Consider the following 268,808-nt stretch of genomic DNA (forward strand, 5'->3'; position numbering starts at 1 on the left):
GTAAACATATTTGCTATCTGCCTCATTAACAATGTGTGTCATTCCTCCAGTACGGATAAAAGCTGTTTTCCAAGTTCTGAGCTACAGCATCCTTTAGAAGAAATTACCAAGAAATGAAAATGGAAGCACTTCTCAAAATTTAAGACGCATAAACAATGGAATGCCAAGCATTAATATGTCCTGCATGTTACTTCAGTGATTTCTTCTGGGAATGTATGTTTCAGTACTTCAGGGATGAAGTTTTTTCCCCAACATTAGTGAAACAGGTGTGACTTAGTCATGTTTACCAATTAACTTTTCAAAGTATTTTGTATGAGACAACATACAAAAGTTAAACTTAATTTTTAAAAAGTATCTTATCACCCTTTATTTTCAGGTGCTTCACAACGATATGACAAAATAAAGTATCACAATCAGTTTTATGTAAATAAAAAATTAGTATCAACAAGTTCCAAATCTCTATATATCGAATACAATCAATCATAAATAAAAAACATGCATTAAATTATAACTATTTCTATATTATAAAATATCATGTGACCCAGTTCTTTAAGACATTGGATTTTTCACAAATATATAACTTACATCATATAAAAATTACAGTATACATTCTTACTTTTATTATGTTACTGTATTATTGCATTATGAAAGAAGCTTTAAATGACTATTAATGATACATTTGAGAGGCATTTCAAAGTGTTTCACTATAAATTAATAAAACCATGTCTTGCAATGCAATTTTTCCTGTGTACTTATGTTAATTTTTCATTGTTTAACAGGTTTGCGTACTGGGTCTGAAATCTTCAAGAGATCAAGTCAGGCACATATATTTACAATGAGGACTCGCAAGCATGGCATAACATAGATTTGAATTTGCTTTTTTAATGCCATTGCATAGCACCTTTACTATAAATTATTAATACAGAGATGTGGCTACAGCTCCTTGTAGTTATCTAGAACAAGCCATCTGTAGAGTATTATATAAAATGTGGAGGTTCAGATGTCTGAACTGAAGAGGGCAGGCACCTTTTTAGATTTGACAGAGAAACACCTCACAAAATGGCAGCTGAGTAATAAAGATTCACAGTCACCTTTCCAGTATTTGTACGAGAGCAGATTAGTAATCTGATTTGGGCTGCCTTCATTTCAGCAAATACATTCCAAACTTCTCTATAATAACCTGCATCTTTTTTGATACCTGTAGAAATTTCTCTCACCATGTGTCTCACACGGGTGGACAAGACAATGACTGATTCTAATAGAAATTTGTGTTAGCAAAGAACTATTATAATATATCATATTCCAGGTTTTACTAAAAAATTCCCTCCCACTACTAATAAATCTATGCTCCAGGACAAAGAAATACTGAGAGATTGATTATGGTCTTTCTGAAAGCAAAGAACATACCAGGACGGGATATAAAACTTTTCATAATTTTTTTGTCCTATTTTCTTTGGCTGCAGATAGGGAAACAGTCATCTTTAGCTGTATCTGTTTCAGTGCCAAAACCCAAGCCTCTGATTTTAGTCCCAGCTTTTCAACTGTGTGGGGATACTAAACAAAAACTGTCAATAGAAAACAAACTAAAAAACCCTACCCTGTCTTGTAGAGAAGAAGGAGAAAGAGAAATCTCAACCGACGAAAAAACTAAACTAAGAAGTGACAGCAGTAGGCAAACCCTGTACTAGAATAAACCTGCGCTGGCTCACTCCTCTCATCCACCAAGAAGAAATAACACAGCACAGGGATACCATTTTATGAACTCTAGCATCCTGTTCATTCATCAAAGTGGGTAGGAGCAATGATTTTAAATTATGTCCCAGAAAACGTATCTAAGACTTCTGAATGACAATTTAACTCTGAGGTATAGTTCTATTACAATTTTGCCCCAATGAGTAATTTGAGACCGAAATACAGCCTAAGGAAAGCTTTCTGTATCATGTCCATTTACAGCATGAACTTCTTGTAAAATCAGGGGTTGTAATACGAACTGCTTGCATGAAACATCTAATTCTTGACTGCCTAACCACCAAGGAGTCCAACGTACCTTTTGCAGACCAGACACTTTCATTTCTATCATGAGATTTGAGTAGTAATGCCCTTAAAGTTTGGAAAGGACCAGACTAGCTTTTGGCACTGCAGGTAGAGGACATCAAGGCCTACTCTTGCCTGGAAAGCGCAGACATGCTTGTTCTTTAACGAGTTTTACTTTTTTTCCCCAATTCTCTTCCCCATCCCACTGGGTGGGGGGTAAGTGAGCAGCTGCATGGTGCTTAGTTGCCGGCTGAGGTTAAACCACGACACTATCCAAGGCAGCTTCTCTCCCTGCTCCCAGAAGACTAATTCCTGTGCATAGTTTTCCACCATGTACTAAAAAATGTCACCACAGTAAAACCCTACAAAATCCTTGCAAACCTGCATCATCTTACCTTTCTTGCTGACTTGTTGTGGTAGCTTATCACTCAAAGGACATAAGTCAGAATTTAAATAGAATCTAGGAAGTAGAGCAGATGGTTTTTCCTTTATATTTTTTATCCAGAATCTGATCAAAGGGAGATAGATAATACAATTTCTGCCACCCAGTCTTGCACTTGAAAACGATTATTCCTTCACCATTTTCACCTCCTGCCTTATGTCTTCATCTGTTTCCCTGGAAATGGTATATGAAGCCCAGCCATCTAATTCTTCTACTCCTCTCTCTGTAATGGAACCCTAAATGTGTTTTGTCCAGGAGCTCTGTGAAGATTGTTTTAATATCCTCTGATTGCTGCCTGAATTCTGACAGCTTCCTGGGCCTTAAGAGATGATTAAAGAAACAAAACACATTAAATTCCAAGTCAGCTGTCCCAAGCAAGTTTAACTAATAGAATTCTTCTTCTTCAAACTTCACATTTACTGACTTCACCTTCCATTGGACTCTGTATAACAAAGTCCAACAGTTTGCCTGAAATTTGGATTCCAAAATATCAATACTTATCTGTTTCAGAACTATCATAAAAGCTTTACTTATTCCTTTGCTCATTCATCATTTGTGCCTTGTGCACATTCCATAGTGCAGTATCTCCTCACAACTTCTGCTAGCCCCACAGTGACACTAGAAATACTGTTTGCCTGTATTTCACTAGTCATTTGCCTTTGCATCAGCAGCCTTAGAAGAAGGAATCAGGTTATGAATCTCTTCTTATGGACAACAGGAGCAAATATCCCTTCACATCCCCGTGCTGAGAATACATTAATATGAAGCAGCATTTCTTTTCAGGTTTAAGTCTGAAAGTACAAACTACCTGTTTGTATAATTTGTTCTTGCTTCCCCCCCTCAACTTTACAACAAAGCACATATTTTCATTAATTGAAAGGTAACAGAATTCAACAGATCGAAGGACAAACTACCAGCACAGTGTCCTTTTGCAGTCTGTGTATTAGGGAAGTGCCACAGCAGATGCAGATGAGATTACCTCTAGGCAGTGGGCTGATTATCACCATGTACTGATAATGAGTTGCACTTCGAAGACCACCAGATCTATTCCAACCCTTACAAGAGTGTTTTGAAGAGAAATGGAGGATGAACATAAGTATAGCGATACAAACAATGATAAAAGCAGCGTTTGAAAGTTTCATCCTAGGAAACTTAATCAATTTCTGATTTCATTCTTATGAAAAAAGACAGAATTTCACAGAAATCCTACCAAGATCAATGGGTACTGCATACAAACTTCTGGGAAGAAAAAGTTGGCTGCCTATTACTTCTGCCTATTACTTGTCAACACTTTAAACCTCAAAACTACAGAAGGTTTCCATCTTCCTAAACATTGCTAATGCATTCTACATAAATTCAAACAGTATCAGTTTCATGGATTAAGCAATTTGCATACAGTTCTTCAAAGTATTAGAAGTAGGTGAAAACTAATGCATAGTCTATAAAGGATGTTTTAGAGGTCAGTTGTGTGTTTTTTCCCAACTTAAGTAATATTTAAAGACACAAGAAGTATGCAGGACAAGTTGTTTCCATTCACCTTTGTGAAACAGGCAAACAACAAATGACTTTGTGATGAAAAAAAAAGTGACTTGTTTATAGAAGCATTAAAGATAACGCTATTCGTATCATGTTAAGAACCAACTTTTTAAAGGTACTCAGACCAATAAGAAGTTGCACTTCAGTCCAGAGTTGAAAGAAAAAAGACAAAGAAGCCTCTGCCAACCCCACCCATCACATTGTTCTTTTAGATCAATGAACATCTGAGCTGAAGTATAGAGATATGTCTACATTTTCAAATATCCTTTGTAAAGTGACGTTTATTAACAAGCTTGGCACAGAGAAACCTCATTGTGAGAAGACACTGACAAACCTCATTTTCTCAGTGTCTCACTAATGACACTGACAATAAGTGAATTCTCACTACTTCCAAGTAGTGACAAACGAAATATTCACTGAACAGAATCATCTAAGTCAGTAATACAAACTGGGATATAAGAAAATAGCTGATTAAATTATAATTCATGGAGTATATATTGTAAGGATTATTCCTTCCCTTCTCCACCCCCCCCCCCCCCCATCTGTAATACTTTGCAAAGATTTGTAAGCAGATTTGTCTTAGCTTCTAGTACTGTACATATCCACATCTTCTGGGCTGGACTGACCATGGTCCATAAGTTTTGGATCAGGCTTAAATTTTGGTTTCTTTGCTGTTCCTGTGGGAAATATTAAAGCAGTTTAATTAAAAAAAATACACATTTGAGCTGTAGAAAAAAAAAGCTTATTGACACATTTTGAGAATTACCGTATTACCAAACACTTACAAAAGATCAAAATACATATGTTCTAGTCCAAACTGTGTAAGTGATACAGGACGATGAAGGCATGTTGTAATTATTAGCTTACAGCAGTGGATGGAGAGCAGGTCTTCCTCCTACTCTCTATAATAATACTTCCTGAACACAGCAGGGTGAGAGAAGAAATAGTGATGCTTTGCCCTACACATGGAAAGGAAGGGAAAGTTTGGGACATGGAAAAAAAATCTCCAGTCCTTCTTCCCCCACTGCTCCCAGGAGCACAGCTGTCTCCCAAAACCAACTGCATCAGTATCTTCCCTGAAGCTGCTGCCAGATGGTAGGAATTCCAAATTAAGACAAACACTCTTACATAGTTTCACTTCATGACTTCCAAAAACAATGAACTAAGTTTACTAAAACGTTGAGCCCTCACACTCATCCTGAATGACAATGCACAAAGGCTGACATATTTAATGATACTGTAATTCCAGAGGATCGAAGAGAATATAAAGGCAGGTTTTTTAGGACTGTGCCTCTGATTACTAGTCTGCTTCTTTTCCAGCTACATCAGTTGGTTTAACAAAGGGTGCTATGTTCTCCTGAAAGCTTTGCCCCTTTTGGACTAGTGAAAATAAACATCTCTGAAAACACAGATTAATTTAGGGCATGGATATTTTTGGCTGTGTTAGGGACATGAACTAATTCCAACCATGAAAGCAAAGACAGAAGATATATAAAACCATTAAAGACAGTCTGGCCTGAAGCGAATGTAAAAACAGATCAAAGCATTCCACAAACTAAATCAGAAAAAATACAGGTGCAAAGCAAAGGAAGGTGTGAATGTGTATTATAGTGAAAATAAAGGAAAAAAAAAAATTAAAAACCCATCCAAGTATGTTCTGCTTGCTTTCCAGAAAAAAAAAATATTCTGGTAAAGAACACAATAAAAAGAAGTAAGCAAGTTTAAGTGACGAGTAAAATCTGAAAACTGCCCCTACAAAGGTAACAATATTTTAAAACAAATTTAGTTCTCCTTTAACAGGTAATTCTACTATTTCTCTTAGCAATTGGCCTATCAAAATATTTGTATGTTAAATATGCTGCTACATGATCTAGTCAACTAGCTCAACCACTTAAGAAGCACAAAGAATACCACTGCAAAAAAACTAGCAAAATAAAATCCAATGCTTCATTTGTCAATTACACATTCCTCTTTTAACAATATCTGAAGATACAGAACATGTACAGAGAAATGAACAGTAATTCAAATTAGCTCTTTTCACAAAAATCCAGCAGTAATCCTTTAAATTACACTTACAGTATTCCAACAACAGAAGGGTAATTTAAAGTAGGCATTTAACAGAAGTACTTGATGGTATCATCTCATTGCTAACACTATGGGATATGGTCCACACCATATGGAATGAAAGAAAACATTATTGAGAGAGAACAACAAATACATAAGAATTCTGATACTGTGACAGGTTCCACAGTGAGAAAATTATCACCACCCTGAGGCTCTGAAGTATATATTAACTGACAGTGTGTACAATATATTCTCAAGAATACTCTATGACAGTCTGCTCCATTTTAAAGCAAGGGTAACTCCAAAATTAAGTCAAGTAATTGGATTTGCAAGTTGCCCTGAGATTACACTTGAAATGTTTAATTCACCTGATGAAGGCACTGGATCTGTTTTACTCCAAGACTCTACTGGAGAAGATTCTGTTCTGTTAAATGATCTTGACTCAATAGCAGACTCAGGTTTTGTACTAGAAATTTCTTTCTTTTTCTTATCTTCTTGCGTAACTGATTTTGAGTCTTGCTGCAGCTGTGAACCAAACATTAATAAAAAAATGCACATGGGTATATGCTTAATACATTATTGCAAAATAAACCTTTCAAGTCTGAAAGCTTATCTTTTATGAAATTATTTTCAGATATGACATCATATAATGATATTCAACTAGTAGTGTTAAAGTCAGCTGCACTCAAGGGACACAGCTGGAAAAAATAAAATGCATGAAAGAACCCCACAGTTCAGAGACAATAACTTCAAATTCACATGTAAGGAAATTTATTTTGTCACAAGTATATACTTAAGTGATACTGTGCTTTTACCTGAGACCCTCAAAGTACTTCACAAGGAAGTCACTGTTCATTTTCAGACTGAAATAGTATTTCATTTTTACAGAACACTTACTACCCTTAGTTAACACAAGATGGAAAGATAAATCGTGGTAACACCCTAGTAATGAAAAATAATATATTGGTTTCGTAACAGGCTTCACTCAGAGAAAAAAATAAAGTTAATAGAAACCATCTTTACCACATCAGTTCTTGTTTCACTATCAGTTTAATGACATTTATCTGAACCTCATTTTCAAAACTCAGAATTCCATTTGTGCTCCTCGGTGGAAATAAAAGATGAGGACTGCATACAAATGAACACCATAAATTCAAAGCAAATACTTCTAAATGTTAATATAACTGGGAAACTTTAATTTTCTTTTGAAAAGAGAAAAAAAAAAAACAATCACTGTGCAAAGCTGAAATTTTACTCAGGGAAGTACTACTTTTGTCAAGGGTTTATAATTTCCACTGGAGAAAAACCCCTTCAGGTTGCAGAAAAACCAGGCTTAACTCTGAGATGTACTAGCCCAAATTCCATATGTAATTTACAGGCTGCTAATATTCCTCTACTTAGGGCTGGCAAGGCCTCAGCTGGTTTACTATGTTCTATTTTGACCACTTAAAAAACCCAAACAACCCAAGCCACACAGAAAAAACCCTAAAAACAGAGAAAGGAGAGAGAGAAACTACAGAAAGCTCAGAGGAGAACAAGAATTACGTAGGAGTTGGAAAGCCTGCTCTATAAGAAAAGATTATACTAGGGAGAAGATAATGTCAAAAACCATGATAAATTTTCCATACGTAATAGGTCAATATGAAGAGGTTACTGACCATGTATTCACTATGGCTGCAATGAGGACAGGACAAGGAGAAAAAAAAAAAAAAAAAATCAGACATGGACAATCTATATCACAGGGTAATTAAAACAGACTACCTGGAAGGGTTGTGGAATTTCTTTCACTGATCTGTGTAAGAATAAGCTAGTCATACCCACTGTCATTCTGTGTGTCTTTATCTTAAATACAGTGGTCTGCTTAGGACCCAAGCTTGAATCAGAATGGATTATTTTTGTCAAGATCAAAAATGAGCTGTAAGAGAAAGTCAGTCTTCTCTTGTGCATCTTGCATGTATTGTGGGACTACATAGGGGATCTTGCGATCTATTGGTCTGAAAGGCATAACAAATAAGATATAAATTAAACACTGAAGTTACAAAAATATCAGAGGGGGGTTTTGTGCCTCACTTAACGCAATTAGTAATCTTAAACAGTATCAGCAGAATAGTACTTAGCTTTCTAATTTCCTTTTTTCTCCCTTTGAATTTATGAGTTACAGTCATTACTTCAGAAAGCCTACCTTGGTGCCATCTTCCTTTTTTGCCCATAGTGATCGCACAGCTTCATAGATTTGATGGCTTGCAGAAAATAACTTTTTCCCTGTTACCTATTTTTTTTAGAAAAAACATAATTTAACAACAGCTTTAAAAATACTAAGATACACAGACTATTCAAATGAAATGCATCTTATCTGCATGAGAACATGCTTGACCCCATGCTAAGACATTTTAATCATCTACTTTTCAAGATCTAGTGCATGTTTCTCTTACATCAAACAAATCGTAAATAATGTTTAAATTGGTATTAGAAATCCACAGGTAGCATTCACATGCTACATCCACCTACTCAAAATGAAATCAAAACCTGATCAGCAAACAGTGTTTTGGCAGTGTTAACACAACAGACTGGAGCAGCAGCTTTAAAGGATCCAAACTTGTCTCACTATGTTGGAAATGATCAAAGACAGTAACACAAAAGGAAAAAGCCCCAAAAGACGACCTGGCCCATATTAGTGAGCAGTGCTTTGCTTTACAAATGGCCAAATCCTTCAGTCTATTTTTGAAAAGTAATTTTATAATACTGCAGTAACTATGGAGTACCTTTACAAATGCTCTGTAGAAACAGAACACTTCAGAGTTGCAACTACAAAAAACTGTGCAAAAGGTGATACAGAATGTAAGTAGATAGGAAACAAGGATTTAGCTTCCTGAGATAGGTCATAACGTACAGTGTAGCATTCCTATTAATTTCTCCATCTTCCAACCCTGACATTTAAGTCTTATGACAATAAGCCAAGAAATTCCACTGCCTCTTGAGAAACAGTAATCCTCACTGATTTGCATATAAGAAAAAAACCAACATATCAGTTTAGCAATATAAGATTGCCCAAAGATTTTAACCGCATTATAGGTCTTTGTGATATCTTCCTAAGTACTCTGGAAGTATAAAAATACCAAACAAAACCACCTCACTAAAATTAATAACAATAGCAACTGATTCATCATGATGGAAAGTTAGAGCTTAAATAGTAATTTTTTCAATCAGATTTCAGGATAATGTCCCACAAATCTTTCTGTCAAAACTGAAACCTGATCATTTAACTTAAAGATTGGTAAGTCCTAGAACGAAACACAACTAACTAAACTAATTTTCCTATCTCATCAGATTAACACAGAAGGGCAGTTTTGAAACTATAAATACAAAGTTCGTCAGGGAACTACAAAGAATTCTTATGAAGCAGTATGTGCTTTTCTAAACAGGGAAACACTGGAAAACTATAGAGAAGGAAGAGATATTGTCATAGTTTAACCCCAGCCAGCAACTAAGCACCACGCAGTCGCTCACCCACTTCCCCCCCACCCAGTGGGATGGGGGAGAGAATTGAGAAAAAAAGTGAAACTCATGGGTTGAGATAAGAACAGTTTAACAGAACAGAAAAGAAGAAACTAATAATGATAATAATAACAATAATAAAATGACAGTAGTAGTAATAAAAAGATTGGAACGTACAAAACAAGTGATGCACAGTGCAATTGCTCACCACCCGCTGACCGATGCCCTGAGCGGCAATTCCCCCCACCCCTACTCCCCCCAGTTTATATACTGGGCATGACGTCACATGGCATGGAATAGCCCTTTGGCCAGTTTGGGTCAGCTGTCCTGGCTGTGTCCCCTCCCAACTTCTTGTGCCCCTCCAGCCTTCCTGCTGGCTGGGCATGAGAAGCTGAAAAATCCTTGACTTAGTCTAAACACTCCTCAGCAACAACTGAAAACATCAGTGTGTTATCAACATTCCTCTCATACCGAACTCAAAACATAACACTACACCAGCTACTAGGAAGACAATTAACTCTATCCCAGCTGAAACCAGAACAGATACATAGACTATATATCCTGCTTTTCAATTCACTTTTTGTGTAGAAAAGTACTGTGTGTAAACAGTTCTTGCATGAAAAATATTAACTATAGCTCTCCTTTTCTACATAAACAACTAAGACAAATTCTAATCAGGTAGACAACTGCAAGATCACAGTAACTGGAAAACAAGGAATTCTAACAAGAGATGCAGTTGTACAGTATCTCAAACTGCACATCTATCAAGTTCAGCAAAGCTTTATTTTTTATTTACTTTTATTTCAGCAATGATCTTCATTTACTTGAGAAATGAGGATTAAAATTTGAGAGGCTATACAACTGCATTTTTAAATTCAGTCAGTTTATTCATTTTTTTATAGTTATGCAATTAACACCTGTGATGGATTATATGTTTTAATGAAGATGCATGTGAATTCTGACTCCCAGTCCCATGACGCTTAATTCAAGTGAAATGGGAATGCTATGACTAAATTAATTGTTAATTCAATATTAATAGACAAGTAAACTTACCTTAGCGATTACCACTGACTGAGCTGGGTAACAAACAGAAATTCCTAAAGTAGTAAGTCCCAACGGATAAGCAATTTTCTTAAATCTAGAATCTGTATAAAGCCAAATATTTCAAATAATTAGACACTAATGAAATGTAAAGCTAAGCAGTTGTATCAATTAAAAGCAATTGTTTAACACCTAACCATTGTTTACATCAAACTTATCCCCATAATGGCTGGAGGAAAAAATACACGGTGTGATTACACTTTAGTGCAGTCACGTTTGCAGGAGACACTGATATTCTGAATATTGGTTTCTTGAATGAGAAATAATCCCAAATTAGATTTTCCAGTACTGTGAAAAATGAGAAGAACGTCTGTGTCACTTAGGAGCTGCTGTGGTTCTTGACTAGCTCCATGCATGCTCTCTTGAGGACAGAGTCGGCAGAATTTGGAGCCACCAGGAGCCAGGAAACTGGGGCCTCTGTTCAAACGCGAGAATGGCTGGGCCAGGCTTAGGTTCCTGTTTGTTGACAAGGAGCCCTGATGACAGATTCTCAAGCCTGAGTCTTTTTTTTTTTTTTTTTTTAAAATCTGCCCACCAAAAGTAACAGGGATATAAGAATGTTTTTATTATAAATCTGCCAATATTTTGATTGACCCATTTGCTTTGTGAAACGTTCAGATAGACACACACTCAGGTGTTATAGATAAACATTTTCTGTACAATATTTTCTAGCAGGTGAAGTATTATCCCTCTAATATTTATCTGGAAAGGAGAGGCAGCTGTATCTATTAAATTACCGTTTTGGCTTCAAAGCTGCCGAAAACATGCCTTTCAATGTGTATTCTTTTGTACCTGTTAGCCAAATGCCAACGTTCTTTAACTTCTTTCCTCTAAATTCCCTTAGTTTTTGCTATATTCAGTAACCTTGCCTGTCAATTTGTCTCCAGTTTCCTCCCATACACACACTGTTTTTGAAAACCAATAATGAACAAACTCAAAACAAGTGTCCTCCTTTGAACTTCTGTTGATTCCACCATTAAAAATGACTATATAATCCTGCTCTGTCTATTAGGTCTTAGCCAGCTTCTAAAAGAAATATTTAATAATGTCCCTTCAATTTATCAGGAAGGATTTATTTTTTTTTAATATTGGTTGCATAGATTTTTGCCTATGTTTCAGAAAAATCTTTTGACCACTAAAATTACTACATGCTACATATTCAACACATCAGTAATGAAAATAAGGAAAAAAACCCTACCTTTTCTTGCCAGCACTACGCCAGCCAAGCCTGATATTGTAATTACACCAACTTTGGGAAGAAATTCTGGTGGTGGATTCTTCAGGTAAACATAAGCATCTTAGAATTAAAAAAAAAAAGAGGAAGAAAAAAAAGAAGCATAGCAATTCAGTATTAATCCTTTTATTTTATTTCCCACTTGAGAAATAAAGATGAAAGTAATATTACGAATATCCAAAACTCAAAACAGTCCAAGACTGGATTGTTTTGTTAATGAATGAAGATGCCTTATTTTCCAGGTGCACACTCTGCAGCCTGTGTTAGATAGAACGAGAATCACGGTCCTCAAAACACAGCAGCAAAACTAACAATTTTTCTCCTTAGGTACTTTTTTATGTTTTGTAAAATATTAGTCCTTAATAAAGGAAAAGGAAAGCATAGTTTTAATTTTTGATTTTACTGTGAGTTAATATAGATTAAATGAGACAATGCATATTTTGGTATCTCCCAATATACTATTTTTAAGGAAAATAACTTCTAGATATAGTTTCTGATACTGAGCTTGAAAGCAAATCCTGCTCGTAACTTGTGCTAGAATTAAGAAGCCATTTTTATAACTAAGACAGGTTGTGGAATTTCCATCCCTGGAGATGTTCAAGACCTGACTGGACAGAGACCTAAGCAACCTGCCTTGGACCTGCTTTAAGCAGGTGACTGGACTAGACGATCTGTAGATCTATAGAGATTCCAACTTCAATGATTTTGTGATACTATGATTTTAAGAACAAAGCTAAAATCAAAGGAATGAGAAATACTATTTAATTGGCCATTTCTCTCATTTGAGAATGCAAATGAAACTCCACAGTGAATTAACAGCGGTCCCAGGTTTTTTTCCCCCCCCACACTTGCAGAAAGTATCCCAGTGTACTCCCCTTCCACCCTTTCCCCCTCTAACTAGAATTTGCTGTTTCAACCACCTTTCTAAGTTGCAAGGAGAAACAACAGAAAATGCTCAATTCAGAAACACATGACTCGCCTACCTTTTCCAAATTGAATTGAATCCATTATTCCATTTTTAACAAAGACAAAAGCATCCTACAAAAACAAAACAAAACAAAAAAACCTCAGCAAAATAAATGTCATATCTTTGCAAAAGTAGATGTTTTCAGTACAAAACCACTCGGTTGATACATATGGCTCAGCACAGTCAGACAAGGAAGTATTATGTAACTTTAAAAACACACAAACCAGATCAGTGAACTTCTACAGAGGCTGTGCTAAGATCCATCCCCTTTTTGACTACTATATTTATAGTTTCAAAATTTCCATCCATATTTAATTTTAAAAAAATCTCTTTAATATAGTAAGATCACTTTCAGAATTGACATCTCAGGAACAAAACTGCAGGGTAGCAAAACATCTGGATGCCAACTGTGTAACAGAAGAAAATTCAACTATAAAATACTATCTCCTCTTCCCTAGAGAGACTTACCCAGTAAAACTGACTTTGTCTTTTAATTTGTAAAAATGGTGCTCAGTTTTGCTAAAGATAAGCAATACTGATTTGGCTTAAGATGTGTGCTCAACTAGTTTGCTTTACTCCCCTCAAATTGGTCAATTTATTTAATCACAAGTTTTTCTTTATCCAGAAAAAAATCTACTAGCCTATTATTGGTATCATTGTCCTCAGATAGCTAAGCAAACTGAGTAAATACACATTCTTTAGGAGATTAATGAAAAAGAATGTCATCTTGAGTTATTTCACTGAAATCATTTGTTTGCAGTAACACAGAATTTGTACCACCAGAGGTCACTGCTAGTCAATCTCCAAAACACTCACTTGATTAAGGGCATGGAAAAGTTTGATACAGATTTATAACTCAATTATTTCAGTTATGCAGTCACTGACAAAATTTTCACAGACCAATGGAATCAAAATTTACAGAAAATACAGGAAGATATTTTGATTTCCTTGCCTTTTTCAAATAATAGGGTCTATTTTGTTTGTAAGAGAAAAGTACAAGCATAAAATGCCTTATACTAACAACAATGACAGTAAAAAGTTGTCCTTTACCAGCAGTTAAAGAGGACGGTGACAGGCATCGCGTTTTCTTCTATGCTTAGAGTATTCAGTAACAGAGTTGCAAGGTATTTTTGATGACTAGTTAGTAACAGCCTGCTTTAACAGTTATATTGGATGCATTCAGTTTGTCTTTCCCAAAGTACCTACATCAGGTCTTTTAACCCGCCCTTTGGAAGCAGCCTGCTCTCTCTGTGAACTGTACCTGGAATTTCAGACTCCTAAATGCTATCAAGTTCTGCTAGCAAGAATTTACCTACGTAACTCTTGCTGTAGAAGTTAACCAAGAGATACTTCTGAACCTGACATTGTGGGTTGGCCGAGATCCAGTTCAGCATTGACCGAAATGGACCTCTTTGATCTCACTGCCTTTGATATGGAAAACAGGGAGAATGCACAGGTTCCCCGTTACAAGCACAGCAGAGAAAAATGAGAAAAAGGTTCATTTTTGCATCTTAAATTATAGGTGTATGCTAATAGAAGGAACTGCAAAAAAACAACTCCAGGGTGAAGCATGCTGGTTTTAAAATGTTTTTGTCTAGTGCTGTCAGGAATTGCAGGAAACTTTGGATGCAGGTATTTCTTACCTTGCACCATCCAATATAGCGGCCGGTTGCCTGTCTTACTGAAGAAAATTGCTTCTGCAAGTGACCAGGCTGTTCTTCAATGTATTTCGATTTCAGAGGTGGTGGACAGTAAATTGGAAGCTGGAAAGAAAAGCATAACTGTACTGTGGGGAGATAGTTTTGTATACTGATTAGTATTTACACTGAATAGTGTTTTTCAAGACTGCAAATCCTTAGTGTTCCCATTACAGCAAATAAAACCTCTGTACTGAATTATGCTCTTTTATATTAAGAAACTTACTTTACACAAGTGTGACTACAGGTTAATTCTTTAGAAATGAAAACTGAAAGTATCGTATAGGTTCTAAGAAGTAGAATCACGGAGTATGATAAAAATATCTTGTATTCTGAAAAAGCATGAGCAAGAATAGTTGGAAGATGCACAAATGTATTACTAGAAATTGTACAATAGAAAAAGACTATTATTATCAGTAAGTACTATACTCTTTACCTTTTCTGGCTTTGGTCTGGAAATAATGTAATTATGAAAATGAGATAAAACTTTACTAACTATTGTAACACTTCATGTTTTATTTGTGCTATAGTGGTCAGTTATTTAGGAGGTAATTCTTATTATCACATATTACTTAGCTATGTATTTTATCTACTGGGTAATATAATTCAATGGAAAGAGATGGTATTCTGCAGATACTTCTAGTATTATTTTAAAGTCTGACAAACAGTAAGATTCTTACCTGATTTGGCTTCACCAGCTGACCTTTTGATTCCTTTTCTGTTGCTGCATATACAGTAATATATGCAAATGGCAGACCAGAAGAAACAGCTGCCAGCTTTGCCACCTGGGCCAGACAGATGAAAAAAGGGAGTCTTAATGCAGAAATAAAAAATTCACTCCAGTAAAATCTGGATTTTACTCTTGTGTTATGCTTGATCAAATATGGAATTAAACATGTCACTTCTAAAAACTTTTTAAAATAGTATACTTTTCAGAAACCTCTTCTGTCTTAGACAAAGATTTTCTCAAATTACAATGGTAAAGAAAAAGCTAGAGATCACCACCAACAACTGTTATGACTAAAATATCAGAAAGAATTTTGTGTCCAAAGCCATGTTGATGCTTCCATCATCCCTTAAGGTAAATTTAAGTTCTAATCTAGTCAACATACAGGTAGTCCAAGTCAATGAATGACTCTCTTGTTTCAGCAAAAAGCACCTCTATTTTATTTACATTTATTACTAACATGACATCAGAAAAACATCATCTCCCGTCCAATTCATAGAATGGTTCAACTACTGTCTGTTTGGAATAACTGCATGTCAACAATAAATGAAAATACATAGCAATAACTGGAATTAAGAATCACCTGCTTAACCTTTCGAATCACATATGTTACAAAGTAAATTACAGGAATACAGGTTTAGTCATGATAGCTTGATGTCTACTTAGAACATTAGTTTGGAAAGAAAACATCGTATATGACACAAAGTTTAAACTCAAATACGTGAACTTCTGTAAATTACTGCTTTAAGATTCCAGTCAGAAGTGGCATTAAGCATGCTGGCATGCCATATATTAAAATAACTTGCCACAACACGTTAAAGCATCTGCAACTTTGGTAGATTATGGTTTCTTCTATATCAATAAAGACTTTTCTGTTATGTTCTTCACCTGAAACATTTTTTAAACTTATTTTTAAAGTATGAAAAATGTTCCCAGGATCTGCATAGAGATGATGGTGGTAGAGTGCCAGAAAAATAGAAAAGCAGGGAAAAAACAACTTGATTTTGGGAAATACCTTAAATCCCTAGTATAAAACTCCACTATATCCTCATTGTTACCTCAGCTTTCAGTTGGAAATACCCTGTCAAAAGAGCAGGATTTGCTCCATAGCGTTTAGTTATAATAGTGAAAACAAAATAAACACGAAGAAAGGCAAAAGCACCACCCTGAATTAGCTCAGGTTCATCAGACATCAATCACGTGCAGATTAAACTACTCAAGACAGCAAAACACCATCACTTCTAAACCATGCTATCATCATAGCAAAACTTTCAGATCATACAATCACAACGAAACACAAAGCCGTAGGAGAACAAAGGAGGACACTGCTATGATAAGAGAGAGGACTGTTATGAAAGAAGGGGCAAGCAGACAATGCCAGAGCTGAAAGCTGTAGGATAAAGCTGAGACAAGGGGAGTCAAAAGAATCTCAGTAGACATAATAAGGGGGGATGAAGGATGATGTTTAGCGCTTACATTGTTGAAATTAGCTGAGGCAAAGACAGTCTTTGATAAGAAGAGCTGGTCCCAAGGACCAGCCAATGAGGTAGAGACAGCTCCTGATAAGAAGCAGGAGCAGGCCCCAAGAGCCAGCTAAGACCGGTCTTGCGGCTTGGGTGAATACCAAGAAATCACTGAGCCTGCGCAAGAAAAAAGGTTACTAGCGGTGACGAAGAGGAGTCATCTATCTTCATCTCTGCGACCACCAGACGACCACCATAAAGAGGCACTGCGCAAGCGCAGTTGAGAGGAGACTATGGAAATGACCTCTCGGAGCTAATTTTAATATGGCGCGGGGATAGGTCATGCATATGTATAGGCGTATTGTGAATATGTAACACTTGACTGTATAAACTTGAGACAAACTGCCGAGTGCGGTGCGCACGACTTTGGTGGGACTACCCCCCGTGCGGCCCAGAGCTGAATAAACATACCTACTTTACAGTCTCACTGATTGTGGAGTCTGTTTTCCGCACGTCAAAGCTAAAAATGATTCTTCACTTGCATTTTTTCGCATGGGGGGCTAAGGGGAGGAAGGGTTACTTAAGGTTTCTCTACAGTAACGGTCTATTAATATATAGTATTCCTGCTCTTAACATACAGCCAATGTGCCCCTTCCCTCTCCTTGGAGCATAAAACCTTCCTGTCAGCATAACTACGGCACCGTCCTAAAAGTCTGCTAGTGGCTACTATTTATTTCATGCTTTCCTTTAACATAGAAACGGTAGGAAAATGCGTAGGACTGAGCTCATTTTGCTTCGAGAAACAGAACCCCACCTCTTTTTCTCTTCAGGCCAGGTTGACATTACGACATTTTTGTAACACAGCTATGTCAGCTGGAAGCATCAAAAAACCCCGCGACTCCAGCACAGCTAGGCTGGCAACCCTCAGCTGGCAAAGCCATCACTGTAAACATAACCATGCTGACCAGCATGTACTATTCTCTTAATTTACAACAGTGACACCCCAAACTACTTTACCTTTGCAGATGAAGTATAAGAGGCCCGGGGGGCACTGATACAGAACTGCTAGACATGGCCACTAGATGAAAGCTGGGGATACGACTCTGAGGAACTTGCTGCATCGCGAGTCCCAGCCAGGGGAGATGAGGACAGCACAAAAGCAGAGGCTGATCGAGCTCCTTTTCCCACAGAGGCTGACAGGCAGGGCAGTGACTCAAAGGCAAGAACTTGGGATAGCTGTCGCCCATTTCCTCACCTGGGGAAGGAGGGAGGGTTTACACGCACACAGGCGCAGGAGCAGACACCTTGCAAGTTAAGCCAACACCACGTCCGGATTTGGAGCGGGGCAGAGGGGGAGATACCAAAAATTGTGTTACTAAAGAACCGTGTTTTTCCCATGTTGACCTAGCTATGCTGGCAAGCGCGGACACGGTCAGAAGGAAGATGGAAGGTCGTACCACTTCCAGAAACCTAGAGAGAAAAGTCCTACAGATGTGAAAATACAGCCACGCGGATATCATGTGCGTTGACCAGCATTGTGAAAAAATTCAGTTAGTCACATGTTGACAAAAGGTTTAACATATAATGTTATTTAACGTTAAACATCAATGATCTAACACACTTAGTACAACTTAGGTTACAACTGCTATACTGAGGACTACTTGCCATTTGGCCTTTCAGTGCCTAACGCGACCATCTCAGCAGAAAAAGTCACCAGGAGGCTCTATTGACTCAGCTGTGCCCAGCACAGGAGAGCAGCTCTTCCAGCACTGAGCAGCCCCAGGACACAGAAAATAGGTGAGAGAGGATGGCACTAATCAAAATACGAACCAATTAACACAGTTACTGTCTTTCTGATAGCGTTGCTTAGAGCAAAATGCCACAGTCTGAGCTACAGGAGATTATCTACAAAGGGACATGGGTCCTCAGAAAAAGTCTGTATTTTTTAAGAATTATTAAAGAAAACTGTTTAAAACGTATTGTAATTCATATGGCTTATTTCAGCACAAGATGCTACCAAGACAACATACCAATTCTCAGTAGATACCAGAAGGAAAATAAAATTTAAAAGTGAGAAGTGAGAAAGCATGAAAACGTTATGTTGTTCACTTAACAAATTTGATTAATTCGTTTTAAAGAGTCACAATGGAGCATATTGTGCTAAATGTAAAAGAGAAAGCTATGCCAGGAACGATGAAAGTGGTCCAATTCCTGACTGACAGTAATTGCTTTACTTTTGGATGCCTGAAGACAAATGCATAAATATTTAAAAATCCAAGTGAACAGCTGTACTATCTAACATTTATACTGGCACAATTATTCCAAGAAGGTTTCACTCTCTTCCACTAAAATCACAAAGAACTGGGGTGAAGGAAAAGCAACGTCACCTTGACTACATAAAAAGAGGCTTCACTACATTGAGTTGCCTATCTTCTTCCTTTATCTAATGACTAGGTATATTAAAAATACTTCAATTAGCTAAGTTGTTTCTTATTATTAAAATTATTTTATTAAAATTACTTCAAAGGATATTACATATTAAACAAGGAAAATAATCCACTGTTTAGTTAAAGAAATTAAAAGATATTTTACCTATGAAGTCTTCTAAAAGAAGTTATTGAGAACTAAGAAATGGCAGGATCATGTAGTTATATCAAAGACTAGGAAAGAAGTACAGAGAAAAACATCTGCAACAAGCTTGAGCTGTAAAAAATGCCAGAATTGCATGGTCAACCAGTAGAATGACTCCAGAACATCAGTCAGTAACTGATTCAAAACCAAAAATGTTCTCTTTAATGATTTCAGGAAATATATTACTTTTTTTTTTTTTTAATTGAAATAGTTCAACATCTGCTCTGCATTTTACTACTAGTTCTGCTTTTATCTGAATTAATGCTCTGACCTAAGCCCTATGAAACTAACAAAAGAAAATCACTCAATCCCTCATGGCAACAGATGTAAATACCAGGAGCCATAAAGCTGTGAGCCCAGATGACATCTTCTGGAGACAAATTCAATATGAACATAGATCTAAACATCACCAGAATTACAGATATTAGAAATTATCAGCTGCAATGCTCTGGACGGGGAGGGGAGGTCAAGGGTAAGAGAAGATTTCCACTAATACCAGTGCCATGCTACTGACACTGGCATCATGCTGCAACATGTACCACCCATACGCTGGTTTTTCTCACAGGCATAAAAAGCACACTGGTTATTTCAAAGCACTAAATAGTGCGGACTAACAGACACGGCATTATTTTTGATGAGAAGACTGAACAGCAATTATTTGCTGAAGAAAGGTATTATATGCTCTCTAGCAGAAAATTGTTACAGCTACGCCTTTTATTAGTAGAGTTAAACTAATCAAAATATAAACCTGTCAAATGTACCCAGATAATTTTGGCTTTAAGTCTTTGCATTTCAAACAATCTACTTCAAAGCGTTAGAATCTTATCAAAGATCAAAAATACAGATTCTATAAAAAAAAAAATTAAAAAGCTACATCACTAAAAAGAATTCACTATCTTCAACTCAAAAGATGAAGAATACAAACTAAAGCATAATAAAACCATATATTTAATTTATGCTAATCTCCAAGACATTGTTTCTAACTGAAACTCTGTAAATTCTGTATACTTGCTTCAAGAATTGGAGCACAAATAAGGAAACTTGCCTTGAAGGTAGGAACAAGCCTCAAAACAAAAACAGGTAATCAAAGGAGTAGGCTATATGCAAAAACCTGATGCGTGTATGTGTGTGTGTGTATATATATATATATATATATATATATGCCTTGCCTTCTCTACCACAAAATCAGAATCTACTAGCCAGATTAAAATAAGATTAAAATTTTAGCAGCTACTGCATGTCATATTTTCAGTGGAGAGCTGTTCCTCAAGGAATAAGAGGCACGGGTTTATGGTTTCCTGCTACGACTTAGATGTCTTGAGGTAGTACAGAAAACTGTCTCAGATTCTTTTATTTTTCCCAGAAGTTACATGAGATGTGACAATTGTCAGAAGTTTCTAGGCCAAATCCAGTACTTTAATTTGGATATGTATTTCTTTATAAATCTCTAGTGATGACTACAAAAAGATGGCACACGAGTGGAACAGAGCATCCTTCCACTTCACCTCAACTTACTGACACCCCACAGATTTGTTTTTCATCTTTGTCTGCCAGACGGTAACCCACAGAGAGTGAAAACTTAAGAAGAATAAAACTCGCACAAACTTCTGTCACTTCACTAAAGGTACTGAATTACTCGAATTTATGTACTAAACTATATACTACTTCACGATCACCTAGGCATACAGTGAAGCCAAATAAGGTTTCTTTTTTCAGGTATTTGTCTCATAACTAAGGTAAAATGCTCCATTTTCATTCCTTTGGCTGTCCTCATTTGCATCATCCTTTTCTTTGCAGATATGTACATATTTTAAATGAAGATTCATGTGAGAGCAACCTATTCATCGATTTGACTACGAAAACTGGAAAACCTGTCTAAGTATTTGAGAGAAAGCCGAGCTCTTTACAGGCACACTTTTCTTCCCTGTTTAAAGACACTGTAGTATCTCTACAATAAAGATATTTTTGATACTTGTGACCCCGTTGGTCTCTAACAGCGTGATTTTAACATCCTTGTTTTAGTGATGCACAACACCACCACGCTTCACAACGCTACTAGCGAACTAGAATCTTGCTATCTCATCTCCCGAGTAAGGAGCAGAAGGCGTTTCAGAAGCTGTAAGCAGACGGAGAACAACCAGAAGAGAAACACTTCTTTTATTCCCTGCCGTACGATTTAACCACTCTCTTGGACCACCTCTTTCTACCTCAAGTTCTGCAACAGAGAAAGCAGTTCTGAGACCTCTTACTTTCCTACTCCTCCTTCATCCGAGCCCTCGGTTACAGGCTGAAGGGATGCCCCCGCTCCGAGGAACTACGACCATCTAGACAATCCCCCCCACGCTGGAGTAGAGCAGTCGTGGAGCCAACACCGAGTTCCGCACCGGGGAAGGGCCGTGCAGGGCGACCACCAGCGCGGGCTGGGGTAGCAACACCCCAAACAGCTCCTCAGCCCGGTGGGCCTACCCGCTTCCCGCCCTGCGGACCCCGCGCACTCCCACCGCTCCTCCCGACCTCTGCGGCCCCCCGACCGGCCAGTTCCCTGTGTGACCCGCCGGCAGAAGGGGCTCCTTCCCTCTCCTCAGCCGGCGGGGCGCCCGGCGAGGCGCGGAGCTGCCGGCCCGGCACTCCGGCTCTGACAGGACGCGAGCCTGCCGGGCGGGCCGCGCTTTTCTGCGAGCTCCCGTGAGGCTGGGGGAGCCGCGAGAGACCCCACGGGGAGTCCCCCGGCTTCCCCCCCCCCCCCCCCCCCCCCGCCGAGACCGTGGGTGGCTCTGAGCGGGAGGGGGAAGCCCAAAGCCGAGGGAGCCGCCGCGGCACCGCCCTCCCTCACGCAAGGCGGCACTCACCTTCGCCGCCATGTTAGCGACCGCCCCGCGCGGACGGCGAGAGCGAAGGGACGAGCGCTCGGCGCGGGGGGCGGGCCCGGCAGGGCGGAGGCGCCGGGAGAGGCGGCGGCCGCCGCGGCCGGGTCCAGCGGCAGGGACAGCCCGGGTCAGCACGGCCTCCGGCAGACCCGGCAGCTCGCCGATCGCTGCAGCGGAGTCCTCGGTCCTGCGGCCAGCTCACGTCTGGTTCTCCGTTTATTTGTCTTCCTTTTAGCTCCCAGGAAACGTCGTCCCGTCGTCGTCGTCGTCCACCCCCCCCCCCCCCCCCCGACAGCTACTCCAGAATACGAGAGTACTCGTTCTGTTTTCAGTCAGAAAAGAGCAAATCCCAAGTGTCGCCGTTTTAAAAGGTGGAACGGAGGGAAAATCCCCCGCGAGCTGCCTTCGCTTCGGCCGGGGGAGCGGCCCGGTGGGTTCGGGGGAGATCCACGGCCGGCTGCCGGCTCTGCGTCCGCCCGCGGCACGGCCGGCCCTCGCCGCGCTTCGTGATTACAGGGATTAGAGAACGCACGCAAAATTTAAGTGCAGGTAACTCGTTTATTGAAGTCCAAATTTACAACTGAAGTTTACGACTTCCCCCCCCCCCCCCCAAAACAAAAGCTTTGTTTGAATTTAGGAAGAATAAATGTTCTTTGTAATAATGTACAGACTATATCTCTTAAATAAGTTAATATCTTTGAAAAAAGAGCAATATGTTCCTTTTTTAATGTTGCAGTGCAACTTACAACTTACACGTCTGTGCAATGTACCATGAGGTATATGCCCAGTGAGCAACACACAGTGAAGTTTTCCATTCATAAATTTTCGTTGTAGACACACAAAAAGTTAACAAGTTAATCTGTGATAGAAAAAACGCAGCCGGTTACAGTAATTCACACAGAACTCATCTGAAAAGAGGGGAAAAAAGAAACCTAACGTTCATTGCCTATATAAACTATTGGATCATCTCTCAACATAGACAAGTATAAAATTAAAAATACTGTTGTGAAACTGAAGAAATACTGTATTATCCAGGGGTTGAAACCTAGTTTTACCTGTATTAGTCTAGAGCAGTTAATTTTCTCTCTCTGTAGCATCAATGAGCTGAGGGACTTTACTACGGTATCAGTAGAGCATCTGCTCATAAAAGCGCTTAAGTGAGATGGTGACTGTAGAAAAGTTGCAGAATGCTCCTAAAGTGTGACACAACTCAAGACATTTTCCCTGGCATAGACAGGTGGTTTACCGTTACCTCTCAGTTCATCTCACAGCTGATTAGAAAAACAAGGCTGAAACATGGAAGATATACTAGTATATTTGAAGCTTTGACACTTCAAACTTTTCGAGATGGCTCTAAAATACTTATTTCTCATAATGACAGAAAACATATATTTATTTTAGAAAGAATCATCCACAACATAACTTTGTGATAAATAACAGTTCTGCCTCTAATACATATATACATACTGCTTGTAAACAAAAAATGCCCACAGGTCATGGAGTCTCCATGATTTTTATACAAGGCGCTATAGATTTTTTTTGTTATTGAAAACAGTCCTAGTGAAAGTTTGGTTTATAACCTCCTATTGCTACAGAAACAGTAAGAATGTTTATATTTACAAAGAAACAAAGACCATGGAGACCCCATAGCATTATTTGCTAAAGATTTTAAGTTAGTGGGGTTGTCAAAATACACATTGTCAGCATGTTCAGATTTAATCAACAGTACAGGTTGAACACCAGCAGTACGATACTCTAGTGCTTTGGTATTTCAACCCCTGAATATACAAAGACATTACTACAGCCTACTTCACAGTTTAATGCAAGTAAAGTGCAAGCCATAGTACAAGGGTGTCATACATTTTCATACATATAAGCATTATCTAAAAAAGGCTCTCTATACAAGTTTTATTAGCTACTTCAGTAAACTAGACAGAAGTCACCTATGGCCCAGCAATTAATGGTCTTACAAGGATATTTTTCTTTGTAATACAGTATGTGTCAAATGTAAAAAGTTTCTTAATACTAGTGCATTTCTCTTATATCCTAACCTGTTTTCTTTTCAGATTTTTAAGCTGAAATCCTTGTTTCTCAGTAAAACAGAAGTCTTAACTGGTAACAGGGTCTTACTGGTATTTTGCCCAGTGAACAAGATTTGTTAAGACATACTTGTTCCGTGGTTGCTAGTGAAAAAAAATGCAATGGAGTTAATATGTATAATGTGGCATCCTTATTTAATCTGCAGCATTCAGACAGATGCATTTACAGTTAGTAAAAAGATCTGTATTGATACCCTCACCAATGCCCGAGAATGAACAATATTGTAGAAATGTGAGGACAGAAGCTAGAGGTCTAGCTGGTCAAACAACAGTTTGTTGATGGATTTTATAATTTTTACAACATTGCTTTCTTTCAAATACTGCTCATACAGTGGCATTAATGCATACAGCAAAGTCCCTAATTGTCACTTTTAACACTTGTATGTGTCTGATAAAAATAAACTGTCTGGCCTGCATTAAGAATGAATATGGTTCTTTTCCTGAAGGTAAAGACAGGCAGTATCTGTCTGAATTTTTTTTAACACTTTTATTAAGAGTAGGTCCCAGTAGTATATCAGCTATCTCAAAAAACTGCTAAAAGCTTAAAGGATATTACTTGTAATCCTCCTTCTGAATGTGGAAGTATGGTATAACCTGTAAAACGCAAAAACTAAGCTTTAAAAAAATGCTGCTTTGTCTATTAGTTGTATCAAGAATAGAGAGTCACCTGCCTACACATTAGTGAATGGAACGGATCAGAAGTACATTATGCTTATAAGTAATGGGAGCAAAGAAAATAATTTTAAAAATCAACCAAGAAAATACGATTTACTAGTTTCTGTTTAAATAACAATGTATTTTCTATTCATCAACTGTTATGGCTCAGGTTTGATTTTCAGATGCATGCCCAGTTAATGCCCACTGAGAGCCTCAGCCACACAGTGTGAATTCATCTGGGCAAAGAGGAGATGGGGAACCTATCCCCACAGTAGCTTGCCTGAAAAAGCTACTCTGAACCTTAGCTTTAATGAGGGAAACATTCTAGAAGAAAAAAACCTTTTTATTACTTAATATAAATGAATTAGCTAATATTGCTTCTTCAATCTTTCCTGTTATTACCCATTTTTTGTACTAGTGGTAAATAAACATCATTTGGCAATAGGGAAGATGATGTATTGTCTCTAACGAGATTTTAAGCTCAGTGGTCTAAGGCATGTGGTATGTGGAAAATCTACAAACCTACACTCCCAAGCAAAAAGGCATTGCTATAAGCTGTGCCCTTCTGTCTTCCCTAGAAACGCACAATTTCCCTATGTGAAAACTAAGGAGAAACTAAAAATCCTTTATAAGACCAAGTTACCACTTACTTCTCTAACATTACGCTGCAGCAACTTGGGTGTACTATAAATAGTATTTTCAGGGCTGAGGCCCAGTAATACAAACAGACCTGTGCTCTCTGTCTTAAGGGATCTCTCCAGGACTGGGTCAGAGACAGTAGTCAGGATCTCTGTAGAGATACAAGATTTGCTTACGCAAAGAGATTTAGTGTTTAAACTGTAAATATAATTGCATGGTAGGCATCCTTTGTATTACAGTTTTGGGGGTAGCTGAGAAGCATTGCAGGTGGGGCTTAAGTTTTGTTGATCAGTTGTGCTGCATCTTGCCCTAGCCAAGGATTGTTTTAAACAACCCGCCTTTGAAGCACTTTGGCCCCAACTGCACGAAGAGTTTGTCCAAACCGTTGGTGAAACATCATGAAATAGCTCTGCCTGGCAGAGCTGTCCCACCTCAAGGGGCCAACAGCCAAGGTTTACCAGGATGTAAACAATCCCCAGATATATCACCTTGGTCATAAGTACCACTAGTTTTTTGCAGAAGAGAATGCCTTTATTACTTTGGAAGACAAGACAAAATGATGAAAGAATATGGCAAATAAGCTATGTGATAGTCTTAGGTCTGATTTGTATTACTTGAGACAAAAATAGGAGTTATGAGAATTTTATTAGTTCTCCTCAGATTTGTGTCAAGTTAAACAATTTCTACCAGGTTCTTCATTTTTCTTCCAGAAGTCCTATTAACATTCAAAGTGAAATCTTCTAAAGGTCAGCAGTAGAATTCTACAATTTTCGATGAGGCTTAGCACTTCCCAATGCCTCTGTAAAGCAACCCCTTCAAAGGTACCTTTACTATCCTTCACAAAACCTTGGATCAGAGACTGAGTATTTTGGCTATAACTGCTGAAGACAGTAAGAATGAAGTTAAGTGGCCATGTACATCTAGCAATTCTCTGCAACACTCATTTCTTTCTCCTTGGAAAAAGCAAGTGGTGCACTACATTTCTAGCTTAAAAGACAGCAGTCTAGATCCGAATAGTAACCGACTTATATTTAGAATTCCCTGCTTGGAAAAGATGGAAAATCTCATCCTCCAAAATCTTTTAGTTGATTAGTCTTTCCTTATAGAGCTAAAGCAGTTCGAGAAGTGCTCATGATGTGTTTGAGAAAGTAGAGCTGTATCAGAAGCTGATGAAACAGCAGGGTGGTTTTGCCAATGAAGTGAAGCAACCTCCCATGGTATGGAGGGTAGAGACGCCCTATACAATCCAACGTGGGCTGATTACTGTGAGGGCAAATGTAATCCTACCTGTGCTGTCACAGAGTGTGGGCTCAATATTTCTGTGTTATTTGTATTATAGAATGTGGATATACAGACTGATGAGAACCTCCTCCTCCTTTGGTTCTTGTTCATATCAATTAGAGTAAGCTCAGGAAAGTTTTGACTTAAATTAATGAAACCTAGAAAACAGGTCTCAGTTTTCTCAAGAAGTGCTGCTGAGATAGCTACTAAGATAGCTTTCAAAGATCTGAGATTTCAGTGAATACATAATAGTGTTAAAAAAGGAGGGGAATCAGCAGCTTAGGGAGAGCATTATATCAGTTATAATAAAAAACAGCCAATAACAAAAAGACTAAGCTTGTAGAGTCAAAGAATAAATTCTGCTGGCTGAGGGACATTCTACCTGCAGGAATTCTGAGGGAAGACACTAGCTTTAATAAGATCCAGATAAATAAAACACATCCAAACAATCTCTTCATGTTAGTTGCGTGTGTTAAGAACTAAGTTTTGTCTAAGCAGTCAGGCAGGAAATCTAGGAAGTTAATAAATGTGTTGTACCAGTGCTGTTTATTTCCCTTGATGAACTCAACAACAAAGAAATTTTTTTTTCTCATTTAAAAATATGGGATCAAAACTACGGTAATAATTTCAGCTGCATTGTACAGTGTGTTTAAGTACCTTTCGGTCCAGGAGAATCTGACATATTTTAATACGTAAGCAGGATTTGGTGCAGGGATTTTTAAATACAGTATCTGTATTGCACTTTGTATTCCACTTATTTCAAAGATTGTGAAATTCCAAATAATTGTGCTATGGTGATTTTGTACATTACTTTCTATAGTATAGCTAGATTAGTTCCTAGATCCAGACAGAAGACACTGGTGGTGGGGAGGGAAGAGCTGTAGTATGGCGTTGGGTACGCATGCAAGTATGACAAAATACCCGTGAAATGACTTTCAAATGCCAGCTGACATTTGTGAAAGAATAAAGTCTTTGTATTGCTTAATTTAACAGTTAGATTTTGCTAGCTCTAAGGCATAAGCAATGCTACACAAATCTTTCAAACTTTTCTCCCAGTTAATCTTAACCCCATTATAGGAAATTTCTCCAGTGCCTCTCCGTTCACCTTACGAATCTCTTGAATAATTTATCTTGACTACTCAGTGCAAATCATATTTGATGAGAACTGCTCTCCATGAGCAGACTACAGACTCATGACTCCCAGAATTTCAGAAAAGATGAACTCATGACACTGAAAGATTTTAAAGATAAGCTGACCAAAATACGATGTCTCAACTTTTTATCTCATCTACTCATATATCAGAAATGTAGTTTTTTAACTTTCAGAAACTAAAATTGAGATTGTCTATTTTCCTTACTATTTGTGTTATTTTTGAGAAATGTATCTTCCTAATGATGTTTGTCATTTTCAGCTATCTATATCTATACGTAGCATTTTAGAAGAGAAATAGCTTGTTTCATTGTTTACTAGAGACTTCATTGAATATAATCAGTGGACACTTGTAATTTCTGTCTTGAGTTACAATACAGTGGCATTTGAAATCCTTTTGGAAAGCTATTTTAAAATCACATAGATCTTTTTATTATGAAAGCACAAACCATCTTTGGGTTTGAAACAAAAGGCATGTTTAAATTTCTTCATGAATCCATTTAACTAATTCGGTGACCATCTCTCACTGCTTGCACATACAGTATGAACTCGTTTCTGAATGGAGTCTATAATTTACCCCATTGCTTGCTTCACTGCATAATAATTCTCCCACATTATATGAAGGCTACTATTAAAAAATAGTGAAATATATAACTTTGAGAGATCTGATATGGAAAGCTAGACAAATTCTCTCTATTTATGCTTCTGCTATTCAGTTGTCAAGTAACTACAGTGTTCACATAGTAAATACATTTCAATTTAGTTCTATGTTTTGCATGAATACTGCAACTCCGATATTGGTGAAACCTGTGGTGGCAAATTGTTGTTTTCTATTTCCTGTATCTTTTTTATTACCTCAGGTGCTTAGACAGGGTGAAGTGCATGTTTAATATTCAAGCAAAACATATACAATGTGATCCTGCTCCTCTGAAGTCACTGGAGTTTTGCCATTTACTTCAATGGAAATACGATTAAGCTCCAATGTGTGCGGTTAAGGAGCCATTGTCTTCAGTGATTCTTAAGCATAGAGTTGATTACTTTGTTGAAGCAGGCCAAATATGCCTTCATGTTGTAAGTTCTATCCAAATGTTGTTATGCAATTGTTGCAATGATGCTGTGGCTCAATTGCCTGTGTGATGCAAAGAACTCAAAACAGTTGTCAGTAATACTTCTCTACTAATAACTTCTTATATTGTTACAGACAATTATTTGTTTAATCACTGCTTCTACTGTGGTTCAAATAAATGCCAGTGCAAATGAGAGCAAAAACCAAATCTGAATTGTATTTCTTCAGCTGCTATATTGGGTTTACATGGCAAGGGGGTAGCAGGGGGGCTGCAGGGGTGGCCTCTCTGAGAAAAGACGAGGGGCTGCTCCCGTGTTGGACATGGCCGGTTCCAGCTGCCTCCAAAACAGACCTGCTGCTGGCCAAAGCTGAGCCCATCAGGGAGGCTGGTGGTGCCTCTGTGATAACTTATTTAAGAACGGGTAAAAACGCTGCAGAGCAGCTGTGACAGAGAGGAGTGAGAAAAAGGTAAGAGAAACAACTTTGTGTACATCCAAGTCAGTACAGAAGGAAGGGGAGGAGGTGTTCCAGGTGCTGGAGCAGATACTCCCCTGCAGCCTGTGCAGAAGACCATGGTGAAGCAGGTTGTCCTCCTGCAGCCCATGGGGGACCACACCAGAGCAGATACCCATACTGCAGCCCATGGAAAACCCCACACCTCGACAGGTGGTGATTTCTGAAGGAAACTGCAGCACATGGAGAGCCCACACAGGAGCAGGCTCCTGGCAGAACCTGCAGCCCATGGAGAGGAGCCCACACAGGAGAAGGTTTTCTAGCAGAAACTGTGGCCCATGGGGGACACACGCTGAAGCAGTCTGTTCCTGAAGGACTGTACCCCATGGAAGGGACCCATGCTGGAGCAGTTCTTGAAGAACTGCAGCCCGTGAGAGGGACCTCACACTGGAGCAGGGGGACAGTGTGAGGAAGGAGCACCAGAGACAAAGTGTTATGATCTGACTGCAACCCCCATTCCCCATCTCCCTGTGCCACTGAGGGGGGAAGGAGGTAGAAAAGCTGGGAACGAAGGAATGAAATTGAGCCTGGGAAGAAGGGGGGAGGTAGGGGGAAAGTGGTTTTAATTTTGTCTTTGTTTCTCACTCTACAGCTGTATTTTTAATTGGCAATAAATTAAATTAATTTTCCCCAAGTCAACTCTGTTTTGCCCATGACTGTCATTGGTACGTGGTCTCCCCTGTCTTTATCTCAGCCCACAAGCTTTTCCATCCTATTTTCTCCCCCTGTCCTGTGAGGAGGGGCAGTAAGTGCATCTTGATGGGCATCTGGTGGCCAGCCAAGGTCAAGCCCACCACAGCTGCTTTCTGGAGACTGAACTAAATAAACGGGATACCTTCACCCAGTTCTGGCTTTGTGAATAATCACATTTCTTCCTCGATACTAGGACCTCATTGGGATAACATTTTTTCGTATATTATATTCACCTGTATCAATTCTACAGCTCTTGATGTGTGAGAAACAACTAGGTTTAGCTTGTGAAAAAATCATCAGTGAATATCTGTGTTTAAGTGAAATGACATCAGCTGTTTTCACATCCTCTTTGTTCTGCTTTCTAGAAATATTCTAGCAAGCATAAAGAAAATTGTGAACGGGTGTTTGAAATTTATGTTCAGTAGTATTCAGAGCAATCTCCTCCCCCCCCCCCCCAAGAATACAAGTATTTTCTCCAAAATCTGATTCTTAGAAATCATTCTCATCCAGGCAAGGATGTGAAATACACTATGAGACTTGTGTGTCTTCCCAAACCAATCAATACAGATTGGTTTTCAAATGATGTATTGAATAACTTCACCCACTTGCTAACGTACTACTAACAGTTAAAAATTATTGCCAGACATTACATAATTTTGAATAATTTACTCAGCTCTAGATGTCAGTCTATTACGGAATTTAATTGATTAGTTCAGGATTTTTTTCAACTTAATTCTCATCCTTGAAGCATCAGAGCTTTTTTGAATTTCGTGACTCACAGTCATGTGTCACTTAAATTCACAGTGAAGAAACTACGAAAACCTGCAGTATGTACCATATTGAGTGCAGATGTTTTTCTTTCACCATGAAATAATTCAAATTATATTAAAATCGGTTTAAGTTGCAGCATTAGTGAACAACCAACATTGTTCTACTCATATCTGAACCTCTGTGCCACACCTGCTTGCTTATATTCATTCATTTTAAAGGCAGGCACAGTATGTTACAAACACAGTATCTAAATGGCATGTACAGTATGCCCATAGGGCCAGATTGGGATCTATTTGCTAGATGTACAGTGTACATTTTAAGGCACACTATAGGGATTGAGTTTACATTTTGATAACTCTGTCCTTTTATTTGCAAAGATGGTCACTACCTGGAAATGTCGCAAAAATAAACGTTCATCTCTAAGAGTGGCCAATGTGTTTATGTTTTCATTTCATATTTTTCTTAAGAAAAAATGTGTGAAGACGTGAACTTTAGGGCATTTTAAAAGTAAATGTCAACTACCGTGTTACATTTTATATACATAGATATGTCTTTATATATATCTAAATATATAAAATGATTGTAGGAGCTCATACTACAAGCTTAGTTTTAGTACAGTACTTTAAATATACTGGTATTTATTTTCAGTTACACTTCTGCACTGCTTCTTTCTAATGCAGAGCTTGATACGGACATTGGTTGATAATAGCAAACAAAAAAAAATCATAAAGAATATTATTGTCTTATCATGCAATGTAGTAGGCATCCTGTGGCACTATTCTCTTACCCAACTTATTTACAGTACTGCTGAGTACATTATCAATAAATATTACAGTGTTTGTTTTATTCGATTTTTCATGGCACCCAGCAATTATTCAGGATATGAGTCCTGTCACACATGAGTTTCAATGAATGAGTGTGTATGTGTCAGCATTGGTGCTGAGGTTGCAAGTTCAGAGGCTCCATTTTGAGATTTCACAGCAGCACTGTACTCACAAATGTCCAGGAAAAACTCATAGTTCTTTAGTTTCCAATCTTTAAACTTCTTTGATGTTAAGTTGGGATCATCCAGAAGGCTGTTGATAACTGTGAGGTCCCCTTCCTTCGCCTATCAAATTCCAGAAAGACACAGTACATGTCAAAATGAAATTTATGCCACATTTTGTATTTTGGCACTTTATTTCTTCTTTCATTTTAATGCGAAGTGCTAGGCAAACTGCTATGGACACTTGAATCTTTTACCTATATTCAGGAACTATTACAGCTTAAACTGTTCCACAACTCAGTCCTTGGCACTTTCTACAACATGCCTATAAAGAGTGCCAAATAATTTTTTTTTTTTTTCCTTAATCTGGAACATGTTTGCTTTCAAGTATTTTTAGTTTCTTTGGAACTTAATTCTAAAGCTACAGAGAAAGCCTCATCCTTGGAAAACATTAAAAGATTATACTTTTACTAGTTTATATTGCTTATACACAAGATTAACGATAAAGCCTTACTTTTAAAGTGCTCTTGAGAACTCTGATGTGGTGAAGCTTTTCATTGATAACTGGATCATTACATCGCTTTACAAAAGACTTGCGGAACTCCTGCTTGGTGGAAGGACGCTGCTCTCCAAAAGCTGACAAACTAGCTTGTTCCAGAGATTTGTATAGCTCTTGCAGACCATCTGTATTTTCTCCAATTTCTTTTATGTTTTCTGAAAGAAAATAGATGAAGAAACCTAACAACAAATCTAATCGTTCAGATGAAGTCTCTAAAACCAGCAAGCAATACTGCAAATTCATGTATAAAGTAACCCTACAACACCGTTTTCCAATTTTTGTTTTGATAAAACAAGAACATTTTGATCAGCCCCAAAGCTACATTCTTAGCACTACATCCAAGCATTTCAAGTAAACTCCTGTGTAGTAACTGATGGAATTTGCCAACATATAACAGTCCAACCACAAAAAACTTGGCGAGAATAATGGCAATATTGCTCTGGCTTTCCATGGCAGTAAAGAGGATCAGAACATCTCCAAAAACTTACCTTCTGCACAGAAACTATTATGCCTTCTAATAGGAACTTTCTCTTCTAGCTTGTCATCTGTTCCTTCTATGGACTTTACACGTCCCTTACTCCTGACATCTCTGTTTCGGGGAAGGCTTTGACTACGTTGCTTCTGTGGCCTGCTATGAGAGCTATGTCCCCTTTGACATTCCACCAAAGGGAAAGGCCCATCCTGCTCATAATTATGACGTCTTTGTACTGGTAGCGTTGCTTGTCTTCGTTTGTCCGGTGACATTCCAGGCCGGCCACTCATGTACTCTGCATCAGGAGGAACAGTCTGAAGAAAATGGAGCCCTGAACTGGTTAATGGAGTCTCTATCAGATCCTGCCATGAGCGTCTTTCTCGGTAGGGAGGTCTGCACCCTGATGAGTGTGTGCTTCCTGCTACATCTTGTCGAGAATCCTCGGCAGAAGAATGAGAATATGTTGATTCACTTGAAAAGTGTCGACCGTGTTTGGCTTCAGGGAATGGACTTGAAGAATTCACCTGAAAAGATACAAAAGCATCTGACTATAAGACGTTTTGAACAGACCCAAGAAAATTATTATAGCGTAGAACATTATATGATATATACTAATAAAATGGACTGATGTGTGTGTTTTGATATGTCGTAATATGAACCTCTGTAAACAGAACATAATTAGCAGTGAGAACTTTTATGCAAGTGCTATGTTTTAACCACTCCCTATTCTTGTTTTGCACATTCTCTGCCCATGAGCAACTCCTGCTGGAAAGAACAGTATAATACTGGTACAGGTTTCCTGAAGACCTGTCCAGTTTACACTCAGTCCAGCAGTGTGCTGTGAAGACATGAAAGTCCCCCAAACCATAATTGGATTTCCTTTCTTTTTTTTAGGGTATAAGTATCCAGCCAAACAGAAAAAAAAACAAACCAAAAACCAAAACTTCAGCACCCAGGAAGATTTTTGAATTTGGGGGGACTGCTGAACTTCTCAAATTATTTTAAATAATTCTGCTGGGTCTGTGTATAATTTTAATTCAAAAACAAAGAGAAAGGCAAAAAAGTGGAAAAACAGAAAGGGAGGGGCTTAACCTGTATCCCAGTTGATAAAACAGCATCACATGGGTGAAAATCAGTCTGAACTTCACCCATGTGATGCTGTTGTCTCAGTCACTCTTTCTTTGGTTCTGGCTGTGTGAGGATCGTGTCATTCACGCTGAAGAAAAATCTGAAAGAAAAATAGAAAACAGTCCTATCTGCGCTTAGAAACATAGAATAATTATCACAGCCTATGTTCCGTATTATATAAATGTTATTTGCTACAAGAGCCTCTTCATATACAAAATGGGGTTTTTTTCCTCAGTTATCAAGACCTGTCTGTACACAATACATTAGGAGTACTTTTATCAGCTACTTAACATCTTATGACACTAACAGAAAATACTGTCACTACTATGGTATTGTACACAATGCTTCATATTATAAAAAAACCCTTGCCTCTAAAGATATGTTCTTAAAAAAAGTGTTTGTACTAAAACATGATTACTGCATGAATGTGATCTGATCTTAACCTCTAGCATCCAACATCCAATATTCATACTTGAAAAACAGTCTCAGCTAACACAAACTATGCCATCCACCACATTCTTTTCATATTCTGGAGCAAAGTCAACATTTGAATATTCTGTTCATATTATTAGGTGTAGTCTCCCAACTCCTACAAAAAAATGTCATATTTACAGTTTGGTGACATTTACCTCTCTCTTTGTAATTGACTTGTTATGGAAACATTCAGGTCTTAGCTCATGAAGAACAGCAGTAATGTCACTCTTACAGTGAGATCCACCTTTGTTCTGCCTTTATGGTAATTAAATATCCCAAAACAAGGAAAAAGCAAATCAAGGCACACAGATATTTTTTGGTGACCTACTGTCAAATGCAATATTTATAACTCACTGAGGGTGTTCGATGATAGGTGTCACACAGTGTTGAAGAGCCTTCCTGCTTCAGGGTTAAAGAGCCATCGATATCATCCTGGTCACTTTCACTCCAGTAATCTGCTAACAAAGCATTCTGGGTTTCACTCGTGCTTTTCCACAAGAAAGCAGGTCCCACATTTTAAAAATGTCATTAGCATGCAAAGGTAAACATTTCACAGTCACCTAGGTGGCTTGGCAGTCACTAAGGAACAGACTTGTGAAAATGTCTGGCACCTAAGATACACAGATATGTAGAAGAACCTTCAGATGTTTTGGGATAGCGTTACAGAAAGCAGGTTAGGCACCTAACTCCCAGTGTACATAAAAAAGAGCTTCTGGTCACAGACTTTCAAAGAGAAACTTTATTCTAAATGCCAAAGTAGAGCTGAGCCTCAACACTTAATTTAATTACGTTAGCATAACAGGTTCCACCATGGGTGATGGTGAAAAAGGCAAGGCTGGCACCTGAGCTCAGGAGATGCAAAAACGGTTCTAAAGCACATATAGACCTGTGTTTGTGATGTCTTCACTTGGGTATGCTCATCACGCTAGAGCAACGGCTGTGGTCTGGGAGATCATACCTCACCCTGAACCTTGCATTCTCTTTATCACATGTTCCAAGTATTTCTTAAAATTACTACTCAGGATTTTATTTTCCTTGGTGATGGCACCAATAAATACAGGTCTTCAAGGATACGGATTCTTATGAAAATTGATATTTTAAAAGATATGGCACATATGTTAATGAAGAAGTCAGTTATGACATCTCCAACTTTGTTCAAATAATGAACAGATATGTACTTTCTGCTCTCTTCTCCTAATTATAATGTCTGAAGCATTACCTTCATCTGGATGAATATCCTTGTCATCAGGTGTGTAACCAATTGCTGCGAGACCCAAACGATTCATCCATCTAATAGAACAATAAAAAATGAGGAAGAGGGATACTTAAAAGGAACATCTAGTGTAAATCTGAGGGCATACGTATTCTTAACATTTGGAAAAGTCAGTGACAATGCTTAGTCCAAAACCTGAACACTGTTCAGGTTATTAAAATAATGTGTTCAGTGATTAATAATTTTAAGTGAAGGATGTTCCAGTTCATGGGCAATGCAGATGTACTTCTGGACTTCTCTTCACATCTGCTGGAGGATGTTTGCCTAGTGGAGTATCAGACTCATTGCATTTTATTCTGCTGCCTAGAAAACTGAAGAATCCTGACATCAATCTTCCTTATATCATCAAGAAAATGTGAAGCATACATACTAATATGCTAATTTTAGCAATGACTACGCAAAAATTTTAGAATAGTCTGTGTAGAACAGAGAATGTCCAGCTCTGTCTCCACGTTAAGCAGAATCAAATCCTCTCTAAGCCTCATCTGCAAACTATTTGTGTGGAATGGTTTCCAGAGACATTGTATAAAGGAGCATATTGCATTTATTCTGACTGCTACTTTTATTAGTTTCAAGAACTTGCCTGAAATGCCAAAATACTGTAAAATAAAATAGAATTATGATAATAATTGTATGAAAACCTGTATTAGGAAGTAAGTTGTATTAAATTTGTATACTCAAAAAGCTAAAACAGACTATGACAGTATTCCACTGCTTATTTGCTAGTCTAGATTCATGATACTGGTGATATAAATGTTTAGGCTTGTTGAGCTGTGATATCAACATTATTTTCCTTTGATTTTTTTAATATAGAATCTCAGGTTTCTAAAACAAGACTCAGTAAATTGAAAGTACTTCAATATTTGCATTTCACACTGGATGTTCTGGTTTCTTTCTTTGTCCCAAAATTAATTAGTTTGATCAAAAATAAGATTCTTTGTTTCATTAGCAAAATTTTATAGTTTGTTTGGGGAAAATACCTTTAGAGTTTTCTTTACATAAGATTACTGGATGTTTATACAATATATAATTGAAAGACAGGAAAAAAGGAAATTAATGTGTAGAGAGCAAAGTCACTTCTTAATGTTCAGCAAATGGAAAATCAAGAGTCAGCTTACTTTCATCAACAAGGAAATATAACCAAAGAAAAAAGCCCTATTAATAGACATCTGTAATGATTGGGATGCATTCTTAAGTATTCCCTTAGTGACTAAATTATTTACTCTATCATTAATTTCCTAGTACATTGCACCTAAGTGTTTTCTAGAAGCAGCTCTTTTTTCTTTTTTAATGTTGCAACATAAAATTTGTTAACAATTATGTTCTTGGTTAATGAATCATATCATGACAAAAACATCTTTCAAAGAATTCAAAAAAGACATTAGTAAACAATACATACTACATCATAAGGACAAGTTTTTTGCAGATTAAAACAAGAAAACTATTCAGTGTAATTCTTTCTCACTTGTACTAGAACAGACAAAAAGCTTCTAAAGACATATGTGAAGGTATTATTGGTCTAATAGCATAGTATATGGAAGATGGCATACACAACAAGGAGGCAGAAAATGAAGGAAGAATGAACTCTCCACTAAAAATAGCACATAGTTCGGCACGTATTGATCTCCTTGTCTAAGAAATGGTCTGCAGTTGCTCAGAGCAATGATCTTAATCTGTAATACTGGATATAACACTGACTCATTTTATGGCCTTCAGGAAATTGTTCTACATATCTTATGACTTTCATAAGTATCCAAAGGGGACAACAACATTTACTTCTTACAGGGAATTGTTATAGGGTTTAATTTACTTGCAAAACTATGAAAATATGTACAATAATATTGCTTTGCCCTTCAATATTAAAACAGAAGTGAGCAAATTGGAAATAAAAATGGAAATGATGATTAGTTTTCACAAATATCAACTGCAGGGTTAAGACTGCTTACAGAGCCATTGTTTGTATCAGCATGTCAATAACTTGTCTTTATCGTGAAGGAAGTAAATTTCAAATGGATTAACAGGTTTACGGAAGAGCATGTCTACCATGCTCGCCAGCATAATTTCATTCAACAAACAGCATGCTGATCACTTGACATTTGCTTCTCTTGAAAGGTATATTCTTTGTTGCAGTACTTGAAATGACATCATACCCTTGCTCATTATTAAGCATTTGTATTCACTATTTTTTCAACAGTTGTTCCCGAGTTTCTAAACTCATTAGCATTGGAGCAAAATAGTTTTAGTCATACTTTACCATATGCCTTTGGCAATTAAGCAGAATGCCTCAACAACTTCAACTAAGGTTCTGCTTAAGCACCAATGATAAATTAGGACTCATTACCATTTTTAAAGTTAAAACAGACTCAGCCACTTTGGGGGTCAGCACACAGAAATTTATATTGTCTTATATTTCTTGCCAAATTTATCTTGTTGCTCATTGTTAATTGGAGGGTTTCAAATCTTGGAAGCATATATAGATAACAGCCAAAGTGTTAATATTAACCTTCAGGAGAACATGGATATTCTTAGCATACAGAGAGTATCAGTTTTACTCATATGGCCTCAATGTCCAAATCTGGAATTAGCAGAAGGTAATCTTCCTTCTCTAAGACTCCTCAGATTTTTCTCTTCTAAAGGGCAAGAAGATCCCCAGCTATAGTTATAAGTACTTTCTTACCTCATTTACCACAATTTAGTTAGCTCTTTGTCAAGACAACAAAAAGGGTTATCTGATGACATTCAGTGGCTTATAATGATAAAATCTCTTCTGATAGAAGGAAAAGAATCTCAATTTTAGGTTTTGTGTTATTAAAAAAAAGCATGGGTGAATGTTTTTGAGGTTAATCAGGAGTTATAGAAGTGCTGAGATTACAGATCCTTTTCTTACAGTTAACTTTTTTTTTTTCCCCTAGGAAATGCAAATTCAGTTCAAAAGGAACACAGTGTAAACTTGATGAATTTACTTGATTTACTTCATTTTTAAGAAAACAGGCAGACAAGGTTATAAAAAGTTCTCTGTGGAAAGCTTGGAAACTCAGCCGCTTGTTTCTGAACTCTGCATTGAATGCCTTGTAGGCAAATGACAGGTTTCAGGAAGGCAACGGGAGTATGTGTCAGAATTGGACTCTCTAAGGGATAGATGACTGGATGTTTAATTGAAGGTCATGCAATGCAAGACTATATTCTACACCTGACAAGCAGCTCTAGTGAAAAAAACCCAGGAGATCATTTGTCTAATTTAGCTGTACCCCTAATAGCTCTTTGAATTTCATGTGATCACAAAAAGACGTGAGAGATTCTGGCAGGTACATGTATAGCAATCTTATGTGTACATCTCTATGTATCTTGGCCCCCTGAGGCAGAAAGTTGGGCTTCTCTTCCCCTCAAAGCCCTTCCTTTTTTCTTTGATAATTTCAACAACTCTTTTCTTTTGATAATTAAACAACTTAAACAGCATGTTTCACTAAGTTTGAGTCTAGGTCACTCAACAAACCACAGGGATTGCATTCTAGGTAGAAATTAGTTGTGATGACGTGGAGACGTACTAAATATCCCAAGGATACTTTGCTACAATTTACCTTCAATATTGTACAACATTTCCATAAGATACAATCTATCTTACTGAAGTCCATTGTAACAACTTAAAAGGCACCAAGAAGTGTATTAATTATTTTTTATCACCTATGCCTTAGTGAACCAAATGCAGGGAAAGGTAAGCCTCAAATAAAGTCATCTAAATACGTAAGTAAGTTTTGTACTTTGTCTCAATGGTTTAAATTCTAAATAAACCAGACACGGCTTTAATTCTGTTGATTACAAACAGGCACTGTTGTCATTGCTTTGGGATAAAATAGAGCTGCATTGTAGGAAGTTAAGTTAAATTTACTGAGATAATTCTGGTTAGTACCAGGGGATTACAGCCCAGGGCCTCTTCTGAGAGTCTGATTCTACCCCCAGGCCTGGAAAGTGATGATTACAAAGGCACTGAGGGCAGTGATGAACTAAGTAGCTGTGACAATAATCAAAACTTGATACTGAAGAATGAGAGTCATGCTTGAAATGCCCCGGTTGTCAGGAGCACATTCTCTTACTGATCATTTAATAAAAACACTGGAAAATGTTAAAAAGTGGACCAAACAACCGGGGAAACAATTTTGTATAGCTTCACTGTCCTAACACACTATATTAAAAACAAGAATATGCCATTAGTCATTGTACAAATGCAGTAAGTTTCTGTTTACTGACTGTTAATAATTTACTCCTGCTGAGTGTGGTGATGAGCCAGTCCAAGGTCGGTGTGAGGTTCTGGGACTGAAGGCAACAATAGTTTTCATAGTGGCATCACACTTCACCACTTGGCTATTCCTTTCTACAGCCCAGAACAAAACAGCAAAGTTAAAAAAACCCCCTAAAACTACTTGGACAACCTCAGTTATAATAAATTTGAGGGAACTATTACACATTTAGTGGTAGGAGAACGAAAACCAAAGGCAAGAGGGTAACCATTTTTATTTAAAAAGAGGTGCAAGGCTGTTATTTTTAGGGTTATAGTTAAAACCATTCCATAAATCCATGGAGAACAGGTCAGAAAGTAGCAAGTTTCTGTGGTTCAGATAAGTTTTATTTACTATTATCCTCAATGCCAGATACACTTTTTGCATATACAAGATGGGTGGTATGTAGAAGAAACTATTTTGTTCAAGTGAAAAAGTAAATAAAGGATATATCCTGAAAAGGTATAAAAATTCAAGAAAGAGTCTATCCACTGTCACTATTTCTTTCTGTTAAATGTTCCATTAAGAATGAAACCAATGAAATACCAAAGCATTAAGAAATAGAATAAATAAATAGTTAAATATTTCCTACCTTTCTTGCATATTTTCATCAATTAATACTTGCATGTGTATGTCATCTCAGGTTTGTATTATAAATGTTTCAGTGCAGGAATATACCTTTCTTTGCTTTTGAGATTGCATCTACACTTGAGATTATTTTGTTAAAAGGAAAAACCAGAACTAAAGTGGAAGTTAAATTTGACTTAAGTTATCTTTAAGTCTATTAAACTATGGATTCCCTTGAACCATTTATTTCATACATAGAATTTATTCAGTGCAATTTATATTTAATTTCTGATTTAAAAAATTGTATTATATTTTTTTACATCTGTGGGATAATCAGATTCCAGAACTCATTGTAAAATTCTGTGCAATACAGAATTATATTTTAAAATTTATTTTGTACTTGTTATGCTGGCTTCTTCCTGACCAGTCTTTCTTACTGGACACCTAAAAAATCAATACGTTTCCCATTTTGGTTCCTAAGGTACATTATTTTCACTATTTTCTAAGGTTATACAGGTAATATATTCATTTAACAGAATAAAGGTTCCTGTAAAAGGTATGGTTAAAATGATGCCTTGGTTTTCCTCTGCACAACAGAAGTTCAAAAACATAAGTGATATCTCACAGAGAAATATAACACTGAGCAGAATCTTCTCAATGATCTCATCTCTCCAAATATATCAACTCTCAGCAGCCTGTATTTCTACTATTTTATTTGCCACAGTTGCTGGAATTTGTTAAGTAAAATCATTCATGGGATAAACTGTAAGTACTCTCTGATTTGATAATTTGACATGACTCTGTTGATCTTGTTTCATGCACTGTCTTCCTAGATTTGTCAGGCTGGAAAAATATGAAAAAGCCCCAGACAGCTTCAGAGTTGACAAGTGAACCATGGCAATTTATGCCCTCTTTGCATGAGCATATACTTCATGCACTTAGTGGGACTTTGTTGTTGTTGTTGTTGCCAGAAGTCTGGTTTGGTGTTTGGGGTTTGTTTTTGGTTTTGTTTGGTTTGGTTTTTTTCCCTAGTGGATGATAGACAACAAAGTTCACTACTTCTGTAGCAAATAAGTTACCTTTCTGGTAACAAATGAAATAGCATCTTACTGTATAAATATAGTCATGTATCACAGAGAATATGCACACAGTAACTTTATGATAGACTATAATTTCAGATAAAACCAATAATAAACCCTAAGGAAATCTACCAAAACAGTCACAAAAACTCACTCAACTGGAACTTCTCTTGCCAATTTTCAAACACATTTACAAACACATTTGTGGCAGCGCTAACACTGCTTAGGCAAATCAAAAAAGAGTAGTCATTGTTATGTCACGCTTGGAGTTTCAAACTGGTACTTAAAGGAATCCATTAAGATGACAATGAGGTACTTTCCTCATTAGTCAAATGCGGCTACTGAATTTCACCCTACTGTAACCTTGTCCTATTGGATTTACCATGTTACTCTGGATAATTCACCAAACTTTCTGGGCATCCACTTAAAGGCAAGTACTAGCTGCTGCATACACCTGCTGCTTCCCGCAGTGACTGTGACATTATATATGCTTCAGCACGTGCAACCATGTAATATTTTCCAGATAGTCTTTCTTAAAAAAGTACAGGTAAGGGATGAAAAGCTGCAAAAATTAATCCAAGCCAGGATTTCTTAACATTTAATGCATGCTGTAAATTTTACCCAGTTGTTCAAGCTTTTACCCTAGCTTTCACCCAATGCTTGGCCCAAAAAGAAAGCTTTGGAGAAATTAAACATGCTTTATGAGCAAGAGAATGGAGTTTAGTATGGCCTGAAAAAGTATGGGTGGGTTTGGGGGGGTTTTAGAGGGGAATTTTTTTTTTTAAGAGATGGGATAATTTATTGTGAAATTATGTAATTCTACTTCCACATACTCCTAAAGAAATCAGATCAAATAGGCCAAACAATACTATTAAATGCCTGACTTATTTAATTATGTGTATTACTTATTTCTATTACTAAAAACTTCAGATTTTGCAGTGCTAACTTAGTATCTCCAGTATAACATCACAATATGTGACTGTAATGCACGTTCATTCATCACAGAGTGGTACAGCACTGTAATCACAAAATCTGCTATATTAAATGCAGTTGAACTGTTTGACTCCCAGAAGAACTATACTAATTCACGATGGTATTATTTAAAGCAGAATTTGATTAAGTTAATTTTGTAATTTAAACTAGTACAGAAAGCCAATGCAAATCCTACCTCCTGCGCATTAGGGATAAATTCACACCTGAATGCTAATTTGGATTGCGTATTGGATAATTGCAATTGTGTATTGTAAAACTCCTTTGAACTCCTTTAGTGTAATTCTATAAGCCAGTGGCTCTCAAACTGTATTAAGGGGGAAATGGTAGTTCACAAGTCTATGGCAAATAGTCCATCAATTGTAGAAAGGACGAGTTAGGTGGCTAGCCAAAAAAAAGGAGATTTTGAAGACTTACAGCTCTGCACTAGTACTTCCTGGTGTAGTATTTTCCCCGGACAGAGCACTGCAGCTCTACTATTGCACTGTTCACTCCCATATACATCATGGTTTCATCCAGTCTCTGGGGCCTGTGGCTAATTCTGATGAGAAAATTGTTTTACTTGGTCTGCAACTTATGAGCTTTTATGTGAGACCAATAAATTAGAGGACTGAAGCGGCCTCGGGCATGGACTATTTTTCCTGGATTTGAAACAAGTTTATAGGAACATAAGGGAAGAAGGGGAAAACCTGCTGTTTATGTTTACTTACAACACCATTGGGAATCTCCATTTCAGGGATTTCTATTTGAAAAGTACCTTTCATGTTCTGCACTAACTTACTTGGCTCTATTTGTTAAAGAACTGTTAAATTAGGATAGACAGAACTGACATAATTACTCTCCTGCTCACTTCTCCAGGAATTCTTAAGAGGGGCAATGTCTAACAGGGGCATATGCCTGAAATTTTTAGTTGCCAAGATCTTTTGTTAGGCGCTAGCTTATTTGCAAGTGAAGATTGAAAGTAAATTGAAACTGTAAAGGATGCATTAATACTGGCCCACCATCTGATTTGGCCAAGATCTGTCAAGCAGACTAACATGCCCAAAATTTAGGGAACACAGCTGAATGAACTTTAGTAATAAACAGGATGATTTAGGGAAAGCCTTGAGTAACTCGCTTGGTTATATTCCATACATAAAAATAGAGAGGATACGCACCCTGAAATTTGCTTATAATCAATAGAGATTTAATTCAGAATACTTCGATTTTCAAACAGTTTCTTTTTAAGAGAAATATTGTGTTAGAACCTTTCAGGTCTTTACTTGGAAAATATTGGGAGTGACCCTTACAAAAATCAATCATCATTCTGTTTCAGTGGGTAGCAGATATTTGTTATATTTTTTGAATGAATGCAAAAGATTTAAGGGAGTTATTAAAATGGCAAAGTTAACCCAGTTATTCAAATCAAATGTGATCAAATTATTCAGCCTAAAATAGGAACTTTTTAAAATTTAGTAGTTGGAGTCCATGAGGAGATTGTAAATGCACTGCACTGCATACTTCAATCACATGAAAGTTTTAAATAAAGTAGATATTGTAAAACAACTGAATATTAAATTCAATGCTAATTTCCTTACAAGTATTAAAGCTATAAACAGGTTATGCATGGTATGGTAATAGATAAAGCACTTCTGGGAAATAAAGCCTTTAACAAGCTTGGAGTATCCCGTGACCATGGCAAGCAAAAGATGAGCTCATCAATTTCATTATTAATTCATTTCTAAGAACACAACTATGCTCATGTAAGACCTGATAAAACAGCATGAGCATTAATTTTGCAAACCAAAGGCTGTCTGCACCATGCAACACAGCAGGCAAAATTCAGCTGCAACAGAGTAACTCTATCTGCTACACACAAATCAATTACTACCCATTGGTCTACAATTCTTTCAACAGCAATGCAGTATTAAATGCAGATAAATATTGTGGAGTGGAAAAAAATATTAAACAGTGAATCTGAAGTAAGAAACTGTAAAAACAGCTGTTAAAACAAAAGCTGGTGGTAAATGCAGTTGAAGAAATGGTATACATTCCCCACATAGTGAATAAGGAAATGCTATGTTCCTCTCCATATTAGAACTCCTTTACTTTTCAGCATGAAAGATCTACCCTTCTGTCAGCATAGAAAATCCAGTTAAATTTTGCGGTGACAGCAGGAGTGTGAGATACCATGCAGAGTATTTGCCCTATTTCCTCAGATTACATGGTTAGCAATTTGCTGGGAAGACAGAGATTTGTGAAATTAGTATTTTAAGTGCATTTTTCATCTATGAGTCTTGCTTATGCATTTCAAATTTCAGACAGGATATCTGGGAGAAGGAATTCCAGGAAGCATGTAAAATGCTGCAGGGGATGCCCAGGGATTTTACAGAGGTAGCATAGTAATCCATCATTTGGGTTGGGGAGTGAATTACAGCATTTCTGAAGGAAAAATAATGTAAAAAATACTTCACCCTTTGTCTTCTCTCATGGGAAGCAGAGGCAAAAAGTCATGAAAAAGGCTCTTGTAATTCCAAACCACCATGGCAGTACAATATGAAAATACATCCTGGCACCTTTCCAACTGTTCCTCTCCATGAAGGGTGTAAACTGTCATAAAGACAGCTTCCTTGGCTCCCCCGTGTAGAAAAATCAATGAATATTATAAGAGCAGTTTATTGAATGTGTGTCAAGACTTCCCAAGTCAGAACATTTTACGGTATAATAGAAAGATATGAACAATGGCACTTCAACAAATCATGGCTATCAAAATAGCTGAAGTCAAGGGACAGACCATGCATAGTTAAAAATAGCAGAAGATGCTCACTTTGGTGAACAAATCTCAGCCACATTCCACAGCTGAACAATGGAACATTATTAACATTGGAAAAAATATTTTTTAGCAAATTTATATCTTAAAAATGACAGCTAGCTACAGCGAGGTACTCCTGAGAACTGAACCTCATCCTCATCATCAGTAGATGATGAACTAGCCTGAACTGTTTTAATACAGCCAGTCTTATACATCAATACAGTATGACTTGAAGGGTCATGTAAGCCACAGAATATAAATGTTCAATTTAAAAATAATTTTTAGACGTTAGTATTCCAAAGAAAAAGTCCAGCTGTATCCTGAGGTAGTCATGTCTTTCTAAGTCTGTGAACAGAAAGAGCTAACTAAATCTCAAATTTTCAGCAGTCTACACCAGGAAAGATTTAAGGCTTCAAAGTATGGTGACATTGTCGCATGTGTCCTTGCTTTTTACCTCAGCTGGGAATAAACAAATTACTGAAGTAACAGGAGGAGGTGGAACACTTGACTCTGCCTTTGAGGATCAAAGGTACCATCCCACCTTTATCTAACCTCTGCCTCCTGAATCACTGAATCACAAAATAGAAGCACAGAGTAATTTAGGTTAGAAGAGATCTCAGGAGGTCATCTGCTCCACACCCCACCCACAGCAGGGCCACTTTAATGTGGGATCAGGTTGTTCAGGGCCTTGTCCAGTCAAGTTCTGAATGCCCTCCCAGCACATCCAAGGACATTTAAAAACACACAGCAATGCCAACAATTGAACTTTGCTAGCCTCTGTTCCTTGTTGGGACAGTGGGGCGATGAATAAAATTAGTTACTACAGGGGTTTTTTTTTGTTGTTGGGGTTTTTTTCTTGGGGGTGGACAGGGGAGAGCAGGGTTTTGTGGCGTGTTTGGGGTGGGGTTTTTTTGTTGGTTTTTTGTTTGTTTGTTTTCCCTCAAATTCTGGCATGAAAAGAAATGCATCTCATTAGTTCAATCCCAATCCTGTTAAAAAAATTGCTTCAAATTGCTTTTCTCTCGTTTTAGGTCATGTCACATTACTGTGGATTGTCACTACAGCTAACTTTAAAATATCTTCTCCCATCATGTGGCTATACTCTTAAGTATGAGCTTTGGTGTGGCTGCATTGTTTTTATATACCAGAAACATTCATCCCACATTAATATTTCTAGCCTTGATTAACAAAAAATTTGAAGCGTGATAAACTTTATGCCCATTAACAAACAAAAATTCTAATGAACGTAGATGAGACCAACACAACTAACTTTCCTGTCACACCTTTGCAGAATTGTGACAGAAAATTTCAGCAAAGCGAGCCATATAATGTACTGTATGTACTAAAATTAATGGAGGACTAAGTGGACTAAGTACTGATAACACTATCAATCAGCATTACATCATGCTCCTAGAGTATATTTCTATGTGAGATGAAATATTATTTTCAATTACTGCAGTACCACTATAAAGAATATAACATGATAAAGAGGAAACATAACTTACCTATTCATTTCTTCAAGGCAGTCTGTTGCAAAGTAGAAGCTCTTTATTTTGGGGTGGCATGCTTTGAAGGCACTATAAAATAAACACAAAGAATAAAAAATACCTTTTCTTTCAAACAGTTTGTCTACAAATACACAAGACTGACCTGCTCTATGATTCTTTAGCATGTTACAGGTTTCACAGGCATTTGAATCTTCCTGTGGAATGGATGGAATCCATACAGATCTCATCAAATCTACATTTGTGAGCCAAACCGATACTTTGTAAAAATTTCAAAAGCCCTTGAATGACTTAGAAATATCATTCTTTTCAATAACTACTGATGTTGTACTTCTAAAAAATTCTTGGGTGAATTGGAAAATCTTGTTGAGTATATTTAAGTACATCGTAGTTTTATTTCCAAAGATAAACTAAAGGAATAAGAGTTTGATCCCTCCACCTCTTCTCATATATTTAGATGACTGTGTTTTGTGTCCTACTCAAAGAAATATAGAGGGCTGCCAACTTATGTAACTGTCTCATATCTTTATGGTAACTTTGATTCTGAAGATATACATGAAATTATCCAAATTTTGTTTGATGTTAATAAATGAGGAAGAGGAGGAATATAAAGATGAATAACCAGCCAGTAATTGCATTCAACTGGAGATGACATTTAAAATACAGCACACTCAAATTCTCTTAGTCATAAGACTGTAAGAGCTCTAGAATAAACTTAAATAAAGGAATGTTTCCTAAATTTGATACAATATATTTTTAATCCCTAGTTATAATCTTCATTCAATTTGAGTTTACTAGAAGCAATATGGAAAGTTCTAGGGAATATAAATGGCACATTTGCTTTGTATGGAAATAGATAATAATAAAGAAGTTCCTCAGATAGTCTTAACTCTTTAAATAGTCACTTCTAATTCCAGCAATTGCTTTGTCAAGTTACTCTAAAACCAACCATATCCCAAGTACTTTTCATCTTAATCTACTAATCTTTGCTGTGTTTTTCCTGCAATCAACACAAGTCATCAATAGTTAGTTAATGCTTCTTCATCTTCCACCTAGCAAGTAACAGAGTTGCCAATATTTAAATTTAAACCTTATGTTTATTGTTACATTATAATACGTGGTCAATTCTATGTATCTCACTATTATTTTTTATTGCACAGTCTGTTCTCACAGATAGTTTTGATTCAAGAAGTCCTAGCTGATTGGGGTTCCCCCCACCACCCCGTGGTGATTTGAAATTTATGCAAAGGTTAATTTATAGAGTGAAGTTCTCTGAAAAGTGCAAGTTAAATTAGAAATCACTGGAATAGTTCCAAAAGCGTATCACAACAATTTTAATTTTAAAAGTCTGTACTGTTTTACTTGTGTAACTAGTACAATATTAGTAGTATAGTATACTATATTCTTTGCTATGCTGACCTGAGATACTGGATAGCAGCATGACAAACGGTAGCTGTAAGACTGCCACTGCTCTGTGCATTGCTAATATTCCTTCCCCTTCCTCAAATGTCAATTCCCTCACCAGCCACTTGGCCAGTGTAATTCAATTCTGGCTGATTTCAGGAGACAAGGTCTGATTCTCACTTTAGGCTGGCTATATACAGACATCACTACATTGCATTGTAGTCTATTCAGACTACATGCATGAGATAATAGTCAAGCTCAACATCTGACAGCATGGGTGATTATAGTTCACATAAAAATGCTTTTTATTAATGCTTTTATATAGTATAATCCCTAAGCTCTCCCTCAGTTGAGCAGTTATTTGAAAACTGCTAAAAACAATAATCAAATTTTTAACAAAATTTTTGTGTGAATATAATTAAAAGGAGTATTGCTCTCAAGGAAACCACAAACTCAGAGCATTAAAGACTATTATTTTGATTAGTTGGCAAATGTTAAAAAGACGCCACATTATCATTTGTAACATTTATGCTAAAATACTGACATTTATATGGTAATTACTAGATATAAGAATTAAATTAGGAATCATTACATATGGCATTATGAAGAACCTGTGATGCACCGTTTCCGCTATTAATAGCTTAAATGCAAATGAGTGTCTTGTTAATTACTGTAATTTATTGCAGTTTTCAGAGTCAAAAATGAAAGCTGAGGAAGCTTCATTTGGGCACACTGATTTTCTTATATATATATTATTAATACGAATGCATACAGTAACGGGCTTTCCTCATTCTACAGAAGAATGAGATAACAGCAGAGTTGTATTTATGTGCAGTTTCTTTTTTCACAAGATTAGAAGTATATTAAGGGTAAGTTTACCTTTGCACAGAGGGTCATCATAAACCATCTTAATTCCATAACAGAAGACTTGAGAAATATTTAAGTATTGTTTTGGCATCTGGACATTGTTAATGTCAACTGCAGATCCTCATCTCCCTAGCTACTTGTATTTTGCAAAAGAATATAGTGAGTACATGGGAAATCCCGAATAGGGAGGAAACTTTGCTGATGTCCACTAGATGGCATAGGCTTGTTAATTATATCTACTGAACGGCAAGATTTTAATGCAAGAGATTTTGATCATTATATAAATATAGTTTTAAGTATACTCTGATCAAGTTTATTATTTCTTTTATCCGAATAGTATAATATGATTTTGGTGTCAAATATTCTTATCATTCTTAGTCTCCTTAATGCAGAACTTTTTACTCCCCTTGCCAGCTGAGTACCAGCAACTCCAACTGCTCTAGCAAAACAGATAGCTGTCTGGAAGAAATGTGAAATAGTCCTGTATATGTCTTCATACACACACATATATTCAAGTGTTATATTATACATTGTTAATTACACAGTAATTAACAAATACTATACCTCCTTACAGAAGTTCCTTATAGAAAATTTTTAATACTCAGAACAAAGACATTACTAAACAGAGAGTACTGCGCTGTTATAGTCTTTAAGCATGATACACTAGTTTCATGGATGTATTTTTTGCTGCGATGTCAGCACACTGTTTTCAGTTGGTCTGAACTCTGTGCAACAACTCCACTTTCTAGTGTTCCATTTGCCTAACCATTTTCCAGTTCTGAGATTTAAGTATTGGCTTGAATTGGAGAGGATTATGTGGTGGATCTAAAGATTCTAATCCTCGATTAATCCTGTTAGAGTATCACATGATGGAGTTTCTGCTTATAAATAGGATTATTTTCCTAGACAGGAAATTTACATACATAAAAGCATTAAAAGCCAATAGTGGGGTTTCAGAGTCAACCTTTTAAAAGTTAGAATATGTCAGAGTCAGCACGATAAACAGAACTTAAATTTGGCTCCACTATGCTCTTGTACTGTGATACAATCTATGATTATGTATTTGAATATTATGTTCTCACAGGAACCCCACCTCAATTCAGGTCCAGAGAGTGGACTTGCTAGAGAAGTGAAACAGGATTATGCAACATGTAAGGCTACTTTCTGTAGGACTCCTGTCTCAGTTGTTAGGGAATTTGTGAATGTGTCATAAAACGCAGAAAGAGCAAGAATTTTCTCAAGGGTATGCCAGTTAAATGCTGCAGGTCTTCCTGCTTATGCAAAGAGGTTCTCATGCGCTAAGTCACGCCAAACAGGCTTAATAACTGCTTACTACACGAATGTTCCTTAATATCTTTTTGCCTGATATTCTGATAATTTACTGAAATGGTGAGCACTTACAGCTGCAATAATATATTGTACTGTTACATATTTACATACTCTGAAGAAAACATGTATTTATTGTTATGAAATGGAGATCTCAATTCTGCAGAAACTTTTGATTTAAATGTTTTGCAGTTCTGTTTGTAGGCTGCAAAATGTGACAACAAATCCATCTTCATCTCCCAGAAGTGTCACAAAGATTAATATTAGGTAAGCATTTAGATACACTAGCATTAGGAACTGCAGAAAAGTCTCCAGGGAAATAATTCTCGATGTATAGAGAAATATGCGTAATGCAGAAGAACAATACGTATATTTTTACCTTTGCCTTGTTTTGGAGGGCCCCAAACTGGATGCAAGTAATCTAGATGTGGTGTAATGAGTACCAAGTATAAGGGAATAATCACTTCCTTCACCTATTGGCTGCACTCCAGTTAACACAGCCCAGGAGGCTGTTAGCCTTCTTTCCTGTGGGGCCTGCTGGTGGCTCAAGTCTGGGTTGCTGTCTACCAAGACTGTCAAGTTCATTTCAGAAGAAGTAATAAAAATTACTGAAAGTGTAGCAACCTTTAAGATATAACTTCATGTCTACCTATACTATATCAATGACATTTATAAAGAATTGTGACTGCACAGTTTCAATACAAAGTGCCAACAGTATGGCATATGCTGTCATAAATTTAAGACCTAAATTTGCATTAATTACGCAATGAAAATTTTCACTCGGTGGAGATTTTTGAAAGTTCAGGCAAAGCACTAGTTAACAATGATTAACTATATACGTAGTTCCATTAATCTTTAGTCTTGTGGATCAACTTCATCATGGGACATTATAATTATCAGTATCTTTGAAAATAACACGATATTCATGTCATGCCACATCACACAAAAACTTAAATAACTAAGATTTCTAATACAGTATGATCATTTTTAATCATGAAGATGCAGGTGTTGCCTAAAAGCAGTGGAAAGTTTTTCAGTGTCAACACAAGAAACCTCCTCTCGCAGGGACAAGGTCATTCTACATCCAAATATAGCCTGGAGAGCTAAACCACTCTGAGATAATGCCATGATTTGTATAATAATCAGGGTACTTTCATTAAATGCATTAGTGAGGCAAATCATCAAACCAGAATAATGCATTCAATTACTATATACTCTTGTGAAAGCTTTCTTAAGGCTATTTCATTCAATGTATACTATGGACATCAGTAACAGTCATTCTATAAAACAGCATTCTCCATCTGACAACAGTGGAAAAGACAAATCTATTCATTATTCTAGTAAGACTTCAAATTCTTTTGTTCAATAAGGTTTGAACATTTCACATTGATGGCTCTGAAAATAACAGAAATTTGAGGCAAAATCCAAGCCGAGTCCCAAAACGTTCTTAGTTTTGCTTTTGAGAGAGCTGAAAGAAAACTAACAGTGTGATTTTAGCTGGATTTCTTTTGCACTAAAATACTAAGCATATTTTTCAGGCAATTTTAATTTAAAACCAAATTAACCTGCCAAAAATTAAAAAAATAAAAGGAAAGGACTAGGTTTCTTTCCCCTGTCCTTATCAACTGTCAAGGTAACTGCTTTACTGGCTTTTGCATTAATGTTAAAATAGACTCAATCATACAGAAGAGTAAGAACACAGCCAGATTTATATTTTCAGATTTCAAGCTTGCAATGAATTTTAGGTTACATTACAGCACCCACTAAACCCCCACTATTAAATGAAAAAGATATCCTAAAGTGGAAAGAAGCGAGAAATGATCCTGTAAAATCTGTCTTTAACTAGCTCTCTGAAAAGGAGGCAAGAAAATCCTAACTGAAGTTTCCCTCTAGCCTAGCAGAGAGAATAATGAAGCGTGAGTTAGAATGTTTCCAGAATATGCTGGGTCAAAATGGGTTACCATCACCTTAATTTTATTTGTAAAAGGAATGCAGAAGAATCAAACCACAGGAAGTTGTCCCTGGGCTCACCAGAACCATTAGCTTTTCAGTGGAATCAGGCAATGGCAATCATGCTCAGTCCCGTCCCAGTAAGACAACATGGAAGAGGATAGGTAAGGGCTTTAGAAGTGCACTTATAGAGGCTGTGGATTCGAGCTGGCTGTAACACAAGCAGGGCCCTCCATTCACATATGCTGGATATACCGAAATGTAAGTGAGCGTAATGCTGGACTTACTTACTTTCTCTGCAGTTTTCAGAGAAGCAGGTAAAATAGTGGCAAATGTAAGGTGTAGTTTTTATGATGGAGGAAATATATAAATGATAGTGCATGAAGGAAGAAACCAAAGGGAAATTCAGCTCAGCGAACAAAGGGAATACTATTAACATCTTCATTAGACTTTTACCTCTGGACCTACCTCTTTTTGAAAGGATTCAAAGCCTGAAGGTACTCAGTTTTCAGTAGTGTGCAAAGTTTTAGTTAATCGGACTTTTTCCTGTGCATATACCCTACAGAAATTGTTCTCTAAGAAGCGTTCTGAGGAAACGTGTTCTCATGCTCAGAGCAAAGCTCTGGAAGCTATTTCTAGCTGTGCACAATGACCTTCTGTTTGATCTTGGTTAATTCACTGAAATTTGTTAAGTGTTTTATATTCTAACAAAAGGGTATTATTTTTCCTGTATTTTTGTTCAATATCATTATTAATATCTACTCATTCCTCAGAGGAATTTATAGTGCTCTGTTCATGTTTAATTTCTATAGTGATACCCTCAGCTGAAAGGAGTAATAGAAGTATAAATGCACTGTCTTCTAATTCTCAGACAGACAGTAATAATACCTCCAGACAAGAACAAGCAATTGAAGAGGTTTGATTTTCTGATGAGTAGTCTCTATTGTAATTCACATCTTCTGTATTTTTATTGTACACATGTTCACGGTTGTAGGACTTGTATTCCTCAGACCAAAACTGCATTTAGTCACAGGAAAAGCATGACAAAAATTCAGGATGCTTAGTTATAACTAGGAAAGCTTTAGTAAGAGAGTATCTTTAATGCTATTCTATGTAGCAGCAAGTTTTAAAAATCTAGATGCAGCATACAGGAGACACATGCAAATAATTCAGGAGATACTGGCAAAGTGCTAGTCTCAAAGCATTAGAATTGTTCTGTTAAACCTGCTGTTTGACAGCTATGGATTTCAATCCCAACACTCCTTGCAAACAATTTCCAGTGAGTGTCTGTTATTAAATATGCCTTAAGGGTGGCAAAGCTTAGCATATGCTTTTTACTGGGAGCATAATGCAGTAGTAGCAATATGCACATAAGCAATAATGGAATGTTCATTTTGCATACGGAACCTAAATATTTTAGCAGTTGAGAATAACACAATATTGGGTAAGGAAGCTTCCTCCATAAAGGAGAAAATGGAGATTATATTCACCATCCCTTATTGATAGTATTTCCCATGGTAATTGTTTCTTGCACACTTGATTCTTATCAAGATGACCAAGCTGAACCTAAGAAAGTTTTATCTCTTGGCTAACATATTCATGATTTTTTGCTTTACTTATTTAACTGAAGTTGTAACTGGGCTATCTGGAAAGCTGACCAAAGGGTTATCCAATTCTTTGTAAGACAGTTTATGGAATTTACATTAAGTTCTATCTTTTATAATAAAGAGAAACACTAAAGCTAAAGGGGATCTATTATGTATTATTTACAGATTTTGAGGTTTTCTGTGTAACTTCCTTCTCTGGACTTTGCAAATTTTCAGTACTATATATAATATACTTCCAAGAGTGATCCCTTAATTTATAAACATAACTGACACATTACTTACTGTTTTCTTCTGCATTCAGTTGCTCTGTCTATTCTGAACTCAGGTAAACTAATGAATCCTTCTGCTTTTTCATCCTATCAAAAGAGAAGAGAAAGTGATGGTGAAGAACAACACAGAGTTAAAGAAGAGAGAAGTGAGCAGTAGCCATTTGGGTCTTAAACTAAGAACAACCATCCAATCAATTGAAATGCTGAACCTATGTTCCCCATAATGTTTTTACTTAAAAAAATGTATTTACTTCATCATACAATGTCATTAACTTTTATGAAGTAACTAAACTGACAGTTTCTTAAAGGAGCCTCAGTCATCCTAATTGCCCTTTGCTGAAGATTACAGAAAACCTTTCAGCACCAAATACAGCACCTAAAATAGCATTCAAGACCAACAACTACAGAGAAGAATTGTCAGTTTCTTCAGCATATAGTCTACATTTTAAAACTGTTTTGTGGATGCCTCCTTTTAAAGTCACAATTGTGCAGACCATCTGCCCTGCTCATAATAATTGAGGAGGTTCCTACAGCGAGCTCACCAGTGATTAAATGGAAAAGTAATAACTGGAAAGTATATCTTGTCACTTTTTGCTTCTTTTGAAGTAATTTACCAGGAAAAGCAAGGAGACATATTAACACCAGTCAGATTTTTGAAAAGTATTAGCAAGTGTACTGTGAATTATGGCTTGGCTGTAAACAACAGACTGAAAGTCAGTGGGACACATAATGAGTACCACCTTGCATGTAACAATGTCAGACAAACAAAACGTACAACACAAAACCTGAAGGCCTTTATCATCCACAGCCTGAAACCATACTGTTTTGAGCTGACAAGAAAATAATAAAACTGAGGATAATTATGCTAGTGAAACTGTCCCCTTGAAGAAAATGGAAAATATGTTCTAAAATATCAGCAATCAAAGCAGGCTGTACACAGACAGTTTAGATCAGGCACTGAGGCTCAATGCATACAAGTGGAAGAATAGCAGTCTAACGATTTTTGGCTTCTCCCCTCCATTATGTTTTCCTACATATATGCAGATTGCACAAGCGTAGGCCCAGTAGTTTTCAATAACATTTCGCCAAGAACAGCGTTTTACACATGAGAAACTGCAAACTCCAGACTAATTCAGCAAAAAGCAAAAGGAACATCTATATAAGAATAACTTTCAGATAAAGACATATACAAATTCAGATTTTCACATCTGCTTCACATAATGCTTAACTAACACGAATGGTTACACTGTATACATCCCCACATACAACTGAAACTAAGGAGAGCTGCATGTGAACACTGTGTTAGTCCAAATAAATAGTATCTGTGGAAAAGTATTAACTACTGACGTATGCATTTCTTTAAGAGTGCCATGAACATCTGCTATTTTATTAAGCTTGGACGTGGACTTTGGAGACTTTAAAAAATAATTTCAATTGAAATATTTCCAACTAGAGCAACCCAGACCTGGCAATTAAAGTGGCAGTTCACTAACATATCCTACCATGTAGTAAAAAATAGACTTTATTCAGAAGAATTATAAAGCTTAAGGTTTAATTTTGGCTTTCTCCAAACATAGAGTATACTTACATTCTGGTTTGTGTACCAGTATAAGGATGAATCCTTCAGAATAAACCAGTACTTTTTCCATTTCTGTGTGAAATAACCTTTGGCATCCTTCTTCTTCCATAGCCAGCCTTCACAATCTCCATGCCCCAAGTCTTTGCAGGAAATTCGTCTTCTGCTCCCACTTGTTAGAGAGCTCCCTAACATGGGAATGCGACAATAATGTGAGACATCTCACTGAATGAAAGAATGAAAGAACTATTCTTCTCAATATAAACACACTACTAATTTTTAACGATGATTCGATTTGAAATCCTTCAAGCCAAATCCTCTCCAGTTTCAGGGAGAGGAGATTGAATGAACAGTTTCCAAATTCAACAATGCTCTGAAATTCTGGTTTCAGCATGAATACAAAATAAAAAGGGCTGTTTTAGGTAGTGGTTTATTTAATCTGTAGAGGGTTCATTGCTCTTAGGGCTGCATTTTTATCTAAGATGGGCATCATCATTCCAAAGGAAAACCGTATTCATTTAGCCCTCAATCTGAAACTCAGAGTATGACATAATCTGTCTACAGATGTAAACACTACCTATTCCGTATACCTTCTGTTACTACTTTTAGCAATAGAAGGCCTGTCAAACTCTGGGAATTTTTTAACTCAATTTTTATAGTCAATATTTATAGTCAATAAAAAAGAAAGATCATCCACTTCCATAAAAATGCACATGCTTACATTTCTTCTATCCTGAATTTAACTGCACTACCATATTTTAATGTTACTGCATCCTGTTTAAAGGCACAGCACCAGGGAAAGGTTTTGTTGTTGTTGTTTTTTCAATACATCTTAATCAAAAGGCTTAAAATTTTAGTATGCCTTGTAAATATCAATAAGAACAATTTTTTTCTTAATTATGGTATAATTTTTCCTGAAAAAGACTCTGTAGCAAATTTCCTTAAAATATTAGACAATTTTCTGTGAAAAAAACAAGTTTATATTGCTACAAGAATTATATTTGTCCTATGTGAAACAGTGAAGAAATTTAGGTAACATCAAAACACTATCCTTTGCTCTGCAACATTCCACAACCAAGTTCTTAACATTTTGCTCTTTTTAGAATAAGATACTGTGCTGTGTCCCGGTCAGGTTTATAAGTATTCAAAACGTATAGTACTATAAAAGGAAAATTTTCATAGAAAGGAGACTAAACCAAGAAACAGACTAAAAAGAGCTCGCTGGCCATATACTTTCAGAAGAATTTATTCTGCTGTAACTATTTTTCATAAGTTCATTGTTTTAACTGTCTCAAATAGGCCATGAATAGATAAAGAAAGAGAGCAGAAGGAAATGGCAAAATATACAGGTATTACCTTTCTTCTACTTAAGTCAGAGGAAATTTTACCACTGAGTCTAGCCACATTATACCTTATAACACATTTATGTGATATTTTAATTTGGTATTTTACTTTGGTGTTTACTAACAAATTTAGAAATATTTGAATTAAGTTGAACTTTGGCATTTGATCCAGATTACTTATTATCAGAGAAGAAGTCTCATTTTGTAGTTTCAAAACGTTAACTCAAGTAAGTTACCTTTTGACCATTTTCTGCTTTTTACCCTGAGGGAGGCGTAATGGAATGACTGTAAGAAAAAAAAAAAATTATGAAAAACCAATGCAGGTAATAGTAGTAACACGAAACAGCTGGCATTCACTACCATCTCCATGGTTCTCTTAGGATCAGTTATCATAGGATCTCATATTTGTCATTTTTCTCTTCCTACTGTTATGAACATCATAAAGAAAACAACACAGTCCTAAATCTGCAAATTAAAATCCCTTTTTTCTTTTCAGTTATTAATTACAATAGCAATCAAATCATTAAGGATTCTTTGCATGAATGGTTATGCAACAGTTTGAAAACGAAGGCTATAAACTCATATGAATGACCTAACAAAATGAATGATACTTGAAGTTTGTTGTAAGTATACATGAGATGAGAGTTATACAAATATTCATTCAGAAATATCCATCACAAATATTATACAGTTAATGCATAAAGTCACGTGTTCAATTACATGTTGAAGTCACATTCTTTAATTGTTTCCAACCATAGGAAACAATTAAGTTTGTTAGGTTGGTAGGTTGACAGAATAACTCTGCGGAGAAAAAAAATAAATTCTTTCTTTTGTGGCCACATTATAAAATCATTACAGATTCTTAAGAAAAACCTAAAAGCATTCATTATTTAGACCTTTTAAAAACAGGGATACTACTCAAAAGATGGTAAGGATTTGCCTCAAACATGTAAATGGTAAGTGAAAAATTACAGGTCAATATGATGAAGTAGCTGCCTGATTGGTAACTGATGCTGCCATTACCAGTAGAAAAACCAGCAGACATTCACAGCATGATAAACCAGCAGATCCAGGCACAGGGTAGCATAGAAAGGGCCATCTTTTCAATTTTTTTGATTTTTTCCTTTGTGACAGATAACAATCAGCTCAGTAGAGGGCCTAGAAGAAGGGCGCCTCAGTCACTGACAGGGATATCTCCATGCTACCTTAACTGGTGGTATGACTACAGATAATTACCTTTTCCCAGAGATCATCTGACTGCTTACCCTACCTTAGGGCAGCTCCCCAGCATGCGGTCAAAAAGCAAACACATGCCTCAAAAGTCCTTATCAACAACTGTGGTACAACATTAAATAAGTGTTTAAATGTCACAATATTAAAATTTAAGATAACTGAGGATTATAATTAAAATAAAAAATTATTTAAATTAATATTTAAGATAATGAAGGATTACAGCTTAAGCACTATAGAAAAGCAACAGCTGAAAACAGGACTCCAACTATGTGAGAAGCAAAGTTTTATTTTAAATAAAAGTGGAGGAGGGGAGAGGAGTTTTGCACATGCACAGACCTATTTGTAACCCTTCTGCAATTTAGCCAGTGTACAGCGTTGAACAGCATGAACATTTTCTAGTGACCTGCAGAAATCAGCAATTCTTGACTCCTGAGAGCACTGACTCGAACACCAGCTTTCTGTGTTCTGTTTATCTCAGACTGCTCTCCCAGTCAGTTGCAATATATGAATGCTTCACCAAAATATTGTAATTCTGACAGGTGACAAGCTCTGTAAGTGTATGTGCATTGTATCACCGTAAGACAGTACATATTTTCCATTTAACTTGATAGCTGCAAATTTATCTCTTTGTTTTGAGCACTAGAGAAGACAAAGATTAATGCTTGCTACTGTGCTATAGGAAATGTAGCAAAAAAGTCAGAAAATGAAAAACCAAAAGTAAGTCTGTGAGAAAGTATTAAAGATGCACAGCAACATTGGGTTTTTTTAATCTATGTACTGCAAGCCACAGCAGCAGTATTGGTCAGTCGTCTCGTGCCAACTGTGGTGACTGTGATTGAAACAATCTGTTCAATGTTCCTCTTTCCGCATAAAAATGCATTAGGACAGAGCAGGTATCTGTTTCTGAAAAAGACATCACCAAATTTGTCCACAATTTAGGCTAAAAAAAAATAGAGTGATGGAATAAAACCCTATAACTAAATTACAGTTTTCACATGTGGTGAAATTTAAAGAACTGCAGGAAAAAGGGAACAACTGGAGGATATACACATTAGGATACTCATCAGAAACAGGTATGCCTCATTTAATATAAAAGTTTTAAAAATAATGAAAATACAAGCACAACAAATCAAGGAGAGCTGAAAATATTAGCTCTTCTAAAAACTTAAGTTAATTAGTCTTACTGTGTTTTGTTTATGCACACATACAATGTATTCAAAGTAAGAAAACTAGAGAAAGTGAAAGGTTTGCAATACCTTGGGAATCAGTACTTAATTAGCACTGCTAACTTACAAAATTCAAGCTTCATATTCTGAGAGATAAAGAAACTACTATATAATTAACTTTGTGCTAAACACTGTAAGAAAACAGTCAGAACTCGCAACTTCAAAATGACTCAGAGTTGCTATGGGAAACAGACAGATGATGTGAGAACATACCGTGGTTGTCAGCATTTAAAGTCTCATCTCAAAACCACAACACAAAGTAGAATGTTAGACAAAATGCACGCCCTCCCACCCCTACCCAAAAAGAAGCACACGATGGGAGAAAAAAAAAAAAAAAAAAAAAAAAAAGAATTGAATCCGTGCTACATGAAGCTAAATTAATGAGACCTCAACATAATCACAGTGTAGTAGTAGGAGTGCTCTCATAGAATCACCAAATGAAGTTATGCTATGTTTAAAAAATGCCCTGGAGACTAGAGATTCAGTTACCTGTCAGGAGGAAGGGAACCAAGCCTGTTAATGCAAAACTGGTTGCATGTACCTCTACTATTTTGAACCTTAGGAGTTTTTAAGGAAAAACATTAACAAATTCCAAACACAGCCATCAGTGCCTTCACTAGCAAAGTACCCAAATCATAGGGCACATAGTGCTGATTTCCTCAGATTATGTGTATTAGATTATTTGCAGTACCAGGATCCCAGGGAACAGCCACAGGTCGAAGTGTTTTCCAGTGGCGGCAGCAGGCAAGGTAGGGATTGGCAGATAGGGGCCGCGGATCAGTATACACAACTGCAGGTTTTCACAAACTGCAGAAAATTTAGTCATACATCTTCCACTGTTGTCACTGGTCTTTAGCCTCACTTTGTAAATATTTCGGAGGCAGAATGACACCTGGCAGCTTTCAAAAGTTATTTAGCACCTACTTAGTGTAAAAAGTGCTAAGTCTGAATGAAGAAACAGGCATTCTATAAATGAAGGTTCTGTTGTTTGTCCTTTGCATGAAATATTTCCAAAATAGTAAATAATATAACAATGTCTAGATCTTTTCCATCTAAGACCTTCAAAATTGGTACTACAAAAATCTTTGAAAATCTTAATCCCATACCTCCCTATCATAGGATTCATACATTTAAATATTTTAAGAGTCTTAAAAATTTTCTTTACCTTCAGGGCAACCTTCCCTCCAGAGGTCCATTCCAACCTAGACATTTTCTATGATTCTTCTCCTAGAACTAGTACATACTTTAGAATACATACTAAGGTTCCTACTAAATGTAACCAAAAGTACAGCATACACATTGACCTGCTGTGGTTGGAGCAGCCAGTTTTCTGAAAATGGAAATTATTCCCAGCTTTTTATTTTCAGATGTTTCATAATATAGACAAATTTCAAGGTTTGTGATATCTTAAGTATCTTTTAAAAATATGACAATTAATTGAACTGTTGGGAATTTTTTGGTTTTTTAAAGTCCATTTATAAATCATTACCTTCCTCATGGATGTGCTTCCTTGATGGTCAATGGCAGAACTTGCATATCTAGGACAGAGAGGAAGATAGATATCAAAAAACTGCAGAAAAAAAAAAAAGCTGAATAAGTAGTGCATATACACTCACAATCTATGCATTTCCAAATGTATGCTTATGGAAGTAATCAAGTATCAAAGTTATTTAAAATACAGCACTGAAAACAGGAGGCCCTTTGGAAATTTAACCATTGTTTTCAATGAACAGTGCTAATGTTATTAAGAAACACAAACCCATTCTTAATATTCTGACTTAAGAACACATAAATCATCTGAGAATATCTGGTTCTGATTCAATCACTGGCCTAAAAATACTCAACGCTGATCAGCGAATATTCAAAAGCAACCAACACAATTCCTCCCTCCTAGCGACCACAGTCTTAGAACATATAAATCATTGGTTCTTTGTTGCAGGGCTAACTCTTATTTCTGCATTACTTTCAGCATCAACATTTAACGCAGGTATATTGGGTTCCTAGTGTCCAGAGTAAAATGGGAAAGAAGTAGTATTTTTAAACAGAAAAAAGGTAGAAATACAAATAAATAATTTAGCAATTTTGTTTTAAGAGTAATTTGCATTTTAAAATGTAACAGCTTACAGATATGTATTTGAACTGATATTCTGACCTTTAGGAAAGATTCATACGTGTTCCATATTTTGCAAAGTTGGTTCTTTCCCACGTCATTACAGAATCAAATCATGGATAACCCAAATTGCTTAGTCTGTGTCTTCCTTTGAATTACTTTTTAGGTATCTTAACTTTAGCAATATGTAAGCACATGTATAAAGACCCAGACATTAATAAGTTTGTAACTATCAGGCCAAATTTGACATGACTGTCAGATATGTTTGCCAGTTACAGAGAAAGTCTAATATCTTCTTTTGTTCTGTTCTTTCCCCACCACCTCCTCTTTCATATTCTGGAAGCACTTAAAACCAGGAAAATTATGACGACCACAGCTATTTAGCATTTAACTAGAAACGTCAGATCATCAGAAAAACTAATATTTTTGCGGTACTGATATCCTAACAGTAACTTCTTGGCGATCCTGATGTAAAGAATGGAAACTCTTAGCAACAAAATGAACACCAAGTAAACTTTCCCAAAGTAACTGTGAAGTATGCTCCAACTGTGGCTAATGTTTAGTCATTATGCTTTTTAACATCAATATCCCTGCACTAGAGGAACTGGTATACTGGTTAGTTCTCAGAAAGGCTATTGCAGAGAGCTGCTTTAAGTTCTAAATCCCTGGAGAAGGTCCAGGCAAAGTTTCACTTTTCTGAAGACGTGTGATTAGTGTCCTGACACAATTACTGCAAAACTTTTTAGGTTAGAAAGGAAAAAGCCTGAGACGGTCCCTGTTCAGTAAGCCTGTTCATGAATTTTTCGCTTATTAAGGGGACATTTTCTGCATACCTTTCTCATATAAATACTATGCATAAAATAATTTGTCTCTACATAGTTAGTAGCAGTTGTATTCCTAAATCCTTTTGAAACACAAAAATAGTGGAGGCTGTTAGGTGGGTACAGACATAGTAGTGGTCCTCCAAAATTTTTAATAGTGTACAGTTCTGATTCCTTAGCATCAAAGAGAACAGAGGGAAACTGAAAAGAAACTCATCTAACCCTCTCTCAAGGCAACTGAGGGCAATGCTGTGGAGGTTTATGAACTCAAGAGTGTTCTGAAGAGAGGAAAGAGAGAATAAATATTCAATGTCTTCTTCAATAAAGGGGCTATATAAGTTATATAAAATTAGCAGTCAGCTGCTTTTGGTTTGAACCTTCATTCATTAAAACACAATTAAAATTTTTGGTATTCACAGTATCCTGCAGCAAAGAGTTCCATAACATTTTGCTAGAGGATGCCATGGATACCAAAAATTTACACACACTTTAAAATGCAAAAATAATATCTATGGTGTATCTGAGCTTTCTCCTGGAGTTCTCTAAAGGCTAGAGAACAAAGCAGGGAAGCATCACCAGAGGCCTTTCCTTATACAATTACAAACAGTATTAGCCCTTGATGGAAACAGGACACTGAATCAGGTTCAACTTTGTCTGATCTAGCACAGAAATTCTTAGACACTCAATTTCCCCTCAGGTTTCCAAAAGTAAGAAAAAGGAGAAGTGGGAAAACCTTAAAAATGTGAATATTCTTGCATATGTCATATAAATAGAAAAGGAGTGCAAGAATGGGAAAGGAATTCAGGGGAAAAATTAAAGAGGAATAAAAGGATAGCGGACATTTTTAACATATTCCCAAATTCTGTTGGTCATAATAATATGTCTTAAGTCAGCAAGACAGGAAGTGGCATTTTCTCATTTGATGACTTCCACTGCTATGAGAAATCAAATTTACGAGGAGAAACAACTACTGCATTGTCAGTTAAAAGCATCTATCAGTCCTGAGTCAAAGGAAATTTCCAGACTGCAGTGAAAAGATGGGATGCATAACATTAAAATTAAAATCATAAAAGTTAATAGGCAAGACTTAGAAGTTCTGAGCTGTCTATAGATCACAAGGATTGAAAGAAACAACTGAAAAACAAAAAAAGTTCAGCTTAAAGCATTTGGTAAAGGAATGGACAGACGCCCAAACCGCTGCAAGGCAGATTTTGTCATTAATGCTCCATTTCTGTCTGCCCATGAGAACGCCATAAATGCACTTCAATCCTGCTGGGCATTTCCCCCTGATTTCTGGTCTGTTTCTTTAATCAAGGCTTTGACCCATCTGGAAAGTGTCAGTTTCAATGCTTCCATTCTTCCTCTCAGCCAATATACAATATGAATAATACATCTGTGTTATTATTTAAAAAGTCCTTAGTCAAGTTTTGTTTGCTTCCATGCAAACACAATAATGCGTCTCCTTACACTAATCAGACTCTTACCAGCAAAAGTGTTGTAAAGTTATATAAGCAGTCTGCAATCAAGCTTTTGAAAGCTCTTCAAAAGTTGGCATCTTATGAAAAGTCAGGAATAGGTGTTCTAATGTACAATTAGCTTAATTTTTTTATTTGGGAACAGTTTTCAACAGTCTGCAGGAGTTTTATTGTTTGTTTGGTTGGTGGGTTTGTTTTTTAAAGATTTTATGCCTATCAAATACTCCTCCCTGAATCTAATTATTCCTCAGATATTCAGATCTACAGATGACAGAAGAAGAAATACTGATCTTTTCTTCTCTTCAGACAAGTAAATTATCTGTGTGAAAGTGACAGAACCAATTAATTTAGACACAGAGGAACCTTAGCATGTTGTCTCTTCTGGTTGAAATAATCTGTATCATATTTGGTTGAGTTATTCCTCATCTTTCTTTTTAGGAAAACAGTTGTTACAGAAGTGAAAGGGAAAGGAATGAGGGGAGGGGGGCGGGGTGGGAGAGGCACGTGCAGTGATACGGTTATAGTGGCCTGGACCAGTATTTCTCAAATCAATTAAAACAGTTGATCACCTACTAAACGCTTGTTTTCTTGTTCATGTATAATACTGTTTTTGAAACAAACTGCAGAACCCAGAAAAAGGAGGACCAATCACTTAGGAGTAACTTATACCAATTTAAAAAAACAATTACAAATCAAACAATTACTTCAGGACGTTTGCAGAAACATTCATTGCATATTATGACATAAACAAAGGCAAAATACTAAGCAAATAACTGCAATACTTTAAATGAAATTTAATTTTGTAATAAAGCTCATTCTAAAATACTTATTCTATCATACAATTTTACTCAAATGGATTTTTTAGTTATTCCTATTTGACAGAAATGTAAAGGACTTTAGCAATGTCTATTGTGAGTTCTGATATGCTCTGCTTAGCTATGTACATCATATATTGGAATTTCTATGGATAAAAAGGTTGCCTCCCTCCTTATCCATTCTTCAGAACTTTGACTAAATTATATGTTGTAAGCAAACGGAGGCAAATATAAAAAGAGAAGAAGAATTAGAGAAATACAGGTACTAAGAAGCAAGCACAGATCAAGGTTAAATACAATGTAACTCTAGTCTCAGTACTAGATGCATATTGACTCAGTATTCAGTCAGAATGATGATGCTGAACATAGAGCTAAAGTAGAAAGGTTAACAAGAATGAGCTAAAAAAAGATGGAAATGACTTTGACCTAGGTGGAAGCAGAACAATGAGATTTTAAAGGACTCGAGTAAGTGTGGTAACTTCCAACTCACATCTTAAAGGACATGCAAATGAAGTGCAAGTCTAGTGATAAGATTTGTAATCAGGATTTAAAATGAGGAACAGTGTTGTATGATTAGAAAATAGCAATAAAGAAGCTCTAGAAAACAAATTAGAATGGAAAAACCTAGAATTATGGAGGGCAGCAGAAGTACTATATTCCAGTTTAATGTATTTGATAAAAGCTGTAAGAATCAGAATGTAAAGATATACCTGCTAAAAGATTTCTAACGAATGCTGAGAATTGTCACCTACCAAATACTGAATATGTGAAATCAACAACGTAGCTGCACGCATCTCTGCAGTTTTGCTATCAGAGCGGTTATTTCCATTTAAGAGCATCACCAGAACTCTGAGTATCCTGCACTTTCTGTTCATACAAAAATTCCTTTTATAGTGAACAGAAGTGACTTGCTATTTCCTCACAAAGCAAATATCACTAAGCAAGTGCAACTGTGAGTACCACCCCCATGCTGATACTTATTCCTTTTTTCCTTTTGTGGTACATGTTTTCATTTTCTGCCATAGAAAGATAACAACACATCTTTAATTGTCCCATAAACTCTAGTAAGGAATGGCGTTTTAGCTTGTAAAATTTATAGAATATCTACTGAAAATGAGGACTGATTTGAAGCAGCTGCATACAAATTAAGCGTCCTTTGATCACACAAGCAATGCTCAGAAAGAAGGCAAAATAAAAGAGCTCTTACACATTATCAGTGCTCTTAATTATAACATTCCAATTCTCTATTACCTTCAGGGTCATTAAATCCGTCACTAAATGAAAGTTATAACTGTATCAGAACAAACTGATGTATCTTATTAGATTGCTATCATTTTGGCTTCTCCACAGGTGACAGGATACAAACAGTAAATCCCAATGAATGAATCAAGTCTAGAAACAAGAATAACTACTTTGTGTGTTACTTACCTTTCACCTCATCTTTGGTACCTGTAATAGTTATAACCTATATCGTTGACTTTTTTTAAGCTCCTACTCTGGCAGTAATGGATAGGATTAAAAACTAGAAGTAATATAAAATGATTCTAGTTACAACAAACTGCTAATATATATTTACCATTGATTAAACAATTTTAGACACTAATCATTTCTTTGCTTTGTATTTTTTTATTTGACCAGAGCAATCCAAGCTTATCATCTGACTATTCAAATTTGCAATAATTTTTTAATCTATGAGAGTTTCCAGTAGGTAAAAAAAGAAGACTATTTGCCAGAATTTACTCCTGGAACAGAGATAACTGGGTATAAATTACTGGGTAGTGTATTTCATGTTCTGTCATGGTACAAAATGCTCTGAGCATTCTGATTGGGGACCTATGTGGAATGACTAAGTTGATGCACAGTCCATAAACAGGCTATTTTGAGAGCTTTTCTTCCTAGTCCTTTGCAGGATGGCCCATTTCATAAGGTTACATAAATGTAGGAGCTCAAGTACACAGCACAGATGATCAAGAGAGAATTTCAAAGCTGTTGGTTAAACATTATGGACAACAGTGAAGCCTGCATTTGAAAATATACTTAGTCCCTGCTGCCGCCTGGATACTTAGAAGCATATGGCGATTCCAAACACAGAGAGCATGAGTAACAACTCTACTGATCCACAGCAGCTACGAACAACTAGAAAATGGCACCTATCATCCTGCTCTTTTTTACTTAGCAAATACTTGGAAGATGTAACTTTCTAGATGCAACGGGCATTCAAAGCTCTCTTCAACCTTCATGTCTCACAATCTGAATTACTTCAAGTGCACTCTGGTTGCAGCTCAGGGTCAAGGCCACCATAATTAACTTGAGAAAAAAAAAAATCAGCATATTAGAAAATACATTGGTGCAGGAAAGCATTGTAGGTACAATGGGAAATTTCCTTATGGCTGGAACATAATGAAAACATATGTAGCAATTTGGATTTATCTATATGGTCACAGGAACGCATTTTTAACCACCTTGCCTGGATTCATGATTTATATTTAGGTTATTAGAACCTCCATAGCTTATATAACGTATTCCTGTCACAACTAGTAAATTCTCACTGCAAATTAATTATTGAGTATTTTGTAGTGAGATTTGAAATCCCTTCTCAGTTCCATGCTGGTTCAGCTACTGGCTCAGAACTATGCTACAGGCTATTACTTGATACTTCAAGTAACAGCCAGCTAGCTCAGATGCATCTGTACTGTTCTGCAGTCACTGTAATACAGGTGTATCTGTACATGCAAGGTTGACAAAGCAATGTCAAGACTAAAAGTTATTTTCAAAATATGTATCTCTTCTTACCTCTCCAGCATTAACCACAACTAAAAAAAATAATTTCCAAAGCATGCCACTGTGGACATGATTAAAACAATTCTTAAGCATTAATATTTACAAAGACAAAACATGTCATGAAAAAGAACCTGAGCAGCATTTTCACATGGTAACTAAGTGCAAATACTCATAAAACCTGTTTATTCAGCTAGCAGTTGTGCAATGCATGGATGATACAATTCTTTTCTGCCTTCTCTTTCCCTTGCAGACCTGTGTGGTCAGCTAAGCAGAGTAAGATCTTCAAACCCACAGTCTCTGTAATAATGTCATGGTTACATTATGCACGCATGTCTAGAATCCACAGATGTCAAGGTTTCCTATTACTAGAAAAAAAATTATCCTAAGGTAAAATGAAGATCAAAGAACACAGTGAATCCTGCTAACATATAGTCAGATGTTTGTTTGCAAAAAAGCTGCAGCAGCGACTATGTTAGATACTCATTACCCCTTTTTCATCTCTGAAACAACAACAAACAGGGTAAAGTGCTTCCGGTAAAAAGGAAGACAAATTGGCTGCTTCTTCAGCAAGCATTTAATTTAGCTTGCCTTCCCAAAACCTCAGACCACTCACACATTCAGTGATTCCACCTCCAATTGCAGAGTGTAATTTTCTAAATCATGACACCTGCTCAGACATGGAGTCACAACTTGCCTGTAGCTGCCCTACTTTTCTAGCCACAAGACTGCTTTAAAAGTAGAGCTCAGGTTTTTCTGTATTATCTGTCAGATAGGGGCAGAGTTTAATGTGTGTATGGACAGTATCTTATAATGAGGGGTATGGGTGCTCTGCATGGATGGTGAAAAGTCCAGCCCTGTGCATCGTGCTGGGCCAAATATGTGATGTAGATGTGCCAAAAGAGTTTGGAAGAAACCAGAGTTGTAATGCAGACATACCTAGCTTTTATTCTGCTCAAGGCTAAAAAAAACCTGCTAGACTTGCTTTACATTCTACTCATTTGATGAGTTTAAAAAGCTAGATATTCATAGTAACATTCTGTAGTCTTGTATTTCTCACATAGCTGCTAGTGTTTTCGGTATATATTCCCTGCAGTACATTCTACTACAGGCAAGAAACATCCTTCTTCTGGTTTGGGGCTTTTTTAATTTTTTTAAACAAAGGATGCAATCATACCACAGAAACTCGATAGGCAACTGGGTTAAATATCTGAAATATTTTTATTTTGGTTTAAGCTGTTTAAACCACTTAAAAGAAGGTTATTAGGAGCAAGAAGTTATAACTCTGACTCTTTTAAAATATTTTTCAACATATTGAAAAGATATAATATGGTCATGTTTTAGACCTGAAATTTAAAATGTGCAGGAGAAGAATTAGGAAAGGGAGAGTCATTCTATAAAAGAATATAAAATAGCCTTTTGCTAGAATATAAAAGAACTGCCTTTAATAGAATATAAAAGAATAGCCTTTTGCTATGAAAGTTTGCCAAAATTTCATCAAGTCATATGTCCCTGGAAAATATCTCTTGGCAGATGTCCAGTAGAGACTTGTGTCCTGTCCACCAAGGATGTTCCATCTGGATTGTAATGTCCCTGCCAAACTGAGCATGTGCAATCCACTCAGAATAATTAGGCATGCTTTGCTCTATGAAGAACAAAATTCCTTTGCAACTCTTCCTTGTGGCTGCAAGAAACCGTGAGCGCGGAGAAGGAAGACAAAAAAGGGGTGAGAAGTACAACTTTTTTTTGGCAGGGGCGTGCGATTTCTTTCTGCTGCAGAAAGTCAGGTAGGAAGGACCTGAGGGAGGGAGCAACCATACTGGAATGAAGAAGGGTGAGAAAAGGGAGTGACAAAAAGTAAGGTGAAAGAAGCGTGAGGGAAAAACAGGACAATAGCACCTGGCATGAAAGAGTTGGGACACTATGTGAAAGCAGTAAAGACGTAAGATTTACAGAAAACAGTAAGTTCTTAAAACTTCAGTACAAGTGGTAAGGGCAAAAGGTGAAATCCAATTGTTACTTAAAATGAGACTGAGAATGACACACTTTTTCCCCCTGTGTAACCCCTGCCTTATACAAGATGGATACTGCTTTGACTCTGAATGGGAAGGAAATACTAAGCAGGACTATACTTAATTTATTGTAAAAATAAGAATCTACATTTAGCTGAGGTAATGGATAATGAGGTAACAGACTACTACAATGGTGGCAATGGAGAAACAAGACTGTCTTTTATAAGGTGAAGTAGAAATTTACCCTAGAAAAAGTCTTTTGAACTCCATCTTTACCTCACTTTCATCGGTGATAACAGTGCTACTCAATTTAGTTGAATGCCATTTTAAACATGCACAGCACCCTACAGCTGAGGAAACATCAGTAAATTCTTACCATTACAACTGCCTTTGAAATGAACTACAACATTTAATACACCTATAAAAAGGTAAAAATGCTGACAATCCTGAGAAATCAGGCACGAGGTGACTTGTGTTTGGTGATCAACAACTAATAGGTTGTACCTCAGACTTCTAGCTGTAATGTAGTGGTATTTATACCATTGAAGAAAATCATCAATTGTAAATCCTTTAGATTGGTGAAAGCACTCTAAATATAATTAATTATTTTATATTCAGTGCATGGTTTAGCTTCTTAAATAGGTCTAGGCCATATACAGGATGAAAAAAATGTACAAAATAATAATTATCTGTATGAACAGATACCAGTTAAGTTTAATTATGATGTACTATGATACCCGAGCATCTGTTATTTCAAACTTATTCTTTTAATATGACTTATTGGATGCAACTAGAATATGAACATACTTCATCAGATAAACTGCAAAGGAAAGAAAGACAAAATCACTATTTTATTCATTAGAATTAGTTGATTACATTCAAATGTAAGGGACAAACTGAAGTCCCCATTCTTAGTATTTATCAAATACAAGCCACAAATATAAACAGTAATTTTTTGTACAGACTGAATTATCATGTAGATGTTCATTGAAAAATTCTGCCCGTTACTTCAAAAAATCATGCTAGACATGCATTATGCTTTTCATCCTCAGAGTGATTCTGAAATACTAAATTTCAAAAGTAAAAAAAAGAAAGAAAAAAAAAAAGGAAAAAAAGAAAAAAGAAAGGAAAAAAAAAGAAAAAAGAAAGGAAAAAAAAAGAAAAAAGAAAGGAAAAAAAAGGATGGGGGAAAACATCTACCACTTTGTAGTAGTATAATTCCCCGCCCCTCCAGTAATCTTTAATAAACATACATCTGAAGTATTTTTTCAACCTTTGCAATCTATATTTATATTAGATGTTACCAAATGAAAGTTAGGACATTTACTAAATTATATTAATGCTAATATCACTAAACCCTGAAAATTTATTCCTCAAATATTGCAACTAAATTTCTAAAAGTAAAAAGTGAATATAATCCATAGATAGATTATGTATATATTTAAATACAGTATAACAGAAGTAATTACCTTTCAGTATCTCCACTGACTGTGTCCCCTGCTCTCTGTAGAAGAAAAACAAATAGTATTAAGCACAACTAAAGACTATACTTCCTTGGTGCACTCAACATAGTGGTATCTGCAGCAAAAGAAGTCACAGAAGTAAACCACAGTAGTCATTCTGTAACTAAGGAAAAGGAAATGGAAAATTTATTTCAGTTTCTAACTAAATGTTATTTCGCAACAAAGATCATGTTTAAAGCAACTTGCATCTGCACTTATAAAATAGTTTCAGCTGCTGTATAATTGTGATCAAAGCTCTTTAAAACAAGAAGGGAGCTAAAAATTTGTTAGAATGTCAATGTTTACAAAAATGTTAGTATTTGAAAGGGAGTTTAAGCGTAAAGGACAAATATTACAATATAGAATACAGAATTTCAGAAGAATGAACTGTCACCAAAACTTTCTTTAATACCATTCTTACACAGCTTTACCTAACTTGATTTACAACACTGGTTATTCCTCTGAGGTTTGGAAATGAATATGTCTTTTAGTAGCAAGTGATTCAGGATTAAAAATAAAATCTTCAGACTGTTTTTTTTTTTACTTTAAACCAAGCTTTATGATGGAGAAGTTTTCCCACAGTTAAACAGTTTCTCAAAGTTACAAAAGCATATGTTTTAAAATTAATGTGTATTTGTCTATAAATGCAGAAATCTGCACTTGAAAAATCTTTGAGTATATGTTTTCTGAATAACCAAATAGGAAACAGATTATTTTTTGTAAGTATAATGTTTGTGTTTTAATATCACTACTTTAGGCACACAGTAAGATATTTAATCGCACGTGACTTCAGAGAACAGCTACAAAACTGAAATGCCTGTTGCGCACGTAAGACAGGAAGTCTGCTGGGTCTGTTTAACCACATGGGCTATATCATAGGTATATTCTAACAGCATGCATTTCTAAGAAAACTTTAAAATGTTCAGGGGACAGGCACGCATTTTGCCACCTCCTTCCTTCACGTATCCCCCGGTGTATCCATATACAGGATCATTTATCATCTTTCACCATGCTATTTCTACTACAGGTAATAGATGATTTGCCACTTGAAGCAGGCAAAAAACCCTTAAGTGACCAAGTTACCCTGGTAATAACTAATAAGTTTGGAGGGGATTGATGATACCAGAGTAATGTTAAAATATCTCAGGAGTCTTGTTTGTCACCTGCTTGCATGTAATAAGACTAGTTACCTAACCTAAGATCGGGAAGACATTTTCCCTGCAGCGGGACCATGAAGATCTACACAACTACTTTTTCTTCTTTTCTCTTAAGCATTCCCGCTATCCAAAGCATTCCTTGTATCCAAAGGAGAATCAGCCTGCCGCAGGAACATGGTGAACATACAGTAAGATTATTAATGGCAAAGACTTATTTCCAAACTATCAAGCATATGAAGGTACTGACAGCCTATATAAAGTCAAAAGTGGATCACTACATCAGTACATGAATTTTCATAATGGTCACTGTAATGATCATAGGGCTGAAAATTAAAGGATGGTAAGCACTATTCCTGATTTTGCAGCTGGTACATTCTACGATGTGTTAGTGTTTTGAATAAAACATTGCCACAGTTAACCCACAGTCAAGCCAGAGACTATGTCACGGCAAAACTGTCTACAATACAACATAAATGACACACATTTAAAAGTTTTCACTTAAATAGGCTTTACTGTCTCTTAGCTTCCACAATAAATAGGATGCTAGAAATTTTAAGAGTAACTCCATTTTCTCTTGTTGCTACATTAAATGCTAACCTTTTACTTGTTCTGGTAATTGATTCAGCTAAAATATTCCAGCAAATGTGAGCATCAGAGATGGTTACCATTCAAATAAGAGAACTTACCCGATGAAAAGTAATGAAATGGTGCCCTTACACTTAAAAGCAGGGAGTTCTCCTACATACCTTGTTGAAACCAGGCACAAGGTAGGAGCTCCCTATCGAGTAATTGAGTACACAAAACTATAACAGGCTTTCTTGAGTGCTATAAACAACTTAATTCTCCTTAGAGTACACTGCAATCTAGCTTAAAAAACCCACAAAAATGAAAATATACCATCTAGAAATATTAATATTTTCTTGAAGCTGACTGTAAGAGATAACAGCATACATCTAAAGCAAAATATCTGTTTGAAGAGCTTCAGTAAAATGCTGCATAAGAAATGTCAGATTTCTGCTACTGCTAATGCACTATTAAATACAAATGAACCAATCTGATCATTCCTGAAAATACTGTGGACAGCCTAGTAAAATATTGCGTAGCCAACCGAGCAAAAGAACTTTGACAGCAGCACTACCCATGCTACTGTTATAAAAATAGAATTTATTCATACTAGAAGGCTCAAAGAATTTATTCTCATATCCCTCTGCCTTCTAGTGTTACTAATTTTAGAAACTAAAAGTGGGAATAATACTTTAGTCAGTTTAAGTATTTCCCATTCTATTTCTTAATTAGTAGAGGCCTTTCTTTTCCAAAACTGCTCCCAAAGTAAAAGCAAAGGATTTCCAAATCAGGGTTTATTCACTTTTTCTCCAAAATGGGACTCATCCCACACTCCCTTCCCTGACAAAGCTACAATAATCCTCCTTGTTCACACTGTGCCAGCCATCTTCTTTTCATCACCTGTATTACAGATTTTCACTACCACTACACAACTAGCCCAGTTACTTATTTCCTTCCAAAAAACCGCACAAAGAACCCCTATATCATGGGTGATCACCCTGGATCATGGTTCCAAGATTCCTTTTGATCAGATATATTCCATTAGTACAGCTGTAAATAATTGCTAGGATGTTGTGAACTTGCATATATTAGACTGAAAAAGACACACTAGAGTGAAATGTGCTTCTGTTAATAAACCATGTTTTTCCAGAGGTCTTTGAACACCACTAATTTTTTGCATTAACGAGCACCAATTTTCAGATATTTAATAATATAATCTAATTAACTGAAACATGGTCTGTAGTAGGGAAATTTTACAATGGTTCTGTAATAGTGGGAAAAAGAAAAAATACGAGTTAACCTTTTAACTACTCACAGATTATGTAAATTGTAACTGATTATTAGTTCACTGCAATTTAGAAAAGAGCAAAGAAGAATATCTGTATAAATACAGAGAGGGAGGCAAGAGTTGATATGAGTACTTGAAAGGTAGAAAACATATTTAAGACCTTTTAATCAATACTTAATTTATTAGAAAAAAATCTCTGTTCCCGACCAACTCATTAATAACACGCATATTATTACCAATATTTAAGTATGGACACTAGGAATTACTATAAACATACACATATGCATGACCTTCTATTTGACTGAATTTTTATCCTCAAAGAAGATATCATTGGAGTTCAATCTGGTTGCTAGCTTGAAATGCCAAACTTATAGAAGGATTTCTGATAGCATGTATGGAAAAAACCATACACTGGCATTTCTATAAATGTGTATGTATAGCTATAATTAATTTCCTTGTGTAATTGTAATTACATGCACAAATACAATACTGACAATGATTTATAGGTGGTAGACTCCTATCTGCAATTTCAGCAACCTTACATATAATTTTTCTGAGCAGTTGCTTCTTAACAGTTCCTGATATTTGGAAAACAAATTGCCTTATCCTAGTTCTCAAACTAAAACTTTACTTCATCTTAGTAAAAGGCCACTTTCATAACTAGTAGACGTGTGGGAGGCTCAGGAGGCACAAGTCTTGTCATGCTGTCACAGACTATAAAGCACAAATTCTGTGAAATTCAGGTCACTGGCACCTATCAGCCTTCTTTAGTCAGCTTCACATTTATGTAGCTCTAGGGATTTCAGTGGATCTACCTCTGACTTGCACAAGTAGAAATGAAAGGACTATAAGGCCCATACGGTCTAACAAGCACATCTGTTGATCCTCTCCCAAAGCAAATCCTGTAGAAACTTCTATTTACCTGAGATTTCTATAAATAACTGATTAAAAAAAAATTGTTTCCTTGAACCAGGATTTCATCATGAAAAGAAATATTTTCTCCTAAGAAGTAAAGAAATCACATAAATCCCAGAAAACAAAAGAAACCTGAACTGCAGAGATAGTGTGAAAACATTCAGAAGTCATTGTTTACCTGTTTACTAGTGGAAGAGACTAGAATAGATGGTAATGAGATTAGAATAGTTTGATAATGAGTGTTACTGATCCCAATGGTCAAATGCAATATATTCATTCCACCTAGATATGTCATTTATTCAGATGCAAAAAAGATTCTTTTATCTTTATCATAAATACTGTTCTTCTATACTCAGATATTTAATTCCCTACAAAAATGATTTCTTCTTCTGCTTCCTTAACTCACATATTCATTATCCTAAGCATTTATTTACATTATGTTTGTTCAAAAGTGAACCAGTAGCCTTGTTGCCAGGGACTTTACTTATCTCTCTAGCTCAGTGAGCTGATGCTTAACCCATTGAATACACTTGCAAAGTTATTATGCTCAGCTAAAAATGAAAGTAGCCTTTGAGGTTTTTCTTTCACTCACTCTTGTTGAGGGGAGAGATAATAGAGACAGGAAATAATCTCAGGCAATCTACACCCATGTACAGTTCAGAGGTACTCAATTTTTGCGGTGAAAAAACTCAAGATAACAGGTGAGAAAATTAACTAAAGACAGAAGAAAAATATCCACTCAGAATTTTAAATTATGTGGTACATTATGAACATTATGTCAGCATATAGCGGGCAACAGAGAAAGCAGCAAAATTTTAACAGAATGGAAGTTCCGTTTTTTGAAAAATGCTACATCCAAAAGAGAAACTACCCCAGATTATACATGAAGTTAAAAAAAGTATTCTAAAAGAATATCTAAAGGAAGACTGCCCTGTGGCTAACAAAATTTATCTTATGTAGTAAAGCAAAAAATAGTCCAAAAGGACAAATCACAACAGTGGATAAACTGTATTTTATGTTGACCAAAGCTTACCTTTGTCCTCATCAATCCACTCGTTTAATTTAAGGGAAATTAAAGAAATTTAAGGGGGGTTTAATCTGAACATCAAAGGTGTAAAAAATAAACAGACAAAAATATCCACAGACCCCCAAAAAACTCAACAAAAAAAGTTATTTTCTTCAAAAACTAAGAATAAATACTGCATTCCAAAGGAATGGGTGGTGTGGTTTTTGGTCAAAGAAAACCAGCATATTAACTTTTAGCTATATTTATGTTCTCTGAAACTCTTATGCTTTTCTGGAACAGACACCAGATATGATTTTGGCACAATAAACTAACTAGAACTACTGAGCTTTCTGGAATGAGCAATCATTCCATATTGTACACCAACAATCTTAATTTTATACAAGATGTATAGCAACTAAAGTGGACACTCACTTGAAGCATCCACCAAATTTAGAGAACAGAATTTTATTTCATCACAGAAAAATTACAAGGTAGAATTTAATGCCATTTAATAAAACCCTGAAGTTTTACGGATTTCACATGAAAAACATAATGCAGTTCTTTCCGGAGGAAAAAAGCGTTCAGAGCCCTAATACAGTTGGAAATCCAATCACATGAAATTAAGCTGTTAGAGATGGAATGTATTTCTAAGTGCAACTTTCCACTGTCACAAAGCACGAACATTTCTTGCCGAGAAGTTAAGAACAGCCGACATGCAGCCCAATATTCAGCAGTGATTTTGCTGCACAGGATTCCATGGGAAAGGTAAGGCAAGTGGAAGAAGGGGAGTCGCTGAAGTTGAAAGGATGTAGTGTAGCTCAAGAAGTTACACAGGTCAGGGAAAAAGACAGTCAATTCCTTCCCCTCCCTTTTTCTCACTTTCCCCATTCCCCTAGGTACAGGCTACCCGTGACCCTGCCCTATACAGGACTGAACTTTTCTGTCCTCCAAAACCCCGGCCTCATTCTCTTACTGGGGAAGGGAGGAAGCTTGCTGAGAAGGTGAAGAGGGAAAGGACAGGACCAAGGCCTGAGCCAGTGAGTAGAGAGAAAGACTCAGAGGAGGGTCTTCAGAGTACTACAGCTGGCTTCCTGCATACTGATTCTTTTGTCAGCAACAGTAGGAGATAATATTTGTATTATAAGGAAGATGAGTTTGCATATTTGCATTTGGTGCATTCTTCTGGATGAGAAATATTGCAATTATGGTAGCAATAATATCAGTTGTAGCTAATATTTATTAACAAATGCTGAATCATATCAATCCAAATGGCTGTTAAATTTATCTTTAGACTGCATGTACAAAATCAGAAATAAAATACTTTGATAGCCTGGAGAAATAATAAAAACAAGCCATAAATTCATTTGCTAGAATAATACAATGCAGTAAATCTTAGCTCTATTGTGACTTTCTGGAGTCAGCGGACTCCAGAATGCTTTACAAATTGCAATTTACACATGAAGATACAGTAGGTTAATGAATGCTTCATTTGCTAACTTTCATTGGTAGTTTCTAGTGGTTCGTTTGAAGACTGCAGAATGACATAATTAAAATATGTTCTAATACAGCAAAATTACTTATGAAAACATTGTGTATGTTTGAATAAAAACAGCCTCATATTTGCTTTGCTGTACAGCTTCCTAATATAACTATCAATTTAAAGAGTTCAAAACAAACAAGGTAGCCTAAACATTTGGAACCAAGCAATAACACATAGCCTGTCTCATGGCTGAATTGCTGAAGCAGGTATCACAGGCCAGTACAAATACATCAGTCCTAACCACTGCAGCATGTTCAACGCAAAATTCCAGGTCCTCTCCTGAAATACTGTGTGACTGGAGCCCAGGACAGGTCTACAACAAATAATGGAGAAGCTCATACCTCAGCTGAGCTTCACAATTGCTCTATAGAGACGGATGGACATATTATGCTTGGATCGAGATGTAGTATATTATTTCAGGAGTAAGCGCAACCATTTTTCTAAGTTGCTTCCGGATGTGAAAAGGTATATCTGAAACAAACATTGGTTTGTGCTGTGCAGATACATGAGCTAAATTTGGTCTAACTTAGAGAATCTATACACAGTTTTCACTTTGCATTATACACAGAGTATAAAGGGTACCAAAAGTTCAGATTCAATGGTAATTTCACTTCCTTAGTGCAGTGGAACTCAGAGGCAAAACTTTTCAGCATATGACAGACCTTACTTATTCCATAAAGTCGCTCAGCACTAAAACCCAACAGAAATCCAACTGCCTTCTTGCTTTTCCTTACTGCAAATAGGTGGTTTTTATAGACATCAAGAACAACCATAGTTCTAGACTAAGACTGTTTGAGGCCTTTTTTCCTGGATTCACGTTGATTATGAAGTTCTTGATTACTGAATGAATGTGGAAATCTAAAGACTGGTGACAATATTAGTAAAAAGGAATATTTCTTAACATTTTACTTCCCTTTATTTTCCCTTGTACTGTAAAATGCCTTTTTCCTTTTGAACTGTTTATAGATTAATGAAGAGTCTACCGTTCAAGTCTGAACAGACTGTGAAGAAATATATTACTGGACATTGCTGCTGAAGGATCCATCTTACAGTACTAGCTAGATACTTGTCAGCTCAAACCTTCATGTGCATGCACTGTTATGATACAGTACAAATGCAAAATAATCTTATCTTACAATCAATACAACTGGACAGAATCAGTTTGAAGCTACAGAAGCTAGAAAGGTTTATATTAGCTTCTCTGAGCAGCTAGATTCCACATAGTCATCCTCTTAGTGATTTTCCAACATACCAGCAAGGTAGGGAAAGAAGGTTTTCCATATTACAGATACTTAAATAAAAAGCAAAGGTAGAATTTATTCAGCAGTTCAGAAATGAAATAAAACTCTGAAGAAAGTAATTCTCATCCTTGACAGTTAAGACAGTTTTGTTTCTTCCTGCAAAACCAGGAAGGAAGAAATAAAATAGGAGCACTTTTCCTACAAAATTGGCAATAAAAGACTCCTCCTTCACTCATATGGAGCTGAATACATATGATTCTCCCAGTCTGTCTTAATTATTATACTTATCATAGTAGCACTCAGACTGCCTATCATGCAAAAAAAGTGTCTGGAACATCTGGCACATCCCAGCATGCATGCTTTACAGAAAAACCAGATCTGCATTGTGTTTGCATAGATTTTAGTTCTCAGCATGTACCATTAAACTTTATGTCATTTGTCAAGCTGCCTTCTGCAGCTCCAAGAACAGTTAAATAGCATTTACATCATTCTGTGCTAAAAGACATGCATTACCAACTTCCTGTGATCAGCAGGAAGAAAATAAAAAACAAGTTAAGCAAGTTATGTGAAACAATGACTAACCCTAAACTACTACAATGCTTCAAATTATCTTTAAAGTAAAAAGTGACTACTGCTGTAACATTCCCAATGACTACCCTAAAGCAGCCATTATTTCTGTTTTACTATGTGGGGAATATTGAAATGAAAGAATCCATCTTAAAATTCATTAAAAACTAAGTCTCTTCTACACACTGAATTCTAATTCACAAAAAATTTAGAAGATTCAATAGTTTATAATCTAATTTCTTAAGATATGATATTACAGAATAAAATATCCAATTACTTTGTAGATAATAGGCCCAGAACATTTATCGCCAAGTAAAACCAGATGAGAGATCATTATCTTACTTGAGAATTTAATGTAGTAACCAGCAAATTAAATTTCTGAGCTTCAGAAACTAGTGCAAATCTGAGGCAGTAAAACCACGAAGTTGAACACCATGTGGATTTTCAGACTAGGTCTGGAATAAGAACTCCGATATTCCTTTTAGGCAGATGCTGGTTCCCATAGTGCAAAACATAACTGAGCAGCAAAAAATGTACAGTTCACTAGAGTTTTTTAAAATCCTGAACATCAGTTTAAAGATGGAAAGTGTTCTCTATTCAAGACTTTTTGTGTTTTGTTTTATGGGGACAAATGCAAAATGAAAAATTTCTCATGTACATCTGGACTACTGTGCAGGAGTCCTACTTAAGTTAATTTTCTTCAGAATGAGCTCTGGTAATACAAAATAAAAACATATTCAGACTTTATTCTAGTAAACCCAGAGTCTATTCCAACAGTGTATTTCAGCAGTTCTATAATGGATATACTTTTGTGATATTTACATATGCCTCACTATTTAGGCTGAATCTGGTAAACAGTGTCACTTCAGAAGCAAAGCATTAGTAAACATAGGAAGTAATGTTCTAAGAAATACTCTATTGATTAACAATAACAGCCTTGTTAATTGTAATTGACTCTTCCTCAGATTCTGTGACATGCATCACAGAATTGCATATCAATTAAATTAGGGTTACAAATATATCCTGAAAGGGGTAGTGTTTCTTGACAGTAATATTTTACTGCAACATAGCTTTATGTATCACTTTATACCCTCGGCATACTGCCAATATTGCATTACCTAAATATCCATTTTATATAGTAACTCTGCATCCTCACAGCAACTTATGAAATCAGTCTAATTGTTTAATTTTAGGTTCCAAATCAACATTCCTTCCAAAGCATTAATCTAGTGGTGAATCCATGCAATTACCAATTTTGTAAAACTTCTTACGTCTGTGTCTGGTAATTTAAACTACTGTTAAATAAGTGCCTTTTTTTTTTTTTTGGTATGTATTTATGCAAGCGCTTAGAAAATAAAGCAATAGCTAACTGACACTGTGTATCTCAATTTCTCCTTCCATCATGCCATACTTGTTTGCTTACAAGACACTATCACCTTCACTTTACCGAAGACGATTAAGATCCTATTTAACATTATCATCTCCATTTTCCAAAGCATTTATCTGGGTTGAAATTTTGATCTATATCCAAAAGTTGCTCTGGTCATGTGTTAAGTGTAGAGGAATTAATGGAAATCTGATTATAGCAGTTCTGCAGTATTGACTTCCATAAAAAAAACACACCCCCCCCAACCCCCCCCCCAAACTAAAGCAGTTTTGTCATCTGAAAGTACTGCCTCCAGACAGCTGAGAAAAAACAAAACACAGACTAGAAGAGCAAGGAGGAGGGAAGCAGACATCACACTTTTTTTTTTTTTTAATACAAAAGTAGCAAAAGCTGTTTTATGGCGATTTGGTTAGGTAAAGTTCAGAATTATCTTCTTTTGATTAACCTTAGTCTTGTTGTAGAATGAATTCTCAAAATAATAAAATCTCATTATCCAAATAAATAAATATATTAAAATGCTTATGAAAATCCTGGTAACACCTTTAGATATTAAGGAAATGAGATGATCTACTTGAAACCTAAATTTCTATTTAGGAACACAACTATCTGTTATTTTTCTTTTCCTTTTTGATATCTAAAAGCCATTAAATGTTCTTTGATATTTAACATTTTCATTCTGGGTAGCTATCTTTCAGGGTAGATATGCCAAACAATTTTTTGCTTCGCTTTTCAGAATTCTTTCAGTATTCAAAGTGGAAAGACGTTAATACGAATGATTCTGTACTGGCAAGAACCCACAAAACCTGTGTAAGCAACTCTTGTATATTTGTCGACTCAGTTTCTCTTGTATATTTATAAGGCAGTTGACTAAATGCCCAAGATATTCCGACTCCTATGACTATCTCCTGAAGGACTGCAAAGGTCTGTCTCCAATGTTGGTCAGAAAATTTATGGTGATAAAAGAATTTATACCACTCTGTCAGTCCATGAATAATCATTTTACATGTGTGCTCCTCTGTAATTACTGCACATTATAATAGAGTTTATGAAACAGGTACTGCACTGACTTTTTGGGTAAACCAACCACTACATGTAATGTTATCTCCTCCCATGATATCACCCTTTTTCCAGTTTCCTGCATTTCCTTCAGAGCCTTTACAGTTGACATATTATGTCATTAGGTTCTTTTTTCATATTTATTGTGTTATCATACAATATCATATTACTAATTTATCATGTCTGTTTCAAATAGCTGCATTTCTTCTAATACACAATGAAAGCCACAGAATGAAGAACTGCTCCTAGTCACTGTGACTTACAAACAGAAAGCAGCTGACAAAAATAATTTAAAACTGTGTATTATAATATTGCAGACATTTAAGATAAAATAATACTTCTATAATGTGTAACTGGTTGTTAACTGGTTGTTTTTCTGTATAGAGTGATTTGCAAACTGCTATACAGAACACAAAGCTCATACGACTGTATGGAAATCATGCACAATAATACGTCTTCAGTTCTGAAATCACAGTGAATATGTGGCACATTACTCTTCAAGAGAAATGCCACTTTTATTTTTGAAAAAGTATCCACTTCAGGACTACCGAGTTCTGACTACTTTGGTGAGAGCTGTACGTTGCCCAACATCTGCCTCCTTATACTTTCCCCTGAAGGGTATGACTTTTGTCATACCTTTTGCTAGGGTAGAAGGGCAATAGATCTGATTCAATCTGGTGATTTCTTAACAAACTCCAAGCATTAAATTCTGGTTTAACTGAAATAAACAGCAACTTTTATCTCGACTTTGCCAGGAAATTTATTTTGCCTTGGAACTTTAAACAGAAGTTGCCTTGATGATCAAAAATAAATCATGTGACAACAGGCCTGACTCTGGGAATTTAACAAATGACTACCATTATTTAAAGGGTGCAACTAGCATCTTACCCCATATGACCCATTTCCCTTTCTTCAAAAGTCAGGTGAGTCAACAGACAATAATCACTCTTCCAAAAAAAATTTACTAAACCCAGTTGATTCATCTACCAAGTTATGAAATATTGTTCAGTTTTTTTCAGACTTGCATAATAATTTCCTCATTCTTCCTAGTAAACTAGCTACTGCTTTTTGCTCTGGATTTGAAATCTTTTTCTTTGACTTTGTGATCCTGATGATCTCTCTAAGACTTTATGGACAGAATAAACATATCCTGATAGACAATCACATGACTTGATTTATAATCTACTTGACTTTCTCTGAAGTTGGGGAAAAAGGCCTTCCACTTTTTCCAAAAATACTAACTTCAAGTGGCATAGGAAAGGGAAACTTAAATTTTCTGAAGACAGAAGAAAAGTATCTGATCTTCTGACTATCAAATGCTGACAGCTTGCGGCAACAGAGATGAATCAATGGCTATATTTCACCCCGGAGGTGAACCTTCTCAGACTTGATGCAAATACAGTCATCTCCCAAGATTTTGCTCAGAGAAAGAAACACCAGGTAGAAGCCTCAAATGCAAAAAAAGTCCAAAGAAACTTGCTACAAGTCCTGCTTTTTCACTTAGGTCTTTCTAAGAGGAAATTCAACATGATTAGAAAATAAATACACCTTTGAAAGCTTCCATACCAAATGTGGGGAGGAAATAGGCTTTTTCTTCAGTAAAAAACTGCCTTGAAGATACTGAGGTTTGAGCACAAAATACTCTGAAGCTACTATTATGTCATGAGAATGGAACAGTCCGCTCCCAAATGGTAGGACCATGAGTAAAATCTAAGAATGCCTCTATAAAAGGCAATATTACACATGCAAAGCATGAACAGTGAGGACTGATCTCTAAAAGGGTGTTGATTATTTCAGGACATCTGAATCAGTACAGTGAAATTCTGCACAAGCCGACAGTCATAAGAACCTAGTGCTTTTTTGTGGTGGCTATAAGAACTGGCTGGTCATTCATCCAATGAATTATATCATCTCCATAGTTTTTAGTAAAAAATATTTCCTCTATTATCAGTACCAAAAATTCACATTACTAGACTGTGGCCATGATACTGCAATTTAAATAAACAGTAACTCCATTAGGCTTGTCTATTTTTACAAGACATAACAATTGGAGTGGAAATATAAAAGCATGTAAACTAATGTATAACTAATTCTTATCAGAGGCTGAGTATAGGATCCTCATGAACCTTTGAAAAAATAATATGGTCAAATTAAACTAAACTCAGTGAGACTGAGTAATTAGGAGCACTCTTTTACTTAAAGCATCTGATATAAAATGATCCTCACCTTGCATTTTTCCATTCTGTCTAGACTGTTCTTATGTGAAAGTTATCGTGATACTGACATTAAGCAACTTTCTTGGACTATAAAATACAACATTAAAATGTAAAGTAGAAGAATATGCTTTTATACCTGTATCAATCCTAAAAGGAAAACATTTTAGTGTTTTCCATGTACTTTATGTAGTAAGGTTTTTTGTTCTGTACTTACGTGATAAAGTGGAACTGTATTGTTTTCTGCTAGCGAGAAATTCAAGACATCTTGCTGTCCAGGTTCAAGCCTAACATTAATAGTAGATGTTAATACGGATGGACTAATAGGGTAGTTTGGACTGCTTGTGGTTTTGCCCTTTTTTCTTGACCTATGACCTGTGTCCCTTTTGTTGTCTTTTTGTGTCAAAGGCTCTTCTTGGATAACCAGTATCTTGTCATCACTCAGATACCGCAGGAGTGAATTCTCAGAGTCAGTTGTTGGAGGAAAAAAAAAGAAAAAAACATTAGTAATAGAACAGAACCATTTTGGCTGCATCTGTATTGTCAGCTTGGTTAATTCCCCACTTCATCTGAGACTCTTTCCTCTGCAAACCAACCTATTTGTACTAAGGTTCCAATCAAGAGCAAACTAAGTAGTTGGCACAAAACCTAGGCACAGAAAAGATGGTGGTGCATATCCAGGTCCTTGCATGACAGACGGTAAGAAGCTAGTCCACATCATATGGCTTGTGTAACAAAGAAAATATAAATACAGCCAACAGGTTTCAGTGAAAAGTCAAAGATCATCACTTGGTACTATTAGACTGGAAAGAGTCATGTGAATGTCAAGTGAATTGTGAAGACTTGCACTGGACTCGGTACTACCTTTACTGACAGCCTTTGCCATTTGAGGTGAAAGTCAGCATACACATAAAATACTTGTAAATTGTATCAAGCAGGGAGCATCTCTGGGACCATTCCAGAGACAAGGATTGTAATTTCAAGGAACCTGACAAACTGGAATAATGGTCTTAAGATGTGCAATATACTTGGGCACAATTTCAAAATGGGAACTGGCCAGGCAACAAGTCTGAGGAAAGGAATCTGTCTATAACAGTGAAACACAAACTAAACATAAATCAACAGATTTGGAATAAATTAGAAAAGGCTTGTGCCTTAAATGAAATGAAAAGATTACTAAAAAAAAGTAGTTTGAAATCCTGTATTAATTTTCAAGAACATCATTCAATTTTGTCACATTGTAAATAGTCAAGTTGAACTCTCAGCTACCCACACTGTGCCTAGAAGATTCTGAAAAAATAGTATTTAAGAACCTTTAACAATTGGCATAACAATAAACATATTTGCACATTTGAAGAATATTCTTTTGAATGATGTAATTGCTTTTTAGCAGAGGAAAAAAAGGAAGAAAGGAACTTTGCTATCACCATGCTTCTTCCAAAGTTCATAACTCCCACTGGAATCAATAGAAATTTATATGATTAGGACTGCTAGTCTGAACACTGACAATACAGTTGCTGATTCTCATTTCAAATATTCATTCATACTAATCAAAATGTGTCTCAAAGGACATTACCTTACATCTATAACATCACTTGTTGCTTTCTAGAACTGTGAAGATTAAGAACTGATTGCTATTAACATATATCTGAAACTTATAAGTATTTTTTCCCTTGATGTTTATCTTTCTTTATACTAGAATTAGATAGAGTAAATCCCTCCTACTCATACACAACTTTTTAAATTTTCAGAATAGAAACACAGAAACCCAGATACTAAACAGGCTCTTTTATATTCTCTGTGGCACTCAAGAAAATAGATTTCGTTCCTGTGATGATATTTTCAAGCTTCTTAAGTAACAAACTAAAAAAAAGTCTTGGAGAAGAGCAGAGAAAAAAAAAATACTCACCTCTGCTTCCCCTCTTGTACATGTTTTGTTCTTTTGACTCCCCTATCCAACTGTACTCAGTAGGCATAGAAACAGGCCTTAAATCTCCTGGAAAAAATTCAAGATAAACCAATATAATTTTTGAAGACTAAAAATAGAAGGCTGTAGAGTAAACGATGCTTATAAATGACAGGCATGACGTGACCCTTCAGAGCAATCCTTTTTATCAGTGCCTGTACGTTATTAAAGCTGTAGCATTCAGGATCAATTAAACATCGTATATGCGGGATTCTCCTCTTCATTATACCAATCTGAAGGAAAGTACCACTGACTTTGGTGAAATGACTTGTATATGTAAAGCTGATTACAAATTTATTTTTAAACTCTCTTCTGTAAAAACTTGCTCACTCATTAAATAGGTGTTTTGGAATAAAGAGAGAAGCAGTTTTTAAACGGACTAATATGCGTTAGTAAAAACTAGAAAGACTATTAATACACATACAACATTACATATCTATCAGTTAAACCGTAAAACCTATTTGACCTGGAAAATCACATGGTGAGTAATGAGGGGATCTCATTTCAAGGAACGTTAATTTCAAATGCCTTAAAAAGAAAACACGGAGTGCAGTTTGGTAACAACAACAAAGAAGATTGAGACATTAGGGGTTTAATTAATACGATTTTATGGTACTATGGCTGCAAGATATTAATGTGCATTAGTCATTCCCTACTAGAGTATCAGTAGAACATTGATAGCAGGCAATTAAATGAAGAATACTACAAAACTGACTACAAAGCATTAGCACTTTGGCCTTGTCAGTGTGCATTATCATCACAAAACACAGAAACACACCCTCTAGATTACGGGTTCAGCTCTGTCTGACCCATGAAGCCAAAGACTCCTTTTTCCATGTGCCAGCTGACTAAAATTTAGTGTGTTTCTTTAGCACTCCAGCAATTTTTTTTGGAAGTAGTTTGCTACTGTTCTGTTTCTAGGATAATTATAGAATTTAAATGTGAACAAGAGTTTCTTTTTCATTATCAATATCCCCAGGTTGATTAGAGTGATAAAGTATTTTCTGTGGATTATTTGTGTGCTAATATAGTTTTCTATTCACCATTCTTCCAAAATACAGCTTTTTAGCTACTAAAATGTTAGGAAGCTTTAAGAACAAACAGGTATATAAGACAAGTATGCTTCTGGATAACATGATTTTCTGAAAATTGAAGGGATAACATACCTAGAGTACTGAGATTTTCCCATATTATACATTTGCTCATACCATAAAAGTTAGTGTATAACTAATTGTATAGAAAATATATGTAGTTTCCCTGTCTGCCTAACAGTTGAAACTACCTTTAACTACAAATACATTATTCAATGCCTAATCTTAAATTTGGCCTTGGAAGAATAATATTAATTAAGGACCCCCCCCCCAATAAATCAAACAAAGGGAAGAATTGGTAATATGTAAAAGAATGCAAAACAAGTAAAGATTATAAATTAAAAAACAAAAATATGAAAATAAGAATGCACATAACAAATGAAGATCAACATAATAAAGCTTAGTAGTATTTCTGGAAAGAGAAGAAAGGTCTGAAGCTCTGAAGAGATTTGTAACAAACGCCAGATACCACAGCACAATCGACATCAAAAGTAGAAATTTAGGACAGGAAACACACATGCCGAACAAAGCAACTAGTGATTTTGCATACTGCTTATTTTACTTCCAAGTTCTTTCCCAAACAAATGTAACCTATAAACAGTTTTAACATTGCAACTTGGATATTTTTCTGAGGAGTAGAAAATTATTGTGTACAAGTATACGAGTATAAATTGAAAGACCCCCCCCCCCTTATTTATTATGTTTTTGCCTCTTCAACACAAATAGAAGAGATTTGATATGCCTTGCCGCAAGAACTCTAAACAACATAGCATGTTAAAGTTGGACTAATAGCAGAGTATAACTCTTGGTAAAAAATAAAAAATAAAAAGAAATGCACTGCAGCAATGTTAAATACAAGCTTAATTTTCACAAATGGTTTGAGAAAATGGACTTATTTGCCTTCTTGGATTTTGGATATATTATCAATACTGAGGGTGTCATCTGCCTGAGAACTCTTCTACCTACCAGCTGCAACAGTGACTGGTTTCTAATATTTGCTTTAATTCTGGTAAGTCCATAGCAGGAATTTCTGAACTGTGGTTTGTGTGAGTCCTGACAATAATGAAAGCATCTATTTAACCATGAAAGACTTCAGAAGTTCTATTTTCCTTACTTTGCCCATGGCTATCTGGTTCCAGCATCAGATGTGTGTTTATTGGATCTACCATAAATCCTGCCTTTCCACTGAAAGACATATTGTCACTTTGATGATTCAAATGTACATCTTTAAGTCAAAAAGTACAAGCCATTCTACTACAGTAGAACAAAATTTGGATTTGGAAGTCTGTTAATTGACATATTAATTTAATCTGTAGTTTAAAAAATTTTGAAACAAAGGCATATTCCTGAGACTTTAAAATCAAATACCTTCTGGATTTTCAAAGTTACAGAAAATCAGAACTGTCCATCATAAACACAAGAAAAATCTTGTGTATTTCTGGGATCAGGCACAGAGCCCAACATTTTAAGTCATCATGCAGCATGAATTTATGAAAGCAAGCCAAATACATCCATCTGGCTCTAATTTTAATCACAGTTAAGATTTATCTTTCATTCTAATTTTATTATAAAATAATGTCACCTATCAGGGAGAGAGAGACTGATATTACTAGTCTTAAGATGGAATCCTACTCTTCCATGTTACAGCTCTTTCAAGCATCAAGTATATGACCATACAAGTTACCAAAAATATCCTATATGTAACAAAGATCTATTAAAATTTCCCTATGCTGAAAAGGTAGTGTGTATACATACGTGATCCTGTCCATTTTACAATTGATATTTTGCCATTTTTTACCATAAAGCCAGCTATAGTTAGCAAAATACAAAACCAGGACAAAAGTTCTGCTTAACTGATAAACATAAGATTGTTTTCAAACTATCAGAATGACAAAAACAGAACAACACTTGGAAAGTCAGATGTCCTTTGTTGGGAAAGTCTAGCTGCAGTGAATTATCACTCTCTAGCTGCAGTGAACTATCACTGCAGTTTCAAGTAATTTGAAGTATCCTTGCAGCTGTCATATTTTCCTACTTGAATTCTACTCTCTCAGCTCTCCAAACAGCAGGTGAAATTACTTTAACTGTCACTCATTAGCTGACCTCAGCCAAAAGGTAACATAGTTGAAACCTTAACCCAGATAACAGGTAAACTGTGCCATAAATACCTCGCATATAATAAGAAAACCACAGCAAACATTTATTGACAGAGGAAAATACTTGTACATCTTAACTATCAAAATCTGTTTTGGCATCTGGGGCCATCAGTTGCCCTCTCTTCTAACATTTATGGTGATAAGAACACCTCAGTCTGAGAACAGCGAAGAGAAAGCTGCATCATCTTGAAGTACTAACAACTGAAGGAAGCATGGGAAACTACATTTAATAACATACAGGGTATCAAATCCTGAACCAGACTAACCAGTTCTATGGCAGACCAACAGAATCAGTGCCTGAAGTGCTTAAAGTTTTTTCTTTTTTTTTTTCCCCAGCTGTATTCCATTTCAGCTGTTATTGGATCTTCCACTATAACTGCCCTTAGCATTATCTCCATTGAACTGCAGCATGTTTTTATTACCTGTGTTCTTCACAGACACCTTTTTCTTTACTACTCTGAGCTTGTGAGAGGTTTTCCCTTTCGTAGATATCAAAGACAAAAAAATTTAGGAACATTTTAAAAAAAATGAGAGAAAGGAAAAAAACCTTAGTCTGAGTAGATGAATGAAGTACTTATTGATGGCATCACATAAATATATATATATCTCAAAAGATAGCAGCTACCCATACAGAATGCTATGATCAGAAGGAATAGTCATTGCTTTCTCTGAGGCTCAGAAATAATGCCATTTTCAAAATCAGATACAATTAAAGTTTTTAAAAGAAATCTGTTATCTTAAGACTGTAAACTTTACAAAAATAACTTACTGCCTTGAAAATAAAACCACTGAAAATATATGGCGAATACTCTGCTGTATTTCAGTAGTATTCTTCTAAAATTCACCAAACACCAAGGAAATAAGTTTTAACAGATAAGCAAAAAAAAATTTCATCAATTCATTTTCAGCAATACCTTTTATATAGATACATATACTCATATACAAGCACATGTTTGTATAACTGTATGCTCATATGGATTTACATACACGCAAAATTTCTATATAAAACCGGAGTTTATTGTTTTAATAGCTTCTTATATATTCAAACAATCCCCATCCTAAGATTTTGAAATATGTTTCCAGTATTAACAACTGCATTGTAGGATACTACTCATGTAATTATATCCATTTAATACAGTGCTGAATTTTGGAGGCCTTACATCTAATTTCATACAACCAGTAAGCCTTTTGAGGCCCTCCAATTGAAGTTTAACAGCCCAGAAGATTGCAACTAGAATAATCTCCAAGAGCTTGTGAATGAAATTGAGTAAATCAAGATGCTAGCTATCCAAATAATATGAACTTAAGTATCATTCAAAATTTTAAGTATGCAGTGCAGAATAAATCTATAACTAATTTACACACTCCTGATCATGAATGTTAGCTTGTAATTATACTAATTCTTCCTTCACATAAACTTTTGTCTAGTATTCAGAGCCAACAGGTCATGGTCTAACAAAGAATGAAGATATCTGGGGCATGTTGCAGTGTTAATAGCACAATTTGTAAATTTGGTCAATTTTTAAATGTTAAGAAATCAAGCCTACCGTGAGTGGGTGTTTTTTCTCTTCTCCGCACTCCTGTAGCTCTGCTTCTCTCATACTCAGAGCCCACAGGGTGGCCTTCACCTTCAATTAACGTGTAGTATTTCCCACTTTCATGCTCCAGAAAATAGCTTGGAGACTCAGAGCCTTTCATTCCAGACTTTCCAAATTTGCTGATGTCGTCACAAGACATTATTCCAATTTCATCCCTAAAAACAGTAAACCAGAAGATTATGGAGAAATTAACCACTGTATGATAAAGCTAAAGCATACAACTGTCCCTCCCAAACACTACAAAGAAAAAGTCCTGTAACTGAAATGCTGTAGATGAGAACTTTCATGAAAGTGATTCAATCCAACAAATGTAGATTAACGAAATAATCATTGGTTCCATTTTAACTGTAAGATAAACATAGTTATTCAGGAGTTTTCTAGTACCTGAAAGGGAGCATAAGGAATTGGTATAACATGAGAAGGCAAGGGTTTCCCTTGCAGAAATGCATGCTTTAGAATATGATACAAGTGGTCGCTTAAAAGTAAATAAAACTAAATGATTAAAGACTTCTTTAAATGCTTTCTTGGTTTAGGACTAAACCCAGGTTTTGCTCAACTTGTATCCAGCTAAGTAAAAGTTAATTCTCTCAAAATAATGATATGCTGTTTAATGTATTTCTAGCTCTTAATTTTACTAACCATTTAGTTTGATTGTGGGGCTTTTTGTTTGTTTGTTTTTTATTAACCTAGTGAAATTAAAGTGTAAAATTTTATTTTCCAAAACCAGGACATAAATACCTGGGGCCATAAAGTCCTGACATAGGAGACAGAATGAAAACATCCTGAAGTGCAGAGTTCTCCATTTTTGAGGATATGCCCATTGTACTTGTTGGCGTTGTAGAACTGCTTGTTGGACTGGTTGGAATTACAGGCTGTAAAAAAAAAAAAAAAAAAGGCACAAAGAATAAATTAATATTTTCTGTGCTACAAGTAACAATGAAGTCAATGTGCATAATTTTAGGAATCTTGACCTCTTTTTTTGGATTAGCCATTTTTTCGCATTACTGAAGTTTCTTCCAAAAAGGTGTCTACAGAAACACTGTTTTACCAAAGAGTTCAAGACTAGTTATGAAAGAAACTAGAAAGAAAAAGACCAGTGGAATTAATTTAAAAGCCATCTCATGGGAAAATCTGAGACTCAGAATCAAAACATAATTTTTAACCAATGCAGAAAATCAATTGTATGGGGAGGAAGGACATACACTATTAAATGCCATTAGTACAAAGATTAATTACAGAACTCGGGAATACTTGCACTGAATGAAAGTGTTCATAACCATAATGTTGATTTCAGTAGAACATCTATTGTTAACAAGGACAGAATATCTAGATTTTTTTAAGAAAACAGAATTCATAGTCATCTATTGTTTCTTATTTTTCTACTGAATCCATAGTGGTGATGATTCTACCATGGTGGTACAAATATAGGTTCTATGGTGACTAGCAATGAAATATAAATTAACCTAAGCAATAAATGTGAGCATCATAAATATTAAAAGTATTAATAAATTATGGGGGTCTTTGGGTATTTTTGCTTTTTTAAATTTTTAAATGAAGTTAAACACAACTTTTTTACTCAAATGCCACAGGGAAGCTCAAGTCAATGGCTATGAGGACTACCACCAAATATTCTGTGCAGGATACAAAGATAATATATACACAAAGAATATTTTTCAAGGTACAGTCTGTGTTTATATTCAAGAAAAAGAAAATTATTTAGTATTATTGTTTAGATGTTTTATATGAAAAATTCCCATTCAAATACAAAATTGTGCTTAAATAGATACAACTAGTTTTCTACAGGTGGAAGAAAAACACAGTGACCTAAACAATGGAAGAAAGCTACAAAGACCAATTATAATCTTCTTCTAAATACAAGACTTTCTATCTTTTAAAGATAAACACTGAAATTATTTCTATGTGATTCAAAAAGTAACAGCAATCCTAAATACCAAAAAAGGATGTTTTTTCAGGAGAATATCAGTCTCATAGGGGTCCAAATTATACTACTCTTCTATGCTATTGTTAAGCCTCTTACACTCTGATCAAATGTTTTAGGTTTCTTTCACCTTATCAACATAAATAGATAAGAAGTGACTGCCAAAGACAAGAATCATTCACCACTTTCTCATATCTTTGGAAATTAGGGCCTACCACCTTACACACAGTATCAACTACATTTAGAATACTACCATTATTTCTGCAGTTTTGGTGTGCCGGTATTAGTAAAGAAACTAAATACTAATCCCCCAATTTACCTGCAGCTAGATACAATTTCCCATGGGTCAAAACATAGATTATCACCATCACAGAAAGACAAGCAGAAACTCCGTTTCAGAATCAGAAAAGAAATTACCTATACCAAGTCTCTTGTGAAAAATTTCTTCTTAATGCTTGTGTATATTCAGCAGTTGTCAAGGTTACACGTTAGTCAATGAAGTTGACAATAGAAAAAAGGAGTGGGGAGAGATAATATGATGGTTCAATTTTTCCCCAAAGAGGGTGATAGCCATGATATTCCTGATAAGATTTTAAAAAATCTAACCTTATAGCAATGCTATCTTTTTTGCTTCAATTTAATTCAATTCTTGTCATACTCATCGCAGAAAGCGAGAACTTTCCTTTTCACTTTTTTAAACTTTTTATTTATTTTTTACATTCTAATACTATCTCTTTCCCTATATTTTGGCTAGAAAACAGGAGAAAAACCTCATGATTCTTCTGTTATAGGGCTTGTTTTCTAAAACATTAATGAATTGTAGTGTGCTCTGTACTTTCTCCAACTGATTAGACTATGTGTACCGAGTGTATACTAGGTGTACTCAGTACCCAGATGAGATTGTACTAATACTGAATAAAACACAACAATTATTTTACTTATCTGGTGTTTTATATTCCTATTTATGTTTCTCAGTCAGGTATTTGAGTTCCTTCCAACATGATATTCAGCATTTTCTTTACTGTAATTTCCACATTATTTGGAATTATTGCCATATTATTCCATTGTTACAGTCTTTAAATCTGCAGTTGATTATTTCCAATTAGAATACTTTACACTTGCCTCTCTTTCATTTCATTACATTTTTAGAGCTTTCTTCTAGTTTTCCAAAGTCATTATTAATTACCAGCCAAGATTCCATTGCATTTGCAGGCCCTCCTGGTTTAGCATTGTATGCAAATTTAGTAAGCAGATCCTTCAGGTTGTCAGGAAAACATTGAACAAAACCACATGTATCATCAGCTATCTCTTGAATATTAAATGATACATCCTTTGTCTGATAGTGAACCATTAACAGCTATTTGTTAGGCAAGGTTATCCAGTAATTTTCCACCCACTCAATCTCAGTTTCACATAGTCCTTAATTCTCTATGCCATACACATGAGAATGTCATGAGAGAAGGTATTAATATCAGAGTAAGATATACAGCTTCTCTCCTATCTACCAGGCCAGTTAACTGGTCACATAAGAGCATTAAATCTGTTTAATGATTTCTTCATAATAAATTAATGTTGGTTTTACTCATCTGTTATCTTCCAAGTGCTTGCAAACTGTTTGTGCATATTAAGAGACTGGCTAATAATTCCCTGGCTCTTGCATTTCCCCTTTCTGAAGACAAGCATTATCTGTAACCTTACTGTAATTGACCCACCTCTCACAATTTTTCAATAAACATGTTTGAAAAACAATGGTCCAAGAGTGCTTCCCCCTGCCCAGGAAATACCAGATCTTCTTCTTGCCTTTTCCAATGGCACACTATAAGGGCTCATCCACTGAGTTTACAGAAACATGTGCTCTTGAAGTTTGCTTTTAAGTTTTTAAGAAAATACACTGCTTCATGATTGCTCTCAGATAAGTTGTCTCCTGCCTTCTCCCTCTCAGCTCTACTTATGTTCTCTACCTTCTCTATGAAAAAAACCTGTCTTCAGTGCTTTCCAAGAATTTGCCAGCCATTATGCCTTTGGAACAATGTCTGTTTATCTCTTTCTCAAAGGATGCACCCAATCCAAATAAACCATATTGGGTGATTCTGCTAGTTGCTCACAAGAAGCCTTCTTCATTTATCTGTCCTGGGAGTCTTTAATGAAGAGAAGAGAGCACCTGCTTTCTCCTCCTCTATTGTCACTTAGATCATTCCAGCAAATATAATTCTTCTATGATCTGGAGCTCAGCGTGAAGGTAGCAAAGATGTATACCTTCACTTTGAGCTCCAGATATGTCTGTGATATCAGACATGGAATTTCAGTGATTTTAGGTATCTGCAAAATAGCACAGGGGTCTTTTAATATTATTGAAACATTAGTTGAATAAGAGTATTTAATATAATATTTTAGTATTATACCAAATCCAGAAAGGTAATTTTAATAAATAGTGAATATCATCCCAACCAGGATCAATTAGACATAGTCGATTCTTTAAATCTTAGCTCTTAATTCCAATAAAATTACTTAAAGTGATTATGCTGACTGTGTGTGTACAAATGAATGTTTGATGAGGTGTGTGCACATACAGGCACAGGTGAAAAAAATCCCAAGGAAAACATTTGTTTATAGAGGACTTCTGAAAAGTGATACTTTAGGTATCTGCTGTATGTTATTCAAAGTTTTTAATGAGAATAGCTAATTATCAGTAAAATGATTAAGCAATGCTGAAATACCAGAATAAAAATGTAAGACAAATGGTAAATTCAACACTCATCAGAAATAAACAGTTGTTTGCCAAACACAAAAATTTAAACTGTTTCAGAAACAAAATACATTACTGTGATTCTGAGTGTGTTTTACAAATATTGGGGGTAATCAAATATTGTATCTATTTTAGAAGTGCTGTTCAAAACAACAAACATGACGCCAGTGCAACCTGCAAAAACCAGCAGGACAAGATGCAGGAAGCTGGTAAAGCCCGGTGGTACAGCAACAAGAGGCTTGAACATGGACATCCCTTACCTTTTGAGGGGGTATGAAGATTAAGGATGGGGTACTGAGTCTCTGCTTTCTCCCTTGAAGGAATAAACTCAATCCCCAGAATTCCCCTGATGGGTGAATTCACAGAAAACACACAGGCGTCACTCTTCTACATGGATTGCCTGCGGTAAGGGAAAATGGGGCTTTGTAACTGCGTATCACCCTATAAATTCCTACAGTGTGTAATTTTTGTCAGAATAGAATCATTCATGCCAGTGATATAGATGACTAATTGCTTATTGGACAAGCTGCTATTCAGAAAAATTAAATGTTCAACAATACAAATACTACTCACGATAAGAAGCAGAACTCTCAAAATTGTTGAGTATTTCTCACGTACTGGTAAATTGGTATAGCTGTGCTGTAAAACAGCAGGTACATTCACAGTGTCTTCAGGTCTTGTGGGTTTTTACTTTTTTGAAACTTGAAATATATACCTTTTTTGATGTGTAAATAATAATTTTTGTCCTCAGAGCAAAAGAATACAATGAAATATATATGAATATGACAGAAGTCAATAAAAGCATAAGTGGCATTAAGATGAGAAGGAAATCACTGTTCACCATCTCCTCTGATACAGGACATTTAAGAGAACAGAACACAACTTTCCTGCTGCATTTTCTTTGTCTGAAATGTTACAAGTCCTTTCTTGCCCAAGATATTTCTCATGGAGATAGTAAAGTAAATGGGCAGCACATAATTTCAGAGTTCATCTGAGCAATTCTACCAGAGTACAGTACCTGAACTATGAACTGCAAACTAACTTGAGTGGTATACAAGAAGTGGTATACACCAACTTGTTCTTTTCCTTTTTTCACCCTACAAGCATCTGTTCTAATAATGCTATAGAATTTCTCTTCTATACAAAGCAACACCTCTGCAAATTCATACGGTTTTCAAAAACTGAAATCAGCTACTTAACTGGAATTATTCTGAAGATACTTATAAAGTTGCAGAGTATTACATGTATTTTCTAATACGTAAGAATCATTATAAAATTGTCACTGTTGATGTAAGCTTTACTACTCATATCACCTGACAGATTCTATATCTCGGGCTAAATAATAAAAAGTTTAATGTTCTGGATCAAGTAGTTGTAACAGGAAGGATTATTCCAATGAGAAAATTTCTGCAAATAAAAAGAAAAAAAATACAATAAATGTTGTATTTTATTTGAATGAAGTTACTGGTGTGCTCACTTTCATAAAAACCAGAGCACTATTTACCATTGCAGATGAAAGAACCATTTTATATTGAGTGGGAAGATAAGCACAGAGTTTAAAAATTAAAATAGTCTTCTAATATCACATAACACCAACTAGAGACAAAATGAGAAAATGGTATGACTGACATGTTGTCTCACTGAAAGATAATTGTAGCATAGAACTTCAGCATATGTTAACAATCTGCTGTTGTTAATTAAGCATCAAGGGAAACTATATACAGCAAAGGAATACTAGAATGAGACCAATAAATAAATTTTATAAGGATTCACAGATTCTGTATCATTAATAATTCATAAATTAACTATGTGGTATAATTTGAAACACAATTATTGTGGAAAAATTATTAATAACCACCTATAAATGCCTTAAGCAATGATAGAAAACATGACAACTTTTATTTAAAAAATTCCTCCTGCTCACCAACCTGAGTTAACAAATATTGTTTCTGGCCTCTGAATTTCAAGTTCTTAAATCCTATTTCCTTTGTTCCTTCCCTAATTATGTACTGTTTTTGTTTTGTTTTTTACCAACACTGAATCAGAATGGAAGAGTTGCTCTGCATGTGTTATTTTTCATGGTGCATTACATATATCTTTATACCTAACGCACCATGACAAACACATGCAGAGCAATATATATGGATCCATATATGGAACACACTGTGAAATATAACACATCCATATACATTATCCTTTTTTGTGACAGTCTGACATTTGCTGAACTGTTTTCAGTTTTGATCTACTTTAACTGAGATCTTTTTCTACAGATCGTTGCTTAACTGATGATTCCATATCCTACATTCATGCAGCTGGTTACTTTTGTCTAAGTATAAAACCTTCTGTCTATGCTGAATGTATTCTCCTTAATTCTCCAAGTCTGTCAATAGCCTATGACAGCCTCTGTTCTGTAAGAGCCAATTTAATCCATTAGCGGTAGAAAACTCCAGAAAAACAAATAAATAAAACCAGAAGCCTTCCTACCAATTCAACGAATTAAACTGATCTAGAGAGTCTAAAAATGCCAAAGTCAAACAAAGGCGAGGACATTCTGCAGCCAAGAACAGGGAGAGGGAAGTGAGATCACTGCTTTCCAGCAGCATCAAGCTGTTATGTCAGCTGTCCAGGAAAACAGAAGCTTGAGTATCATCTTGAAATTTAATCATGCTAGTTCCAAATCATTAATGACAATAATAAATAATACTAGATCCAGGTGAAAAGTTTAGGAAACAGACAAAACCAAAAACTGCGTCCTGAAATGTATCCACATCCTAATACTTGAGCTTGCCTCTGTGGCATGAGGAATAAAGACGACCTAAAGACGACCTGAAGTTGGTTTTCAACATCTTATTACAAAATCTACTGTTAAGAAGTAACACTGGCAATGCTCTTTTTGTTTCCCTAAGTGATTTATATTTTTATTTAAATCCCTCACTGCACTATTCTCCAATACAGAAGAAACATGTCCTAGTGAGGATGACAAAACACCCTTTGATCCTCAGGGGCTCTTGCGTTCTGGGTCATCAGGAGAGTACACGTCACAAAAATAGAAACTGTTGATAATTCCACAAAAATAGCTTGGTGCACTTTCAGTTAGCTGGCTACCAGTACATAATGTTTTCACACTGACAAAACTTATGATTCTTTAATGTACTAATATAAAGAGACGATCTCTACGGAAGCCCTGTTGCAAATGCAATTTCCATTTTGCTGCCCCTGGAGGTTTCATATGAAGTTCGCAAGTAGATACATAATCATCTTGCTAGAGCAAAGAATGTTATTCCTGCACCCTTATGACAGAAAAATCTGAAGAGTTCCGAAATCTCCTCTGGGTGTCACAATGCCCCTTTCCTCTCCCCCAGAGGCAGTCACAGAGAAAGGAAAGATGGCACTAAACCCAAGTGGCAGCACTCCTGAGCTGCAAGGATTACACAAACTCCTTAAGTGAAGCAGCTGTGTAGGATTTAGGCACTTTGAGGAATGAAAGATTCAGGAAGTGCCAAGCAGGAAGGAAATTTGCCTGGACAGGCTTGAAGGGTTTGCTTTGTTTTGTTAATTTAAAAATTATTCAGAAACACATTCATGTATCATGTGATCCAAATAAAACAATTCTGTGAAGCTTCCACATTACAGAAGTGCATAAACTTATTACAGGATGTTATACAGTATTAAACATGCATAGTTACTAACTTACTCAAAAAATTTTACTTTAATAATGACATTTTGAGTTCAGTCTTTTTATGGTGAGTCAGTTTCTCCTACATATGTTGATGCTGTAGGGAGAACCAGCTGTGATGTTCACAAGTGATTTTTTTCATATCAACAGGTTTTCAAGGAATAAGTATGCAGAAAATATAAGAGGTTCTATTAACATTGCTACCAAAACCTCAAACTTGATGAGAGATGTGGAGCAGAAGCAGACTTTTTCTGAAACCTAAAATTCTGACATGCTTGATTACGAACAAGTAGTTTTGACAGACTGTGAAATAATGGAAACAGGGAAGCAATGTTGCCTCCGCCAGTCAAAGCAGCTACTGAACCTTAGACTGACTTGTTCTTAAGTAACCCAAACTGTAAATGTTCTTTCCTTCTATGAATTCCTGTGGCTCCCAACTTCATGAAAAAATGGAGGAAAACAATCTTATTGACACATACTGTATAGCCACATTTACTTATGTCAGCACCCTATTTCAAAGGAATTTAGGACTTTTTAGAGGCTCCCATTCCTTTCACTGGAAGGAAAGATTCTAGTGTTTTCTCTTGAATAGAGTAAAGGATTTACCATGACACCAGCATTGCAACAGCCTTCTTACCTGAAGTGCAAGAGGCTTCCACCTCACATTCTTCAGAAGGGCAGGAGCAGAAACCAGGGTATTCTGAGGACGTTTTTTCAAGGTTAAAATCACTCCATTTGGGTCTTCCCGCAATGCATTTACTAGGTTCTTTAACTGCCAGCCAACCTAGGGAAAAATTCCACAATTGAATTTTGAAAGCTTTCCATTTAACTTTAGATGTGAAGGAAGTCTTCTGTTAACTGAAAAGGTCTATTACAGCCTACTCTTTGCAAACATAAGCAGTTTTTATAAACTGTGTCTGATTACTTCTGTTGGACTAAAATGATGCTGCTGAAGCTGGAATTTCTTTTTTTAAGCTATGTTTCTTAACTTAATAAGGCATAAGTGAACACTGTCTCCCTTTTAATAATTTGTGAGATCACTGTACATTTTAAATCAAATGATGACGACTAGAAGTCATGAAATAATTTCAGTCTGGATCCTGAGTTGAAATATTCACTGCTGAGGAGGAAGACAGACTATGCTATAGCAACATATGTAACAGCTTTAAGATCCTAACTGAAGATAAATGCTCATTTACTTGATTTATCTATACAGCCCCTGGATAGAGCTGAGTAATTCAAGTTACTGTAAGTTGTAAACATAGCCATACAAAAGAACATCACTAGTACTGAAAGGTTTTTATATGTGCTGCTCACAAAAAGCTACTTAGAGACATTTCCTAATCTTCTTCATTATTTAAATATGAATTTACCATGAACTGTTTATATATGAAACAGAAAATGTATTTTCATGGGATTTTTTTTAAATGAATGTTTACACTATCCTATTATCCTGAATGGTTGAAGAGGTTTAAAAACTGAATAATAATATAAATGACAGTAAAGATGTTTATGATAAAAGTAGTTTCTTACACATTTAAGTGCTGCTGAATTTCTATCCATAGTTCCACAGACACATGAGAAAAAACCAACAACAAAAAGGGTATTAAAACAGTCAGATATGTAAATTCAGAACTGAAAGTGAAATTCAGAAAAATTCACATATTTCTAAACCTCAGCCAAACCTTTCAAGTTACACCACTGAAATCAGTGGAATTCTACTAGCTTAAATAAGAGAATAAATTTGGCTTCATTCAGCAGTCCTTTTGCCCTTCTTATATGCAACTAATGTATTAGCTTGTTCACTATGAATAAAATCGGAAATTCCTACCACTTAGCACTTCACAGTGAATTATCATTAAAGTTGGTTTGCCCTGTTTCCTGAGTAACATTATTACTGAAGAAGTTTCTTTAATAGTACAGTCTTAAAAAAAAGTATCCTATATAACACCCAAACTAGTACTGATAGACAGAAATACATTGCAATGCTTATAGGATTTGCTAACATTCACTTGTAAAGCTTGTATCTTTCGTCAATGTACTTGTGACCTGATCTAGGTACCAGACTTAGACCACAAATTTTGACATTTGTCTCTCTTCCACTAGCGTCAGAAAAACAGTACGACTAAAGCAGACTCTTAGTTACTTACACCTAACCTTAGCCCTGGGTCCCAAGGGCTTAACTATTGCCTTCATTTAGTCTCATCTTGTTATTTTCAGGAAGTATACCAAGGATCTTGCTGAAGTAGCTCAAAGCCTACCTAGAAAGGAATTACTGGAAAGAGCAACCACTTGCAAGTGACTATTAGGTTACTGGTTCACATTTCGCTCTGGGAAACAGCAAGGCCTACCTAAGTATTTATAGGGAGGACTTTGGAGGATTTTCCTAGCCTTACTTATTTGCATCTTCTCCTACTCACACATAATTTCTAGATTTGCCACTCAAGGAAAGTGAATAGGTGCAGAATAGACTCTCCACTTACCCTTTTAAATATTGCATCCTTTTAAAAACCTTACTTAAATGAGTCAGGTATTAATTTGAACATTGATGGTTACTTTCTACCCACAGTGCTGCTAAACAAAGCAATATGGATCTGATCCTGCACAGAATATTTTTTGCAAAAGTCAGTTTCTTTCACGGAAAAGCTGAGCCCCCAGCACCTCTAAAGGTGCCTGTATTAAACTCTTCTCTCCATTGTCTGTTCCAAACATGGCAGATTTTTACAGTAGTAATAAATGACCATAGTAAAGACCTGTCATAAATGTTATAACTACCACAAGTCTTAAGGCCTAGTGTCAAGCAGGTCTGTACTGAACAGGAATTAGAATGCTGTGTTCATACAGCAGTTCTCCAGACACAATCTTACTGAGGCCAAATTGCAGCAGCCTTAAAGAGAACATTTAAGAATGAAAAGCTTAGGGAATACAAGACCAGTAACTCTACATATATATGCAAGCATTAAGTGCCTTTATATTTGCTATGCTTTTTGACTATGTTTGACCTGCCAGAGTTCACTATAACATTTTAATCATAATTGCCCTTCTGACCAAAGTGTGTGTTCCCATTGCTATTAAAAAACAAGAAAAAAAAAGAAAAAGATTTAGGTGCTCAGAATCAGAGCAGTCTACATATATCACCATATTATATCAGGTATAGTTTATAACTACCTTCCTCTTAGAGGAAGATAATATCTGATTACACATGAAAGTGGAGGGAAAATAATAAAGGAAACCTTGAAGAGATTTCAGTTAAAATTCTGTTATAAGGGCTGAAGAGAAGTTACGATAGAAACTGTAAGGTTCTGGTCTGTCTCCACAGTGGGCCAAAGCCAGGATCCTGAGTGTGAACATTCTGCTTGGAAACAACTACAATGTGTTGTAACTCTAAAAAGGATTTTAAAAATCCTTTTTAGCTAAAAAGCTTTTAGCTTAAAAAGCTAAAAGAATAGCTTTTTAAAGTTCTATTCTATTTTTAATGTTGCTGTTCTATTGAAAACTTTCTAAAAATGCACTGGCCACGGGAAATCAGAAAATGGTAGTAATTATAAACAGGCCAAAGCCAAACAAATGCAAATATGTCAACTTGTGTTCCAAACGAACTCTTCTAGTTTTGTGCTTTATTTATAAAATGACAGAGACTATATATATATATTTTACTGAATTATAAAATTAAAAATTAACTATTTTCCATTTTTATAGATTAACGTAATTTTCAGAATGCTAAAATCTTTAGAGTTCTATGAGCTCCTTTTAGAAAAGAATGATAAATAATTAAGTTAATGATAAATTATTCCAATGAGAACCTTAACGACAAAACCATTAAATACCAAGATCTATTAGAGAACAGTCTGCAGTCATTATTAGTAGGTGATGATAAAATGCTCTCAGGAATTCGGACATGTTATTATAAATTGTATTACTAAAAATATCTTTGAAAAAAATAGAAGTCATTACAGTAGATTAAAAATCTTAGTTGAAAACCAGTCCTTGAGACAGATTTTGACATTTATTCTTAAAGAATCAGTCTTTAATAGCAATTACTAGCTTCTAGCTATGGTAAGATGTATTCAGCAAAAGGGTATTTTGCTCCTTTAAAATTTTTAGCATATACATTCAGTTAATCAGATTCTACAATCTGGGTTAAGATATTTCACTCAGTAATGAAAGTTCACATTAAGATTAGACTAATAAAGGAAAAAAAAAAAAAAGACTACTGTAATACTCTTATTTTCCCAAATAAAAGAAATTGGAACAATTAGGATACATTCAAATCAACAAATTCAGAAGCACATTATTATGTCATCTTTGCACAGCATAGTAAAGTTCTAGTCATGGTGCACTGTCCTCTGCTAAACATATTTGCGTATTGAAATACAGTGCACTATTTTTTATCTCTTTATAAACTGGTCTTACAAAACCTAGAATGTGGAAAGCCACATGCCTGCTGTAGTCTTACTTTAGAACTCAAAGAACATACAAAATACAGTCAGGTGCCAGCAATGAGAATTGCTATGTCAGCGATACACACAGAGTTTGTAAAAAGATTAGAATCACAGAAACTTTTATATTTACTGGCTTAAAATTATTGACTTAATTTTAGCGAAAAAAATTACTATTTTTTTTTAATTTAGATGCTAAATATGGAAGAAACCTAGAAGAATGTACAACTCACTGAAAATGGTAACAGGCAGGCAGAAGTTTAAGATTTTGGTGGTTTACGCTTAGGATTGCTCTAATCAATAATTTTTATTGCTTTGTACATCTTCAGTATGGAAAGAAGGGCTCCAGGGAAAAAAATGTGTACTACTGCCTATGTTAAAGATTTGTTAGCTTTCTCAGAGAGAGTAAAGCCAGATAATTACTGGAAACTGCAAAATATGTTAACTTCAAAAATAATAGTTTCAAAAATATTAATCCCTACAATACTAAATTGCTTTACCATAAAAGTATAATAATTTAAATATCCACAATGCTGTAGTAATTTTGTATACCTAAACCTGATAATTTTGTAGCTGGGATTGCATAACTAGTATGTTCAGAAAAACATAAATCACTTTCATTAACCGACAGTAAACTAGTTTGTTTCCTAGTTCTCCAGTATCTTCTTTAAAGTCTCCCTATATTGACTTTGTTCCTTCTCATTTACAAGTTCTAGATATGTATTAATGGGATTCAGGATACATACTACCAGCAATAGGAATTTCAGCATTTTTATAAATCCAAACTCTGTTTATGCTGGACAAGCACCTTTTTTGCTTTTTTAAAATAAAGGCTACCTGGCCAGCGATGACTCACCGATGATCTGTATAAAAACCCAAACTAATACAAAAAATTCTTAATGTTACAGACACGCACACACTCAAAAAAGACTGACAAAAACTCAAACCGGTGCATTTGTGGATGACTGCACAGGCATTAAGTGCATGATATATTCGTCTATCAAAAAGAACTGAAAAAAACCAGCTGGACTGTTGAACATGATGGTGCTTATCAAAGGAGTCCAGTAGTCAAAACCACCACAACAGTTATTCACTTCCACCCCAATTTCTTTGAAACACATTATACATATTTATTATGGTACAAATTTAGAAGACACAGCTCAGATAGTGGAACTAGGAATGCATAGTGGATAGAATACCTATATTCCTTTCTCTGCTGCTCCTGAAAATTCTGGGGATGATAAAGCAGAAGTGTGGTTCCTCAGTTCCTTCACTGCCTTATCAAACCCTAAACATCTATCAGGACTCTGAAGAATGAAAAAGTTCTGAGAAGTACAAAAATATAGAGTGTACCTCACAGAAGGAAGGTAGGTTACACCTTAATTTGTTTGTGAGAATTGTGCATATTCTACCCGCTGTATTGTATGCAAGCTTTAATATTACCTAGGATGGAGAGAGACGGAGCATTAACTAAACAGGAATTTAAGAACTACCTTGTTAGGCATTTGATCTGGAAATCAATGTACAGGATATTTTCTAAATATTTAGAACATACTGTATTGCACACCACCTGAAAACAAGTAATTTTGCTTTGACTGCAGTAACCCTGACATGAACCAGGACAGATGTTTCCCCTCAAGGCTCTTCAAATACATAAGCAAAGCCATCTGGATACTTACTTGAACCTCAAGAGTATGACCTCTCTTCATATTTGCATTAAAAAAAAAAAAAAAAAAGCTCATGTAAACTCAACTTTTTGTTAAGGAAACAGACTATCATCCTTTCGTATTTTAAGTCTATAATTCACTTTGACTCATTAGGGAATTAATCAAGGGAATTGGTTTGATTAACATGCAAATCAGAAATTATTATTAGACAAAAATGTGCTGGAAGATCATAAGACTACTTTCTGTCACTGAATGGGAAGCTCACCATTAACACCTGTAGCTGATTCACTCTTCTTATTAATATCCTAACTGTTACTAACAATAACTGATGATGGAAAAACAAATGTTCTCCCGTTATCTTACATAGTTATTTTCATTAACTAACAGAGAAATACAGCAAGATTCCAAGCAGATGCAAGATCTGCTACTGGAAGACATGCATTACTAAGCATTTTTGAAACACTGAACCCTGAGAATAAGTAACGTGGCAATTTGTTTGGGAACAGAATGACATCTTTTGGGGGAAGAAGTTGTAATTTTCATGGCATCTTTTGCCTTTGCTGTTCCTACTTGTATTTTACAACACACAGTGTGCTGAAACACAGATGGTGTGATCTGGCACTACATTTACAGATTTACCTCCATCTAAAATGAGCTCTCATTAAGACTCAAATTTACAATTCCACGAATATACACCTAGGATATTAATTTAATAAATATCTTAACAGCAATAAATTAGTGCTGAAATTATTTCCTTGTGCCAGTGCTCTTAACACACTTAAAGTATGTAATTTGACAATGAACAGTATGAAAGGGTATTAGGCTGCTGAACATGTATTTAGAATCGCAGAATCATAGAATAGTTTGGGTTGGAAGGGACCTTTAAAGGTCATCTAGTCCAGCCCCCCTGCAATGAGCAGGGACATCTTCAACTAGAGCAGGTTGCTCAGAGCCCCGTCCAACCTGACCTTGAACACTGCCAGGGATGGGGCATCTACCACCTCTCTGGGCAACCTGTGCCAGTGTCTCACCACCCTCATCGCAAAAAAATTCTGCCTTATATCTAGTCTAAATCTACACTCTTCTAGTTTAAAATCATTACGCCTTGTCCTATCGCAACAGGCCCTACTAAAAAGTCTGTCCTCATCTTTCTTATAAGCTCCCTTTAAGTACTGAAAGCATAGCATCCATCATTCCAAAGAATAACCTTATCAAGTATGAAAATGCAGCCACATTACTTAAAAACAACAGCTATTTGGAGATAACATAACAAACACGATACACAACAAAGCAAAGGTGTTAGAACTGAAAGAGCCCTTCTAGGCCTACATCCATTTGTTTAATCTTCTACATAGCTGCAGGCAACTATAATGTAATCATTTTCATCAGTTCTTCAAACACCATCCTAGACAGACCTCTTAAATTCTACCACAGATTTACTTACAGATGTTTGTATGGATGCTTGCTCTTGCACAACATTGTTTTTACCTTAAAGAGTTCTTTCTCTTTGGTCTTTATAGCCTCTGTCTGTTAAGAAAGAGGAATTCTGTCTCAGACCTAGCTGGCTGGGTTAACCAAATTGAAATCCTTAAAAAAATTCTCTTCATATGAGACAGATGATATGTTTTCTTTTTTACCCATTACATTTTTTTTAATGTTCATATGTAACTTCATGCCTTTGATGACTGTAAATGACCCGAACATCACATAGTATTTCAGACAAGATATTACCAATGTCAAGACAATGGCATTAAAACTCTATTTCTCCTGGAAACTTGTTCCTGATTAATTCCAAGTTCATCTTTGCCATTTTCCATCACATCACTTCTATGGCGCTCAGTTGATTTGGGATTAATTACTACATTCTGACTCTGGAGTCTTGCCAGTTGCTCCTGAGTAACATCTCGCTTTCAACAGGAATTACTAAAAGCATTATTATTGCTCTCTGTCCTGTTAAATGACCTTGAAATTCTAATAAAAAAAAAATAAAAAATTGTCAGTTTTCCCTAGTTTATCAAACACTTTTCCATAGAGAAGTAGATAAACTATTTTACAGATGGTCAGGCAGCTAGATCAATACTTGTTTGGATCTGCAATATTTCTGTTGTCTGAAAAATTATCAAAGGTAGAGCATTAACACAGTTTAATTTTCATAAAATTATGCTGCATTTCACCTAATATGCCATTTTCCTTCATGTCTTTAGTTATCGTTTCCTCTAGATCATCTACAAAATCTTGCAAAGTACTCACTAGTAAGTTTTGCCTTCTTACATTTCCCCAGCATACAATGTTATCGTAAAGCAGACAATTCATTAAAAATCATTGCTTAGGGACTTGCAATTGAAACTTTCAGTCTCTTCAGTAAACTCAGGTGAAGACGATTTGGCATTAAATTACCTAACTTTGCATCCTGAATATATACACCTATATATTTATTATGACTGGTTTTCTTTGTTCTATGTTTGATACTATCCTTGTTATGGAAAACTGAAAGAAACAAGCGTTTCTTGGCTAGTGACTATCTTGGCTTTAATTTTACCCTATTTTCACTGCATAACAGTCCCAATTCTTTGACTAAAGAATCATGTCCCATATATAAAACAACTTTAAAAAAATTACAATATGAAATTTACTATTTCAACTAAACAGCAGAAAATATACTATCCACAGAACCTAAGGTATAATTATTAATTTTGCAAACAAATAAGTGTACAGTGGCAAATTCAGCACTTCTGTACAGTTTTATAGGAGAGGAAGTAAAAATCTACAAGGCACTGGCAGAACTAGTGCCTGTTGCAACTGTAGGGAAAAATAAAGAGTTAGTGTGGCAGTAATTTAGAACGTATAACTTATTTTTAAAGTTTCTTATGCTGTTTTATTAAAATCTAATAAGCAAGAAGGACAAGCAGAAAAGCAAATAAGGAAATTGAATAATGATTAAATGATCTTAACAGCCAGTGGTGAATCGCCTGATTTAATTAATTTCTTGCTTAAAGTACTATTATTTTTTCTTTGATCTTTATAATTGTATTACAGAGTGTTCCTTGGTTAGACCAGATTCCACATAATAAGTCTTTTATTTCTAACTCTTTCAATTGTTGCATTATATAACTTGTAAGCTGCTTTCCTGTCTTTTTTTTTTTAAACTCTCAACTACACTGAAAAGTTATTTGAAAAGTAAAGTAAAACAAGTGGTCTTGTTTTGTTAATATTTTTAATATATTTGTTAATATAACTGGTTTGGGGGCGGGGGGGGAGAAGAGCTACCTCCTAGCTATCTGATATTTCTTAATACAGATAATGCTTTATATTAAATGTGTATACTAATTGTAGGTAATAAGAATAATTTTGAAAACATACAGCCAAAATATTCTAGTCACATCAATCCCAAAATGCTTAACTCCATACATCCACCAATTCAATGAGACCGACGTTGTCAGCATGCTTAATCCTCTGCTATAGCTATACAAGTCCAGAGAACTGCCTCCAGGATTAGAAATGCTATTATGGGTGTTGACTCCACTCAAATGCATTGATGGTACAAGTATTTCTAATGCTACATCTTCTTAAACCTGTTTAAAAGCTTACTCCTCTCACAATTTCAAAACGGATAATGATTCTTCTCTTAAAATGGACTTCCTGATGGAGAGTCAAACTTAAATTGAAATTATAGGTTTTGTTTTTAAAGGAAAAAATCAAATAGAAGTGTCCTCTTAGTTTCATTTTTGCCTTTGTATGAATGAAAAATGAACACAAACCTTTTTAAAAGAGTGAACAGCTAGTTGGTAATGGCTACATTAATGTAGTCTCATTTACACTATTTTAGCACAGGAGTACTGCCCTACACATGAATGAATGCTTTCACTGCACAGCTCTGTAACTCAATGTTAGATACGCAAAGTATTACAGTTGGGAATTTAAAGAGGTTGTTGAGGAGGGTCATGCATTAGGATGACAAACTGGAAGTGCTCAAATTATCTCGCTTACCAAAAAAAAAAAAAAAAGTTCAGAGGCAATTTGATTGCATCCTGAAAATACCTAAATGAGAAACCTGCTCTCCAATCTAATAGATAAAAATATATCAAGATCAAAGGACTGGAAGCTTGTGCCAGACAAATGTAGGCTACAAATAAAATGATTTTTTTTTTTCCCCCCAGCAATGAGAATAATTAACTACCGGAAGAATTTATTACAGGTTGTGGGAACATCAATGAAAGTTTTAAAACTCACATGATCTTATTAAATGAGTGAATATGAATCTATCTAGAAAATACATTGGCCTAGTTCAGTCAAAATCAGATTAAGTGATGCCAGTTGTCAGTTATATGTTTGGAATCTATTAAAAGAGATCCATACTTTCTCTAATCAGGAAAGTATTTTCACTAGTGGCAATACAAAAAGACTCTATCTAATCATCTTCAGAACAGATTCTTTCAAAACACGTTGTGTTGAATGGGATTCATATTTGATAGACTACCAAAATGCTACAGAAACTTCAGTCTTAAGAAAATGTCTCTGTTACGACTACAAAGATAAAATTTGTTGGATGCAGAATCTCTGAAGCATACAAATATCTGAAGAAGTACATTTCTGCATCTTTACATTGTATAACTTAACCTGTGTATACATTTTATGAAAGCATGGAGCCTCCCTTACCAATGAACAGGTAAAAGCAGGAATAAGAAATAACACTAACATCTGTATTTTTATCACCTAGGCTTTTAATGCTTTAAGTAGAGTCTCTATGGAAAACTAACAGGACACTGGAGACCATGGATTTCACCGGATACATATATTGTAAATAATATTTTAACTATCTACCTTGAAAATTCTGTAACAACCCAGGAAGTATTTAGGATACGAAATGTAATAATTTGCCTCTTCACAGGGCAATGATAAATGCTTCGTATGAAATAAATTGAACAGAATGATACATTAGAGAAATAAAGAGACATTCCACTTCTTTCAGCTCCAAAACAAGGTAAAGGGAAAATGCAAGCCATCATAACTGGTTATAAATCAATGCAAACTTTTGCTGCAATTTTATTTGAGAGGGAATGAAGATGTGACATTTAACCTAAAAAAGGGGAAAAAATATTGAGTAAAATTGGAGAGAGAGAAGGCGCACAAGAGAGGGGGAAGGCGAGAGAGAGAGAGAGGGAAGGAAGCAAGCATTTAATCTCCAATCCAGAAATCAAACTAATGGTAGAAATGGCACTACCAACTACCAGGCAACAAAAACAGCTGGAGAACATTGTGAGAGAAGTGAGAAGCACAAAACAGCTGAACAAGCACATTTTGGCTAGGTATAATTTCAAACTGCTTTGTATTTTTCTTTTTTACAATTTTACTTCTACTAGCGCTTGCTTTTGCTAAACTGGAGTCAAAGGCTGGTATGAGGAAATGTTGGGTTCTAGTGAGGACTCTGTGCAGGCACAAATCCATGCTCCTCTACTTAGTGAGCAAGACAGTTTACCGCTCTGGAAAACCTGTAAGACCACCACAGATGCGCAAGCTTTCTTTTGTAAGGTTATTCAACTGCCCTCCCCAATCATTGATTTCAAATGGGTTACACCTCATTTTATGAGCTGGTCTTGCTAGTATTAAAATATTGATTACATGGAAATTTAACGAGCTGTTGCCTTTGAATTATTCTAATCCACTAATAGAAATCATGGTAATTATAAGCATGATATTGATCATCACAACTTGTGATAACTTGGGTGAAGAAGGAACACAGCTAAGTGTAGTTTGCAGCAAGACGTACCAGAAGTGACTTAAAGGGCGCACTTGAAGATCAAAGGGATACTTAAAACATTAAAACTTCCAGTCCATGAGGGGAAGAGGGTTGGACATACACCTCTGAAACATGCAAACACTCAATATTACTGTCTGACTTTCCAAAGTCACAGTGAAGACAGAATGACACCTTCCCAGCCATTTCAAAGGAAGAATAAATTCCCGAAAGAAACAGCTTGCCATTTATCTCTTTTCTTAGCTTGTTATAAACATCAGAATGAATAATTAATAGTGGGGGTTTTTTTAGAAAAAGGTATTTTATGCCACTTGACTCAGCTGTTGGTACTGTGCCCTTAGCTGGAAAGGGATTACAAGTATCAAACACCTTGGGCCTGTTGTAATAACACACATAGAAAGAGTTGCTATCCAGAAAACCAATTCCTGAGTAGCTGAATGAGGGGATTTCACCTCGGCGAGTAAAGATTAAATCAGGTCTGTCACTTGAAAAGTATGTTTGATGGAGAAAGCCAGTCTAATGCATATTTCAACTTGTAACTATGACAACTCATAGAACCTCTCCAATATAGGTAAGAGCTGCATGTTGCATTAACATTTAAAGTGTAAATGAATAAGTTATACTTCTTTTCAAGAGAAAATATTTTCTCTCTAATCATAAGATTTTTGTAATCAGACTTTCATATTTCCACCTCACACAAATGACAGACAGAAAGATTTCTTAATTTTGCTGCTGCTATGTTAGGAGATGGGGTTCAGCAAGACAAAGTTAAAGGGCTAAATTATAAGCACTTTAAATAGTTATCATCTTCACTGTCACAATGCTTCTCATGCCTAATAAGTAGGAAATACAAGTGTTCCTTTCACCTGTAGTTCCAGCAACACTGCTTCCATTCTTCTGCAACATACAATTCCATTTTTTTTAAAAGGGACAGTCCCTATGACTTAAGGTAGTACTGGGACAAAATGTGACTGCATTTTTTTCAGTAATCATCAACACTGGAACTAACATTAGTTATAAGGCAGCAACGTGTGTCATCACAAAATAGGAAGAAAAATATAACCATTCAACTTTGGATGAGGCTCTGACAGGCTTTTAGATAAGCACTCTGATAGGCTTTTAGAGCACAATTACAAATAATTTAATCAAATAAACAAATAAATAAATCTTCAGTGAAGTCACGTGTGTTTTAAGTCAGGATACAATTCTATGAATGCCGCAGAAACATATTATTCCTGCATTTCTACATAAAACGAAATGTAGTTTTCTATAGATACAGTACACAATACAGCAGACAGCTGTGAAAGAAATGCAATGGTAGGCATGTTTAAACATGCGCAAATCATGTACTGCAATACCTTGGGCTCAGCGTATACTTCTGCATATACATGCTTACGTGATTTTATACCAATTAATAGTTTCACTAAGTTTATAAAACTGCTCATCTGCCTAAAAATAAATCTGCATGCAAGAATGCACAAAAGCAAAATCTGACAGATTTCTATCAACACTTTAATCATCTTTACTTTTTTTTTTTCTCCCACAACAGATTCAGAATATATGGCTGTTACAGCACTTCTGCATTTTTAATCTGAATCTTATATTAAACAGAATGCAAAATTCTGTTTAAGAGGAAAAAGTTAAACTAGCTGGCATATCCATAATGAGAAGTCTAAGAACTTCAGTGAAAAAATCTGGGATCTCCTTATATAAAGAGTATGATGTTGAACAGCAGCTGTACAAAACGTAAATTTGGCTTAATCCTTCTGGGCTGGTTACTAACTCAACTTGTGCCTTTTCCTATTAAGCATAAGCAGTGGTTATGATATTTTGAAAGACATAAATAATAATCTAGTTTGGCAAAGTTACCGTCTACGACGAATTATTACCTTTTTAGCAGTGGAAATAGGCAAAGACTGCAGAACAGAATTTCCAAAATACTTACCACAGTTTGATGGTTGACCTGGATCACCTCATCACCAGCATGGATTTTCTTACATTGGTCAGCAGGAGACTAAGGACAAGAGACAATAATTAACTTTACATGGCGGGGGGGGGGGGCAGGAATTAAACCAATGAATGTTGAAGGAGGCAAGAAAGCTGTGCCCAAAGAAGTATTATTGCTATCAAATAACAATAATTGGTCATATTTATGAAAACTGTATTTATAAGGAACTATGTTTTTGCTGGTAACAGATGGCAATTTGATGAAGTAATCTAGAATCCCACTTCCATTGGTGGTGAATAGCCCTTTTGACTGGTCAAATTATTCTAGCTTCTTCACCTCTCTGTGGGGAGTATGAGCAGTCACAGTCTTGCTGGGAATACACTGAGTGAATTTATATCACATTGAAGTAAATCTGTTAAGTCAACAAATACTGAGCTTACTGCATGGTCAGGGACAGGACTGGACCAACCATGCGTGTAACAGAAAAGCAGGTCTCCCAGTCCTTTATATAGCAGTTTTACCGCTTAAGTGCACTGAAGATACTCTGCAAATACACTAGTTCCAGCACTTCCAACACAGTACTAGATTAACCATTTGAACACAGAAGGTGGTAATTACAAATGAATAATGTCGGTGACAGACTAGCTCCTCAGGAAATATATATATATATATATATACACACACACACACACACCCCCCCCCCCTATACACACACAGTATTCCATATATACCATTCGCATAATTTGGGGATCACTGAGCTGAAAAACTCCCTTATCCTAAATAGAGCTTCTTCTGATAACATTAAAATGGATTAAAACCCATTGAAAAGCTACTTGAAAATGGTCAACTGCTATTTAGCAAACCATTTTTAAATGCTTCAGTGAAACCAGATCTTAAATCTGTAAGGCATGCAGAGCAGCAGTCATACTCAAGAGTAGAAAACTGAGAATTCAACGGAACTTACTTGCATTGTGCACTAGCTTACAAGAGTGTTCTACTGACACAGAGTACACCAACTTGAAATTCAGGAGAAAATAACCAGAAAAGAATTAAAGAGCTGAGACATCACCTTGAGAAATAAATCACAGTGGAAGTTAGCTATTAAGGAAGTAGACCAGCCAGGAGACTTGGACAAGGTTGAATGTTTACTCTACTTGTTAGTCAGAGAGAGGAGTGGACAGATTGTCCCATCTCCAACATCACAGAAACATTTAAAGCAAAATACTCTTTGAGTAACAGTTCAAGTTCCCTGTCCAAGTAAGCAGACTCCTAAGAAAGGCAGAAAAAGAGCCACTTGCAGCTACAGAGAGTGGTCAAACTCTAAAACTGTTGAAGAAGATCCTCACAGAAAAGGAGTTACATTATCAAAACTTAGTTCAGTTCCTGGATGTTTTTTGGAGTCAGCCTATAACATAAATTGCCCATGGCACAAGAGCCAGATGTCAAATGCAAAGGAAGAAAAGATTTACCCGAACTAAAAGTGACTTGTAGAAGTTTATATTCATGACCTCACTGCATACCAGTCAAGACTTCCAGGAAACACACAGGAGCTCTTCAGCTGGACAGTCTTCACCAACCAAAAATCCCACCCATCATTTCCATCCCTTTCGTGGATAGAGATTAAAAAAATAAGATAAACAAATAAAAGGAACAAAACCCCAAATCGCCACTGGGAAGAAAATGACTGCATTTACTTCTGAATAAAACGCCGATGACACTCATGTATGAGGAGGTCAACTCACTCTCCAATAGTCAGCACCTGCTGACTAATCAATAGATTCTGCAGTTTGCACAGGTGCTGAAGAGTAGTAGGAGACGTAATTAATTATTCAATCAGTAGGGAAAAAAAAAGCCAATAGGGCAAATAGCCAATATTTGACATAGTGATTCCGAGTGTGTTGTAGGTGCTATTCCAAGCACAGCTTTTACCTTCAGCCTACCGCTTGCTTAACATTCCTAACCTTGCTCTGCCTGACCTCCCCAACACAAGCTACCTTCCAGTTCCTCACCTGCTTGATTTCTGCTTGTTTTTTCATAACGGCTTCTGTCTCTCCTGTAGTGGGGAGTCTAGCCCTTGAGCTAAACTACTTGGTCATCACAGCCAGATCTCAACTCCTGTCATCTGAGTCCTTCTGCACTAAAATAAACAGGATTTTACCTATGTACTTTATAGGATGGTGTGCAGAACTACCTGGATCCAGTGTCAGTTTCTCCTTTTAGTGGAAACTTGCAGAATTTTGCCAGACTGGTCTTTCACACAGGACTAAACATATAACAAAGATATTTCTAGAATTCAGTGTGAATACAAACTTGATCACTTTAAACAGTGAATAAAAGGTAAGCAGGAAACGCAGGTAAACAGTACCATTCGTAACATTTAACTTCAGCTGATGTTAGTTGGAAAAGCAAAGGCCTGGTCATTTCTCTTGTTAGCTACTTTCCTGGCTTTGATGAGACTGAGCTAATTATTATCTTTTAAAATTAAACACTGGCTCTGAGGTCAATTATCCCTTCAAAAGGAATGAAAAATCAATTTGCTGAAATGCCAGAAATTAAAGGTCTTTGAAGCTGGTTTATCTGCACATGTGATTACACTTTTAGCAAAAACAAAAAAGCAACTTCATATGGTCGTGTCTTATCAAAAAGTTCTGACATCTAAAGTTTAGTCAAAATAAAAATAAAAATTTTAGTGGCTGGCAATTTAGTAACTCCTCATGTGAATTTCAATTATAAATATATAAATATTTTCCCTACAAACTGCATTATATTTCTAAAATGAATTACAGTAAAAAAGTGGATTAATTATAGCATGAGTAATTCAATCTATGAACAAAATCTGTTGCAACATAATCAAGATGGATCATTCATAAGTTTCAGGACCCAAGATATACATACATTTATTTTAAGACTTCTAAATGCTGCCAATGGCATTAATACAAATAAGCAAAAAAAATTTAAGTTTAATTTGCATTAGACTTGTCTTCACAAACTGTGACACACAATCATCAGGCTTTCCATGGGTTTGTGCTGTCTAAAAACTGAGTGACAAAAACTGCATGATGCAATACGACTCAATATATATAGATCAAGTACAACAAAATATCACATATGAAGCTTATCCGTATGGGCCAGCATGCCATTGATGTATGCCAGCAAATATTTACATCATTGGCTAGCTGCACAGTGCTAATTTTATGTTCCTTGGGTGTCAGCATTACATAATTTCAATATTAGCTTTATAAAATTTAAACTTGTAATTTATCCAGCTATATGCTGTTAAACAGATCCAAGACTGAATGAAAACAGTGTGGCTAAAACACTGTATGAAAAACAGAACGGATGGGTCTTATTATGAGGCCTGTCATAGTAATTAGATTGCAGCAGTTGAAGTCAATTTATTTTTTTCAATTCTACAATTATGAATTGCAAGTTAAGTAACAAGAAGGATATTTAGAAGCTACTTCATTATTCTTGTCACACAAAACTCTTTAGTTTTTCTATGATCAGTCATACTGATTTATGTGCTGCAGCAATTCTGTGTGCTTTTGGTTCAGTTTTGCCTAACGCTTCTGGGACTACAATGAAAATTATAATTAATAGATTTTTCTTGGTGTCTTCTGTATTTTTACTACAGATGATGGAAAATATGAAAATACAACGGTGCTTAACTTCTCCTAATACAATTCTTTCAGGAATGGTTATTTTCATAAAAGAACTTTTTATACATCCCACACAATAGTTATTTGGATTGTTAACTAACTTGTTTTTTTAACATTGTCAAATTATCCGTCCCCTCCTGTCCATGTAGCAAAATCTGTTTGCTCCTTTTCACAATTTTTCCCTTCTTAGTGATAGTTCTGTCAGTAAGCTTTGAAAACTTTCTGGTTTATCAAATATTATTCTATAACCTGTCTGATGTGAAATATAATATTTTAAGTTATCTTTCTCCATTACCCATGTTTTTTACATCCACCCATACTGCTGATATTGTAACTATTTAAAAATTTATTATTTTACAATCTATTTTACTGAATTGCTCAGACATACAGAAGCTACTAATTTTCTATGAGTCAATCCTAGGACAGGCATCATCTTCAAAAGCCCGATTTTTCTAACATAATTTTTAATTTAATTTGGTAATTAGGGGAAAAAAATCACAAAAAAATTACTGTCCATTCTAAGAAGAAAACAAAGAACTCTTAGCAAAAAAGTAGTCGTCACTGTATAACAATATTTACCCATTGCATAAAGTAAGCTGACTGTACATGTTAAGGGATGTTCAGATGTCAACTATGCTTATCAGTAAATTTTGTGAATACTCTGGTCAATATAAATGCCTGAGGCAGATTTTTTTTCCCTGTTATATTATTTCTACTGTTCTGTTGACAGAAAAATACTTCTTTTTTTATAAGAATCTAAACTGTCCTATGTTCTGAGAGATTTATCTAAAGTAGAGAGCAAAAATTAAATACAACCAATATTAATTTAGAGTAACGATGATGCTCTTATGTGAGAAAAATTTACTTAATATAAAGGAAAACACTTTTGTGCCAGAGAGAAAATATATACATGAACACTGTTAGAAAGATGTATTAGAAGAACCACTGAGGACAGAAGTTCAAGATTTTCATTTCATTATATTGTCAGTTATTAGTCACTTCATCACAGATATTTTTCTATGTCTATTTTCAAGGGTTCCAATTTTTTACAAAGATAATATAGGTACAGAAAAGATAAAGTACTAATAAAAAGTGGCTTAATTTAAAGCAAGTTTTCATATTACAAAATGCACTGTAGATATACAGAAAATACTTGTATGCATGATAAAAGTCATTTAGAATAAAGAAGCTTACATTTTCAGTTGTTCCTGTGATTACATGTAGTCCATCATATGTTGATTTGATATACATTCCCTGAAAAAAGAGCAAGAAAGGTAATTAATATTTGTAGGAAACAAATACATGATGTTTGCACAGAAATTAAAATGGTATGTTTATTCCAGTTTAAGGACCATAACATTTGAACAGACTGGAAGGAACCATGGTCAATTAACATTTGCAAATCTAAGTTAAACAAATATGTATCAAGACCCACTATAAACAGCATAGTTTTCTCACTTAATGCTTTTTTATTATTATTCCAAACAGAGGTTTTGGACCAAATTCAACACTGAACATCATCATAAAAGCTCATTCCTATTCAGTATTTGAAATATTTAACGTGACCTCTTTCTATTACTAGTGACATTAAAAAAGTATCAAAACTGAAACCATGAACAGGAATAGTCTCTAAATTTAAATGCCCCATCTGCAGAGAGTTACTGATTCAATAAAAATGAAACCATAGCCTAGCTCAGAAAATACATGAGACAGTGGTCATATTGCCAATTTGTAGAGAAAAATGATCTTGGTGAACAGGAGCTTTGTAACTAGTCCAGCAAGAATTCTGCTTCAAGGAGGCAATGGACATGATACAGAGAGACAACCTAAGTAGGTATCTATCTAACTGTACACACACACACACACACACAGCCTTAAATGTCAGTGAGACTCAATTGCTTGTATTCTTGCCTCTCAGGAGTAAGGTCATAGCTTCACATCTCTCCATATAGTATGGTTATCCATCAAATTTTGAAATCTAATTAATCTAATTGGTACATTGTACTGCTGATTCATTATCCTTTCAATAATTCTGCATCACCTTGTGCTGTCAGAATGGAAGCTTAGAGCCCCCAGCAATAAGAAAGAACATTTTGTTCACAGAAACCAATTTCAAACAGCAATGAAGATCTTCAGGCTGGGTGTTTACACACACACAGAAAAAAAAAAAAAAGGTAAAAAAAAAACAAAGTTAAGATCATATCACTCTTTACAACTACCTAAATTGGAAGGGTATAGAGAAGATGGAGCCAAACTCTTTTTGAAAGTGCACAGTGAGAGGATGAGAAGCAAGGAACACAAGTTGGAACTATATTAAAAAAAAAAAAAAAAAAAAAAAGATCACCTCCCCCCGATTTCACCATTAAGATGATAAAACACTGGAACAGGTTGGCAAGGCTGTGGAATCTGTGGAATCTGTGACTTGGAGATGATCAAAACTTGACTGGATGAGGCCCTGAGTAACCTGCTCTAGCTGGATCTGCTTTGATTTTTCATCCTGAGAAAATGTGACTTCTACCTTAATGTAAACTAATTCCATTTCAGCAAGTTTTAAGTTTATTTAAATCTTAAAAGTAAAGACTGCCTTAAAACTGATAAGGATGCTTAGCTCTGCTGCATAGGAAACTCCATTTTAGATTCTACTCACCGTGACTACTTGTTCTCTTAAATGAGACTGCTTTATAAGCTATTTCCTTTCTAAATAACAAAGATGTCCAAATCAGATCTTGAAACCACTTTCACAAAATGTGATCAGTTGGAAGAAAGAAGTTTCTGTGGAGTCTTCCACTATTTCCTTCTATACAGTTGGCTTAATTTTATCAGTGTTCACTATTCTATTGTTTCTGTAGCACCTTCAACTGTTACTGACAAACATCTGATTCTCTTTGCCAACTGAAAGCCATAAACAAGAGCACTAGATCATGAAAAACCCTGAAGGTTCTCATTGAGAATGGGACGTTGAGTGTCCATTAAAAATCTTAAATAAATATTTAAATCCATATAGTATGTGTAACACTGGATTTCCACAGTGAACTTTTAGCCGGAGTGTTACGCAACATTGCTGCATCCATCACAGAAGTCTGTTATTTTAACACATAGTAGACTTCAGTAACATTTCCAGCCACACTTTTAATATCAAATTTAATATCACAGTTCTAACACCCTACTTGTTTTGTCAAGATTCATTCCCCACTTAAGAAACCAACAGACTAAGATTTTTAAGGCCAAAACAGAATGTAGTGCTAAACTTTTCACTAAATTTTATCACATATTTCTTCATAAAGTTCTTAGCCTCTTGTTAAACTATGTGTATTTTGGGAAAAAATCAAATTATAATTTTATCTCTTAACATATGCCATCCGAGAGACATAAAAACTGACTACTCACTAAGAATTAGCCTACATTTTGCTATCTGCTCTTTCATCTTAGCTATTAAACTTTAAGAACAAAATATATAAAAATAAACAATTTCAGTGAATGACTCATAGCCTTCAAATTATCCTAGATAAGGCTTTCATCCTTGTTTTCCCAAAAGAAAACTAATGAAAGAGCTTGTTCCTGGTTGACCATTACAGTAGCACTGTATCTCCTAGATCTGTTACCTGAAAACCTTGCAAGATTACATTCTATCTAAAAAAATACAAAAATTGTTATATTCATTTTTATTGTATATAGTTCAGAATGCAAGGTATTTTACATAATATATATTAATATATATATTACATATCTATCATATATAAAATAATAGCTCCAAAAACATTTCTCCACTTGAGAGAAAGCTTTGAGTATAATACTCAAAACAAGATTTAAAGTATTCTTAAACAGAACCCCTTGAAAAACATACAACAATTCTGAAAACAGCTTTATTTAGTCATGTCATCTGTTCTAGAGGCCAGATACATTCCCTGCTTCAAATCACTCTTTCCAACCCTGTAAACATTTTCCCTTGAAAAAACCCTGTCCTTGATATGCTGACTGTCAGCACTTGCCTATCCTTTTACAACAGATAATGCAGTGTGTAACAAAGTGTGTACAGTTCAATCCAGCTCTCAATTGCTTTCTGTGCTAGGAAGATTTTTAAAGGACAATTTATCCTTCAACATGAAAAGACACTGACACTTAGAAAAATATTGTTTCTAAAGGACAATCTGTGTCAACCCTACTTTAGTGACTGGTGTGCTTCATCCCCACCCCCATCCTCATTTTCCTTTTTAAAATCAGTATTTGTAAAGAGAAAGACTTGAATCTCCAGGCTTATTTTAAGCAATACTGGCACAGGTTAGCAGAACCCCTCAAAAGTTTAAAATGTTCATATATATATATATACACAAAGTAGCTTACTGATATAAACGAAAGACTTTAAGGGGATCACTTTCATCAAACTTCCAGTGAAAAACTAAAAATCCTTTACTCTGGCTTATAAGAAATATCCAAAATTGCAAAACTTCATCATTTAGAGCGCTGTTAATTCTGTGAACCCAGAAAAAGCATGCAAGTATTAACAGTCTGGATTAGGCAAAAGAGCTGGACCTTGCTTTCAATTTAATGGGCTATTGGCTATCTTTTTATTCATCAATGTTTCATTCCATTTCCACTAATATAAGCATTTTTTATGGTTAATAAGCCTAAAAAAAATGGAAATACATTCTGAAAAATTTTCTGTCAGATAACATAAGTTCCAGGCAAATACCGATTTAATACTGCAGTTGAAGAATTGAAGCAGCAAGCCTCTTTTTCCCTAGCCCAGATATGAATAGCTAAGTAGCTCCTGTTGTGACAACTGCTGACACTTCTGGAACTGTTAGAAATAGTTATTTTGTTTACAATTATTTTATATTTTACCTATGGCTTAAAGCAGCCATATTGATTCAGTATATTCAAGAGTCATATTCTTCTGTAATAATGTATTTTTACATAGGCACAATCCTAAATTAACTTGTAAACTAATTTATTAAAAGAGGATGCACATATCCGCTATTCTGATCCTATTAACTTCTGTTATAAAACCTGATGGAAGTGAAGATATACTTTTGTAAGCTAATTATTCTCATAGAACTCCTTACACAAACTGCTTGCAAACTATTTCATAGATTTCAGCCATATAAGCTGTCAAAATAAAACTGCAAAAACATCAGGCTAAGACTAAATAAGAAGACAGTTTTGTCAGTGGGTTTCACAGACAAAAAGCACATAAACAAGGGAACTGCTGAATCATGGAATCCATCCTAGGCTCCGGATGGGAGATTTTCAGTGGGAAGTGGCTTTTTTTCCTGTTGTCTCCCACCTCCCTTTGTCTTCTGGTCCTTCCTCTTCAACATAAATGGCTATCCCTCTCAAGTTTTCTTGCCTATTCAGTCTCCATAACACAAGCTTCTTCCCCACTCCTGCCCATCAGCTCTAGTCTCTCCTTCTGCGTCCAATGCCCCAAACACAATCTTCCCACAAGGTTTTTCTTGGAAGACATCCAGTCCCAGAATCAGTATTCAGGCAGAAGGGATGGAACTCATCTGCTTAAACAGTGATATCCAGAGAATAGTCAATCACTTCAAAGTAACCAAGAAATATGCATGCGTTTGGCAGATATGACAGAGAACCTTCTGGAGCGGCAACTGAAAGATGGGCATCTAAAATGGTACCAGATATCTACATCTGTGCAACTGAGTCCTGCTGTAGAGGTTTCTCCTATCTCTTTCCTTCCAGTTTCAGTTGCTGCCCTCTCCACCCACCTGTCTTCCTTCCTTTCTTCCTACTACTCTTCAGGCTCACAAATGTCCATTCTCCTCGTCTAACCAGTTCCAGGGCTTTCCTACCATATCTTTCACTATCACAACCTGTTCTATTCTTTCTACCCAAGTAACTCAGTTCCACATCTTCTGTCCTATTACTGGTCTTTTTTCTGCCCTTACAAGCAGAATTTCACTGGAGTCCTTTTTCAAAATGATTTTGCTCCTTTTTTCAAGACGAGATTTTTATTCTTTCTAGTTTCTTCTTGAATCCCACAAATTATCTCAGAGCATAGAAGAGTGACAAACTATACCCCTTACCTCTGGGCAAGAGTTGAGTATTCTCATTCACTCTGTGAAGGTGGCTCAGACTAGTCAACACTTAGTGGGTTAGAAATAAATAGTTGCTCTTTAATAACCGTGATATGTCAGGTATGAAACTCCAAAGAATTATACTGATACATGAGAGGTGCTACAGAACAAGGAAATGTTTCACAGGCTGTTGTATCAAGAACCTGACTGTTCCTGAGTAACTCTGTCACTGTCCCGTAATGAGAGAGTGACTTAGAGGTTTTTAATTAAAATCTGACCTTTGAAAATATATGGGAAGGAATCAGCCATTTAAAATCCCATTTTGAAGAGACTATTCCCCAGTTGTAAGTGGAATTTCCTTGAAAAATTTCTTGCACGGTCATCTGGTTAATTAACCAGGATATAATGACAGCAGTGTATTTTTAAGTGTCAACAACTATTCCCAGCTTAATCCATGGATATTTCAGACAATAATTGAAGAGCTCTGAATTTCTCAATGGGACTAAAGTCCCTTAGTAAGAGGATTTCTGGTTCATACTTCCAACACTTCCAACTGTAGGCCATCATTCCTTTTTGGTAACAATGACCTATTATCAGAAAGTTCATGTTTTCATACCACTTCTTTGCTGGAATATGACAAAATACTTCTGCATGAAAAATTCAGGTATTTGAAACTACAGTAAAACGGTCTATGTGTCTCAACAGCACTTCTACAGGGAGAAGAGTGCAGGCTCTACTTTTACAACACAATGAAGCATCAATAGCGAAGATGTGTGTTTGTAATGCTACAAACTACCAGGGACTGTTACACCCCTTGATCTTTTGCTCCAAACATAAAATAGTTCTTTAACCTTGTTTTAACTATAAAATTTGGACAGAGGCATATAAACAAATGACAAGACAGTGCCTTAAGAAGGTGGCTGAAAGACCTTTTTGTTTATATATCATGCCATTAAAAAGCCCTTCTCAAAAATCTTTTTTGGTCTGCCTTATATGTTGCCGTCCTTTGCCCAAATTTATACTAAACATCTCCACTTCCTTTCCTGCAATACAACTTCCACTCTTAAAAAGATTTATTTCTAGTATCTTCTATTATTCTTCTGTATAAGCAGAGTTTGGTTTGTTTTGGCTTTTTGGTCCTTTTTGAGCTTCCCCACCCAATTTATTCTGAAACCTTAACACTTTTTTTTTTTTTTAAGTCTTTAAGATACCTCCTAGTATTTTTTACCTTATTTAGTGCTCTTTTTCATTTCCTTTTCACTAGCTTACTTTTTTTAAAAATGAGAATCCTAAACTGATTCTCTATTGATATTCATTTTCTTTGCTATTACATAGCATACTAACAGCTCTATGAATTTATCTGAGCCATCTGACTCAAAAGAGAGTTTATTCTACTTTCTTATGTTCCTTTTACTAAATCCTACCTAAATAGAAACCTATGGACAACAAAAAAGGTAGGCTATGAGAACCTTTCTATGTCAAGCATGATGGAACTTTGTCAACTTTCTGTAAGCCTTTAAAAATAATCTGAAATAATTAGATTAGCACCCAAACAGTTTTAGGACAGCTATATGTATTTCCACAAAAACACTGCCTTCATAGTCTACCCTTTCTTCTTTCATCTTCTTGCAATTCCTTTCTTGTAAAAATGGAAAAGATTGGCTCCATCACCTTAAATTACAAATTCCACATAAAGAGAAGTACAATTTGAAAGGGTAGCTGTTCATTAGATAGATGAATAATCATTAATAAAGAAGGGTCTTTGCATCTGACAGCTTGTCTGTTTGGCTTTTTTTTTTTCCTCCAATGATACACAGCTGGTCTTATAAAAATGTTTATTCGCACAAACTTTGCTTCCCTTAAATTTTTAAATGAAACAGGAAAAGTTCCCTCTGCAGAAAAATGAATAAAGCTGTGGGTATAAGAAGTGTATATCGTAAATGTGACAGATTACACTGTTTCTATCAGCAGTAGGAAGCTCAGAGAGAAAACAACAACAAAAAAAATGAAAGGAAGAAGAATAAAAGTGCTACTGCACTCCAGAAGCAAAACATTTTTCAGACATCAGAAGATACAAAAACAAACAATAAAAACCCAACAGCCTGCCTGTTTAGAATCTCCTGCCTAAGAGTAATCATTAATCTCATCAAAAAAGATTAAAGTTGCATGTTACACAGAAGCATCTTTAAATATATGTACAGCACATCAAGTTCAGAAGGTTAAAAAAAAAGTTTAGTCCAAAATAATACTGGCTCTAAAAAAAAAAAACCAAACCTTTCACTACGGACAATCCCTGACCATCCAAGAGCAGGAGGAGGAAAAAAAACCCGAGCCTCAAAACCCCCTCAATGTTCCCATCTTATGGACGGTCTCTACATCCATCATCTCAAATAGAACACCGGTTCCCTTAGCCTGCCTTTGTTTATCTGACAGGAAAACTGCTCCAAAGCTGGCTCTGGACTTAGTCTGAGGTAATTAATAGTAAAGTTTGCATAGCCTTTCACCTACCCTCACCCTCAAGGATTTAGTTGCAAGCTTAGGAGCTGCACCTCTTCCCCTGCAAACAGTAACACACAAACTCTTGTCTCAAGGGCCTATTGCTTATGTCGGGTCCATCAAGCCAAGACATTTAAAGTCAGTGCTGCTGCACCAGCTTTGTCTAATCAATAAATAGAAATTCTGGGACTCCTAAATGTAGAACTTGGATCTATGGACTTTTGAAACATAATAAATTCTGGGGGAGTAGATTTTTCAAATATCACATTTTTGAGTAAAATCTTGCCTTGTACTGAGCAGTTATGTGAAGTGTCTAAAAATTAAAATCATGCTGTAGTTTACTTGCCACAAGTTATTGTAACTTCACAGGGAAGCTTACCATGCAATGCAATGGAATGGAAACCTATCTTTCTCTAAGCAGAAAGAAAAGTAATTTGTAAAAAGCATTTGTAAGTATAAAAATGATCCATTTTCCTTTGTTATGCTACGATTGACACTATAAATAACTCAAAGAATTGAAAAACTAAAAGCCAAGGAAGGGAATTTTCTTATATCATGAAGTTAGTTATTTTATTCTATTCTATTTCATAAAAACTTACGTATGCATGTTCTCTTTCTGTCAGAGCTGACAGCGGTTCTCACAGTCTAATACCTTTTTAGTACAGGAATTTATTTCAAGTTTGTCAAATTGGTAGTTTGAAACAAAGTTTTGCCTTCCAGACATCTTATTCAGGCTGATCATGCAGTACACTTCAGATGTAAATGGTATTAGCATACCCAGTACTACGATTCAGAAGTGTTTTACAATCTTTAAAGTTACTTTAAAATTAAAAAGAAAATATATGGAGGGTGTTTTAGTATTTACCACTGAAAATTCAGTGGCTAAATTGGGAAAAGGAGGAAGCAATTTGACTGGTGTGTGCAGCTGGTACAGCCTGGGAAGGAATGGAAAGAGAGAAGAAAAAAACCAGTATGGTTCTGGAGGCCAGAAAATGCCTGCAGAGATCAGGATGCAAACACAATCATCAGTAACTTGGACTGGAACCTAAAATGCGTGCTTCCCAATGCAAATTCTTTTGTCCAGCAAACTGCCACGAAACTACCAGCAGAGAGTGTGTTCTGAGGAATGCATGAGATAGATAAGATTATTTTTTAATAAAGCAGACTGAAAAAGAAGATACTTTAGAGAGGAAAAAAAAGATTACTATTAAGCTCATAAAAGCATGGACAGAAAGTTAGAAAAAGCTAGAACTGAAGATACACATTCAAATGACATACAGTCCCTTTGTGAAAATGCTTTATGATCCAGAATTTATTTAAACAATTAAACACAGAGACACTGCCCCGCAGGAGTTCTGACTCCGTGTAGTAACTGTATGGACTTGGACCTGGAAATTAATTCAGTTTATGTGTAAGCTTATGCAATGTCTATAGCATTTCTGGCTCATTTGTTGAAGAAATTAGAAGGCATATAATAAAGGCAGTTCTGCAAATGGAGTTTTGAAAATAGAGAAAGACTCATAATTAAGTCAACTGAATATCATTCCAGATAACTGAATTCTTATATAAATCTGAGTAATTTACAACAGATTTTTCACCAATGGCAAATAATTGTGTTCATTGTCTAGGTGCTAACCCTATATGAAGCTGAAGCTAGAGTTCTCAGTAGCTCTGAAAACCTTAGCTACACTTAAAACCAAGAGAGACTGTGTTTTAAACTTATGCTATAAAAGTAACAAGTGTTCTGAAAAATCGTATGGTAAGCTTCTCCCGAAAAATAGATTTTTGGTGATTTTGACACAAATTGCTTTGTGCATTAGATTCCTGTCTATAAAACTAAAATTACAATATCATTTTCACAAGTGTGTTATGAGGATGAATTAATTAGTGTCAGTGAAGCACTCAATAAGGCCATAACCCCCCCCCCCCAAAACAACTCACGATGAAATTAGTAACCCAAGAGAATGCAGAGCTTAGCTGAAGTGCGGTAAATAAGACCTCAACCCCTACATTGAATGATACGGATAAAAATGGAACTCTGAATACTTTCCATTCAGTGAATAGTGCTCATTTTTCTCTTGAATGGAGCAGAGATCCTGTGGAAAAAAACTGCTATACAATCATGAGAAAGCCATTTGTAATTCATTACTCTGTTCTATATTTGATTCTGATTAATGTTTTCTTTTCCTTTTCACATGATTTTTCTTTTATTCCCATTTATAGTCCTTTTTCATATTTTCTTCTAAACAGAACACAGTGTCAGCAAAATTGATTATAAGGAACTTTGCAACCTAACATGTTACAGCGCCTTCACAATTAGGCACAGGAAAGTCAGTCATTCACTGTGATTTCACTTCATCTAAAAAAAAAACAAAAAAAACCCCCCAAAACAAGAAAGAAAAAACTGACAGGCAATTTTGATTGCCGTATTTGTCTGATGTCCTCTGTCAGCAGCGCCCACTTACTGCAGTTTTGTTGGCTATGAACTTATGGGTACACTGCGGATGGAGAACTACACCATGGTTCTTCCACTCAGTGATAGAGTCCAGTCTACAGCATCATTACAGCACAGGCTCTGTCTGCCTGATGTTCTATCAGAAAAGAGGGCCATCTGGAGGAAAGTGTGAACCACATGACAGGCCACACAGTATAGCCAACAACTCTCATCTTGGTCACTCATGCCTTAAAAGTCTAAATTGTACTCCGACACTTTATGATAAATTGCTTAGAAAGTATACCATTCATACCCAAGAACTCCTGAAATAAACCTGCCTAATACTGCACACCATTAAATTTTCAGCTCACTGTAGGACATGCCATTTTTGAAGTCGGCTGCATTCTTTCTGTCCTCCACCAGTCTGCACCTCTGTCCTAGATGTAGAGCTACCACTGAATAGGAAACACTAGCAATGCCAAGCCCTCCTTGTTGAGCTCCATCATCTCTGAGGAAAGTACATCCTATCTATGGTCACGTTCTCTTCAGCACTGATAGTGAACTTTCCTCTAAGTAGACCAGCAGAAATACATTACATTTCTGGATAGAAAGGAAAGCTATATAGAGATCCAGACTGCTAGCATGTAGGATGCAGTAGTCTTAATGCAAGTCAAAAGCACTGACAGATTTACAGCATATATACTACACAAGCCGTAAATGATACTGACCTGGTATTTTCTGGATATCCCTGCACTAACCCAGAAATCAGACCAAGAGGGGAAACTGGGCCACAAAGGGAACACATATGGCTATTACGATGCAGCAGCACAGCAAGCAAATTGTATGTGTCTTCAGGATTACATACTGGCCTAAGCATCTGTGATGCCACAGAATTAAAACTAAATGTGTTTTATGCTGTTGGTAATGTCCTTTGCTAACTAAAAGAGTGTAAGAATAAAGTAAACTTATGGAGTCATATAAAACCCCCTCATGTTATTAAATTAGATCATTCTCAAATTAATATGCATACCTCAAAATAATTATGGTCTTGTAATTTTGACAGGATTTGCATATGATGTTCATTGCTATTCAATGTCAGAACAAAGAGTAAGGTATTGAAGTAATACAAAACATCTCAACTAAGAGAAATTTAAAATAAATCTGTAAATCACACTGAATTACAAAAAAAAAACATGCCACAATGTGTATAGTGACACTCAAATGTATTTTAATTTGTCAATTCTGGAATTTTCTGCAGATAAGCCTCATGGCTACCAATTTCTCTACCCACTTCCCCCTTTTTTCCTCCTCCAACTGCTTCCTCTGACACAGAAACAACATTCCTGGATTCCACCTCTTGAAGGGGGAAAGAAAAAAAAAAAAAAAAAAGTCCTGAGAAGGCAACTGAAGACTGTATAAGAGATTGTACTGGGAAAAGTAGCCTGTCTCTTGAAGAGAGTGTGCAAGAACATGCCAGTGCCTGCAGTGCTACCTTACACTCTAGTTTTTATTAGGATCTTAGGTTCCCAAGCACAATCCCTATCCTCCTATAGCCTACCAATATCAGAACGGTTGTAAAGTAAGGGACTACCAAGGGGAGACAGAAATCTTCACCCACTGACCCCTAAAACTTCACAAAAATCCCTTGTCCAAAAAATGTAACAGTATATTAATATTTAAAAGTGGTAGTCAAATAATTATTAAACTATCATCTCTGCAGAAAATTTTAATGGTGTGACCCATTACTAATGCAGAGCAGCTGGGATGTTCAGAAGACACCTAACTAGTCTGCTCAGTGAACAACAATTTACGAATATAAGGGATTTATTTTGTTTCTGGGATGATACTTCTGAAAGGTTTATTTGAACTGAATCATTAGGGAAGCATATAACTGTTTTTATGCAAGCCAAAGAAACATACCTCCACTAATAATTTTCAAAGCATGTTAATGATATTTAGTTAATTTTATTTGTTTATGTATGTATTGGGGGATTACTTTGGTACATTCCAAAAACTGCAATATGGCTATCAAAAGACTATAACTTTTCTTTAGGTGCTCATATAGTTACCAGCTGCACATGAAGCCTTAGGAAAAACAGGTTTTACTTAAAAAAAAAAAAAAAATTACAATCCCTTTATTTAGATAAATGTTAATTAAACCACTTTCAGAAATCTGATTCAGCTCACCAAAAAAGTAGGACACTGCATGAAAATACATTTTGATTTCTTCATAAATTAAAAAAAGAAATCACCCTAAAGAACTGAGGCTTGTATTCTGTATTCTAACAGTTAAACTGCTTTGCTACTTACCAAACCCTCACTGGGCATAATGCTGGTGAGATGAACTACCTCAAGATGTGCTGACTGTGACACCAGAGAATCAGATGAGAGCGAAATGATGTGGTCACAAATCCCAGACAAGGTTTTACACTACGAAGAAAAACAAGTCAATGTAATTCCTCATATTAAACTGAAACTACTAGTGAAGAAGTTCTTATTCTGAGAACTAATTGAGAATAAACAGATAATCTTACTTCTCAGCATTATAAAAACTACAGGTATATGAAAGTCAAGAACAAGAGGTTAAGGGAATAGAAAATAGCCATAAATGTCAAGAAAATGTACATGCATGTACAGTTCTTCTGATCAAAAGATTTTACTGTGCACTGAGAACATCTATAGATCTAAACTATCTTCTCCACTTGAACTATATGCACATTTAAAAAAAAAACCCAACCTGATGAACTTCATCTTATTTGTCATTATAATGTATCATTATAAATGCAATGGAAGTCTAGTGAAATACGTAAAAATAAATGCCTTATACACCAACTTAATAACCTATTTTGGCTACCAAATAATGAGAGCAACCCTACCAAAGGTGATAATTAGGTGAATTCTGTGTTATACAACTTAGAAATTTTTTCCTTTGTTAAAAATTACACCGGCAGAAAAGTGCCTTAGTTAATCCATTTCCTAAAGTAAAATTCTTATGCATTTTTAGAACACATCCTTTAACTGATATTCTAGATCACTACAACTATGCAATAATTTTATGTCATCCTGCCTTCCAGCTAAAGATCTCAAAATCTTAATGCCAATCCACACGAACACCTTCAAAGTATGAACCCCATTGCATAGATAGTAGCGGTGATACTAACAGATTAAACCTATCCATCAAAGGCAAACAGTAAGTCTATGGATCAGAAAGGAGCTGATCTGTACTCTCAGAGAATCTTCATGTGTAAAGATTTATTCCCAAATTTGCATGTGTTGCTTAAAGCATTCCTTCAGAAAGACTATGCCTAAAAATATTTGAAGCTAATCTGAAAGCATTCATTTAGATGAATTTCAGAATGGTCTTCCGGTTGAAGTTGTGCTGTATGCATCTATTTTCCTTTGGGGACTATACTCTCATTTTCCCTAATTATAGCAAATTCTAGTGAAATCCCTTAAGGGAAGTTTTATTTCAGACATTTGAAAAAGCATGAGGATTTCTAATATCTCATTTGACACTATACTTATAAGTTAAACAAATGAAGTTGTCACAATGAATAAATTAACTGACTGAATTTATAGATTATATTTCCATTCACTGTACAGTTACTCCTCTGGAAATCCAAGTACAGCTCTGGGGTACTGGATGTGGCATTTGTATTTTGTATCAGCTGCACGATGCAAAGCATCCCATTCAGGTATACATGACTGCATCTAAAGGTCACCATTACCAGAAATATTTCTAGCAGTTTCAGCTTTGGGCCAGAACCCCTAAACAAAATTTTAGGTCCTGTCTTTTCCCACCAGAGATACAGAAACTGGCTTGCTCAGAAAACATATTGTACTGCTATTCTACATATGAACTGATGGTTGACCCTGTCTGTGAGTATATGCTTTCATCCAGCTTTTGAATTACTGTCATATCAAAATATTACTATGATTTCAAACCAAGGCCCTCTCTTATGCCTTAAAATTTAGAGATCATATGTACAGATTAGATGCAGACTAAATCTCAGAGACAACACTTCCTACTTTCTGAGGTAATGTTTTAACTTTACAGTTGTCACATGGAAATAGTTCTTCAGTAAATAAACTTTGGAACAAAATAAAGAACATAGAAGTTTTCAATCAAATTTAATCTTACAAATCTTTACGATCTCCCCATGATTCAGAAAGTTAACTAAAATCTATGCAGGATTTTAGCACGAGGAAAATATTGAAGAAAATTATATTAGAATATTAAAAATATCAGTTTGTTGTAAAAGTAGTTCAGCAGGTACAAGGGAGGCCCGACAGCAGTTGTAAATAATGCAAAGACTGAGATAGTATAAATTGGAGCAACTGAGCAGAATTTATGAATAATAGCACAGGGTCAGTAAATAATGTTTGATATGGCACTATCAACATGAGATGATACATTAACATAAACTAAAGTATTTTTGGCATTAAAAAAAAAAAAAAAAAGACCAAGGTCTTGTGTACTAGTTCCAAAACCACAGAGAAGCAAAGCGCGTACTCTCCAGGTGGCGCAATACTACTGCAGTTAAGAAAATCTCAAACAAAATTGGGTTCTTCAAGAAGTTCAATACCTGTTGCAGAGGAACTTTACATACAGCTTTACAGGCCGTCCAACACCTAAACCCATTTATTACATTTCTCTCAATGGGCCACGACAAGAACAGAATCTCTCAGAAACCACTAAGTCTTGAACAAGCCATATAAACTTATACGTCACAACATGTATTTTTATTGTGGCAGGCACTGCTGGGTTAGTACAAAGAGTATAAATTAATAATCTGTATTTAATGCTGAAAGAACAACTACCAGGTTGTAATTTTTAATTATCATAGGCATACTATATTAGTCTAAAGAACTGATGCAGTTCTGATAACTACATTTTGCTGAAGAGGTATCAAAAAAAAAAGAAACCTGACTCTCAGACATGCTGTTTAAGTGATCCCAAATATCACTCCTTCTCAACTTATCTTTTGCCATAATACCCAAGTTGCAGAGTAGACACAGTCCAGTCATATGACTAGTGAGGGAATGGCAACTGTGCACCTGCAATCACATCATCTGAGCATATACTGGCCTAATGTGGAGCTCTTCCAAACAAATCTAAACCGCAGTGAATCTCTCCAGTAACCAATGAAGAAAGTCAATCATGGATCATCATTTTATAAATCTGTCTTTACTTCTAAGTATATCTTTCTTAATATCTTTCAGAAATAAAACAAAATGCCATGTGGTGTTTAAGAGTTATAGATTTTATCTCTTACAAATGTAAAATTTTACTTTGGAGCATCATAATTATTTTTCTGGAGTATTTTCTTTATTTTTCTTTTTATTATTATTTTTAGAAATTAAGTGACCATAAAAGAAATTAACAATTTACAAAGCTTATTCCTGAATTCAGTATCCTTGAAGTAATTTTTTTTTATTTTATTTTTAAGATGCTGTGAGAAAGATGGTGTTTCTTCTCAATTCACCCAGAGTTACGATGATAAACATGTTGGTTCTCAGAGCCTGGATGCTCTGGATCAGGTAGTTTCAGGTGATTTTGCTCAGGCTAAGATGAGTTCTACTGCCTTGGGATCCAGGCTCCTTAAGGTTCATCACACTTTCACTGCTGAGCCTATGGAATACTTAAAAATGGAAACTTTTCTCTCTTCTATATTTTTAGCTTTCCATTCAGAACAGATAGAAAAGTCAAAAGTAACATTCCTGCTAAAGATGTATTTCTAGAAGTCATATGCACTTAGAATTGTGGATTAAAAGATATGTATATATGTGTGTGTGTTTGTATACATACACACACTCCAAATCCCAGAAGATTTCAGGTGCTTTTAGAAGTTCTTTTCAGAATAAGGTTTGCAATAGTGAGCTTTTTTCTAAAAGTCACTGCATGCTTTCTGAATTTAACAGCACATCAATGTTTTACGACAAATTTTAATCCCCGCTGGAAGCAGAGTATGTGTAAAAGGCTTTAAAAAAAAAAAAAGTCAGGCACTTGGTTAGAGCTTGTCAAAAGCTTATCTGAACTTGTAAATCCTTTGAGATTTCCCTTTCACCATAGAGTTTAACTCTATCTCAGTGTCAGTACAAGTTTTCAGTACCGGTACCAGGAAAATATAAAGTATTTGAACTTAAAGGCAAATATCTAATCAATAACTTTGTATAAGATTCCTCCAGACCCATTTGTCATTAGATTTTTTGAGTGCTGAAGGCACGAAGTGCTCAGTCTGACAATCAGTGAAGCTAGTAATGCACCAGGTATAATAGAGAGCATTACCTCAGGGAACAGTGTAAGGAGAGTGAGAGGGAGTATCTGACCTTGCCTACTAAAATAAACAGGCAAAAATTAGGGAATACCAGAAGTAAGCTGATTCTTAAGCCTTACATTTGAAAGACTTCCAATTTAGGAAAGTGTAGAGAGGCTTGGTAGGAATGGTTCTTCCATGAGCCTCCGATCTTCAGAGAAACTGGAAAAAATGTCTTGGGTGAAAAAATATTTTATTAATATTGTTTGCGTAGTGTCTCTCCATTTCTTTATGTTGATGCAAAAAAAAAAAAAATTTCTGAGTGTTAAATCTAGAGTACTGGGGCAGTCATTAAACTGGCTGGTAGGAGGCAAAAATAACTTGTACTAAGTCGGTTTCAGGGGGTCACAAAACATGTAAGATGATATCTCTCTTGCTGGTCTTGAAAATAATTTTTAACTTTTTAACTATTTGATCTTATTTATGAAACGTTAACATTTAGCAACTGATATAATTTATTAGAAGTTGTGTCAAATAGTAACGAACTTTATTTTCCTAGAGTAGCCTTTTTTTTTTTTTTTAAAAAAGTCATTTAAGTGGATGGAGTAGGATTACAGAATACCAAAGCAGAATACTTAAATTACTTACCACATGAAGAATTTTATTTTCTGTTTCATACACTGTACAATCCTGTGGTAAAATAAAACAAAAACAATTAATGCCAATTGTTTTAAATTTCCTATTAAGAAATAAAAGAAGGCTTTATGCTGATAACTATCTCTCACAGAAATACCTGTAAAGACAAATGAGCTCTTGAGTTTTGTCATGCCAAAAGGTTACTTTCCGATCTTAGGAAACTTGACTTCTCTTGTGGCTGGTTAACCTCAGGGATCTACTCTTACCTTGATAGTCCTGAAACTTGAGCTCAATACTAGCAACAATATAAATGTAAAGCAGGGGGGACAGATTCATGATAGTGAGAAAAAAAGTAATTGACTATAATCCATCTGGCATGTCAGAATTTCAATGATGTGCAGAGTGAGAGATACATTGCCTAGCCTTAAATCAGGCAGAACGTTTGTTACCTGTTCTACAAGTTGTGTGGGGTGCAAAGAGTTGTGTCAGACCTACTACTAGGTAGACTGTGTTACTAGAAAGCATGGGAAGGAAGAGTAAACAGAACATTTTGACAACAAGTACAACGCTAAAGATGTTAAACGTGGTATGTCCCCACTGTCCGTTTGGTTTGCTCCACCTTTTGCTTCAAGGCCCTGACTGTCTACACCATCCATGCGGGACAAGAAACAGCAGTGGTCCCATCTCTTGGGAGAAGTCACATAACTGCTCTAGTTTTGGACTTTGGAAGGCACAAGCCACACCAAAAAGGAATGGGAAAGGACATGGGCTTGCTCATGCTGAGCACTGGCCCAGGGATACCCAGGGGGTTTCACCGCCTTAAGGCCTCCCAAAGAACAACTCCATCCCAGCTTGCCATTATGCAACATTGCTTTTAACCAATTTAAAGTAGGCCTGACAAACAACATTCCTGATCAACCTCTTTATTTGCTTAAGACCTGTAACTTCTAGAGCAGTCATCTTCCTATTTTAGCTATCATTTTAAGAATAATAAGTCTTATCACTCCATAGCTTAAGAGTCATTCCTCCCTTAACTTGCGTTTTGATTTCGTGATATTACAGTGGCTAGAATATTACTTTTTCTTCATGAAACAAAGCATACAGATTCCTAAAAGAGATCTACTGCCCCTACTGCTTTTTAATGTTTTGAAGATTTTGTCAGTACAGTGCTCTATAAAGCAAGACACAGTCATGACAAGACAGTATTTAGCCCTTTCCTACAGGGGAGGGCCCACGTACACTGCGGCAGCTGTACCCCACCCTCCTCCTGCCAGTCAGCACTCCGAATCACCACACGGGCTCTCAAGCTATATTTCACTAAACCAGAAGTTTAAAAGGAAATAACAGAAAACTCAAGTTTGCCAGACAGAGTGAGATTAGATTAGACTTCCCCAAAAAACTGGTCACCTCTGAGGCCAACCGCAGCCAGGGCTGCAGCCCCCATGGCCAGCCTCCCTCAGCCCCCAGCCCCAGAGCTCCAGAACCTTCCACCGCTCGCCTGAGGCAGGCAGCCCACCACACTCCTACACGGTGAGCACTGGCCTGTGACACCTACCTGTCTTCAAAGGGGTGCATTTCTGTAACAAAATCTGAGGAGAAAATACTTCTGAGGTAACTGGCACCTCCCTGTGTTCAGGGAGACACAGCCGGACCCTGTCTGTGGCTGGCGGGAGTCCCAGAGCCCTGTGAGGGAGGGAATGAAATGGCCGCCACAAAACCTACTGAGGATTGGGCAGGGCAGGAGCCTCGCCTCACCAGGGGCCTTGTTTATCACAGGAATTTTGTTTATAATGCCATACTGACACTGATTATTTACATTTAAGTGAATTAATGGTTAACAACAGAAAAATTATGTTGGGAAATTGCTAAATACTTCTCCAAATGCTATGTCACACTGGAAAAGAGCTTTCTACAAAGCAAGATTTCAGGACGTATTTTTAAGGATGAGGATATGACAAGTAAAAAACACTGTCTCGTTTATTTGTCTTTTTTTCCTTGAATAAGTTTTAAAGTAAAATTTAACTTACTGGTATACCCTAAAAGATCCCCTCAAGTAACTTAAGATTCTTTATAGTTCTCAAGATTTCCTCTTTCCTGGATCTTAATATGCTAGCAATAACAGTTAATTGCTTTATACTTCCCATGAAATAATTCCAACATCCTCACTCCATTTACCCTAGAAGTAGATTAGCTATATGACCTGCATAGGCTGTGGTACTCTTTGCGAAAGAAATAGCAGCTAACTGGCAGATCTCTGCTCCTCTTGTCCAGCAGCGGAAAGCCTCGGCTATGTCCCATCCACTGAGGCCATGTCCAGCTCTCGAACCTTCTTCCTTGGGTGCTGCTTTGAGGATCCTGTCCCTCAGCCCGTCTGAGGGTGCTGCAGAGCAGCTTTAGCCTGTCGGAGCCACTCAGCCCTGGGTACAGGTAACAGTCGCACCCTCAACTCTCAACGTCATGTTTATTTTGGAGGATTAGCACTTTTGTAGAGAAATTAATTTCTAAGTGAATACAGTTTAGAGAATATTGTTATAGAATAAGAAAGTCAAAATCAGAAGATTGTGAGTGCCAAGGAACACAGAGAAGAATTTATATGAGCATTTCATGGTCAAGTATCCCTTTGATGTTTCTTCTGTATTCATACTGTTATTTTCTACAGCATAAAAAAAGAATTCAATTAGTCAGTTTGGTTGGCAATGCCCAAGGCAGTTTTCCCTACAAGTTTTACACACTTCAAACAGCACATCCACCATCTCCTTTTAACCCTCCAAGTACCAAGAGAACAAAATGATCACAGCAGGGCTTACAGCTTGACTTCAGAGCTAATGCTCCTTTCTAAATTATTCCTTTAATTTCTGTGTTAGAAATACAATATAAGCTTCATTCTGAACAAACTTAATTACTTCAGGTCAAAGAATAGAAGACTTATGTATAGTAAAACTGAAATTTTACTGTTTTGTAGAGCAGAATTAATGTTAGCTATACTTATGTTGCACATTCAAGATTACATTAGCATTAAAAATGTTAATGGCTTTGGGATTCCTTCCAAAATAGATGCATATTGACTTTTTTTGTAAATGTATCAGACTAGTTTAACTGAGAGGTTAAAAGCACTTGCAACATTATACTAAAATACTAAGATATGTAGGTCACAATATTCTTCTGATTTATTTGTCCCTGATACGAAGCAATGCACTAGGGATCTCATTAAAAAAAATTCTTCCAAGACTAACAATTATAGAATTTTGATCTATTTTTCTTAGAAAATAAATAATAGTTACAGTGATATTCTTTCTACATCCTCAATAATCAAGATGACATTTTAAAAATGTTTTTTTCTTAGAGTTTAAAAAACTCTTAAAAAAATTAGTATCTTCATTCTATTTCCCCTTTGCCTGTGCCAGCTTCTGCACCATCCAGAACATCCTACCTTTCAAAGGTACAGTACACCTTCATAACTGATAAAGTAAAACAGCATTCTTTTGAATATTCATAAAGAGAAAAGGTCAGTAGGACTTGTGCTCACCCACATTATATTCATAATTTTAGTTTCTAATTCCAAAAGAAAAAAATGCAAGTACTACTGAAATTTGCAGATACCATAAAGAATGTTTTATGACAAGTCTTGAGGGCAGTTAACTAACACATAAAAATACTAATACATGTAAAATATTTAGTTCATTAACTTAGCACAATAAAACAGCATGAGTTAAGTCAACTACTGAAAAGAAACAGAGACCCTATAAAGGAGCAGCTTGGAAGAGAACTTAAAACTTTGTGATGTTTGCCAGTTGAGTGCCATTTCCCAATATAACACTGCAGTAAAGATCTACTGCAATCTTTGAATGGTGGATATGACAAAATGATATTAAAAATATATTGCTTGCATACAAAAAATCAAACACTCTTCCGGAATTCACACATTAAAAAGAATGAGATCACTCTGAAATTAGGCAAATATACAACAGTAATACACTAACATAACTTATTTTACCTGATTTAATTAAGGTAAAGACTTGATCATAATCTATATTTAGAAAAAAGTGAACAGATGTTTGATAACAAAATGTTCTTTAGCAAATGCAAGCAAAATAAGATTGAGGGGCTGAAAGCTGAAGTCTGCAAAGTTCAAACTGAAATAACATCCACGTTTTTAATGGCAGTTGCTGAATCACAGAATAATTCAGGTGGAAGGGACCTCTGGAGGTTATCTAGTCCAACCACCTGCTCAGAGAAGGGCTAATTTAAAAGTTAGAACAGGGACTGGAACCTACTAAGAAGCAACAATTTCTATCAATTGCAGTACAAACTAGATAGCTTTAAAAAACATATGCTTCACCCTAAACACAAAGTATTTGACTAAACATAGGGTAAAAATCTGTGATATGGTCTCTGAATTTATCTCAGTGAGGTTAATTAAACATTAATAAATGGGAGAACAAGCAAAATTTTGTTTGGCTTTTGTTGGGAAAAAATCGGTCTGAGTTGTGCTGACATTCTTTGGTAAGACACAGACAAACTTTTTGTTTAGAGAATGTTTGTTCATGCCATTTAATGCACGTATCAAAAGCATCTGTCACAAGTTTAAACATCTTTGACATAATCAGGGAAAACCAACTTCTACCAGGAGTAGTGAACTCTTTCTACTCAATGAAAAATTAACCAATGGCTACATTTTATGAACAAAATTCCAAACCTGTTCTTCCCCAGTTATTCCAGATATCTTTCCCCCAGGGTAGCCTTGGCAGTATAGCATGACTAAATCCAAATTCAGTTAAGTTAGTCTGGTGGAGATTCATTTTCAGAGCAAAAATGAGAGCTAGTCTACCTTGAAGCTAGAGCTATACTACAAAATGAAGTCAACAGAGAGCTCGGACATCTGCAATACTCTGATCTAACATGCTTTTTTTGCACATTATCATCAACACATTTTGATGGGACATTGCACCTCAAAATCAGGACATCTCTGCAGCTTTCTGCATAATGCTATTCTTCTATAGTTTCCCTACTTATTTTAGTGAAGTTGAGATCGTGAGGGATAAGAAAACTGAGAAGAATGAAGTACATTCCCAAGCATAAATGGACAGGTATAAAACATTTCTGAAACTAGTGAATAAAGATCAATTTTCTTATGACCAGTATGAGAAGATACTATTTACAGATAAACAAGTGGCTGCTTATTCATTGTAGCATTTACATGGTATGTAAATAATAATACCCAACATTGCAGTTCATCTGCTTGGTTTAAATTTTGAATGAAGATCTCATCTTCACACTCACACAGAGAAAGAACATGACCTAAAAGCTAAAAAAAAACCCAAAACCAAACCAACCCTACGTCCTTACTAGATCTAAGAGTATGTCACTCGGATACACACAGTACACCCTAGCAAGAAGATTCATAAGCAGTGTCTATATTAGACTAAGATTACATAGTAATGCCCCCTATTTAGAAGGACATTCACCCTAAGTGGCAGCTGTAAGTTATGCACAAAAAGCATGTTAATTTTGCACAAAATAAATCTTCAGGTTGAAGACATTCCTCACTTAATGTGCCAAAGGCATATCCTTGACTGCTACTTTCACACTGACTAAATTAAATATCTAAAATTTATACCATTCATAAAACAAGGAGTATCTGGAAGGATCCAAGATCTAGGTTTCTATTAGTTATGCCTTTCAATTCATATTTGAGCCTACAGTTAAGACTGCAGTTCTGCTTTAGGTGAGACATTTCTGCTTTCATACATTAAGATCAATTTTCCTCAGATTTAGTAACAGCAAAACTGTCTCCCTATGAATGATTTTGTTTTATCTACTCCTTCTGGTGCTAAGTTTAATATACTGTAAAAAGATCTTAATAGATGACTATCAAACAACCCAGATCTGACAATAAGATAAGAAAAAGACAAAACTTGATTTGTAACTGACCTGAAGTACTAACTAAACATTTTTCATCTTGGAATGTCTTGGAGTTTATGCTAAAAGAAAGACTGTTTTTAAGTTGTCAAAAGGAGGACAGCTTTGGGAGTGGAGTTGAAGAATTGAAAAAAAAGAACCAAACTATTGCTGGCAGAGGAGAACTGAATTTCATCTGCCAAAAGCAGTGAAATGAACGACAGAAATGGAGACAGCAATTCAAAATTATACTATTTTCACCTGGGGAAAAAATCAAAGTGCAATATCAGCTGAAGGGCAGAATCAGAATTTGAACTTTTTATGCTGTAGAGAAGCTCATTTTGCTTAGTCTGTAAATCAAAAATAGCCTAGTGCTATAAACACCTTGTAAGAGAAAGCTTAATAAAGATACATAAATAATTAAATGCCTACATAGGAATTTTTAAACCAAGAAAAGAGAAAAAAGGTCTTTGTTTTGCACTGCAAAAGTGCATAAAGGACAAAATTTCTATAAAGGTTATAAAGGATAAAAGGAATAAAGCTGAATATTATAAATTAAGGATAATAGTGTAAAAAACAGACTGATATTTATCAGCCTTAGTTCTTTTTTTCCAAGAACTAACATGAAACTGAAAAGGAAAAAAAAAAAAAAAAAAAAAAAAGGAGTTTGCAGAATGCTACTACTCCAGGAAGCCTTTTAAATTAAATGAGTTCTATGATTGGTCTACTGTGAGGTTACATGGAAAACTGTGCCAGCATAGGACAGAGGTGGGCAGTGGAGCTCTGTATATTGGAGGCAGGGCCAGTTTAAGGTGCTTACAAAAACTACAGCTTTAGCTAAACTTTCTTCTTGCTTTCCCTCCTACAACATTTTCATCTTTCTCTTTTGCTTCATTCCAAGACAGCCCTGCCTGTTCTCTAACCTCTCCATGTATTCCAATAACACTATTTTGTCTCATCAATATTTTTATCCACTCACAAGATGAGAAGCTCACTGTAAATGTTTGTAAAACTAATTTCCACTCAGTTTTTCTGTGTCTTACTTCAGGGGCAGACACTGTCAGATACTATTATTTGTATATTACGTAGCACTACAGACCAGATGATAAATTAATTTTATGTACCTGTGGACTGTACTATATTACAATTAATTAATGAATGTCAGTGATGATAATATTACTACCCTTATTTGTTCCATATTTGGTTTGTTTAATGTTATGAATATTTCATGTTAATCACTAAACAACTTTCATGTAACTAGCTGTCCTTTAAGTGAAGCAGCCACAGGACAGGTTCTAGATATATTTGTATGTATTGTAAGAACTTGACCCTGAAAGGTTTTTGATCATTCCTATTTTAATCTGTAATAAACTGTTAGCAGTAGTTAAGCTGTTTCCCATTGTGGCTTTATTCTTTTGTTTAACACTTGCATGGTGGTAAATAACATGACATGAAATAGTCTACTTAAAAGCAAAAAGTGGATTATTTTTAACTTCACACTGTCCTTCAATCTATCCAGGCATATGAGGATAACCGAAGTCCAAAAATCTTCCGGTTACTCCCAGAGAAAGAGAATATACAAAGAACAGAGAGGTAATGCTGAAACAATTTTTCTGGTGAAGTAAAAGCTTAGCAATGTTTTTATTATTGCAATTTTTAAGCAACAGTATGAAGAGGACTGAGCAGAAGATAACCACTGTTACCTGTTGCACAATGGTTGTTAGTTCCAGGCACAGTTGAACAATGTTGTTTTTCAGCAGTGAGTATTCTGTCACGCTGACAAATGGAGACCTGTGACAAAGGAAGGATGCGTTTATACAGCATTAAGGATTATAACTCCTGTTTACAGTATAAGCAGATATATGTAATATAGAGATCAGTCCTACACCACAGAAATGTGAAACACCTCATCATGACAATCTCCAGCAGCAAGTTACACAATTTTTGTAAAATATGCCTTTGAAACAAGAAACAGTGTAAGCAGGAAGGATGTAAACTGGATTTTGGCCAGAACATCAGAAGTTATCATTCTTGGGGGAAGTGGAGATAGGACCTTCCAAATAATTGTAAGTAGTCCAGATTTCCTTTGTACAGCTCATTAAAAAGACAGCATTTCCAGTATGATATCACTCTTCAGCAGCAGCTAGCACCTTAATTCAGAGAGCAAAGTAATGCTTACTTAGTCACTAACAGCTTCCTGCACACTTGGATTTTCTTCAGGCTTTCCAAATTCTAGCTGAATCTGACCCCATTTGGATTTATAAGAACTGACAAGGTCATAGCCCGAGAGAATATGACTGCTGGCATTAGGTTAGGAAGATGTCACCAGGATTATACAAATCCTGTAAAGGAGGGTGATTCACTCTCACTGTGATTTCTAAGGTGCCATTTATACATTAAAGAGCATTCAGATTCAAGATAAAGCTATCCATTGCCATAACTCCAAAGAAAGAGAAACAAACCATAAATGCTCTGATGCTATTTTATGTTTTGGCTTCTGTCTTTCTGCAGTCAAAATTTTAACTACATTTATTCAGAGAGATACTTTTAATCAAATTCTCAATTCGTGGATTAAAAAAACACAGTGGCTGATTGTTGAGCATTAACGAACACCACAACTGTACCTAACACATCAATCGTACTCTTGATAAAAACTCTAATAAGAAAATTTAATTTTCAGACTAAGCAAGTACTATAATTTATTTTGAAAATTCATAATTGATTTGCTCAACTCCAGCTTTTCTGTGTCTTTTTGAAGGCTGAAGGACAGTTCAAACTCCACAATCTTTTCTTCCTTACCTTCCTTCTGAAATTACTGATGAAGTTACCGCTTGTGGCAGTGAGATGCCAACTTGGAATAGCACAAAAGTATTCATTTCACACAAAATACTATCATCAGACTGAAAGAATCTGAAGCAGTAACTAGAGGAAACTTTAACACCCTCCTGACAGAAAAGGGTACTACATTTTGCCTCCAATATTTGAGAAATTTGCAAAACAAAATTTAGAGCTAGAAATCCAGAACTGCCACTTTAATATTAGAATAAAAGAGTACAAGAGAAAAAGAAAGAACAAATACAAAACAACCCAAAGACTTATTTCTTGATCCTTCATGCATGAGAATAGTAAATTACCTGTCCAGCCAGGCTAGTAAGTTCTTGGCAGCACCAATCAGGTCAACTACAGAGGTAAGAAAATCATTTGGCAGTCGTCTGGAGGCCCTGCCATCATAATGGCCACTCCTCCTTCTACCCGTTATAAAGTTCTGAAGATTTTTGGCTGAGGCATTCAGCTTGTGAGACAGAGTTCTCAGGTTTTCGGTCTCCAAACCATAATTCTGAGGGGAAAGAAGAAGATACACAAGTGAAATAGTGTGTTGTCAGCTACATGAACAAAACTGTGAGGTTAAACATTCTGAATGGCATTGGCTGAAAGGATAGGATATTTATGGATGCCTGATGGTAGACTAAGCAACAGGCTACTTTGTTTAGAACATACAGGATGCATCCATCCTGTCAGCACGACAACCTCCGCTGTCATCAACACTCACAGTGCTAGAGTCCCCGGACCCATCGGTCCAACTAAGTCACTGAGGGCAAGGAAAAAGAATCCCCAAATGCTGGCTCTCATCGTCTTACCCATTTTCAAAAAGTGAAGATGAGTCAGTCCAGTATCCCTTACCTGCTACGGTTCAGGATTAACCAACCGTTTGGTGTATTTGTTACCTCTGAGAGCAGGTCTTTAGGAGTCCCACTGCACTGGACCTCACTCAGATTTGTGTTAGTCCCTCCACTAACTTGCAGTAACTTTGCCTTAGCAGAACTTCCCTAAAACTGTGAAAAAAGTATAAAATCTCACATGGCCTCGGTGACAGGCTTTTACAGGAAAATTCCTTCCTGAACCCTGCTATTGTTGGTGAGCAGCTGTCCCATATGTAATGTCATATGGGAACAGTCAAATCAGGTCAGAGCAAAGACATGGTACTCCTGTTTCCAATGACTGCGTAGGGAAGCATCTGAGAACAGAGCAGGCATGTAGTAACAGCTGTTACTGGTTCAGAGACTTCAGCCAGTGACAGTGTCTTCATATTTAACAGTTCTTAATGGATTTTCTTCCATTGTTCTAATTCTGATGGGGTGTTTGTTTGTTTTTTTTAATCTAAGTGAAGTTTTCCATGCACAAGTCCCTTCTTCCTTCATCCACATTCCTTTATCCACGTCTCTGTCCTTTTATCACCAAGCCAGTTCCCCACTTAGAGCCAGGTAACAAGCACAAAGATATCTCAGCTCATATACATTAAATAATTCACTCAGATTCACATAGAAAGTCTCAAAGAAACTGAATTGAAGCCAGATTTCTTGCTGCCACAACAGGATGTAGCATATGAAAGAATTTAATAAGCACTTAAACAAAATGAACTTTCAGAGTATGAATTGATTGCCCACTATTAATTTCAAGTATGCATATGTTACAGAGGATGACTGATCATCAATATCACATTAATTTTTCTGCCTAAACTTCTTCCTCAAAACAGAGAATAAAGAACCGCAAACAATACACTATCAATGGACACTAGTATGGATATTTGTACTAGAAATAATAATATTCAACACTAAAAAAGGAAAACGTACTGACCAATAACAAGCTTATGAAATGGGATTGTATGGTAATCAAACAAAATACAAAAAAACTGCTTGGTAATGTTGTTTGGACCACTTACAGCTGGTACTTAGGACCACGCCTTCTCTACCAGCCATTCTCCCTCTCAAAGTTCACTCAAAAATAAATCAGGCCCCCTGCCTCCAGCTTGGAGGGCAACCTACAAGGAACAGAAACACTTTGCTATCTTATTTAGCTCGCTACAAAGAACTTAGACTTTAAAAGAATTTTACATACTAGGGACAGAATTAGCTTCATTGTTATATACATATCATGCCTAAAGCATCACAATCAGTCAATAAGGTTTGGAAGCATCCAGTTTAAGATTGAATAGTGAAACAAAAGAAAGTTACATTTGTTTAGCTGCAGGCGAGAACAATTCTCTTCATCATTTTTCCGGAAAAAATACTGTACAGTTAGCAACAGCATCGCTGAAGTCAGTCATTCTATTTTGGAAAAGTTTAAAGTTAAAAAGCAAGTTGTATTTGATATTAGTATGCCATCTGTTTAATATTTGTGGCTAATCTTTCTTTTATTGAAGCACCGAAGGAATTTCCTCTCTTGCTCTATTTTTCTCTCAACTTCTACTCGTGCCAAGATGATGAATAAGTGGATGTATTGGGATGCCTTTACCAGCTAGCAACCAGCTAGGCAATGCTCGGTTTCCCCTCAGAAAGAGTTTGATTTTGCACACTCAACAACACATTACAAGGATGATAAACCAGATCCTCCTGTTTTTATTTCCAAGGCCAACCTTGCTTATCCCTGTGTAAACAAGCAGAAAATGTTTCTCCCAATAATTCATTATTGCATAAAAGATCTGGAAACCTGTCAGTTTACTTTCAAGAAAAGCTAAGCAAGAAAGGAAACAGTTTGACCAGCGAATCTATAAAAGCCAGAAAGTATGCTAGATACTAACAAGTGTAATCGACCAGAGTGATCTTCTCAAGTCATTGGAAAACACAGAGAACTGAACAGAAAATATGGTTGAGGAAATCCACCTAGTGAACAAGTTCTCTGTTTTATCTTAAAGTTTATTAATTACATGCTGATGGCAACCTCAATGTCAATATAAAATTTAAAATATAGCAGAATATAGATAAAATATATCCATAAAGATAATCAGAAGATGAATGGAAATTTTTCAGCACAGTAAAAGCGCTGATGCAAGTTAGTGGTTTAGCTGAGACTTAGAAAGACACAATAAAGGGGAAAAGATAAAAATATTACAAAAATGACAGTGAATCAATATCTCTAGAAGACAGAGACATTGCATTGCTCTAAATTTAAGTTTGCCTCAAATCCAAGATCTTAATTTTTAAATGAAACCACCATAACCAACTATAAATCGGGGCAAAGAGTGGTTTAAAATAAACCTTGAAAGTATCACCTTCGAGCACCTCATCCTAATTTACTGCACCACAGCTCACCTCAGGTCAGCTGCACATGTTTCTCTCTCTGCTGCCACCTCCCGCGCAATCTGTTTGCCAGGCTGAAGCGCTGATGCCACCAAGCCCCACAAGCCCCACAGCAGCAGCGCGTTAGAAAACTACTGAAGGAAACTATGGCCCCTTTCGAGCTTCCCTAGTCAGCAACCAAGGTGATGGGATATAAAAGAGATTGTTCCAGAGAAGAAAAGAGCAAACAGGTGGGTATATACACAAATTTGAACTGCATTGATTATGATTCAGCGAACGTGCTTGAAAACACAAATAGAAGAGTTGCAGCTTATGATAATGAGCGAGTAGGTGGGTAGCCTTGTTCTGTATATATGACACTGCAAGAGGTATCCAGATCTCAGTTCTAATTCCTGTAGGCATCTCATCTACATGATGCTAACTGAGATAGTCTCAAACCTGCCAGACTAAATCATTATCACAGCTACCATATCAGAGTTCAGTTTTCACAGCCATATATTCTGCTCTCACTGTGTTAAATATGTGCTGTTATTGTGAGACACGCCATAGAAATGATGCTCCTGAGCCTGTAAAATTCTATCTCCTGGCAGGTGATTTCTTTCTTGCACAGTAAATCCTGGATATAATTTCTGGTTTAAAAGGAAAGGAAAAAGAAAAAACATCTAAAAGGGGCAAGAGGGTGCCATTAGCATAGGCAGGATTATTTTTCATACCAAGAGTAGGGAAAAAAAGCAAGCAAGGTTTGCTCCATTCCCTGGTTTTGTTTCATGATGCTTAGGGTTACTGCACAGTCATTTTTACCAAATTACTCTATTAGTGGAAAGGGACATACAGGTTTAGAGAATGAATACTGGCTATTAAAGTGACCCCAAACACTGTCTGTCTAGAACTACACAGCCATACAGTTTGTCAAATTATCACAAAATCTGTATCATGAAACTGCTTAGTGAGAATAGAAAGTAGACTAAAGCCGACAACACTCCATTTCAGTAAAACGGGCCTGACAGGTATATTGCAGAAAGGGTAACTCCTGGAAGAAAGGGCCAAAGTAACAGCACACCTTGAACACAGGAAGATGTGACTTGTAAATCCATTAAATGTTTACTTAAGCTTCTTCACACAAAAGCACTGTTCAAACAGTAAGAAAATTCTGTATGTTCACTGAGTGTGATACATGATAGCATTATTACCTTCACACACAGAGAAAGAGTTGCATAAAGATTATCATCTGATTTGTTCAGTGACAGACTGATTCAGTAGTATATTTTAGGTTGGAGCTCAGTGATTCCTGATGCCCTATTCAATGACAGGAGTTGAAAAGAAGGATTTCAAGAGGTAGAAATTAAAACACAAATGTGAGATCAGAAGCAGACAAGCTTATTATAGAAGAATATCATTAGCAATAATGCAAAGATGAAGCTGTGCTTGAAGTGACTGACACTTGTTAGTGAGATGTACAACTGACTTTGGTTTAAGGATAAGTCTGCTTGCTGTCTGTAAAACACAGTACTCAATTTTAGCAATTTCACCCTCTAATTTTCCCATTTTCAAATTATCAGTGAGGATTCCTGTCATCCCTCTAGTTCCCCTCTCCTGTTCAGTTTGAGATGCCGGTTTCGGTGTTCTTAGTGATTAGCGTTATTGTAGGGTGGTGAGAGGGAAGAGACAGGCCAGATCCTGGGCTTTTGCAGTTGATTGTCTTTTTTGAAGCACAGAAAAAACAGGTGGCTGTTGTCAGAAGCACTAGAATTCAGAAGACAGGAGAGAATACCAGGGTTTTTTTAACAACCTGAAATAGACTGTTGTTTTTACTAGTGCAGAGTGGGAGATAGGATGTAAGAGATAAGTTATTGAATATTCCATATAGATAAAAATGTGTACTGGAAATTGAAAAATATGAAATCTGCCTCCAAACAGATATTTCTTCCTTTTTATGTCATAAATCCAAAATGCAGAAATAGCTGAGTATACTGTGACAATGAACCCTCCCGCTCTGTGTCTGTATCACAATTCTAGCTAAAACCTCTGCTTGTTTTGTACATACATTCTGGTTTGAAGTTCCATTTTTAAAAGACAGTGGGAAAACTGAGCAAATTTTTTTATTCATGTGACAATGTAACACCTGTGGTTTTTTACATATTCAAAGTGGAATGAAAAAAAGTCTTCAGCTAGGGCTTAGGGTGTTTTTCTATCTTAATGCAGGTATGTAATAACATCACAAATTAGTATTTTATGCTAGTAACACTACCTGTGAAAATTTTAGCTACTAAGACAAAATAGGCCAAATTATTGTAACAAAGTTACATGTGAAAAATAAAAAATAAAATGGAAAAAAAAGATAAGTGCTAATCAATTTTTTGTAAATACTAACACCTGAAGATCAAAAGCAGAGCAAGAAATACCTGCAATATAAGAAGAGTATTTCTTCTGTGGAAAAAACCCCAGCATTATATACTTAAAGGTACTAATATAATGAAATGGTTTTGCTATAATGTGACTTACAGAGATAAAAAAATGTGTGTACATTGAAATTTATGTGACACAGGATATAATTTAAGCTAAATAGTTTATATTGCCTAAGTAAGGACTTTAATTTACCTTAAAAACAGATTTATTTTTAATCATAGCAGCTTTTCTTTATGTTGTCATTCATGTAAATAGTTGGTGTAATGTATGTATAAATATGTATAAACACATGGATGCATATACAGCTTTTTCTGTAGGTGATATTTTGAGAACATTACAATTTTCAGTGAACTGTAAGGTTCAGAGAAATAAAAGTGCGGAGCAGTAAATCTGACTGAGAAGATTAAAGGAAACAACCCTGACAAATTCAAGCATCTTACATGAAATTCACCATGTTAAGGCATTTAAAATACCACAACCTAAATACTGTGCTACACTCCCATTTTTACGTTTCATGCCTAAACTTAGAAGAATCCCCACAATTTATCAGTCCAGTCCAACTGTGGTAGCCGTAGCTGCAGGTCTCGGTTTCAAACAACAGCTGAGGACCATTAGCAAACCCACACAGTAGATGTGCCTTTGCTGAGTGCCACCCTGCCCCGAACACACAAACATCCTTAGCACAGCAGGCTGCTCCCCGCTCCCCCTCCCAACCCACCCTGAAAGCAGCACATCTGGACTCATGGCACGCTCCAGCTCTTCCTCAGGGCTCAGTTTCCCAGTTGCTTTAAGCTGACATATTTGTCAAGCGCCATGGAAGGATGCTGCCATGCCCTCTTCCTGAGTCCCAGCATCACTGTATAGTGAGCAGGATTAAGAAACTAATTTAAAAGCTCCATCTTCAGGCACATCTTCCCCACTACAGACTGGTTTTCGACCGATTCTCAGATTGCACGTAAATTGACTTAACGTTATTGTGGACTTGCAACATCTGATGCATCTCTGCGGGGATGCTCTGCCCCTCTTCTGCTGGGAAAGCAGGTCTGGTGCCCCCCAGGCTGCCTGCTCACCCCGCCAGCCCTCCTCTTCCCCAGGGACCTGCACTCGCAGGCTCTCCGTAAGACCTCTCCCCACCTGTCTCCCTGGGGCACGGTTGCAGCGTGGGGCTCCGAGATGACTAGGAAAGAAAATTCCCCAAAGCAGCTATGGGCTTTTGGAATCGCCTTTGGGAAAACACGACATGCCAGATGGGATACCACAACTCCCTGCTGTCTACATTGCTGTGTATGCTGCTCCTGCAAAGGCCATATCTTTGCAATGAAAATTACAGCGTCTGTGATAGCATATAGTCGTTTAGCACTTAATGAATAAAAACAGGCAAACACAGCCTGTTTAATGAAAGCTAAAATCCAAAATAATCATACACCACAATTTTAGCATAAATAGTTCTGACACTTAAATAGAATGAAAATCACCAAAACACACTTTCTTTTTTTTTAATTTCCCTTCTAGAGGTATGTTTTTAAAGGTTAAGAGCCTAACAGAAAACACAGCAGAAACTGTATTCAAAAATACTTGTCTCTGTAAACATTTCTTTGATTTCATCAGGTAGCTCTGATAAAAATATCACCACAAAATTTTAGGATACAACTTAAAAGTGAAGTTATCAAAATAGTATGAAGACAAAGTATGTGACGCAGTGCATCTCCATCAGGCATGTCATTTTTTTCCTCTTTAAAAAGAATTTACAAGCTGAATATCCTTTATATGAAGAGCAATTTGAAGGAGGTTAATATAAATTTTTTCATGTAAATCACAAAGGTCCTTCTTTTGAAATTATCTGAACAAGTAAACAAGTTTTACCATATCATTTAAAATACTAAATTAAAAGTATGTATTAAACCTTGGTTCCACAGAATATGGCCCACTTTAAGTATTTATTACAGATTTCAGATAAAGTGCTAAAATATCTAGATTGGTACTCCATGTGAGCAGAGGTGACGTAAATTCAGCTGAAATAAAGAATAAATTATACCTTGTAATTACTGTATTACATTTGGTAGTGTTAAATTCTGCTGGAGCAGTATGCAGCTAGGGGAAAAAAAAAATTACTTGACTTGCAGTCTGCTAGCAGTTACACCTTTGGCATAACTAGTGCTTACAGCATACTGGGGTCTTTTTTTTTTAATTGACCTATCACTTAATTTTTGATGCACTGTACTAAATGCATTGTATACCTAGCCCTGGGGAAAACGTAGTGCTTCATTGCCTGTGACCGTTTGCTGATTACCAGTGTCTGAAGGCTCAGAGCTGAGATTTTATTTAGAATCATAGAATAGTTTGGGTCAGAAAGGATCTTTTAAAGATCATCTAGTCCAACCCCCCTGCCATTGGGCAGGGACACCTTCCACTAGACCAGGTTGCTCAAAGCCCTGACCTTGAACACTTCCAATGATGGGGCATCCACAATTTCTCTGGGCAACCTGTTCCAGTGCCTCACCACCCTCACTGTAAAAAATTTCTTCCTTATGTCCAATCTAACTCTACCCTCTTTCAGTTTAAAAGAGTTACCCCTTGTCCTGGCACTACAAGTGCTGGTAAAAAGTCTTTCTCCATCTTTCTTATAAGTCCCCTCCAAGTATTGAAAGGCTGCAGTAAGGTCTCCCAGAGACTTCTCTCTTCTAGGCTGAACAAGCCCAACTCTCTCAGCCTTTCTTCACAGGAGAGGTGTTCCAGCCCTCTGATCATTTTTGTGGCCCCTCTCTGGACCTGCCCTAACAGGTCCATGTCTTGTACTGAGGACCCCAGAGATGGACGCAGTATTCCAGGTGGGGTCTCAGGACAGTGGAGTAGAGCGGCAGAATCACCTCCCTGGACCTGCTGGCTATGCTGCTTTTGATGCAGCCCAGGAGACAACCGGACTTCTGAGATGCAAGTGCACATTGCCAGCTCATGTCCAATTTTTCATGAACCAGTATCCCCAAGTCTTTTTCTGCAGGGCTGCTCTCAGTCTGTACTGATGTTGGAGATTGCCCCAAGCCAAGTGCAGGACCTTGCACTTGGCCTAACTGAACTTCATGAGGTTCACACGTGCCCACTTCTTCAGCCTGTCAAGGTCCCTCTGGATGGCATCCCTTCCCCCTAGCATATCAGCTACACCATTCAGCTTAGTGTCATCTGCAAACTTGCTGAGGGTGCGCTCAGTCCCACTGTCTATGTCGTTATTATACAGTATTGGTCCCAGTACAGACCCTTGAAGGACACCACTTGTTACTGGTTTCCATTTGGACATTGAACTATTGACTGTAACTCTTTGGATGTGGCTATCCAGCCAATTCTTTAACCATCTAATAGTCCATCCATCAAATCCATCTCTCTCCCCAACCCTAACGTAAAAGCAGCCTTATATGATGCCTAAAAATGTCCTCCATCTAAAATGAACTAACAAAATCCATTAGTGATCATATGAATCAGTATACAAGTTCAGGTCGAGAGACTGGAACCTAAAACTTAACACATCTCCTGAATGGTAAAAATGGGACAATGATTATAATAAAATGCAAGTTTTGACAACATTTAATGAAAAGTTAAACAAAATAAATCAAAGAAATAGTGTAAGTTTTATTTTATTATAAGGAAACTGTGTCAGATGTAGTTCATACAGTGTCAGACTTGTCACTGCACAGTAGTGTTTTAATTGGGTAATGATCGTAATCACATACTCTGTCAGCAAAGGAATGAGGCATCTGAATAAGAGGCAATTGAACCCAACATGACCTAGTTCTCAGAATGTCTTATCACAAACCCCTGCTTCTGCTTAGTTCAACTTATCTGTCTGTAGTAAATGTCTAGTGGAATTACTATTATAATGGTCATTCCAGTTACTTTATAGCAAGGAGATGCTGTACTGCACACTGAAATATATTAGTGCACAATATTGTACCTATTTTGATATTAATCAGGATTAATTTCCCAAATTATAAAAGAAGCCTAGCTTACTAAATAAAGTTGCTTTGCTCTTCATTAGGGAAAGGAAAAGAAACAGAGGGCACATCTGGATATGTGCTACTTAAAATATTCAATAATTTATATTTTTTAAAAATATATAAAATCCTAGCCCCTGTTGTTTTGCAAACTATAAATGTATTAAGAAAATAGATTCCAACTCAATGGCTGGGGACTGCAGTTCAAGTAAAATATTGCCCAAATTTGTTTCAGCTTTTTCTTTAAAAGCTCTTCTCATTCTAAACCAGTAAATTAGCAACACTATATTCTACAAGCAATCCTTCTCACTATCTTTAATAACATTTGCCTATCAGTTTATTATGACAGTTAAACTGCAGTATAACCTAGTTTATGTACACAGAACACAATGACATTACATAAAAATAAAAGTATGGAATTTATTAATACCTATGGTAATACTATGCAAATATGCAACATCAAAATACAAATTAGAGTATATTATCTCAAACACCTTGATTCTTTTGTGAGTGTAGCTTTCCTCCCCCTTGTGCTCCCTTCCATTATAATTATCCTACACTTCAGAAGCAAATTGTGTCACAATTCTTTCTTGTCTCCTCAGTCTATAATTTGGAACTTGTCACAGCGCTTCTAAGCACATCATATACCTTCCTATTATCTTGTAAATAGATACATTAAGTAGATATTGTGCCAAGATTAAATATTTTAACCTTATTTAAAAACTTAACATTTGCATTATATTTTTTACTTCCAGAAGACGCTTTAGCATTTCCATTGTAATTGATATATGTCAATGTAATCAAGCATAATTAAGGTGCCTTGAAAAGTATTTTATTGAAAAAGCCATGCATTTCTTATTTCAGTTAAGAATTAGAACACAGCAGTCTTTCCTTTAAAAATCAGACTCAAAAAGACTATAAGACCAGCCTCAGAAACAGTTTTTTTCAGAATATGGTATTTAAATAAATTGTTAAATTTATGTTTAAGCGTTAAGAGAGTCAAATGATGGACACCTGGTAAGAGTAACTGAGTTAGAGAAAAACAGAAGATGAGGTTATATTCCTGCATGTACCTCCTCTGAAAACATGAAAAATATAGGGGGCTAGGCTGGACCTTGAAATGACTATGGATAAAAGATGATCAAGAGAAGACTGGAGACATAGTATGCAGATTTGTTGTTCATGGATCTCAGAAGGGTCACTGATTATGACAAGACTTGACCCACTATAGGCCAGGCGAGAACTGCACTGTATAGTTTCTATTATGAAATGGTTAGCATGATCAAGAATTAACTGGTGCTCTTATCTCCTGCCCAAACATTTTTTTTAAGAAGCTTTTACATTGTAGCTCTTGCTATAGATCTCTGAACAAACTGCGTAAAGCCTTCTTGGTCCGCTTAATCCTAATGAAGTCAACGTCATTTAAATTGTATAATATCCAAATATTGTCTCTCATTACATAAGCTTGAATAAACTGGAACATCTTAATGTTTCTGTTTATGTACGATATATATCTATCCATGGAGAGAGAGTGAGAATATATCACTATGGTACAAGTATCTAAAGAACAAAAAGGTATGAGAAAATTAAATTCATTATATACAGCACAGGCATTTAAAAAAGTCCTACAACATTAAACAAATTGAATATACAAGTATCTCTGTCAGGCTAATCAGTGTGAGAAGCGTGCGTTTTCTTAAAATGCATTTTAAAATTTTATCTCACCATACTGTGTGGTCACACAGTATGATCCAGCACGTCATGACACAACATCAATGTAATTTTTGGTTAAAATCTGTAAAAACACCAAATCTGCTATTCAGTTATGTAGACTGCTTATTACCATAATAATGTCAAGTATAAAGAAAGTGTACTTTTATGCAAATAAAAATGCCTCGATCACAACATCTGATCCCAGATGACTTGGGCCACTGGTCTGAGAGACTTTCAACATACAGAAGGTTCACTTTGTAATACACTCAAATATATTTTTAAAGATCATGCCACTCTAATTCTGCTAGCCATGTTCAAGGAATATCTTAATTTCATTTTTTCCCCATATATTTTTTCTGGTTTCTTCCTTTTGTTTTCTCTACCCCTTGAAGAGATTTTTTTTTTTTTTTAAACATCTAAAACCTTCTTATATTCTTCACAGTTTTAGATTACTCATTCAGCAAGTACTTGAATTTTTTTCTGTTTTTAAATAGTTGAAATACCTATACCTTGCTATATATCATATATATATATTTCTGTTTAATAAATAACTATTTAAAACTGTAACCTAGACTGAAGGGGTGTAGTAGGGACTATAGAACAATAGTAGGAAGGACTGATGTTTCAAGATTTTATTAAACAATATGCAGTCAAAACAAACTTTTGTTATTTTCTAGATTGAAATACATGATCTAGATGTAACAGGTATTTGTTATACTGAAATCATCTGACATTACAAACAGAATAGGACTAATATATTGGGGATCAGCTGTTTTATATTTTCTACTTTTTGCTTGGAATCATCTGAAACATGGGAACACCTATTTATCTATTTAATGCCCACTCTCAGAAAAGCTTTAAAAAAGCAAACTTAAGAGAAGGGGTTCCCTCTGAAAGGAGAACTCATGTCTCATTTCAGTTGTAAAGCAGAGCATGGTCATTTACATGTCCGAACCATCAACAGAATTAATTCTGTGGAGGCAATGTACCATCAGTTGCAGAAACAGGAGCAATTGATCCTAACCTATGCTTAAAATAGTACTTTAGTTTATCTGGAAGAGAACGCTTTTACTACTTTTCCTTTGAACTTCAGCAGCATCCCTCTGAGCTGTTCGTAACTGCTCTCCCACTGCCCTAATTCACATTTTCTGCTCAACTTTATCTTCACAAAGAGTTTAGATCTAAACTCCCTGGAAGTGAATTTGCATTTAAAAAAATTCTCCATTTCAAAATGCTTTTAATGTTTTCTCACATTTTTTGAGCAAAACCTTAATATTACAGCAGCATGAAATAATGATACCTTCTCATAAACATACTAACATAAGATGGTGAATGTATTGCACCATCCATACATCATTTGTCCTCTGTCAAGCTGACATCTGTGCATATTTAACAGCTTCAATGTCAACTCTCAGAAAATACGAAAGTACGAAAATAAAGCTGTGGCAGCATTTCTTTTCTGATATGCACAAGAGCAAGACCCGAGAGGATGAAGGAAGTTAGTCTATTTTGTGGCTTCTTTTCACATCATAAGATAAATTGTTTCCAATTACTTTACTTCAGTATTAAGGACTGATCTGCATATGGCTTCAATTTAAAAACATATGTAAGCCAGACATCTGTGATGGCTTGACCTCCTCCATACGTGTATGAAAACAAGCTATGCAGAATATGCTGATTGGGGATACCATGAAAAATAAACAAGACCAAAGGATGACCTAATAGATATTACCTCCAAAAACATATTAGACCATGATCTGCTAACTTGTGAAAATGATTACCAAATATTGCCTGCATTAGTGATTACCATGCCTGCCACTGTTGTTTCCCCATGTGCGCCACGCTGCATCCTACTGCTGATACGTTATGTCTCAGAAATACCTAAATTACACTCAAATTCTTCTTTAAATTTCCTGTTGCAAATCCAGTGAACTCCACTGGCTTTATCTCAAGGACAAAATATCTCAAGCCTTTACTATATCTTTCCAGTACTCGCTGAGCTTTACTCATGTGCTGCATTCTTCTCATGTGTAGTACACTGTTTAATAACCACAAACCTTTATTATTTGTTACTAAAACCTTGTAACCAATTAAACTTTGCTATTTATTTCATAATAATCGGTTTTTTGTAAGAACCAACTGTCCAATCATAGGAAGTCTCATTTTCTCAATTTTTTTAAAGTACCTCTTAAAATTAATTATAAGCCAGAAATGCAAGATTACAGAGGATAAGAGATTCAGCACATAACACAATTAGAATTTTAAACAGTGGTGAATTATTCAAAGTTCAGAGAATAAATGATAGGCTTGTCTTTTGGAAATATAATGTCGACACTGACCATTTCACTTAAGTCAGGCATTAACATAGGTTCTTGCAGAATTGGTAGTTCCATGTGAAAATTACATCCATTCAGAAAAGATATGTTACATATATTCATAATAATTCAGAGAGAAGCATGCAAAAATTAAACTAGTAACAAGATTCTTTTGAATGGGCATTAATGAGAATATGAAAAAAGTTCATTTATCTATTTTTATCATGAATTTGCTGAAGGCTGCTCAAGCAACTCACAGTCAACAACAATTACATGAATATGCATGTGCATACATATATTTGCACGCATATGAATTTATCTATAACAATAACTGATCACAAATAATTACTCAGGAATTCAGGCAGCTTACAGCAATTAATATTGTAACAGAGTGGTATGAAAAATAACTTACTAGGAATTTATGAAAGAAATTGCTCCTTGCAAATAAGAAAAACAATTTTTCATAGGGAAAATATGTCATCATTCTTAACTTTCACTGACATACTCCCCGTATTTCCTTCGCACAGAGAATCTCTGTGGTATCGTGCTTCCTACCAGTGCAATGCAACATGCATTACATCATTCAGTACAGATTTCAAATTGGGATCCTAAAGAAAAAATGAACTATTGCTTTCTGGAAGGAAAAGATTTTGCAAATGAAACATATAAGCAATAAATAAAATGTAATCCTTCCCAGTGAAAAAAGAAATCTACAGCCTTAGAAAAGAAATTAAAAGCTAATTTTAAATGTTCATAATATTGTTTACTAGTTATTTAAAATACCATATAAGTAGTAGTGCAATTATTTTTCATTAAAAGACTAAGAATTGCCAGTGTATTTCACATGGACCATTACAGAGACAACAATTTCTTTGATGTTTAAGACTTTGAACACATGAACAAACCAAGAGAATTTCTGTGTATCACTGAACTTTTGGGTTATTTTAAAGAAATTTAAATTTTATGTTAGTGGAATAATTTTTTTTTCATTTAATGGGGAAAAGTTAAACTCTCCCTGCAATAGTGTGTATTATTCTTCCTTATTGTTCCAAAAATAGAATCCTGTACCTTCTTTAATCTAATATACCTTCCCCCTACTATTTAATGTAATTTCCTAGGTCTGAATCAATATTCCATTAGCTGGATTCAGTCAATGAACTGTCTTTCACTGCCTGCATTATTCTAGTTTTAAGGTTTTCAGTGCTGGCACACCGCAAGCATAAGTTATTGCCATACTAGGAAATCAGTAGTCCCACACAGATATTTCTACATGCTGCTTTAAAAATCACCGTGTAAGGAATAACAAATTGTTCAGCAAGCAGTGGTACTGAAAAGGCCTGATTTTCAGTGGTCTGTCCCCTGTTCGTTCCCACATCCCCTTCTTCACCCGACTCCCACGCCAATCTGCGTAGGAATAGGGGCTGATGGCACAAGCTGCGGGAGTCGGGGACAGCCACCTCTGAGCTGGCTGCAGAGGCCAGAGGCACCGACCTGTCGTTTGCCATATGGCTGATGCCTCTCCCCGAGGATCAAGTGCATTTTCCCCCAGAAAGGCACTGGTTCGGGAGCCACCCCTCTAGTGACCTACTGACTACCACGGCACTTGCAGGAATCCTTATGGACTTACCGTTCCGTCAAGTTTGGTTGAGATTGGCTAAAACTTTCAAAAATTTTTAAGGTTGGTAGAGGGATGAACTGGTGCAGACACAAGCAATGCACAAGCAAAAACCGCATCTGCTTTGAGAATTATTCTCACTTGGATGTTTCTCACACCCAAACATGTATAGGAATTCAAATAGCTTTGGTAAAGACTTTTAATAAAACATGCTAAGTCCAAGTTATCAATTTCAGCTGGCTAATGGATTTAAATTATATATTAAAAAGTTTAATGTAATAATATACAATTAAGTGGGTTTATGTAGCAATACAGTGAAAACATATGCTGGCTTCTGACGGAAAGCATAAAAGCCCTCTGTGCTGCAAGTCATGATTCTGGAAAAACAACATGTTTTCCTTCCATACACCCTGCTTGAAGTATTATTTCTATGTTTGCAATAAGAGATCAGAATGGAAGAGATACCACTGAGCACTCCAGAATTTAGAACTTAAAATTACTGAGTTTAACTCTTGTACAAAAGGATGGTGTTCTAGTAGCATTTTTATGAGATCACAGCATACTTTGCAAGACCTGTATTTCTATGGTTTACTAAATGGAGCACTGACTTTTCCAAATCTTATGATGAGAACAGGCAACAATTTCCAGCCATGTCTATTGCGACAATGATTTGAAGTCAGCAGTAAGAATTATTTAATATGAAGCATATCTGTAATGGTCTAATAAGTATGTATAACATACAAGACAACAGAACATAGAACAGAAAAGTTACCAGTATTGAAACAGCGCTTTTCTGCCACTGCTAGTTTTCCCCTTCTTGTGTGTGAAGAGTTCAAACAAGAAGGATAAAGACTATATAAGCCACTGACATGAGACTTGTTTTTACAAGTCAGTGCACACATGGACCTCTGAGCACAGTAAATTAACATGGATTTGCATCAACAACCAGTAATTATGTTTTACATCAGCCAATAAAGAGCAGAAGAATGATGAATTCCCGCTGTCAGAGCTGCGCTATATTCAACCACAGAAAAGTTTTACCAGTTCCAAAATTTAATACATCTACCAAAAACTAAAAAAAAAAAAAAAACAAAAAACAAACCAACCCACCAAAAAAAAAACCTTAGCCAAATCTCAAAACAACATGTCTGACCAGATTTATAAGTTTGGCCAATGTTTTTGCACTGTCTGAAGTCAGTGATAATTCCATAGCTCTCAAAAGCTAGGGTACTCACCCAAACAATCCCGGCCAAGATTCAGCTAAGCCACTTTTCCTACAAGTTTCACTGTACTTAATTTTGCTGTATACATTTACACGAATCTGGACATTTTGGCTCTACAGGTCTAAAAAAATGCCAAATCAATGCCACCTTTAACATGAAAGGAAGACAGTTGCTCGGTGTTAAGCACCACGTAACATAATACTGTTATCTGAACAGCACATTTACTAGACATTTTATATTCTGTAGAGCCTATGGCATTCTATATAAAAGCAGGGACTCTTAAAATAAGAGGCTATGACAGCTGACCATTTTGTACATGTGTTTTCATATGACAGCATTGCTGTTACTGTTATAACATAATAAATGTCATTACAAAACCAGAGTGATCTAAAAAGCTTAACCTGACTTGCACCAATTCCCACACTACAACTTAGAGCTTCATCCCTGCAAGGTGGTAAACACTTGGCTCTTATTCCTGTAGTTACAGTCTTGCAAAAAATTAAGTGTGCACTTTCCTCAAGGCTCTGTGAAAACATAAATGCCTTCTCAGCTCAAAGTCCGCCACAAATATCATCCAGAAATGGAAAAAGAAAGCTGTTAAGCACTGTTTTATCTCATAGAGATTAATGTTTGTGGTAGCACTGATGAGAATCTCTCGTAAGATTTCTTTTTGTGGAAAGCCTTAATCAAATACACCCTAATGTTATCAAAAGCAATGTAGAAATCTAGCAACACATTTTATCACGAGGTAAGAGATGACACAAGACACAAATATTACAAGCATCTTTCTTTTTAATTCCTTTACTGTGGAAAGAAAAAGATAGAAAAGAAAATGTGACTCCTGTGCTGCACAATTTATTCATGTGTCACTAGCAGGCTATTCCATACGCTTCTTATTGCAATTCTAGGGAAAGCAATAATTCATATCAATTAATTGGATATGTCAATTCTAATTAGTCCACAAAGGCTAGGTAAGTATCCTTAGGAGACCACAGGGTACCTCCACGTTGCTGCAAACAAATCAAGTACCCAAATCTTGGCTAGTCTGTGGCTTGGGACACAAGAGAGCTTACACAGAGCACTTCAGAGTATTGGAGCAAGGCAGCAGGGGAAGGAGATTGAAAAACAAAAGCTGGCCTTCCTGCTTTTTTTGCTGTCCACTGGTTTTGGCAAACGAGACTACTGTGCAATAAAGGATGCCTTCTGAAACACAAAGAAATCAAAGCAAAAGGAGCAATAAACATCCACTTAACACTAACATGCAATGTTACGGCCCCTGGTTTCAACAGAAACAACCATGAAGTGAAACAGAGCGTTCCTATATAGGTTTTTCTTTTATTATTGTGCAGGGAAAATATCCATTCCTCTATCCCTAGTAGTAGTTGTGATCACTATCATCAGCCTTGAAGAAACTGAACATCCAGAAGGATTGAAGTTAGAAATAAAAACATTGTCTTCCAGATCTAAACCTCAAAAGAAATCTAAGTGATGTCAGAAAGGAATGTACCATTAACACCCCGTAAACCAGGGGTAGAAGAATATACATAAATTATAATATATACCAACACTATTTGGACTGAATTTCAGCCAGTATTTTCCCTCCTGCCCTGGTCTACAGCATCGGACATGCATGGTTTTTCAGCACCATATCATTAGCCTACCTATTCATTTGCATAAATCTCTGCTATCACATTGGCCTAATAAGTAGCAATACAATTTAATTGTACATATTATGGTGTGCTGTTCTCTACCAGTGAGTGACAGTAACTCATAATATGAAAAGGGATAAAACATTCATTGACAGAATACCACTGAGTTTACCCAGACACATAACCAGACATAAAATACAGTAATGGATTATTATAAAAGGATTATTTTATAAGTTTATAAATGGAAATAAGTACATTTATTTTTCAGAAGCATGCAGTAGTTCCTGTAGTAGCCTATTCACCAGCCTAGCCTGCAATGGATTAGGAACCTCATTCTTACTGGTACTTAAACAGATGCATTTTCAGAAGAAAATTATAAGCTTTGAAACAGATTTAACACTTTGAATAGAACATGTTTCTCCCTATTTTGTGAAAAAGAATTATTGTGTGACAAGACAAAATCTTTCAACCATGTCAAAAGACAGGAAAAACAAAAGTCTGTTTTCTCTCATTAGTCTGTTAACATTGTCTTGCTCTACCGGCAACTAATGTACATAAATTCAAGGAATTAAAATAGGAGTCAATACAGCAAATTTGTATTTTTCCTGACATTTTATTTTTAACATAAACCCAGCCTTAAGCAGGAAGAATACAGAAATACTTATGGCTGGAAGTACTTCATCTGAAGTTTGATAGCCTAACACCACAAAGATTGGATGCATTACTTGTGGAAAAGATTTAGACATGGTCTACCGGAATTCACCCAACCTGCTCTCTCTTCCCCTTTTGGACTGTATGCAGGTAGCTGAAATTTGACTAAAACGCAGCCAACCTCCATTCTTCTATTTCTACTATATACACATCATCTTATGACAACAGACCACATACATATTGGAATACCTGAATAGGACCATTTCCAATCTGTGTTTAGCTACACGATATGCAGACATCACATAACCAGAGGGTTCTGTGCCTTCATGAGAGGTTATGTGGCCTTGACTGCTAAGGTACGGTCACTGTACAAGAATGATAAATTCATATAGGATAAAGTTTTCAACAGAACTCAAGCCTAAGTTTCTAGTGCAACTTAACACACAGAACAAATTTGTAAGTCACTTAGGTTCTAAATTCCCTTGAAAACAATCTTGTGCTTGGATACCTCTGAAAATTTTACATACTAAGCTTTTATACTACTGGTGGTGGTACTGCTACAGTATTCCAAAATATTCTTACTGTGCAAACAATAGTCTTGGAAACCATGTGCTACAATGGAATAATTGGTGTAGAGGTAGTAGTCCCTGAAGAGAAAACTGAGGAGATAAACATCACCCTCTACCTCATTCTCTACTTGTATCAACTCACATAGCTGCCTTTATGTCTGGTAAGGGAATGCTGAGTGATGTCACAAAGAAAAAATTTCATTTGTACTAGGTAGTCAACACAAATAAAACGTAATTACATTCAAGGTTCTCCTTTATCGGCATACCAGCTTAGCAAGACCTTGAATTTCTTACTTCTTACCAGTAAGACAATGCCATCATGCATGCACATATGTAAAATACCTGTACTTTAGGCTACTGCGAACCATTTTAATATTAATTTAAATAGCACTGGATTGCCAAAAGTTGAACTACTTTTCCAGTTGAGGTTAATAAAGCTCTCTGGATGCATATATGTTTGTATATACAAAAATAATGTATGTGCCAGGTTCCTCATTATACTGAGGAGATGGACTGTCTCTTCATTTCTCACTAAGAGAGATGGCATTCCATTTCAAAGAAAGATTTACTTCCATCTACTTAAGCATCAATATATATATTTAAAATAAGATTTCAGCCTAGAATAATTACCTCTGAACAACCTTTGAAATATGGGGGGGAAATAAATACCTGACATACCAAATGACTTGTTAAAAATGAAACTTGATTACATATCGGGTAAAGTAAGAAAAAATACTTTCCAATATACAAACAGTATTGACAAATCAAGAAGCGTATCAGCAGAAATACAGACTAAAAGGATCTCAAGAGAGATCATTGTAGGTATGGCCATTAAAAAGTAGTATTAATTTAAGCAGAACTTGAATAATTTTAATTCAGAAGAAACAACCTTATCAGTAGATAAAGAGACAGCTATGAAAGACTGGCTGCTTCGTCTTCAGCATCACATACTTCAAAATAAATTATTGCAAACTGCTTTCCATCTGACCAACAAAATAATTTTACTGTTGTAATTTTGTTGAAGAGATGCCTAGTAAAGAAATATGTTAGAAAAATGTTCGAAAAAATGCATGTGTGTTTGGTAGCTATGTCCCATACACTGTTTAAAAAAAGTAGTAAAAATGCAAGCAAATTAAACTCATGCCAGTTGTTATAAACATGTTGACCCACAGGTGACTTTATTTTGCCTTCTAGCAGAAAAACTATCATGCTTGGTTTGCTAGCTTTTGCAGTAACTGCATTGAGAGAAATTTTCTAATCTTTATTTCTCCTTGAATGCTATCACAGCACACTGACTAATTTCACTAGCTGAATGCCTATGAATTAACAGTACTTTTAATTACTTTAGATACAATCTATATTTGAGCATGCTTTTCATTTTACATTCATTTTTCTTCCATTCATTATCAAAGTCTTTCTTCCCACTAGACTGTTTATATTTTAATTTGTGCAGGCTTTAACAACATACTGACTCCAATACTGTCCTAATTAAATTAAATTTACTTGCATAGATTTGAACAGCAAGCCCTGTTGACCTCAAAAGTACTCCTTTTTCTTCTTTCCAGTATGTTTTACTGTCTATCAAAGAATTGTTTTCCCCAGGCCCTATTACTTCTTCAGAGTTAGCCTTCGTGCAACTAGTCTTCCAATACATATCCAGATTAGTATTTCAGCTTTAATAAAACTACAGTCCAAATCCTAAATGGCCTGTACTTTTTAGTCCATAGATGTTATTTAGGTCACTTCAAATAAATAATTGCAGAGCACCTTCTGACCACACTAGTAAGATAGGACTTTGATGTTTAAGATAGCATTTTTTTCCCCACAGCCATCATTCCCAATTTTCTTCTTAATTAAAACACTACTTAGAAATGTCTTTCTAGAATGGTCAAAGAATCGAAGCTGAAAGTATGGCTCATCTATGACTTTTCTTTTTTAGATAGTCCTTTCCACTTTTTAGATAGGATTCTCATATGTAATGCCTAGTTAAAGCAAGCTCCAAATTCAGCTTTCTTTCAAAAGAAAAATTACTACTATGTACAATCACAGATCATCTCCCTTCTGATTTTATTCAGAAAGAATATGATGGTTTGAGTCAATTAACCAAGACATAATATTAGTGGGGTCTTTTTCATGTTTATTTTGCGAAGCAGATATAAAATCGTATCAAGGGCAAATGCACAGAGGCAAAACTTCCCTGCCTTCAGTAATTTGCATTTGAGAGCCTAGCTAATAGGTGGTTTAGGACAGGGAAGAAAAAACACATTAGATGCCTCCTTTATTTTTTTGTTTTCTCTTGCACTTACAACCCTCATTATAGGTCAGCATTTAGGCATGTATATGCTGTGTAATGGTTTGCATCACTGTGATAGAAGCAGAGGCATTGCTCTTTGATGTGTAACCTCATCAAACAACTATTCCCCATCCCCCCAAAAGCCAGTGGGCTGATAGCCAGGCCCTTAGGGAGCACATATGGAAAATATGGCATCGCAACATGCACTTTCAGTGTGTTCCAAGAGCTTGAGCTAAGACAGTCAAATTTCTCTTGGTTTCCTGAAGCAACATAGCTATTTTGCAGCTAAACTCATGACCAATGTGCAGCTGAATTCCTGATGCATCACTGAGCCTAAGCTTACCTGAGAGATTTCTACAGTACATTGGAGATGCTTCTGTTTAAAGCGTTACACAACCCATCTAGCTAAGATGGAGTGGAACATCCTGCTAATACTGCCTCGAAGAAATAGGTCATGTCACTTGGACACTGCCACTTGCCAAACAGAAATCAATTAAGAAATCCATGTACAGGAAAAAAAAAGAAAAAAAAAAATCAATGCTCATTGACATGGCCCAGTGAGTGGATGATACGCAGGGTACAAAGTAGTCCTGACATTTATTGATATAAACAGGAATGCAGCTATCCATGATCCAGAGAGGAAGAAAACACAGTGTGGAGCATTGTGGATGCAATGCCAGCATGGGACTGGGAACACGTACCATGCTGAATGGGGCAAATGGAGGGACAGAGAGAGAGAACAAACTATTTCACCTGCTGTTAGCACCCCCCCCCACATGTGCAATTTTAGATCAGATTGTCTGAATTGATGTTTTCCCCTCAATTTTTTTTCATAACAAGCTTTGAAACAAATTTTTTAAAGTATATGTGAATCTACAAATATACGTACTTTGTACTCTATGCACCCTGTCCATATATACAAACACACACACGATGCATTGATGTCTTACTGACCAGTGCTGTATTCTGGCTGCCCAGAAACTGTATGAAGTTCGCTTATAACGCAACTCAGGAAATCAGGAGTAAAATGACACGCTCCTTAAGACATTCTGATTCAAATAATTTCTTAGATGTTAGTTCCTGTTTAGTGGCATAAGCAAAACACAGATACCCATATACCCCCTTTTTTTTAAATAAGGTCTTTCCTCTGTTTTTTTAGACTAGCTAGTCTAAAAATCCATTACAGTGATGAACTCCAATTCACCCTTTCCATTGATCACTTAACCAGCAGTCAGATTTTAGTGCAATATTCTATTACGTTTCAAGATTTAGCACAGAATAAGAATATAATCGTAATATTTTAGAAGTGTATTTCAGTTCTTAATAATGGCAGCATCAGATCTCCTACAATTCAATTATTGCCATTATTTAAAAGAATTAAGAGAAATTCTTAATGACGCTTTTTGGTTACATAGATTAAAATTCCTATAAATTATTACAGATTAAAACTAGATATTATACTTAGTCTTGTAAAACTTCTAACTTGTGATCCTCGCTCAGTAAGAAGCTGCAAGAATTGAAGTATGTGTTGTGCATAGCAGCAAAGCAGGAACGTCAGGAGCAAGAGAATACCCCCAAGAACAGAGCCGCAGGCAGCAGTCTCTCAGCAGAAAGCACACGGAATGGGCAGGAAAATAAAAATTTAGAAGCAGAAAAAAAAAAAAGCAGGCATTTTAGAGGCAGAGTGAGAAAGGAAGGGTAAGGGCTTAAAGGCAGGAGGCTAAATAAATGATACCAGGAGCTGGAAAACCCTCATCCTGTTTTAAAAGAAAAAATAAGGTCATGAGACAGCACAGTAAGAGAAGAGCTGCACTACTGACCAGCAGCAAGTCCAGCATTTAAGAGATACAGTTTCTTTGTTTAAAAAAGAAAAAAAAAAAAAAAATCTGCAAAGGTCCTCCTAATGGGCATACTTGACTGAAGGGCATTCTATTTGCAGAAGAAATTTCTTGGGTCTGCTATTTCTGACTAGCGTCAGGGCATGGCACTGCATTGTTCTTTAGATAATGTAACATTGTGGGGTACTTATGTTCCTTTTAGGTGGAAAACAATGCTTCAGAGGAAAAACTCATGAGTTTCATTTTAAATGTTTCCAAAACACCAAAGTTTGTTGGGTTATGCAGTATGCAACAATTTACAGGTATGGCCACATCAAGGCCAAAAGCCTTTCTCTGATTTGACATATATGTTATTTAGGCTGTAAGAGCAGATCTCAAGCTACATTAAGTATTTTTTGTAATTAGAAGTACTTGCAAGAAGCATTTGCACAATAAAAGGTACTTCATACTGCTTTTTTCTTAGATCAAGTGCATTTTTCCCCGCTTGTTTTCTATTTTATTGTTAAGTGCCAGTTTCCCCGTTGGAGACAATTTATCTTATCAAATTCCCACAGGACAACCTAGTTTGTGCAAAAGCAGAACTGATAAAGAAGTAAAATACTGGGACTGTCGTATGTAATTTACCTATGTAATTTTACTATTTTCCTTTTTGTATTTTCAATATCCTTTCACCTGTTCACCTACACAAAGTTATGTTTTCTTTAGAATTAAGCTAATACATTGCATTTTATTAGCTGGTAGGAATTAAATAACAAAGGAAAAAAAAGAATTTTCTGGTATCAAATACTTTAAGAGGCTAACTGAATTAATAACCTGTTATATGAAAAAAACTGTGTTCTTCCAAATTTGGATGCTTGCAGGTTGCTAAAAAAAACCCAACTTTAAATTAACACACGTGTCTGTACTTCAGCTAAAGTCAATTTTACCATTCCAATGTTGTCTTAAAGCTCATTTTAAACAGTCTTCCAGTCCAATTAGCATTACCTTCTGGCTCCTTAGTACCATCCTTTTGAATGCTGGCATGGTTAAAACACTCAGGTCTACTTGGTTTAATATAGTGTGGCAAATGTCAGTGAAATACGAGGGCATATGGCATATAATTACAGAACCATATGGATGCCAGCAGTGATAGTCAACAGTATTTGAATGCAAGACCAAGAAAGTTAGAGGAAAAGCAATAAAAGACCATCATACATAATCATAAAATGGATATATATAGTTTCTTTAGAGCTCAAAGAAGCCTATACATGTCTGCCCTTTAATGAAGCAAAGCCACTGTGTCTGTACAAGCATATAGCTGTAGAGTGCAGTCTACATTATTTTAGTTTTGGTTTGGAAATTTATAAACCCAGATTAGTAAAATGAGTGATGCAAGAAATCACTTACCAATGCACACAGCAGATCAACTGCTTCCAGTATCAGTTCTTGGTGGCCAATGCGAGTGACTCCCAGTTCCTCAAGCTCTTGATGAGTGATGTGTAGCAGCTGTTCGCCATTGATCTTTTCTCTTTCAAAATTTTTTATGTATTGTTGGAGGCAATCATCAAGGCCTATTTAAAAAAGCCAACAATGCATAGTCAGAGAACAGAGACAAACAATCATAATTCTGTAATACACAAATATAGAAATTTCTTGGGAATGCAAGTATAATTCCTTGTTTAGATCTATCATGGAAAATGTGAAAAAAATTATAATTTAACTTACATAGTATAGAGCATACTACTAAGGACACAAGTTTATATTACTGACATTATTTTCAATGTTCTTAAACATTTTAATACCGATTTTAAACCTTCATGGCACTTATTAGGGAGACAGGAAAAGAACAAAGAAGCACAGAGAGTGACATTACAGAAAACCTTTTTCTTATGATGTCATGAAGACCTAAATATCAGTTTAGCTTATGATAAGGAGCATATTCTTCCTGGTATTCCTCTTGTAGGACTCTTCAAAGTCACACGGTGTGGCTATCACTCATTAGGAAGAGTATTTTTCAGGTTCAGTAACCACCTATACTAACTCTGCTACACCCGGTGCCAATTTTTTTTTTTTTTTTTTTTTAAGTCAAACTATCCAACTTTCTGAAACTCAATAACATACAAATGGTTTTGTTACAAACCCTTCGATTAATAATACAATTTTGCCCATGCACAAAGAATTACTCCATTTTGCCCTGAAACTTGATATGGTAAGAATAACAGATTTGGTAGCTGCTACATTATTCTATTTGTCAGACCAGAGAAGGGACTGATTAACAACATAAGCTGAAATATTTTTCATTTCTCCAAATCTGTTTCAGAACCACTAGAACAGTTAGTTGAACACAAGACTCTTCACTGTTGAAAGCTATGCGAGGTTACGGAGAGGTCCCTCAAGGACTCTGTTTAGATTTGTACTAGATTCAATGGAAACCTGATATGCATATCATTTTCTGAAGACCTACAAAAATTCAGCTTCAATAATTTAACCTACTAAGTAGAGTAAGTAGAACACTTTGATTCTCAATTATTTGTCATACAGTGAAGCAACTAAACCTAAGATCCATAAAAAGTACAGATGTCCAGAAACCACAGAATTAACCAAGTCGGGCATTTAAGGAAGATAGAGCTTTGAAATACCATAATTTCTGCATGCAGCCTTCTATTAAATACACATGAAATTACCAGTATGGTTAAATGAAGCAGAAAATGTGTATGCAAGCACCAAGAAAACACAATGTATATAAAGAAAAGGAAAGCAATAGGCATACGAACAATATTGTTCTCATTTGTCTGTTTAAAAGTTCTCACATATGCAATATAAACAGAAATAAAGCAAAAGTTAATGTTCTCTTCATTTCCTTGTTTATTAATGTAAGGAAACAGACAATTCTATCATGGGTCTTAGTATCTTTTAAAAGAGAAATTTGTAGTTATTTTAACATTTTTTGAACCACAAAGGTCCTTTTAAGTAACCAGATGATACAGTTTGGCAATGATGAACAGAAATATATTCCTCTAAATTAGTACAGGAACGGTAAATGAGTTAAACAAGAGGATGAAGGAAGTCCACTGAAAACATTAGAAAACTACATTACTATCTATTACTCCATTTCTAAGCATAATATCAAGTGATTTAGATAATATTAAGTGATTTAATTCGATCTAATAAAATTGGTCTCTTTCATTGTAATGGAAAATATTAGCTAAACGCATTACTAACATGCAACACCCCAGCCTGACTGAATTAGTTAGCATCCAGAAATGAATTTCTAAAAGTTATAGGAGGACTTGGTCAGAATAACCAAACCACCTGCTTGGGAAGTGAAAGCTTGTGGAAACTGAAGTCAGAAAATGTGGAATTTAAAATTATCCTGTAGACAAAAATAGTTGATATTGTCCATGGTTTTCTATTCTCAGGTTTCTAGACTATCTGAGAAAGAGAGATCTGATACCTTATATTTGGCATGCTGAATATTACCACATTAAGTCTCAATTAAGCCAACATAATTCAGTTGAGACATGAGGACCGTGAGGACACAAGAATTGAATAAAACGAAACAATGGTTTTGTCTTCTGTTCCATAAAAACAAAGGGATACATTGCAGTTTCCTTTCATTATCTTTCAAAATTATTCACTTATTTACACTGTAAACTGGTAGTCCTAAGTTATGTTACAGTGCTCATTTACCATTTACCAAGTAACGTGCACAACTTTATGGTCACTTACACATAAATCCCATACAAAACTAGATTAGTGATAAGTCATATTTTATATTGTTATTCATAAGTATGAAGTAGTTTGGGGGTTTGGGTTTGTTTGGGAGGGTTTTTTGTTGGTTTTTTTGGGGGTGGGGTGTTGTTGTTTGTTTTAACTGAAATCAGCAGTCTGTTTGTAATTAACACCTAAGCCTTTTCTCTGTTCCAGAATGGTCTGCAAACAGGAGACTATTTCTCTGCATCTATTCATAGTTTTAAATGATTTAATGAATGATTTCATGTAATTATATATCAGTTTGGACGAGCTGAAAACTGGTCACTGCAAGTTCTGCATTTATTATTTAACGTTTGAAATTCAGAGCCATTATGCATTTCTGTTCCCTGCTTGCTCAAGAACAATTCTTAGAAACGATTTCAAAGCAAATTCCAAAACTCATGCATTCCAGATTTGCTTTTACTGAATATTTGCCTAAAACTCATCAGAAAAAGTCACTGAAACTGATACCATAAATTAAATTCTTTTGAACAAAAGTGAAGAAAATTAATTTAAAAATTTAGTATCAGTGGCCACAAATAAGCATTTGTAGCATTCAGAAAAATTTAGAAAATACCAAATGAACATGACATCCTATGAAAACTGTGTAGTCAGGTGTATTAAATGTGCCTTTGTGCCAGGGAGAATGTATGACAGAAGAGCAAAATATGAAATTTGTATTATTCATTCTGCTCTGTAATAGCTCCCCAGGGCATCTTTAGAAGGCATTTACTTAATGGTGCAAACAGTATGGCAGTTGACAACAGAATACAGAAATATATCATTAAGGACCAGGCTGCCTCATAGCATGACAGCATCTAATAAATACACACAAAAAAAGAAATATTTGTCCATTGCTCTCTGCTTTTCTGTCTATCTAGGAGCTAGGTATCGTATTCCATTGTTCCTTTTCTTGTGATGTAAGATTTTGTATTTGATAAGTGTGAGGTGTTACAAAGCTAGAATTTAGCTATCAGTAGGTTCATTCTTTATTATCATGGCTATAATTGGTTTTAGCACGAAAATATCAAAGATGCAATTAGAAAGAGCACAGAATGAGATCATTTTGACTCACCAAAGCCAAATGGAATATTTATTTCCTCAAGCCACTTAGGCCTCATTACTGCTCTTTATGCAATTTTCTCGATATAATTTCTGTTTACAGATATGACTTAAATTAGTTAAGATTCATAACTACAAAGAAGTAAGGGGCATTAACTCTGTTTTATATGTAAGTAAATAAAATTAAACCACTATTCCCAAGTTACAGTGTGAGAGATAGGCAAGAAACATAGAGGCTTGCAGTTCTGCTTCTGCACATTCTTACTTTTTTGGGGTACAGTTTATAACTGATTAATGTATCCTTCATAGTGCAATAAATTAATTTGAAGAAAAGGGTTTAAACATGTATGCTTTATTTTAAACCTGAGACAACATCCATGATGAGAAATCTGCTATGTTGTCTGTTTCCATTTGTAAGTAAAAGAAACCGCATTCCATCCACATGAACTAGGAAAACTTTATCTCTGTATTTAAAAAGTAGAGTAAAACAAGCATGTCTGATACGTTTACTGCAAACTATGATTTTGCAAATAAGGCATGTAGTAAATTGCCTAAATCAAGGAAATATGAAAAAGAAAGGAGGCAGAAAAAAGGTAGGGAGAAACGTCAGGAAAAGAAAAGCTAGTTAGCTTTAAAATGCTTATTTTCTGAACTGCATAATTAAGAAAAGGGATCATTAAAACAACGAAGCAAACCAACATGTTATAAAAAAATTCTCTGTAGAGCTAGCTAAAATCAGATTTAAGTATTAACTCTGAGCCAGCCTTACAAAAGAGATGCTACATATTGTGGGCAATAAGGCCCACTGAGATTAGAATGAATCTTTTCATTGATGTCAACAAACATCAGGTTTGTTTTACATTAGAAGCACAAACATAGTTGCCACGTTACGTAAAGATCTGTCCTGTCTCTCTGGCATTAGACAAGGATTTAAAAAAAAAATTACTATAAAACTAAATGAAGGAAAGGTACAGGTTGTTGCCCTCTATGCAGGAAGTCAAATTAATGCAGACAGGGCACCTCTCACAGGGAAGAAATGTGGTGATGATAACTTTGTCAAGTGTGATCCATCACAAAAGAAAAGTAATTTCTAAGTTAAAAAATCTGTCATTTCCAATTTTTCATAAATCTCTCCATAAATTACATTTATTTACTTCTCCTTTTTCATATATTTTAATGGATTTTCGTTACTTATTGTAAACTATGCTGGTTTTGTAATTTATCCTAAAAATTCCTGACCAAATGATGGTTTTGTTCATACTACCTCATTATTCCCAGCGGAAAATACACAGCAGCTGGCTAGAACAACAGAACACGGGCTGTGAAATGGAGGAGTTACGGGGAGGGCAGACAGGAAAGGTCCTTGCCAGTTCAGCTTGTCACAAACATGACCGCTCTCACAAGGTGATTCTTCTGACAGAAGAGGGTATGCAAAATGACACGCTCTGTTATAAAAATGCAACGTTGCTCATTCTGCTTTTAGGGTCTAGGATGAAAGAGAGGGAAAACAGCTCAGTGGAAATGCATTTACCACTCCTGACTTTGGCAGTTTAGCACCGGTGCAAGGAAGCATTAGAGTCCACAGGTAGCCCCTTTGGCAAAGAAGTCAAAACCACTTTAAGGGTCTGAGAAAGTTTTTAACATTTTTCCTAATTAAAATAATTTTTAGAATAGAAAGCAAATAGCAGAATACTAAAGTCACAACTACACAAAGGCTTATACACAACAGCAAATTTGAGGTATAGATACAAGTGTCTGTGGAATCTGGGTCTAAAGGACGAAACTTGTAAGTCAAAGGAATGATCTCAGTTTGTTCAGAAGGATTATACTTTGGTCTGCGAAGAGCAAATTAATATTCCTATTAATGTATCTCATTTGACTAATAAAAGCTATACAACAATCATATCTCTGTTGTTGCAGAAAGGTGACTTGTGAAAAATCAATAAATCAAAATAAAATGGGGACAAACTCAATTTTCAAACATTGTTGTGCTACATGTTGGAGGAAATCCACTAAAGCTGCTGTGTCCTTCAGTGAAGAAAAATGTAAGTAAGTAAGTGGTGACTGTGCTTGTTTGTGAGGGCAGATATCTTGTATAATATGACCACAGTGCACAACAGGAACACTCTTGTACCAGCACATGCATCTCAGGAGTGGGAGCCGAGTTGTGAGCCACCAGGGACATCTAATAATTCAAAAGAAAACAGATTGTACTGAAACTACCTCTGGGTGACAAGGATAAAAAAAAAAAAAGGACAGAAACACTGTAAAGAAGGGAACGGAAAAGGTAAAAGACAACCAGAAACTGTGTGCACTTTGAGAAAAGGCGTAAAGAGGAAGACTGCTGAAGTAGGTTTGGAACCATCAGAAAAGAAACATATTGCTTGATTCCTTCTGGGTTTTGCAAGTGACCTTGCACATAACCTTCCAAATAAACAGGACTGCACCTGAGACTCCTTGCCTGATTCCACAGTGGCTTCTCTTCTGAGGCAAAGCAACTTGCAAGTCCAGAAAATTAGCTATTCACTAAAAAATGAAACCCTCGTTTCTGTGCTGGAAATTATCTAATTAATTGGGGAAGGCAGCACAAACTTTTGCTCCTGTCACAACCTTCAGTTTACATGTGCAGATCTGCTTAAATATATCCAGTGTTTAGCAGCATCTACAGGCTCAGTCCAAGTAGTAGTTTTTACAGCAAGTGAAGAAGTTGGGGTTTGTTTTTTTTTAATAACAGGTGGTATTTTCTATAGAAAGCAATATTTATTAGCTAGCTAAACAGATCTAGAAGAAATTGACTGGGTGGCTAAGAGAGAGAAGTAGGTGGGGAATGCCTGCCTTTTCCTAAATGTAGTTTTATTGAATACACACATCAATTCATGTGTGTTCTTGATCAAAAACACCTTTGGTTTATTACATTGGGTTTAGGCACAGTGGATCTTTTCCAATTCTTATATAACTTGTAACAATGAAAATCATCAAGTGGGTATTTTTTGTCAATGACTTTAAAAGCTTTTAAAGAATTATTCAGTCCAAATAAAGAAAAGGCATAATCCTCAGGACCATGTTCACACTAAGCTGACTTTCAAATATCAGCTATTTGTTCTTAAGCCCTTTCAAGAGTTAAAAAAAGCCTGTTCAGAGTGCCTAGGATCTTCATAACCCCACAATTCAGAAAGAGACAAAGGGAATGTGTTTGAAAACACTCTAAAACACCAAGCTTGGAGCGTTTCAGACCTAAACTTTCCTGAAGATTAGAGTCTATCTAGAAACTAGAGAGCATCATGCAGTATTTTCCATCTTCAAGCCTACTCGTTACAAACCTTATCTACAGCAATACAGTAGCTAGATTATAAAATTTCATACAAAACTAAAATAAAAATCTCAAGTTATAGCATGAATGCACAAACACACAAAAAGGAAAGAATTCAGATTATTCTGGAAAAAAAAAAATCCTTCAATTGTGGCATTATCTGACCTTTAAATGCTTGACTGTGCAAGTATAATGTGTTTAAATGTTGCTTCCCGGATGAGTTTCCTCTGCGTCACTATAATATTCACACAGATACAGATGGATGTTTTAGATGCAAATACAGGCAGACTTCTGCTACTTGAATTTACAGATCCATCATCTGCATGAACAGGAACTAGAGCAGGATGAGCGCTTTGAATGAATGTTTCCCAGACGCCGACTGACACCAAAAATGTTGACTTCCATTCCAGGCTTCAAAGTGGATTGAACTTTACCGGACATAAACCCTTCCACTTGGCTCGGTCCACTAGCTAAGCCTGTGCAGGTCCACAAGCTACTTCTCTTGCTCCTATTCTCCTCTCCTGAGAGCACCAGGATCCACTTCTGCCCATCAGAGCTCCCTGCAGACATGCTCAAGCACCAGCATCCAGCAGCACTGCTGGGCTCTTGTCCAGCCAGCCCAGATCTCCCGCTCTTGGCTCGTCATTCAAAGGGCTCCCTTCTCCTCAGCCTCTCCCGTCCTCATCCTGCAGCTACATCCCACACGCCAGCCAATGTCACTGGCTCAATAGTCCAGTTACAAGTATCCTCTCACCCTCCTAATTGCTATCACAAAATTCTCAGTTTTTTCCCCTAGCAAAATCCTGTATATCTTCAACTCCATTTACTGCCAGCTTCCATTTCCAGATGTAACATTTTTTTCTCCGTCCATACTGTCCCTTTTCTTGTATTTGCTATGTGTGAATTGGGCAGCTTCGTCCTCTCTGTAGCAGCAGGGAAGCAGTGTTGTGAGAGCACAGGCTGGAGGGAGATGGAAGCTTCCAACCTCGGTTCCTCTTCTCTCCCCAGAGCTTCACTTGCAACAACAGATCTCCTCAGCCACAAGCACCTTTTATAAAAGGGACATAATTCTCAAGAAATGTAAAAATCTGTAGCAAGTTTCTAAGCATATGAATACTCTTTTTCCCCCCTCCAAAGTGTCCTCTGAATAAGGGCAAACATCACAGCCACTTTGCTAAGAGTGCGTGTCTGAGACACAAGCCAGCCTCCCAGATTCTATCCCATATGCAAAACCAATGGGAATACTACATCATCACTAACTTTACTATTTCTTCCTTTTTTTTTTTAATTTTTTTATTATTAGCATGGCCAGAGCAACAGGCTTTTTCATAATCTCAGTGTCTATAATTACAAGCTCTTTTTGGCAGCAATTTTCCAAAATAACTATAGCATCAGGACAAAAGCTGTGCTGAAATTATTAATATTTTAAGAGTTCAGGCCATCTGAGAAGGTTTTGTAAGGGGATGTGTCAAGCAATATTAATAAATGAACAAACTGCTGCACTTACTTACAAAATTTGATTTAATGGTGTGCCATCACCCTTAAATTGACATTCGTATATATGAAGTAAATGACTTAATAGAGTTCTGCCTTCATTACCTATGACTGAATAATAGGAAGAGAAGACATTCTAACTTTTTCCTCAAAAATTAACAGGTGTTGTTGAGCTGTGGTATTATCACGGAAGTAATAAACAGCATTTTAAGAAGCCTGCTGGAACGAGACCTGACCTTAAAGATGCTTCTGGAAGAAACTCCAAGAATGTATCACGTTTTCAGACACAAGAGCATGCTCCTTACTGTCACATTTCACAGCAATCTTAACCCCGAGATATGTCACTAATGCTGTTACTAATGAATTTCCATGAAAGTGATAAAAAGCAGAAGTGTCTTTATTAGCTCTCTGTGCTAATGAAAATTTAAGTCTTTCCTTAGCCTCATTAATTTCCTCCCTGATAAACAACAGCCTCCAGTCATTTTTGAAGCAGCATGGCTGAAGAATGACCTGGAAGTGCTAGCAAGCTTCTAAAAGCCAGCACACATTCATACCTCCCATTTATTTGATTATATGCTTCCAAATTCCAGTGTGACTAAGCTGAGAATACTTGGACCCTGAATCTGTCTTGTTACATTTATTTTAAAAGAGAAATGCTTTGGCCAAATGCAAGGCAAGTACTTCTATTTCCTGCACTGGACTCATGTAACACATTGCTTTACTTTTTCAAGACAGAGTTTGATGAGAATTTCTTCTGGCAGAAGCGCTGGTTCCAACTTAGAGTGGTACCCTTGTACATCTTGCTCCTCGTGCTTCGTACGACTGTGTGGCTATGTAGTGAATTGGGTCAGAAACTGCTCTGTTAACTTCATATCCTTTTTGTTACCAGCTATTTTTAACTTGCACAAACAAGGTGGAATACACCAGTGGATGAAAGAGCAGCTGCTTAAGCTGGCACCACTGCCAAGATACGTGCTTTTCAAGCGACACCATAAGAAAGCCACATCTGATAATTCTTTACTTCGTTTTCTCTTTTATTTGCTGAGATGGCAAACTTATGATCACCATCCCGGCAATTGTTCCAGACATCCTGAAATATGCATCAAAATTTTTAAAAACTTCTAGGATTAGCTAAAAAGACAATATAAAATAAATTCACAAGGCCAAAAATAGATTCATATTTAGAAGAATCTTCAGCTACTCTTTTGATTTGTACTCTAACCAAAATGCAGAACCAGCATAATTAAATCCTTGAATTTACCCAGTTACAAAAGAGCAATCATAACAATTCTGGTGATTGACCATCTCTAGGATCAGTACGAACAGTAGAAGTAACATCTACCCTGCATGCACAAGTGGTAACGTTGCTTAGAAGTGGAGAACTGATGTGATCAGGTTTTGTATTCCTCCTTCTTGCAATAAATGCCAAAGGTTGGCTTCTCATCTCCCCGGATTGGAGGGTAGTGGTGTATATCATTCAGAGAGCCTGTTCCAGTTCTCCATTTCCAAGATGGTGTTTCTGCAGTAACCGTTAACCTGCTGCCAAAAATGATGAGGAAAAAAACCATAATGTAACAAAACCAAAAAAGACAAACCAAACCAAAACCAAAAACCACCAATAAAAAGGAAACATTCTTAGGTGGAAAGAAAAGTATTAGGAAATCAAGTATCATTTTGTTCACTAGAGCCTAAGCACATTGAGGTGAGTTTATTTCAGACCCCTGTTGTCTTCATTTTAGAAAGGTCACAACTTCTAATACGGAAGGAACAGCATTAACCATATTCTCATATATATGAGGACTGATCTTAAAAGCAAGAATACTAGAATAAATATAACTGAAAGCTCCTTTCTCCAGCTTCTGAAGATTTAGCCACCTTGCACTCCCCACAGAAAAGTCTTAATCACAGACTGACCTTTAAAAAACTAGTTTGATGATATACAAAATCAAACAAAACTATCATGCCAAACAAGTTTTGTACAAGTAATACAGAGATATGCCCACTTGTCCCTGTCTTAAATGCAAAGGAAAAAAATACTCAAGAGAGAAATAACAAGTCTGTCTGAGTTAATCAATAAAGAGAAAAAAGTAACTTGTTGGACAAAACTCATATAATCGTAAGGCAGACATTTAAAGTTAGGTGAAATGAATCCTACCCTAGAAGTACCTCTGATGAGCTTGCAATAGGGCTCTACATCAAATTCAGTTCATAGTCATATTCAAAAACATCCAGGTGTAGTGTCACTGATGCTTCAGAACAGTGGCTTCCCTGGTCAAAACTCATATAAAGAAACTGAAATTTTCTGAGACATATATACTGCTGCAAAACGTTATCAACAAATTAAACCCGTAACAGGATAGCCAGAATCCCCAGATGGTGTTCTCTATCAGCAAGTGCTAACACTTGCAAAGCTGAGTGGTGATAAGAGAGCTGACATAGAAGAATCAAACAAAAAGTGCTACAGATGTTTCAGTGCCAACATATATTAATTCTTGTTTTGACTTCACTGACATGTTTTACTAAAAATCCTAGATATCAAAAAACCCAGCAAAATCCAGTGTAGGCATTTATAGCCAACAGCCAAAACAAACAAGATTTCTGCTCAACACAGTTTCTTCAGCAACTATGAGTCTACGACCTAATTCACAAGTAATAGTTTAAACACCTGTGAGATACAAATCCTAGAAGTAGAAGGTGGCCTTGGCAATTCCTCACATAGTTCTTCACATAGTTGCCAAAAATCACTGGGAAGCCACTTTCAGATTGCTGCAAGACATAAAGAAAAGGCTAGGATTTGATTTTTTTTTTTCCCCAGGGACGTTCAGAAGCTTTGGTGATAGCATCTGTTGGTCAACTACTTGGCAAAGGCGGTGGATCAGTTGATCTGGGGTTTCACACGCACCTCTTATTCCTTTTTTTTCAAGGAAACACTAAGAATGTCATGCGCAGCCCCACAGCGCTTGTTTATATTATCCTGTTGACTCTATAAATCTGGACAATCTTAAATTAGGTTCTTTACTTAATCAGTTTGGAGGAATTAGCTCTAGCAGTCAGTGGTTAGCTCAGAAATCAGGCAGTTGTTAGGTATTGTTGATTAATTGTCAGGAAATTCCCAAACTAGGAATTAATATTTTTATCCATACAAACTATGTAAAACTAGCAAAAGTAGGCAAATGGGAAGAAATTACAAGAGAAAGAGAAATCAAACTGTAAATCCTACTGAAGAAAGGAGCTTTTCTCTTTTCTTATATTTACCCATTTTTATTCTATGTATTTATGTTACATGATGATGCCAGACAAATTTATTATGGTTGTTACTGAACAGAATGAGAGCTAGAAATTTTTATTCACTACCACTTTTCATGCAGTATCAGATTAAGATAGATTAAGTCTCTGGCTTCAACTACATGATGAAAGATATTACTGCATCTTAAATCACTATTATTTTGTGGTTTAATTCTGAATTCTAAATGTTTTGCTATTTGATCTGGCCATAGCTTATCCAAGATTAAATACTCCTATGAAGTAACATGAAATGGGCAAGAATTTTATCATATCTAAAGAAATATATAGCCAAAAGTCCATGAATAAAATATGATTACAGCTCAATGTATAAGAAAATTTTAATCCTCCCAGCAAAGCAATAAAGTTATTGGTAATTCAGTACAAAAAAGTAAAATAAGTGATTACAAAACATTTCAAAACCATAGGATATCACTCATGTTTGAAATATTACTTTTTAATATGCTTAAGATGATTAAATCTTTTACATGGCAGCATGCAAAAAAGGGACATAGGTCAGGACTAGCGCCTGAAATTTAAATCTCTTTGACAAGGAAGCATCAGCCTGGAAGTACTACAGAGTTCCCATCTAGACCTAAAGACTGTTGCAGCTATAGGGCCCACTCCTGCCAGAGTAACATGGGAGAACTGAAACGTAGATCTCTGACCATTCCTAGTTATTTTTCTGTTCTTCATAAGTAAACAGTTGAAGCTGTTTTCTCAGGACATCAGACAAGGAATAAGAGATATGCAGTAGTAATTTGCCAGTAATAAGAGCTGTCCATAAAACCTCTAAATAGAGCTGCCGGTTAAAAGGTAAATGTATTAACTCACTAACAATAAAGACCCAACAACCCGGAGCAATGCACTGTATTAACTGAGCAGGATAAATTAATTCTATGTCAGCAAGAGTAGCACAATATGAAATAATGTTTCTGGGGGCATTCCTCACGGCTTCTCAGGGAGCAGGCTGCCACACTACTCTAGCAGCCATTCCCAGTGAAGTCTCAAAAAAGAAAAGTCTCTTCTCGTTTACTCTGTTTTATTTTTCATGTATGCCAGAGAACTAAACATGGAAAGACATTAGAGGTTAGTCAGCTCCTTAAGTCACACTTAGGAACTGCTTTGCTCCTGTCACCACTTTCCTACTACACCTGATACCACAGTCACAGGCAGGAGGCTGCGACAGACGGACACGCTCGAGATGTCATCTTCTGGTCTTTGAAGCGTAACCCTGAGATAACATGGCTTGGAACCTTGGGCAGGACCAAGTTATGCAGAGTCACACAGAAACAATAAGTTGCCAGGGAAAAGTGAGTATACAAATAAGTTAAAGAACTACAGTTATTTGAATGAAATAAAATAGCTGTGGTAAGAAAAAAACAGGGAAGTAAGGCTGAGATAATCCAAAAAGGTCAGAAGAGTGAACTAGATGTGACTTTCATATTTACGAAACATTTTGTCTTTAAATCGTTACGTGATTATTTTTTTCTAAATTGGCATTTTTCTGAACTTCTAGAAACATGACCTGAAACAAAGACAACTACATTTCTTAGGATATTACTAATTCTCAGTGAAAATGCATTGTTTCACCTATCGCTGCAATTGTTTTTTCCTGGAATATCACTTGGTAAATTAATAGGTGAATCTGGCCACTCCAATCTCTCTCAGCAAATATGGAAAAAGGTCAGTGCATCCTGGATCCAAGAGATTTTCTCTTTCCAACTCTTATATATTAGTAAAAGCAAAAAGAAAACTTGAAAATCTTTCACATGAGTATTACAATACCTAATTTATAAAGGAAATGTTGCCATTTACAACAAAGGGTTTCAGGCCACAACTAATGATTAAATGCTTACAAATAGGCTATAGTAGAGGTGTTGCAGGCTCAGAAAAGTGCTGGATGAGCAAGGATACTTGGAGGAATTCGTTACACAACTGGCCCGTGGCATATTCAATCAAAAGAGCAGGCAAAGAGCAAATGTAACTTGGTTGCTAATTCTACAGACCACAGCAAAATTTCAGGCTGCTTCATCACTAAGAGGATTTAGCAAACAGTGAGCTACAATTTTCTTCTTCACTATCTGGAAATGGAAGCCCAGTACACCTGTGTTAAGAGGATTGTACAGGTAAAGGGTGGCAACTTGCATCTTCACTTTAGCCAGAAGCACAGATGCATTTTTATGGCATAAGAGAATTTGATTAGTAGTTTTAGTTACTGTTGTGCTGTAACTGTATGCTTTTCCAGATGACACACAACTTCGGCTCAGTACGGATCTTTGCAAAACAAACAAACAACCCTCCTCACACACACACACCCCGCCTCCCCCAAAACCCCAACACCAGCAGAAACCATTCTTACAAGCTGAACCATAAGTCCAGGCTTTTTGAACCTCAGTCCAAAAAGCAAAACAAGTACATGAAAAGAATTATGGAAATGGATACAGTTGTGTGAAATCATTTCAGGTTAGGAAAAACCCTACAATCTTAATTTTTATCTTTAAAAAATTAAATGCTAAATGCATTATTTCCCTGAAGCAAGCACAAACTATTGATAATTTTCAATTTGAAAATGCATGGAATTATTTTATGTATTTTACATATAAGGTATATTATGATTCTTGTTTTTAAATGCTTTAAAGATATCTACTTTAGGTAAGACATCTCTATCATCATATCCCTCCATAGTTCATGGTCTCTAAAAATTTAAAGAGTTTCAGAAACAAAAAGAAGGTGTCATTTTGATCTCAAACACAGTAGCTGTTTAAGATTGAATTTCAATTTCTTCCTTTACTATGCTTTTGCCAGATAAACTACATTTGAGAATGTAACTTGCTAAGTAACTTGATAACATATATTAACTGACAGTACTATTCAGTGTGTTTCTTTTCCCTAAAGCTGTATAATGGGACTGGAAAAATTCAAGTAAATGATGATCTTTAATACACATCTAACAATGCTGTTTGCTCACTATGACCAATTTGCAACTCCTAACTTAAAAAACAAATCAGGTACCTGCAAACACGCTAAAAATGATTTACAAAAATTGAATGTCCTTGACTTACTTTAGTCATTTTCAGGGACAGGATGAAAAATTAGTATTTTCTCTAGAGGGCTTCAGGTTCTATATTATTTCACAAGTCATCCAAGTTATATTGCACTAAGTGGCAGCACTACTAAGGGTCAGAAAGGCTCATTGCTATTCTGATTGCTCCTACTTTGGAATAAAAAAAAAAAATCACTATTAGTTAAGTGCAGAGATAACACTGTGATGATCCTATCACAGCTAGCATCCTCACTTTCCAATAACGCTATAAGAAACCAAAAAATGAGATGGAGACTGATTATATGATTATTTTTACTAGAAGTGCTGAGGTTAATCAATTTTCACTTTATGTTTTCTTGGAATATTGCTCCCTATGGAGAGCCCGTCCTTTCTTTAAAGATTATTTTAATGCCACACTAATATTAATTTAGAATTTAACAAGACATTCTAAAGCAATGCATATACAAAACTCATATACTAAGTAAACCATTATTTTAATTTTTCTCTAAGGCTGTATTTTGATAATCTTGCTAACCAAGTTCCTGATTCAAAGAATTTATACACCAATGGAAAAATTAATTAAACTTCAGGACTTCAAATTTAAATCACCTTACTGTCTTAATATTTCCATGTCTGCCACCAGAAATCCTAGGCCTGATCAGCCAAGATAATTTTGCACTATATTCTGTCTTTGTTTCTCTCTCTATTCTTTTGCAAAACTTGTACTTTGTATGTCTACCTTACTACTGAGGCACTATGTTATTCACTACTTCTCAGCAGCTCTTACTTTTCAAGTATCTTTGTGTCAACTATACTTCTAAAGATGATATATTTCTTATCTTTTCAGATATAAAAATGTCACTAAAGGTGCAGTTCCATAATGGGCTTAAGCCAATTTCAGACCACGCTGCTGCCAAAAGAGGCAACAACTTTGCCTCCCCCCTCCTCTTGTATTGGCATTAGTAATTTCATTGCAGCACAGTGAATCAGATCAGCCTGTTTCAGCAAACTGAAGGTGAAGCATGCAGAAGGTGAAGGGAAGCTCAACCTTTTTTGTCAACAGCCTGTGAAACAACTTTGGTTTGAAAATTCAGCAGCTAAACCAGTCATTTTCTGCTCTTCTCTGCCTCTCACCACTTGCTGCTACCTCCAAATGTCTTTGTGGCTGCATGGTGAGCTGAACTGGGGAACTGATCCATCTGAACAATAGCCCAGAAAAAATAAAAGAAAAAAAGGTTATTGTTTGGCAGGTGAATATTCCCCAATCCAGGTTACAAAACCGGCACAGAAACCAGAGCCGGCATTCCCAGGAGACAGGGCAAGGAGGAGTTGCAGGGACACAAGAAGCGTGGAGGTATAAACAAGTGGATGGAGCAACAACCGTTTAAACCAGGACTGCCACAAAGAAAGTCATTTGATCGACTACATCTATGTAAAAAAGCTTGGAAAGGAAAGAGAATTCTGATGTACAAGACTGCTACAACTTACTACAGCAAAATTTTTAAAATGGATTACAAATGCAGAGCACAACAAATGAGCCCTTTTCCAACAGGCATGAATTGTTTTAGTCCCAAGTGTCTCTGATGGGACTGGTGGTCATTTTTATATAAATATGAAGGAAAGGAAAAGGAAACTGAAGACTGTCAATGAAACTGTAAGATGGTAGAAAGTTAATTTTGATATGTTGCACTAGGAATTACGAAATCATCAGTTAAATCCTTGACATTTACAGGAAATCTTCTTAAGATGTATCCTATGCTTAATTTCATAACTGAAACAGCACTCAGACTGTATAACTCGCCAAATCGAGGACATTTTCTTTTAAAATAGAAATCTAATTAGACTTATCTCCAGTTTGATGTTTGTCAGATAATTGCAGTCTGTGGAAATCATAGTACTGAAGTTCCCCCTAGAAGATCTCCCCTGCCAAAAAAAAGATTACTGGGCATACAGCTATTTGAAAAATAAATTTTTTATGAATTCTGGTCGGATCGTGGAGGGTCCTATTCTTGGTACTAGTCATTATTTAATATAGGAAGCACTATGGTGATGATTTGTGCGAGTGTGGCCTTGATCCAACAAAGAACTTAAGTGCCTGCCTCACTTCCCTGTATATTGCTAATCCTCCAATTGATTTGCACAGGAATATTCACATGATTCAAATCAAACTTAAGTGCATAGCTGGAGCAGAGCCAGAGTGCACTGAACACTGCATGACTGAGCCCACGATGGCCAAAGGTTTGGAGATGGTCCATTCAATTTCACAGATCGAAATTCATGTCTCTGTGGAAGGACATCACACAGAAAATTTATACTTCACTTAAAGCTTCCTCCATTTTGAAAAATCCTCTACAAGAATTAACATCTCCCATGATACTTACCGGTATACATGTGTGCTAATTTCCTCAGTAAAGATGCATTTTGGTAGCATATTCACATTTTGCAGTACTTACAGTTGCACCACTCTTGATGTCTCTTCCACTCTAGGATAGGCAGTGACATGACTTAACACCTACTTGTAAAGAGATTATATTCCTTTCAATACTAGTAGGTCATTGGTTCCAGAAAAAGAGATAACCACTAAAGAAAATTTCTCATTCTGTCTCATCATCTACATGCTGTCTTCCTCTGTCATAAGCTTTTAATACTACTTTGAGAAATCTATTATAAAACCCTTTAAAACTGTACATAAATACTAGTTTAATTAAAAAAACCCAACTATATAACCTTGTAGGGACTTGAAGTCATGGCTTTTCAGTTGACTGAATAAAAAAAAAAAACAAAACAGGAGACAGGAAATGTGAGAACACTGGTCACGTTCAACAAAGTGAAGCTACTGTTCACGAGAAGATGATGAGAAAAAATTCCCCTAGACCATGACTGATGGGTTGGGTCTGTTCTGAAGAACTGCAGCCAGTGAGGAGCCAAGTGGAAGTGACCTGTATTGCACTTTTCAGTACTTTACCAAGGGACATGAGCATGAGATACAGAGCTGAGAGAAATTACTATTTCCATTTTCCCTAGACAAGTCTCTCTTTGCAAGGTCAGGTGGGTATGTACACTGAGTCTGAACTGAAACCAAAGAGATTTGGCTCTACATATGGAAAGACAAAAGGTCAAAACCAAAGCTTCTTTTTCAAGGACTGAAGAAAAAAATCCTTGGAGACCAGAGTGATAACTGATAGTATTTAAATGAATGTTCTCTTCATCAGTTTTATTATTAAGCACATTCAGACCTTCAAAAAGCAGGTGCTCAGCTACATCCACCTCTCCTTTTAGAGCCAGAAAAACACTATTTTATAAGTACTAGTGGTTATTGCCACTGTATAAGTACCACCATAGGAGTTTGGAACATGAAGTTCTAGCACAAAACTCTGACAAAAACACAGACGCAATGCACAAAATCTTCTAACTTCAGTCTTAGAGCATCAGTAAATGTCATCACCTCCAGGTCACCACTGTTTTGTATGTAAGCTGAGATACTGACTACACTGAGCTATATGCTGATGTTTTAGACGAGGATTGAACATGCCATATTGATATTTCTAGGGCAAAAAGATGATCCATTTCTGGTTGCCTGACACACACAGGTACCCAAATCATAACAGATGCGAACTCATGCTACTTACTCAAAGACAGAAACACAGTATCCATTCATTTTGCTGGCAGAAAAGGTGTCCCACAATACTGGCACACTTTCAGTAGCTCCTTTAGATCTGGTAGACCCATTGGTCAACCATATGTTTGAACAAGCAATCCAGTGGCATAGCTTATCATTGGACAAGTTAAAGCATTTTTTCCCCCTCTTTCCAGCTATAAATGCCTAATCAAATGCTAAATTCTGTTGAAATGGTCTTGTAAGGACTACCTCTATGCCACTTAAGTTCTATTTTAAAGAGGTATTAGAAAAAGGGTGTGATAACTAGGCTGAAAATAACACAATGAGTTTATTTTGCATATTGGGAAATTTTCATGTTTCATTCTGAAACAGGTTGTTACATCTTGCTACTACAAAGTTGGCAGTTGTGCTGTATTTTGGATATACTGTGAACACATTTTGATTTGATTCTGGCAGGCTCCCAGTTAAGCTGAATTACGATGAATGCCAACACATTACAATTTCTTTCAGTAAACACAAGCCACAGTTTCTTAGGCAAACAGCCATATGCCATGTTCTCGCACTATTCATTTTTAACCCAAAAAGCTGAATTTAGCCGTTGCTTGTGAAGAAAAAAAAGACAGTCAATAGAACTCCTCTTGTACTTAAAAAAGCTGAATTTGTCTTGGTGTCAGAGAAGGATCTGTGTGAAACTGCCCTGTACAGCTATAACAACTGGGGAAAGGTAGTTCCATTTCCAAGGACTAGAAACAGAGGTGACAGCAGGAACATGATACCTCCCGTTCTCTCTGTGTTTCTCTGTGTTTGCTTGAGCAGGGGGGATTGGCTTCTATGGTCATGCACATATTTCAAAGCTACTGCAAACCATCAATTGCTGCTGCATGGAGACATCTAAGCATGCCAGTTTGAGGAGTGTTTTCAGCCTGAAGTAAATTCCCTTTGAGAATACAGAAATTTATTTTTAGAGAGAATCTTAGAATTTTAGTTATAAATGCATGAAGATGAACCAGGCTAGGTAGGGGCACAGCCAGAGTTCAGAGCTCACCCCTTGTTAAGAATCTCATTTCTCACAGCGAATATGTATGCAACATGAAACTTCCAGTCAACTAAATATGTAGTTCCACAAGCTTCTCAGAAAACTGTTTCTGTTCAAAGACTAATATTGATCAAAATATTCCCAATACTTCATCATTTCTTCAAGACAGTTCTGACAAAACTCTTCTGATAAGTCAGTGACAGGCAGAAGCACTGGGAGTAGATAGCTCTTTTGTTAATCTTTTTAAACCTAGCAGAAATGACAACTCAATTCTTTGAAGCCTGTCCAACAGACAAAATGCAATGGGAGAGCTCAAATTCCCCTAAAGGAAAAAAAAAAAAAAAAGGAAAAGTTTCTAGACTGGGACACACTTCCACAGTTACAATCACCTTTCTGAGAAGGGTGGTGGTGCTGGTCTGCAGCTCTTGCCTGCACATTCTGATCCCCTCTCTTGCATCCACACTCACAATTGCTAAGCTGTGCAGCAAGCTGTAAGACCTCACCAGCACGAGTGATAATAAGTTTTTTAACCCTGATATAGGGCAGCATATTGCCAGGATAATGACAGAACCACTGCTGCCTGTGACAGCACAGTGTTGGATCAGCTTAAACCTATGGGAAACCTGCACCACTGGGTGCCTGATGCAAAGATGCTAAATTTGCAACCTACTTTCCAGAGATACTCCAATGTTAGCTCTGGCTTCTTAGCATACAAATCACCAAGGAGCACAGACACATAAACCTAAAATATGTATTATTATTATACATATTATATGTATTGTTAGTAATAATAATGTCTTATCCTTATGTAGCACTTCTTTGTTAGCAAAGCTCAGAGTTCATTATAATTCCGTGTTTCACAGGTAGGAAAACTGAACCAGAGAGATGTAAAGCGATTTTCATGAAAACACACCGAAGAACAGTGGGAGAACTAGAAATAGGCCCCATGCCTTTTCACAGTTTTCATGCATAGGCTTAATTAACCAGGAAAAATTAAAATCTTCTCTAGCCAGAAGCATAAGGAAGCACACACACTACCTAACACTCCACCAAAATCTTCATGTTCTCTGAGCAAATAAAGGAAAATTTATGACACACACTTTGCCTTTTGTATTTTTGAGAACAATTTTTAAATATTTGCAATAAGCACTGTTCAAGCCACATTTTTCTCTACTGCATTTTAGTTCACAAATGTTCATAATCAAAGTAAGTTCAACCAAGTATTGTAAATGAGACATGGAAAATTACATCCACTTTGTCTACCACATTTTTATCACATTCTTCATGCCAAAAAATTAAAATGACTATGTATTCACACATTCTGTCACTTGCTCTTTAACTCTACTTGTTTTCTACACATCTCTTGTTCATTTTGCAAATGCTAACTTAACCACCTTGGTTTTTTTGGTTTAGTCGTCTGTACTCCCATTTCTTAATCTCAGTACCTGTTAGACTACCCTTCTGTTTATTCCATTTGCATCCTAACTCCTATCTCCTAACCTGCAATTTCTGTTACCATTTCTACTAACATGCAGCCGAGTAGCTGCTGAGAGCACAGTAACGATGCAGGCGTATTACAGTTTGCAGTCTATCCCTTTTTGCACTCCACTCTATTCCCTTCTAGTATGTGGCATTCATATTTTTCTCCCCCCAAAACAGCATGTCAATGCTATGTCAAAATTCATGCCCTTCAAAAGCTTTATTAACAAGTTAATAAAACAGAAGTAATAAGTTCTATTCTATATTTCTCCTAAATTTAGTTGTGCCCTAGCACAAAAACTCTCAGTCCTTGGTTTTCAATTATTTTAATGCAAAGCATTCTCATTATTCTTCTACAACCAGTTCTCTTACTGCAGTAAATCTGCAGGACTCTGCATGGTTTCAATCTCTGATCACTAGATGGGTCAACAGAAGAGTCAACTTCCAACTGCAGGAAAGTACAACTATGACCTCTCAAAAATATATGAAGCATTTCACCATTGTTTCCATAACTGAAACCCCAAATGGACTACAATATGAGCAAACTCTAGTTTGTCTCATTTCAGTAAGCAGAACAGATATAAGCTGCTTCTTCAGTTATAGTGCCTTCTTAACCATGCACCTTGTTGAGAGACCCCTCATTTTCAAATTGCTACACCCACCCCTAGTTCAAGTTCAGTCTTTTCAGAAGTGCAAGCAAGAACATGACTGTTGACGTGAAAGGTCACTGTAATGTATTTAAGAGTGTCAGACCTCAGCTGAAAGGCTCTTCATGCCACATTCATCTTCCAGGAAAATTTGCAAGATTTCACTCTGCTTACCTCACAGACACTGAACGGTAAAAATGTGAGCAAGGAGTGCTTAGAACTTTTAAAACCAATTTTGTTTGTATGCTGCTGGATTTGCTACTATACCTTGAACTTAAAGGTAGAAACTGATTAAAAGTTCCCTAAAATTTACACTTACCTCCCAGTTCCAGTTCCATTTTGTAAAGTCTAGTTCTCTCACACATGCACAAATATCTTTTCTCTTTCACTCTTACTCTCATTACCCTTTAATTACTCTGTCCTTTTTGATCTTAAGCACTCTTTTCTTCCCTCTCTCTTGAAAAACTTCAAGTCTCTCTGGGAATCCACCTCCAAACTCTTTATAGCTCCTCCACCACTTCACCTTCCAAGTCTCATGGCATATATTCTCTTCCCCCTGCACACATTTCCTTTCTGCTGGCTTTTTAAAATTGGCTTCTTTCACATTCCATCAAAACTGCTCCCTTTCATTTTCACAGTCGTAGCAGGCAGAGTGTGCTCATGAAACACATTAACAATAAACTTAAAAGGTTGTGTCAATAAAAAGACTGAAATATTGTCTGAACAGAACTGTGTGGCTTTGAAAACTAGACCACTAGAAATTGAATGAAATACAGTAATACAACAGGTTGTGCCATCTGGGAACTATTAACAGATTACTGCTACTGTGTGGAGAGTCCTCAGTTAGAGGTGGGGGAAAGAAAAAGAGAGAGAAGTGGAAAAGGGAAGAACCCAAGTACTCTAGTGACCGAGAGATGACTTCCTGACAACAATAAGATGGGGCTGTGAGGAAGGGAAATACAAATCTCAAGTGAATTGGGAGATAAATTTTCAATATTTTAACTTACTCATACTAAAATTAGTCAAAGATCTGTGGTGATTTCCTCCTTTTCTATTGTAAATCTATCAAAGTTTCCTTAATAATCAGCTTTATTACTGCTAAGCAAAACCATGCTGCTTAGATTTTGCCACAAATATAAATGACTTGAAGTGCAGTCTAAAAGCTGATTGGCTTAATTATTTTATATTTGCTCTTTTTATTTTAGAAGTCTGGAATGCCATATTGGATTCTCGTTAAACTCTGAGCCTACAAGATGTGTTACCTGTCCACATTTTGTTTGCGTATTTTAGTACCTCTTTCCCTAAACAATACTAGCATCTAGAGTGGCCAAAACGGAGAAAGAGATGCATCTTACTCTCCCATCCACTGACAGAAGTTAGCTGCAGAATCGTGTTGCTTCATTCATTTTTAATTTCATTCTTTACTTGACAAATAAGTTCTTAAAGTTCAAAATCAAATCAGTAGAACAGCTTTATCACAGCACCACTCAGAAAAATTACAGTTATTGCTTCTAGGTGTTTTATGCAGCGCATCTGGCTCCATCAGCATTTTTCACTCTCTCATTTTACAGAAAAAAGCTCACAAAATTTAGATGATCGTACTGACTGCAATTCTGATTTCAATTCAGGGTTTATCAGAAATTGCTGGTTTTACATCTAAGAAACTTCTTTGGAAAAAATTAAAAGGAGGAATAGTAGCACTGAGGACGCAATGACAGAACCTCAAGTGTTACTGATCAACAGGTTTTTCTTTATGACAGACCTATACACAAGAAAACAATAAAGTGGAGTTGTATATAACAAGTGAGGTGTCCCATAGGGACAGTTCTCTTTTCTGGCTACATCTGCTCATACAAGCTTTCATAAGAATTATCCTTTGCCTTGTCAAGTTTCAAGTGCCTTAGGAGATATTTAATTCACTGCCACTGAATTTAGCATATATGCAACTACCAGTGTAAGCTGCTAGCATAATTTCTGGGTTAACCAGGCACTTTTCAGATCACATTATTTTAATACAGTGTAAAATTGAGCATTGTCACATTTATCAATTTTATCAGATTACCAAAGTTATCACATTTTTCTAGCAAGTTTGCAGTGCTTATTACATAATACAAAATGATCTGCTATTACCTCAGACTTTACTGAACTTTAAAATACTTTTTTCAGGCCTGCGAAACTTTGTGCACAGCTATTAAGGCTATAAATATCACAAATGCATTAACAAAAGTATACCTGAAAATGCAAAACCGTTTGCTAAAGTGTGCAGTTTTGCCATGGAAGGAAAAACATCGCGAGGTTTCAGAGTGTAAAGAACAAGAATTGGAGGAAGTAGCCAATAGTTAGAAGGGGGTGGTAGTTTGGTTTTATTGTTGTTTAAAAAAAGTTAGGAGCTATGTAAAAGTGATTTCAAAATCTAGTCTAAATTGGGGGGGGGGGGGCGCGGTTGGGGGGGGTTTGGTTGTTTTTTTTTTTTTTCCATAAACTTGTTGATCCTCAGGTCTTACACACTAAAAAAATAATCAGTACACAAACACTTGTAGATTTGGCTGCTGGAGTATTTAACTTTGCTTGCTTGTGGGGGTTTTAGCCCCCTATACGTGATGAATTAAAGTCATAGTTGATATTTATAGTTGTAACATTAATACAGAATGCCCAGAGGAGTTTTGGAAAGAGTGACTCAAAGGACTATACTGTTAAGAAAATTACAAAGCACTCCTTGCAGAGACCCAACCATTACGCATCAAAGATGTTCCACTGTTACAAAGAGGGAATGTTCATTAATGCTCATCTGTTATTATGGCAGTCATGTCAGATTAACCTGTAATACTGTCTTCATAGCAATCTCCTATCAGATATGTCAAAGAGGCTGAAATGTTCTTTTACTACACGCATCCTGAATTCTTTCATTTCCTTCTAAAAGCTACCAAAGTCATTCACAGGCAGCATGCAACAATCCAATAACAGCAAATCAAACTGGAGATCCGAGAAGGTGTACAAGAAGCAAGTAGATTTTCATTTTAAGTATTTTTAAAGCCCAATCAACTCCCTGAAACTGCTTCACAGCATAACCACTGCAACTGCAGAAGTATCATCCATATTGTCAAATCTAGCATTAGCATTATTGTATAAATCTGTCCATACACTCTGAAAAACTTCCATCAATGCACACATTTTTCACCCATCAAAAGCATGACAAGTTACACATTAAAAATTTCAAACATACATATAACTTGAGGAGTAAAGGTTGAGTATAAGGTTATATATAAGGTTTACAACTCCTCCACCTGAAAGCAGTAGAAGATGGGAAATACAAAATGAAAATTTCAGACTCCGTTTTCAAAGGAGAGTCTCCTCTTGCATTTCTCATGAATGAGACAGGAAAACAAATTTATGCCCTTATTTAGTGAATTCTAACAGCATTCTGCTGCAATTAAACTTGGTCTACAAAAATTAAGAGGATTTTACTGTGCTAAGAAGGGAAGAATTACCTATTACGTCAGACTTAGAAGTCCGTCGTAGGCTAGCAGTCTCCCTCTCTCTTCTGGCAGCCAGCAGATGCCAGAACATAGCACAAAACTCAGGTAATCATGCTGGTTATAGTCCATAATCTGAAACCTCACCATTTATTCCTAGCCTTCTTTTCCTATTTTTAACGAGTACTCATCCACAAAAGGATTTCTCCTCCCATCCCCCGCCCCCCAATATTTTGGTATCTTCTAAAGTCTTGATAGATGTATGCGTAATAAATACCATTGGCTAGATCAAAGATGCCTTTATCTGCATGCTCACCAACTCCCACAAAGAACTCTGACAGATTTAGGAGGCATGAGTCCATTTATAGAAGCCATGTTGATTCTTCCCAATGTATCATATTTATTTATGTCATTCTTAATTTGTAACAGTAGTTTCTACCAAACTTGCCTAGCAGGGAAATCAGATTTATTTTTCCAGTATACCACAGTCACGTGATAATCCCTTTTAAAGATTTATATCTCATTTGCAATCTTCTATCCCTCTGGTACTAGGACTTATTTGAATAAAAGATTACATATCTGTTACCTCACATTTGAGGTTTTGTTGTGTTTTGTGGATATTTTGTCTGTTTTGGTTTTAGAACTTTTAGAATTATTTTAGTAAAACATCTTCTAACAATTTCTTATTGTCCACCAATTTATTACATAAATTGTCTGCTAACAAACACTTGCATTTCAGACAATGCTCCAGACACATTTCCTGTAAGTATCCTCCTAATCTCCTCTAGTAAGGAGTTATTTATTTTACATTACATTTTCAACTCAGCAGACAAAAAAAAAATGATGTCATGTATCACCGTTTAACAGAGGAGCATATAATGCTCAAATTAGGCAATTACTTGTGAAACAGTTATGATGAATACTGCACTTAAACTCAATCATGCTCTTTTTTCAATATTTTTCCTGTACTGTGTACAGGCCACAGCTTCCTAAATGGATGTAGATATCCAAGTACTGAAATGAATCATTAGCAGACAAATTAAACTTGTTATCAAAATGCAACTCTATTGTTAACAGATGAAAAATGAGTGGATCAAATGACTGCAGCAGGAAAATGTAATAACAGCTCATCTGTGACCTGTCATCTCCTGCCACAGCACTTAATTCATAGTAACAAATACACACCAATTATTTTGTACCTGCATGTATTTTTATATCTCTAAAGTAATTTCAGGGTTCAGCTATGCAACTTAATTTCTGAACTAGTAGTTTGCAGGGAACATGCTATCAGAGTAATAGGCAGAAGAAAAAGAAAGGGGGAAGATGGAAGATTAGAACCTTATTGCAAAAGCATGAGATGGGTACTTTCAAGGTTTGAACACGAAAAGAGAGAAAAGGAGAGCCTAAAATTCAGTCAAGACATTCCCACCTCTATGCTGAGCTTATTTTGTAATTCTTTGTTCTAATGACAGAACTAAGAGAGAAGGAGACAGAGGGACTGAAGCAATAGCACAAGTTCTCCCTATTACCAAATCTCAGCCGTTGAAAGGTTTCTAAATTTTGCTTTAAATATCAAGAGACATGTATGCCTCATACCAATACTTGATAGAGAGCAAGTCAATCTCCAGTGAACACACACAGTAATGACCTTACTAAAAGGGTCCTGCTTTTCAGCAGTCTCTTGAAATGTGAGTTTTCCAGCAAGCAAGGAGAGCATCCTACTTTTAAACAGAAATTTTGCAAACCAAAGTATTGAACTTTTTTGCTCACTACCTCTCAGAGGTTTCGCAGGTAATATTCTGAATACTATGAAATGTAACAGAATGTGGAAACTGTGAGTCAAAGGGTGAAGCATGGGACGCGATCATAGCATACAGGCTTCAGAGGTTTGTGACTTTGCTTCTCTGTTAGCTCAGTCAACGCATGAGAAGTAAAGGTCTGTACAGATATGGAAATGCCTCAAAACTCTGTATATGCACAAAGATACGATCATTGCAGAATCACAGATATAATTTAAAATTACATCTCCCATAGAGATGTTATTTATATGTTATGATTTCCCTGTACAGGCTACTCAACCTTTCTGAGCTAGATTCTATATCTGCATGACATGGCAAGCAAAACAGGAAAGAGTGACACAGGTAGTAAGTAGGTTGTACGATGACTATATAACCTAGCACTAGATCACATGATGGAAGAAGAACTACAGCAGATGCCAAGACCTGTAGTGCACAGTGCTTGGCAAGAGGGTAAAAGAAATCCCCACCCAAAGATCCTTTCTTCTGTAAAGCAAATAGGAAGATTAGACAGAAGCAACATCATACAGTGCAGGGAGCAGTACAGCAAAGTGAAACATCAGAGGGAAGAGTCTGCTGCTGATACGAACCTGGGATAATCCTGAAAATGTTGGTTTAAAAAAAATGTGCTTTTCTAGAAAGGAGAAAGCACCTAAAAAGCCCTTTTACTTCTTGACTGGCATTTATATGAATCACAGCACTGTGAAGAAAACATGGTTTTGTCAGTTATATTCATTACTTTTCTGCTATGTTGTGATGACTTTAAGTGGCTCATCTGAAATACCCGTCATTCTGTAATCTTTAAGACTTTAAACTATAACTACGCAAGTGCTACAAAACTATAGCTTCTTCCTGACTCAGATCTGTACTTCAGTGTGATTTTTACTTTTCCCAGGTGTCAGGGAGCAGTGAGAGCCGACTGCTCCCTAAGGGAAGGTGAGCTGGGAGCCAAGGGTGACCCCACCACTGGCAGGGCCCCCACCGACAGGCTGCAGGCCCCAGCATCCAAATGCAATGGGCAGAACTGGGTGTTGGTAACAGGGTCCATCAACCGTCACAGAGAAGGCAACTCATGAAACAGGTCCTGGGAGGACAGCTGAGAACAAAACCAGATAGGATAAGGGACAGGATTATGATGTACACCATCCAAGGCATCCAGCCAGGAGACAAGCTACTACAGCACAGGTCCAAGGTCCCTCCAGGGAGCAGGGCTGGAGACCAGCACACCTGCAGCTCCTGGGGAGTGGGTGGGTGGAAGCCCCAGGTGAGGCTGGTAAGGGCAATTAAAGCTTATTAGCACCCTCTGGGCCCTGACATTAGGAGGCAGTGGTCAAGGTGGGCACTGCTGGTCATGTATTGGCTATGCCTTCTTTGCAACAGGAAGGCTAAATCTGAGTTCTCATCTAATACTGATTTAACCAGTTATTAAGCAAAAGGCACACGTTGTCTGGGAAAGAAGGAACACTGCAGTATAGTGCAAATTTAGCATTCAAAGCAACATAGTGTCCAAGCTGGGGATAGTATTTTTATGCAGCCATAATGGTCTAAGCATCATCAAAATACCCTTCACTAGAAACTTTTAATTGCCAGGCAACTGCTAGTATGAAAACAAATTAGTAATGTGCAAATTGATGCTATCATGATGAGAAATGCTCTTCTTGGAAGATACATGCATGTATCAAAAAAATTTCTGATAATATACTAATAGTTATAAACATCACTTTGTTGAATCACAGCTGATAGCTGATATATGAAAGGAAGGAACCGACAGATTGAAAGAGAATCACCACACAGTGGAAAGTAAAATATACAGGTATCAATGGGATAATAAATCCTCTGATACCATCTGGGAGAGCCCTGCAGCCATCACACCATTATTCAAAGTATTATTAACGTGAGTGAAATCTTCGTAGGAAGATTATCCTCATCTTCCTGTAAAATACACGGCTCCAAAGTCTTCTGTGTTCAGCTTTCCATCACAATCTCCTATTGATAACTTTTGCAAGTCAGAGCCACCCAGGAGTCTAAAAAGCCCTTCTCATGGGCTTTCTCAGATGGAAAGAAATGAAATAGCAAAATCTTTCTTTTCATTCCTGGTTCACTTTAACCCTCAATTTGCTCATTTTTATGAGAGTCAAAATACAGGAGTCAAAATGCAATACTTGCCTCAGTAAGAGAGGGCACAAAAAACTTCACGTGCGTATCTTTAAAAGGTATGTCCTTCTCTTTTACAAGTATTTTGAACCAATTTCTGTGATCTATAATATTAGAAAGCATTTACAGCTTCACAGCATTTTCAATTCAGTGAAGTAATTTTCAAACCTTCACAAAAAGTCTCTCCCAAGTACAGGTCCTGAAGTCATTGTCTCCAAAAAATGCACAGCCAAAAATATGGAAAAGCGTGAAGGCCACCATTTCTTTGTGTGTATTATTTTCATAATGTTATTTTAGGCAAAGTATTTCTTAAAATGACATTTCTCAGCTTTAAATTCATTGTAAAAATACCAGCCAGTAATTGCTTTTACCAACAGACTAAGAGAAGCCATTAGTATGATTTCAGTTCTGTAATCAACACACACTCTCAGCCACACAATTCAGTCTGACTCATTCCCTGCATAGACTCTAATTAACTTCCGAAGGAAAGCCAGGGGATTCCTGTTCGAGTAATAATGCTATTGAGACATTATGCAAAACTTCACCTCTAGGAAACGATCTTATCTAACCGTGATTGCATCTCAACAACAATGCAAAAAGCTTTCTAATTTGGTCGTGAAGAGAATATAATCAATCTGTTGGCAAAAGCAAGGGAAGTTGTTTTTTGGGTTTTTTTTTTTTGCTTTTAAGATGAAAGCATATCCAGAAAAATGATTATTGAGAAAATACCATAGATAAAATTGGATCCTATATGATACGCTTTGAACCTATACAATATTTTATATGCTATTCAGTTATCAAAATAGGAAGCTAGTGACTTCACACTCCAAACTTCTGAAACCCCGCATTGCTGAGGCTGCCATTACCAACAGGGTTCCTCCATTAACAGAGGGGGGGGGGGGGGGAGGAGAAATCTTACATAACTTATAAAACATCATGGAAATAGTACAACTGAAAAAACCAACCTAAAATCCCCAAACTGTGCTCCCTGAAGAATGTTTTGGGGGGGGGGGGGGGGTTCAGTGTATTTTAAATTTATAAAAAAAATGTACTAAGGTGACACTGAAATTGATCTTTAAAAGAGAGAAGCAGGCCAAAGGATGTCTAATTTTAGTTATTATTTGTCTGTCTTATATTTTTTTCTCTTTTAACTACATGAGGCACTGTAGTCCCTTCTCCCTTTCCTATCCAGTTCCAACATCCTATATTTACACCTTGTCTGATTCTGCAGTGTAAAAATTCTCATTTTCACATTGCAAGCCACTTTTGAACCTTATTTAATTCCCTTCTTGCATTATTATCATCTTATCAATCTTCTGTTTTTCATTGCTTCTTTTGAACCGAGTTTTTATGTATCATCGTTATTCACATCCACTGGCAGGTGATTCATTTTTGACATGCAATTACCACAATTTCTTTCTGTCCTTCATTAAAAATTTCTGCTGGTATTAAATATAAGATCACTGCAAATACAATGGACAGATTACAGAAAGATCAGTAAAAATGTAAATAATTATGACATTAGGGCAATTGTACAGCACAATCTGGATCATTTAATAAGTTTGTCCCATTCAGAGAAGTGCATTTTTTAAACGGCCAAATACTTTTTTACACATTCAGGAATGAAGACTGTAGGGCATACTTTCAGAATGAGGGCACACATCAGGGAAATCACATACTCTGAAAAAGACTTGAGATGGTCCAGTAACTTAATACAAGCCCCAGGATATAATGCTATGGTGAAAGACATAACTTGATCCTTAGATAAATATGTAAGAATGTACTGACAGAAACAGGGGAGTGATTTTTACCTCCAGAGGTAACACGGGTGAAGTGGTATTTAAATACTGCACCCAGTTTTAATGTCTACAATTTTAGGATGTTTAAAAAAAAAATCAGAAAGGATGCATAAGAGTGGTACAGGATTTAGAGGAACATCATGAGATAATCTCCTCAATTAATTTAACTTATCAAAAATAAGACTTAAGTGATACAGCTATAATTTATTAGTACCTGTTCAAAGAAAGAAGGTGTCAGGAACTGAAGCACTTTAATTTTAGCAGTGAAAGACTGGTTGAAAGTTAAAGCCAAACAAAAAGATGGAAATTAGCTGCTTTAAAAAACCAAACAAACAACAGAACACTGAAAACCCGTCAGTGAATGTTATTAAACAGAAGAACAAACACCCTGGAGAAGTGATGGATATTCTGTTTCTTAATATTTTCGAATGTACCTCTCTGGAAAACTCTGCTTTAGTGAAATAAATTACTAGGCACAGTATTTTGCAAATGGGTACCAGATTTTATGTAGCATACAAACCTTACTGGTCATCTCAGAATACCATTACTGGAGTTGTTATTCCATCAGCTGTACTTTTCATAATTTATTAATCACATAATTATTATTTTATTACCACTATTACTATTTTTAAATACTGTGTGTAGTTACCAGTTTCAGTTTTTCTCACTGCAGACCTGCAAGAGGATAAAGTCAACTGCTGCAAGGCTTAGGAAAAAAAATTTAGAACATCAAGAGTGGGAAAAACCAAGAGAAGATAGAGAAGATATCGGGCATATAAGAAAAGAACCAAACAACAATCGCTGTGATCTCACTAGTGCTCTATAGGTTCTGTGGGGTTCTGATTTTATTTTTACAAACATGACCTTTCTCAATCAAGAATCTTCACTTTTTCTTCCCTGATGTAAGGTTCAATCTTTTTGTTGATCCTAATCTACACTTTCAGCAATGCTATTCCATGTAAATAAAATCTTGCCTTGGGTAGTAGGCTCTGAACTGTGCAAAACACACAGCACACTGAGGTAGTTAGGTAAACCCTGCAGGAGTCTTAAATGTCAAAAAGCAGCTTTCTCGCTTAAAAAGGGGAACATTAGAGGGACTGTGTTACTCCACCATATTTATCACTACCAATTCAGATAATTTTCAAATGCCAGAATAATTATTTGGACTCTGAGCAATGTGCTTATGCTGTTTACATACAACCAGACTATGGGTTTTTAGTGTCCATGTAGATATGCTCCCGTTTAGCATATTTTATAAGGTTATATGGATAAAGAATCTGAACAATCTGGCTTCTATTCAATATACTCTGTGATTATTTTTGAAGAAATAAATGAAAGGGGAGGAGGAAAAATAACAGAAAAAGAATGAGGTTTTATAAATCATCATAGTGTTAAAGTGTGTGTGTGGAGTTAAGATTCTCTCAGTATTACAATAATAATACTCTCTTCGTTGCTTTCCAATATAATCTGGATTTATTCTAAGGTCCTTGGAACTTTTTTTTCTCCCACTTAAACAAGACTCCCTTGAGACTAAAATGATGAACAATTGTTTCAGGAATCCAGAATAGGGAAACAGGCTTTTCGGGGGGAGGGAATTGGTTTTGGTTTAGGTTTTTTGTTTGTTTTCTGTTTTTTTAAATCAAGTAGTGGTCACTGTAAGTCCAGTATTTGCTTCGAGTGATGCAGTTTTAGGGCACTTTGAAAGAGTTTTCTATCAGGTTAGGACTGGAGCTTGATCTTTAAAAACCAGACTGTAACCTGAATTTTCATTTGCTGATGAAGCACAAAATTTTACAGAATTCAGAGTTCTTAAAAATACAGTGACTTTGCTCTAATTAAGGCTGCAGGTATTCTGCAGAAATCAAGATGACAAGCAGAACCATGCAAGGCAATTCACATTATTGGCAAAAAGCAGCAAACGTTACAGTGGTACGAGATCAAAGCAAATTCTGCTGTACTTTAAAAATTTCAGTCAGATGTACAGACCATACCAATCTGTCCACACAAGAAGTTTAGTATTAAAAAATGCTGTTAGACATTTTATTGAGGCAGTTCGCTTGCCTTTCTTACAGGTTTATGCTATACTAACCATTTGGCCCAACAGTTGGGGATCTGTTCAAGCCTGAGTTACACATAGCTATCTATAGTCCCACAATTCAAGTACAGAATAAAAATGAACATTTTTTTTTTTCCCCAACTGGTATTGTCATACTATGAATTTAAATGCTCAGAGATATTTCCTCCAAGAGATTCTATGCAACTTTTCCCCCTCCATCAGTAAAACCACTCAAAATGTCCCTGTCCTCTGCAGGATTCATGACCCATCTGTTGAGCGGGTAAGAATATGCATAGAACCATGTTCTAAACAGGATTAATGACATGATCTAGCCTAAAATTGACCCTATAGAAAGAAAAGGAGTGGAGAGAGGCATTTTTAGCACAGTGATTCCTTTCACAGCAAACCCTGCATACAGTTGTTACTAGCACAATCAGGGAGATGGGGACCTATTGAATTGGATTAATCTGAATTTAATTAATCTCACTTAAATGAGATTTATCTAAACATATATAGAACTGTATTTTATGTGTTCATTGAGCAGTAAAATGACGATCTTTGCTCTTCAGCAGAGATTCGTTCATGTGCATGCTAAAAATCTATGCATTACAATAAGTACTAAATATGACAAAAATGGAATATAGCTACATTTTTGTTGCTGAGAGGGATGATGATTTTTGTTAAACAGCTAAATTCTGAGATTTGAAATATGGCACTAATTGTTCCATTTAATTAAAAAATACCTATTAAGTTTAATATTGAGTGAAAACGAGCGACTGAATTTTTGTATGCAAGAAAATAATTTACTATCCAAGCTCCTCATATCCAAGCATATAAAAATAAGCAGTGCTAGCACTATTTAGACTGTAATACAAAAAACACAAAGCCAAACTTCATTGGCAGATATTACTTAAAATAAAACCAAATTGTCTAAATAAAAGACAAAAAAAACCTGGAAAGGGTGCTTGCTCATTCTCTTTAGATTAATTCTTTGACTGTCCCCAGTTACAACCCCGGTCTCCACAAAGACTCATTGCTATACCTTCTTTGCTCATCCATTTAATTTAAAATGCATAACCTTGGTGCTAAAAAAATAAATTGTGCATATTTGCCAACAAGATAAAAATGCAATAAAGTTAGGAACACCCTGTACAAAAAAACTAAAGTACACATTTGCTGGCAGGTGTGTTTGGGATCAAATACAGTATCTAGTATCTCTATATGCTGAGATTAGAAGGAAAATTTGCTATTAAAGCATAAAATCAAGCCCTATAAACACAGCAATAGAAAATATGAAACCATCTGACTTTTCAGACATCATACATAACTATGAAATTCTCAATGTAGGCCTGTTGTCTATAAAAAAGGGGGGGTGTGTGTCCATACCTTCTATTATCACACAGTGATTCTTCCTCCTCAGGTTTATATTCTCTTTACCACACTGTTTTGCCTTTGATATAACTAACAATTACATTCCAAGGTAATGAACTAGCTACCAAAATCAACCCCACCCAAAACCAACCAGTGAATAACGAGTGACAGTTTTTCTGCTCTAAAGTAGCTGAGACTTTCAGGTATTTTTCGCAGGAGGTGAACAGTAGGTAAAGACCAAGGTTTTATGAAATAACAACAGAGCCAGTAAGACCAGTTGCATACAATATCAGTTAGATGCCTAAGGCTGCAGCAAAAGGTGTACATGGATAAGGATGTTCAACACATGCTACAGTGATGTTGGTATTGAGTTCCAGATCTTCAAAAGGGATTTCCACAAATAATGAAATGCGTTAAAGAGATGTGGTCTTCTAGAGACACCATATACTACCTAGAAGACTGCAATAGATTACTGAGATGTTTAGAGTTGACCTTTGATAAGCACCAACAAGCACAGTAATGAATCAGAGCTTTCTGAAAGAAAAATCACTCCCCTTCTATTCACACACACAGAACCCAAGCTTAATCCAAAATTTTAAAACAGAGTTGGAATAAAACTTCCCTCATGCAATCTAAAACAATAAAGGCAAATATCTGAGAAGGGCAGTAGCTGAGTGTTTCATATTTCAACCAACATTTACTAACTCCTTTCTTGCTACTAACTGTGATATGAACCAGAAAGCTGCCACAGTAAGTGACTTTAGCTGTAAGGAACAGTCATGTTCTTAAAGGAAAAACCAAACCCCCAAACAAACAAGCAAAATGCCCCTACACGGAATTGGATGCTGAACAGCTTATTGAGCTAGTAAGGGCATTCTGATGCAAGTGATATATAGCCCAGGGTAAAATGAAGTCTCTATTTCTAATTAAATCAACAGTCACGCTGGTTTGAAAACTGGCATTTTCAATGAAACTTACGTTTCTAAGTTGTTATTTAAAATATCTTCTCTACAAACACTGAAGTTTCAGTAACATCAAAGAGTTATCACGTATGATCAAAAGAACAGATCTCACAAACCCATACTTAGCAGTGATAAGTAAAAGTTAATTAATACGGCATGCTGTCACCCAAGTACAAAGCAGCAGAGAACTTTATTTAGACAGAGAACTGAAAGTTTAGGAGTTCTTTTAAATTACAATACCAGTTGATTTTATGGATTATTAAGGCTAGTTTGTTATTTAAGGATACTACTAGATAATGCATATACAACTAACGTACACATCTAAAACACAGTGATCAGGAACATTTATCCATTTTACACCTCAAAAATTACAGAATAGATTTTTCTATAATAGCATATGCTATGGCATAAATATGTGAAGTTACATATACTGAAAAAAAGCACTTTTAAAACGGAAAAGATATAAAATAATTGTAAAGAAGAATAAATAATGTATTATTTATATGTATTAAAATGACCAAAATCCATCCAAACTCTTGAAAAGTACTCAACTCTGATGTTGTGATTAACCAAAAATAAACTGATATTTTCATAGGTTTTCCAAAATATTTCTTAGAATTACTTTACCCTATTCATCAGCTGAGACTATCAAACATAACTTAAAGCATTTGAAACGGAAAATTCTAGTGAATATCACTATATGACTTAACATGACATACCTGTTTTCTTCTTTAAACATCACAAGAACTATATATGCTTCTCCTAAAAGAACATGTAGCATAGGTCTCCTGGTCATGAACTCATCCAAGCATCCACTGAAAACAAAATGCATTCCCCAGTAGGCTCAAACTAACCAGCACAATCTTTATGGTCGTCATATATGCGTAGTGTTCTACTAGAAGTGAAACAGGTATTTTTTAAAATTATTACATAAAAAACAACTCTAGAATTGTTTTACATAGTATTCTTTTTAGCACCAAAAGTAGTTTTGTGCTTAAACCAGCTTAAAAATGAAAATTTCTATAATATAAATGTTTAGGGCTTGGAGTACCAAGCCTCTAAATACTCTGGTCTAAGTCAAGCTAAACAACTGCTTCATAGTTTAAGAGATAACACTTGGTCAGTTCAAACAATTACCAAAGAACAACAACACTTCTCAGACCTTTGGAGACGAGCTGCCTGAATTTATCCTCTCAAAAAAAGGAAATCAGGCAGAACCACATAATGGAGACGAAAGTCTGCACCTGAGAAAGGTCAAGCCTTAATTTCTATTACATCTGAGATTTCTCCAGCTGATCTGATAGGAGGATTTTATCATTAGCACGTCATCTTTCATAATTAAACAGGATTTCAAAAATTATATTCCAACTTTTAATAGAAGGGGGTACATCAACCTGAGAATCAGCTTCCCGTTATATTATTAGCAAGCTAATTATTTACACTTCCTGAATACATTTTCTTGTTAACAGAGAGATCGAAAATGGTCTTATTGCATTCATCTGAAATACTTATGGCCACATCCCTACAGCTAACTTCATGCCAGCTTTTTTAAAAAAAACACAACCAAACAAAAAATAAGTAGTCAATAGCTCAGCAGGAAAATGAAAGAGTGTACTGTATTCAAAACAAATCAAGGCTCAGTTCCATGTCTGAATAAGCACAGAAAACAGTAATATAATATCTAATGAGGCACTTGGTAAATTATACATACTGCTTCTTATTTTGGAGGGAAATGTTGCATAAACATAAACATAGAATTCTCCAAAGTATAATGCTTTACAGCTTGTGCATTAAAATTAACGTCCAGCAGAATTCCTCAGATATAGGACACAAGAGTCAGCAGAATATGCCAAAATGGTCTGCAGATGTCTCCTGGCCATGCAATCAGGCAGTAAGTCAAAACCAAAATGGTATTTAATGCAGCCATGAAAAATCAATTACACAGGACCCCTGTCTTTCTCTGTTTCTGAAAAGATGCCAAAGTTCCCTATACTGATTTGTTATTTTCACTCATAACTTCCCATTAGCCTTGTAAAAACCTATTTCTTCATACAAATTCTTTCATTGTATCTGACTCTAATTCCCCACTTCTACCTTCATCTGATTCTTTGTGTAGATCCCGCAAATCCTCTGAAATTATCAAATTGCCCACAGTCTTCACATTATCACAGTGATTTCAATTTCTTTTCTACAGGCTGACTTCTAAAAATAATCCAAAGATGTTTGGTAAATTCAAGCATATTGATAACAGGCTTGCTTTTCTTTAAAAAGGAGTACCTGAAGTCAGCCTGAGTGCCTTCCTATTCACAGACCCTTTCAGAAGGGGGCCAACTATGAACATTAAATTGGCAATTACTCTATTAATGATTACAATTTGCTGCATTTATGTAGAATTAAATATAAATGCATGCGTCGTCTCTTATATGTTAGGAATGATGTTTTTTTCAAGATTATTTACCTCTCCCGTTTTTACATCTTCACCAGAAACAAGGGAATGTATGGACTCTAAATGCCATACACTGGTACATATTAATTCACAATTAATTAATTCAATTATTTTGTTATGCAAAAATATAGCATTTTATCACTTACACACTACAAAAACCTAAAAGAAATTTTCCTTAAGGTAATCCATTCTTTACAACCATTTTATTCTGCTTTTAAGTCAAAGTAGGTAATTCACAGCAACAAAATTAAAACTTTACGTTTTTGTATTTCCACAGGGTACTCAATAATTTACATTAATCAGGCCAATGATAAAAATGTGCAAAGATAAACTTTATATCCTAACATTTTATTTAAAAATGAAGAGCTTTAGTAAATGACTACATGCAACTCAAAGATGGTTGTATTGGTAGAGTGAGAAGTTTTCTATTCCAACTTCTATAGTGGAAGCAGTCAAGGCATCTTTAAACATATGTTTTTAACTATCAACACTTCCAAATTGGGAACACACTGCCTGATGGCTACAATTTAAAGTGTTACCAGTAAAAGAAATACATGGTTGTTTCCAGTAGCAATAAATATATAATCCTACATTCAGCCCTAATAAATAGGATCCACACTACTTGTTTTACAGATAAACAGTCTGAAAAAATTAAACACTGTATCATCTGGCAGGAGAAACAAACAATGTATAGCATGAATACTAGTTCATATTGGTTAAAATACGCTATAGGTATGTAGAAAAAATGTAGCAAATAAATGTTGTTCATGAATATTTTCTCCTTCAGGGGCAAAACCATATAATGGGTGCAAGGTTTGTTTTCCTTTATTCTGATTCCACATGTTATTCAAGAACTTGGATAATAATGAAAATACATGAATCTCTCTTAACTGAAAAAATAAGAAAGTCTTATTCAGCCAGTAATACTTTCAGCAAGACTGATTTTGGGGTTTTAACACTATAAAAAGTGCTTCTAAACAGTATTAATTGTTATTTGTTTTTCCTTCAACAACTGCCCAAGTAATTTGCTTTCCTTAACGAAACTCAGCAGTTTTCCACGGCTTTGCTAGAAATGGCTTGAATTAAAAAAACATGGAGAAGTAGAACTATTCTACTTGATATTCTGCATATCTTAGAAAATTTTTTTAATTCATATTTTATGTTCTGGATAAGTCTGCTTTCAGGACATGCATTAAAATGAGCAAATATCTGCTCATTCCCCTTTCTAGCCTTTCAGATTCAAGCCAACACATATCTGAAATGGTTTGCAGTGTGCTTTAAAATTTACATTTTTTGGTTTGGTTTCAAGCTATTTTAACAGCCTGAAAATTTGCTCAAATAAGAAGCTAAAAGTAAAAAAGAGATTAGGGAAAAGTTACATTTAGAATTTCTCTGTAATTATCTCTATAGAAATACCAACTGGAACAATTGCATAACTACTCAAAACTCAACCCTTGCCCTTGTTACATTAATATATTTATAAAGAAAATACCATAATCCATGAAGATAGAAGTTAAATTTTGGGTTCACTCTGTTTATATCTATTGAGAAACTAAAAAACTAGATAAAGATTACATATTTCCTCCTGTTTGAGGTCTTGTAATAGAGCTCTGCTTCAAACACACCTACATTTATACAAATTTTGTTGTTCAAAAGCCCCTTCAGAGAATACTAGTGCTACACTGCTGGCATGAACACAGAGGAAAAAACTGGAGCATGAATAACTCCTAGAATCACAAAGCCATTAAGGCGTCACCACCATCTAGTAACTGGGAGCAAGTTTTAGAGATCTTTCAGAAAATATATAGGTCAGCATCTTTCATTCAGAGTCCTACTTCACAAAGCTTCTAACTATCAGTTAATGTTTTCAAACAGGTTTGTCATCTGGGACTCTAGCTGTATGTATCAAGCAGCAAAAAGTATATACTTACATTCAGCCAAATTATCCTTCATTGAGTACATTGCAGATTATTCCCCTTCTTCCTTCCCTCAAGAAATCTCCCCCCCCCCCCCCCCCCAAAAAAAAAAAGAAAATCAGCAGGAATACAGTTTGTTTTGCTGTTTGGGAATGACTTTTGCTCAGCTTTATGTATTTAATTCCTGAGCCAATGTGGCGAATCTTATTTACTATGAAGGACTAAATTGGACATAACTACTTATACTATAAAACTAGGAAGTTTTAAAAAGTGCTAATCACTGGATGCATTGAGTTCTTAATATTAAAAAAAAAAAAAAGTTTTAGGCTTCCAAACCTAGATTTGATTGAGTCTCTTAGCATTCACTAAGCCTCTTGAGTAATTAAAATGTTTTTTGCACTGTTAGATATGACTGCAAAAAAGTAAAAATAAGATGCCAAGCAAACAAGAAAGAGAAAGTTGCTACCATCGTGCTGTTCAAACTAATTTTTCGTTCCACATGAGAGACCATATACCTTCTTTTTTCACACTGGCAAGACTGGAACTTTACTACCACGACTCTATGATCTGGTAGTCATTCTTTCGGGCTGAGGCAAAAAGTGGCCATGAAGGAATGCAATGACTTTCTGATTATAAATAGTGAAATTATTCCCAAGAGATCAATCCATAGGGAAGATGTAAAATTACTACCACTGTAAGCTAATAAAACTTTCCTCTACTTCAAGTGGTAGAGAACTGTACTTCAGGACTAAAGAAATCAAGGCTGCAGTCTTAATTCCCTACATCTGTATGTTCATAATTAATGTATTTCTGGAAATTGTTGCACTGATGTCTGCAATGTAGCCTAGAAATAAAAGGAGTGAGCTTAAAAACTGTCTATAACAACAGAACCAGCCTAGTTGTTGTGGGTCAGTTAACTTTGCTGGGTGCAGATTTATCTGAAGTTATTTTGGATTTGTGTGCACTATGCTGCAGCTTCCAGTACAGACATTTCATTTATTTACATTACACTGATTCCTTCTTGAATGCTAAAAACCAAAACAAGAACATTTTTTACAATAACTAGAAAAATATCAAAGCAATCCCTAATGCCAAGACCAGTCTTAGAAAAACAGTGTGTTCAGGCTGCAATGATCTGAAGTAGCTACTGTCAACAATACTCTTTAGAGCGTTTTAAAGTGTTAAATTTGTCTATTTTAGCTTTACAGTTTGTACACCATTTAAGATTGATTTGTAAGAGCTATTTCTCTGAGCATCATGGTTAGACACTCAGTAAAAAGAGTACTGCCTTATGTTGCATTTGGAAGATTTTCAGCATAGCAAAATCTGGAAGTACTTTCTGAGCAACATTTAAATCCTATATAACCTCATTCAGACCTATTATCAGTGAATATTTGCAGACAAAATCTGACCAGTTATTTGTTATACACTTTCTCCAATAAAAAATATCCCAATATAAATTCTCGGCAGGACTGCTGGCACGTGCTCTGATACAGACACAGCTTTTGCGCTAATGTACCAATTTCAGCAAAGAGCATGATTTTATGCTGGAAACACTTCTGCTGATATAAGCCCCTGAGTAGGTTATTTTCTTATAAAAGTGCTCACACTTGAGTTCCATATTCCTCCTTCTGTAGCAGAATAACAAAAAAATTACATCCAGATAATGTTGTCCCTATAAAAAGGAATAACTTACAGCTCTAACCAGGATATAAATGGGCCAATGCAATGTGTTCCTTTGAAATTCCAAGGGATGTGGTAAAATAGCCCTTTTTCCCCCCACATGAATATCAAATTAATAGCTTGCCTATCAATCAGGCCTCCACCTTGCACATGTTGACCATTACTTGTTTGTTTACTTATAGAAGTATAATCTTTTTACTTAGGAAAATAATGAGAATGGGATTAATATTTAAAAAATGATACATATATATATATGCGCCCCGGAAGCTCCTATTTAAACAATATATAATCAGGCCTTTGTTTGATCTCATTTCCTTTTTCTTCCCATCCCAAGACTCCTTTCAAGTGTTAGACAAATCTCCTCCAGTCTAACATCAAAACATACTGACAGGAATAAGACTGCAAGGCTGCTAGCTTCTCTCAAGCAATGCCACCCATTGATCCATGAATAAATGTTCCAGCTTCAAGGCACATCTCTGCTATAAAGCTATCTCTTTTGAGATTCAAAGAAGAGCTCCTTGTCTGGTGCCCAGAGATCTGAAAACCTGCTGTATTAACTGTGGGAGTCAGAAACTGACATCATGGTTTGAAGCGTTCTGTAGGATTTACCATCTCATTATTTTATGAAATAACAACAGAATTTTAGAAGAATTACATACAAGATTCAAACGCTTTATTTTCACATGCTGGCATTCTGTTGCCAATTTTGTTACATTTAATAATTACTTCAATTAAAAAACCTGCTTGTTTTCAAATTACATGAAATATATATATTATAATCCCAAACTGAAATTACAAAGGTCTTGCTTTCATTTTGTTAACAAATACTTTTTAGTCATATTGTACCAATAATTTACGTAAAAAATTACTAGTGCATTGTATTGCCTACAATGTGCTAGGAATGTTGAAGCTATAACTGAAGTCTTTTAGAAATTCTGAATTTAGAAAATCTATTAGAAATTCTCTAACAATAAAAGCTTTCAGGTATGCGGCTTTGGTTTTACTTCCACATAATGAATAGAACTTAAAACATGCAACTTCATTCATTTTGCCCCAAAAGCCTCTGTGAAGTAGCAGCCTAGTTTCTTACTCAGACCTTGTTTTAAATCCCACCACAGGATTAGCTCCTGGAAACCCTGTACATCTACAAATAGTAGTACAAGTGCTCCTGAATCATCTTCTTGATCTTAGATATGAATTAAACTAATTTTCAATCTCTATGGCATTCACAGCTTCAAAAACTCACTACCACTGAGGTATATAGGCTGAAAAAATACTAAAACACGTACACTTTAAGTGGATATCTATAATAACAACATTTTCCTGAAATTTCATGGCACTATTTTATTTCACGCCAAGTGGTCCAGTTTGTAAACAAAGCTGAATGAGACAGTCTGGAAAAAAAAAAAAAAGGACACCCCCCCAAAACCCCAAATATAACTGGACTCCTGACTGAACCTTATCTGAAGAGTTGTGATGAATGCTGCTATAATATATCAAAAGCCAGTTAACAATAGTCTACTGAAAAAGAGCTGGCTTTTGGGATATATTTACTCACGTCATTCTTGGCAAGCATACAAAGTATGAGTCAGCCCTGGAATATTTATACTACTTGTTACAGTTAAAAACAGATTCAGGTCTGACTATTAATTCCCAACTCACTTTAAAAAATATTTGTTTTTCTACATGACTGTTTCCTAAATTCTGATGTTTAAAGTATATTTAATTTCTTTTTAAGGAAAAAATACTGTCTTGGAAGCAAGAACCTATTTGTGAAGCAAAAATGGCAATGTGCATTCACTGAACCTGATTCAAATTTATCTGAGCTAAACAGTGATATTGAAATATAGGTTGAAACTAAGCTGCCAACCTGTTTCTGACAGAGGTTCTAGCTCAATTCCCTCAAACCTTCTACAACAGCTCCTATATTTGCAAGAACTGTCATTAGTTTTCCAGAGGACAATGACTGTAAAATCTGTTCCAAAATCACACCAAGTTGCCAGAACACCAAACATAATCACCTTTCAATTACCAAAAGTAATTGAGAGTTCTGGTAGCACAAATGAAGCAAAAAATCAGCAGTTACGCAAACACACATATTAAAATGCAGAGATCACCAAAGAATCAGGAACGCTGCAGACTGCGAAGGCAGAGATCCCACAGTGAGCACTGACCTAAGTCACGAAAGCCACGTATCACAGCGTTGCATCAAGTACAGCTACTCCGCTTTCACGCCCACACAGCTCAAGGGGAACCAGCTCCATGTTTCTGCACCTGCAGCCTGAATAACTGTGAGGTGATTGCAGATGAAATCAAAGAAAATGAGCAAGCTTTTACTCTCTGCAGAGCTATTTATCACAAAAGCCTAACTGCAGTGCATATAGATTGTAAGGAACTAGAAAAGGAATGGAAAATAATGGACTAGTGCTTTCCTCAACAGCTAAAAATAATATGATTTTAACTTGAATATACCTCATCATTTTCTAGAAAATTATATACACAAAAATTTACAACAAATATGGAATTTAAAATGTTATTTGGAATTTTACTGCATTACATTCTCTTAGGACATGAGATAATTAGAGAGTTATTCATACTTGATATATGAACAGACAGACACATGCTACATATACTAGGGCTGAATATAGATATTTTTTTAGTCAATAATATCCAAGGGAGAAATTACAATTACTTCAGTGAGCTGCTCCTTTTGGCAGAAGGCATATAAAACTGTTGGGAAGAAGATTATAGTAGGAAATCAAGGTGCAGATGAGGTTAGACGTGAGTGTGGGTTTTGTTTTTGTTTAACAGCCAGTACTTAGTCAATCTGTGCTCAATTTAAGAAACTAAACAGACAAAGCAATGTGACTGACTACTATGATCTTAGCAGCTCCTCATCAATATTTGGAAAACAACAGCAGTATCTCATTCACACGTATTTGCACAAATATGTGTTCAGCCTCACCACATTGCATCTGTTTGTCCTACTCACACCCACGCACGTCAGCGAGCATTCATCCCACTTAAACACTTGCTGGAATTATTTCATCCTAAGCAGGCTCCATCATAAACCTATGTAGCACGGTATACGAACAGATAGGCACGTACATATACATTACTTGCAGCAGCGGCTCATCCTCCCGCTCCAGGCCCACGTCCAAGCCTCCTCCACACAGCCATTCATTACACTGCTCTCCCCACTCGTTTTGTGCACAGTTCGGGCCCTTACCCTTTGTTGGCATTCTTTCTGCTCATGTATATATATATATACGGCCTCCTCCTCAGACACAGACCTGAATTTCCTCCCTCAAACCTCAATCCCAGACCACGAGGAGGAAGCCTCAGGTAAGCTCAGGAAGAGCAGCAGGGATTCACTTGCCCCCAGGCCCTGCCATCCCGTTTTTGCTCACACTCCTGTTCTCCTCCACCGTCCCGCCGCCCTCGCTCCGAGCTGTACTGCCCGGCGGGCCCACGCCGTGACCACAAACTCCGTCCCGTGCTCCGTTCCCACTCCACCACGCATTGCCCTTCACCTTCCCCATCCTGCACGAGCCCTCCCGTCCCGAGGCACGGCCGCGCTCCCCCACCCTGCCCTCCCACCACCCCACCTCGGCCTCAGGGGCAGCCCCGTGGCCCCTTGGGCCTATCTTTGGCAGCAGGTTTGACCCTTCGACGGAGCAGCCATTTTCTGAGGTGGCGGTCCCCGGTGCGGGAGGTCCCGCAGGCTGCTCTGAGGGGAAGCTCCTCCGCATCCTCCTTCTTCCTCACGGAGGGCAGAGCTGCTGCCCAAAGCATGCCCTCGGAGGCGGGGAAGCGCAGCTGTGACGCTCCTCTCCAAGTCCCTGTAATGCCTCAGCGACTGGGCCCATCTGTATCCCATCCTTGAGGCAGGCTTAGAGGTAAGGGAGCCCTGAATTTCACCTCCGCCTCTGCCTGTGAGCAGTCTGGCTGGTAAAACTGCAGGCCTCCATTTCCTCACATCCCAGGAGGGACTCGGCACAGGAATATTGCTACATTTCAAAGACAGCCGTGCGTTTGGCCGCCTGGAATTGCTTCGTTGGTCCCTTCTCCCTGAATAGGACCACGCAATTAACTGTAGAAGGCAGGAATTGCTTATGGAGCGATCCAGTTTCTAAACAGCATTATGTTTCCTTAAGTATCCTCTCTATTGTATTTTCCATAGGCTACACAGCATATTTTAGCACAGCAAAATGCATAGATGCTGTTTGCATTAATAGGTTATTTAGGAATGGAATTCTTAAGGAAAAGCATGCTGAGGCCATAGGGATTCATATTAGATGTATAGATTTAAAGTGATTTTTCTTGACATCATCTTGTGGCTGTAAGCATAATGTGCATTATTTAGTGTGCAATACTATAATTTTTTTAAAATGTGAATTATTTAATGGAAATTAATGTTTTATATCCACACAAAAAGTCCACTATCATATACCTGACATCCATATAGATATCAGGAGCAAGTTTTACTCAGGAGATTTTGTTTATCTTGGAGACCTAGACGATTAACTAAATGCCCAAGTGTGTTCCTTAATCAGTGATGAGTGCTGCTGCTTTTGCAAAAAGAGCTGGAGGTGGTAGTGAAAAAACAGAGCTTTACAGAACTGTCCCCTCACAGGTTGCTCCGTGTATTAGAGATCAAAGAGGCGTTTGAGTAATTTTCACATCAGCTTTCTGGAGGCTGCAGGGAGGACTGGTTAATCATCTTCAGGCTCTCTTCTGCTCTGAAATGTTTGTATATACTCAGAATATTGGATTTTTAAGGCATATATACCTCAACAGCAGATTGCTCCTATTTCCTGAGTGCAGCTCAGTGTTAGTCTGGGACCTGTTGTGCAACATAATAATTAAAATATGGTTTCTTGGAGACAAGCAATTTTGGTTGTATATTTAAAATAGTACTATTTGCTCATAGACATATCCTTTTCAAAAGCCTGAGAGAATCAAAACAAAATCTATTTTTAAGAAGAAAATAAACACCGAATAAATAAGCACACCTTTTTAATTAGAGTTTATCCAATGTTAACATTTACAACATGCTGGCTAGATATTATGGACAGATTTATGCAAATTTAATGACTGATAGGTGAGTACCATTCAGCAACCTACTTCAGCCTAGTGCAGAAACACTGTCAGACTCCTGACACGGACTTTCTTTTCCTTGGATTTTTTAAATACCACTTAAAAACTTGAAAATGTACAAGATAGATAGCAAATAGTGCTAGGCAAATAAAATAGAGACCCACACACTGTTTTCATGTTTTACTTGCTTTGATTTAATTTGCTTTAAGATTATTTTGGGAGAAGGAAGCTCAGGAAAAAAGAATTTATCAAATAGAAAAGGAAAAGACAGAAGCATCCCATCTCTCTTATGTGGAGGAATTGTACTGGAAAGAGAGAGGTAAAAACTGCAAATTGTCATTGCTTCTGCACGCTAAAGATGATGGTGGGAAACTTAGACAAATACAAACATATTTGCCTTTGGGTCAGTTCAGATTGTGCTAGCATGTCTATAATTGGATCTGCCTAATTTAAAAGCAAGAAGATAAAACATTTGACATTATCAAATCACAGGAATATGTGTATTAATCTCTGTCAACACAAATATGTATGGCACTATTGAGATATAAGAATGCACACACACATATATATGTATCTTTGCTGGAATCCAAGAAATATGTCCTTTGGTTGTGCAACTCTAAGGATATTAATTCGGTTTCTGCTATGGCTATGACGATGCACGTTATCAATAAGGCATGACTGCATTATCGGACTGAATCAGGTTTATTGTAAGACTTTTTCCAAAGACTGGGTAGCTTAGTACTCAACTCTCACTTATATATTTATGTTGGTCCTTCTTTCCAGACAACTTAACTTTTGAGTTCTATTAAATATTTATATGCTGTCAGGAGTAACAAGATGGAATAGTAACTGACATTATCAAAAATAGTAAAGACATAATTAATCTTACTTCTCCACTAGTTTTATGAAAAAAAGACATCATCTGCTAAATAATTTTGATAGTTTTTCCATGGCCAAGGACATTGCAGAATGCACAGAAGTTCAGAATAATAGTATCTTCCAAGGAGCGAGACAATTTCACAATTATTTATTTTTTCTGTGGAGAACTTAACTTCACATAGTCACTGCCATATCATCCATTACATGTTCTCACTGGCACACTCCTGAAGTCATAACTGAAGACCTAAAATTTGAAGGTCACATTTTTGGAGCCTGGTAAAAAAGAAACAATCTTTCTACTAAAGAGTAAAGTCATTGTTCTTAGAAGCCATTTCATGCTGATTTGGCACTGAAAAAGACTCCTCCTGTTTACCAAAATGTGTTCTTCTAAATTACACTATTATATAAAATAAAATTTAAGTTTGAAGAAGAAAATTTTATTTTAAAAAACCTGTCTGATCTTAAACTACATTATCAATACTATGCTTGTGTTGATTGAATGCAGCGTGACACAGTATTTAAGTGACCATTCATAGAAGTGACACTCACCTCTAATTTTTTTATTCTAGAGAACAACGAATGAAATATTGTTCTATACAGCATACATGTAAAATGTAAATAAATTATTTGATCTTTAGTTTTTAAGTACTAAATATTAATTTATTTCATTAACAGCATGCCTATCATGGAATGTGTGTTTTTCTACTTAAATTTGAAAACAATTTTCCTGCAGAAAATGTAATATTTCTTGAAGAAACAAGTTTTATGAACTCTTACAGAAGCATAAACTGCTTAGGGTGTGGAGACATACATATATGCACAACTAAATGAAATATTTTATGTAAGTTGAGTTTATCAGAAAATGATACCTACGACTGAATTGTATATACATAGTTTTAAATACAGACACATTATTTGAATGATGTTCTTGTTTTGATTTCCTTTTCTACCTTGGGCACCTGAACCAGTGCACTGTAGGAATAAATAGCTAGTTATAAAGAAACAAGAATTCAAAAAAGGAATGTCATGTTAGAGAACTACTAACCATTTTATTATGTTTAAATTTAATATGACTCTTTAGGACTAATTTCCTTTATCAAGTTTCATATATCCATATATCAGAACTGCAAATTATAGAATTATCACTGGGCCAGGGTTTCATGCTGCCCCTAACTTAGTCTCATTTTTTGTGGTCAAAGATAATTATATGTATAATTTTATTCCTTCAGTTATTTGCAACTGAAGAAATTAAGTCTACTATCTGAAAACTGACCTCTAATAATTAATGCTTTCGTTGCTGCTGTGTAGTGTTAGTCTGATCTTAAAACCACAAAACTTTAACTTCTTTGTTTTATCAATGTGATCTAGTTAACCATTTGCCTGTATATCAAAGCAAAAGTACTACTTTTCACCAGAGTTTTTTTTCTGCATTTAGCAGAAGCAAACATTATTCGACTCAGGATAATGAGTTATAGTCATAATTTTCATTGTTTTCTCTACCGTATTCCATAAAGATGATTTAACCCAGAGAAGGTCTTTCTAACTTCAGCATTATTCAAGGGAGTTGCTGATATGTAGTTGTAAATTTAGGCAATTACTGACTAAAGGACATTGGCCTTATTATCATGTTGCAGCATTTGGGGTTTTTTTATGAGATTAAGTACTAAATTGTTTACAAAACAATTATAAAAAATTTGCAACTAATTCAGTATTTTATTTTGCTTTACTCTTCTTAGCTCTAGTTCTCTTTTTTTGTCATGCCCCTCTGTCTTTGTTGCACATACTGATCATCATTTATTCCTAACTTTTTATATTGTTACTCATTAGGACATGACAAGTAATACTTATTACCTGTAATAACTAAGATCCTGCAAGTTATGCCACCTTAAGCTCGGTCAACTAAAAAGATCTATTCAAAGGCAGTATTGGGGATTTAGGCCCCAAACTAATGTAAACAAGTAAGAATTTACTGTTAGAGCTTGTGGGTCATTTTATTGCTACAAAAGGAAAGGAAAAAAGGTTTCTTTTGAAAACTGTATTTTGTCTAACAATATTTATTTTACAAACTACTTGGCTATATTGTAGAATATTTCAGTGTTTCATAGGTATAGAAGACAATGGCTTTTAAAATTATTAAACGATTAACTAGCTGTCCCTTAGTTTTGTAACATCTTTATGAAACCAAATTGTTCTTTTGTTAATGTTTGCCTCAGCTTTGCAAAAATAGTCTGTATACAATTGTCCACATATGCATGTGAATTTGCATTTCATAGCACCTACACTACTCTGTTCATTCATTGCCTTAAAAACCAAGAAAAGCACAGTTGAAGCCAACAAAGTATGAAAGAAAATAATTGACCCGTTTATTTCCAGTAGACTTAATTTTAAAAAGTTAATTTGAATAACCTGATAATTTGATAAATCATGAAGATCTGCTGATATAAATGCATAATAATGGCAGTACAACCTGTGAAACACATTTCAGGCATATAGCCCTCATCAAGTGACTGATTGCTAGCCACTACCTCATTTTGAGACTGGCTGCTGAGCCACTATGATGTGACAGGGCTGTTGCAAGCAATTTTCATGTGTAACCCATTGGACTGAATTTAAATAACCTGTGAAAGCTATCTAAACAGATGCACTTTATCAAGTCAGACTGAAGGATCCAAATGAAGCTTAGTAGGTATGTCTTCATGTAATTCATGCATAGCATCTCTCATGGAAATATGTTTGAAAAGCCAGCCTGCATGCTTTTCTTTCTGTAATCTTAAGAGAAGACAGTGCAATGAGTCATTTCTCTGCTGAGCTTGAGACTGTTCAGAATTCATTCACTGACTCTACCTGGAAAGCTGACAAAAAACATCAGCATAGACTCCACCAGCTCCACCTCCTCTCTTCCTCCTTTTGTGGGTTTCCACTCCTCTCTTTGATATTTTATGTAAATATTACACTTGCCTGTAATAGCTCTCGCTTTTGTGTCAGCGGTTGCAGTAATTCCCCGTCTCCACTAATGTACTAGACAAATGAAGCAAAAGACTGTATTATTTCCTAGGGACTATCCTTGTCAGATTGCAAGCTTCCATCACCAAGATTGGGTACCCTCAGTGTTAGTATGAATATCAGAAGGCTTGTAAATAGCATTCAAGCCTCAAGATTCATTAGAAGAACAAAGTAAAATTCCAAAACCATCTAAATGAGTTAGGATCTGAGTCCAGAGTCAGATGTGCAATTCTGCGTGTTTCAGTGGCATATTAAGAGGCACCCACTCTACCCAGCATACAGGCGGGTCATCATGTTTTCATCATGTTTCTTTGCACTCTTTCAGAGATTATTCATCCTTCCCCCATCAGATCTCTAGGTGGTTTTTCCCTAACTAGACTGTCAAAATACTCTAGGTTATAAAAGTTCCCATTAAGAGTGTTTAAACTAATCCAGATAATTTTCAGAATTGACTTTCCACAGGAACCAATCCTGAAGATATGTAGCTGCTTGTGAAAACTGCAGTCCTCTAGCTGGTGTAAACCAGCATGTATTTATAGTTGGTGGCATGTAAATCCCTGAAGTATTAATGTGGTTTTTAACATGCTGCCTCTCCTTTTAAATTTTTTGTGCTAATCACTGTACCTGCTGGAAATAAAATATATCAAGATCATTTTTCCTTAGTGAGTTAACTTTAGTTCTTCAGTTCATTCCTGAGTGTTAACTGTTTCTGAGTTAAGATAGCTTCTCCTGACATCTCTGTATTCATTCTAAGAAACAGTGGACTGAAATGCTGGAAAGTTGTTTCTGTAAATTCTGTGTTTATAGAAGTTACCATCTATGCAGGCAGATACCGTCAGCTGTTATTATGCTTTATTAAATACAGCTGTCTCTTTGATTGCTTTCAGTGTTATGAATGTAATTCTTTTCTCAATTCAGAGGTTGATAACTTAATGCAGCAGTATAATTTTAGGCATTAACTGCACAACCTTACGTGTGTTCTTTTCCAGTTACAAATATGATCCTTTTAGAATCCCCTAGGTGCACTGCCGAGATCTTGTCCTCATGATGTAATCTTGGGTTTTTTTGTCCTTTACAGCCAACTCTTTCAGTATCTTATTGATTACTGTTTCACTGTTTAAGCCTACCACCTTTCACAGTCATGCATTATGCATCTGCTTCTCTTGCTTTTAATATTCTTAATACTTCTCTAATGTCCTCTTTTTTTGGCAAATGTTACTGGTTTTACTAACTTCTTTATTCTGGAAAAGTGCCAGATAACGTCTATCCTCTGTAGTGTCCCGTGTCCCGTCCCCCCCCCTTCAAACATGCAGGCATACAGTCTGGATGGTTTGCTTGCTGTGGTGATCTTGATATGAACTGATTGTCCTTCATTAAGTACATTCACTTTTGCTTCCAGCTTAAAAGTGAAAGGTGTTCACTTTGCTTGTAATTCAGGCTGGTGGGAACTTGAGTTAAAGTTCATGTTTTCTGTGTAAGCAAGATCCTTAACTCCACCAAGTTTCAGGGGACTCGTACATCTCAAACCTATTTACAGCCTTTCTTATCTACAGATGGAAACACTATCTAGCTGTCGGGGTTCTTGGAGTAGAAGTGTTTTAAAGAAAACTGTTAGAAGGGCTATGAGCTAAAGCCTTTTTTGCCTTGTAATTCAAATTTATGTTCTACCCTGACTGTATTTCCCAATGTCACTGACACTCATGTGCAAACCCATGGGGTCCTTCTTTGCAGACACCATGAAGTCTTTTAAGTGTTGTACGGTAATAGACCTCTTTGGCAGCTGTAGATGCCTGTTATTAAGAGAGATTATTTGCTGAATATTCCTATATGTAGAGAGAGGTTTTCAAGTGGATGCAATTTACATAGTATGTGCTGATGTGCAGTTTGTTGTCATAGGGAAAGATACTTCTTTTTATATGGAAGAACACAGCTGAAAGTAATGGCAAAGGCTGCAGTGTGCAGTGGCTGAATGAGTATATACCCAGTATGAAAAATCCCTTGCCATGTTGAACAGTAAATCAACTTTGCTTTATTTTGTTTTGGTTTTAATCAATATATGGATATATTTTTACAAAGTTATTGTGTGGACCCAGTCCATTCTAATCACCCTTTTTCTGTTGTCACAAGCTTCATGAGATGTCTGGGCTCATGTAACTCTACTTATTATTTACCTTTACTTTACAAACAGCTGTGATATTAGAAGATGTTATCTTCAAGCACTTCTTATTCAAAGATCTTCTATGACCTCACACCTTAGTTTGGGTTTTAATATTTTCTAAAGAGCAAGCATAACACTTTCTGCCAGCACATATTTAAATTGGATTGCTATTAGTCCGTGTGGTTTCTGATTTTTTTCCTATAGAGTAACTTGCTGTCCTCCAATGCTGGGGTTTCACCATTTGGGGCAATTTGAGCCCCCTCCACACCCCTGCCCCCCATGTTCCAATAACTATAATGTAAATATTTCTATGAAAATATTTGAGACTAGTTATAAAGTAAAGGAAGATAAGTTCCTTCTCTAAGGGTGCAATAATATCAGAAGTTTTCAGCATTTGGTATACTCAGTGGTCCTTTCGTCCATCAAGGGATCTTTTGGGCAACACTTTAGGGAAGTACAAACATTTTATGTAAACTATTTTACATTTTATTTAATCTATTTCTTATGATTCTTACGATTTTGTAGTTATTCACACAAATATGGGAATCAAAGGCAAGTGGATGAGACAAATGCAGTTTATTCTCCTACAGAGCAAGGCACCTATGGGGATAAACTAAATGTGACCCTGAGAGCTGTCAAGACAAATTAGCTGGTCAAGAACCATCTAAACAAATTCAAATTTAAACTACATAAAACTAAAGAAGAGAGGTCTTTCAGCTGTCATACTTAACATTTAGACCTACAATGTTTAAGGAATGAGATGTACCTTCAAATTTTTTTCCTAAAGGAGAAACTTATTTAAAAAATAAACAGTGATGTCTGAAGCATTACTGAATTCTTGCCAGCAGCCAGAATGAGCTTAAAAAGTCAGGAAAAAAGCCTTCTTTTGAGATGGAAATTAATTCAGTAAAAGTTATCATAACTGCCAAACTGGTAATGTGATTACTGGGAATTTAAGTTGTAAGCAAAAGCAATCTTAATTTTCCAGGTAGATGAGCCAAATGCCACAAGAGAGTATTAAATCACAGGTGTTTCTTTGGAATTAAGTCCTTTTGGTGAGAAAGGTAATTTCTCATGCAAAAAGGTATAGTCTATATTCTGAAAATTGGCCAAATCACACTTGTGAAATGAAATGTGAACAAGAAATATTGGGAGGCTGTAAAATGCTAAAGTTAGCTGTTAGGGAGAAAAACTTTTGGTGATTATTGTTATGGGATGATTCGATAGAGATACTTGTACAAATTCTGATATCATTCTTGACCACATACATTACATAAAATTGACCCTATCAAAACACAAGGCAATTAAAGATCCAGTTTACATTAAGGCTGCAGTCATAAAAGCTTCTGGAACCTATTTCTCTTAGATGGTCCTAACCTCTTTTGAGGATCTCACCGTTCATATTCTGTAGTAAATGTATTACTAAATAATAATCATGCTCATTCCACAACTGCTGAAAATCCTGTGATAACCAGATGCTCCAAACTCAAGCTAGCGAGCCAGTCTGTGTAGGTCTGACACTCGAATGTTGCCAACAATCACACCAGTAATGCAGCGGGGACCTAGCTACTGGGCTCTGGTAATGCAGTTCCTCTCTGCCACTTGAGCACTTTTTTGAATTGTAAATGTTCCTAACTGAGCCAAATTAATTCAAGAATTAACACCACAGTGAAGATGTTGTAGACACACAGTAAGAGCTACTGACCACAACAGTGCACCAGATGTATCTGATGTAAACGATACTGTTTTTCCAGCCAGCGTTTCACAGAAAATCATACAACTGGATTATAATAGTACTGAAAGTTACCTTTAAATCTGTTGGTTTTCTTCTGGAAATGATAAATGATATGGTCAGTTGGGAGCCTTTAAGATTTAGGAAAAGACATATCTGTAAAACCGATACAGAAAAGTACATTCTATCATTTTTTCTGAACTGACCTTCCATGTAGTTGTCGTCTATCAAAAGGGACAACCACAAGTGTCTGAAAGAACCGCCAGTGAAGTCCAACTCAAATGTTCCAGATACTCTACTATTTCTGAGAGGTGTTGTTCCCTGATATTTGAAATCCACTTTTTTCTGATTCTCAGTACAGATAAGTTATTTTGTATGGAATTTGTTTATCTGTGCCTCCCCTCATGATCCTTCTGTCATTTCTTTTAGCAGGTTCGCTCATAAAAGCCCACTTGCTGCATGTATTAATTTCTGCTGTAGTTGCACCCTAGAGCTTTCTGTTATCACTTTTATGACGCTTATAATAGCAATCCTCTTTTGCAAAGTGGAGATCCCATTTATAATTTATGTATTTACCTATCAGAGCAACCAGATGTTTTTATTAGGCTCTGTTCTCATTCAAACATTTCATTCATTTGCCTTTGATGACATCTTGCCTTGGTCCAAGAAAATGGAAAAATTGTGTGACTTTGACTGGACTTTTGTGCATTTCTGAAGACCTTTATGAACTGGTGATTACAAGAGATGATTCAGCTTCAGCTTAACTCCAAAGAAGACTGAATTCAGCTACTGAATTCAGGATGAGCAAGATCAGACATTTTAGGAAGAGAACATAAACATCAGTCTGCATTTAGGCAGTATTCTGGGACGCTGTTTCCTGTGTTTGAAGCACTCAGTCTTCTGAGACAAAATGTACTGAGAAACGAACCCTTGCAACCTATCTGTGTAAAATAAACAAAAAGAATGTCTTGTGGAATCAAACTTGTTATAATTTTATTCCTCCCCCCTCCCCCTGCCTTAATAGCTTACTTTCATCTTCTCCTGATGGAACACTTAAAATAGAGCAGTTGGTTAGAAATTCAAAACTGAAGTGAAAATTGTGTAACTCAGATGTAATGTGTTAGCGTTCCACATTCTAACCATGCCTTTTAATTTTGTAGCAACCATTAGTGGAAGTGCTGACAAATGGTAGAAACCTGAAAAAAAGTGTCAGAATAATTTCTCGCTCTTCTTTTCTTTTCCCCTGTTACCTACAAAGAGCAAAGGAAGTCTGTGAGATTACATCAGCCAGGAAAAAATAGAATCAAGAGAGAGAGATGTGATGGAAATTCCTATAAAATCTATTCTGTGATTAGAGGTATCGTAAAGAGTATGAGGAAACACAGGGGATTGCCTGGAGTTTTCTTATGACTCAGAGGCATCATCACATGGTCGGCCAGACAGCTGTAGTCTTTGCGAAATAGCAATCTTTTCCAATATATTTATTACAGCAAAAGGAAAAAAATATTATATGCACTTCTTCAATTAAAAAAGAGATAGGCTGGGTAGCATGTTTTGAACTGAAACACACAAAAAAGTGCCTTCTCTAGATCCATAAACTAATTAAAATCTATAATGCAGAGAGTACCAAGAGAGAAATGAGCAAACTTCACATATTCAGCTAATGCCTAAGACTAAGTGTATATTTTGTCTTAAAGGTCTGTGCAGTGCAGAACTGAAAAGAAATTAAGCATAGGATTTTTACTCTATTAAATTCCTAAAACAGATATTTTTGAGTGTAGGACTGGTTATGAAGAGACAGTTCTCCGCCTCCATGTTTTAAGATGGGAAAGAAATGAATGAGAAAAGTGGCAAGCTTCTTAGCAATATTAAGCAACGTACCCCTGAAATCATTATGTTTTAGAACATTACCCATAGCTTTAGTTCTGGAAGTTCCACACCTACAATTAATGCACAAAGAAACCACTCTTTTCACCTTGTCAATGGTGATAAAAAATATCGTTCACTGGAAATATGAAAATTACCTGATGTCCTTGCTGTGAGAATGAAGTTTCCTGGTTCTGTTTTACCACGAGCGTAACTGTGTCACTTCAAAAAAGGCCTGCAGATCTCGCATGTGTCTCCTCTCCCACATCCACGTGACCTGGGGGCTACAGCTACTGCTGTGATGTCAAAGGTGGCACCCCAGGCAAAACGTGTGAAAGTCTGTAATTAAATACCTGTTTAGATTTCAGAATTCAAGGTTGGAATTTGTGATAAAGTGTTAGATTCTCAATGTAGAAAGGAATACTGCAGGTTTGGCTGAGGAGATGTGCTGTCCTGTTAGAATAATTTTCTACCTAAAAATTCAGTATTTCCTTGCAAAAAAGGAATGTAAAAAAGGAAGACTAAAGAGTTTTGACAAAGATGATGACAGTTAGTGCTTTTGTATGGTCCAGGGAGTTCTATGGCAGCAGATTTTTCATTCTGCTGTAATTCTCCTTTGCAGTGCCTACATTTATTGGCTTAGTGTACATGCTGGTGGAGGAAAGATTTTTGTCTTGTTTTGATGTTTATTTGATCTTTGCATCTTCTGTTTTTGAAAATGATCAACGTTCTAGGCCAATGCTTTCTACAGGGTAACAAAGTATATTGCAAAGACCCAGCTATATCTTTCCAAAAGAGTTGGCTGTTCAAACACAATGTTCCAGAATTGTCCATCTGTCTTTTTGATGTCTTCCTCAGCCTGCTCCTCCTCCTTTCTGAATTTCATGCTGATGTAAAATTTTTTTTAAGGATAACATCAAAGAAGCCTGTATGCATGTCAATCCCACGGTGATACTTAGCACGTTGCTACCGTTTATGTTATGGAAATGTAAGAGAATCGCTGTTTGAGAAAAGCTGCTACAAAGCAGGTAGTGATTTAATGAAAAGCACAAAGATTGAAAGGGGTTTGCCGGAGCCCTGTGTGATGTGAATGTTAAGAAGCCCATTCACGTCATCAGCTTCCCTGCTGTACTTTCTATTCTCCCTCCTTTTCCAAGCCAACTTGAATACAGTTAGAACTGCATGCTAAGGAAAACCTTAAACTAAATGTGTAATCAGTCTAGCCACAATCAATGCAGCACAGTTAATCATTTTTATTAACTGAATTAGCTTTTCTTTTTTTGCTGTATCTGCATCTCTTTTGAGACTGGAGCAACATAAGACATATTTAGAACATCATAGTTACTTTTGGAAAACTCCATTTATAAACTCAAAAGAAAAAAACAAGGTTGTTCTTTCTAAGAGGAATTTTCAGGTAGTATATATTTAAATAACAAAAGCATATGTCCAATGCATAGTTTAACATGCAAGTTTAGCTCTGAGGATCTGACTTTTCTCTTGAAGCAGTGAAAAAGTGAACTAATGCAGCTGAAAAAAAAATTACTAAAACTGTAAAACCACTATTAAATGAGAGTTTGCTGGAGTCAAGAATTTCTGCTCAAATCAGTTATGGGATTACAGCCAAGCTAAGCCTATAGGTGTCTGGAGGTACACAGGAACAGACAAATGATCACCACAAGAACCTTTTAGGTTCGCAGAGCCAACATGGTTTTTGGCTCAGCAAGTCTACAAATTTTACCTTAACTCTTTTTCAAAAAGATAAAAAAGTGCCTTTGCCATTGGGGCACTTAGTTCCACCAAACGCTAACAATTTGTTAAGTTTGTTTGTTCATAGATACAATAACGTACTAAATAGTACCATATTCTAGAAGTAGTCCCATTGATTAAAATGGACCATTCAGTGCACGTGCTGTTGATGTCACCTATGGGTGAATAAAGTAGTCTTAATTATCTCTTATGAAAAATTAAAGTGGACTTTCCTTTACATTTCATAAGAGAGAATTCCTTTTGTTTCTAAACCAGACTGGTTTTGTAAGCAGTTTTTGTAAGCAATGCACCATAAATCCATTAACACTTGGATGCAGTGATGCATAGTGAAAATGTATCAGTGATTTACATTGGTAGGATAGGAGAATGAGGCCTCATATCCCTATAAGTGGCTTTTTTCCTATATATATACACTGTCATTCATTATTAAAAAGTCCATTGTAACTGCTGCAAAATAAAATTGTCTAACCTGTTGCATCCTTCAAAATAAATGAAATATCAAAGCTAAGCATTTAATACTGGAAAAAGTAGACTGGATAGTAAAATATTTCACTTTATTAAAATTTGTTTTGGCACCATATGATACAGGAAATTAATGTTTTTATAGAATTTTCCGAGTTTTTAATCTAGCAGTGTTTCTTTAACATAAGTAAATAGACTGTAGTATTTAAATGCCTTTGAATTCCAAGGGATTTGACACTCCCAAATGTAATTTAAGTCTTTTAATATTAATAAATATTTTATAAAACTACAGAATATATCACAGTATAATTAGTTAGGATGTCTTGCCCAGTGTCTGAGAAGTTTTCTGTAATTCTTGTCCACTTTTCTCATAGAAAAACTTTATTATATCAACAAAGAGGATATCTACCTACATACTTTTGATTTATTTTCTCTTAATCACATCATCTTGTTTTCCTCACCATCCTTCTCAGACTCATCCTAATGCAAATCAAGGAACTAAGTTACATGCAATATCTTAATTTCAAGCCTGATAAGATTACATTGTTAAATACTGGCAGTATATATCTTTACCAGCAGATTCTTTTTCAGCTACATATTTCTGCAGTGGCAAATTTTAGCTAAAGTCAATGGACACTGTATTTCTGACTGCTATGTAGAATTTCAGTTTTCTTCCTGACTGACCTGCTTAAAATAATTAGCTTTTTCCTTATGCTGAACTGACAGCTACCTGAGAAACAGCAGGCATTCTCAATGTTAATAATGGTATGCAGCCCAAGGCTTTTTTTCTTAAATTGCTAGCATAAAGAAGACTGCAGCAAGTTATATTTGTTGAATAAATTGTGAAGATGTTTTAGCTTAATAGAATCAAAGATGAAACCAAAATACACAAAAAGAGGACCAGAGAATTAATATCATATTTTCCTGTAGGCTCTGGTTCACAAAGTACTTGGCTTATGATGACCAGACTAAGTGATTTTGTTTCCATAAATGATTCTTGGTTAATACTTGGGCATGAATTAGTATGTGGCCTATCAAAGATATCTGTAAGGGTTGTTTGGCCTTAGACAAGAAAAAGGTTTTCCATCATGGCTTGGGGATAACTCAACACAGTATCATTAGGTGAAAAATCATCACATATATGTATTACTGAATCAAGATTCATTATGTTCATGCTGCATGTACTCATACTAAGAGGCAGTCCCTTTAGCAAAACAGGTTCCTCCCTAAGTGCCCAAGGAGTGGAAGGGACAGCCACAGGAGTGACTCCCTCAAGTTAGCAGGGAAGCTCAGGGACCACGCCAGAATTATCACCTCGTTTGTCTTTTTCCCAGTCTACTAAACTTCTTGCTGGACCATAAAAAATACAGCTGCTGTTCTTTCCCTAGCTTACATTATGTCATGTACCCGCTTACATCTTCTGAGTATACACCTGAGCATTTGCACCAAATCTTACATCAGTATATTCATACTAAGTAAATCTGTACTAAGTTTTGACATTGCAGTCCAATATGAATCAACAACATACACACATTTAGAAGAGAAGACAATTTACCCCACAAAAATCAGTGCAACATAAAAAAATTTTCTGAAAATTGGTTTTGACAATAGATATATGTTATGTTCTACTTTGAATATGTTTCAAAATAAGTAACCTCAGTAACTTGACAAGCATTGCATATGCTTTCGGACAGCTGTAAGGCATAACAGGGACAGTAAGAAGTTTTCATTCAGGAGGAAAGCACATGGAGCAGTCCTCCTGAAGGCCTCGATTCTATCATTAAAAAGATATTTTTGTTGTATTTTTGTAACAATTAGCTAATGATTCCCAACCCATATGCTTGTACCAGATGTCTGAACCTTCACTGGCCAAATCGTGTTTATTCCTTCAGACGAACCATTTCATATTACTTAATAATAATAGTCAAGATCATTATTTTAATTCCCATCACTTCAAATCCAAACACAGCAAATATGATGAATAATATGCTTCAAATATTCTCCTTGATTAATGGCCTATATGTGTGCAGAAAAACGCTTCAGTCTTGAAGATGTGATTTCCCCGGTGAAGCCATCGCTAGCCAGATCTTCTTTCCTGGAGCAGTTTCCCTCCACTGTGAAAAAATGATTGTGATTCTAAAGTGCAAGCACCCAGAATGAAACTTTCATGTGCTACAGATGCTAATGGTAATAACTGCCATTTCTCTGCATTTCACTGTGTCTCCCTGTCACTATTAAGAGTTGTTGCTCTTGAAATACTTATTACCTGTAAAGCTCAGAACCTTTCTCTGCATCATACTTGGTTTGAACTTCTCATCTCTCTTTCTACCAACTCTGCCTGTCACTGTGGGCATTCTCTTTAGCAATCCAAAAATGCCCCGAACCATGCAACAGCAGAGTTTTGTGTTGAAATACTGCTGTATGGGAGACGCCAAAGCCTAAAAAAAGTTAACAGTCCACAATGTATATAAGGTTGTCATTACTCTTTGATAGTAAATATTGTTTTGTCCCAGGTTACCTGATGTGAAAAAGAAAGAATCTAGCAAGCAGCAGGATGCTGATAATGATCCTACATTTATGTAGTGCCTCTCATCTCAGAAGTTTTAAACTCTGTTGTAAAAGCTGCACAGGACAATGTTATCCTTAACTGAAATGCCAGCTGTGGACTGAAATGTGATTGTTGTTTAAAACAGAAGTGAACCACACAATAGAGTGAGAACAGACAGTGCAATATACCTTCTAGCTTTCAATAGGAGTGGATGAGGGTTCAAGTTTTAACACTGTTTTTCAAAGCATTTTTACTGCTTTCTATCACCTCAATCTGTTGGAATCTCAGTTTAGATCACATTAGCATGTACTTTCAGTGGGATAAAAATGGAGATGCCACCATGATGACTTGGTTTAATATGGATTTAGAAAAATGATCATTTTCTGAATTGTAAACATCACATTTACCTTTACATTAGGGTATGCATTTCCAATCTGATGTATCTGCAAACCAGTGCCAGTGCATCTGTATATAAGCAGTACTTTTCACTTTCGTTAACAATTGCAGTTGTGTAATTGCCTATGCATTTTTTATCAGAAGTCACAACTGCATTTGCCCATAACTGCACTAGACTACTATGTCTTCTTTCAATGGATTGCTAGGTAGGTTTTTTCAACTCCTGTTAGTATCCTCCTTGTCTGTAAGCATTTATTGATTTTTAGAGTCAAACCAATGAGTTAAAACAGAGGAGCAGGAAAGATAAATTGCACAAAGGAAAAATGGAAGATAATGAACATTAGAAATAAGCATGGCTTTAATAAACATTGCTTCTTTGCTAGTTGCTAGTTGGTTCTATCAAGACAAATCTTGGTAGATCACTATAAACTTTAAATCAAAAAAAGAGAATATACCAGTGCATGACTGTACTGTGATCTAAAGTGTCCCTCAAGATTATTGCCTAATCATACTGCTTGATCAGTTTTATTACCTTACCCAGAAGAGCCAGTCTGCAAGATATACTGACACTTCTGTATAAAGAATGCTACACTGCAATAATGGATTTATTTTTACATAGTTGTCTCTCATTTACTAGACTGACTTGTGGACCAGGTTTACCTGCATGTGAGATTCACTAATACAAGCTCAACTTCAGTTAGCTTTAGGATATCTGTTGCAGAAAAAATAACAAAACATGCTCTCCTTGTTCTGTTTTACTGTACAAGTGATATTGACAGTCATTCAGACTGAAAGCAACACAGATGATAGTGCATCCATAGTCTATAAATACTATTGAATTTCTAATTTGTCAGTAAAAATCTCAGATAATGCCCCTTTCCTAAGATTATTACAGGTAAAGAGATTGTGGAATGGACCTTAAGGAAGATCACATGCTTTCTTCAAGTACCCAATTTCCAATAATTTTGAGTTATCACATGAATTTATCTCAGAGCACAACTGGTCATCTAGACATGTAAATCAAGTTTGCTGAATAATCTTGCCTACAGAAAGCAGTAAGATGACCTTCAGACCAAAATAACATGAAATAAACTTACCTTCAAACTCCTCTGTACTTCTTGGATGTAATTTAAAAACCTTGTTTAACTCTCCAAAGAATCACAGTTCCTGTTTCAAAATGTACTTTTTTAGAGTAAGAAGTTGGCCAATATTTTAACATATCCACCAAATGGTTGGTTTTTTCTGAGAAATCTGTGTTCTTTCTCTGCACCAAAACCAAAAAATGCAAATTCTGTTATCATTTAGGGAATGAGTAGTCATGGAACTTCATTACCATGTTTTGGGGATGGTAGCTGTGGAGTAGAGAAAGCCATTGGCTTCATAAGGATTAGTGGTGGTCTGATAGACACATACAATTCATTCTGGTATATCTTGAACTGCTACAAAATTATAATTATGTTAGTATTTTATGTAGTTTATTAATTTTGTATGTAATTGTGGCCTTCTCTTAATCATCTTCATGAAACTTTCTTAACAGCATGAAGACAGTAGTCCAAGGTGTGGCTTGGACACATAACGTTAACTCAAGCTTGTATGAATGCCTGCTAGGGTTAACCATAAATGCAATTTATTTGCTTCTGCTCTTTCACCATTGTTGTTTGCTTCGTTATGAGAACAAACACAGACAGTTCAGGGATGGCATTAACATGGCTTAACAGTATGCTATAAGGTTTAATTTTGCTGGTGACATTGTCCTTTTATGTGACGGCTTACCATTTTGCAAGCAAAAATTGAAATATTGTCTATCATTTCCCTTCAAAAGATGGGATATTAATGAGATTTGAAAGAATAAATTTTATAAGAATTTCAGCAATTCAAATCAAGTATGACATTAGATGGTAAAAGAAAAAAAAAAGCATTGAGGTGCATCATTTTGTATGCCCTGCAATCAGCAGGCCAGTCTGACATTACACAGAAGAACTAGACAGCTTTGGTTCACATGAAATTTCTGCCTGGACGTATGACATGGAAGCTGGAGACCTATCAAAGACATTAATGGGATACTTAAAGTGCCAATTTTAAAAATTGCCAAAACCCAATGCCTTTGAAAAAATGCTAAGGGTTATGTGGAATGAATTCATTCCAAATGCCAGGATTCCTCATATATCAACATGCTTTTTATTGAAAAAGTTGTTCATAAAAGAAAATGGAAATATACGAAGTATTTTAAGAATAAAGCATGCTATTCTGACACTAGAGGACTTCAAAAGGAGACCTTATTAATGAAATAACTACAGAACTACCTTTAGATACATAGCATTTGTGGAACTTAACAGTGGAGAGAACATGCAAACAGTAGCTTACAATAAAGAGAGAATAGGAAAGCTTTTTTCCACATTCTAAGTGATATTGATGGCTTTTGGAATGATTCGGAGATTGAATTAAAACACTTTCATTGAATGATCATTTGGTTTCTAGTTAAAGTATTTCTTCATTGCTGATATGCAAATAATGATTTCTGCTGCTACCACAAAAGCTATTGATAATTTGTCCTGAGAATTATCAGAGAAACAAGAAATAGCTAATAAGACACCCCAGTGTATCTTTCTTTCAGTGTGTGATGGTGTCGTGGTTTAACCCCAGCCAGCAACTAAACACCACGCAGCCGCTCACTCACTCCCCCCCACCCAGTGGGATGGGGGAGAAAATCGGGAAAAGAAGCAAAACCCGTGGGTTGAGATAAGAACGGTTTAATAGAACAGAAAAGAAGAAACTAATGATGATAATGATAACACTAATAAAATGACAACAGCAATAATGAAAGGATTGGAATGTACAAATGATGCGCAGTGCAATTGCTCACCACCCGCCGACCGACACCCAGCCAGTCCCCGAGCGGCGAATCCCTGCCTCCCACTTCCCCGTTCCTATACTGCATGGGACGTCCCATGGTATGGAATACCCCGTTGGCCAGTTTGGGTCAGGTGCCCTGGCTGTGTCCTGTGCCAACTTCTTGTGCCCCTCCAGCTTTCTCACTGGCTGGGCATGAGAAGCTGAAAAATCCTTGACATTAGTCTAAACACTACTGAGCAACAACTGAAAACATCAGTGTTATCAACATTCTTCGCTCTGAACTCAAAACATAGCACTGTACCAGCTACTAGGAAGACAGTTAACTCTATCCCAGCTGAAACCAGGACAGATGGTTTCCTTAGCACATTTCCTAGTGATTTTAAGTCCACTTTTGAAAGCCTCAAGAAGTGTTTTCCTCCATTTTTCTAAGAAAATTATAATTATTTAAACTTATCCTTTAACTTTATCTGCCTTTTTATTTCTTATGTGAAAATTTGCTGCCTCTCTATTTATTGTTATAATTTCTCTGGTTTATTACTTAGATAATTAGTTGTTGTATTTTTGGTGGATTTTTCACTAGCTCTCTTCATTCTCCAAACTTTATTTCTGGAAAAACAGCATCTCTGAGCTATTGCACTACTGGATCCATTTCTTTTTATATGACATTCAAATAGTGAATATTCTAAACTTCTCTATTAGTTCTGAACTTCTTTTACATTAGTCTACCTGTTCCCTCCAACTACACGATTCAAATGCAAGTTTCAAAGTGTTTTTTTCTCCGCTTTGAATGTCTTTTTCCTCTGTAAACCATCAAGGTATTTTCTGTATAACTAAGGAAAATTCAGTGTGGCGTGGCAATGAACAATTAAAGTCTCTTGACAATGGGCAATTAAGATCTCTCCTTAGTGTTCTGTAATTTAGGACATTTTCATTATGAGTTCATTGTTTGTGCTGAATGATCAATAGCAGATGCCTACATCTGTCTTTCCTAGTTTTAGGAATGTGCCCACTGCAGCACATTCCTATCTAGTGTAAGATATGTTCCTATCCATTGCAAAGATTTTCATAAATAGATACCATTGTTGAACTACCTCCCCCATGTCTTCCAGGGAAGCAACATTTCATAGTCTGAAAGAGAAGGTAGAAGCATGCTTGATATTCACAGTAGGTTTTAACGTAGAATCAATGAAACATCAATATATGCCCTCTTCCAACTGCACCTTAAAGCTGCCAGAATTTGTGCTAGGGTGCTTTAGGCAGGTGGTTTTCAACTTGCTCAAATTAATCTGAGGCTGTTGAAATGGTAACCCTTTATTTATAAAAGAATATTTTGATGGAATTGCACACATTTGCAACATAGGGAAGCACTCCTAGTTTTCCAAGATTGAGATCAAAATTTGCTGATATATGTCACTTGGTTTCTGTTATCTATAATGCTTAGTATAGACATGTCTCTGTTATTTTGAAAGAGTAGAAATATTTGCATTTCAGGACAGACAGCATGGTACAGCAGCTGAGCTTTCTGTTGTTTAGTGTACCACCTGACCTCTGTACTACAGCACGGTCAAAACTCCCACACAGGACTGGTCACCAATTGGAAAATACTGAGGAGAGGGGAGAAAAGGATTTTATCCCCCCCCACATTGTTTCTTCCGCTCTTTTCTCCCATTGCTCTCCCTTTGTTACCTTCTCCTGGATTTTGAATGGACTTCACTTCCAAAGCACTGTAACCCGCTCTGAGATACGTAAGGCCAGAGCTAGAATTTTTTAATGTTAAATGAACAAACTACTTCACAATCTGATGCTTACTCTCCATCTGATTACAAAAAAGGCAAGAAACATACTGCTAGAGAATAATATGAATAAACAAGAGGAGAGAGACGAAAAGAGAACAGGGGAATCTGGTAGAGAGAGAGAGAGAGAACATGCTCTTCATTCAAGTGATAATTGCAATGTCTGAGTTGTCAGGCTGATGACACTACTGTCCGTCTTAACTCAAACAGAGGTAGTTTTCCATGTAAACTAAAAAGCAGATGTGTCAAATTAATCCTTTCTATATTTGTAGGAGTTTCAGTACAGTTATAGAAGACACAATTTCTGCCCTAAGAACCCCTGAAATCTGTAGATTTTTTCTAGGCTTCGTGTGATGTTTAGAATGAAAAGGTGGACACGTTTGTAGGGAATAAAGCTGAATGTATTTTGTAAAATTACTGTCTGTTACATTTTTATTTTAAACATATCACCTACGTTTGGTAGGTGCACTACTAAATGCATTACAGTCTTTTTACAATTCATTTTTACTGGAAAACAGTTGGTGGAGAATTTGAGTAGGAAAACCCAGATGTTGCATTGGCCTTGAATTCTTCTGAGTGCATCGCTATAGAAGGTCAACAAGGATACTTGTTGGGAACTGTTTGAGTATTAGTTAATCAGAAATAATTTAATTTTGATTTGTCACTAGAGCTCTTCACAAATACAACCCTATAATTTTTTCATCTCTCTGAATCCTATAATGATAACTCATGAAGCTCCCATCTTTCCAACTCCTGTCATCACTACAATAGCATCAGGGAACAAAGGAAAGTTTCATGTTTAGTAAAAGAACTAAACTACAGAAGTAGCATTTAGAAGATATCTACAGAATTATTCTGGGGGAGAAGATGAACGTATATTATTGCTTTGCAATATTCTATACTATCATAGTTTATTAAGTACAATGCTTCATTTAATATTAACAGTGTCAATAATTTCACTAGCAGAACTACAACCTCGCATTTCTGTCAGCATGGCAGGACAGCTGTTCTCAGAAAGAATAGCATTAAAAGGATTAAATTCTTGCCTTTTTAGCTTTTAAACCTTTGTAGGTGTTAAAACAGTTGTGCAAAACACCTCAGGACAAATTGTAACATACATTTTACTTTCCTGGCATATGTAAGCATTGTAACATTTATTGTGCCTCATGCATTTTTTCCTTCATTACAAATAGAAATGCAAGACATTAAACCTATCAGAAACAGACGTATGAAAATTTCATTAGGTAGGAATACTTCTTTACTCAAGCACATGAAGCGTCCATCTGACCCATTGTGTATGTTTAGGAGACTACCTTGAGGACAGACCCAGAAAGCATGCAGCTGCCTTCCCACTGGTTTTGAGACATGGCAATTGGAATGGAACTTTGCCTGACACTCCACCATCTAGACAGTGTTCTTCTGGCATACGCTAAAATTTTTTTGCAGAAAGTGAAATGTTTCTAAAACTGCCTTCCAACTAAGGTAGCCAGAAATACTGCAACACTGAGATGTTCTGCTATTTTTCTAAGAAATAAACATTTTATAAACTTGTAAAAGTAACTCTGAGGTGTTACGCACAGAGTTCTCAATGTTATGGTACATGTGTTAGTGTCATTCCTGCCAAAGCAAAAAAAATTAGAATCAGGAATTAGGAGGGCAAGAAAGTGTTGTCAGGATTATGTCTGGGAAGAAACCATGAAAGTATATTACCGCTCAGCAGAATCCAATATCTTTGCAGTTTCTTGACATACAGTGCCTCATTTAATGTGATCTGAGTGTCTCATCCACAGGATCCAATTTGTTCTGAATTTTGCTTCCTAATGTAATACATCGTAAAATAATGGAGATCTGGAGAAGCTCGATGTCTTCTGAATTTGCATTGCCACTCTGTTCTCCCCATAGTGGCCAAAATTTGAAGGTGGGAATTGTGTATAATGTGTCTTAAGAACATATGGTAAGGTTACAAGACACAGCAATGCATGACAATTGTGTCTGACTGCCTATATTAAGGTTCAAGACAATAATGTAAATTTCTTTACATAATGACCTGGAAGATTAGTTACCCTTGATAAATGTGACTTGGGAGACATTCATTCAGCTCAGAATTTTCTCTGCAAGCAGAATTACATTTCTTTAAAAGGTCTGAATGTATCTGCTTTATAGATAGGGAAATTTCAGAATATATTCCTAGATCTCCAGATAATAAATATAGGCCATTAAATTGCTAAATGTTGCTGAAATCTCTTATTGAGACAGTGCTAATCCAGTCAGTTTGTGGAAGATATATAGACTAGTTTCTAACAGGTCCTCAAGAAGGTGCTAGTAAAAACGAGGTAATAGTGATAGAGATGCAGAAATACCTTGGTCAAATAATTTCCATAGAATATTGCAGCTAGACTTGATATATGGAGGTCTTTGTACAATACTCTACTCAGCTTGTAGGTCACCTACTAAATATGGCTGTGTGGTTACTGGGAAGGCAGAAAATGGAGTAATGGACTCAGCAAAGTGTTTCGCTGTCCATCCAGGCTGCCAGTGGTACACAGGTTGCATTAAAAGTGATGGTAGTTAAAGCCTTGAGGGTACTGGGTCTTAGTTAGCCTGCCAGTCTTCTGAGCTCTGTATGATATCTTAACCTCTTAGGTTGAAAGCAATGGGGCTTTTGTAAAGTGTTAGTAAAAGTGGAATGGGTATATATTTGCGTCTGGTGCTGAAACTCTGATGAATACCATGTATTCTGCTCTCAGGAGGCTATGCTGTTGGCTTCTTATAAAATACAACATTAAGATTTTTGAACTTTAGACATTTGGAACAGAGTATTGATTTGATCTTGAATACTTTGTCTCTGACTTGGTTTTGCTAGGCTTTCACTAGAATTAAATATTTTCCCTGATATGTTTAAACATTATACATATACCTTTATTACTTACAATTTGTAGTCAATACTGACTGCATCTCCTTTCATTTTCCATGTGCACAGTAGGTGATAACAAAAACATGATATGCTTGCCAGGTCTTTTGGCCAGTAGCTTTTATAAATACTAATTCTTAGTAATATGCAAATATTTTAGAAGAAAATGAGAATTAAAAATCATTTAAAGAAAATCAAGGCAATGGAAGATAAATTACAAAATTAAAGAGAAAGTAAAAAATTAAAGGAAAGAGAATAAAGAATAATCCAATGTATCCTCATATCATATTTACTCATCATGAGAGAGTAACTCACCTGTGCTAAACTTCCTTTCCAAGACACAGTGAGCTGAGATCCTGAACTTTTAGATTACAGTTTGTGTATGATTTTTTCATATCCTCACCTAAAGAAGTTGTAGTTGCTGCCCTAATCCAATCTTCCCGTTCTCAGAATATCTGAAGTGCAGATTCATCCCAAGCATCTACCTGTGTCTGCAGCTAGGATAGTCTTCTCACACAGTTGTTCTGGAAAATACAAGCCATGAAATACCCAGAAGGAAGCTAGAGCTATAATCTCTTTGGGACTGTTTCACGTATTTCAAAGATGAGGGTCATACACATACACAAAACCATCCCAAGGCCTTGTCTGAACTGGCAGAATCCTTGAGAGGACATTAGGCTATTCTGTGGGTGCATAAACCGTTCCAGAGGGACATTTATCTGAGCTCTTCTTAGTTGTGTTCGGAAGCTCCTACAAAGGAAATGGCTAAACCTGCCCAGACAGCTTATTCCAGCACTTACCTGTACCTAATATTGGGAACCTGTTTCTTGAAATCTGACTTTAGCCTCTTACATGGCATAGTCAACTTTGAGGTGTGCTCTCCTGATCATTTTAAAACAAATAGTTTGTAACATTCGACAGAGTAGTTGTTGCCAAAATTTATTACTAAAAAGTATTACGGTCTGAAACTGTTAAGAGGAATCAGAGAGGAATTGCAGACAATTCTGATTCAGTGACTTTATAGCGGCAACTGGAAATGTGGTACTAGTGAAGCACAGTAATCCATGGGGGAGCCACGACAGTAAATTGTTTGTTTCAGTTTTGAAACTGGTGAGAGTAGAAGGAAAATGATGAAAGCTTTGCTTTAGAACTGCTTGAAAATTCAACGCTAATTCTGAGGGCATCTATTTGTGGCTCTCAGTTCTCTTCCAAACCTATTTGTCTTCAGAAAGAACTGAAAAGATGTTATAAAACCTATTTTTTTCTAAATAAGATATGACCTGGGTTATCTATTCAAGTTTCAAATTGTATCTTGTGAAGTTGAGTTCTTGCATTATGGGATTCTAAGGTCATGAAGGGGGATCAAGAAAGCTAAGTATCATCCAGCTCAGTACCTATAAGGCTGCTTTTGCAGTAGATCATAATATTTAGCTGTGTCTCCAGTACACTCTAAGATTTTATATATTATGTTCTGTAAATAGAGGAGAATCCCTAGTTATGACATACTGCTACAGAACAGGTAGTGATCTAATGAAAAGCAAAAGAAGACTGAGAAGGGGTTTGCCGGAGCCCTGCATGATATGAATGCTAACAAGTCCACTCACGTCATCAGCTTCCCTGCTCTCAGATCCCCCCTCCCTCCCTTTCTTTCTCTTTTATGAGCCAGCTTGAAATCAGGGAATTACATGCTAAGGAAAACCCTTCAACTAAACATATAATTATTCTGCACAGGATCAGTGCAGCACAGTTAATCAGTTTACCAACTGAATTAGTTTTTATTTTTTCATGTCTGCATCTCCTGTTGAGAGTGGAGAAATTCTAGATTTAAAGGGGAAAAATGGCTTGCAGTTGTGAAATGAGTATCTAAAGCTGAGCATTCGTTATGAGAGGCTGCAGGCTGTTTTGGCAGACAAACCTTACTGTCAGTCCCCAAGACTTTGAACAACTGACACCATGTGGAGTTATTACTTACAGGTACTTAAGAAATAACTGGTTTCCTATTTTAGTTTTCAGCTGTTTAATAACATTCCATTCTCTGAAACTCACAGCTGTATTTCATTGCGTTGTATTTCATTTCATTTCATTGGATTGTTTTGAAAAGTTAGTATTTATTTGGACAGAGGTGTCACTTCTCTGTAAATGAGTTCACATTTTAAATGACCTACTTGTAAACTGCTTCACTTAGGAAGTACAAAATCTTAAATGCTGTTATTTGTAAAAGCACAGAGAATACCTTTTAGATTCTACTTAATATGAAAACACAAACTATCATGCCTCTATTAATTCTAAGTGAAAATAAGAGTCAGCAGTAAGACATCATACCTCACCTCTGCACCCCAAACGCCCAAATTCTGTACAGGATTACCTTCCATAGTGCATGCATGCATATTAAAATAGGTGGCCTTTGGTTTAGGAGTGCTCACTCTGATAACCTGTTTGCAACTGCAAAGTGTCACCAAGTTTCACAGTAAGTTCACAGGCCAAAAAGCAATCCAAGTCTCCAGGTAGAAGCATTACAGATGTAATATTGAAGTGTAGTTTGTCATTTACTCACGTTAATATGTTAAGCTTAATCAAAGGAAAAACTGACCAAGGTAGAAAACTATTCTGATTCTTAATGTACTTGCAAGCTTTATGGGTAATATTTGTTTTCTAACAGTGCCACAATGGAATTTGAGCAAGGCAAAGTTTTTTCACTTAAAGTACCTTTTGGATCCATAGTACACACCCCCAGGAAAATGTTTAAATTATGTAAGAAGTGAGTACATACCAGGAGAAATACTGGCTTGTTTTCTGAAGTGAAAACCATTTAGAGAAATTTAAAATTTTGGAAAATTTGGAAAAAAAAGAATAGTGACTGAAAATTGTTGTTAAAAATATCTTCACAATTAATCTTTTCTCCTCCTTTGAAAACTTTCTTTTTAACCACAGTGCCTTCTGCTGTGTATTTGCTAAACTTTACAAAATATTTTTGTATAAAGACAATTTCTTCAACACAAAGGTATCTACAGTCTTAACTTCTAGATCCTCTATAAGCCTCAAGAATCAATTTCTAAAGACTTGCATGGCCTTTACAGGTTGTCCACACCATCAGATGCAGTTCCCAAGTTGAATTCCAGTTGAATGTGTTCCTGAGAAAGGAACTGTAGATAAATACAAGATGCCAACTTGTCATAATAATGTTCCTTAAAGCCTACCAATTTTTACTTCTTTGGCAAGTAACATTTCCTTAAGGAAAAGAACAGAAGGTTGTCTCCTCTTCATTGGGGCTTAGGCTACAGCTGCTTCTGAGAATAGCACACTGTAACCAGGACACATTCTGGGTAGCCAGGTCTCAAACTATTAGCATCATTTTTGTGGCTTTCTTCCATCTTCTCTTCAATTATTTGATGTTGCTGGTACTTACTGCTAGTTGATTTCAAAACATACTTTGCTAACCGTACTTTTAAAAGTAAGTTGCGATAGCTTAAATAATTATGATAAATTCAAGGTAAAAAGACATATTACTATCATTTCCCTATGAAATATGTTATAATTTACAACCTTTACAATTAAAGCTAGTTGACTACACATTTTTAAGCCAAAAAAAGGTATATTACGCTTGCAATATTTGTTACATGGTTTATTAACATGTTGCTTTCTAAAGCAAAGATAATATTCCACATTCATTGCGTAGTAATTTTTCTAAAATGTCTTTACTATATCTTTTAATGCTGTCAAAGTGTACCTTTCAGTATAGAAGACATAGGTAAAAGCTACCTTATCACTTGAATATTATTACCCGTGCAGACCTTCAACCTCTCTGATGCATTAATAGCTATTTAGCAGAACGACTATAGCTAATAGAGCTGACATACAGAATATATGTAAATTACAGGTAAACAGTGGCCACAGCTGGGCAATTTTTGTAAAGTAAGGGATTTACAAGTAGTTTTAAACTAATTCTGGTATGCTTCCATTTGTGTGTGTTAGGTCTTTTCTTTGGCTATGACTGAAGTATGCATTTAGAAAGGTAAATACCGGGATAAAAAAGGGGCTTGTAATATTAGCATGGTAAAAATGGAAAAATGTGCAACTTTACTTTTTGTGGATCTGTAGCACTCATGTTACCAAGGAAAAAACCTATCTTGTGAATCCTTCAGTGTTCATTGCATTATACTTATTTATGCTTAAGCCCAGAGGCACACAACTGACAACACTGTCTACTCCAGACGTCCCTACGGATGCAGTATGCAGTCTGTGTATAGAAATTTAACTGTCAGGCAACTCCATACATTTAAAAACCTTTTGCTTTTTATGACCTTCTTGCTTCCCATGGTATGCACTACACATGTTATGGATTAATGTTACCCAAGTTGTAATTAGTTTACATCAAAAAGGATAAAAAAGTAGCAGGAAGTATTTTTAAATTTAGCAACAAGTATTATACACACTTTGACATTTAATTTACATTTTAATTCAAATAATGAGTTAAAATAGCATAATGATCTATCCACCTTTTAAATCTTTCATGTACTGAAGATAAAGATGTCGATCAGAAAACTCTCCCCTGCATGTACATTAGGAATTGATTTCAAGTAATGACACTGGAGTATGGGAATCAGTCCTTTATCTAATGGTTTTGGGATCCATCCCGATGACATGCTTAAGACCTCCCAATTAACCTGAGAAACAAGCTACATACATTCTCTTAGATACCATTAGCTTCATAATACTGTGTGCTTGTAAAAAAATAGTTTGCTCATAACTGTAATGTGTCTGATGAGAACCTAAACAGCCCCGTTTCACTTAAGGATGGAGACGTATCTCAGCAAAATGAAATCAAAACCATTTCCTTATTAATGATAATACTTTGAAAGCTTTAAGGATATTATAGTGGGCGTCCAACTCAGCCCTCCAGTAAGTTCCGTAATCACGCTATGGAAATTATTTCCATGAGTAACATACAAACAAAATTTGCACCCCTTCTCCTTATATAATGGAGATCCCTTGTAGCAGAAATTATTTGTCTCTAAGACAGACAGCTCATCAGAAGCAAAGTGTAACAACACTAATGCATCCTACTGTGGAAATACATTTTTCCCCACTCAGGAGAAATTTAAACCACTTTTATCATCACGAACGATCCTTCACCCTCCCATCCAAGCCCGTCTGTTTGCAGCACAGCCGAGCACTATAAGACAAAACATGTCACAGCTTATGGCTGTGCTGTGAAACTGCGAATGTGCAGGGAAATCATCATTCCCGTCAAGTTATCGGGAAGAGTTTCCCCAGCGAAGCCGTGCTCAGCCCTGCGCGTCCCCCCCTCGCACACCCCACGCACGGCACGGGCTGCACTGTCCACGGTACCAGCGGCGGACGGACAGACGGACGGAGGGGGACGCGGGTGCGTTAGACACAACGGCGGCACGAGCAAGAGCAGCAGCAGCTGGGAAGCCTGAACAAATCAGGACATGTCACTAAAGGAGCAGAATTCCTCAGTCCAGCCTCCGGCACCTTATGCTTCTTGTGGTACCCTAAACTACACACAAGTGCTGCACAGCCACTGCATCAGATCACCTGATATGAGCAAAACAGACCTAATCAGGGCAAATTTAAAGCAACCAAACATAATAACGTTACAGTGTGCAATGCATAATGGAGCCATGAGACACAAACACTTGATGTCTGCATTTACCAACAAATGCATTTGATCCCTACTCAGTTCTCGGCAGAAATCCCAACAACATGCTGCACAGCTTAAACAGCCTCTCTCTTCAGTCGTGTCTTAAAAACTACTGTGCAAAGCAGCATACTGATTATGAGAACTGAATAAACTCTTCCCAAAACAAAGAATACAAAAGCAGATATGTAAATTACAAGGATCCAAAGTACAGACAATACATGGTAATAAATGACCGTACCTTTCATCCAATCCACTACTTGCTTGGGCGTCCACTTGCTAATAGGTTCCATAACGAGAGCCATCATCGGATCACTTTATCATTCGCACCAAAATCAGAAAAAGGAGAGAAAAAAATGTATCAGAGCATGGCTGGGCTAAGAGAGCTGTAGGATTTTACAGTGCAGTCCAAAGAGAAGATGATGCTTTGTCCCTCCAGGTTTCTCCTGCACTGATTCAGTAATGTATAAAATTACACTGCTTGATCAGCTCTGGCACCTCCCCCACTGCACACAGCCTGCAACACACTGGAGCACAGAGCCAGGAAATGGTGCAGTACGTATAGACTTACTTACAAAAGCCTCTACCCAGTGATCTACTTATTAGACTGGCACAAATATAAAATTATATTACACAGAGTGCAATTCAAGCTGGAGCTATTCCAGACACTGAGTTTTAAGGAGCTTTATTCCAACAAGCTCTGGGATCTTCATCAGGGAAAATATCACTACTGTAACTTGATAGCAGATTGTCTTGGCTTCATTGTGAATATGCTGACTGTCACTCAGTTTAAAGAGAAGATAGAAATATCAGAATATCACTTGGCATCTGGCAAAATGCTGAGCATCTCCATCTTCACAATACAAAATGTTGCTCGAGTCTTATACTATATAATCATGTAATTCAAAATGTCAAACACAGTATAAAAAGTCTTACCCAAGAAAAAACTATTGGAAGAAAACTCTTTTTTCTGGCCATATTCAGAGCCAATCTATTTCCTCCTATGAGCTGTTCATTTTATAGTGAAAGAATGACAGCATCGGAGAGTCAATTTTTACTACTACAGCACTTTAATATATACAAGTATAGCAAGTATTTTGATTCAAAGCACTGGGACCATTAGTCAATCTCTCCCTTTTGTTAGGGAGAAAAAAAAAGGTTTTAAATATGCCTAATACTGAAGTTTACTACACTTCCAGAAGATGAAGGTGAAACATTTTAATGAGATGTGCCAAACAGCGCTTTTTGGACCCATTTGTGACTCTGCACCTCATGCAGCACAAGTTCTGCATCATGTGGTTGAAGAGGTGCGTGCTTTCTGTTTGATCCATTGTCTGAGATATGCAGCCCCACTATTTTATCTTAGGGGAAGAAACACAGATTCCAGAAAAAAAGACAGAACAAAGCACTTCCACCTTGCTTTTCAGTAATGTTTCATCTGTGCTTTTTGCTCCTGCACTGCTCCAAGTTCCACCAGCACATTAGGGTAAGAAGATGATATTGGTACCATGTCTCCCTCACTCCACTAGAGCTGTGTTAATTTACCCAGGCTGAGATCTGTCCTCTCATTCTCATATAGGGGAACATAAAATACAAATGGAATATTTATGCTATACTGTTTCAGGGTTCTTCTTTAAGTCTATATAGGTAGGGATGCAGAGAGGCATCCTCCCCCCCCACCCCCCAATGTCTCCAAAGAGATGTACCATTCTCAGTTCAGTGATGCACTCTATCCTCTTTCATTTTTCTTTTGCTTTGGGAAGTAGTGTGATTAGTATTCCATGATGTATTTTGAGTGCTCAGAGCACAGATCTCCTTTACAAAAGGATTCACATCAATTCTCCTTCAAGAAGGCTGTTTCCAGCTGAACAGCATGTCAGCTTCCACTATGAGTTTTGGGAGACCACTTTCAGTAGCTTTAGTTCTGTCTAAATAGCTGCTTAAAATGGACATAATAATGACAAAGATTTCAAATGCACAATACTTCTCTTTTTAGGCAATAGTGGACTAGAATTAGGATGCACAGAATAAATATTTCCGTTAGCTATTGGAAATTGTACAAGCTGTTTGTTTTGGGGCTATTGCTTTCTTAAAATTTTTTTCACACAATGATCACCTCTCTTAAATTCTTTTAAGTTCAATACAAGCATGGAAGAATTTCAGATAAGCTATGTTGTGTATGAACTTAGTATTTGGACACAATTACATGAAATAATCTTCATTCATGATTGGACTGTTTCCCCAGTTCCTGTAATTTGACAGATGTTCTGTCCATGTCCTTTTGTCTCACATTTCCTACCCGTGCTTGAGTGGGCAGACTTTTTTTTTTTTATATTTTGACATATTAGAATCTCTCTAAACCCAGACAAATGTTCCTTTAACTTATCTCATGGGTATGTTCATCATGGCAGTCCATGGAAGATTGTACCTGGGTAGTTCCTCTGCTTCTTGCTTTGTTATTTCAAGAAAGATTTATTTCTCGCATGCTGTCATATGAGAATATCACAGAAACATGGGAAGTCTTGTGTAGATCAGAAAAGGAACCTGTGACTGACTACAGAAATGGATACAACTGAGCAATAGCTAAGGCCAAATGGAGTCAAGATGCATTCGGACTATTTCTGTAACCACAGTTCAAGCCAGTTCATAGCACTTTTTAATATAGGTTGTCCAGTATGGCAGCTGAGGTAATGACTCTGAAATGAGTAATCATGCAATAAGCCACCATTGCACTGAACTATTGTCCTTATTATTGACATGGTTCTAAACATAGCTGTGCTAGAGTTAAATCACCTAGCTAACAGTTATTGTCAGCTATAGGTCACTGTAGTAAAACCAAGTTTGAAAAGTCACTAAACAGGGAACTTTTTTAAAAGATAAGCAAAACTGTGTAATCCCTAAAGCTATTCCATGTGGTTTTCTGTCCATTTATTGCAAGGCTTCTGCCTAGATCTATCCCCCCAATCTACCTTGCATTGCTTCCTAATATTGACATAAAAGAAACAATGCATTCCCGTGATTATGTTTTTCTTCCAGGCTGAATGTAGCAAACCAACAGAAAAAAAGATCAAGGAACATCTTTCTCACTGTTATTCTATCTAGGTCATGTAAATGAGAAATACTTTCTGACTGAAGTCTGCATAGGCACTGGAGCAAAGTAAGGCACTTGAAACAGAGAAAGGGAACAGACCTTTCACTATATGATGCAGCATTGTTGTCAAAGGCCTATATAAAATCATCTAGTAATTTCAGGCCATAATCACTGCTATCATCTTTGACAGCAAAGGCCTAAGGCTGAACAGACTGGTTGAAATGTTTCGAGTCCCTCCTTCTTCACAGCAATAATGCTGGTAGTTTTTTAGCTTTTGAGCATTGCCTGGTATCTCTGGGATTACTAATTAAACCATCATTCTCTGTATTTTCATGGTCACCATGGGAGGCAGTTAAATGTTCTTGTGTATTTCATGGCCAGTTATAACTTTCCAATTAATAATTATGCTCAAACCTGGTAACATAGTTAGTATAACACTTAAAGCAATCATATATTTCTTTCAGTTTTCATTTGGTAACAATTATTCTCATATTCTGTGATGAAGAAATAACCTGTATGTTTTGAACTAAGTCCTCTATAAGCAGGTTAGTTTAAGAAAATGTTGACATTGCATTGGATGGCTATTATGGAAAACATAAGCATGCAGTTTCAGGTTAAATAAGTCATGAATCCCCTGAAAAAGTAGTATGTAATGTTATAACTTAGGACATTTATAATTTATATTATTAATTGAAATATAAGCAAAATCTCTATGAAATGACTGTTGAACTCTTGGTTACCACTAAAGTTTTTTATCATGTAACATTCACATATTATATAGCTTCTTTTTGCAGAAGAGAACATTTTCAAAAACCAGAATGTAGCTAAATTATTAGTTTTGGTCAGCTCTGTTCTGAGCTGTGTTCTGCCTGATGCTGCTTTCATACAACCTCTTCTTTGCATTGTAATTCTCGAGACTCTTGTGTTTCAAGGATGGAGGGCAGGAAAACTGCCTTTGGTGAATTTGTATGACATGGGTAAAGCTTGTGCTATGAGGAACAAAACCTCCAGCTTACATTCGCGATAGAGATCAACAGACATTCCTATTTAATTATAAGCCTTTGCCTTACTTAACCCTGAGTTTCCAAGCCGAAGGATTGGATTTTGGCTGTCCTCGCGTAAGTTCAGAAGAGCTGGAGGAGGCTTCCTGCGCTTTGCGCAGCCCGTAAAAGGGCTGTAAAGAAAGGGTAAGACCAGTCCCAACAAGCCTCAACGCGAAAGTGCTACACGACGGGTCAGCCCCACCGCTTTTGAAATCGGTCGGATACACGAAGCGAGCGTACGTTGCATCCTCTCCACCATAGGCACGAGGCAGGTATTTCTGCCCCGTGGAGGCGTTAGCCCTTCTTCTCCTTTCTCCAAGTACCCGGACTCCGACCCCACAGCCAGGGGCTGCCAGGGGAGGCCCTGAGGGACCCCCAGGCAGGCTGCAGAGCCCCGAGTGCCGGCGTTCCGCATTCTGGAGTGCCATCTGCTGGCACCGCGCTCAGCGCTCGGCTCTGCCAGCCGGGAACCCGCCGGCAGCGAGCACCGAGCTGTGCAAGGCGGGCAGCGCCTTGCCCTTTGTGGGCACTCAGGAGTTCCTTGCGCCTGCAAGTTTTTTCTCCGTTGAGCCAGCTGTAATGGTGGGTGGAAGCGTTCCCGTGGGACTTCGCCTGCGTTGGCTCTCAGCAAGGTGAAGTTGGTGAGAATTTTGAACTTCGCAAGCGAGAAATGTTTGCCTTACAAAATAGGAAGCAAGCGGTTAATGTCTACTGCTGATGTTTATTGGTACAACGTTTTTTGTGGGTTTTTTTTTCCTGTAGGAACCCCCTGCAGTCTCTGCTATTCAGTCAGAGGTATTGTATTAGTATTCCAACTTTTACATGGAGCTTCATTAGAAATTTATATTTTTCATGCCCCATTAGGCGATATAACTGTTTTATTAATAATGTGTGTTAGTGATAATATATGATACCTTACATTAATTTGGTATTAAAACACCCTTAACAAATGGTTTGGAAATGAGGGCTAACACTGCAAAAATGCAAGAAATATTCAGTTTTTCAGGACTAGAGAGAAATTATTTCATAATCACTTGCTAAAACATATGCCTGACATTGCTGAGATCTTTTTGTGCAGTGCTTTTTTCTTCGTGTATTTTAGTGTTCACAAAAGCTCTTACTCTGACATCTCTTGGGATTGAAGTCCTCTATTTGGCCACAAAACTTGTATAGTATGGACAGAGGCAGTGCAAATTTCATCCTATCTTGCCATCACCTTTGTCTTAATATCACCTATTTTTTTCAGAAACTGCCCTGTAGGTATTTTACAATTCCTCGACATCAACAGTGGTTTATATAAAGTGGATTCTCTAGATTACATATCTCTAGGAAAAAATGATCACTTTCTGCAGCCATATTCAAAGTTGTAAATGTACCCTGAGTGCGTTAATGTCAAAGGTATCTAAAACCATACCAAAAAATTAACATAAAGAATACAGTTCTTCTCTAAAGTTCTTCTCTAGTCACCCATGCAACAGTACAGGCTTGGGGAAGAGTGGCTGGAAAGCTGCCTGGCAGAAAAGGACCTGGGGGTGTTGGTCGACAGCCGGCTGAATACGGGCCAGCAGTGTGCCCAGGTGGCCAAGAAGGCCAATAGCATTCTGGCTTGTATCAGAAATAGTGTGGCCAGCAGGATTAGGGCAGTGATCGTCCTCCTGTACTTGGCACTGGCGACGCCGCACCTTGAATGCCGTGTTCAGTTTTGGGCCCCTCGCTGCAAGAAAGACGCTGAGGTGCTGGAGCATGTCCAGAGAAGGGCAACGAAGCTGGTGAAGGGTCTGGAGCACAAGTCTTATGAGGAGCGGCTGAGGGAACTGGGGTTGTTTAGCCTGGAGAAAAGGAGGCTGAGGGGAGACCTTATCGCTCTCTACAACTACCTGTAAGGAGGTTGTAGCGAGGTGGGGGTCGGTCTCTTCTCCCAAGTTACAACTGATAGGACAAGAGGAAATGGCCTCAAGTTGCGCCAGGGGAGGGTTAGATTGGATATTAGGAAAACTATCTTCACCAAAAGGGTTGTCAAGCACTGGAACATGTTGAGTCACCATCCCTGGAGGTATTTAAAAGACGTGTGGATGTGGCGCTTAGGGACATGGTTTAGTGGTGGACTTGGCAGTGCTAGGTTAACGGTTGGACTTGATGATGACCTTGAAGGTCCTTTCCAAGATAGATGATTTTATGATTCTATGATTCTAATATAAATCCATTGACTTCAGTGAAGAGACTGTGAAGTTAAAACTGGAATAAATTTTCCCCATAGAAGATGAACTATGTGTTGCTTTGACTAGGACTGCAAGTGTTTTTCTGAGCAGGGAATACTGAAATGTTTTCATATTAAGGGAAAACAGGATCGTCTGTTTTTAGTCTGCTTGCTAATATCACCAACACGTTTACAGTCTTCCAAACAGCTCCAAATAAGAGGGCACACACAAATCTGTGAATCACTGTGACAATCTTCAAAGCACAGATACAAGAAGAAAGTACCTTGAAGAAGTGCCTGTCAAACACGCTTCTACCTTGCCAAGGAAAAGGATGCTTTCATACAGACACTTGCACCACCAGAACTAGTCACAGCTTCCTCCCCGCAGAAAAGTAAACTCATGAGGATATAGATATTTGGGTAAATCTTAACTCTGAGCTGCTGGAGAACAGAGAAGATTGGCAACACAGGTGCCTCATCTGCATAATTTATCTCTTCAGTTTGACATCATCAGTTTGGTAAACAGGGAAAAAGTGCAGAAAGATCCTTTGTTATCATTTTTCTGCACAGAATTCCTCTGGGAATAACTATAGATTTCTGCTAAATTCAGAATTGACTGGATAGTAGAACGAAATTAAGGAGTAACAGGAAAATATCTTGCAGCAAGTCTACTTGAGTCTCACGTGCAACTTGTTACCTTCAGAGGGGATCCTGTTGCATTGGGCAGACAATTCTGCGCTCAGAATGGATTCACTCTCTTAATTCAGTTTTCCAAAACATAGGGCTTATAGTATCAACAGTGACAGGGTCAACACGAGAATTTCTGAAGGCAAAACTGGACAATCTCTTTCCAAAATATGTTCCAGCTTAACAGAAATGGTCCGTGTGATGCCAAAATTATTACACATGCATCAATGGCCTAGATTATGTAGGTATTATGTAGATCAGACTACGTTTTCATAACTCCTTTTTTTGACCCTGAAATCTTTGCATTTATGAATTTTAAAATTTAAGCAGCTGTTAACTGTAGCTTCTTTTCTTTTAAGAAAACAAAATATTAGAATATTTATTACTACGATATGTTTCATTTCCTGTCAATATATCCATACTCATTTGTATACAATATAATTTATATTTGCCTTTCCCCTTCTCCTAGTAAATAAATGGAAAATATTTGTTTGATAAAAACAAAAAAAGTGTTCAATATACTTCCTCTGCAAGAATCATATAACCACTTATAAGCAAGCAATAAACCATCTGCTTCTCACTACATTAGGTAAACCATATTACTTGGGAAAAAACCAATAATAATGGGAAACTTGACAACAGTAATAAAACTTCCAAACTATTGATACCAGATTCCCTTGTTATTCATTATTTGCTGGCTGGAAAGTAGGCTTTGAAATAAAATTGCCCGTTGATTTTCCTAATGTGTTCAGGGAACTTGGTCTGTATATTCTGTGTAACATTTATTGTTTGAAGAAAACAGTCCAGCAACATTGCAAATGGGACTGACTTTGTCACTGAGGGACACTCACTCTGGTCTAGAGGAGAGACAAGCTCCAAGTTCAAGCGTACAGGAGAGCACTGGAGTGCAGTCCAGGCAATGATGTGGAGAAATATTCTGCTGAGGAAAGACATTTCATTCTTTTGTGCTTCATCATCATCTCCTCCATCATCCCATGGTAAAATTTGCCTTACAGAAATATTTGAACATGGGCTTAAATATTAAAAGAGTCATTTTGCCTTGCAGAGATATCTGATAGGGTCAGTCAGGATGTGCTGGCAAGGAGAATGTCAGATTCATAAAATTATAACAATTATTATTATGCCATCTTCATTTTTCTGTGTGATTTTTGGTCCAAGCTTGTCTTTCATGTTGCCAAGTGACTGGCGACAGGCAAAGCTTTTCTTGAAGGCATTCTCAAGATGGCTTTTTCTTTATCTTAGCATCTCTGCAAAGCCCTGCTATTATTAGGTCTTTCTAATGCCTTGGTTAAAACCTCAGAGATTATGCTCCTACTTTATACTCCAATAGCCTCTTCATTCACGATGTTTAGTTAGACTAAATATTTGCTTGGAGGACTGGCTGTGCAGTGACTACAGAGATATTCCCAGCGCGTGACTAGAGCCAAATTTTTTGTTGCCTTAATATTGTGAACAGAAAAAGAGATATAATAATCTGAAAGCTAGAAAAAGAAAATTCATGTAGGCTGCTAATACCTGCCAGACTAACCTAACATCAAAACATTCACTGCAGCCTTCACCATGTTTACTTCAGAGAATTTAATACATGAAGCTTCCTATACTGCCCTTGATAAGTCTGTGAAGGACTGGTGGATGAAACATCAGGTTTAAATGCAGAGCTGGAAGTTTTTCATCCTCTCTGTAGTAATACACTGACACAAGTAAAACACTAATACAAAACAAGGATGCAGAATAAAAAGGTCTCTTCCCTTCACCTGTCTCCCCAAATTAACTTGCTTTGACATTTTTAAAGAGACCAAGAAGATGACGGTGATATGTCCTGTCATGTTTTCCACTACATCCCAGCAGCATGCTGTTTGCTCTTAACCAGGAGCCTTTGCATTAGCAACCAGTTTTCCTCCCGTAATTCACTTGTCAGGACTCTTCCTTTGCTCTTTCCATTCCACACAGTTCTGCTCTCTCTTACATGCAATGGTAGATTTATTTTTAAAGAGCTTGGGAAGCAAACAACATCATGTTTTCCTTTTCTCTTAAAAATGCACTTGGACAACCTGAAACCATTATACATGGTGACAATACATGCTCTGATCAAGCAGAGGTAGGTATAAACTAATTACCAAGAACTGGAAAGCTCTGTAGCTGTGTTTCAGGGTCAGCTTTCATTTCTCTCTCACTCTCCTGTAGTCACAAATTGCATGAGCTCAGCTCCAAAATAAAGACCTGCTGTCCAGAAGCCTTGTTTATAGCAATAGCTGTCAGAGACGCCCTGCCATCTGCAGCTCCTCCTCGCCTTCCTCCTCTCGACCCGCGGCGTTTCCTCCCTTCTGCCGGCTGTCTCGACAGCTCTGCAGCCAGACGTAGTCCTTTTGTTCCCTCTGAGAGGACAGTCTTGACAGTATGTTCTTCAGCCAACAAAGACCATCCACAGCCCTGCCATTAAAATCTGGGAATAGTCTTTTCATCTTTCCTTGTTTCAGGGGTCTTCAATAGTTATATCAATTCTTTAAATACTCTCTAATTTCTGATGACAGCCAAACAGCCGAGTGTTTCATTAAGATCTGTGTCCTCTGAGTCCTTATAACAGCTATTTTCTCTTCAGGTCTCCATGAGGAGTCTGTTTTCTCTTGCAAAGACTCTTCAGAGTGAGAGAAACCTGCATTTTTAGCTCTTCTCTTAATGGGGCTTGTTTTGCCTATGAGAATGATTAGAAATGATCCCTAATGGCTTCAAATATTAAAATACCCAATCCTAAAAAAAGGAGCCAAGACTCTTAACACAGATATGACCATGACTCAGCCTTGCCCTTGAGGTCCTGCTACACGTCCATCAGCAATTCCCTATGTCATTGAGTTTTACTATTTTTGTTCCTTAAGCTTGTGTTAGTTTCCCAGTTGAATTCAGTCCACCAGCTGCAGGACAAAGGTTTTCTCTGAAGGAAACATCTCCTGCAGTTCAAGTTGTTGCTTTTTTATTTTTAAGTTCAGTGCAGTAGCACCAGTAATTTTTGGCTACAAAACCTCTCGGTAGGTGGTTAGCACTGTGAGCCAGTGCTGTGAAAAGGTGAGACAGACAAGAAACCTGCTAAGAACTTGACCCTTGTTTCATGGTCCCTGTAGACAAGGCCCTGTGCCTTCTGTCTGGAAGAGCTCGATGATTTTAGTGACTATTTCACTCTGTTTTCAGACTGGATTTAGCTTCCAGTCCTCATGCCTTCTTGGGTCTACTTTTTATTATTAGGGAGATTAAAATAAAACATCGTAAATATAGCTCAAAACCTTCTGCCTAGGTTTATCTGAGACCAGGGCTCCCACTGCTTGACTCGGCTCATATTCCACCTCCTCGCTCGCTTTTAAACTTGGTGCTGATTTCCTCTTTTATTTGGGATGAGTGATGTGAGTTCGGAGATGGTGCTGCAGCGCGCAAGCAGCCGCAGCAGCAGAAAGGAGTAAAGGTGCTGGCTGAAGGCATCCTCACTCACACCTGCCCCACCAAGCTCAAGTTTAAATAAAAATATAAGCCATATATTCCAATATTATCTCCTTCTTCATCATAGTTCCTCCAAGGGTAATCTCGGCATAATAACTTTTCATCACATAAGCTACCCATTTAACATTTTCTTAACTCTTTGGTGAAGGGGAGTAACTGTGCAGCTGTCTTAAATTAATTTGAAAGAGTTAGAAAAAATACTGATTTAATTCATCTATCTTTAAAACTATTAATACTGGTTCCATCTATTATTTACAAATTCATTTTGCATTCTAAACTAAAACATACACCATTAGTTATGTTTAAAGCTGCCTGCACATTTTACTGAAGTGCCACATTTGCCGCATTTCTGCATTATATCTACGTCTACATTTCTACAATCATGTATCTTTCTAAGAAAGTTCCTACACCTTTTCTGTAGATTACCAATTTTGTTGTATCGCTGCTTTCTCACACTACATCATCATGAAACTTAGCAGAACATTTTTCATGTTAATTGAATGTTCTGCCCATATATACAGATATTTATAATCTCCTAGGGGAAAAGTTGTTTTAGTGGTTTTTCATGGCACAGTTCATTTGCATATTTCTACTTATTCACAGAAAATGCTAGGATTGAAAGTAGTTTAGGCTGAAAACTTTGTTGAAAGCTTTTTCCCCTAAAATCCTAAATTACATGATTTCACACTTAAACAAAAATATGTATCACGGTGAGCTGTGAAAAACTGACAGAAAAAAGATTAACTTTGAAATACACTAATTTATTGCAAATAGCCATGTAAACTGGTTGCTAATACATCTTTGGTGCAGTTTTCTGGTAGGACATTGTCCTGGTTAGAATTCTAGTATACATACTAGAATGTAAAAGTTAATTATTTTGCTGCTAAAATACCACTGGCATCAAAACTTTTCAGGAATTGTGACTCACATTTTTCCTATCTTTCCAGTTTCAAACGTAAGAAAAAGGGATCCTCTGGTGATTTTACAACTTCCTAGTTTCCCATTTGCTATAGTTTTGTCTCCATAGGCTCAGAGTTTCTTTGCAAATCTTGCTTTATTCAGGTTAAAACTGGAGGATATTTATCTTGGGCTTCTTTCACATTCAAATGCTTAAATAAATTTTGTAGAGAGAGTTATCAGGGACAGTTTTTAGAAATATAATATCAATCCTTTGTTTCAAGTCCAAATCTCCAAATAAAACACAATTAAAATGTCCCAAAAGAACTCTTCCAATTAAAAATTTAATTTCAAATTAGTATACATGCAAAAGTTAGGTGTTTTTCTGGAGAGGCTCCTTGGCAATACCTCTGTCCATGATCTCAATAGCTGAAGTCACCTTGTCACAAAAAGAAAAAAAAAAAGTCTTTGAGAGCTAGTAGTTGGAGTTGCCTAATGAAAAGGAAAACTTTATAGGGCAATTAATTTTGTCAGTGCAATTATTTTTCTGATTGCACTGTATATTGTCTATGTATCTTATCTAAATGCTGTCCAAGTATTTTAAATAGATAATTTGGGAGCTGGAAGCATGGTTTTCTATCTGAATTTTTTAAACCTTTGTTGTAAGCCATGGATACAAGTGTGATGGGTTAACCCTGGCTGGATGCCAGGTGCCCACCAGAGCTGTTCTATCACTCCCCCTCCTTCTCAACTGGACAGGGGAGAGAAAATATAACAAAGAGCTTGTGGGTCGAGATAAGGATAGGAGAGATCACTCACCAATTACCGTCACGGGCAAAACAGACTCAGTTTGGGGAAAAATTAACTTGATTTATTACAAATCAACCGGAGTAGGGTAATGAGAAATAAAACCAACTCTCAGAACACCTTCCCTCCACCCCTCCCTTCTTCCCGGGCACAACTTCACTCCCGGATTCTCTACCACCCCCCCAGCGGCATAGGGGGACGGGGATGGGGTTTACGGTCAGTTCATCACACGTTATTTTCTGCCGCTTCATCCTCCTCAGGGGGAGGACTCATCACACTCTTCCCCTGCTCCAGCGTGGGGTCCCACCCACGGGAGACAGTTCTCCACGAACTTCTCCAACGTGGGTCCTTCCCACGGGCTGCAGTTCTTCACGAACTGCTCCAGCATGGGTCCTTTCCACGGTGTGCAGTCCTTCAGGCACAGACTGCTCCAGCGTGAGCCCCCCACGGGGTCACAAGTCCTGCCAGAAAACCTGCTCCGTGGGCTCCTCTCTCCACGGGTCCGCAGGTCCTGCCAGGAGCCTGCTCCAGCGCGGGGTTCCCACGGGGTCACAGCCTCCTTCGGGAACCCACCTGCTCCGGCGTGGGGTCCTCCACGGGCTGCAGGTGGAGATCTGCTCCACCGTGGACCTCCATGGACTGCAGGGGGACAGCCTGCCTCACCATGGTCTTCCCCACGGGCTGCAGGGGAATCTCTGCTCCGGCGCCTGGAGCACCTCCTCCCCCTCCTTCTTCACTGACCTTGGTGTCCACAGGGTTGTTTCTCTTACATGTTCTCACTCCTCTCTCCGGCTGCCGAATACCGCCGTCCCAACTTTTTTTCCTTCTTAAAAATGTTATCACAGAGGCGTTACCACTATCGCTGATTGGCTCGGCCTTGGCCGGCGGCGGGTCTGTCTCGGAGCCGGCTGGTATGGGCTCTGTCGAACACAGGGGAAGCTTCCAGCAGCTTCTTACAGAAGCCACCCCTGTAACCCCACCCGCTACCAAAACCTTGCCACACAAAACCAATACAACAAGTGTGAGTGGCTACTGAGGACATTTTCAACAAGGACAGCTAGGCAAAGATATTTGAATATTTTAGCTTTGGACATTTACCCAGCTGGTACAGTGCTGTAGGATGTAGTGTCTGCCTTGAAGAATCTGAAAAGGCCACTGGCTGGCCACCCAGCTGGTGCCTGGTTTTCCAGGCACACGATCTGACTTTAATCTAGTGTTTTGCCACGATTTGTCATAGAAAAGATTTCAAGAATAGAGCCCTGTGTCCCGGTTAAATGACATTTCCTAAAAATATCAAACCAAGCTTATTTTCCAAAGACTTGCTCATCTCCACTCTTACTATGCCAGCGCAAGCAAGCTACATTCACCTGTTATTTAAATGAGGAAGCCATTTGGTTCAACTCCTTCATTTAAGAATAATTTGAAACTTTTCAACACATATATTTCAACATGAATACATTTTGTAAGTGCGAAATGATATTGTTAAGTACTTGTATGCACAAGTAGCGTGGCTTATAAGAACAGTGTTGTGCTATCTTCCCTAAACTGAAGGGGTCTTTTGGCAACTGGCAATGATCCTGTCATATTGTTAACTGAGAGAAGAATTTTGCCTTTTTATACCAAATCCAGATTTGTATTGTTGATTATATTTGGATAGGTCACTGCTTGCATAGGTTGTGACCCTGTTTGTTGAGACAGCATTTTCAAATTCCTATACTTCCCACAAATGTATGTCTTTGACAGTAAAATGTTCCCCTGGCAAATAATGCTGAAAATAAGCATTCCCCTTTGTACAATTTTGGCTGTATCAAGTTAATAGCTCTAAAATATGACCTGATTTTAGTCTCAATTTCCATGCACTGCTTTGCCAGTGTAGCACCTAGAAAGTGATGCAAAATCAGGGCAAGCTTTCATGGCCTCACACCAGCTTACCCAGCACCTGAGTTTAGTAAGTCTGAGAGTTTCCCACTTTGGTAACTGAGAAAAAGCGTTTTTTAACCAGAGCATAAGGCTCAACATTTAAGGGGGCCACCTCTGCAGCATACAGATGTGACAGGGCGAGGATTGACATTAGAAAACAATACAGAACTAAATTTCCATTTTCTAGAACTCAGGTCTTCACCTTTTATGGGCCTGTTGTGCCAGTCTTGTGGTTAAAAACCAATAACCACTATTTAAGTATTCCTTCCTAGTCAGCTGCGTCCCTTCTTTTACAGTCATTTCAGCTGGATCATGTTTCCTAGTTGGCTTAGGAAAATAATATAATTCTGAATTAAAAGTTATCATAATAAAGTTACATTTCTGTCCATGAAGAATTTTGTTGCCTGGAGTAAAAAATCCTTTGGGCTCATAACTTCCCCTGTTCTTCCTACAGGCATAAAAATTATGGGCTGTGTCAATCAGAATGTATTCACGTATTAATACCACTTAAGCAAAGCATAAGCGCCTGGTTTGACTTGGAAAGTGGTTATGCTAATTAGCTTAAATTTGCAAGAATTTGACTCAGTAGGAACAACTTGACATTTAGTTTGAAAGGTCTAAATGTTTCTGTAGAGTTCAGATAACAATATTGCTGGTGAGGTATTCCTTTTTTCCCCTTTCCCAAATGACGCTACAAATACAAAAAGTTCATTTGCAAATGTTTACCTAAAATAAAATGACTTACACGAAGGCCTATCAATGCAGTTGACACAGATCCCGATTAAGTCGAATCCCTGGCAATAGAGTCTGCCACAGAAGTTGGGCTATTTGCTTTTCTTGAATCCTCCCTGGCTTTAGATGCTTTCAAATCTTTTCTAATCCTTGCTGAAGGGCATAGCTAATTAACCTGGGAACGGTGCTACGCTACTGCTTTTGCAAACTACAGTAACATACCTGCACAATATCGAACCGCGTCTGTAGATGTATCAAGTAGCTCAGGGAAAAATATGTTTGCGGTATGGCACAAAGCCACCTTTCTTTCCCCTTCTTTAAGACATACAAAGGATATCTCTCCTACTGCAAAGCATCAGAGACATGCCGTTCGCTGGGCTGTACCTACAACATCTGATTGATGACAACGATTATTAATTTATTTATTTCCATGCTTTACACTTCCAAAGCACGTTAGTTCTTCAAGATATTCATCGCCCTGTTTCATTGCCCTGTTTTCCCTTAGCAAACAAAGTGATATTTGGCATCTCCTTTGTAGTCCGGTTTTCATGTTGCTGTTAAAAACCTGTGCTTTGAAGTACTGCTTCCTCTGAAACTGTAGAAGTATGATATTGTGTTGACCACTGCTTCACTCTCCATTTTTTTCATTCCCAGAGTTAGAAATTGATTAGTTAATGGAGCTTAAGCTCCATGGCTTGCAGCATGCTGCACCCTTTCATTAGCTGTGAATCCAAAATAAACACAGTGATTTAGGTCCGCTAAGCAAATCCATCAGCTATGTAGCATGACAGGTTGCTGCTGCTTTTGCTTTTGGATCTTTATTGAAATAGACTGCTAACAGCTACTATTTTTTTTCCCCATATTATATCAAAAAGCTTGGTTTACTCTTAATATGATGTGTTAGGGCACAGTGGAGGCGGCTGCTCCCTGGGGGCCAGGAGTCACGGGTGCTCCCCACGGGGCAGGGTCTCACAGCCAGGACCGAGGTGCCCCAGGGGGGCTGGCAGGGGCTCCTGGCCTACAGGGTTGGGAGAAGAAAGATGTCAGAAAGACAAGATGACAGTATGTAAGTCCGTCTGGTCTTCCCAGATGCCACCGCACCTTTTCTGGTTCAAAGTGTTAATTTAAAAGATTTTTGAGTAATTCCAGGTTACTGGGTTACTTTATGAGAGTAAGACACTCTCATAAACCAGTGCTATCCATCTAACCATATATGTACTCAAATAACCCAAGCTGTTTAGTGTTTAATTACAAATACCCATTTGTTTGAGTTTTCTATTGGTATTTTTAGAGGAAACCAAGTGACAAGCTGACTAACCAGCAGGAGATCGTAAGTGTTGGTGGCACAGACCTTACTCTCACTCATAATTGTTGCATTTGAACATATGCTGGGAGGGCAAAATGCTCCAAACTACAGGTCTCAGTTGCATTTAAGAGTGGCCTGACCATAAATGTCACTGTGTATGCCACTAGAAAGGAAGCAGTTTACACATCATTCTCCACATACAACCATCTGTATGTGCTAGTGCGTTTTTTGCAGGTTTGGATTTATTTCAGAAAAGTCAGTTTTCAGAACAAAGTACATTGTAAGTAAGACTCCCTTTAATGCAATGCAGAGTTGCCCTGGTTTATTCACTGCAGAGTAAAAGAGCACAACTCATACTGTTGCTGACACTGACATATCCACTAATGTAATGCTGCTTGCTTTTACTTATAGTCATTTCAAATAATAGAAAATAGTCTCCTAAAATATATCTGATAATAAAAAGGACATATTAATGAGATTATTGAAACAGAAAGTCTTAAACAGGGACTTGTTTTAAAGTTTACCAGTGCTTTTCTGATCTTTAATTCTATTTACTGTATGGAAAAAAATAAGGTGGAATGAGAATGAGTGATGAAGAATTGTACTGGATGAAGCAACAGGATTCCTAAGACAGAAGACTTTGGGGACAAAATGAATCAAAACGTCCATGTGAGTGTAAAATATAGTATTATTTTATGACGAAATGTATGAAATACATAATGAAATACAGATTTTTCATTGGAAAATACAGAGATCAAAATTAGTTATTGATACTGATGAACACTGATGATTAACATTAGTTAAAGTTTCATAGCTGGAAATTCCCCAGTCAGTGATACATTGATACTGTCAGGACACTCAGATTCCCACGGGTCATCTTTGATGCATTAAAACATGACAAACACAGTATTTCTATCCTCTAAAATACCAATTGCTTGAATTACAAATGAGCGGATCACTCTGTATGTGAGTTACTCCTGTTCTTTAACGCAAAACATCTATCGTCAGCCATTGTCAGGGACAGGATATTAGGCTAAAAAGGCTTTTGATACGATCCAACGCATTTGTCCTGTATTCTTATCTTGCTTTAAAAAGGAGACAACTCTATTTCTGCACCAAATGCTGCTTTCAAGTGCATCACCACAGCAGCATTGCCTTATGATAACAAGCATGCGTGACAGCGGCTAGGCCTGTATCTAAAAAAGATTTGGCATCCTGTCTTAACTCAAAGGAGATAAAAGGGCATTTTTTAGATATGGTTGTTCAAGAAGAAGCATCTATTAGGAACCCAACAGTACAATCTATATTGCCAGTAGATAGATGCAGTGATTGGGAAAAGTATATAACCTTCCCCTCCTCTTAAAAAATCTTCCCTTTAATGTTATATCATTCCATTTTATCTGGACTGAGATTAAACAAGATTATATGTATGGAGGAAGCAAACCAGGTTGGAAACAATAATGTAGTCTTACCACAAGTAGGACTTCACTTAAAGAAATTGTTTAAACAAATGGTGATTAATACAAAAGCGCCTGCAAAGCTTTGAAATGACTGTCTTCTTTCATGAAACAAGTCATTTGCATTTAAACAAATTCCTCTGTATGTAGATAAAATAAAATGACAGGGTTAGTATAGTAGGAAAATTATTTGGCATCAAAGCATCAATACTTCAATTTTATTGTTATCTCAAAGACAGAGATGGACGATTACTTTGTAAACATATTTCTTAATAGGATAATTTTCTAATGAGCGATAGCAGTTTGTGATAAGATTTAATCTTACACAGACTTTTTGCAAAATATATGTGATGCTATGGGATTGAACAAAGTAGGATATTTTATCTACAAAAGACAATGGCTCTATCCCAAGGAGGACACTTCACCTGATATACTTGGTCTCACCAAACCTCAGGAATCATGCTGTGCTTTTAGAAATAGTCACAAGATAATAATTTTTGTGAAATAGTTAAGGGTGAAAATGGGTTTTACTATAGACTAGGAAAAAAAAAACCAAACTCCAACCCACACCCTTGCTACTCCCACATTAAAAAAAGATAGTAAACTGAGGAACTGACAGTTCAGGAATGCAGCTGATTTTCCACTTCCAAAAATGTCAAGAGGCATATCAGTGTGACATACAGCCAGCCTTTTGAAGATGGCAGATGGTGGAGTTAATTGTGATACTGAAAGAAAGGTGAGGAAGAATTTAAACACTTTGATTTTGCAGCCTAAAAATTTTAAGACAGTAGTGCTTTTTTGTAGCGTGGAACGTGTGCTTTGTAGGACAGTTGTGGTGCAACTGCATTAGGAATTACAGGATTATGCAGTAAAGGCTGCAACTCTTTGCCTTCTCTTGAACTCTCACCTGCAAACTGATAGATCAGTCGAGCATGGATGGAAACTGTCTCATGGATTTCCTTAGCTTCTTAGATTTGGTAGTGCCAGAACTGGCATTTTTAGCTGATCTTGTACTTTTGGAAACACGTGAAGGTCATGTGAAGGCTATGGGTTTAGCAAGAGGTCCAAAGGCTCATAGTGGGGTTTATATTGTTTCAGTAGTTCCATGCTTTCCTTTCAGGAAGTGCTTATGGTAAACAGGTTTACCATTTGCTCTTCCACTTCAAAGAATTTCCTCTGAATCCTTCAGATTTTCACCCTTCTTCTTCAACATGAATGTGGAGCTATTGAGGAACATGACGTGCTTTGTACTGCTATTTTATTTGTATACTTGATCTGACAGCTTTTGTCTCCATCTTTGTTTTTATGATACTGTATCTTTTAGAATTAAATATACGCCATATTCTGTTGTTTCATTTCTTTCCCTTACTTTGGCTTGTTGTGACTGGGGACAAAAGTTAGCTTGACTAAATCAAACAAGATAACAGAACCAGGGAGAAACACCTGAAGAAACTGGTGGATGATGGCTAATTCCTTTATTCTCAAGGACTCAGGACAGGCATTGTGCTTATCCTATTTTTAGAGGAACCCCCACACACACTTTTCAGGCCCTTTCAGGCCAGTCAGGGGTACAGAAAAAAGGTGAGGAATCGGTAACAAGGGGCATAGGTATGAGCTTTAGTGAACATACAATAAAAGTGTGCACCCACAGTTAAGAAAAGGAGCAAAGGAATATGTGCTTGTGGGAGACCTGAGCAAATAGGAATACCTTCTTAACCTCCGCAGAAATATAAGTCAAACAAACAGAAAGTGCTACCTAACCTAATAAATGCTTTGGAGATTCCAACTCAACATTTTCTCAGTTGCTTTTCCAAAAAATCATGAGAAATAAGAATTGCTTGTGCATCACCTTTAGGTGAATCACTTTACCAATTGAATTGGGACTTGTAGTGGGATGTTAAATTACTGGAAGAGGAGCCATATGGATTTGCCAGTCCATTTATACTGATACTTGCTATCACAAATAAACATCCGCATGAGCGAGATGAGAGCCGTACCCATCTCATTTTGTTCCATGCATCTTTAGATTGGACTTACGATACTTCAAGTAGTAGAAGGAAAATTGTGAGAATGATAAGGTAGGAAAACTGGAATGGAGCAAGTTTCTACAATGTTTTGAAAAGCAACAAAACTCCAAAGAGTTCACTCAAACTGAAAACATGCAACTGCATCCTGGCCTGTATAGCCAAGAAACGGAGGCCTCCAAAGGAAACCAAATGGCTTCAAGAAGATTTACTGGTTGTGGGGTGTGGTGTTGCAGACCCCCTGGGCCATGTCGCGATGTCAGGACCAGCCAATGTTGTGTTCTTGTTTCGGCTGCAACTGCGGTGAGTTGGGACAATCTGGTGCTTTCTTGTTCTGGCTACGGTGCAGTGAGTTAGCACGATTAGGCACTGCCTAACTGTACCTGAAACTCCTGCTGCCTGGATCACGGCCCGCCATGGAAGGTGCCAGAATTACCTGACATGAATTGTGGCCAGAATGGAAATATACTGACCAAAGTCAGTCATCTCGCGATCCTATAAAGAGCGATCCTAAGTGAGACCCGTTGAGCTGTCCAGGATCGCAGCGAGCTGTGACCCAGTATGTCCCCCTGAGTTGGGACACCTCTCAGGGTAGATGTCGTGAGGATTTTGAAGAGCAGATTTCATGAGGATTTCAAAGAGGAGATTTTGTGAGGATTTCGAAGAGTAGATTTTGCAAGGATTTCCAAGATCATCCGCTGATAGATGCTGACGAAGAAGGGGTCGAAGATCGTCTGCTGACAAATGCAGATGAAGGACAATAGTGAGTAATTCACTACAGCTAGATTTCATGAAGTTTCAAAGATCATTTGGTACCAATAATTTACTACAAGTGGCAAAGAGTCAAAAATCTTGATCATAGGTTAACCTCTACATCTGTGTGTGTGTGTGTGGTTTTTTGTGTGCGATTTGATTTAGGAAACTTTGTAGTGTTGATTATAGCAAATTTTATTAAATCAGTCTGATAATTGGCTGATGATTAAGTATTGTTAAAAATCATGTAACCTAATCTTGTGATTTACTGTAATAATGTTGATAAATCTTAAATTGCTGCTTCCCCAAAGTCATGTAGGATCCATAATCACTCATTCCCTGACAAACTGGCGTAGTAATTCAATGGGAGATTTTCCTTACCCTTTGTATCCCTCCCGTCAGGCATAAACCATTGACCAAGTCTGGGAGTAAGTTTGGATCCAGCCGCACCTAGACTCCTCTCTGAGAAGGAGTTTAGAAAGCAAGGGGTCTGCTCTGAACCTCGTGACTCAACAGGAGGGTCTGCCTTACCTTTTTACGTCTCCGGTCTCTGTGTGAATCATTCTAACTTGATTCTAATTCGATTTTCCTTTGTATGTTTCTTCCATGTAATAAGTAACAGAGTGAACCTTGCCGTCGAACTTTGTTAAGTCGCACTTTTACAAATTCAAATGAAAATCACCTTTTCCTAATACCTTTGATGGTGATTCTTTAAGTGAACTAAACCTCTCATGCACGACAAATTGGCACACTCAGCAGGATGCTAAATCAGGATTCGTGACACAGGGTATAAGTTTTTATTACTTTAGAAAATAAATACCCCTCCTTTCAGGAAGTCTGTAATAATGAAGTCTGAAACAGTAGACTGGTGGATTCTGTACAACAGGCATCACAATCCAGAAGAACATGGGATTGATTTGTAAAGACTTCTAAGAACAGGTAAATTGCATAGGCAGGAAAAAAAAGATGGGTTGCCTCCCAAGTTCTTTGCTTCCTCCTGTCTTTACTGGTTTTGTATTCATTTTTATTTTTAAAATATTATAACTTTTTATTTGTACCATAAAACTCTCTGTGCTAGGAATATTAATGGGTGGAAGATAAATATTCAATAATTATCTCCCTCTTTTTTCTTTTTTTTTTTCATTTTTGGTGTATAGCATTTTTATATGTTCCTCAAGTTCATAATTTTCACGGCTCACTGTATGAAAAATTATCAAAGGTAATAAAAATAAAAGGAAACAGCATTCCTGATTTTCATAAAAATATCCCAAGAAATAAAAAAGTGGAACAAATCCCTAAAATATATACACAGCCAGGCTCTTTTGCATTTTTTTTTCCACAAGCACCAGCTGTTTTTTGCATACTAGCAGAAGGGACATATTTGCAGATTCAGTTTATGGGAGCTTTGTTTATGCACTGGGTGAGGATTAACAACTAATTTTAATTAATGTGGCAAAACCAAGTTCAAAGAAGATGGAAAATTTGTAAATCTTGTAAGACCACTAACTCTGGCTGTGTTCTTAGATGCAGAAAAGGTGCTGCACGGAATTTTCCATATTAACATTTTTACTAAGGTTTACACAATGTAACCCTTTCTCCATCACTGTTTCACAAAGAACCTCCTGATTTAGCAGACCTTTACTCACACCCTTGTGCCTCCCAATCTTTAATGTGTCTTTCCAATCTTTCTGTAAAACAGACAAATATCACTGTTGTCATTTCAAGTGTTCATCAAGCAGGAAATCTGTGAAAGAGCAGGCAACTAAACCCAAGGGCGTGCTTTTTGGAGGAACTTATACCCATGCAAAGTCAATGGCATCAATATGAAAAGTACGGCATACACATTTTAATGGAAACACGTAAATGAAAAACAGGCAAATTGGCTTTTGCAAGGATAATTCATGTCAAACCGATCTAACTTTCCTCCGTGACAGAATAATGAGCCTTGTGGAGACATGAGGCAGTAAATGTTATATATCTTGACTTTAGCAAGGCTTTTGGCATGGTCAGGCACGGTGTTCTTGCAGCAAAGCTGGGGAAGCAAAGCCTCAGAACTGGCTGAGGAACTGCTCAGAAAACTTATTATAGTTTTCCGACAAAATGAAAGGAGCAAGCAGGGGTTTGCTGTGGTCACTCTAGAGCCTGAAGTTTAATAAATCTCTTCTGAGGGTTTAACTTATCAAAGATTCAGGATGAATGTTAGCAAAAATTTCTTAACGGGAGGACAGTCACGCACTAGACTGACTGCAGGCTTTTCAATATTTGATTCTCCCATACCTTTGCCCAAGCACAAGTTCAACACTGTTCTTTTTGGGGACAAGGGGACAGATTCAATGGCAAGACGAGGTCCCTTTTTGGCTGATGCAATGTAACCACATGATTTAATGCCTTGCGGCAATGTAATAGGCAAATTACTCGTTTGAGATCAGGAAGCATCACACCAAATTGCAACACAAATTGTGGGTGAAACATTCTTGTGCTCCTTTCCACCCTGCTTTCACCCCTCCCTGAGAGGCCACCGGCTCTGTCAGGTCACCCTCAGGTCTGGCTTAGAGATTTAAGGCATCACCAGAATAACGGCATAATGAATTGAGTGAAGCTGTCCTAAGAAAAGTTTCTGTAAAGTGGGTTGGTTTTGCCTCATTGGCTTTCTTAGTGTTTTCAAGACTCAACAGAAAGCCCAGAAATGGAAGTAGCAGCTGTTGCTCTAAACTGTATGGCCAAAATTGTTCAGGTTCATCGTGCGGGGGTCACACACCAGCTCCTCTCTCTGGGACGCTTCTGGGGCATCGTTACAGAGACTTCTCTTACCTGCATGATCTGCTAAAAATCTGAAAATGGTATGAACTGCTGGAAATGGGAGAAGGTCTCGGGATGGGGGAAAAGAAGAACTGTGCGATTTTGCAGTTGGGTTCCTGACTGCGGAATACAAAATAGGGCTTTTGACCCATTCCATACCTCATGTGGGAACGATGGGACAGCCGCAGCCGGCAGCTGCCATTAAAGCAGGGAATACCTGCCTACCTACGCACAGCGCTTAGAAACCAGCGCACGTATTTCTGAGAAATGCTTTCTCCACCATGTAGAAGCAGTAACCCATACTGAGCTAAGTGACTAATAGTAAGCTGAGCTAATTAGTTTAATGAGCTAATACAAAGTAGCTACATCAGAGAGTCTCGCTTTGATGCTAATTCCCTCATGTAAGAAGTCCTTTTATGTCCCGGGCTACTGTTTAAACCCCTGGACCAATCTGCCAGCCCCTGTTAATTTAAATCTTTTATTAATGAATGAGAAAGCATGTGGATCTGGTTGCAGTAGAAGAGTATTTGTTTTATTTTACCCTGCCATAGTTTTTCCCTCAAGGTTTGTCTCATTGCGAGGCAATACCAGGGAAGGAAGTAAATAGTATGAAGTTCTTTCTGGAGCTTGTCACTCCACTGCTGCAAACTGCAGCAGCTTTTTTAATCTCTAAGTTCAGTCTGCCCTTCTATATTGTAAAGTATGTATCGCTGAGTGTGCCTCTTCTACCCTGCTCCTACCACTAGCACAGATGTATTTTTTCACATCCCTTACCTCTTTTTTCTTTTCATATTCTGCCTGCTGGATATAGACTTCTCTGCTTAAGCTTTTAGTCTTACCTTTTATACTGAGACAAATTTCTGTTACTGTGATCTATAAATTTTTTATGTGGTCACAAGTCTGCATACTAGTTTCTTCGACAACTTAAATACACAGCTGATGTGTCCTTTCAGAACGATTCTACTCTAAGAACTTTTTTATATAAACTACAGAAAAAGCACCTGTGAGCCCATTGTTAGTCAGGTAAGAGCCCTTGAAATATTGCTTTCTATTAGTCAACATTTTAAAAGAGTTTAATAAGCTGTACCTTTTTCAACGGATTTTAGAGGGACTGTCTCACCATTTTTGTTTCCCAAGCCCCAGATAATGTGAGAAGAAAACATACCAAGTTTCTCTGGAATGATTCCATAGTGAATTCCAAAACAGTATTTTCTATAAAAGTGGTGTAGAGTTTTTATGGTTGCTCTATTTAATTTTTACAAGGTGAGTGTTGATGGCACACAGAGGAAGGGAATACATCTAGGGGAAGCAGCAGCATAATATGAAATTTAGGGTTTAAAATACATGGACTATCCGTAAGATCCTGTTATTAAATTCAGGGTGTTTACTGCTGCATCTAATCCAATACAACTGGGGGCTGCTACCCAAAGGGACACCCCCCACCCCTTCCCCTATCCTCAGCTGCTTCCTCACGCTGGTTTTCTGTGATGAATCGAGCAACTATGTGCAGCAGGCGAGCTCTATCAATGAGCTGAGCCAGTAGGTAACCGATTCCACCCAGAAAAACACCATCTTTTCAGTTGGCTCACCTCATTCATCCAATTCCCTCTGCACCACACAATTACTGGGTGTGATACAAAGGAAATATCGTATCAATATATCTGGTATATTATCCTAATTTGTCGGAAGTATGCAGAGCTCTCAACATCAGCTACACCAGGAGAGATGTACATTGCCAGAGGAAAGCTGGCTTGGTCCGTCTTCTGCTTTATAAAGCAGAAAAGCTAAAGACTAGCACTTTACTGAAACAATTCCAGTAATCTAAGACCTTTAGGTCAGATTAAGCTTTATTAATTGATTGATTGACTTTCCAGACTGGTGAAGGAAACGTAATTACAATGTGGACAGAACATGAACTACTATTCAACTATTAAAGGACGCTCTAGAAGGACGTGTTTTATTTGTGGATGACCAAATACTCGGCACATCTTCCTGCTGCATGGAAAACCATAGACAAAACTTTAGGTGGCCAGAAACAGAATTACATATGTCAGAAGTCAGTATGAAAATTTTTAAACAATAACTTACTGTAGTTTTAAAATAAACATACACATTGACCACTTTTCTCCTCTCTGCCTACAAATAACCAGTAGCAATGCTTTTATTTTAGTCCCGCAGGAATGTTTACCGATAGTTCTGATTAAAGTCATTGCACAAAATTTATTGCCTGTTTTAGTATTTTAACATTATGACTTACAGTATAAACTATTCAGGATAGGGACACGGCATATCTGGAGGCTTTGCAATTAACACAACAAGGCCTCAAGTCTGATTTGGACTTCTTAGTGCTTCTACAGCTCAGCCAATAATGACTTTAAACGATTTCTATCACATAATCCATCAGTAGGGGTGAGCGGTATCGGACTTCCCGCTTGTTTGTTGACTAGGTCTCCTTTCGGATGGGAAACGGAGCCCGAAGGAGGGCTGGCATCGATGCACCCGGTCGTACCGCGGGCTCCCGGTATAACACAACGTTACGAGCGTCGCTTGTGTCGCGGTGCTCGTACAGTCGCCGGCTCCGACCACGGCCCAGGCCAGGTGTCCGGCCTCCACGAGGGTACCGGCCCTGTGCTGCCCACCTGAAGACACTGCCTCTTCCCTTCTTCCCAGACCACCTGTATTCACCCCAAGCAATCAAAAGTTTATTTCTTGACCCCCATTGCCATTCACCTAATTGAAATCCTGCTCCTTCCTGCAGCTTTTCAGATTTTACCAGACGCACCTACTCGTCCGCCCAGCGCAGCACAAGAAAAAGGTTGCGAGGCACGGTAAATTCTATTTAGCCGGCCATTCGCTACTTATTTCCCTCTGAAGACGCCGGTATCGCTTTACGGG

The 268,808-nt window shown here is 36.5% G+C and overlaps 2 protein-coding genes and 1 long non-coding RNA gene across 3 annotated transcripts; 1 reads left to right on the forward strand and 2 right to left on the reverse strand.

Annotated features, from left to right (window-relative positions):
• Window positions 1–4,273: 4,273 nt before the first annotated feature.
• Window positions 4,274–22,306, reverse strand: APOOL (apolipoprotein O like). Its single transcript, XM_052813476.1, has 9 exons — window positions 22,241–22,306; window positions 15,251–15,355; window positions 14,517–14,636; window positions 12,890–12,944; window positions 11,871–11,969; window positions 10,625–10,716; window positions 8,259–8,345; window positions 6,445–6,601; window positions 4,274–4,689 (listed from the first exon to the last, which is right to left on the reverse strand). Exons 1-9 carry the CDS (start codon window positions 22,250–22,252, stop codon window positions 4,592–4,594), a joined length of 825 nt encoding a protein of 274 aa, XP_052669436.1. The 5' UTR covers window positions 22,253–22,306; the 3' UTR covers window positions 4,274–4,591.
• An 8,806-nt stretch (window positions 22,307–31,112) lies between these two features.
• LOC128153769 (connector enhancer of kinase suppressor of ras 2-like) lies at window positions 31,113–243,192 on the reverse strand. Its single transcript, XM_052813495.1, has 24 exons — window positions 242,935–243,192; window positions 168,587–168,750; window positions 144,003–144,205; window positions 142,572–142,659; window positions 134,983–135,024; window positions 130,388–130,507; window positions 118,307–118,366; window positions 113,451–113,519; window positions 100,282–100,428; window positions 92,022–92,155; window positions 91,233–91,438; window positions 86,383–86,468; window positions 84,690–84,944; window positions 71,506–71,540; window positions 61,515–61,563; window positions 57,803–57,851; window positions 56,236–56,411; window positions 54,661–54,734; window positions 47,225–47,296; window positions 35,965–36,035; window positions 35,100–35,203; window positions 33,160–33,667; window positions 32,627–32,826; window positions 31,113–32,235 (listed from the first exon to the last, which is right to left on the reverse strand). The coding sequence occupies exons 1-24, from the start codon at window positions 242,999–243,001 to the stop codon at window positions 32,020–32,022; spliced, it is 3,195 nt and encodes a 1,064-aa protein (XP_052669455.1). The 5' UTR covers window positions 243,002–243,192; the 3' UTR covers window positions 31,113–32,019.
• LOC128153770 (uncharacterized) lies at window positions 127,287–142,560 on the forward strand. Its single transcript, XR_008239099.1, has 3 exons — window positions 127,287–127,402; window positions 137,242–137,397; window positions 142,388–142,560. It is a non-coding gene; the product is annotated as an uncharacterized LOC128153770 (long non-coding RNA).
• Window positions 243,193–268,808: the final 25,616 nt, after the last annotated feature.

The sequence above is a fragment of the Harpia harpyja genome, chromosome 18, assembly GCF_026419915.1.
Source record: "Harpia harpyja isolate bHarHar1 chromosome 18, bHarHar1 primary haplotype, whole genome shotgun sequence".
Lineage (NCBI taxonomy): Eukaryota > Metazoa > Chordata > Aves > Accipitriformes > Accipitridae > Harpia > Harpia harpyja.

Excerpts from the sequence above, each read along its gene's own strand:
- LOC128153769 (XM_052813495.1), bottom strand. The coding sequence starts at position 243,001 with ATGATGGCTCTCGTTATGGAACCTATTAGCAAGTGGACGCCCAAGCAA. Across the intron at positions 57,852-61,514 it reads GAAGCACATCCATGAGGAAG|TCATTCCATTACGCCTCCCT; the intron begins GTAATGATTTAT and ends TTTTTCTTACAG. Across the intron at positions 32,236-32,626 it reads TTCTCAAGAGCACTTTAAAA|GCGAAGGAAGGGGACCTCAC; the intron begins GTAAGGCTTTAT and ends GGAATTTGATAG.
- APOOL (XM_052813476.1), bottom strand. Across the intron at positions 10,717-11,870 it reads CGTAGTGCTGGCAAGAAAAG|ATTCTAGATTTAAGAAAATT; the intron begins GTAGGGTTTTTT and ends GGCTTTATACAG. Across the intron at positions 6,602-8,258 it reads AAAAGGAAGATGGCACCAAG|CTGCAGCAAGACTCAAAATC; the intron begins GTAGGCTTTCTG and ends TTTGGTTCACAG.